The 288,358-nt window shown below is 47.5% G+C and overlaps 3 protein-coding genes across 6 annotated transcripts in view; 1 reads left to right on the top strand and 2 right to left on the bottom strand.

The window, feature by feature from the left end:
- Window positions 1-36,667, bottom strand: part of hgd (homogentisate 1,2-dioxygenase) — an 81,420-nt gene extending 44,753 nt beyond the window's left edge. The window contains exons 1-8 of one of the 2 annotated variants that reach the window (XM_072513718.1): window positions 36,424-36,667; window positions 25,048-25,119; window positions 10,922-11,010; window positions 8,547-8,652; window positions 7,175-7,234; window positions 4,013-4,104; window positions 2,947-2,981; window positions 528-607 (exon numbers count right to left, since the gene is read on the bottom strand). In XM_072513718.1, the coding sequence (XP_072369819.1) occupies window positions 528-607; window positions 2,947-2,981; window positions 4,013-4,104; window positions 7,175-7,234; window positions 8,547-8,652; window positions 10,922-11,010; window positions 25,048-25,119; window positions 36,424-36,438 (549 nt within the window). In that variant the 5' untranslated portion in view covers window positions 36,439-36,667. The remainder of the gene's footprint in view (window positions 1-527; window positions 608-2,946; window positions 2,982-4,012; window positions 4,105-7,174; window positions 7,235-8,546; window positions 8,653-10,921; window positions 11,011-25,047; window positions 25,120-36,423) is intronic. The other variant, XM_072513717.1, reaches the window with a different exon arrangement.
- Window positions 36,668-58,307: 21,640 nt separating this feature from the next.
- Window positions 58,308-95,336, bottom strand: rabl3 (RAB, member of RAS oncogene family-like 3). Its single transcript, XM_072513716.1, has 8 exons — window positions 95,148-95,336; window positions 84,109-84,200; window positions 69,846-69,975; window positions 66,691-66,805; window positions 65,424-65,574; window positions 63,971-64,042; window positions 62,292-62,330; window positions 58,308-60,205 (listed from the first exon to the last, which is right to left on the bottom strand). The coding sequence occupies exons 1-8, from the start codon at window positions 95,191-95,193 to the stop codon at window positions 60,137-60,139; spliced, it is 714 nt and encodes a 237-aa protein (XP_072369817.1). The 5' UTR covers window positions 95,194-95,336; the 3' UTR covers window positions 58,308-60,136.
- Window positions 95,337-95,423: 87 nt separating this feature from the next.
- gtf2e1 (general transcription factor IIE, polypeptide 1, alpha) lies at window positions 95,424-207,761 on the top strand. Of its 3 annotated transcripts, none has more exons than XM_072513715.1 (5): window positions 95,424-95,534; window positions 123,229-123,485; window positions 182,141-182,342; window positions 200,217-200,446; window positions 203,227-207,761. In XM_072513715.1, the coding sequence occupies exons 2-5, from the start codon at window positions 123,236-123,238 to the stop codon at window positions 203,640-203,642; spliced, it is 1,098 nt and encodes a 365-aa protein (XP_072369816.1). In that variant the 5' UTR covers window positions 95,424-95,534; window positions 123,229-123,235; the 3' UTR covers window positions 203,643-207,761. The 3 variants fall into 3 exon arrangements, with proteins under 3 accessions (XP_072369816.1, XP_072369814.1, XP_072369815.1); XM_072513713.1 differs by having other exon boundaries at window positions 123,229-123,683; XM_072513714.1 differs by lacking the exon at window positions 95,424-95,534 and adding an exon at window positions 112,300-112,337 and having other exon boundaries at window positions 123,229-123,683.
- Window positions 207,762-288,358: the final 80,597 nt, after the last annotated feature.

The raw sequence follows: 288,358 nt of genomic DNA, 5'->3' as shown, positions 1-288,358 counted from the left end.
ACAAATTACTTTTCTTGGGATCCACTACAAACCTGATTTTCACAGTCCACCTGCATATTGAAGTCCCCCATGTTTATTGTAATATTGCCTTTTTTACATGCCTTTTCTATCTCCTGATTTATTTTCTGCTCCACCTCCTGCTAGGGGGCCTGTATATAACTCCCATCAGGGTCTTTTTACCTTTGCAATTCCTCAACTCTACCCACAGAGATTCTATGCCTTCTGATCCTATATCACTCCTTGCTGTCGATTTAACTTCATCCCTTACTAACAATGCAACCCCCCCCCCCCCCCCCCCCGCCCCCTCTGCCCATCTGCCTGTCCTTTCGATAGGACACATATCCTTGTATATTTAGATCCCAGCCCTGATCCCCTTGCAACCACGTCAAAGTTATTTTCATGATGTCGTGTTGCTAAACTGGCAAAGTGAATAAGGAAAATTTGCCTATTAATATCAAATTGGATGATTAATGCAACAGGATTAGTATGTAATGATATTTCAAAAACAGGCTTATCTTCCAGTTTACCTGAATGACGCAAATCTCATTGGGTTCAACCAGCATCTTGCCAAATTCAGTGTTAATCAACAGGTTCCCTTTTTGGGGCACTGCAATCAAACAGGTATACAATAAAATGTGATAATCTTAAAAAAATATTTATACAGTGCTTCTTATTGTCAGTTTGGATAATATTATTTTACTTGCAACCCATCTTTCCCCCATTGTATTTTTCTTGTAGGTTATTCCCCTGCATGTTTTTCTGAAATCAGCAAAGTAGAAAGGTCAAGCCTGTATATTCCCCTGTAATTGTCATTGGTTTCATACCATTATCTAACCCAAAGTATGTTTGTATGTTCATATGTAAAGTCATGCAGTGACAGTAACTACATATGTTTAAATTCAGTCAAGGGATGTGGGCTTTCCTGGTTAGGCCAGCATTTGTTGCCCATCCCTAATTGCCTTTCAGAAGGTGGCTGCTTTCTTGAATTGTTGAAATCCGTGTGGTGTAGGTACACCCACAGTGCTGTTAGTGAGTGAGCTCTAGGACTTGGACCTCGTGACAGTGAAGGAACGGAGATATAGTTCCAAGTCAGGAAGGTGAGTGTCTTGGATGGGAAGTTTCAGATGTTGTTGTTTCCATGTGTCTGCTGCCCTTGTCCTTCTAGATAGTAATGACCGTGGGTTTGGAAGGTGCTGCCTAAGGATCCTTGGTGAGTTCCTGCAGTGCATCTTGTAGGTGGCATACACTGCTGCTACTGTCTGTTGGTGGTGGAGGGAGTAAACATTTGTGGGTGGGGTATCAATCAAGTGGGCTGTTTTGTCCTGGATGGTGTCAAGCTTCTTGAGTGTTGTTGGAGCTGCACTCACCCAGGCAAGAGGAGAGCTTTCCACTTCTCACTTGGCCTTGGAAATATCAAGCAAGCTTTGGGGAGTCTTGAGGTGAGTTACAGCCACAAGATTTCTAGCCTCTGACCTGCCCTTGTAGCCACAGTATTTAAATTGCCAGTCAGTACAATTTCAACAGTGGCAGCAGGGAGGGAACATTTAAGGTGGAGATGAGGTGCCAACCAACCAGGATACTTTGTCCTAGATGATGTTGAGCTTCTTGAATATTGTTGGAGCTGCACTCATCTCGGCAAGGGGAGAGTATTCCATCACACTCCTGACTTGTGCCTTGTAGATGGCGGCCAGGCTTTGGAGAATCAGGAGGTGCATTACTCTCAATTGATCCAACAGATTAGAATTAAGGGGCGAAATTCTCCCCCAACGGCGGGATGTCCGCCGACTGGCGCCAAAGACGGCGCCAATCAGACGGGCATCGCGCCGGCCCAAAGGTGCGGAATGCTCCGCATCTTTGGCGACCTAGCCCCAACATTGAGGGGCTAGGCCGACGCCGGAGGGATTTCCGCCCCGCCAGCTGGCGGAAATGGCGTTTGTTTCCCCGCCAGCTGGCGCGGAAATGCGGCGCATGTGCGGGAGCGTCAGCGGCCGCTGTCAGTTTTGCGGCGCATGCGCGGGAGCGTCAGCGGCCGCTGTCAGTTTCCCGCGCATGCGCAGTGGGGAGAGTCTCTTCCGCCTCTGCCATGGTGGAGGCCGTTGGGGAGGCGGAAGGGAAAGAGTGCCCCCACGGCACAGGCCCGCCCGCGGATCGGTGGGCCCCGATCGCGGGCCAGGCCACCGTGGGGGCACCGCCCGGGGTCAGATCGCCCCGCGCCCCCCCCCAGGACCCCGGAGCCCGCCCACGCCGCCTGGTCCCGCCGGTAAATACCAGGCTTGATTTACGTCGGCGGGACAGGCAATTCCTGGGCGGGACTTCGGCCCATCCGGGCCGGAGAATCCAGCGGGGGGTCCCGCCAACCGGCGCGGCCCGATTCCCGCCCCCGCCCAATCTCCGGTACCGGAGACTTCGGCGGGGGCGGGGGCGGGATTCACGGCGGCCAACGGCAATTCTCCGACCCGGCGGGGGGTCGGAGAATCTCGCCCCAGATTTCAAATCTGAAGGATCAATGTTCTGAAACATTGCACCAACTTTTTATCATTACTTAAAAATTGCCTTGCCCTTGTTAGCTAAACATGAATCCAAATTCGAATGGTGAAAGGGCAGTGTTAAGGATTATCACAGTGAGTCAAGGATTGGTGTTGGATCTTGACACACTTCTCAACAAACTGGGACTTGCATCTGGCTATGATTCATGTTCTACTACACAAAAAACTGGAAAGCAGTCATTTAACTCCATTTCCTGCAGTCATGAACAACACTAACTTAATGTTGTCCCACCATGGAATGTAGGACTGGCTGTGCAGTTGCTTTGATATGAAGTTTTGAGATTAAGTTGTGAGGTAGATGTTATGTCAATTTACCACTGGGTTAATTCAAGTTAATTTCATTCAAGTTATGATAATCTGGCTGAGTGTGTGAACTGACTTTATAAAGGGTTTCACTTACCCAGAAGCAAATCCCCATCTGAGTTATAAAAACTCCTGAAATACAAAATATAAGTGTGAAAGTACACTCTGATTTTATTAAGTAGGAAGTTATATTCAATTACTGGTCCCTGATCATCTAAAATGAGGTTAGGACAAAAGAATTGTATTAGCTGTTGGACCAATGAACCAATGTTCTTTCGACTGGTATTCTGCCGGCCAATCCCTGTTCAACACAGACTAATGCCAGGTAGTCTGAGACTAACTGAGCCAAATACATGTCCTAATGGCAATCTGTGCGGTGTTTGGGGCATTTTGTGTTGTGGATTCAAATGTTGCCGATACTAATTTAATTTAAAACCTTTTGCAGCTGTAAGCAATGTTCCTTCTAAACGTTTTTTGGGATGTGCGGGTAATAAAGGCCCTTTAAACTTTTAGATGGCCACACACGTACAATAATTTAAAGGGACCAAGTTGCGCACAGCCTGCGTGGTGTTCACCCAGTTTAGAGTGAACATTGCCTGTAAGACACAAGCTCCTTCATGTGGTTTGAAGTGCAAAAGATCCAGGCTGGTGTTTGAAGCTACTCTGCTACCTAATTCCTGATGCCGTCATCCTTTCTGACCTAGATTAGAACACGTATCCCAGAGATATTAAGCTAAGCAAGCAAATATCCAGGGGCTGAAATTCCTCTTTGAGCCTTTGCCTGTAAACCTGGCATGAGACTAGCATTGCCAAATATGTAACAGTGACGGGGTTACCTCAGTTCACTCATTTTACTTTGAGTTAAGAACCTGCACCCTGACTGACCATCAACGCTGTCATCTTCAGGCGGGGGAATGTGCCCGATGCATATATTTTCTGGTTCTGAACCAGAAAATTACTGGAAGCTCAGCTGTGGCACCTGGGTGCAGGCAAATCCCTTTACTTCTGACAGGGCTGGGCCCTCGGTCTTCCATGTAACAATAATTGCATGAGTAGGAAAAAGCAATTCAAGAGAAAAATAACAAAAACAAGGATTTTCTATCTTAACAAGAGGCATAAATGGAAAACAGTCTATGACAGTAAATGTTTCTACAGTTACATACTTATTCTCCATTGATGTGTTGCAGGCATAGATATGGATAGCCAAGCCACATCGGGACCTGATGTCTCCAGCTCCACATAATGTATGTAAACCCTGTCGAAAAAGAGTATCATTAAATAGCTGTGCTGCCAAATTGAAACAGAAAATACTTTGGTATAGACAGTTTATTCCCGAGAATAAGGAAAGACCCAAAACTGACTCAGCGATAAGTACGTTATGAATGACATATTCACACTGAAATAAGTTCACTGACTGATTACCATTTCACTTTATCCTACTTCAAAAAATATAAACAAGAATTATTGTCATATCTCTCCTGTAATTAAAGTGCAGTGTCTGTAATAAAATGAGAGAGATGGAGTGCGTGAATTTCATAGAAATTTCGTAGAATTTACAGTGCAGAAGGAGGCCATTCGGCCCATCAAGTCTGCACCGGCTCTTGGAAAGAGCACCCTACCCAAGGTCAACACCTCCACCCTATCCCCGCAACCCAGTAACCCCACCCAACACTAAGGGCAATTTTGGACACTAAGGGCAATTTATCATGGCCAATCCACCTAACCTGCACATCTTTGGACTGTGGGAGGAAACCGGAGCACCCGGAGGAAACCCACGCACACACGGCGAGGATGTACAGACTCCGCACAGACAGAGACCCAAGCCGGAATCGAACCTGGGACCCTGGAGCTGTGAAACAATTGTGCTAACCACAATGCTCCGATCTGCCCATTGTACAATAGTTTACAGCCATCTATTAAATAATATATTTAAAACCCTATGGGTGGGGTTCTCTGATAATTCAGAAGGGGGTGGGGTTCTCTGCTATCTGGAGTTCTCTGCTATGCGGGGTCTGTGATATTGTGGTTCCCTGCTAAGGCAGGGTTCTCTGCTATGCAGGGTTCTCTGCTATGAGGATTCTCTCTTATGGGAGTTCACTGATATGGGGCATCTCTTGTGGGGATTTGCTTAGCGGGGGGGGGGGCCAGCCACTGGACTTCATTATCAGACTGCCTGCTCAAAATAGCAACCTGATAGTGGGATTTGCGACGGAATTCCTTGCGATCCTCGCCAGGCATAAATTGCATGGCTGGGGCAAGTGAACTGCTCCTGGGTGCTGATCCCAGCATCAGTGTGAACCAGATGGAATTCAGCTCCGGCAGGAGAACATAGGGTGTGATTCTCCGAGGCTGCGCCGGTTGGGAGAATCGCCGATCACGCCTTTATATTGTGCAACCCCGCTCCTAGCCCCCCGGGGGCGGGAGAATAGGGGGCTGGGAGCGGGCTCCGACGCCGGAGTGAAACACTCCGGTTTTCACTCCGGCGTCGGGACTTTGTCTCACTTTGGGGGAATCGCGCCCATAGTCTCCCAAACAGAGGGCGGGATTCTCCACTCCCGCGCCGAAGTGGCCACGACGTCGTGAACGCCGTCGAGGTTCACGACGGCGCGGAATGGCCCCGATCCCGACCGATTCAGGCCCTGACAATGGGCTAGGATCGGGGCCACATCATCTACACGCCTTGTCGCCCGCGTAAAGGCGGCACCGCATAGATGACGCGGCCGGCGCCGCATAATGGGTGTCATCCACGCATGCGCGGGTTGGCCGGCGCCAACCCACGCATGCGTGGTTGCCGTCCTCTCTAAGTCCGCCCGCAAGAAGATGTCTGACGGATCTTGCGGGGCCGCGGAAGGAAGGAGATCCTCCTTCAGAGAGGACGGCCCGACGATCGGTGGGCACCGATCGCGGGCCACCCCACATTTGAGGTACCCCCCGGTGCAGGATCCCCCCTCGCCCCCCTAGCAGGCCGCCCCACCAGCGTTCACGCACCGTTCACGACGGCAGCGACCAGGGGCGACATTCTCCGACCCCCCACCGGGTCGGAGAATCGCCGGGGGCTGGCGCGAATCTCGCCCCCGCCGGTTGCCGAAGTCTCCGGCACCGGATATTCGGCGGGGGCGGGAATCGCGCCGCGCCGGTTGGCGGGCTCCCCCGCTCGATTCTCCGGCCCGGATGGGCCGAAGTCCCGCCGATAAATTGCCTGTCCCACCGGCGTAAATTAAATCACCTACCTTACCGGCGGGACAAGGCGGCGTGGGCGGGCTCCGGGGTCCTGGGGGGGGGCGCGGGGCGATCTGGCCCCGGGGGGGTGCCCCCACGATGGCCTGGCCCGCGATCGGGGCCCACCGATCCACGGGCGGGCCTGTGCCGTGGGGGCACTCTTTCACTTCCGCCTCCGCCACGGTCTCCACCATGGCGGAGGCGGAAGAGACTCCCTCCACTGCGCATGCGTGGGAAACTGTCAGCGGCCGCTGATGCTCCCGCGCATGCGCCGCCCCGAGATGTCATTTCCGCGCCAGCGGGCGGGGCAACAAAGGCCGTTTCCGCCAGCTGGCGGGGCGGAAATTCCTCCGGCATTGGCCTAGCCTCTCAATGTTGGGGCTCGCCCCCCCAAAGATGCGGAGCATTCCGCACCTTTGGGGCGGCGCGATGCCCGTCTGATTGGCGCCGTTTTGGGCGCCAGTCGGCGGACATCGCGCCATTTCGGGAGAATTTCGCCCCAGGTGTGGACGGCGCCGGGGGGGAACCCGCCGTCTTGGCCTGGCCGCTCGGCCCATCCGGGCCTGAGAATAGCGGGGGTGACGGAGAATCGCCATTTTGGGTGTCTCCGGCGATTCACCGGCCCGCCGCCCGCGGAACTCGACGGGGCCGTTCCCGCCACTTGGGAGAATCGCGGGAGGGCGTTGGACCGGCGTCCCGGGAAATTTTGGCGGCCCAGGCGATTCTCCCAACCGGCGCGGGAGTGGAGAATCTCGCCCAGAGAATCCAGCCCTATAACTGCCTGGCCCACTCTGGAGAGCCTATATGAAAGCCACAGGTATAGTAGTGTTGGAGCAGCAACCCTAAAATTATGTTTACTTTGCTGGCAATCTGCCTGAGGTCTAGTTCAAATGAAGCCCAAAGCCCAATTCTAACCAACACTGGCCCACATCTGTTCCAATGCAGAGATTGTCCCAGCACTGGGATTCTCCCTGCACCAAGTTCACATTGACAAACCAGCACTATCCGGATTCTAGCCATATGAATTGTATTTCCCTCAACCCAAAACATTCCATAAATGTGCAGATGGCTCGAGACAATTAAAAATAAAATAAATCCAGTCTTACTGTTACAAAGTCAACCTTCTTTTCTGATGTTTTGGAAATTTTAAATGGCAGCCATCTGAGCTAGAAGCAAAATAAAATAATTTATGAGACATTTTATTTCAAACTTTGGAATATGCACTACAAATGTCCTGCCCACAACTCCACTGTCGTTCGGGCAATGAGTTATTATTCTATTTGACAATTGTAAAAGATCTATGTGAACGTGCAACTTGTGTACAATATTTTGCAGTAATGTACTTACATAATATATTAAAAATCTTATATCTTCCATCACTTTTTGTCAATAAAATGTGACATTTAAAAGAGATCTGAATTATGTCTTGTCCAATTTCTCCTACTTTCTAACCATACTTCACCTGCAAACTACATAGTCTTGACTCCAAGAGTAATCTGGTGGAATGGTTCACTTCTCTATTGTAGAACCTGCTAGATTTACATACCATCAACAAAATGAAATTAAAATTGGATACTTCCTACAAATGAAAGGGTGAACAACAAAGACCACCCGTGTAAACCAGTCCTTCCTCCCTGTGAAACAAAATGCTCCTTAAAATGCCCGATAGCCAAAAATGAGTTAATAAGAAATTTTAATTTAGTTTGCTCAATATACCATAGATCCCTTTTGACATCCTAGATTTTGCATACATCTGATTGAACTGTACCTTAGACTATTGAACAAGTTCATTAAAAAGTAACAGAGAAGTGATTGCAACATACAATGCAGTAGGTTATAATAATTCACAGGACATACTTAGTCCACCTTGAATGCACATTTGTTTCCAAAGATTGTTTATTCATAAAATTTATAAAAGTATATCACATGACCATTCAAAGTGGATATTACATCAAATACAACCAAATCAGTTTCTTCCAAGTCTAATTAAGGCCAAAAGAAACTGTAAAAATTCTTTGATTCTATGATCGAGGGTTCAGTAAGTGTCAGAAGCTTCCATCTAACAAACCTATATTTCACCTCCCATTGTCGTATTGAACCAAAGAACAAAGCACGCAGCAACAGGAACTGGCTGTGGTGTCATCAACCCAGATGGCACTGCAATTACCCATTATTAACTCATGAAAATCAATTGGTTTGCCCCAGCCAGTTTCTCCTGTTCTGTTAAAGCACTGGCACAATGAAATGCTTAGCTCTGAGACCTGGGGCATCAATTCAAACAAATCTGGTTTTCATCCCATGTGTCAAAAAGATTGAACGTGCATCTTTGACAACATCTTGGTACAATGCACAATATGCAAGACATTTTGTTTTATAAGATAGATTGTACCTTATTAAAACAGCTACAAATCTTTTAAAAATGTTGTCCAAACATTTTTATGTGTACATAAATGCAACTCCATGAAGATATTTTGTTACCTGGTTGGGATCGGGGCCAATTTCATCCCAACTGTAGGATAAGTTTCCCTGGGGTATGGGAGCGAAAGGCTTGTGAATGACTGAAGGTAAAATACGATAAAGCCAACTGGAAAGAAAAGGATAGAAAGAAACTAAGTAAAAGATGAATTAGCCTGGCTTACGGACAGGTCTCCCTGCACGAGCAGCTAAGGGAATGGATGATGCCAAATTTTGCAATGGGACTCCCTGCCTTTAATTTTAATAAACCGCTGGGATACAAAAACAGCTCAAGAAAACATGACCTGTCACATGCTGCATGGGAGATTCTAAACTTAATGAGAGCAGTCTTTAAAGGGCTGTTCACTCTTTTGATGACAAGTTGTGCTGGTAGAAGAAAAGTGGATTAATTGTTCATTAAATTTGGGCACTAGTAGTCTATTTCACTGCAAATATTTGAGGTACTCCCACTGGAGGTGTGCCGTGGGTGGTATGGTGGCACAGTGGTTGGCACTGCTGCCTCACAGTGCCAGGGACCCAGGTTCAATTCTGGCCTTGGGTGACTGTCTGTGTGGAGTTTCCACTTCCTTCCCCTGTCTGCGTGGGTTTCCTCTGGGTGCTCCGGTTTCCTCCCACAGTCCAAAGATGTGCAAGTTAGGCCATGCTAATTGCGACTTAGTATCCAAAAGTTTAGGTGGGTTTACTGGGTTATGGGGAAAGGGTTGGGGCATGGACCTGGATAGGGTGCTCTTTTTAAGGGTCGGTGCAGACTCAATGGGCCGAATGGCCTTCTTCTGCACTGTAGTGATTCTATGAAAGGAATGCAGCCTAAGTTGGGCTGAAAGTTTGCCTCGAGTAAAAACATAATTGCAAGCTGAAGGGAGGCAGGTGATTGCCTAAACCAATGCAGTCACCATGGATCCTTGCACCTGACTTCAAATGAGGAAAAGGCTTGTAAGTATTAAGAAGCAGGAAGAGGTGAATGTGTTCCTCCCCTTTACATACATTTCTTGTTAAACTCATCAAGGTTTACACAAACTGAAGTTGAAAGCTCCCACACCTTTTGTGAGGTACCGCTGCAAGTACTATATTCAGATCAAAATGGATCTTTCACTATGCTTAACTGAATAGTATCATACAATTGCTACAGTGGCTATTTGGCCCATTGAGTCTGCACCAACCCTCTGAAAGAGCACCCTACCTAGGTTCAATCCCCCATCCTATCTTTGTAACCCCATCTAGGGGCAATTGAGCATGGTTAGCTCAGTGGGCTAGCCAGCTGGCTTGTAATGCAGAACAAGGCCAGCAGTGCGGGTTCAATTCCTGTACTGGCTGAGAATTCTGAATTCTCCCTCTGTGTACCCGAACAGGCGCCGGAATGTGGCGTCTAGGGGCTTTTCACAGTAACTTCATTGCAGTGTTAATGTAAGCCTACTTGTGACAATAAAGATTATTTATTTATTTATGACCAATCCACCTAACCTGCACATCTTTGGACTGTGGGAGGAAACTGGAGCACCCAAAGGAAACCCATGCAGTCATGGGAAGAATGTGCAAACTCCACACAGTCACCCGAGGTCGGAATCTAACCTGGGTCTTTGGCGCTGTGAGGCAGCAGTGCTAGCCACTGTGCCCCCCCCCCCACAAAATTCTTTTCACCCATTGGTGGTGGTGGACATGGAATAAACATGAGGCTCTTCTCTGCTATTAAGAAGATTTTTCAGAAGGATCTCCGTCATTAAGGCAGAGATTCATCCTGATCTCCTAAGAGCCATCGCCCCAGTGTTCCTTCTCATTTCCAAACATTTTAAAAATCTGCTTTTTAATAATAGAATTAGCCTCCCCCCCATAACTAAGAAGGTGTTGTCAAAACTCTATTTTATTCCTTTCCAGACTGAATTTCCTTTGGATGAATTTCATCAACATGTTTGATAAATTAAATATTGAATTAGCAAAATTGGTTTTGAAACACGTTTCCACATTATTTTGACTCTGTCTTCTGAACCTACTACTGACAATAAATATTATTATTACTTAACTCTCATCCTTCAGTTCAACAATGAGGATCTAGCTGAAATATTGCCAACCTAACAAAACACAATTACAGTTTTATAATTACAATGGCTCAGAATGATTCATTCATAATAGTTTCATTCACTACTTAAATACCTCTTCGGGCTCTCGAACTTGCTTTGGAAGCGTCACTAATTAATGTACTGGCACTGTTGCACGATTTATGGTTGCTTCACCATTTGATCATTTGGAGTTTTGGAATCTACCGTTTTGATTTTTGTAGTTTTATGATGACCACATAGGAAAGTTAATGGATCTTATTTTTTCAGATGGCATAACGCATGGAGTAAGTAATATTCTCAATTTTACCATAAGATTAACATTACCTCCTCTTATTGCTGTATCTTGGACAAGTGAAGGCTGAACCAGAGAGCTGTTCAGCATACAACCCATATGGAGCAACCTGTGGATTATTCTGAAATGTAAAACAAAATGCAGAAATGTTATTATTTAGTTGTTTGCTTGGGAAGATCATTCTCTTTATTGCTACTATTAACAATTGGAAATTGTTACATCATTCCTGACCAATCAAAAGTGACCCTTTCATGTTCAACTCATGGCCAAACAATTGATATGAATCGGTAACCCCTCTCCTGCACACTCCAGAATGTTCTGAACTTTCAAACGTACAAACGCACGAGTTAGGAGCAGGAATAGGCCACTCAGGCTCTCGAGACTGCTCCGCCATTCAATGAGATTACAACTGATCTGATTGTAACCTCGCACTTGTCCCTCGATAGCCGTTCACCCCCTTACTTATCAAGAATCTCTCCAGCTCTGCCTTTAAAATATTCCAAGACGCCGCTTTCAATACCTTTCGAGGAAGAGAGTTCCAAGAACTCATTACCCTCGGAGAGAACAGAATTCTCCTAATTTCTGTCTTAAATGGGGATCCCTAAAACTAGGCATCATTAATGTCGTATGCCTCTGTTAGGTCTCCACTCATTTCACACCTCACACGCATTTCCAGCAGAACAATTATTGGGTGCAGGAAAGTCCTTTGTGAAACAGGCTGGAGCTTCAATTTGAATATTCAAATAGTGTTCCAATGGTGTCACCTTGATGCTTATGGAATTTCCTTCAAATTGCAGCAGGACATTCAATTTTCTTTTTGATTTTTTGCATGTCAAAGTGTGCGCTTGAAATCACAAGCAGTTAGAATACCCGGGTATTATACACAATATTAAAATGAGATTGATCACAGATATGGACATGGGGTCAGTGTCCCTGATGTTCTGACAGGGTACAATTCCAATACTCCCCCACTTCAGAAACAAAAGCAGAAAATGCTGAAGATACTCAACAGGTCAGTCAACATCCGTGCGGAAAGAGAGCTTTCAGTTGAACTTTCCTGGATAGATCACGATTTTGATGCCTTAGAGTCATAGAATCCCTACAGTGCAGAAGGAGGCCATTCAGCCCATAAAGTCTGCACCGATGCTTCGAAAGAACCCTCCCAGCCAGGCCCACTCCTTCACCCTATCCCCGCAACCCCACTTAATCTTTGGACTAAAGGGCAATCGAGTGTGGCCAATTCACCCAGCCTGCACATCTTTGGACTGTGGGAGGAAACTGGAGCACCCGGGGGAAACCCACGCAGACACAGGGAGAAAGTGCAAACTCCACACAGACAGCCACCCGAGGCTGGAATCGAACCCATGTCCCTGTGCTGTGATGCAGGAGTGCTAACCATTGTGCCACCATGCTGCCCATTAGGCAGCATGAATCCTGGGTCGGAAAACTGGAAGAGGCCATGGTGGAATGTCATATTTGATCTTCCTGGAAGCAATCAATAAAGAAGTCACATCCAGGTGTTCAGCCCAATTAGAGACAGCGGCCAGATTTTGCCATCAAGAGGTTCAATCAGTGGGCGATGTCTGGCCATGAGCAGGTGCAGCATGGAGGCACCTTCAGTGGAAGGGAAGCAGCTGGCATTGTGGCAGGGCAAGTATTAGTGGAGACATTAATCTGCATGTAGTGGCAGCAAGGGTATGCCTGCTGTCTGGGGATAGACCCCATTTGTGAATAACTGCCAGAAAATATACGTATTTTGTATTCGTTCATGGGACGTGGGTGTTGCAGACTGTGCCACCATTTATCCCTAATTGCCCTTGAGGGGGCAGTTAAGAGTCAACCACATTGCTGTGGGTCTGGAGTCACATGTAGGCCAGACCAGGTAAGGACGGCAGATTCCCTTCCCTAAAGGACATTAGTGAATGAAATGGGTTTTTATGACAATCGGCAATGGCTGCATGGTCATCATTAGACTTTTAATTCCAGATTTTAATTGAATTCAAATGTCACCATCTGCAGTGGTGGGATTCGAACCCGGATCCCCAGAGCATAACCCTGGGTTTCTGGTTCACCAGTCCAGTGACAATGCCACTATGCCACCACCTCCCCAAGAGAGTTGTAGCCTGGATCTTTCGTTCTGAAGCTGTCTATGATCCATTTTCGACTTGTGTCACAGCAGAGGGTGAATGCACATCTGGAAAAAAACTGAAGATGAATGGCTCATCAAGATGCTTCAGTGTTTTCCTGCTGCCGCCAGATTGTTGAACCCGATAGTTTGCTTCCGGGAAAATAATTCGGAGGCGGGAACATACTGGGGAGTCGTCCTGACACACATGTTTTCAAATTTCCTCATAGCGCCTCCATTGCCACCTTAATGGCTTAATGGACCTGCACATTCAGTCCTTCAATTCTATTTCTCTTTCCATAGATGCTGCCTGACCTGCTGAATATTTCCAGAACATTTGTGTTTTTATTTCAGATTTCAGGAACTTGCAGTATTTTACTTTTGCATTACAGCCCCATTTCTAGTTGAGTAAACACACAACTAGAAAGGCTGTGTTGGGCAATGAACAGAGATGTATAATTTATTCCACATTAGCCACTTGGTTTGCAACGTTTTCTGACTTTCCTAAAGAGTCAGAATAAAGATAACAAAAAAGCCCAAACTTCCTCGTGGCCCAACATGTTATCTATTGTAAAGGGAATTTCAGGTTCCAGGAACTATCTATTAAAACACTTCTGGAACCTAGCATTAATTCATTCTTATCATCCCACATGCACGGTAAAGAAAAATTTCACTGGCAGTGCATATTAAAGATTCAGGCGTGTGTTGTCTAGTATTTTCTGTGCATTGATTTTATTGGAGAAGCCTGAGCAGCATCTGCCCAGTTGACAAAGCACACTGCTGTAGTTAATATAGAAATTGATATATATTGTATTTTATATCTGGTGGAGTAAGGTTTTTAATACCTTGGGTTAAGGTATCAAGACTATGTCTGCTAAAGCTGTAATTAAGAAGTCATAAAAAGTGAAGTCACCATGGTTTCTAACCATTTACTTGTTTACATATAGAGGGCTAATGGAACATTGTTATGATTGTTGGAGATTCCCTGGAGAGTAGATAATTTATGAGGGGTTGTATTTAGTCCTAGCTAAGCAAGTCATGTGACATCTTAGTGCAATACAGATTATGTAATTAATGGAAGGAGTCAGGGCTGTCTGGAACTTTGCAGTTTGCCATAGGATTTGAGTCTGGCAAGACCGATAATTTAAAATTGTACAGCAGTTTTGCCAAAATGCTGCTAGGTTGAGCAGAAATGTAATGGTTCTGCTCCTGAAATTGTCTCTCTCTCTCAGAAAGTCTCTGCACAACTAATCAAATAATCTGTTTGTTAATGTTATTTATAAGTGGCATTGGAACTGTATTCAGTTGCTTAATTATAGTTAGCAGCATGTATATTTTCCTTGTGTTTAAGAACAATTTAACTGATCATTCTAATGCTATTTTATTTTACGTTAATGTGGATAATTGGGCAGGGTTATTACTCCTGGGGTGAAGTATCCTTTCTTCACAGATTTACACATTTAAAAAAAATTGTTTGGGGTTCTTGTCCAGTATCCTAACAAATGTTGGGGTCTGATCTTACATCGGGAGAAAATTGGGGGCTCTTTACCATGATTACAGAGTGTATAAAGTTTAATTCTAACAGGACTAGACAGGGTAGATGCAGGAAAGATGTTCCCAATGGTGGGAACAAGGGGTCACAATCTGCGATAACAGGGTGGACCATTTAGGACAGGTTAGGAGAAATCTCTTTACCCAGAGAAAGGTGAGCGTGTGGAATTTGTTCCCATAGGAAGTAGTTGAGTTCAAAATATTGTATGTTTTCAAGAAGCAGGTAGATATAACATTTTGGGCGAAGGGGATCAAAGGATATGGGGGAAAAGCGGGATTAGGCTGTTGAGTTGGATGATTAGCCATGACCATAATGAATGGCAAGCAGGCTCAAATCCTTCTGTTCCTATTTTCTATTTTTTAATAATTCATAGTTTATTTTAGGATTATTGAACTTAAAGACATCAGGGGCGTCATTCTCCAACACCCCAGAGGGTCGGAGAATGGCCGTTGGCCGCCGTGAATCCCGCCCCCGCCGGTTGCCGAAGTCTCCGAAGGGAGAAAAGTCGGCGGGGCGTTAATGTCGCCGCTGCCGCGGAGAATGTCACGGGTCTGCGCAAGGCAGCCGATTTTCGGCCTGCCGATATTCTCCCTTCCGGATGGGCCGAAGTCCCATCGACGTGATGACCGTTCACGTCGACGTAAATTAAACCTCCTTTTCATCGGCGTGACCCGGTGCTCCGGGCTCACGCCGACCAGCGTGGAGGTGAATGACGGCCAGGGGGGTTGGCTCTGGGCAGGCGATGGCGTGGTCGCAGTCTGAATGCATGAGGAGAGGTGTGTCTCGGCTTGTGTGTGTGTGTGTGTGTGTGCGGCGGGGGGGGGGGGGGGGGTGGTTAGAGTAGGCAGGGCTCCGGGGGTGTGCCAGGAGGGGGTCCGTGCCGGGGAGGTGGATGGGGGTCCGTGCCGGGGTGGAGGTTGGGGGGGGTTCCGTGCCGTGCCGGGGTGGAGGTTGGGGGGGGTCCGTGTTGGGGTGGAGGTTGGGGGGGGGGTCCGTGCCGGGGTGGAGCTTGGGGGGGGTCCGTGCCGGGGTGGAGGTTGGGGGGGGGGTCCATGCCGTGCCGGGGTGGAGGTTGGGGGGGGGGTCCGTGCTGGGGTGGAGGTTGGGGGGGGGGTCCGTGCCGTGCCGGGGTGGAGGTTGGGGGGGGGTCCGTGCCGTGTTGGGGTGGAGGTCGGGGGGGGGTCCGTGCCGGGGTGGAGGTTGGGGGGGGGTCCGTGCTGGGGTGGAGGTTGGGGGCGGGGTCCGTGCCGGGGTGGAGGTTGGGGGGGTGTCCGTGCCGTGCCGGGGTGGAGGTTGGGGGGGGTCCGTGCCGTGCCGGGGTGGAGGTTGGGGGGGCGGGTCCGTGCTGGGGTGGAGGATGGGGGGGGAGGTCCGTGCCGGGGTGGAGGTTCGAGGGGGGGTCCGTGCCGTGCCGGGGTGGAGGTTGGGGGGGGACCGTGCTGGGGTGGAGGTTGGGGGGGGGTCCGTGCCGGGGTGGAGGTTGGGAGGGGGTCCGTGCCGGGGTGGAGGTTGGTGGGGGTCCGTGCCGTGCCGGGGTGGAGGTTGGGGGGGGGTCCGTGCCGTGCCGGGGTGGAGGTTCGAGGGGGGTCCGTGCCGTGCCGGGGTGGAGGTTGGGGGGGGTCCGTGCCGGGGTGGAGGTTGGGGGGGGGACCGTGCTGGGGTGGAGGTTGGGGGGGGGGGTCCGTGCCGGGGTGGAGGTTGGGGGGGGGTCCGTGCCGGGGTGGAGGTTGGTGGGGGTCCGTGCCGTGCCGGGGTGGAGGTTGGGGGGGGGGTCCGTGCCGGGGTGGAGGTTGGTGGGGGGGTCCGAGCCGTGCCGGGGTGGAGGTTGGGGGGGGTCCGTGGCCGGGGTGGAAGTTGGGGGGGGGTCCGTGCTGGGGTGGAGGTTGGGGGGGGGTCCGTGCCGAGGAGGGGGATGGGAGGGCAAGTGAGTTGGTCCACCTGGCCAGGTGCCAGCCTCCAACAGTTGGACCCATGCGGTCCATGCCACCTGGCTGGGGGGGAGGAGGGGATATGGGCAATGATGACATGTCGTCGTTCCCCTCCCCCCCACCAGGCCGTCATGTTTTCAGATCATCCAGCGATGTTGGCCGCCGTGGTGGCAGCCGCTCATGTCTATGTTGCCCTGGATGAGGAGGAGGAGGAGGAGGAGGAGCGTGCCAGAGAGGCGGCGCAGGCTGCCGCAGAGGGGCAGGCGGCAGCCGCCCAGGCTGGAGGGACACCTGACCGACAGGACGAGGAGGGGGAGGAGGACATCGCGGCCCCACAGCAACGGAGGCACCCGAGGGCGCCCCGTGTGTACCGGCCCAGGCAGTCATACCAGGACCTCACGGACCGGGAATGCAGGAGGAGACTCCGGATGAGCCGGGAAACCGTGGCACACATCTGCCACCTGCTGGCACACCTGTCACCGCGTGGCACTGGCGGGGGACACCCTCTCCCCGTGTCCGTCAAGGTTACGGTGGCCCTGAACTTTTATGCAACGGGGTCATTCCAGGCAACGAGTGGGGACCTGTCCAGCATATCGCAGACATCGGTGCACCGGTGCATCCGGGCAGTGACAGATGCCCTATATGCCATGGCGCACCGCTACATCCGCTTCCCCGTGGACCGGGCCAGCCAAGATGCCCGGGCCGTGGGCTTCTCTGCCGTGGCCGGGTTCCCCATGGTCCAGGGCGCGATCGATGGGATGCACGTCGCAGTGCGGCCACCTGCAGATAACAGGGCCGTGTTCACTAATAGGAAGGGGACCTATTCGATGAACGTACAGGTGGTCTGCGACCACCGCATGATGATCCTGCACGTCTGCGCCCGTCACCCAGGCAGTGTACACGACTCATTCGTGTTGTCGCGGTCATCCATCCCCGGCATGTACGAGGGACGCCATCCCCGGCTGAGGGGCTGGTTGCTGGGCGACAGGGGCTACCCATTGCGATCGTGGCTGATGACGCCTATACGGAGGCCACGCAATGAGGCGGAGAACCGCTACAATGATGCCCATGTAGCGACAAGGGGAGTGATCGAGAGGTGCTTTGGCGTGCTGAAGATGCGTTTCAGGTGCCTGGACCTCTCTGGGGGCGCCCTCCAGTATCGGTCAGATAGGGTCGGCCGCATCATTTGTGGTGTGCTGCGTCCTGCACAACATAGCCCAGCAGAGGGGCGATGTGCCGCAGGCAGAGGAGGGCGGAGTGGAGGAGCAGCAGGAAGAGGCCCAGTCCTCCCCAGATGAGGGGGGTGGGGGCAATGGTCAGGGCAGACGGGGTAGACACAGGCGGGTGGCTGTCCACCGTTACCGGCTGGCCCAGCGGGCACGGGACAGACTGATAGACGCCCGCTTCACTGACTAGATGGGCGTGGGAATCGGGTAGTATGGCCACAGACCGCACACCATGTCAACAGCCGACCACCCACACCCCCCACCCATCCACCCACCCAGCACCCTCACCCCCCTCCCCAACCCCACCCACCCCACCCGCATGCACACCACCCCCCCCCCCCATTGCCGATCCACCTGCGGCACAACGGGCCGGGCTCACACAGTTGCGGGTGGACGCGTGTCTATCGCAGGCCATGGAGGATGATGACAACCCGCCCTGCGGTGAGCTCCTGGCTCTACATCGTTGGACTATGTCTAACCCATGGCCACAGTACCACCATCCACCTGGACCATCCCTGCATGCGGCTGTGACACTGCAGCGCACGGTCCCGTCCTCTGCCCGGGGGATGTTGATGGCGGCCCAGGGGGAAGGAGGCAGACTCACCTGGGGCTGAGGTAAGACCACCCCTCACACACACACTTGCGCTCAACGTACATGACACCCCCGCACACTTTGGACAGAGCACAAAGGCAGCTTCGGTAGGTGTAACATTGACTTTAATAACCAAAGGAGTTCATGCACGTGCCCTAGCCCCTAAAACTCATCTGTGCCCTGCACCCATGCCAACTTACTCAGTGTCTAATTGTTTGGCCTTACGGGCCCTTTGACTACGTCTACGTGGTTCCCCAGACGGTACAGCAGAACTGGAGGTGGACTCCTGTGATTCCTGCCCTCTGACACTGGATCCCTTTGGCGGCCGTTTCCTGGGGCGTCCTGGCCTAGATGGGCCAGGCTGCGGCCCGGGCGACTGGGATGGCGAGCTGCCAGCCTGTCCTGCCCGTTGCCCACCCGATGCACCTGGGACGGAAGGGGGGGAGTCCGAGGTGTCGCGGTGTACCGGGACCTCCCCTACAGAGGGAGCCGGGACGGACCACACCACCTCCTCCTCCCTCGGGGTGCCCGATGGCCCCCAGGCCTCTACATGGGTGGGGGATGCGAACGGACTGGCCATCCGACGCCCCCCCGACATCTGGCGCTGCCAATCCTGGAGGCCCGTGCTGGTATCGACAGGGGTCTGCAGGTTTGCAGCCATGGAGCCCAGGGGGTTGGCAAACCCTGTCTGTGACAGTGCGACGCCGGCTCGCACATGGCCACTGGCGCCGATGCCCTCAGCGATGGCCTGCAGAGACTTGGCCATGGCCTGCTGAGACTGGGCCATGGCCTGCAGAGACTAGGCTATTGTGTTGAGCGCCTCTGCCATCTGGCACTGGCACTGGCTCATGGCCTCCTGTGAGAGGGCAGCCATTTCCTGGGCCACAGACGCCGCCTGCACGGAAGGCCCCAGGCCTCGCAAACCGTTCCCCATGTCTGACACCGTCGCACCCATTGCCTCCACCGCGGACGCCACCCGTGCGGTGTCGGCCTGGGTGGCACGCATGACCGGCACCACTCCCAGCTCCTGGACGCGGGTGGACTCCTCCACCTGCGACCGCAGCCGCCGCAAGCCGCCCGTCACCCTCTTCGCTCGTCTCCGGGTCGGTGGTTGCATCGGATCTATGTGTGGGTGTGGTAACTGCAGGAACCCGGGATCCATCTGGGTGGCAGATGTTCGCTTGGGCTGGGCTGCCCTCCGACCGCCCGGTCCCTCTGCTGCTCCTACCTCCACCTGCTGTACCGGGACGGCTGTGTTGTGCGCACCAGTGAGTGTACCAGACGCCTCATCACTAAAGTGCCCAACCGTGGTGAGTGTTTCTGCGATGGTGGAGGGTGTTGGTGACGGCAGTGGCGTTGTGTCGTGCTCTTCGTCCCACTCTGAGTCCATGGCACTTTGGGGTGGGGGTTCGTCTCCACCCATCCACTCTGAGTCACTGTCCGGTATTTCGTCTTCCTGGGTAGTGCTGTCCCGGGTAGGGGTGTCCTGGGTAGTGGTGTCCTGGGTAGTGGTGTCCTGGGTAGTGGTGTCCTGGGTAGTGGTGTCCTGGCTCGGATGTGACGGGGGCCTGTGGCTGCCCCCCTCGTCGCTGGGTGGTCGCTCCCGCACGTGACGGGGGTGTCGTCTCCCTGTTGCTCCAGGTCTCTCCGTCTCCCGTGGTGTGCGAGGGGCATCCTGCGGGCGTCGCATGCTGGAGGGTCCGGGTCTCTCCGTCTCCCGTGGTCTCCGAGGGGCATCCTGCGGGCGTCGCATACTGGAGGGTCCGGGTCTCTCCGTCTCCCGTGGTTTCCGAGGGGCATCCTGCGGGCGTCGCATGCTGGAGGGTCCGGGTCTCTCAGTCTCCCGTGGTCTCCGAGGGGCATCCTGCGGGCGTCGCAAGCTGGAGGGTGCGGGTCTCTCCGTCTCCTGTGGCCTCCGAGGGGCATCCTGCGGGCGTCGCATGGTGGAGGGTGCGGGTCTCTCCGTCTCCTGTGGTCTCCGAGGGGCATCCTGCGGGCGTCGCATGCTGGAGGGTGCGGGTCTCTCCGTCTCATGTGGTCTCCGAGGGGCATCCTGCGGGCGTCGCATGCTGGAGGGTGCGGGTCTCTCCGTCTCCTGTGGTCTCCGAGGGGCATCCTGCGGGCGTCGCATGTTGGAGGGTGCGGGTCTCTCCGTCTCCTGTGCTCTCCGAGGGGCATCCTGCGGGCGGTCTGCATCTGCGGGGATGGGTGCCTGGACGTTTGGTCCTGCGATACACAATGAAGCATGCATGGTTAGACATCAGGCAGTGATCAGGTGATACGGGGAGGGGGATATAGGGGAGGGGGGATATGGGGACGGGCTGTCGGTGGCTCACTCGCTAGTACGCCCCCGACCTCTGCATCAGCAACCTCCCGGTCCTCAGGTCCGCCAGCCAGTTCCAGGGCCCTTTCCTCGTGTACGGTCAGTGGCCTCTCATCAGCGGGCCCTCCTCCAGTCCTCACATGCTCCCTATTGTTGTGTGTGCGCTTCTCCTGTGGGGGGGGGGGGCAGGGGTAAAAGGCAACAGTGTTAGGCAGGTATATGAATGCACGCCATCGGTTGCGCGTGCATTGCAGAGATTAAGGTTAGGGCTGGATTCACTTGGGGATATGGGGGATATGGGGGAGGGGGGGATATGGGGGAGGGGGGATATGGGGGATATGGGAGAGGGGGGATATGGGGGAGGGGGGATATGGGGGATATGGGGGAGGGGGGATATGGGGGATATGGGGAGGGGGGATATGGCGGAGGGGGGATATGGGGGATATGGGGGAGGGGGGATATGGGGGAGGGGGGATATGGGGGAGGGGGATATGGGGGGATATGGGGGATATGGGGGAGGGGGGATATGGGGAATATGGGGGAGGGGGGATATGGGGGAGGGGGGATATGGGGGAGGGGGGATATGGGGATATGGGGGAGGGGGGATATGGGGGAGGGGGGATATGGGGGATATGGGGGAGGGGGGATATGGGGGGTATGGGGAGGGGGGATATGGGGAGGGGGGGAATATGGGGGATATGGGGGAGGGGGGATATGGGGGAGGGGATATGGGGGAGGGGGATATGGGGGATATGGGGGAGGGGGGATATGGGGGATATGGGGGAGGGGGATATGGGGATATGGGGGAGGGGGGATATGGGGGAGGGGGGATATGGGGGATATGGGGGAGGTGGGATATGGGGGAGGGGGATATGGGGGATATGGGGGAGGGGGATATGGGGGAGGGGGGATATGGGGGAGGGGGGATATGGGGGATATGGGGGAGGGGGGATATGGGGAGGGGGGATATGGGGGATATGGGGGAGGGGGGATATGGGGAGGGGGGATATGGGGGATATGGGAGAGGGGGGATATGGGGGAAATGGGGGAGGGTGGATATGGGGGAGGGGGGATATGGGGGAGGCTCACCCTGCCTGCTCTGACGAGGTTGTTCACCTTCTTGTGGCACTGGGTGCCTGTCCGTGGTGTCAGGGCCACAGCGGTGACGGCCTCTGCCACTTCCCTCCACAGACGCCGGCTGTGGCGTGGGGCAACTCTGCGGCCGTGCCCGGGATACAGGGCGTCCCTCCTCTGCTCCACCGCGTCCAGGAGCGCCTCCACATCGCGTGACTCGAACCTCGGGGCTGAGCGACGGCCAGCCATCCAGTCGGGTGTTGCGGTCGGGTGTTCCGGTTGGGTGGGGGGGAGCAGCGCGGCCTTATGAGCCGTCACGCCGTGCAGCACGTATGACGCTGCACGGCGTGAGCCACTGCGCAAGCGCGGATCCCGTTACGTCGCTGCTAGCCCATTTCGGGCCGGAGACTATTGACCCATTTTTCCGACGTGACGCAAGTCGGATTTGCGCCGTTCTTTGCGCCGATCGGCGGACTTTCCGCCGATAACGGAGAATTTCGCCCCATGTGTGAGGAACTGTTGCTTTCTTTCAGGCGTATAGCATTTAAATGGGGAGTGACTGGTAAAATGGCACTACCTGTGGCTAAGAGGTTCCAGGGTGTGAAAGAGATCACTCTGCTTGGTTAAAACAAAGCTTTTGGATTTGGCGGTCAAGCTGCAGTTGACTTTACCTGAAGGGGTGAGGAAGGTAGAATAATTGGAATTCGCTAAAATGCAATTACAAATGGAAAGGTTGCAACATGATAAAAAGGTGAGACAGCTTTATTTGGAATGAAAAGATAGAGAGCGAGTAGAAATGGCAGAAGTAAAGGAAAGAGAGTGGCAATGGAAGAAGAGAAGGAAAGAGAGAGTGTGGCAATTCAGAAGCAGAAGAAAAAGAGAGAGAATTTGAACTTTGGAAAATGGAACTGCAAGGAAATTATAAACTTAAAAGGTTGCCATTAAATGCAGGTGTTGAGGAAAGTCTAGGGGACGGAGAAACCCCTCTTTGTCAAAAGCTTTGTGGCAATATGTTTTAAATATACTCAAGCACTGCCAAGATTTGACGAGAAAAATGTGGACGTTTTTTTCTCTCATTTGAGAAAGTAGCTAAACAATTGCATTGGCCAAAAACACGTGGGAATTGTTGGTTCAAACTAAGTTGGTAGGTAGAGTTAATGAATGTTTGCATCATTACCAGAGGAGGCACCTAGGGATTATGATGAGGTGAGAAAAGCCATCTTAAGTGCATGTGAATTAGTGCCAGAAGCCTACAGACAGGAGTTTAGAAATTTAAGGAAATAACCAGGTCAGACGTATATAGAATTTGAAAGAATCAAACAAAATAATTTTGATAGGTGGATAAGAGCATTAAAAATAGACCAAACCTAGGAAGGTCTTCGGGAAATGATTAGTTTGGAGGAATTTAAAACGTCACTTTTGGCAGTAGTGAGAATTCATGTAGCAGAGCAAAGGGTTAAAACTACTAGCCAGGCAGCGGAAATGGCAGATGATTTTGAATTAGTTCATAAATCAAGGTTTGGTTTTCAACATTAATTTCAATTTGTGAAGGATAGAAACTGGATAAATGAGAAATCCACAGGTGGTCAAGGCAAAGGAGGTCTAGTTGGAGATATTAAAGAAAAATTATGAGGGTGGAATAGATATAAGAAAACTTAAACGCTTCATTTTAGTTAGGTTGGGCACACAAAGTCGCAGTGTTGGTGGCTTAAGAAAAATATTGGCAAAACAGACTCTTTAAAACAGGATAAGCCAGTGAGATTCATTAAAGTGGCAAAGGAAGCCAAGGTTACAGCTGAAGAGGTGCAAAATTGTACAGCTGGTTCAGAGGTTGGTTGATAAGAAGGTGCCATAACTTTTTAAAGATTTTAATTGTGAGGGTAAGGTTTACTCATGTGTATAAGGAGGAGTAGGTAAGGAGGTTAAGATCTTAAAAGATACAAGACCAATTCAATCTTTAATGGTGAGAGATAAGGTGATATGTAGTTCAGAAGGAGCATTGCAAGAAAAGATAGTAAAATGTAGGATTATTGGTGAAGTGGGTAGTACAAAGCGAAGGCGAGCAGTATCTCCAGCAGCAGCGCACCCCTCCCCGATGAACTCAATGCATTCTATGTTAGGTTCGAGCAGGAAACCCACAATCCACTGTCGAGTGCCCCAGCAGCCCATAACACATCCATACCCACCATCACAGCTTCCAAAGTCAGATTGGCCTTCCTGAAAGTGAGCCCTCGGAAGGTGACGGGACCGGATGGGATCCCTGGTCTGTGCACTCAGAGCCTGCGCGGACCAGCTGGCAGATGTGTCCGTGGGCATCTTTAACCTGTCCCTACTCAGCTCCGAGGTCCCCACCTGCTTTAAGAAGACCAGCATCATACTGGTGCCAAAGAAGAACTAGGCAACGTGCCTCAATGACAACGATTCGGTTGCCAGACTATGGCTGCAATGTCATCAAACTTGTAGATTGAGTTAGAACCAAATTTTGCCTTGCAGTCGTAATGAAGTGTTTTCAGAGGTTGGTCATGAAGTGCATCACCTTCATACTCCCAGTACGCCTAGATCCACTGCAATTCGCATGGTTAGCAGCATCAAATTCCTAGGGGTACACATCTCCAAAAATCTGTCCTGGTCCACCCACATCGACGCTACCACCAAGAAATCACAACAGCGCCTATACTTCCTCAGGAAACTAAGGAAATTTGGCATGTCCACATTAACCCTTGCCAACTTTTACAGATGCACCATAGAAAGCATCCTATCGGGCTGCATCACAGCCTGGTATGGCAACTGCTCGACCTAAGACCGCAAGAAAATTCAGAGAGTTGTAAACACCGCCCAGTCCATCACACAAACCTGCCTCCCATCCATTGACTCCATCTACACCTCCCTCTGCCTGGGGAAAGCGGGCAGCATAATCAAAGACCCCTCCCACCCAACTTATTCTCTCTTCCAACTTCTTCCATCGGGCAGGAGATACAGAAGTCTGAGAACACGCACGAACAGACTCAAAAACAGCTTCTTCCCCGCTGTTACCAGACTCCTAAACAACCCTCTTACGGACTGACCTGATTAACATTACACCCCTGTATGCTTCACCCGATGCCGGTGTTATGTAGTTACATTGTGTACCTTGTGTTGCCCTGTTATGTATTTTATTTTATTTTCATGTACTTAATGATGTGCTGAACTGTTCGCAAAAAAATATTTTTCAATGTACCTCGGTACACGTGACAATAAACAAATCCAATCAGCAGGTTGAGTGGTTTACTCCTCCTCCTTTCTTATGTTCTGGTTAAGCTTAGTGCAGGCAAAACACAGGTGTGAGAATTGTACCATACCTGACCCTTTGGTAAGGACCCAGGACAGCCTGGATCTTCTGAAGAAAACTCATTGCCAAATCCTGACATGTACTGGAAAAGAACAGAAAGCAAACAGTCAGTAATATGCCATTTCAGTATTCTGGTAAAGCAACTGATGAAATTGGCTATAAAAGTGCATCAAATATTACTGATTAGGTGATGGCTTTGTTTGGTTCTTGGAATGATTTTTATACAAACATCTAATAAAAATATTTTTTTAAATTTCAAAACAAGACTTTGAATATTCCAGGCATAAATGTACATAGTGAAAGATGTTGGGGCTGGATTCTCCGATTCTGTGGCTATCACCAAGAGGCCGGCGCTACCCCCGCACCGATGCTCTGCCCGTTGGGGGCTAACAGCCGTGCCACATAGAGCCCCCGGCTTTACCTGCCGATACGGGCGCAAATGGCCGGGTCCGTGGCCGCGCACTGCGGCGTCTGCGGCGGCCACGCCATACAACATGGCGCCGGCCGCGGCCTGCCAAATACTGCCTACATGTAACCCCTCTCATCACCGCTGGACCACCCCCCACAAGTCCCCCCGCCAAAGCCCCCCCTGCCAGCGGAAAGGCTCCCCCCCCCCCCCGACTGTGGCAGCGCTGGACACAGTCCGCAGCCACCTCGCCAGGTTCACGAAAGTTGGGAGGACACGTGTCCCACGCCATCAGGAAGACGCCCCATCAGGGGCGGAGAATCGGGGAGGGCCTCAGGAGGCTCAAATGGAATACCAGATTTGACCAGTTGGGCTGAATGACTTGTTTCTGTGCTGTGGACTCTTTGCTAAGAAATTCTATATATCGGAGTTGGGCTCTTTGAAGGTCTTTTTACATTTTCATGAATGAATGGGAAAGGCAAAAGTGTAGGATAAAGGTTACTACCAGAGCGAGTAAAAGAATGAGAACTAAACAAAGATACAAGGATGTAAATGAAAACTGAACATTGAATGTTAGTTCAAAAACCAAAATGAGAACTGAAAACTGAGTGTTAGTTCAAAAACTATGGGCGTCATTCTCCGACCCCCCAGCGGGGCGGAGAATGGCCGTTGGCCGCCGTGAATCCCGCCCCCGCCGGTTGCCGAAGTCTCCGGTACCGGATATTCGGCGGGGGCGGGAATTGGGCCGCGCCGGTTGGCGGGCCCCCCCGCTGGATTCTCCGGCCTCGAAGTCCCGCCGATAAATTGCCTGTCCTGCCGGCGTAAATTAGAGTACCTATTTACCGGCGGGACAAGGCGCGTGGGAGGGCTCCGGGGTCCTGGGGGGGGGGCGCGGGGCGATCTGACCCCGGGGTGGGCCCCCACGGTGGCCTGGCCCGCAATCGGGGCCCACCGATCCGCGGGCAGGCCTGTGCCGTGGGGGGCACTCTTTCCCTTCCGCCACCGCAACGGTCTCCTCCATGGCGGAGGAAGAAGAGACTCTCCCCACTGCGCATGCGCGGGAAACTGTCAGCGGCCGCTGACGCTCCCGCGCATGCGCCGCCCCGACATGTCATTTCCGCGCCAGCTGGCGGGGCAACAAAGGCCGTTTCCGCCAGCTGGCGGGGTGGAAATCCCTCCGCCGCCGGCCTAGCCCCTCAATGTTGGGGCTCGGCCCCCAAAGATGCGGAGCATTCTGCACCTTTGGGGCGGCGCGGTGCCCGTCTGATTGGCGCCGTTTTGGGCGCCAGTCGGCGGACATCGCGCCGTTTGGGGAGAAGTTCGCCCATATGTCTTCAAATTTCTAAGAAACTGCTTCAATTCTATTTACCAGTTCCAGCAACATGTGTTAGAAGAGTTCACCTCACTGGTAGAGGGGGTGAAGGTGCATTTAAAAAGATGGGATGCCCTTCTGTTATCATTGGCAGGAAAGGTTCAGGTGGTTAAAATGAACATCCTTCCAGGGTTCTTTGTTGTATTTCGGAGCCTGCCTATTTTTCTGCCTAAGGCGAATTTTAGTAGATTTAGCAAACTGATCTCGACCTTTGTGTGGGCGGGTAAGACCGCCCCCCTGGGTTTGATGGGCATTTCTACAGAAAGAGGGAGACGGTCGTGAGGGGGTTGGCATGACCTAATGTAATGAATTATTACTGGGTGGCAAAAATTGAGAAGGGCAGGGCTGGGTCATGGATTCAGGGTCGGCTTGGGGACGGATGGAGGATGCTTCTTGTGTTTGAGGGCACTGGTGACTGCTCGCCAGTTCTCGTCAGCCAAGTAATCTTTGAGCCCAGTAGTAACAGCCTCTCTGAGAATATGGAACCTATTTAGACAGCATTTTAAGCTGGAATCTATGTCGTTAATGGCGCCAATCTGTAGGAACCGAGATTTATTCTGGCGGGAATGGGCTTGTCGCATAGATCCTAGGAGAAGGAGGGGTTAGAGAGGTTTAGGGATTTGTTTGTGGAGGGTAGGTTTGTTGGGCTGGAAGAGTGGGTGGAGAAATTCCAGTTTCCAGGGGGTATTGGGTTTAAATATCTATAGGTATGGAACTTTGTTTGGAAAGAACTCCCTTCATTTCCTCGGTTGCCCCACCTTTCTCTGATGGATAAGGTCGAGTCTTTGGATGAGATAGTGGAATGGGGGATTTCTGATATTTGTGGGCAGTTGGTGGAAAGAAGAGGGCTTAACTGGAGGAAACAAAGGTAAAATGGGAGGAAGAATTCTGTTTTTGAGGGGGTGATGTGGAGCGAGATTTTACATAGGGTTAATTCTACCTCTTATGTACAGAACTGAGTTTGATTCAGTTTAAAGTGGTGCATAGGGCACATATGACCAGGGCTCAGATGAGTGGATGCTTTCCGGGGGTGGAGGATAGATGAGAGTGTTGTCCAAGGGAGCTGGCGAACCACTCGCATAAGCTTTGGTCCTGCCCTAAGTTGGGTGATTTCTGGGATTGGTTGGTGGGGCTATTGTTACAAAAGTTGTATAAAATTGATTGCCTTGTCTGTATGTTGTAAAATTGAAAATTTCCTGAATAAAAATATTTTATTAAAAAAATGTTTGAGGTGGACAATGTGGTATATATGAAGAATTTTGGTGCTGGCCCAAATTGGATCCATAAGACCATAAGACATAGGAGCAGAATTAGGCCAATCGGCCCATCGAGCCTGCTCCGCCATTCAATCATGGCTGATATGTTCTCATCCCCATTCTCCTGCCTTCTCCCCGTAACCCATGATCCCCTTATTAATCATGAACCTATCTATCTCTGTCTTAAAGACACTCAGTGATTTGGCCTCCACAGCCTTCTGCGGCAAAGAGTTCCACAGATTCACCAGCCTCTGGCTGAAGAAATTCCTCCTCATCTCTATTTTAAAGGATCGTCCCTTTAGTCTGAGATGGTATCTTTTGGTTCTAGTTTCTCCTACAATTGGAAACATCCTCTCCATGTCCACTCTATCCAGGCCTCGCAGAATCCTGTAAGTTTCAATAAGACCCCCCCCTCATCCTTCTAAACTCCAACGAGTACAGACCCAGAGTCTTCATCCGTTTCTCATACGAGAAGTTCTTCATTCCAGGGATCACTGTTGTGAACCTCCTCTGGACCCTTTCCAAGGCCAGCACATCCTTCCTTAGATACGGGGCCCAAGACTGCGCACAATACTCCAAATGGGGCCTGACCAGAGCCTTATACAGCCTCAGAAATTCATCCCTGGTCTTGTATTCTAGCCCTCTTGACATGAATGCTAAATTGCATTTGCCTTCTTAACTGCCGACTGAACCTGCACGTTAACCTTTAGAGAATTGTGAACAACGACTCCCAAGTCCCTTTGTACTTGTGATTTCCTTAGCATTTTCCCATTTAGAAAATAGTCTCCGCCTAAATTCCTCCTTCCAAAGGGCATAACCTCACACGTTTCCACATTGTATTTCATTTGCCACTTCATTGCCCACTCTCCTAGTTTGTCCAAGTCCTTCTGCAGCCCCCTTGCTTCCTCAATACTACCTGTCCCTCTACAGATCTTTGTATCATCTGCAAACTTAACAACAGTGCCTTCAGTACCTTCTTCCAGATCATTAATGTATAATGTGAAAGGTTGTGGTCCCAGCACTGACCCCTGAGGCACACCACTAGGCACCTGCTGCCATCCTGAAAAAGACCCCTTTAGCCCCACTCTCTGCCTTCTGCCAGTCAGCCAATCCTCTATCCATGCCAGGATCTTACCCTTAACACCATGGGCGTTTTAACTTATTTAACAGTCTCCTATGCGGCACCTTGTCAAAGGCCTTCTGGAAATCTAAATAAATCACGTCCACTGGTTCTCCTTTGTCTAACTTCCTTGTTACCGCCTCAAAGAACTCGAACAGGATCCCGGGAACGTTTGTTGCAAAAACATATCCGGTATCATACAAGGTGGATGTTTAAGGGAGCATCTGAGAGGCGAGAACCGCACACAGAACCAATTGGATAATCTGGTCCAGATAGGCTTGTTGGTGAGACGGCTATGAATGGAAGTGAGGTTGTAGCAAGCTACTCCAGGGACAAACTCAGTAATATCCCAATATCCCAGGGGGAACTATGGAAACTATTTGCACGGAAGAACCTTCGCAAATTGAGAGTCTTCCAGTTGAGGTTCAAACCAAAGTTACCTCTAGTGCTGAAGTGTCCGTTAGTGAATTGTGTCACTCTTAAAGGATCAAGAAATCCCCTGACTGACTTACCTTATACTTGTGTATTTTTGTAAATAGTTCCTTTGTTAATTGAAGAATGTAATGGGGAACTTAAAGGGGGAGGGATGTGGTAGGGTACCCCTTTAAGGGGGCCAGTTTCCGGAGTGTCACGTGACCCGATCGGCCAATGGGACCGGAGTGTGTGAATCTTGGGGGCTGAGCGTGATTTTCCCAGTCAGTTAGGAATTTCGAGTCTTGACTTCCGGTTGCGGCGATGCGGAGCTAAGCCGCACAATTCGGCAGCTCCCGCTAGAATGGACTTTTGGGCTCTCCGGAGGAGCCCCAACGGATTTTCTTTGACCAATTCTCGTGTGGGAAGGTGAGAGCAAGGTCCCCCTTCTGTCGTGTATGGAGGGGACCAGAAGTGGAGCGGCGGAAAAAGAGGCTTTGGAGCAGCGGCCGAAACGAGGGGGAAAAAACAAGATGGCGGAGGGCGGAGATCATGCAGCATGGGGGCCGGACCAGCAGGAGTTTCTCAGGCGCTGCATGGAGGAGCTTAAAAAGGAGGTGCTGGCGCCAATGCTGATGGCGATCGAGGGGCGGAAGAAGACCCAGAAGGCCCAGGAGGTAGAGCTCCGAGAGGTGAGGGACAAAACCAATGAGAACGAGGACAAGATCCTGGGCCTGGCGGTGAAGATGGAGGCGCATGAGGCGCTGCACAAGAGGTGGGCCAAGAGATTCGAGGTCCTGGAGAACAGATCGAGGAGGAAGAATCTCCGGATTCTGGATCTCCCTGAAGGGGTGGAGGGGGCCCGATGCCGGGGCGTATGTGAGCACGATGCTCCATTCGCTGATGGGTGCGGAGGCCTCTCCGAGCCCCCTGGAGCTAGAAGGGGCTCACCGGGTCCTGGCGAGGAGACCCAAGGCTGATGAGCCGCCAAGGGCGATAGTGGCGAGGTTCCATCGTTTTGCGGACAGAGAGAGGGTCCTGAGATGGGCCAAGAAGGAGTGGAGCAGTAGATGGGAGAATGCGGTGATCCGAGTCTACCAGGACTGGAGCGCGGAGGTGGCAAAGAGGAGAGCTGGCTTCAACCAGGCCAAGGCGGTGCTGCATAAAAAGGGGGTGAGATTCGGAATGCTGCAGCCAGTGTGACTGTGGCTCACGTATCAGAATCGACACCACTATTTTGAAACGCCAGAAGAGGCTTGGACCTTTATCCAAACGGAAAAATTGGACTCGAACTGAGGGTCTGTGGTTGTTGGGGAGATGTTGACTGTATACAGGGTTGTAAATATGGGTAAAGAATGTTTCACGGGTGGGACAATGGATGGGGATGGGGGAAGAGTTTTGATGGGGAGACTGTGAGGAATGTGGGCGCCGTTGCTGGAGGGAGGTGAGACCCGGGGATGGGGGAATTGGGATAAGGCCGCAACAGGAGCTGCGCCACATGGGGCAGGGCTGGCTCAGGAAAGCGCGGGCTTTTTCCCGCGTTAGGGAGGGGCGGGAGGTGGGGGGATGGAGGAGCGCAAGGAGGAGGAGGGATTTCCACACGGGGGGGTCAACGGGAAGGCGGGGGAAGCTGGGGTCAGCAGGAGTCACCTGACATACAGAAGTATTATGGGGGGAGCAAATGAGCTAGATTTGGATCTAGCGGGTGGGGTGGGGGAGGGGAGGGGGGAGAGGGGGGGAAAATAGGGTTGCTGTTGCATTGGCCGAGGGGGAACTGAAAATGGAAGAGGTGGTCGGGGCGGGGATTCCCCATCTGGGGGAATGGAGGGTGCAGGAGGCGCGGACACGGAGCTGGCCTAAAATAGGAGATGGCTAGTCGGCGGGGGGGGGGGGGGGGGGGTACGCCCCCCCCCAATCCGGCTGATAACGTGGAATGTGAGGGGCCTGAATGGGCCGGTTAAGAGGGCCCGAGTGTTCGCGCACTTATAGGGACTGAAGGCAGACGTGGTCATGCTTCAGGAGACACATCTGAAGGTGGCAGATCAGGTCAGGTTAAGAAAGGGATGGGTAGGGCAGGTGTTCCATTCGGGGCTGGATGCGAAGAATAGAGGGGCGGCAATACTGGTGGGGAAGCGGGTGTCGTTTGAGGCCAGGAACATAGTAGCGGACAATGGAGGTCGATACGTGATGGTGAGCGGTAGGTTGCAGGGGACGTGGGTGGTATTGGTAAATGTATACGCCCCGAACTGGGACGATGCTGGATTCATGAAGCGTATGTTGAGGCGTATTCCGGACCTGGAGGTAGGAAGCTTGATAATGGGTGGAGATTTCAACACGGTGTTGGACCCAGCAGTGGATCGCTCCAGATCCAGGACTGGAAAGAGGCCGGCTGCGGCCAAGGTGCTTAGAGGGTTTATGGACCAGATGGGGGGAGTAGATCCGTGGAGATCTGCCAGGCCTTTGGCCAGAGAATTTTCTTTTTTCTCCCATGTACACAAGGCCTACTCACGGATAGATTTTTTTGTTCTGGGCAGGGCACTGATCCCGAAAGTGGAAGGAACGGAGTATTCGGCCATAGCCATTTCAGACAACGCCCCGCACTGGGTGGAACTAGAGTTGGGGGAGGAGAGGGACCAACGCTCGCTTTGGCGTCTGGATGTGGGATTACTGGCGGATGAGGAGGTGTGTGGGAGGGCGCGGGGGTGTATTGAACGGTATTTGGAGGCCAATGACAACGGGGAGGGCAGGTGGGAGTAATATGGGAGGCACTGAAGGCGGTGGTCAGGGGAGAGTTAATCTCCGTCCGGGCTCATAGGGAGAAGAGAGAGGGCAGGGAAAGGGAGAGGCTAGTGGGGGAGATTTTAAGAGTGGACAGGAGATATGCAGAGGCCCCTGATGAGGGACTACTCAGGGAGAGGCGAAGTCTCCAGGCAGAGTTCGACCTGTTGACCACAGGGAAGGCGGAGGCACAGTGGAGGAAGGCACAGGGGGCGACATATGAATATGGGGAGAAGGTGAGCCGGATGCTGGCACATCAGCCCCGTAAGAGGATGGCAGCGAGGGAGATAGGTGGAGTCAACGATGGAAGGGGAACTACGGTGCAGAGTGTGGTGAAAGTAAATGAGGCATTCAAGGCCTTCTGTGAGGAGCTGTACAGATCCCAGCCCCCAGTGGAAAAAGAGGGGATGCGACGATTCTTGGACCAACTGAGGTTCCCCAGGGTGGAGGAGCAGGAGGTGGCTGGTTTGGGGGCGCCAATTGGGTTGGAGGAGCTAATTAGAGGACTGGGGAGCATGCAGGCAGGGAAGGCCCCGGGACCGGATGGGTTCCCGGTGGAGTTCTATAGGAAGTATGTAGACCTGTTAGCCCCGTTGCTGGTGAGGACTTTCAATGAGGCAAGGGATGGGGGGACCCTGCGCCCTACAATATCGGAGGCGATGATCTCTTTGATCCTGAAGCGAGATAAGGACCCACTGCAATGTGGGTCGTACAGGCCGATCTCGCTCCTCAACGTAGATGCTAAGTTGCTCGCAAAAGTGCTGGCTACGAGGATCGAGGACTGTGTCCCGGGGTTGATTCATGAGGATCAGATGGGATTCGTAAAGGGTAGGCAGCTGAACACCAATGTGTGGAGGCTCCAAAATGTGATTATGATGCCATCGGTGGAGGGAGAGGCGGAGATAGTGGCAGCTATGGACGGGGAGAAGGCCTTTGACCGAGTAGAGTGGGAGTATCTCTGGGAAGTGTTGCGGAGGTTTGGGTTCGGGGGAGGGTTTATTAGTTGGGTTAAGCTCCTATATAGAACCCCGGTGGCGAGTGTGGTTACGAATTGACGGAGGTCGGAATACTTCCGGCTGTATAGAGGGACGAGGCAGGGGTGCCCCCTGTCCCCCCTGTTGTTTGCATTAGCAATTGAACCTTTGGCCATGGCATTAAGGGAGTCCAGGAAATGGAGGGGGTGGTCCGAGGGGGAGAGGAGCATCGAGTGTCGCTATATGCAGACGACCTGTTGCTGTATGTGGCGGATCCAGTGGAGGGGATGGCGGAGGTCATGCAGATTCTAAGGGAGTTTGGGGACTTTTCGGGCTATAAGCTTAATGTAGGGAAGAGTGAGCTCTTCGTGGTGCATCCTGGGGACCAGGGAAGAGGGATAGACGACCCACCGTTGAGGAGGGCGGAAAGGAGCTTTCGATACCTGGGGATCCAGGTAGCTAAGAGCTGGGGGGCCCTGCACAAACTTAATTTGACGCGGCTGGTGGAGCAGATGGAGGAGGACTTCAAGCGATGGGAAATGTTGCCACTCTCGCTAGCGGGCAGAGTACAGTCGATTAAAATGATGGTCCTCCCGAGATTTATTTTTGTATTTCAGTGCCTTCCAATTGTGATCACCAAGGCCTTTTTTAAGAGGGTAGGCAGGGGCATTATGGGTTTCGTGTGGGCAAGCAAGACCCCGAGGGTAAGGAGGGCGTTCCTGGAGCGTAGTAGAGATAGAGGAGGGCTGGCGTTGCCGAATCTGGGTGGCTACTACTGGGCAGCCAACGTGGCACTGATCCGTAAGTGGGTGATGGAGGGAGAGGGGGCGGCATGGAAGGGGCTGGAGATGGTGTCCTGTAAAGGAATGGGCCTGGGGGCGCTCGTGACGGTACCGCTGCCGCTCTCGCCGATAAGGTACACCACGAGTCCGGTGGTGGCGGCAACGCTAAAGATCTGGGGGCAGTGGAGACGACATAGGGGTGCGTTAGGAACCTCGGTGTGGTCCCCGATCAGAGATAACCATCGGTTTGTCCCAGGAAGGATGGACGGGGGGTTTCAGAGCTGGCATCGGGCAGGGATTGGAAGAATGGGGGACCTGTTTATTGATGGGACATTTGCGAGCCTAGGGGCGCTGGAGGAGAAGTTTGGGTTACCCCCGGGAAACGCGTTCAAGTACATGCAAGTGAGGGCGTTTGTGAGGTGGCAGGTGAGGGAATTTCCGCTGCTCCCGGCACAAGGGATTCAAGACAGGGTGATTTCGGGCGTATGGGTCGGAGAGGGCAAGGTGTCGGCGATATACCAGGAGATGAAAGAAGAGGGGGAGGCTTTGGTAGAGGAGCTGAAGGGTAAATGGGAGGAGGAGCTGGGGGAGGAGATTGAAGAGGGTCTGTGAGCTGATGCCCTGAGTAGGGCTAATTCTTCTTCCTCATGTTCCAGGCTTAGCCTGATACAGTTTAAGGTTATTCACAGAGTGCATATGATGGGGGCGAGGCTGAGTAGGTTCTTTGGGGTGGAGGATAGATGTGGGAGGTGCTCAGATAGCCCGGCGAATCATGCCCATATGTTCTGGTCCTGCCCGGCACTGGAGGGGTTCTGGAGGGGTGTTGCGAGAACTATATCTAAGGTGGTGAAAGTCCAGGTCAAACCAAGTTGGGGGCTAGCACTATTTGGAGTGGCGAACGAGCCGGGAGTGCAGGAGGCGAAAGAGGCCGGCATTCTGGCCTTTGCGTCCTAGTAGCCCGGCGAAGGATCTTGTTAATGTGGAAAGATGCGAAGCCCCCCAGTGTGGAAGCCTGGATAAATGACATGGCAGGGTTTATCAAGTTGGAGAGGATAAAGTTTGCCTTGAGAGGGTCTGTGCAGGGGTTCTCCAGGCGGTGGCAACCGTTCCTAGACTATCTCGCGGAGCGTTAGATGCAGTTCGGTCAGCAGCAGCAGCAACCCGGGGGGGGGGGGGGGGACATCTCTTTTCGGGGGGGGGGGGGAAGAAGGGTGGATGGGGAAGGGGGATTTTCTTGGGGGCACTTGAGCAAGAAAATGCATAAATGTTCAGGAAAGTTGATATGTGCGGGAGGAATCCAATGTACAAAGTTCTGTATTATGTTGATTTGATATGTTTATGTCTTGCTATGCAACTTTTCTTTTCTTTTTGTTACAAGGGGGGGGGGTTTGTATGGTTGAAAATGTTGTTGAAAAATTCTTAATAAACATATTTTAAAAAAAAGGAATTTCGAGTCCTGGAACATGGTAGCCTTTTATCTCACTCTCTGTGTATAGTTATTACTTCAATAAACTGTTATTTGTTAATCAACTTGGTGATCACCCATCTGTCAGGATATTACATCGCCCCTCACAAATATTTATGCGAGAATGAAAACTGGATTTTAACAGGAGAATTGTATCATTACAATATGCTCCATAATAACGAGGAGACAAGGGATGATTCTCCAACTATAAGAGTGACCTTCTGTCAGTAGGCAGCTACACTCAGCCTCCTGCTGATTGGCTAATAGTCATGCAATGCCAAGTTTCAAAATATGTTTGTGATCAAAGTCTGAAAGTTGTGAGTGGACAGTCATAGATTGCTGATCTTTACCAAAAACACACTGCTATTTATTTTTCCCCAAAAGTGACCAACTTTCAGCTATTGAAAGCAATGAGTTCTGTCACAGATACATTGGAGAAAATTGCACATTGAAACAAAAACAATTAAAATGCAGTAGAATTTAAACAATAAAACTAACAAGTGATAATAACGTACAGATGTATATGTACACTAAATTGATCGTTAGTATGCTGACATTGGTTAGAAAGATAAAGCTTTTATAGCAAAGCAAACAGGTCAAGGAAAGTTACAAAAGCATATAAAATTAATTGGGAATGGAATGTATTTTGAATTAAGTTTTTACCCCTGAGTAAATGAAGCAAAGAATTATATCAATAAATATTAATGGAGGATATCAGCATTGGTGAACAAAAAAAAGATAAAAGGATAATTTTGTGACATTTGATTCCTGTGATAAATAAAACATATTTCAGTTTGAAATTTATGAATTCATAGTTCCTACCTTGAGTGATGCCATTTTAATGTTGCTGTTTTGTTCAAAAAGCCCAAGGGGGATCTAAGTTACAAGTGGACAGTAGTGATTGAGCTCTGTTCCGAGAGGAAAGAAAACCTTGTAGCCCCAGGACAAGGAACTTTATATTGCAGGGATTGCACGAGGCATGCTCCAGAACTGATGCAATACACTTAATTTTTTTAAAAGTGAGGCGAATGAGTGACATCACAGAATGAGAAGTGGAGAGAGGCAAAGGAAATAAGCATAAAAATTAAAAAACACACACCAACAAAAAAGAAGTAAGTGAAAATAATTTACAATGGATAGGAAAAGTAGTTGAGAAGGAGAAAACTATTAGACTTGAGAGAGAGTTTAATTATTGAAAAGTCATCGTTCCATTAATCATTTGCAGCTTTAGCGTCAGCTGCAGTAAGAGACAGTGTAAACCACATTCTCTGCCAAGCCCACTACAACTCTCTGAAATTGCTATCTCCTGACCTCATTTCACCAATATCTGACCCCATTCTAACCAAACAATCAGCCACTCAACCTGCCCTTGTGGCCTCCATCCTAGTTGTCATAATAAATGGCTTTCCTCAGTTCCTAGAGAGTTTTCTGCAATACGTTGCTGTGACATTTTGTAGAATGTCTAGAATATAAAAAGGGTTAATGTAATATCATAATTGACCACTACATGGAGCTAGATGCAGAAATATATAGGGCGGGATTCTCCCATACCCGGCGGGGCGGGGGGTCCCAGCGGGACGGAGTGGCGTGAACCACTCCGGCGTCGGGCGGCCCGATTCCGCACCTTTAGGGGCTAGGCCCATCCCGGAGTGGTTGGCGCCCTGCCGGCTGGTGTGGAAGGCCTTTGGCGCCACGCCAGCCGGGGCCGAAAGGACTCCGCCGGCCGGCACGGGTCCGTGCATGCGCGGGAACGTCAGCGACTGCTGACGTCATCCTCGCGCATGCGCAGGGGGAGTCCACCTACGCGTCGGCCATGGCGGAGGCTGACATGGCCGGCGCGTAGGAAAAGAGTGCCCCACGGCATAGGCCCGCCCGCGGATTGGTGGGCCCCGATCGCGGGCCAGGCCACCCTGAGGGCACCTCCCTGGGCCAGTTCGCTCCGCACCCCCTCCCCAGGACCCCGGAGCCCGCCCACCAGCGCGGCGCGATCTCCGCCCCCGCCGGTGCTGGAGAATTCGGCGGCCGGCTGGGGCAGGATTCACGCCGCCCCCCCAGCCATTCTCCGACCCAGTGGGGGGGTCAGAGAATCCCGCCCCCAATCTCTGACAAAAGAGAAAATGCTGGAAAATCTCAGCAGGTCTGGCAGCATCTGTAGGGAGAGAAAAGAGCTAACGTTTCGAGCCCAATGACAAACATTAGCTCTTTTCTCTCCCTACAGATGCTGCCAGACCTGCTGTGATTTTCCAGCATTTTGTCTTTCGTTTCAGATTCCAGCATCCGTGGTAATTTGCTTTTATATAATCTCTGACTCTCAGGCATCTGGGAGAGGGCTGGAGAGAGTGCAGAGGAGAGGTCTAGAGAGTGCAGAGTACAATTATAGATAGAGTGGAGAGAATATTGCTAGTAGAGTGTAGATTTTAGATTACTAGATTATTGCTTGCTAGAGGAGTAAGTGGTCAAGCTTTAATAAGTAGTGTAATAAATGTTAGCTTTGTTATTGAATTTAGCTTCTGTGGTCTTTGTGAACAGTACAACATCCATCCTGATAATAAGAATCACAAAGAACACCACAGTTGCTAGTCCTGTGTGAAAGGAGGCACTGCTAGACCTGGTTGTTGGGAATGAGGTAGGTAGGTCAAGTATCAGGAGAGCAACACTCAGGGGACAGTGATCATTGTGTCGTAAGGTTTAGTTTGCCTCTGAAAATAAGACAAGGTACAATCCAGAGTGGGCATAATTAGCTGGGAGAAAGCCAAGTTCAGTAGGCAAAGAATGAACCTGACCCAGAAATTTGGATTTGGTGGGGGTGGAGCCGGCTTTTCAGTATGGCAATTTGATCCTCGAGTGGCCTCTCGACCCGGCGCTCACTGAGCCGCTGAAAACGATGACTGCAAACATTATCCGAGTCTATAAGTTTGCGGATGATACGACTGTGGTGGGCCGTATCTCAAACAACGACGAATCAGACTACAGGAGGGAGATCACTTGGTTGCATGGTGTACCGAAAACAACCTGTCTCTAAATGTTGGAAAGACCAAGGAACTGATCATCGACTTCAGGAAGCGTAGCACAACACACACTCCCGTCTGCATCAATGGCTCCGAAGTGGAGATGGTCGATAGCTTTAAGTCACCATCACCAACAGTCTGTCCTGGTCCACTCACGTTGATGCAACAGTCAAGAAAGCCCAACAACATCTCTACTTCCTACCGAAGGTAAAGAAATTTGGCATGTCTGCATCGACTCGCACAAACCTCTACAGATGTGCGATAGAGAGCATCCTATCCGGCTGCATCACAGCCTGGTATGGCAACTGCTCGGTCCACGATCGCAAGGAACTGCAGAGTGTGGTGAACTCAGCCCAACGCATCACACAAGCTTGCCACCCCTACATTGATTCTGTATACACCTCCCACTGCCTCAGGAAGGCAGACAGCATTACCTGAGACCCCTCCCATCCAAGCATTGCCTTCTTCCAGACCCTTCCATCAGGCAGAAGGTACAGAAGTCTGAAGATTCGTACATCCAGACATAGGAACAGCTTCTTCCCCACAACTACCAGACTCCTCAACGACTCCCCCCTCTGACTGATCTGTTCCCTATAAGAACTACTATTCACGACGCCATACGCTGCTCTTGCTCATGTATTTGCTTTGTTTGGCCCCTTGTTCCGCACTGTAACCAATCACTGTTTGTCGATGTACCATTTGTCAATGTTCTCTGTTGATTATTTTTTGTCTACTATGTACGTACTGTGTACATTCCCTCGGCCACAGAAAAATACTTTTCACTGTACTTTGGTACATGTGACAATAAATCAAATCCAATCAAATCAAATCAAGATTAATAGATCGGGGACTCTGCTTGCTGACACTTGAGTGCTCATGAGGATGAGCTGCCGAATACTAACAAAAGGCTTGAGGAAATGGAGGAAAGAATCCTGAACGTCAAACATTTTGTTTCCTCAGCTGAAGGCTGTATTTTATCCTTGGAAAACCAGCTATGTGGAGTGTCATAAATTGTGGAGGATTTGGAGAACCAAGGCTGGAGAATGAATATCTGGGTTACCAGTCTGCCAGAGAAGTGGAGGGGAAGGCTCCTGTTAATTTCTTTGAGAACTGACTGCCACGTTTTCTTAAGCTGGATGTGAAGGCGGGCATTTCAAATTAGAAAGGGTGCTCTGCATCCTGTCTTTCAGGCCAAAGGACAATCAATGTCCCAGACCTATAATAATTTGCTTCCACCATTTTAAAGGTTGTCAGAGAGTCCTGGAGATGGCAAGGCATGGTGGGACCAGGCTCCATTAAAGGGCTAAAAGCAAATTACTGCGGATGCTGGAATCTGAAACGAAAGAGAAAATGCTGGAAAATCTCAGCAAGTCTGGCAGCATCTGTAGGGAGAGAAAGGTGCTAACGTTTTGAGTCCGATGACTCTTTGTCAAAGCTTGTCCATTAAAGGGCTTCCTTCTTCCAGGACTTTTTGGCAGCTGAAGCGACGAGGCTTTCATGAAATTCGAAGGCAACTCAAGGCAGCTGGAATGAAATATTACATGCATTACCCTGTGACCCTGATAGTGAGATCTGATAACTCCTTTAGTGCTTCGATGATCCGACTAGTGCCTTGACATTTGTTAAGTCCATAGAGAGCAAAGAATTGGACTGATATTGTGCAGCTTGGAAAATAGGTATTCCTGACTTTCTCCCGATTGTAATAACCCTCACGAGACCCCCAGGGATGACCCAATTGATCTCCCTGTGGGGCTTGTGGAATACCAGCATCCCCGCTCAGGGACGGAGGCCTTGTGGTGTTCTTTATGTTGCTTACTTAGGATGGTTGGTGCAGTGTTCCACAAAGACCAGGGGCGTCATTCTCCGACCCCCCGCCGGGTCGGAGAATGGCCGTTGGCCGCCGTGAATCCCGCCCCCGCCCCCGCCGAAGTCTCCGAAGGGAGAAAAGTCGGCGGGGCGTTAATGGCGCCGCTGCCGCGGAGAATGTCACGGGCCTGCGCAAGGCAGCCGATTTTCGGCCTGCCGATATTCTCCCTTCCGGATGGGCCGAAGTCCCGTCGACGTGATGACCGTTCACGTCGACGTCAATCAAACCTCCTTTTCATCGGCGTGACCCGGTGCTCCAGGCTCACGCCGACCAGCGAGGAGGTGAGTGACGGCCTGGGGGGTTGGCTCTGGGCAGGAAATGGCGTGGCCGCAGACTGATTGCCTGAGAAGAGGTGTGTCTCGGCTTGTGTGTGTGTGCGGCGGGGGGGGGGGGGGGTGGTTAGAGTAGGCTGGGCTCCGGGGGAGTGCCGGGAGGGGGTCCGTGCCGGGGTGGAGGTTGTGGAGGGGGTCCGTGCCGGGGTGGAGGTTGGGGGGGGGGGGTCCGTGCTGGGGTGGAGGTTGGGGGTTGGGGAGGGGGTCCGTGCCGGGGTGGAGGTTGGGGGTTGTGGAGGGGGTCCGTGCCGGGGTGGAGGTTGGGGGTTGTGGAGGGGGTCCGTGCCGGGGTGGAGGTTGGGGGTTGTGGAGGGGGTCCGTGCCGGGGTGGAGGTTGGGGGGGGGGGGTCCGTGCTGGGGTGGAGGTTGGGGGTTGTGGAGGGGGTCCGTGCCGGGGTGGAGGTTGTGGAGGGGGTCCGTGCCGGGGTGGAGGTTGTGGAGGGGGTCCGTGCCGGGGTGGAGGTTGGGGGGGGGGGGTCCGTGCTGGGGTGGAGGTTGGGGGTTGGGGAGGGGGTCCGTGCCGGGGTGGAGGTTGGGGGTTGTGGAGGGGGTCCGTGCCGGGGTGGAGGTTGGGGGTTGTGGAGGGGGTCCGTGCCGGGGTGGAGGTTGGGGGTTGTGGAGGGGGTCCGTGCCGGGGTGGAGGTTGGGGGGGGGGGGTCCGTGCTGGGGTGGAGGTTGGGGGTTGTGGAGGGGGTCCGTGCCGGGGTGGAGGTTGTGGAGGGGGTCCGTGCCGGGGTGGAGGTTGGGGGTTGTGGAGGGGGTCCGTGCCGGGGTGGAGGTTGGGGGTTGTGGAGGGGGTCCGTGCCGGGGTGGAGGTTGGGGGGGGGGGGTCCGTGCTGGGGTGGAGGTTGGGGGTTGTGGAGGGGGTCCGTGCCGGGGTGGAGGTTGTGGAGGGGGTCCGTGCCGGGGTGGAGGTTGGGGGTTGTGGAGGGGGTCCGTGCCGGGGTGGAGGTTGGGGGGGGGGGTCCGTGCCGGGGTGGAGGTTGGGGGTTGTGGAGGGGGTCCGTGCCGGGGTGGAGGTTGGGGGGGGGGGGTCCGTGCCGGGGTGGAGGTTGGGGGTTGTGGAGGGGGTCCGTGCCGGGGTGGAGGTTGGGGGGGGGGGGTCCGTGCTGGGGTGGAGGTTGGGGGTTGTGGAGGGGGTCCGTGCCGGGGTGGAGGTTGGGGGGGGGGGGTCCGTGCTGGGGTGGAGGTTGGGGCGGGGGGGGGTCCGTGCCGGGGTGGGTGATGGGAGGGCAAATGAGTTGGTCCACCTGGCCAGGTGCCAGCCTCCAACAGTTGGACCCATGCGGTCCATGCCACCTGGCTGGGGGGAGGAGGGGATATGGGCAATGATGACATGTCGTCGTTCCCCTCCCCCCCACCAGGTCGTCATGTTTTCAGATCATCCAGCGATGTTGGCCGCCGTGGTGGCAGCCGCTCATGTCTATGTTGCCCTGGATGAGGAGGAGGAGGAGGAGGAGGAGGAGGAGGAGCGTGCCAGAGAGGCGGCGCAGGCTGCCGCAGAGGGGCAGGCGGCAGCCGCCCAGGCTGGAGGGACACCTGACCGACAGGACGAGGAGGGGGAGGAGGACGTCGCGGCCCCACGGCAACGGAGGCACCCGAGGGCGCCCCGTGTGTACCGGCCCCGGCAGTCATACCAGGACCTCACGGACCGGGAATGCAGGAGGAGACTCCGGATGAGCCGGGAAACCGTGGCACACATCTGCCACCTGCTGGCACACCTGTCACCGCGTGGCACTGGCGGGGGACACCCTCTCCCCGTGTCCGTCAAGGTTACGGTGGCCCTGAACTTTTATGCAACGGGGTCATTCCAGGCACCGAGTGGGGACCTGTCCGGCATATCGCAGACATCGGTGCATCGGTGCATCCGGGCAGTGACAGATGCCCTTTATGCCATGGCGCACCGCTACATCCGCTTCCCCGTGGACCGGGCCAGCCAAGATGCCCGGGCCGTGGGCTTCTCTGCCATTGCCGGGTTCCCCATGGTCCAGGGCGCGATCGATGGGATGCACGTCGCCGTGCGGCCACCTGCAGATAACAGGGCCGTGTTCACTAATAGGAAGGGGACCTATTCGATGAACGTACAGGTGGTCTGCGACCACCGCATGATGATCCTGCACGTCTGCGCCCGTTACCCAGGCAGTGTACACGACTCATTCGTGTTGTCGCGGTCATCCATCCCCGGCATGTACGAGGGACGCCATCCCCGGCTGAGGGGCTGGTTGCTGGGCGACAGGGGCTACCCATTGCGATCGTGGCTGATGACGCCTATACGGAGGCCACGCAATGAGGCGGAGAACCGCTACAATGATGCCCATGTAGCGACAAGGGGAGTGATCGAGAGGTGCTTTGGCGTGCTGAAGATGCGTTTCAGGTGCCTGGACCTCTCTGGGGGCGCCCTCCAGTATCGGTCAGATAGGGTCGGCCGCATCATTGTGGTGTGCTGCGTCCTGCACAACATAGCCCAGCAGAGGGGCGATGTGCCGCAGGCAGAGGAGGGCGGAGTGGAGGAGCAGCAGGAAGAGGCCCAGTCCTCCCCAGATGAGGGGGATGGGGGCAATGGTCAGGGCAGACGGGGTAGACACAGACGGGTGGCTGTCCACCGTTACCGGCTGGCCCAGCGGGCACGGGACAGACTGATAGACGCCCGCTTCACTGACTAGATGGGCGTGGGAATCGGGTAGTATGGCCACAGACCGCACACCATGACAACAGCCGACCACCCACACCCCCCACCCATCCATCCACCCAGCACCATCACCCCCCTCCCCAACCCCACACACCCCACCCGCATGCACACCACCCCCCCACTCCCAATTGCCGATCCACCGGCGGCACAACGGGCCGGGCTCACCCAGTTGCGGGTGGACGCGTGTCTATCGCAGGCCATGGAGAATGATGACAGCCCGCCTCCGATGAGCTCCTGGCTCTACATCGTTGGACTATGTCTGACCCATGGCCACAGTACCACCATCCACCCGGACCATCCCTGCATGCGGCTGTGATACTGCAGCGCACGGTCCCGTCCTCTGCCCGGGGGATGTTGATGGCGGCCCAGGGGGAAGGGGGCAGACTCACCTGGGGCTGAGGTAAGACCACCCCTCACACACACACTTGCGCTCAACGTACATGACACCCCCGCACACTTTGGACAGAGCATAAAGGCAGCTTCGGTAGGTGTAACATTGACTTTAATAACCAAAGGAGTTCATGCACGTGCCCTAGCGCCTAAAACTCATCTGTGCCCTGCACCCGTGCCAACTTACTCAGTGTCTAATTGTTTGGCCTTACGGGCCCTTTGACTACGTCTACGTGGTTCCCCAGACGGTACAGCAGAACTGGAGGTGGACTCCTGTGATTCCTGCCCTCTGACACTGGATCCCTTTGGCGGCCGTTTCCTGGGGCGTCCTGGCCTAGATGGGCCAGGCTGCGGCCCGGGCGACTGGGATGGCGAGCTGCCAGCCTGTCCTGCCCGTTGCCCACCCGATGCACCTGGGACGGAAGGGGGGGAGTCCGAGGTGTCGCGGTGTACCGGGACCTCCCCTACAGAGGGAGCCGGGATGGACCACACCACCTCCTCCTCCCTCGGGGTGCCCGATGGCCCCCAGGCCTCTACATGGGTGGGGGATGCGAACGGACTGGCCATCCGACGCGCCCCCGACATCTGGCGCTGCCAGTCCTGGAGGCCCGTGCTGGTATCGACAGGGGTCTGCAGGTTTGCAGCCATGGAGCCCAGGGGGTTGTCGAACCCTGTCTGCGACAGTGCGACGCCAGCTCGCACATGGCCACTGGCGCCGATGCCCTCAGCGATGGCCTGCTGAGACTGGGCCATGGCCTGCAGAGACTGGGCCATGGCCTGCAGAGACTGGGCTATGGCCTGCTGAGACTGGGCCATGGCCTGCTGAGACTGGGCTATGGCGTTGAGCGCCTCTGCCATCTGGCGCTGGCACTGGCTCATGGCCTCCTGTGAGAGGGCAGCCATTTCCTGGGCCACAGACGCCGCCTGCACGGAAGGCCCCAGGCCTCGCAAACCGTTCCCCATGTCTGACACCGTCGCACCCATTGCCTCCACCGCGGACGCCACCCGTGCGGTGTCAGCCTGGGTGGCACGCATGACCGGGACCACTCCCAGCTCCTGGACGCGGGTGGACTCCTCCACCTGCGACCGCAGCCGCCGCAAGCCACCCGTCACCCTATTCGCTCGTCTCCGTGTCGGTGGTTGCATCGGATCTATGTGTGGGTGTGGTAACTGCAGGAACCCGGGATCCATCTGGGCGGCAGATGTTCGCTTGGCCTGGGCTGCCCTCCGACCGCCCGGTCCCTCTGCTGCTCCTACCTCCACCTGCTGTACCGGGACGGCTGTGTTGTGCGCACCAGTGAGTGTACCAGACGCCTCATCACTAAAGTGCCCAACCGTGGTGAGTGTTTCTGCGATGGTGGAGGGTGTTGGTGACAGCAGTGGCGTTGTGTCGTGCTCTTCGTCCCACTCTGAGTCCATGGCACTTTGGGGTGGGGGTTCGTCTCCACCCATCCACTCTGAGTCACTGTCCGGTATTTCGTCTTCCCGGGTAGGGGTGTCCTGGGTAGTGCTGTCCCGGGTAGTGCTGTCCCGGGTAGGGGTGTCCTGGGTAGTGGTGTCCCGGGTAGGGGTGTCCTGGATAGTGGTGTCCTGGGTAGTGGTGTCCTGGCTCGGATGTGACGGGGGCCTGTGGCTGCCCCCCTCATCGCTGGGTGGTCGCTCCCGCACGTGACGGGGGTGTCGTCTCCCTGTTGCTCCAGGTCTCTCCGTCTCCCGTGGTCTCCGAGGGGCATCCTGCGGGCGTCGCATGCTGGAGGGTTCGGGTCTCTCCGTCTCCCGTGGTCTCCGAGGGGCATCCTGCGGGCGTCGCATGCTGGAGGGTTCGGGTCTCTCCGTCTCCCGTGGTCTCCGAGGGGCATCCTGCGGGCGTCGCATGCTGGAGGGTTCGGGTCTCTCCGTCTCCCGTGGTCTCCGAGGGGCATCCTGCGGGCGTCGCATGCTGGAGGGTTCGGGTCTCTCCGTCTCCCGTGGTCTCCGAGGGGCATCCTGCGGGCGGTCTGCATCTGCGGGGATGGGTGCCTGGACGTTTGGTCCTGCGATACACAATGAAGCATGCATGGTTAGACATCAGGCAGTGATCAGGTGATACGGGAGAGGGGGATATAGGGGAGGGGGGATATGGGGACGGGCTGTTGGTGGCTCACTTGCTCGTGGGGCCCCGACCTCTGCATCAGCAACCTCCCGGTCGTCAGGTCCGCCAGCCAGTTCCAGGGCCCTTTCCTCGTGTACGGTCAGTGGCCTCTCATCAGCGGGCCCTCCTCCAGTCCTCACATGCTCCCTATTGTTGTGTGCGCGCTTCTCCTGGGGGGGGGGGGGGGGGGGTGGTGGCAGGGGTAAAAGGCAACAGTGTTAGGCAGGTATATGAATGCACGCCATCGGTTGCGCGTGCATTGCAGAGGTTAAGGTTAGGGCTGGATTCACTTGGGGATATGGGGGATATGGGGGAGGGGGGATATGGGGGAGGGGGGATATGGGGGATATGGGGGAGGGGGGATATGGGGGAGGGGGGAATATGGGGGATATGTGGGAGGGGGGATATGGGGGAGGGGGGATATGGGGGAGGGGGGATATGGGGGATATGGGGGAGGGGGGATATGGGGGATATGTGGGAGGGGGGATATGGGGGAGGGGGGATATGGGGGATATGGGGGAGGGGGGATATGGGGGAGGGGGGAATATGGGGGATATGTGGGAGGGGGGATATGTGGGAGGGGGGATATGGGGGAGGGGGGATATGGGGGATATGGGGGAGGGGGGATATGGGGGAGGGGGGATATGGGGGAGGGGGGAATATGGGGGATATGGGGGAGGGGGGATATGGGGGAGGGGGGGATATGGGGGAGGGGGGATATGGGGGATATGGGGGAGGGGGGATATGGGGGAGGGTGGATATGTGGGAGGGGGGGATATGGGGGAGGGGGGATATGGGGGAGGGGGGATATGGGGATATGGGGGAGGGGGGAATATGGGGGATATGGGGGAGGGGGGGATATGGGGGAGGGGGGAATATGGGGGATATGGGGGAGGGGGGATATGGGGGATATGGGGGAGGGGGGGATTTGGGGGAGAGGGGATATGGGGGATATGGGGGACGCTCACCCTGCCTGCTCTGACGAGGTCGTTCACCTTCTTGTGGCACTGGGTGCCTGTCCGTGGTGTCAGGGCCACAGCGGTGACGGCCTCTGCCACCTCCCTCCACAGACGCCGGCTGTGGCGTGGGGCAACTCTGCGGCCGTGCCCGGGATACAGGGCGTCCCTCCTCTGCTCCACCGCATCCAGGAGCGCCTCCACATCGCGTGACTCGAACCTCGGGGCTGAGCGACGGCCAGCCATCAAGTCGGGTGTTGCGGTCGGCTGTTCCGGTCGGGTGGGGGGGGAGCTGCGCGGCCTTATGAGCCGTCACGCCGTGCAGCGCGTATGACGCTGCACGGCGTGAACCACTGCGCAAGCGCGGATCCCGTTACGTCGCTGCTAGCCCATTTCGGGCCGCAGACTATCGGCCCATTTTTATGACGTGACGCAAGTGGGATTTGCGCCGTTTTTTGCGCCGATCGGCGGAGTTTCCGCCGATAACGGAGAATTTCGCCCCAGAAGTATAGCTTTTACTTAAACAAAGATAGGATTTTATTTACACTACTAAACTGGGATTCAACACTTAGTCCTTTATAATACAGAATTGATCAATAACATCTAACTATACTCATCTACTGCTAATCTCACTACTGGTATAAACTATAATCTTTCACTAGCTGTCTCCTGCATATCCTCCTCCCCTAACCGTCTAGCATCACTGCTTTCTTTAGTTGTATCTGCAGCTCCCTCTAGTGTCTACTCTTTACACTTCATGAACCCTTGTAATGCTGATAGTTATGATAATCTCACATCCCCCTTCTTTGTAAAAGAAAATATTATGACAGTGGTTGTGATATTTTCTTTAACCCTGACCTTATAGGCGTATTGTTGTCGAAACAACTAGTAACTATCACTATCTTATTATCATACAATACAGTATTTTGTAATGACAATTACATCACATAGATGAGAATAGGTTCATTTTACAATCACAAGTTCAGTCTCTCTGGAGGTCATTGTCTTCTGGTAGAATGTCTCAGTGGAATGTTCAAGGTGTTGGATTGCTCTGCCATATCTTCCAGCTGTGTCTGTGCTAAACATGGATCTGAAAAGGCAATGTCCTTGAATACATCATCACGTGGTATAACTTTTTCCACGTTGAGATTGAACCTTGTGCTTGACACGTGGCAATGCTCGTCTGTTTCTCCTGAACAGCGATCCCTGTTTTGTGTATACTCTGTAGGATCTAGGTGCTACCTATTTCAGAACCTTCGCAAGATTTTGCCAGCCACCTTCTGGATTCTGAATTGTCACAAAGTCACCTTCTTGAAGCTCAGTTAGAGGCTTGGTATGTCTATTGTAGACCTCTTGTTGCTTCTTTTTTGTGGCCATGATTCTTTCACGTATCTGCTTGTTATCAATTTCTGGACTGATCTGTGCTAAAGTGGTTCGTAGTCTTCTCCCCATCAACATTTGAGCAGGTGAGAGACCCGTCAATAACGGCGTTGCTCATATGCTAAAATCGCTAATGACACGTCTTGACCACCTTCACTCGCTTTGCGGAATAACTTCTTAATTATTCCTACTCCTTTCTCTGCTTTCCCATTAGACTGAGGATAATATGGGCTAGACATCACATGGTTGAAATTATATTGCTCTGCAAACTGTGTCCACTCCCAACTCGAGAAACACGGACCATTGTCAGAGATAACATTAAGAGGTATACCACGGCAAAAATCTATTTTCTTGCCTTCATCACTGATCTGACAGTCAAATCTTTCAACAACATCACCTCTGGAAAGTTGGAGTAATAGTCTATGACTATCAGGTAGCCAGGACCCTGGAAATTAAATAGATCCATATCCACTTTGTCCCATGGATTGGTCACAATCTCCATCTATTACATGGTTTCTTTGCTCTGTGCAGGCTGATGCATATGACAAATTGGACACGCTTGAACATTCTGATCGATATCTCTGTTTATTCCTGGCCAATATACCGATTGTCTGGATCGCCTAAGACACTTCTCAATGCCTTGATGACCCTTGTGAATCTGCTGCAGAATCCCGAAATGTAAACTGGCAGGTATCACTATCCTGTCTCCCTTGAGCAAGACGCCATCAATTTTAGTCAGACCATCCCTTAAATTTTGAAAGGGTGATTTGCATCTGAGGTATTGTCTCACCTTCTGGAGCGTTAAGTCCTTTTCATGTGCGGCTTTTATGGTCTGTAGTTTGTGATCGGATACTGGTAGTATCCAGAAATTAAACAAGCTTGCGATTCCACTATTCGGAATAACTCAGGTTCTGATGTTTCAGCATTAGTGGTTGCCCTGTTTTCTGATGTTTCAGCATCAGTAGTAGCTTTGTTTTCTGACGTTTAAGCATCAGTAGTAGCTTTGGAGAGGTTGTTCACATCACCTAAGTCTTCCCTGGACTCTTCATCTGTGTCATCTGAAGTACCGGTTGAGTGAATCCTTTCAACTAGCTGCAATCTTCCACAAGCATCAACACCAATCAATGAAGATTTCCCACCCTCTATCACCTCAAAGTCGATGGGTATCTCAATTTTCCGATTCTTCACGATGAGACAGCATGACCCCTCTGTAGCTATCGTGTTACCATTGTACTCTGTGAGTCTACAGGTGGACTACTTTATCAGAGGTTTTCTGATTGCTTGCTTTAAAGATCGGGATGTGATAATATTTGCGTGTGCTCCTGTATCAATCTCGAATGGGATCAATTCTCCATTTATTTCAAGTGAGACAGTCCACTCCTTTATTATCTTTGAGAGTGCTTTTACGGTCTTTCTTCTCGATCCAGTAAATCAATCCTAGTGATAGATTCTATCATGAAGATATCCGAAAGCGAATATGGTGAGAAATCCTCTCTATCCACTACGACTTGGATTTTGTCTCAGCACTTTGCACAATTTGGATCCATCTGCCATCACTATAGGACTGTTTCATTGGTTGTTGGAACAGTTGCTGATAAACGACACTGTGCTGTGAAGTGGTTCAGTCTGTCACAATTGGAACAATGTTTCCCTCTCGCTGGACAATTTTTTTTTATTATGGGCGGGTCCACAGCGTGTGCATGTCATCACGCTCATCATGTCACATTCAAAATGGCCTCCTGCCTTTGTACAAAGTTTTTTTTGCTGCGTCAAAGCATTAATGCTGTCAGGCACGTTTACTGATTTTGCGCTATTTTCTTTAGCCACGAATTCGGCATATTCGCTCGATGCCAGTTCACTGGCCTTACACATATTTATAGCGTCTTCAATCGACAACACCGGGTTTCTCAACATTTTCTCGCGCATCCTTCCATTGTTTGTTCTGAACACAACTTGGCCCCGCAGCATAGGCTTGGAGGCTGAAGCAAAATTACAGGACTGCGCTTGGAACTTGAGAGCTGTGTCATGCGAGAGTACCCTTTAAGAAATGGGTGTTTAAGAAATGTACCTTTAAGAAATGGAGCTGCTCATGTTACTGGAGTGATGTCAGAGTGTGGGTGGAGCTGAGCTCCACTTCTGTATTTTTTAGTTTCAGTTTGAGAAAACTTGGGTGTGTCTGTGAGCTGCACTGCTGTTGATCTCTGCCATGAAGGGCTATCTCTTAATCATTTGGTGAATTCAGAAGAATTATAAATGTTTTCAGTCTTAAATGTAAACCCTAATGTGTTTCAGTTTGAAGGTTTGTTAAGTCTTTTGGATGTTAAAAGGACGGCATACAGATTACTTAGTGTTGTATTCTTTGGGGGTGTATTTGATTTACTGGTTGCTAAGATATTCACTGTTCGTTTTAAAAAGAATAACTTGAATTCATAGAATAAACATTGTTCTGCTTTAAAAGCCAGCTCTTTAGCCCTGTGCTATACAGTTGTTGTGGTCCACTTAGGTACCAATGACATAGGTAGAAAAAGGACAGAGGTTCTACTGAGGGAATATGAGCAGCTAGGGGCTAAATTAAAAAGCAGAGCCAAAAAGGTAACGATCTCTGAATTACCAGGTGGGCAGCACGGTAGCACAAGTGATTAGCACTGTGGCTTCACAGCGCCAGGGTCCCAGGTTCGATTCCCCGCTGGGTCACTGTCTGTGCGGAGTCTGCACGTTCTCCTCCTGTCTACGTGGGTTTCCTCCGGGTGCTCTGGTTTCCTCCCACAGTCCAAAGACGTGCACGTTAGGTGGATTGGCCATGATAAATTGCCCTTAGTGACCAAAAAAGGTTGAGGTGTTATTAGGTTACGGCGATAGGGTGGAAGTGAGGGCTTAAGTGGGTCGGTGCAGACTCGATGGGCCAAATGGCCTCCTTCTGCACTGTATGTTCTATGTACTACCTGAGCCACAAGCTAATTGTCACAGGGTCAAAAAGATTAGGGAGGTAAATGCGTGCCTTAAAGATTGGTGTGGGAGAAATGGTTTTGAATTCATGGGACATTGGCACTAGTACTGGGGAAGGATAGACCTGTTGCAAATGGATGGTCCCCATCTGAATCATGCTGGGAACAGAGTCCTGGCGTCTCGCATAACGAGGGCTGTAGATAGGGCTTTAAACTGAACAGGAGGGAGGGGGGTTCAGTTTCAGGGAAGATTAGAAAACCAAAATTAGAGGAGGAGATGGGAGTGCAGGTTAGCAATGTGACGGATGGTTACCAGGAAATAAAGGTGAGGAGCAGAGCAGGTGAATGTCTTTTTGCAACAAGGAATTATAAAAGAGGAGAGAAATTTGACAATAGAACAAATTTAAAGTGTACCCAAACAGGCACCGGAGTGTTGCGACTAGGGCGTTTTCACAGTAACTTCATTGCAGTGTTAATGTAAGCCTACTTCTGACACTAATAAAAATTATCTAATGGCACAAAGCATTCAGAATAAAATTAATGAGTTAACGGCACAAATAGAAACAAAAGGGTATGATTTGGTGGTGATTACTGAGACATGGTTACAAGGAGACCAGTGGCGACATTCTCCGACCCCCCGCCGGGTCGGAGAATCGCCGGGGGTTAGCGAGAATCCCGCCCCCGCTGGTTGCCGAAGTCTCCGGCACCGGATCTTCGGCGGGGGCGGGAATCGCGCCGCGCCGATTGGCGGGCCCCCCCGCTCGATTCTCCGGCCCGGATGGGCTGAAGTCCTGCCGATAAATTGCCTGTCCCGCCGGCGTAAATTAAATCTCCTATTTACCAGTGGGACAAGGCGGCGCGGGCGGGCTCCGGGGTCCTGGGGGGGCGCGGGGCGATCTTGCCCCGGGGGGTGCCCCCACGGTGGCCTGGCCCGCGATCGGGGCCCACCGATCCGCGGGCGGGCCTGTGCCGTGGGGGCACTCTTTTCCTTCCGCCTCCGCCACGGTCTCCACCATGGCGTAGGCAGAAGAGACTCCCTCCACTGCGCATGCGCGGGAAACTGGCAGCGGCCGCTGACGCTCCCGCGCATGCGCCGCCCCCAGATGTCATTTCCGTGCCAGCTGACGGGGCAACAAAGGCCGTTTCCGCCAGCTGGCGGGGCGGAAATTCCTCCGGTGTCGGCCTAGCCCCTCAATGTTGGGGCTCGCCCCCCAAAGATGCGGAGCATTCCGCACCTTTGGGGCGGTGTGATGCTTGTCTGATTGGCGCCGTTTTGGGCGCCAGTCGGCGGACATCGCGCCGTTTCCGGAGAATTTCGCCCCAGGTCTGGGAATTGAATATCCAAGGGCACTCAGTATTTCGGAAAGATAGACTGAAAGGAAAAGAAGGTGGCGTAGCTTTGTTGGTGAAGAAAGGGGTCAGTGTTATAATGAGAAATAATGTAAGCACTGGAGATCACGACCTAGAATCAGTCTGGGTAGAAATAAGAAATAGCAAAAGGAAGATGTCCCTGGAAGGAGTAATCTATAAGTCTCCAAACAGTCGTTCAGCAGTGGGGCACAGAATAAAGCAGGAAATACTGGAGGCTTGTAGGAAAAGTATGACAATAATCATGGATGATTTTAATATGCACAGAGACTGGATTAATGAAATTGGCAAGGGGAGCCTTGAGAGAGAGTTCATTGAATGTATTAGAGATTGTTTCTTGGAACAATATGTGTGGAACCAACCAGGGAGCAGGCTACTCTGGATCTGGTATTTTTTTTTAATGTTTACAGCATGGAAACAGGCCCTTCAGCCCAGCTTGTCCATGCCACCCAGTTTCTATCACTAAGCTAGTCCCACTTGCCCACATTTGGCCCATATCCCTTTAAACCCACCCTGCCCACATTTGGCCCATATCCCTTTAAACCCACCCTGCCCATGTAACTGTCGAACTGATTTTTAAAGGAAAAAATTGTACCCGCCTCTACCACTGCCTCTGGCAGCTCATTCAAGATGCTCACCACCCTTTGTGTGAAAAAATGTCCCCTCTGGTCTCTTATGTGTCTCTCCCCTCTCGCCTAAACCTATGCTCTCTTGTTCTAGGCTCCTCTACCTTTGGGAAAAGATGTTAAATATCTACCTCATCTATGCTCATTATTTTACAGACCTCTATAAGATCACCCCAAAGCCTCCTACACTCCAGGTATTGTGTAATGAGGTGGGATTAATTGATCACCTCATAGTTAAGGACCCTCTAAGGAATAGTGAACATAGTATGATAGAATTCAAAATTCAGGGCTGGGGTTTGTAATTGGGTGGGGGTGTTGTTTATCTTGTTTCGTTCCCTTTGGTACCTGGTGGTTAAAATTGTTAAAATTATAAATGCCTTAATAAAATATTTTCTAAAAAATAAGAATTCAAAATTCAGTTTTGGGGATGAGCAAGTGGAATTCTACACTAGCGTTTTGGAATTAAACAAAGGTAATTACATAGACATGAGGACAGATTTGGCCCAAGCAGAGTGGGCAGGACAATTAGAAGGTAGGGCAGCTGATGAGCAGTGGCACTTATTTAAGGAAATACTCAATTCCCCACAACTAAAATATATTCCAGAGAGGAAGAAAGGCGGTAAGAGGGGAAAAAAAAAACATCCACCGCTAAGCAAGGAGGTTAAGGACCATACAAAAACAAAGGTATACCATTTTCAAAGGCCAGTGGCAGGCTGGAAGATTGGGAAACCTTCAAACATAAACAAAGGGTTTCTAAAAAAAAGTAATAAAAAGTGCTAAGGTGAATTCTGAAAGAAAGCTAGCGCAACAGTTTCTATAAGTATATAAAAAGAAAGCGAGTCGCTAAAGTGAAGAATGTTGGTCCCTTCGAAGATGAACTCGGAGAGTGGGTAATCAGAAATGGCGGAGATACTAAATCAATATTTTGCCTCAGTCTTCACGGTGGAGGACGTTAGTACCATCCCTATAGGAACAGGTAATTCAGAGGTAATAGAAAGGGTGGAACTTAGACCAATCAACATCAATAGGGAAACGGTACTCAACCAACTATAATAATAATAATCTTTATTGTCACAAGTAGGCTTCCATTAACACTACAATGAAGTTACTGTGAAAAGCTCCTAGTCAGCACGTTCCGGAGACTGTTCGGGAACACGGAGGGAGAAATCAGAACGTCCAAATTGCCTAACAGCATGTCTTTCGGGATCTGTGGGAGGAAACCGGAGCACCCGGAGGAAGCACACGCAGACACAGGAAGAACATGCAGACTCTGCACAGACAATCCAAGCCGGGAATCGAACCTGGGACCCTGGCGCTGTGAAACAACAGTGCTAACCACTGTGCTACCATGCCTCCCATATAGTCCATTTCTGCCACTTCCCTTCCTTGAATTCTCTCCATTTCTGGTGATAGGCTGACCACTAATATTCATTCCAAACTCACCGACTCTCACAGCTACCTTGACTACAGCTCTTCGCACCTCTCTCCCTGTAAGGACTCCATCCCATTCTCCCAGTTTATCCACCTCCATCACATCTGTTCCGATGATGCCACCTTCAAAAACAGTGCTTCAGACCTGTCTGCCTTAGTCCTCAACCGAGGATTCCCCTCACTGTAGTTGACAGGACACTCAACCGTGTCGGGCCCGTTGTCGTGCACCTCTGGCTTTACCCCTTCATCTCCTTCCAGAATCATTTTTTCTCATAAATGTAGAGTACCCAATTCACTTTTTCCAATTAAGGGGCAATTTAGCATGGCCAATCCACCTACTCTGCACATCTTTGGGTTGTGGGGGTGAAACCCATGCAAACATGGGGAGAATGTGCAAACTCCACACGGACAGTGACCCAGAGTCGGGATCGAACCTAAGACCTCAGCGCCATGAGGCAGCAGTGCTAATCACTGCACCATGTTGCCCTCCTTCCAGAAACATGACAGGGTTCCTCTTGTCCTCACTTTTCACTCCACCAGCTTCCACATTCAAAGGATTATCCTCTGCCATTTCCGTCAACTCCAGCATGATGCCACCACTAAACACATCCTCCCCTCATCTCGTCAGCATTCTGCAGGGATCACTCCTTTTGTAATATCTTTGTCCACTTCCCATCACTCCCAACCCTTCATCCCCTTCCTACTGCACCTTCTCATGCAATCGCAGAAGGTGCAACACCTGTCCCTTTACCTTCTCCCTCCTCATTGTTCAAGGGCCCAAACACTCCTTTCAGGTGATGCAACATTTCACTTGCACCTCCTTCAATTTGGTCTACTGTATTCGCTGCTTCCAGTATGGTCCCCTCAAACACAGACTGGGTGACAGCTTTGTGGAACATCTTCGCTCCTTCTGCAAGCGTGACTCCAATCTTTCTGTTGTTTGCCACTTCAACTCAGCATCTTGCTCTCATGCCCACATGTCCATCCTTGGCCTACTACAATGCTCCAGTGTTGCGCAATACAAACTGGAAGAATAATACCTCATCTGAATAGGCACATTACAGTCTTCTGGACACAACAGTGAGTTCAACAACTTTAGGCTGTGAATTTTCCCCTCCATCTTGACCCGTTTTTTTTTGTTTCCATGGTTTACCCCAGTACAACGCCACTCCTCCCTCACATGGCCATCTGTCTCTCGATTTTCAAATTTGCTTCCACTGAGCACTGACCATTGTTCTGCTATTAACACATTCTGCGGTCTTACCTTTATGCCACTATTTGCACTCGTCAGTCCCTAATGGTACCAGGAACACCTGTCTTATGTCCATGACATCTATCAATATCTCCTTAGCTCCAACTGATCTCTGACCTTCCACTCCACCCCACCCCCTTCTCCAGCTATATCATTAATTACATTTCTATCCCTCTTCAGTTCTGTGGGTCAAACGGACTTGAAGGATTAACTCAGTGTCTCTCTCCACAGATGCTGCCACGAGCTGCTGAGTTTATCCAGCATTTTGCTTTTATTTGGAGAGGTATTGGTGAAGATGGCAGATTTAAACGGAGCGGGACAGAGAGGAGGGGAGTCTTGGCTTAGTGAGCAAGGAGATAAGTTGAATGGATGGTCTCCTGGCACATTGTTGGTGTGGTTTGACGGGGCAAGGGAGAGATATTGAAGGACACTGTTCATTTTGTTAAACTTATTTAAAACCATTCCAAGATATTGGCGCAATCCTCCTGAACCATGACAAAGTGCTCCCGTCAGCAGGAAAACTGGAGTGCTTCCAGCTGGCAGTAGGAACACTAGAGGGGAGAGATTCACACATACAAACGAGCTATCACTCTGCCCACATGAATCTTGCCAGATTCACAATTGCCTAGACGAAAGATTCACTGGGTCGGGAATCATCTTGTTAGCCTGACAAGCTGGAGCAGCTTTTAAACACTCAGCTCACCACAGACTGGCATTCTAGCCAAGATGGCTGCAAGAAAGCACCAATGTTCTTGGATGATGAAATGGAAAGAATGTTGGATGCAGTTGAGGGGGGATATCCCATTCCCCAGGGTGGGTCTCAGATATTAGTCATCTGTCATGAACCAAGCTGGGGATGAGGTGGCAGAGGCACCAAGTGTTGGCAACATGATCAGGAGGACCAGCATGCAATGCAGAAAGATGCATGACCTTCTTTGAACTGCTAGGGCAAGTAACCGCCTGTGTGCCCCGGAACCACTCTCACCCCTAACCCCTTGTAACCCTCTAAAGCACCATTTTTAAAATGACTCCCGGCTACAGTAGACAGAGCATCATGGGCGGCTGGTAAATCAGGCTTCTAGCCCGTTAATCACATTTAAAAGAGTGCTTATAGTGCTTTGCATGTTCTCACTGGCGTGGGGTAGGAATCCAGTTATAGTTGGCAGGGCAGGCGCAGAGACCTGCGATGGGCCAGATGCCCGGCCCGAATCGCAATTTAGGGCTGACGCGCTATTCTGTGGCCAATTGAGAATCCTGCTTCTAGCAGGCAGAGCCGGAGAATCCTGGCCATTAATTGCATACTGACTTTAGTTTTATTTATTTGCTGATTTCCCACAGGAGGTAGCATACTTATTTAGACCAGGGAATAAGCTCTTAAGAAACAGGAGTAGGCTATTCAGCCTATCGAGTCTGCTCCACCATTCAATATTTTTCATGGCTGATCTGGTTGTGGTCTTAAATCCACTTTCCTGCCGGCTTCACATAAACTTGACTCCCTTGCAATTTAAATTAGATCTCAACAATCATCATCCTTTAGGCGATTCCCAGGTCACCGTATCTATTCTTGGTCTCTCTTTCTAGCTGTAATTGTGATCTGCTTGTATGACTTGGGAATCATAGAGCTACCTCTTTCTGGTACACTCTAATCTCCTAAGAATTGTTCAGTGATTTAGTACAGCTCAAATCAGTCAAGTAGGCTTCATTCATTGTTTTCCATCAGTTTCTGTCAAAACAGATTTCAGAAAAGCAGTTAACCAATTTTTCCATATGGAGTTGCATCTAGTGCATTATAGATAGTAAAATACAAATTACTTTGCTGTAATTTATCTAGTTACTGTTCCTGGTTTAATAAATTTAACTTTAGGAACCATTGTTTTGCAGCTGTTTTTTTCTCATTCCTCTGAGAATACCAAGTTCAACAAAAATATGCTGCTGTAAGAACAAAGCTGTCATTTCATGCATCGGTTAACAAATTGCTCTTTCAACCGTTAAATGTGGACATGATTAAAATCATGATCCCTGGCGGTCACAAATAAGGATGTGGGGGGTGGAGGAGAAACATTGGAAGTATCAGATTAACTTTGTTGCATTCCTTCAGAAGAGCATTTAAAACTATATGGGGTTGTTGCTTTGTCTTGCTATCCGACCTAATGCTGGGAGCTAAAATGGAATAAGTTTCATTCCTCAGCATGTACACACAAAAACATTCTGTAGTGTTTAGCTATTCAGACCTCCAATTACCTTACATTGCTTCAATTGAAGATCTTTTGCTAACCATATAATCCCAAGTGAGCATTGATTGTCAACAAACTCATTTACAGAACTATAGAATGTGTATTACCAAATAATATTTAATAAATAATTTTCTTACAATGGAGCTTTACAAAAACAAGCATCCAGTTTTAATTTCCTTTTTTGTAAATTACAAATCCAAAATCATACTCAAGCTCAATTCTTCACCCTGTGCATTCAAATCAATTTCTAGAGGCATTATAAACATATTTACAATAAACATTTATACCTGGTTTTACAAGAGAAATTTTAGAAAGTGTATGTAGTCAACAACAAAACTGTACATCACAGTTTATATAACTACAGCATATAGACGTTATAAGGACTCAACGTTAACTCAGGTTTCTCTCTCCACAGGTGCTGCCAGACAGAGATATCCAGTGTTTTCGGTTTTCATTACCTGAATATTACTTCTGTACTCAAGCAATCATTGCAAGCTGTAACGGAGTTCTAGAAGCATCACTTATCCAATATAAAACACTAAAAACAGAGCTTTCACGGACACAAGAGGCCAAATGGCCTCCTTGTGCGATGTAACCAATCTAACAATTCTATGGTAAAACTTTTCTGTCCACCATACTAGTCAGAGGGATAGGTGGTGTTTTATAGCAACTGGATGTGGTCTGGGGAAATAAAATATTTTAAAAGAATGTTGTAAGAACCAGTGTTGCCCTTCAATAGTACCTTACCGGTAACACAACTCGAGTGGTGAATGTGATGGTATCCATGGTCCACTATCAGGCATGAATGGAAGTACTGTAATTGGGTAAAAAAGTAAAGCCACCATAGTCCCAGATGACCATAGGCTGTTTTCCCGTTCCCCCGTGCTGTCGGCCTCACTTTGCATCACTAAACCAGCTGTCCAGCCAACTGAGCTAATTGGGCAAAACAGCCGAGGATATACAAATCCAAGGGTAAATCGAAGTTCATTAGGTCTGTTTTTGCCTTTTGTTTCGGAAACTTTCAGAATACAAAATAAAGGCAACAGATGCTGACCTACAGGCCATCCAAAATACTGGTAATTCGCAAACATAATTTAGAGGCACTGCTCCTCAAGAAGAACAATTAATACAGATGATGCTGTGCTCTATTTCTAAGAAGCTGGTTAGCTGATTGAATGATTGTCTATTGCCCAAGGCGAGATCCAAAAACTATATCTGTGCTCATGTTTACATACATACTGTTGAATCCACTACTTTAAAAAGCTTTGGGTGCTTATTAGAGATCTCTAATAAATGTTTACCCCCTTTCTCAGCCTACAGACACCTGAGTAACATGTATTTTGAGTGTCACAAGTCCCTGGGAATTATGACTGACGAGGTCTCGAGATAATTCTAGATAGATACAGTTAACAAGCTCAGGCAGAGCTTGCAAATGCACATTAATTTTTGCAAATGAAATTTAAGGCAGTTACACATGAAAGGAATTGGAACATTTACTGGGCAAAGGTTTGTGTTCATCTTCAGATTTACATAACAGCTAAAACATTCGCAGCTCAATCTTATTAGACTAATTTGAATTCAACTTTTATACTGTAAATCATTTCATATTGCTGTTAATTTTGTCGTCAAAATGTTCACACCAATTAAATATACATTATTTCATGAACAAAGTGTAATTTACAGATTGAAGAGGACATTCTTGAACCATATCTTTTTGAAAAATATAACCAAGAATTCTGATAATGCAAAGATAGAAAATGTTTCAAATATGCTCATGCTGTTCAATTTTTACTTTCTTTTAAAAAAAGCAAAAGTAGCAAACAGTTCCCAAAAGAAATTCTCTAAAATATTTAATTCTGCAGTCCACATGTGATGTTGAGAGTTGTGCCTTTTGCCACCATACTGCACAAAACATTGACATTTTGCTTAATCATAATGAAGAATCTTCAATGTGCCTGATGCTCCAAATCGCTTTCGGTCAGCAAAACCAGGAAGCTGAAAACATACATTTAAAAAAAAAAAGCAAATTACAATTGCAGGATTTTCCCATATCATGTACTCTGAACTCAGTTCCCAGACCTAATCAAAACTTGACGGACTCTGACGATCATGAAGATGTGCTGGGATTGCAAATGGAAACATTCCATGACGCAGGGGCTTTTGCTTCCTGCAATCATATACTTTGGAACAGAAAAAGTTCCTTCTTTGTGACTTTGGGGCTAATAATTTAGTGCTGCAATGAGCTGAGCTTGCCCGATAAGTCAAGATACATTGGTCAAGCCAGAAGCAGCAGCAGGTTGGGAATTAGAGTGCTGGGAAAGGCTGACTGAGTATTAGCAGTTTCGCCTCCTGGGGGAGGAGCAGGAAGGTGGAGAGTACCAAAGCAATACAGGGAAGACCAAAAGTTAGACTTGCATTTATAGAGCACCTTAAGTGATTAAGACATCCGTCACATAACAGTGAAGTCAATGTTAGAATGTAAGAAACAAAGCTGTTAATCTGTGCACAGCAAGCTTCCATAATATCCAGAATTTTGTTTTAATGATTATGTTCAAGATAAATATGTTGGCTAGGACACCAGACTGAAGTACCCCGTTCTTGGGATTTGTAGCCATATCCAGCCAGACAGACAATCTCCGAGAGTTACAAGGTCCCCACGTGAAATAAGTTGAGTAATATCAATCCAATTTCCAGTGATGATGTGGAGATGGCGGCGTTGGACTGGGGTGGGCACAGTAAGAAGCTTTACAACACCAGGTTAAAGTCCAACAGGTTTGTTTGGAGTCACTAGCTTTCGAAGCACAGCTCCTTCCTCAGGTTTCCAGTGGGCAGAAACAAAACCATTTCGTCAATTTCAAACAATTAAATTACAAAATAGCTGAGAAAGCAAACGGAGAAATTTAACTGAGAAGAATAGTCAGAACGTGAATTTGCATTACACCTCATCTTTGTCAGGAAGCTTGAGAGTTCTTCACATCTAAATAATTAGTAGAGAAGTATTGTTATGTTGCAAAGACAGCTGTCAAGATTCCATCAACAACAAATCAGAAGCATGGTTAATGTATTTTGGTTGGATTAAAAGTTGATGGCCAGCATATCTCTAGAATTGATTTTCTTTAAAGAGTACCAAATCAAGTTGAAATTACCATATTGGGTATGTTGGACTTGCCAAAGCTGCATACAGGGTTGGAGGCTGATGTTCTCGTCTTCGTCTCAATAACAGCTTGTAGGCTGATACTAATAAGATGGAAGTCAGCTTCTCCATCCAGTGCAGCTTGGAGATCATATGGAATTTTTCTGTCTCGAATATGTTAATAACACCATGAAGGGCTCACCTGATGGGTTCTACCGGAGATGACGGCAATTCACTTTATACTTTAAAGAGTTGATTACCATTAGCTGTTAAAGGAATGGGGTGGGAGGGGTGTTGCTATTGTTACTGTTAGTGTAATAATAATAATCACTTATTGTCACAAGTAGGCTTCAATGAAGTTACTGTGAAAAGCCCCTAGTCACCACATTCCGGCACCTGTTCTGGGAGGCCGGTACCAGAATTGAACCTACGCTGCAGGCATTGTTCTGCATTAGAGGCCAATAATTTTTTTTTTTTTTTTTTTTTTAAACTGAATAAAAATATATTTTTAAAAAAGGGTGCCACATTGTATTTTAATTAACCTGAACAGGCAGACCTGAACTTGTGCCTTATCCAAAAGGTACCTCCAACAATGCAACTTTTATTGAGTTCTGCAATGAACTGAGTTTGTGTGTTCAGATCCTGGTATGTGCCTTCAACCAACAATCCTCTGGCACGCAGGCAAATATGCTACTTGGGTGAGCCAAATCAAGGAATGTGATCAAGGAGAGATTGTTCTTCTGAAGCTGAGGTACATTGCTGAAGCTCTGCTGTGAAAAATCATGCTGAACAAAGATTGATTTGATCCTGAGGGGTAGGTGTTCATTGTTTTTCAAATTCATGTATTTCAATTGCTAGAATTACTCACTCACCTGAAACATTAGATGGGGGAGAAACAAAGCAAATAGAGTCTAGTTTGGGAGAAAACAAATTTCAAGATTTACAAACCTGATTACCATCACGTGAAAAATATCTTCTTTCTATTACCTGGAAATACAAAGCAGAACAATTATTATTATACATCCATGATAGTGATAGAACAATACATACGATGTGTGTGATGTACTGCAACCACATGAGAACAAAGGAGGTGCAGCATCATTTGACAACGTTTCAGAAATTGTTTGTAGCATGTAATTAAGTTATTCACGAGCTGTATAAACACTCACCCTCTCCCTGGAAGAAATATATTTTACATTGTAGCAAGATGATAAGATTGAACACAGTAAGCGATTTGGTGCAACAAAAGCCTCCAAATTTCTACTTTTTCATTTTAACAAAAGCAATTGGAACAGAGAGCGTTTCGAAGAAGACATGAACTATAACAATTCACTTGCTGTAATGATCAATATCCAGAATTCAAACATGTATAGGCTTCCAATTTTTCCATAATGAAAAAAATCTGTATGTCTTTTAAAAATCAATGTTTCTCTGACAGTAACATAGGTATTAGCTCCTTGCTGCAGATCCATTCAAAATCTGACAATCTAAATACCAGGACCCACTGTACAGTTTTACATTTCAATATTAACAAACCTAGCCATCAGGAGTAACTTTCCATCATCCACCCCAAAACAAATTAAAGTTCAAACAAAAGCACTTGCGATGGATTCAGCTGGCAATTTTGCCAACTCCACTCATCACAGGTTTTGGAATTCTTAATTTCTGCAGACAAAAAAAAACTCTTTCTGAAATGCTGTTAAAAGGTGGAAGAAGCAAGAGTTGCCACTAGGTGGCACTCGTTGATGGCAGCTAGATCTTTGTCATCCACTATTTTAGTGTGCAGAGCTCTTAAAATATTCTATTTTAAAAAAAACATTACCAACAGAGTAGGTCCAGAGAAGAGTCTGGTTCAGCCTCAGATAGTTGCCTGGGGAAGGGCTAGATTTGGTGCTAAGGAGTGGAGTCTGTAGCAGGGCTAGATTTGGTGCTAAGGAGTGGAGTCTGTAGCAGGGACCAAAGACAATGGTCCTGAATGCAGTTATACAATATTCCACACATCATTATTAAAAAAAACTAAAAAGTTAAGTTCCCATCATGTTACTTCGGTAATTGAGATTCTCAAGACAGACTTCCCAAGAGCAATGTATGGTTTCATTAGAATGCCTGGCAAACTAAGGGGATCGGCTCAAGGGTTCACCAGGCGGTGGCAACCGTTCGTCGAATACCTCACAGAAAGATAGAGGGAATGGAAAAGAAGAAGGCAGCAGCAGCAGCCCGGGGGGGGGGGGGGGGGGGGGGGGGGGAGGAACCAGAAGGAGTCTCAGGGTTATTAATATATATGTATAATATGTATAGGTCGTTGCTATAAATAATTGTATATTGGACTGTTAAATCATATTTTTGGAGAGTGTTTATCTGAGACAAGGCAGTTGCCATTTAGTTTTAGTTATATATTATTTATTCTTTGTTTATAAAACAGGTCATTGTTATCTATACTGTTATATTATTGTGTAAAGGATACACAATGTACTGCGATGGTTGACCAAAAATTTTCAATAAAATATTTTTAAAAAAAAGAATGCCTGGCAAATGGTAACTGCTCATTGAGAATTTCTAATCATTGATCATTCCTGTGATAGAAGGAAAATATAAGATTAATTACAGCAATAACTTAAAAAACATACTTTATCAAAGAAACGGCTCAATTTCACAGCATTGGAAGATCCTGCAGCTAAATATCGTGGATTGGTACAATCCTAAGGGAAACAGTAGAAAAAGGGATCAATAAAGAACAAACCAATAGTAATTATTTAAACAAAATACTGCAGAAAATCTGAAATGTAACAAATGCTAGAAATACTCAATGTGTCTGGAAGGATCTGTGGAGAAAGATAGGGTTACTGTTTCAGGTCAGTGACTGGCCATCAGATTTACACGGACCTAAAAAAAAAAAAACTTTCTCCATAGAGACTGGCAATAATTATTCAACTTTATGTAAACTGGGTCATCATATTCCCAATTTGAAAATGCTGTATTTCTTTAGGATCACTTAGAGGATTATAGTTATTTGCTATTTATGAAACAAAATACTACTGCATTTATAATATATTAATTCAACAGACATACATATCCATCTTTATGTAAAATGGCTGATGTCCAAGGCTGTCCTGATGCACACCATGATGTGATACACAGTAATGCTGATCACGAATGACACAAGCAGTTTGTTGGAGGCTCTGAAGTTGGCCTCAGGGGCTGGGAGTTGAGAAGGAGTAGAAATGAAACAGGGGCCAGGATTTTCCAGCCCTTCCCACTGGCAGGATCTTCTGGTCCCACCAAAAACGGCTCCCTGCAGCAGGTTCCCTGGCAGCGCGGCTGGTGTACATCGCAAATGGCCACCAACTATAGTAGGGCTGGAAAATCTAGCCAGTGGCCAATGGCGGTTCGCCGCCGGCGCTGGAAACCCGCCGCGGGGAGGCCAAACGCCTCGAGTACAAAACATTATTCAGTGACCACCCTGCTGGGAAATAGGCAGATGTGGATATGGATAGTCTTGACTGAAAAATATGGATTAAAACAGGATATTACATTGAAATGCTTTTTAAATCTATTTATGACAGTTACATTTTAAACTCGAGATATCTTCCAAGTAAAGAAATTAAAATCAACCCACGATCTTCACAATAAATCATTAGACCACTACTGAAAGCCAAACCATTGTAACCTTCCTGGACCCAAGGTCACAGATTTAATTTGGCCCAGTCCATCTATTATAATTACACTGATTTAATTATACATAGTTTACGCAGAGGATGGTGAGTGCTTGGAACACGTTGCCAGGAGGTTGTGGAAGCAGATACATTAACGGCATTCAAAAGGAATTTTGACAAACACATGGGCAGGATGGGAGGGACAAGGAAGTGCTGAGGGTTTTGCAAAGGTTGGTATCATGACCGGTACAGGATTGGGGGGCCGAAAGGTCTGTTCCTGTGCTGTATTGTTCTTTATAGAATCACTGAATGCAAACTGATACAGTAAAATAATTTTCTATATCTATCCTCACTCCTATAAGTTATGCTCAAGTAGAAGTAAATTTTGTTTTTATAAATCTGAATTATTGGTATAAAAAGCCCGTACCAGGTTAATCTCCTCAGCATTGAAATCCTCTGCCAAGAATGCAGTCCTTGTCAAAACCTCATTCCTTTTAGTTTCATGAATTTGGTCCAGCTTAGTACCAATGACCAATAATGGAATTGGGTTATCTGCAAACTGTTCACGATCGTAGTCCCTTTGGGGAAAAAAAGATTGACTTCTACGTAGGTCATGTAAACTTGCAACTGCATCAATTCAGCTTTTATTTCTTGTAGAATAGGAATTAAGAAACAAGTCAGGGATTGCATTCAGCTCTTCCTGCATCCACGCTAGCTCAAATCTGCTTTTGTTCACGTTGCATTTTCTCGATCACATCACTGCATTTCCCATTTTAACTCATTCATTAGTTACACACCCCTTCTTCCAACACTTCCCACCACTGGCTGCAGGGGTGCTTATTGCTACCCTGCTTAAATTTCCCCCTTCAACAGTAATCATCCTAAAAACATGTTTACCCCCCCCCTCCACTCATTAGTATTCTCCTTCCCAATGGATGGCTTACATTTCAATCCTCATACCCCCGCTAATCAGAATTCACTTCTGCTACCATTTGTCCTGATCACCCCTTGCAATGACCGGTGGGTGGCATGGTCGCACAGGGGTTAGCATTGTTGCTTCACAGCACCAAGGTCCCAGGTTCGATTGCCGCTTGAGTCACTGTCTGTGCGGAGTCTGTACGTTCGCCCTGTGTCTGCATGAGATTTCTCCAGGTACTCCAGTTTCCTCCCACAAGTCCCGAAAGATGTGCTGTTAGGTCATTTGGACATTCTGAATTCTCCCTCAGTGTACCTGAACAGGTGCTGGAATGTGGCGACTAGGGGATTTTTTTGCAGTAACTTCATTGCGGTGTTAATGTAAGCCTACTTGTGACAATAATAAAGATTATTTACCAGGTGAGGGATGCATCCACTGAATGTTACCCTCTACAATGTCCCTCTCTCCACTCCTTCCTTCTATTCCCATCTCTCTCCTTTCCCCACCTCCACTCCATTCTGTTTCCCTCTTCCCATCCCTTAGACTGTTCGTTTTCCCTTGAAACTGAAAAATTCTATTTGATCATCACTACTCACATGCAGCACTACAGGAGATCAGCCCAGTCATTTATAGGTATTTCCAATGAATTTTTAAAATCAAATTTTAGTTGAATGTAATACAGTAGATACTTAATTTAAGATATCAAAATGAATATTCCAGTAGGTGTATTGCTATTGCTTGAAAAATGCAACAAAATTATAATGAAAGTACAACTTACCCATTCGTCACGATGACTCCAGTAGGAGAGGAATCCTTATTTAAAGCTTCTAACGACCACCGATACAGATTCTGGGATGACTTTTTGTTCGTACAGTCATGTACTAATATTACACCTTTTAAGAACAAATAATAGGTAAACAGAAAAGATCATATTTATAAAAATAAAACCTTTTGACTGCTCCTGTCATGCAGCTATAATGTTGTTGGGCTAAGCACCCAAAGGGATGAGACTTTGCAATAGAAAGTCCAATGTAGATCGCACTGATATTGCAGCAGAAAGAAAAAAAAAAAAAAAAACTTACTCCCTAAAGCCTGTCGGTCCACCACCTACAAGGTACAAGTCAGGAGTGGGATGGAATACTCTTCATTGCAAGGGGTGAGGAGAGCCAGTGATCAGGACAAATGGAATTCTGATAAGCGGGGTATGAGGATTGAGATGTGGAAGCCATCCATTTGGGGAAGGAGAATACTAATACCATTCCTGGATGAGTGCAATTCCAACAATATTCAAGAAGCTCAACACCATCCAGGACAAAGCAGTCAGCTTGATCGGCATCCCAGTGACCATCTTAAATATTCACTCACTCCACTACTGGTGAGCAATGGCAGCAGTGTGTGCCATATACAAGCTACATTGCAGCAACCTGGCAATTGGTATCTTTCAAAACCGTGACCTCTACCAAGGTGCATGGGAATACCACCCCCCGCCAGACACCATCCCAATTTGGAACCATGTCACTGTTCCAAAACCCGAGAGAGGGCTAATACCTGGAACCCCTTTCCTAACAACATTGTAGCTACACCTACACCACATGGACTACAGAGGTTCAAGGTAGAGGTTCACCACCACCGTCTCAATGAACAATTAGGAATGGGCAACAAATGCTGTTCCTGCCAACAAAGAATATTTTTTAAAAAATACAAATTAGGTGTTAATTTTCAGCTAGCACCAGCTTGGCCTCGGATTATACATCTTTGTATTAATATTTTTGTTTCAATAATTTATATATTTAAAATACTGTTACTGTTTCTCCAAGAATGAAACACTCCCTCAGTGTCAACCTACATTGCGTTATCAGATGTGGGATGTGAATGCTCAACCTGCTGATTTAGAAATGGGAATACTTCTAATCACACTAAATTGCCAGTGCTTTTAAAGGCAAACGTCAGAAACACCCACTCTCAGCTGTATATTTGCAGTTCAAAGTTTTTTAAGACAGCTCTAAATACATGTTGTAATTACAAACTTCATACATACTTTTGTATCTATATCGTGCTCTTATATACTCATGCTGGGTAAATTACAACAATGTGGTTTATTAGGGAGTATTTACACAATCCAATCACTTAAAAAAAAAAAATAACAGCTGACAGAGATGGAGTGAAAATCTGCATTCAAATAATCTAAATACAGGACTGGGGGGTGGAAAACGTGATGGGAGCAGCTGCGCACGAGCTCTGGCTCTGCTAATCTTTAATCCGAGTGCTCATTTCATGTTAGCCCTTCCTCGGGTTACATGGCTTTTGCGATGTCCCAGGACATGTTTGGTAGGTATTGACTACAGGGGTGTGTGATGGTTATCCTGATTTAACAAATGGGATTTGTGTAGTTTCACAATTGTAATTATGACTTATAGTGTCTTGTGACTGAGGGAAGGGGGTGTTCTTCGTTATCATCCCTCTCTCATTTAAAAGGAAAACAAGTGGAGGCACAGCTGGGTGAAACTTTGGTGTTGGTAGGTTAGTTCGTCCTCAATGTGATTAAGGTTAGTCCCCCCAGTTAGAGTTAATCCATTGTTTTTTTAAAGATTTGAATTTAAGATGGTCTGTTTAGAGTAGACTGAAGTGGGATTTGTATTCGTGGCTGAGTATTGGGGATCAGACTGGCCCTGGATATCCTTTATTTCCTGGGTTCTCTCTTCGGACGGTGCTAGGCTAGGCCAGGCATGGAAGCATGTTCCTTTTTAGGACACCTGCTGGGGGGGGGGGGGGGGGGGGGGGGGGGGGGGAAGAGGCCCTAGCGAGTCTGGGTTTGGTCCCTGGGTGAATGGGGATGGGTTGAACACTGTTCTTAATGGATATCCTGTTCTTTTCCTGGTGTAGGTGTAATTCCGCCCCTTATTAGCTGGTGGCTGGGTCTCCTCCTCATTGGTGTGTCAACGGGAGACTGGCCGAGACATTGGGGGTGTGGGTTAGATACGGATTCCCTGTTCAGTTACTTTTCTGTATAGCATTATTTATGTAACTTTGTTGCGTCAATTTCAAAAATGTAAAATTCTAATAAAGATTTTTTAAAATAAAAATGCAAATGTGAACATATTTGTAGAAAATATTAATATTTAAACTGGTAGAACTCCTGTGAAATTGACTACATTAAGTTGGAAGATATATTGTTTCATGAAGGCATCGTACTAGGTAATGCACAATACATTGTTCTGTTGTAAAGTGCCAGCATGATTACCCTGGTGTGTTCCTTTAGCACCACATAGTTTAATTGCTATGCTGTGCTGTCCCAAAGTAAACTGGAGGTTAATTACAGTGACAGTATATCAAAAGTAACTCATGAATGTGAAGCACATTGGAAATCTCAAGGCCTTGATAATGTGCTAAGTAAATATTAAGCACATTTCTTCACTCAATCAAATCCTTAAATCAGTTAAGGTTTAAAAAGAAACCAGCCGGAAATTGCATTCATCCTTCCTCTTTACATTCTTTTTAAGAAAAGTGTCACACAAAGTGTTTATGTCCAACAAAGCATGAGATGATAAAGACATCACACCATCGTTAATGATCCAAAATGCATTTTAGGACAAAAAAAAAACAATCCTGACTTGAGCGAGCATCTAAAAACAGATTAAAATCCAAAATACACAATAAAAGACCATACATGATCAATTTTAATATACATTAGTTGCATTACTAAAAAAGGACTGAAATACAATAAATGATAACTTTAGGGCTAGGTACAAGTTGCATGTTGGTGAAATAGAGTCCATCAAAGGATACAGGTGATTTGACGGACTGTAGTACCTGTATTTATTTACTGTAACAGTCAATAAATAATTTAAGGCCAACAGTTTAGGAAACAGATTAAAGGACTAAGTTTACACATAATTAGACAAAAATATTGAATAGCAAAAGTAGCTTCCATACCATTCACAGAGTTATAAAATACAGCTCTAGTGCTTTTAATACTGCTGGCATTGCCCACAGATCCACCAACATCCCACAGTTCAATGTAGTAGGTTTTCTCAGCTGGTGTGCCTTCTTTATAGTCATGAACCTGAGTTAAAGAAAGGGAGAAACAAAATGTATACAAACTCCACAAAAGCCACCAATTCCTAGAGCTACTGAAACAATTGGGACAGATTTTAAACAGATCTAGTACCTCAAAACTGGGCATCCACAAGGCACCGTGGCCCATCAACAGCAGCAGAATTGTATACAACCACAATCTGTAACTTCATCGCCTAGCACATCCCCTACTCTACCATTACCATCAAACCAGGAGATAAACCCTGGTTCAATGAAGAGTGCAGGAGGGCATTCCAGGAGCAGCACCAGATATGCCTAAAATGAGGGTCAACATAGTGAAGCTACAACACAGGACTACTTGCATGCCAAACAATGGAAGCAGCATGCGATAGAGCCAAGTAATCCCACAGCTATCGGATCAGATTTAAGTTCTGCAGTCCTGTCACATCATGCTGTGAATGGTGGTGGGTAATAAAACAACTCATTGGAGGAGGCTCCACAAATAACCTCATCTTCAATGATGGGGGAGCCCTGCATACAAATGCAAAAGACAAGATTGAAGCATTTGCAACCATCTTCGGCCAAAATACCGAGTGGATGATCCATGTCAATCTCCTCCTGAGGTTTCAAGCATCACAGATTAGTCTTCAACTAATTTGATTCTGTCCACATGATATCAAGAAATGGCTGAAGGTACTGGATGCTGCAAAAAAGGTATGGCCCTGACAACATTCCGGCCTGAAGCTCCAGAACTAGCTGCCCCCCAGCCAAGCTGTTCCAGTACAGCTACAAGAATGCTATCCACCTGGCGATGTGGAAAATTGCCCAGGTAGGTCTTGTCCACAAAAACCAGGGCAAATCCATCCTGGCCAATTACCATCCTATCAGTCTATCCTTGATCATCAGCAAAGTGATGAAAGTGTCATCGACAGTGCTATCAAGGGACACTAACTCAGCAATATGCTGCTCATTAACACATAATTTGGGTTCCACCAGGGCCACTCAGCTCCTCACCTCGTTAAAGCCGTGGTTCATATATGTACACAAGAGTTGAACTCTAGAAGTGAGGCTAGAGCGATTGCCTTGATACAACACAAAATTTGACTGAGTTCAGCATCAAGGAGCACTAACAAAACTGAAGTCAATGGGAATCAGGGGAGAAATTCTCCAATGATTGGAGTCATACATAGCACAAAGTAAAACGATTCTTGGCAGTCAATCATCTCAGTCTCAGGACATCACTCCAGGAGTTCGAGTTCCTTAGGTAGTCCTAAGCCCAATCATCTTCTGCAGCTTCATCAATGACCTTCCCTCCATCATAAGGTCAGGAGTGGGGAAGTTCACAGGTGATTGTACAATGTTCAATGCTTTTGCAAGTCCTCAGATACTGAAGCAATTTATGTCCAGATGCTGAAAGACCTGCACAAAATTCAGGCTTGGGCTGATAAGTGACAAATAACATTCACACTCAAGTGCTAGGCAATGACCATCTCCAACAAGAGAATCTAATCATTAGCCCTCGACATTCAATGGCATTACCATCACTATCAACATCCTTGGGGTTGCCATTGACCAGAAACTAAACTGGACTAACCATGTAAAGACAAGATCAGGTCAGAAGCTGTGGACTTGGTGGAGAGTATGTCCACTAACTACAAGGCACAAGTCAAGTCTGGGACGTAATACTCTCCACTTGCCAGGATGAGTGCATTTCCAACAATACTCAAGAAACTCAACATCATCTAGAACAAAGCAGCCCAGTTGATTGGTACCCCATCTACCACCTTAAAATATTAATTCCATGTTGCTACAGTGGTGCGATGTACACCATCTACAGGATGCACTGCAGTGGTGCGATATATACCATCTACAAGACTTCCTTCAAACCCAAGACCTCTTACCATCTAGAAGGACAAGGGCAGCAGATGCATAGGAACATCATCAACTGCAAGTTAACCTCCAAGTCACACACCATCCTAACTTGGAATTATATTGCTGTCCATAACAGCACTGTGAGTGTTCCTACAACCAATGGACCACAGTGGTTCAAGGATGCAGCTCATCTTGAGGACATTAAATGCTGGCACAGCTAACAATGTCCACTTTCCATGAATGAATAAAAAAAATTCACTAAATGTGAACAACAGCATCATCAGAATTCCATGGGAAACCGGTACAGCCATAGCATGAAACCAGTCTTTTGAAAATGGTTAATCATCATTTATTCTTAGATAAAAGGTTAGTGCCAAAGGGATGGAGGATTGCAAATGTTAGGCCCCTGTTCAAAATAGAGAAGGAGGATAAATCTGGCAATTAGAGGCCAGTGTGGGAAAGCTTTTAAAAACAATATCTGGCAGAAAAATAACTCCACTTGGACAAGCTTGGACTAATGAAGCAGATCCAACCCAAATTTATTTAGGGCAAGTCATATTTGACTAACTTGATTAAGATTTTTGATAAGGTAACAGAAATGCTGGATAAGGTAAGTGCAGTTGATGCTGAGTATATGGGCTTTCAAAAGGTTTGGGTGGTATACAGTGAGTAGCTCAGGTTCATTACTGTTTTTAATGCATATTACTGACTTGACTTGCACTACTGGACACAATTTCAAAACTTGCTGATGACATAAAACCTGGAAGCACAGGAAAATATGAGAAATATAGTAATAGACTTCAAGGTTGCATAGAACATTACAGCGCAGTACAGGACCTTCGGCCCTCGATGTTGCGCCGACCTGTGAAACCACTCTAAAGCCCATCTACACTATTCTCTTATCGTCCATATGTCTATCCAATGACCATTTGAATGCCCTTAGTGTTGGCGAGTCCACTACTGTTGCAGGCAGGGCATTCCACGCCCTTACTACTCTCTGAGTAAAGAACCTACCTCTGACATCTGTCTTATATCTATCTCCCCTCAATTTAAAGCTATGTCCCCTCGTGCTAGACATCACCATCCAAGGAAAAAGGCTCTCACTGTCCACCCTATCCAATCCTCTGATCATCTTGTATGCCTCAATTAAGTCACCTCTTAACCTTCTTCTCTCTAACGAAAACAGCCTCAAGCCCCTCAACCTTTCCTCATAAGATCTTCCCTCCATACCAGGCAACATTCTGGTAATTCTCCTCTGCACCCTTTCCAATGCTTCCACATCCTTCCTATAATGCGGCGACCAGAATTGCACGCAATACTCCAAATGCGGCCGCACCAGAGTTTTGTACAGCTGCAACATGACCTCATGGCTCCGAAACTCAATCCCTCTACCAATAAAAGCTAACACACCGTACGCCTTCTTAACAACCCTCTCAACCTGGGTGGCAACTTTCAGGGATCTATGTACATGGACACCGAGATCTCTCTGCTCATCCACACTGCCAAGAATCTTACCATTAGCCCAGTACTCTGTTTTCCTGTTATTCCTTCCAAAATGAATCACCTCACACTTTTCTGCATTAAACTCCATTTGCCACCTCTCAGCCCAGCGCTGCAGCTTATCTATGTCCCTCTGTAACTTGTAACATTCTTCCGCACTTTCCACAACTCCACCGACTTCAGTGTCATCTGCAAATTTACTCACCCATCGTTCTATGCACTCCTCCAGGTCATTTATAAAAATGACAAACAGCAGTGGCCCCAAAACAGATCCTTGTGGTACACCTGGTCATTTGATGTTCTATTAATTTACGGGATGTGGGCGTTGCTGGCTAGCTCAGCATTTAGTGCCCATAAGATGGTGGTGAGCTCTCTTCTTGCACCACTACATCCCTATGGTGGAGGGAGTTCCAGGATTTTGACCCAACAATAGAAAAGGAATGACAATATATTTCCAAATCAGGAAGGTGAGTGGCTTGGAAGGGAGGGTCCAGGTTGTGGTGTCCCCATGGGTCTACTACCATTGCCCTTCTAGATGGTAATAGTCGTGGGTTTGGAAGGTGCTGCCTAAGCAGCCTTGGTGCGTTCCTGCAGTGCACCTTGTAGATGGTACACTGCAGCAACTGCATTGGTGGTGGAAGGAGTGCATAGATAGGCTGTTGGAATGGGGAGAATGTATGGCAGATGAAATTCAACATGGAAGCAAAACATTTAATAGGAAGAATGAGGAGGCACTACATTCAAGGTTTGGGGGTGGGGTGCGCGCACGTAGAGAGAGAGAGAGAGAGAGAGAGAGAGAGAGAGCTGGGGCGGTACAGTGGAATAGTGGTTAGCACTGCTGCCTCTCAAAATCCAACAGTAAATCCAACAATAAATGGGGATATAGAATAAAAAGGCCAGGAAGTAATGCCAACCCTATATAAAACATTAGTTCAGCCCTAGCTGGAGTACTGTGTCCAATTCTGGGCCCAAGACATGCTGAAGAATGTGTGGATGACGGAATAGAAGACATTTACTAGAATGGTTTCAGGAATGATGGACGGTTTTGTGGATAGGCTGGAAAGTTGGGATTGTTTACTTCAGGGTAAAGGCTAAGTAAGATTTAACAGAGGTGCTTAGCATCATGAAGGATTTCGAAAGAGTAAATAAAGACAAACTATTTCCAATGGCTTTCAGTGATACTAATTTCCCAACTGATATAAACAATATTTTGCTATAAACTACTCAACGCTTTCAGCCTACCCAAGTAATGAGTTTTCTACTTTTAGCATGGTCCATGTATTATTATCTTCTATACTGTCTCTTTACATTTGCTTCAAGTATTACTGAAGTTCCACATTCATCTTCCTCTGTAAAAATAGAAGTAAAGTACATGCCAAGCAATTCTGCTATTGCATCCCAGGAGGTTTTCCCCATCATCTCCAAGGAGGTATCACCCCTTCTTAATTATTCTCTTATGTACATATAAAAGCCTCTGTCATTTTCCTTTATGCTCATCACATTTCATATTCACTTTCCTTCCTGTATTTTTTAGAATGATCCTCATTATATCTCCATCATCGTTTATACAACTTCTCCCTTTATCCATGCATTCCTGTTTGTCGCACCTACTTCTTCCACCTCAAATTTCTTCTGATCCACAGTTTCATCTGCTATTAGTCTGTGCTGTCCTCTTTCCCACCATTGATACCCAATTTCTAGTCCAATACCCTTATAACTTTGATTCTATTTTTTTCTTTATCATGAATTTAGTTCCCCAAGTGTTCTACTTTCAGCCCCTGTCTTGCCGGAGTCAGACCAAGCAGTGTACCATTCCTCATTTAACATGCAACGTACTGACTAAGGTACAACAATCAGGATAATTCAAAGAAGCCCCCCTTGTTGACAACAAATTATAGTTCTATTAGTCTTAAGGTAGTTATTGTTTGAGGGCTTTTGTGAGGCAACAGGTGAGGGAATTCCCGCAGCTCCCGACGCAGGAAGTGCAGGATAGAGTGATCTCAGAGACATGGGTGGGGGGCGGTAAGGTAGCGGACATATACAGGGAGATGAGGGACGAGAGGGAGATCATGGTAGATGAGCTGAAAGGGAAATGGGAAGAAGAACTGGGGGGAGGAGATTGAGGAGGGGCTGTGGGGTGATGCCCTATGTAGGGTAAACTCATAGTCCTCGTGTGCCAGGCTAAGCCTGATACAATTTAAGGTGTTACACAGGGCGCATATGACTGGAGCACGGCTTAGTAAATTTTTTGGGGTAGAGGATAGGTGTGCGAGATGCTCGAGGGGCCCAGCGAATCACACCCACATGTTCTGGTCATGCCCGGTACTACAGGGGTTCTGGGTGGGGGTGGCAAAGGTGCTTTCGAAGGTGGTGGGGGTCCGGGTAGAATCAAGCTGGGGGTTGGCTATATTTGGGGTTGCAGAAGAGCCGGGAGTGCAGGAGGCGAGAGAGGCTGACGTGTTGGCCTTTGCGTCCCTTGTAGCCCGGCGCAGGATATTGTTAATGTGGAAGGAAGCTAAGCCCCCGGGGGTGGAGACCTGGATAAACGATATGGCAGGGTTCATAAAGTTAGAACGGATTAAGTTTGTGTTAAGGGGTTCGGCTCAGGGGTTCACCAGGCGGTGGCAACCGTTCGTCGACTACCTCACAGAAAGATAGAGGGAATGGAAAAGAAGTAGATAACAGCAGCAACCCAGGGGGAAGGGGGGAAAGGAATCGGACGGACTCTCAGGGATGTTATTGTACATGATAGGTATTTGGTATATGTAATTGTATATTGGACTGTTGGACTGTAATTTTGGAGAGTATTTATCTTGGACAAGGCAGTTGCCATTTAGTTTTGTTTTTAATTTGTTTTTGTTTATATATATTATTTATTTATTTGTTTAAAACTGGCCACGGCTATTTATATTGCTTTATTGTTGTGTAAAAGAAACACTACGTATTGTTATGTTTGGCCAAAAAAACTTGAATAAAATATATTATTAAAAAAAAGGTAGTTATTGTTACAATTATTCAATGGTTATTACTACAAACCTGGCTAAAATTACCGACCTCTTTCTTTCAGTATATTTTTCCACTATTCAACAGTCTCTAGTATACTTCCAAGATGGCGGCTCTCCCCCCAAAACAAAAAAAAAAGAACAATTTTGTGTGCAAAGATACATACATCAAAAGGATATCCCGGAAAGAGAAAGGAAAAGGGCTTCAGGCCACAGTCCATCTTCAAGCTCAGAAAATTTGCAGGAATCTGTGCTCAGTAAGATGGTGGGGGTGGGCTCTTTTAAAAAAAAAAAAAATAATTTACAGGATGTGGGCATCACTGGTTAGGAGTTGCCTTCTTGAACCGCTGCAGTCCTTGAGGTGTAAGTAAACCCACTGTGGGGTTAGGTAAGGAGTTCCAGGACTTTGCCTCCATGACAGTGAAGGCAACATTTTTCCAAGTCAGGATGGTGAGTGACATGGAGGGACCCCTCCAGGTGGTGGGGTTCCCAGGTATCTGCTGCTCTTGTCCTTCTAGATGGTAGTGATCGTGGGTTTGGCAGGTATTGTCTAAGGAACCTTGGTGAGTTACTGCAGTGCATCTTGTAGATGGTTTACACATGGCTGCCACTGTTTGTCGGTGGTGGAGTGTTTGTGGAAGGGGGAGCAATCAAGTGGGCAGCTTTGTCCGAGATGGTGTCGAGCTTCTTGACTGTTGTTGGAGCTGCACTCATCCAGGCAAATGGAGGGTATTCCATTATACTCCTGACTTGTGCCTTGTAGATGGTGGACAGGCTTTGGGGAGTCAGGAGGAGAGTTACCCGCCTTAGGATTCCTAGCCTTTGACCAGCCCTGGTAGCCACAGTATTATCTTCTTCTCTCATATTTCCTATGTTACTGATGGCCGATGGACTCAGCCGCATAATGGCGGGAGAGCTGGAATAACATCGCCAGAGTCTGGCGATAGACTTAAAAAGGTCAACTGATGAGGCTCTGGCCCACATCAATTCGAAGCTGGAAAAAGTGAGTAAAACCATTGAGGCAGGTGGTGCCGCACGGCAAGGTATTGAAACAGCTCCAACGGATCAGAGAGACCGGGTCATGTCTTTGGAAGCGGGCCTATCCTCAGCGGTGCGTGCAATAAAATGACCAAGGCCAAGATAAGTGACCTTGAAAACCGTTTAAGGCAAACCATCCGCATAGTGGGATTGCCGGACGGGATAGAGGGCCAAACCTCTTCTGATTACTTTGCAGACATGCTGCATAAGATGGTTGGTGAGGGCTAGTTAGACCGGGCTTATCACGCCCTGCGGCTGAAGCCTCGAGCTCGAGAACCACCACCATCAAAAATAAAGAACAGGTCCTTTTTGCAGGGCTAGGGCGCATTGGGATGCAAGGTAGGAGGGCCACCCTATCCGACTTTACCAGGATTTGAGTGCGGACCTGGCAAAGAGAAGAGCTGCTTTCAACAGGGTGAAATCCATCCTTTACCAAAAAGGAGTTTGATTTGGCATGATCTACCTGGCTCGCTTCAGTGACTGTTGGGGAGGGGGATCGCCTCATTGATCGCCAGAAGTAGCAAACTCCTTAGTTCAGGATCTTAACTTGAACTCTGCTTAATACATGTTGATGATTGGTCTACTATGTATACTGGTGTCCAGGTGTCTCATATTTCTTGTTTCTTTGGGGTCTGTAGTTACTGTTGGGTTTGCTATTTGATTGTTATTGTTGCGCTGCAAATTAGACGTGTTTAAAAAAAAATCTTCTTGGGGGGAGTCTCGAGGCTAATGATGAAGTTAGTTAATGGAACTAGTAAAGGAGAGTTTACTGCAGTTCTTCGCAAACAGTTTGTGAATAAGAGCTTAGTGCAGTTAGTGGGGATGTGTTATTTGGGGGTTCAGGGATAAGGTATTATTTATTAGTGTCACAAATGGACGTTTCGAGCTGGGGAGGGAAGGGGTTTTAATGTAAGTTAGCTGGCGGTGTTTGCAAGTCCGTTTTATCAGGTTGTATGACTTTGCTCAGGGACCATATCGGGTGGGTCTCGTCAACTTCCGAGATCCCTTGTCTGGTATTCCTCCTTGAAAATGGCCGACTCTGGTCTGGGAAGCTCGGGAGACCTCCAATTCGTTTGGTAACCTGGAATGCCCAAAGTCTGAATGGGCCAGTAAAGCGGTCAAGGGCTTTTACCAGTCTTGGGAATCTGAACTCTCTGATGTTGTGCTTTGACAGGAAACCTACTTGCATGTAAAGGGCCAGACAAGGCAGCGTAGGAAATGGGTGGTGCAGGTATTCCACTACAGGTTTAATGATAGGGCCAGGGGCACAGCAATCTTGATTCATAAAAGAATACAATTCTCCTCCTTGCTGACCCTAGCTGGCAGGATGGGGGTGGGGGGGGAAAGAGAGAGCGAGAGACAGAGCGTTTCTGAACTCAAACGATGAAGAGTTTTCTTTTTCCACCACATTTATCGTGCATATTCTCAAACTGAGTTTTTTATTTTCGATAAAGCCCTCTTCTCTTTGGTAGTGGCAGCTGACTACTCGCCGATTGTCATCTCAGATCATGGCCCACATTCTGTTGATTTACTGTTAGATTCTGGCCCTTTCCAATGCCCACCCTGGAGACTAGACACCACACTGTTGTCGGAGGACCAATTTTGTGAGCACTTGTCCACCCCTATTGCGGAATTCATTAAGTTCAACAAATCGGATTCAATTTCTCCTTCTATACTTTCGGAGGCTGTCAAGGCCGTCATTAGGGGGGAATTTTTTTTAATTGATTTTTTATTCATTTACGGGCTGTGGGCATCGCAGGTTAGGCCAACATTTATTGCCCATCCCTAGTTGCCCTTCAGAAGGTGTTGTTGAGTAGCCTTCTTGAACCGCTGCAGTCTTCGAGGCGTAGGTACACACACAGTGCTGTTAGGGAGGCAGTTCCAGGATGTTGCCCCAGCGACAGTGAAGGAGCGGTGATATATTTCCAACTCAGATTGGTGAATGACTTGGAGGGGAACCTCCAGGTGCTGGGGTTCCCAGGTATCTGCTGCTCTTGTCCTTCTAAATAGTAGTGGTCGTGGGTTTGGAAGGTGTTGTCTAAGGAACCTTGCTGAGTTACTGCAGTGCATCTTGTAGATAGTGCACACGGCTGCCACTGTTCATCGATGGAGGGTTTGAATGTTTGTGGAAAGGGGAGTGGCAAGATAGCACAGTGGTTAGCACGGATTCTTCACAGCTCCAGTCTCCCAGGTTTGATTCCCGGCTTGGGTCACTGTCTGTGTGGAGTCTACACGTTCTCCCTGCGCCTTCGTGGGTTTCCTCCGGGTGCTCCGGTTTCCTCCCACGAGTCCTGAAAGACGTGCTGTTAGGTAATATGGACATTCTGAATTCCCCCCGTGTACCCGAACAGGTGCCAGAATGTGGCGACTAGGGGCTTTTCACAGTAATTTCATTGCAGTGTTAATGTAAGCCTACTTATGACAATAAAGATTATTTTTTAAAAAATTGTAGAAGCAGATAGGGAGAGGATACAAGGCTTACATCACGAAAGTGGAGCGGTTGGAGCAACAGAGGTTGGGGGACTGCCAAAACTCACTCACCCCAACTCCGAAGCTACTGACGCACAGGAAAAAGTCACAATTCCAATTCGAACTGGTGTCTATTAAGGTTGCACCTTAGTTACCGCATTCCAGGGGTACCTTCTACGAGCCTGGGGAGAAAGCCAGTCGTCTTCTGGCTCATCAACTCAAGTGGAAGACTGCCTCTAGAAATCCCCATGATTCTTAACAAAGATGGCAAATCTAGTACGCCAAGCTTTCTGGACAGTTTGCATATCACCCGACCATCAATGAGTGTAACAGACAGGAAATAGATCCCCCACAGTGCCCAGGAGAGATTCTAAGTGCACTGGGCTACAGCAATCTGGCAAAGCCCCGGGTCTTGATGACTTCCCAGCCAAGTTCTGTAAAAGGTTCTCTGCACAGCTCATACCCTTAATAATAATAATTGCTTGTTGTCACGAGTAGGCTACAATGAAGTTACTGTGAAAAGCCACATTCCGGCGCATGTTCGGGGAGGCTGGTACAGGAATTGAACCCGCGCTGCTGGCATTGTTCTGTATTACAAGCCAGTGATTTAGCCCACTGTGCTAAACCAGCCCCTTGGATAATAATGGATTTGCATAACAACTCCCTGTCTCGGGGTTCACTGCCCCTGACCCTCACTCAAGCCTCAATTTCTTTCTCCTCAAGGGGAGTAAGGATCGAGTAGAATGTGGTTCATACTGATCCATCTCACGTTTGAAATTAGATGTGAAGCTGCTGACTAAGGTCCTGGCGCTCCAGCTGGAGCCTCGTCTCCCAGGCATAATATCAGAGGATCAAAGGGCTTTGTGAAGGGTCGACAATTGTCGGCCAATATTCGATGCCTTATGAATGTCACCCTCTCCCCGTCCACAGCCCCAGAACTTGAGGTTCCAATGTGTTTGGATGAAGAAAAAGCATTTGATAGGGTGGAATGGGACTATCTACTCCAGATTCTCAAGAGATTTGGATTCAACCCTAAATTTGCCTCCTGGATTTGCCTGTTGTATAATGTCCCCATGGCCAGTATTTGTGCAAACACGGTATTCTCAGGTTACTTTCCCTTGGGAAGGGACACGAGACCGGGCTGTCCTCTCTCCCTGCTGCTCTTCACCTTTGCTATTGAGCCTCTCTCAATAGCGTTGAGGGCCCCTGATCAGTGGAGGGGTATTTATCGGAATTGAGTGCAACACCGGGTATCGCTTTATGCGGATGACTTACATTACCGACCCGTCTCCCTCCACAGGTAACATAACGAAGACACTCACTACATCTGGTAACTTCTTCAGCTACAACCTAAACGTCGATAAGAGTGAGTTGTTTTCCACTGAATTCCACCTGCTAGAGGAACTCAATTTAGTTTGTTGCCGTTTCGCCTCTTGGATACCAGCTTCCGCTTCTTGGGGGTCAGTGTAACTCATAATTGGGCCTCACTTCACAAGTTAAATTATTTAGGCCTCATCAGTCTTGTTGGGGCGGATCTAGAGAGGTGGAGTAGCCTCCCTCTGTCCCTGGCAGGTAGGATCCAAATGATAAAAATGAATGCACTACCCACATTTTTCTTTCAATGTATCCCTTTTTTTTTTTTGCCCAACTTATTTTTTACGGTCAAATTGATTTCACTCACGCCGCTGAGAACCCGGTTTGATCCCGGCCACGGGCCACTGTCAGTGTGGAGTTTTCACATTCTCCCCGTGTCTGCATGGGTCTCACCCCTACAACCCAAAGATGTGCAGGGTAGATGGTTTGGCCATGCAAAATTGCCCATTAATTGGAAAAAGGAATTGGGCACTCGACATTAAAAAACAAACAAATTGATTTCAGCCTTCACTGGGTGGGTAGAAGTCCCAGAGTCCGCAGTGCTCTGCTTCAGAGAGAGAGTATCGGGAGGCTTGACTTGATGTACTGTTGGGCTGCCAACATTCATAAAATCCTGCAATGGCTTAGCGACCTGACTCAATCTGGGGCAGGATGGAGGCTCGCACATGCACACCTCCTCTTTCACACAATAATTATTGCACTGCTGCTGTACTCCCCTGCAGGTTTTTCCTCAAATCCTGTGGTGATTTCCTCCCTCAGGATTTGGAAAAGTTTCAGCAGACTTCGGGCTTGAAAGGCAAAGGGACGTGTGCATTTTTGGGATCTATTCATAGAGGGGAGTTTTGCCAGTGTTAAGGAGCTGGCTGACAAATTTCAGTTCACCAATTCTAAGCTCCTTCGCTATTTTCAAATCTATAACTTTTCTCGTAAGATCTTTCCCTCTTTTCCTTTAGCCCCACCGCCTCCTTGCTGAAGAGGGTTTTGTCTTTTGCGGAGCCCGACAAGTGGTCTATTTCGGATCTGTATGGTCTTATCCTTTCATCTCATCCCGCCCCTCTGGAGGAGGTGAGGGAAAAATAGGCGAGGGAACTGGGTCCTATACTCACTAATGGGGCTTGGAGGAAGCCCTCTATATCGTGAACTTCACCTCTTCCTGCGCCCGACTGAGTCTGATCCAATTTTAAAGTATTGCACCAAACGCATTGGACCAAGGCGAGGATGCGTGGTTTTTTCTAGGATGTGGAGACAAGTATGGTCGTTGCTTGATCCGGTCGTAAACTAGCTAGCTTCTGGGTTCCTTTTTTAATAGTATTTTGGAGATTCATTGGGTAGCTCTAGAACCATGCCCATTGATAGCCATATTTGGGGTCTCAGAGTCACTGACATTTCACTACGGGGTTAGGAGTGGATGTCCTTGCCTTTGCCTTGGTGGCTAGGAGGTGAATATTGCTTGGCTGGAGGTCTCCCACACTGCCTAGTGCTTCTGTCAGGTTGGGCTATATATCTTTCCTGCACTTGGAGAAAATTATACTTTGAGGGGGGTCAGTGAGGAGATTCTATCTGAGTTGGCAATCATTTACCTCCTTTAAAAAAAAATGATTTAGACCCAGTCAGCTGTTAGGGGGTTTAATTTATGGGTGGGTTAAGTTTTATGTTACAATTTTTGATGAAAGATGTGTGTATAACCTTTTGACTTTGTACTTTTATATCTTTGCTGTTTGATTGTTTATAATATGGTTAGTGTTTGTTCATGAAAATACAATAAATATTTCCTCTTTTGGTCATAGTCAAGTAATTAAAGATCAACCAGACTCTCGGAGTTTTAGTCTTAGATGTGCTCCCCTACCAATGGACTGTGTAATGGATTAAGGTGCTTCTCAATATCAACAATCTGTTGCTAGAGTGTTAACGACATTAATAGTACAAACTAATTCATAATCCATAGCATTCAGGTACGCATACATAGTGCACACTACACATTTTATTGCACCCACCATTTTTAAATAACCTGCTTCTTTAACTTTATGAAAAATGATTTTGTATCTGAAATTTAGCTTTTCATCAATTGTCATCTAGAAAATAATAATTCCGGAACAGATCATTGGGTGAAGGAAAAAAAATGGTCCCATCACTTTTATTCAGTGACCTCTAAACCTAGACAAATTTCTGAAAGCAAAATAAGGGCAGCACGATAGCACAGTGGTTAGCACTGTTGCTTCATAGCGCCAGGGCCCCAGGTTCGATTCCCGCCTTGGGTCACTGTCTGTGCAGAGTCTGCACGTTCTCCCCGTGTCTGCGTGGGTTTCCTCCAGGTGCTCCGGTTTCTTCCCACAAGTCCCGAAAGACGTGTTTGTTAGGTGAATTGGACATACCAGAAGCCGGTTTAGCTCAGTGGGCTGGACAGCTGGTTTGTAATGCAGAACAAGGCCAGCAGCGTGGGTTCAATTCCGGCACCGGCTTACCCGAACAGGCGCTGGAATGTTACGACGAGGGTTTTTTCACAGTTACTTCATACTTGTGACAATAAAAGATTATTATTATGAATTCTCCCCAGTGTACCCGAATAGGCGGAGTGTGGCGGCCAGGGGAATTTCACAGTAACTTCGTTGCAGTGTAATGTAAGCCTACTTGTGATAATAATAAAGATTTTAAAACATTTTTAAAAAAGTATTAAGGGGAGGGAAAATTTCTAATACTCATCCATTTCTTAACTCCATGATAGCAAATTAGTCCACCTCAGGAACACTCCCATTACATTGGAATCAGCCAGTACTAATGCAGTGACATCTAGGACATGTGAATCAAGATTGTTTTCCCTCTGGTACTATACCCAGTGAACCAATCAATTGCTTGAAAAAAAAAAAAATCCTTCCACATTTATGAACAAACTGTCCTCTAACACATACCCTCACATCAACTGAGCATCCAACTGTCCAAGATGGATTCCCCAACACTTGGTTGTGGCACAGCAAGTGGACAAGGGATGATTTTCCAACTCCTGAAAAATAGACAGAGTCAAGATCGAAATCAAAAGAAGTGGAATAAAATAATTCAATCTTTTGCTGTCAGCATTATCTTAAATGGCCGAGTGGTCTATAATATATACATCAAAATCATATTACATACAAGCAAAAATATACTAGCATATGCATATTCTAGTGATATTAAAGGATTTTCTTTTATTCGTTCATGGGATGTGGGTGTCACTGGCTGGGCCCGTATTTATTGCCCATCCCGGAGGGCATTTAAGAGTCAACAACATTGCTGTGGACCTGGAATCACATTTAGGACCAGGGAAGGATGACAGATTTCCTTCCGTAAAGGACATTAATGAACCAGGTGCGTTTTTACAACAATTAACAATGGTTTCATGGTCAACTTTATCCAGATTTTTGGACTTCCGGTGGCGGCCATGGTGTGAGTGGTCGCACAATTTTTAAGTCCTTTTCCCCGGTTGCCGGGTGGATGTTTTGGCTCAAGGAGAACGTGGAGGATTTGGAAAACTGCTCCCGGAGGCAGAATCTGAGAATAGTGGGGATGCCAGATGTGGTACTGAAAACAGGCTGAGAAGATACACATAGGCCAGGATCGGAAAAGGTCTCATGAGGCCCTGGCTGGAATCGATACTGGCCATCTACAAGAGCACACAAGTCAAGGCATAAACTTGTTATTGCTATATGGACTTTGTGATTACCCACTCCATAGAACATGACCATGCTATGAATATGTAACAAATTTCCAGACACAGGTGATCAACTTTGCAGCAGGATTAAACACAGACAAACAAGCCATCAGATTCCATAATAAGCTGATGGCTGGTCAGACAAGGGTGTTTCAGGGACAATGGGTCTTGATTAAAATCACACTGGATAAACAGCAGTATACTGGGCGAGATTCTCCACTCCCGCGCCGGTTGGGAGAATCGCCTGGGCCGCCAGAATTTCCCGGGATGCCGGTCCGGCGCCCTCCCGCGATTCTCCCAAGCGGCGGGAACGGCCCCGTCGAGTTCTCCGGCCTGCGGAATCGCCGGAGACAACCAAAATGGCGATTCTCTGGCACCCCCGCTATTCTCAGGCCCGGATGGGCCGAGCGGCCAGGCCAAAACAGCGGGTTCCCCCCGGCGCCGTCCACACCTGGTCGCTGCCGTCGGGAGCAGCGCGGGAACGCTGGGGGGGGGGGGCGACCTGTTGGGGGGGGGGGTGGAGAAATCCTGCACCGGGGGGTAACTCAAATGTGGGATGGCCCGCGATCGGTGCCCACCAAACGTCGGGCCGTCCTCTCTGAAGGAGGACCTCCTTCCTTCCGCGGCCCCGCAAGATCCGTCCGCCATCTTCTTGCGGGGTGGACTCGGAGAGGAAGGCAACCGCGCATGCGCGGGTGACGCGTTATGCGGCGCCGGCCGCGTCACCTATGCGGAGCCGGCCGTGTCATCTATGCGGCGCCGCCTTTACGCGGTGACAAGGCCTGGCGCGTGTAGATGACGCGGCCCCGATCCTAGCCCATTGTTGGGGCCTGAATTGGTCGGGATAGGGGCCGTTTCGCGCCGTCGTGAACCTCGACGGCGTTCACGACGGCGCGGACACTTCGGCGCGGGAGTGGAGAATCTTTCCCATTAACAAGTTGGGGTCTGGTTGGGGCCAGTGGTGGGTGTATACCAAAAACTCAATCCTAGCATACCTATATAAAGAAAGGAATATCGAACAGATCTTCAGCGATAACCTGGGAGCCAGGCACAACCATCGCAAGAAGAAAGAACCCTGGGTTTCGAATCCAGAGAAGACATCCACATTGAGTGATTGTAGCCTGCCCAGCTTCCTTCACGAAGTGCGGTAAAATCTGATGTTCAGCTGTGAGTCCGAGTCATATTTTGTTGAGTAAGAGAATTATAAATAAACTTGTGTTAAACTGTGAACCGGTTTAGCCCTTTGTTCATCTCGCAAATGAAATGAAATGAAATGAAAATAGCTTATTGTCACAAGTAGGCTTCAAATGAAGTTACTGTGAAAAGCCCCTAGTCGCCACATTCCGGCGCCTGTTCGGGGAGGCTGGTACGGGAATTGAACCGTGCTGCTGGCCTGCCTTGGTCTGCTTTAAAAGCCAGCGATTTAGCCCAGTGTGCTGAATCAGCCCCCAAATAAGGGCACCTGGGTAAATCTTTTAAGTAAACTGGTCGAAAGTATCAGAGGTTTGACAAGTACAACACAAGAGGGCATCGAGCGAGCGGACATAGGCTCTTATGTGGCCAAGATGTTGGAACAGCTAATGGGCAGCTCAACCGGCCCCGGGAGATCGATGGGCACATTGGGCGCTGATGAGGAAGCCGCAGAGAGCGACGGTAGCGAGGCTATATCGGTTTTGGGATAAAGTGCAGATCTTGCGGTGGGCCAGGGAAATCCGGTAACTGTGAAGGTAACAAGCTCCGGGTATACCAGGATCTGGGTGAGGAACTGGCAAAGAGGAGAGCTGGATTCAACTGGGTCAAGGCTGCCCTCTTTAAGGGGGTGAAGTTTGGGATGCTGTACCCGGACCGCCTTTTGGTGACTCACAATGGCCGCGAGTATTATTTTGGAACACCGGATAAAGCAACGGAGCTTTTGAGAGACAATGAACTCGCAGGGGAGGAAGGACATCGGAGGAAATGTGAGGTGGTGTTGGTTCTCCATGCCCCTCTTTTTGTCGTATTGCTCGGTGGTCTTTTTGGGGCGATGGTCAGGGGAGAACCTCTCTTCTCTTAGGGGCTGTTTAGCTTTTTCAAAGGGTTCTTTGGTGGGAGGCCAGAGGGTGGTGGATTGTGTACACCCTTTTTTTCTTCTTTTCATTGTGATTGTTGTTTGCACTATGGCATTGTGCGGGGGGTGGGGGTATGGGATTGTTGTTTTGTTTAGGGGGGGGGGGGGGAACTGCTGACAGTGGTGGGGCTGTTGTGGTGCAATAAGGAGGGAGTTGGTGACGGTGGACGGGCTGCGGGGCGTGGGCTGGCCCAAGAAGGGCTGATCGGCAGGAGAGGGGAGCAAGGTGCCCCCAACCAGGCTTGTCACATGGAATGTGAGAGGGTCGAATGGGCTGGTAAAACGGTCGCGCTTGTTCGCACACCTGCAGAGCTGAAAGACAGATATGGCATTTCTTCAGGAAACATATTTGAAGATTGGGGATCAGACTAGACTGTGGAAGGTTGGGCAGGTTTTTCACTCGGGGTTAGATATGAAGACGCGGGGACTCCACAAGCCCGATGGTGGTGGCAGCCTGAGGGTGCGGGGACCGTGGTGGCTGTACCTCAGGTTGGAGGGTACCTCAGTCTGTCGCCGATTTGTGGGAGCCATAGATTTGAACGGGGTGCCGGGGGGGGGGGGCTTGTTTCCGGGGGTGGCGGCGGGCACGGATCGAACAGTTTGGGGATCTATTTGTGGGGGACAGCTTCTTGAGCCAAGAGAAATTGGAAGAGTATGAGCTCCCCAGTGGGAATGGGCTCCGGTACTTGCAGATACGGGATTATGTCAGGAAGCAGGTGTCGTCCTTTGCCGACCTGCCGGCCCCGGGTCTGCAGGACAACGTGGTGTCGAAAACAGGAGTTGCCGAGAGTAGGGCGTGGGTGATTTATAAGGAATTCATGCATTGGGAGGGAGCCATGATAGGAGAAGTAGAATGGAAGTGGGAGAGAGGTTGTGGCTGGGTTATGGGAGGAGACTTGGAAGAGAGTGAACACATCCTGTGTGTGCTAGGCTTAACTTTATTCAATGTGGTTCACAGGGCACATAATGAGCAGGTCCTTTGAGGGGGTGGAGGACAGGTGTGGATGGTGCATGGGGGAGCCTGTGAACCCAGTCCACATGTTTTGGGCTTGCCTGAAGCTGGAGGGATTCTGGCGGGGGATTCACTGACGTTATGTCCGAGCTATTGAAGGAGAAGGTTGTCCCGAGTCCCGAAGGGGTGATTTTCGGAGTTTTGGAAGACCCGGGAGTCCAGGAGGCAGGAGAGGCCGCCGTCTTGGCCTTTGCCTCCCTAGTAGCCCGGAGATGGATTTTGCTGGGGCGGGGAGACTCGTGGGTGCCGAAGCCGGGGGTGTGGTTAAGTGACCTCACGGGATCCCTCAAACTGGAAAAAAATCAAGTTCGTCTTGAGAGGGTCTGTGGGGGAGTTTGCCTGGAGATGGAAGTCGTTTATTGACTTCTTCAATGGTAGCTAAGACATCAGCAATGGGGCAGGGGGCGTTATAGAGGGTAAAAACGGGAGAGGCAGGGCAATATATATATACACGCGCAAAAATATTTTTAAAAAAAACTTTATCCAGATTTCTTTTCATTGAATTCAAATTTCACCATCTGCCATGGCAGAATTCGACCCAAAACACCAGAGCATGACTCTGGGTGTTTGGATTACTAGTTCAACGGCAATACCACTATCTCCTCTTTTAACTTGCAACTTGGTGTATAACAGGTACTGTTTGCAAGAATAGCAGTTATGAATATTGGTCTTTTCTTTAAAAATCAGGAAATTTAAAGATCAACATTCAGAACATAAATGTTGTGAAAGAAAAGGATTTGCATTTATACAGCACCTCAGGTAAAGTGCTTCACAGACAATTTGAGCCCATTTGAAGTGTAGTCATTCTTGTAATTGAGGAGAATTGGATTTGTTTATGGTCATGTGTACAGAGTACAGTGAAAAGTATTTTTCTGCGAGGAGCTCAAACAGATCATTTGGTACATGAAAAGAAAATACATAATAGGGCAACACAAGGTGCACAATGTTAATACATAGACACCGGCATCGGGTGAAGCATACAGGAGTGTAGTATTAATCAGGTCAGTCCATGAGAGGATTGTTTAGGAGTCTGGTAACAGCGGGGAAGAAGTTGTTTTTGAATTTATTTGTGCGTGTTCTCAGACGCTTGAATCTCCTGCTCGATGGAAGAAGTTGGAAGAGGGAGTAAGCCAGGTAGGAAAGGTCTTTGATTATGCTGCCCACTTTCCCAAGACAGTGGGGGGTGTAGACAGAGTCAATGGATGGGAGGCGGGTTTGTGTGCTGGACTGGGTGGTGTTCACCACTCTCTGATGTTTCTTGCGGTCTTGGGCTGAGCAGTTGCCATACCAGGCTGTGATACAGCCAGATAGGATGCTTTCTATGGTGCATCTGTAAAAGTTGGTAAGAGTCAGTGTGGACATGATGAATTTCCTTAGTTTCCTGAGGAAGTCTAGGCGCTGTTGAGCTTTCTTGGACGTGGGTGGACCAGGATAGATTTTTGGTGATGTGCACACCTAGGAATTTGAAGCTGTCAACCATCTCCACCTCGGCTCCGTTGATGCAGACATGGGTGTGTACAGTACTTTGATTCCTGAGGTCAATGGCCAGCTCTTTAGTTTTGCTGGCATTGAGAGAGAGATTGTTGTTACACCACTCCACTAGGTTCTCTATCTCCCTCCTGTATTCTGACTCGTTATGCGAGTTCCGACCCACTATGGTTGTGGCATCAGCAAACTTGTAGATGGAGTTGGAACCAAATTTTGCCACGCAGTCGAGGCAAGGAGTATAGTAGTGGGCTAAGTACGCAGCTTTGCGGGTCTCCAGTATGGAGGATTATCATGGAGGAGGTGTTGTTACTGATTGTGGTATATGGGTCAGAAAGTCGAATGGGGATAAAGGGGTCTTTTTCAGCCTGGCAGTCAGTGACTAGTGGTGTACCTCAGGGGTCTGTGCTGGACCACAACTTTTCACAATATACATTAATGATCTGGAAGGAACTGAAGGCACTGTTGCTAAGTTTGCAGATGATACAAAGATCTGTAGAGGGACAGGTAGTATTGAGGAAGTAAGGGGTTGCAGAAGGATTTGGACAGGCTAGGAGAGTGGGCAATGAAGTGGCAGATGAAATATAATGTGGAAAAGTGTGAGGTTACGCACTTTGGAAGGAGGAATTTAGGCATAGACTATTTACTAAATGGGAAAATGCTTAGGATATCAGAAGCACAAAGGGACTTGGGAGTCCTTGTTCACAATTCTCTTAAGGTTAAAGTGCAGGTTCAGTTGGCAGTTAGGAAGACAAATGCAATGTTACCATTCATGTCATAGAATACATAGAACATAGACCAGTACAGCACAGTACAGGCCCTTCAGCCCACGATGTTGTGCTGACAATTTATCCGAATCTAAGATCAACCTAACCTACACCCCTTCAATTTACTGCTGTCAATGTGCCTGTCTAAGAGTCACTTGAATGTCGCTAATGACTATGACTCCCCCACCTCTGCTGGCAGTGCATTCCACACACCCACCACTCTGTGTAAAGAACCTACCTCTGACATCTCCCCTATACCTTCCTCCAATCACCTTAAAATTATGTCCCCTCGTGGCAGCCATTTCCACCCTGGGGAAAAGTCTCTGGCTATCCACTCTATCCGTGCCTCTCATCACCTTGTAGAACATTACAGCGCAGTACAGGCCCTTCAGGCCTCGATGTTGCGCCGACCTGTGAAACCACTCTAAAGCCCATCTACACTATTCCCTCATCCTCCATATGTCTATCCAATGCCCATTTGAATGCCCTTCGTGTTGGCGAGTCCACTACTGTTGCAGGCAGGGCATTCCATGCCCTTACTACTCTCGGAGTAAAGAACCTACCTCTGTCATCTGTCCTATATCTATCTCCCCCAATTTAAAGCTATGTCACCTCGTGCTAGACTTCACCATCCGAGGAAAAAGGCTCTCACTGTCCACCCTATCCAATCCTCTGATCATCTTGTATGCCACAATTAAGTCACCTCTTAACCTTCTTCTCTCTAACGAAAACAGCCTCAAGTCCCTCAGCTTTCCCTCATAAGATCTTCCCTCCATACCAGGCACCATTCTGGTAATTCTCCTCTGCACCCTTTCCAATGCTTCCACATCCTTCCTATAATGCGGCGACTAGAATTGCACGCAATACTCCAAATGTGGCCGCACCAGAGTTTTGTACAGCTGCAACATGACCTCATGGCTCCGAAACTCAATCCCTCTACCAATAAAAGCTAACACACCGTACGCCTTCTTAACAACTCTCTCAACCTGGGTGGCAACTTTCAGGGATCTATGTACATGGACACCGAGATCTCTCTGCTCATCCACACTGCCAAGCATCTTACCATCAGCTCAGTACTCTGTCTTCCTGTTATTTCTTCCAAAATGAATTACCTCACACTTTTCTGCATTAAACTCCATTTGCCACCTCTCAGTCCAGCGCTGCAGCTTATCTATGTCCCTCTGTAACTTGTAACATCCTTCCGCACTGTCCACAACTCCACCGACTTTAGTGTCATCTGCAAATTTACTCACCCATCCTTCTGCGCCCTCCTCCAGGTCATTTATAAAAATGACAAACAGCAGTGGCCCCAAAACAGATCCTTGTGGTACACCACTAGTAACTGGACTCCAGTCTGAACATTTCCCATCAACCACCACCCTTTGTCTTCTTCCAGCTAGCCAATTTCTGATCCAAACTACTAAATCACCCTGAATCCCATGCCTCCGTATTTTCTGCAGTAGCCTACCGTGGGGAACCTTATCAAACGTTTTACTGAAATCCATATACACCACATCAACTGCTTTACCCTCATCCACCTGTTTGGTCACCTTCTCAAAGAACTCAATAAGGTTTGTGAGGCACGACCTACCCTTCACAAAACCGTGTTGACTATCTCTAATCAAATTATTCCTTTCCAGATGATTATACATCCTATCTCTCATAAGCCTTTCCAAGATTTTGCCCACAACAGAAGTAAGGCTCACTGGTCTATAGTTACCAGGATTGTCTCTACTCCCCTTCTTGAACAAGGGGACAACATTTGCTATCCTCCAGTCTTCTGGCACTATTCCTGTAGACAAAGATGACTTAAAGATCAAAGCCAAAGGCTCAGCAATCTCCTCCCTAGCTTCCCAGAGAATCCTAGGATAAATCCCATCCGGCCCAGGGGACTTATCTATTTTCACACTTTCCAGAATTGCTAACACCTCCTCCTTATGAACCTCAAGCCCTTCCAGTCTAGTAGCCTGAATCTCAGCATTCTCCTCGACAACACTATCTTTTTCCTGTGTGAATACTGACGAAAAATATTCATTTAGCACCTCTCCTATCTCCTCGGACTCCACACATAACTTCCCGCTACTGTCCTTGACTGGCCCTACTCTTACCCTAGTCATTCTTTTATTCCTGACATATCTATAGAAAGCTTTAGGGTTATCCTTGATCCTACCTGCCAAAGACTTCTCATGTCTGTACACCTCTATCAAGTCACCTCTCTGCCTTCTTCGCTCCAATGAGAAAAGTCCTAGCTCCCTCAACCTTTCTTCACAAGACATGCCCTCCAGTCCATGCAGCATCTGGTAAATCTCCTCTGTACCCTCTCCAAAGCATCACATCCTTCCTATAATGAAGCGACCAGAACTGGACACAATATTCCAAGTGTGGTCTAACTAGAGTTTTATAAAGCTCCAGCAAAACCCCGCGGCTCTTAAACTCAATCCCCCCTGTTAATGAAAGCCAACACACCATACGCCTTCTTAACAACCCTATCAACCTGGGAGGCAACTTTGAGGGATCTATGTACATGGAGCCCAAGATCCCTCTGTTCCTCCACACTTCCAAGAATCCTGCCTTTACCCCTGTATTCAGCATTTAAATTCGACCTTCCAAAATGAATCACTTCACATTTATCAAGGTTGAACTCCACCTGCCACTTCTCAGCCCAGCTCTGCATCCTGTCAATGTCCTGTTGTAACCTGCAACAACCCTCAACACTATCTACAACTCCACCAACCTTTGTGTCCTCGGCAAACTTACTAACCCACCCTTCCATTTCCTCATCCAAGTCATTTATAAAAACCACAAAGACCAAGGATATACTTCTGAAGCTGTAGAAGGCTCTGGTCAGACCCCATTTGGAGTATTGCGAGTTGTTTTGGAACCAGTGTCTAAGGAAAGATGTGCTGGCCTTGGAAAGGGTCCAGAGGAGGTTCACAAGAATGAACCCTGGAATGAACAGCTTGTCGTATGAGGAACAGTTGAGGACCCTGGGTCTGTACTCGTTGGAGCTTAGAAGGATGAGGAGGGATCTTATTGAAACTTACAGGATATTGCGAGGCCTGGATAGAGTGGAAGTGGAGAGGATGTTTCCACTTGTAGGAAAAACCTGAAACAGAGGACACAATCTCAGACTAAAGGGATGATCCATTAAAACAGAGATGAGGAGGAATTTCTTCAGCCAGAGGGTGGTGAATCTGTGGAACCCTTTACCTCAGAAGGCTGTAGAGGCCAAATCACTGAGTGCCTTTAAGACCGAGATAGATAGGTTCTTGATTAATAAGGGGATCAGGGGTTATGGGGCGAAGGCAGGAGAATGGGGATGAGAAAAATATCAGCCATGATTGAATGGCGGAGCAGACCTGATGGGCTGAGTGGCCTAATTCTGCTTCTATGTCTTATCCAGTTGCAGAATGAGGAGCCAAGTCCTAGGTTTTGAGTGGTGACCACACATTAAAAATTCAGTGGTGACCAGTGGTAACTTTGGGATGTCTCAAGTTGACAAAAGGCACTATATAAATGCGAGTCTTTCTTCCGTTCTGATCAAATCAACACAATAAAAATTAGTTTCCATTACATATCACAGGTTTAACCAATTTGGATCATTCATAGAATTCACAGTGCAGAAGGGGGCCATTCGGCCCAGCGAGTCTGCACCGGCTCTTGGAAAGAGCACCCGACCCAAGGTCAACACTTCCACCCTATCCCCACAACCCAGTAACCCCACCCAACACTAAGGGCAATTTTGGACACTAAGGGCAATTTATCATGGCCAATCCACTTAACCTGCACATCTTTGGACTGTGGGAGGAAACCGGAGCACCCGGAGGAAACCCACGCACACACGGGGAGGATGTGCAGACTCCGCACAGACAGTGACCTAAGCTTGAATCGAACCTGGGACCTTGGAGCTGTGAAGCAATTGTGCTATCCACAATGCTACCGTGCTGCCCTTATTCTATCAATAATTTGCAACTCTGTACAGCACAAGTACCCAACACCATATCACACACAATAGAAAGGGTGTGACTGCACAAGAAAGAATGCAGAGGAGTTTCACCAGGATGTTGCCTGGGCTGGAGTGTTTCAGCTATGAAGAAAGGCTGATTAGGCTTGGGTTGTTTTCCTGAGAGCAGAGAAGGTTGAGGGGGGCAAAGTTATGTGGGATATACAGGGTATATAGTATGTTCCCCTTAGTAGAGGGGCCAATAAACAGGGACATAGATTTAAGGTAAGGGGCAGGTGACTTAGAGGGGATTTGAGGAAAATACTTTTCACCCAGAGAGTGGTGGGAATCCTGAACTCCCTGCATAAAAGGGTGATAGAGGCGAGAAAACGCTCAACATTTTGATGAGCACTTGAAAACACCATAGAATACAAGGCTACAGACCAAGTGCTGGAAATTCGGATTAGAATAGATGGTGGGCGGAGACACAACGGCCAAAGGGGCTCTTTCCGTACTGTAAAACTTTTATGACTATTTTCCTACCCTAGTCTGGCCCGCTCATTAATGGATTGGTCAGTTTATAGAGCCAGCGTCAAAAAGGAGCCTAAATTAGAAGTGAATCCAATGGAGAATGTTGCCAACGTAGAAAACAATATTGGCCATCAATTTGAGGGTCAGGAGGATTAAAAATCAATTTAAAAGACCAAATTGCATTTATTATCGAACAGATTCCACATACAAAACATGTGTAAGCATGACTCCGGGTATTTAATATTTGTGGCTAAAATTCCATTTCCAATATATTGATTACATGAACCAAATAATCAATCTTTAGTCATCTGGAACTTCATCCATCGAGCGCTCTATCCAAGAGATTGCTTTGGCCAACGAGCAAGCATCTGGAGGAGGCCTGCTCCATCGCTCGAGGAAAGTGAATGAGAACCTTTACCTGAATCCCCTAACACCAACACCTTCACTCGCTCCAAAGACGCCATCAGGTCCGCCTCGGGTCCGCCGTGTGAGGTTTTTAAAACAATGTTTCCTCCGCCGAGGGGCGACAATCTATCAGCCTTCACTGTCTGAGTGGCTGACAGTGGGCCCGTCGCCGAGCGGTCTCAATCGGCGGGAGGAGTTAGCACGGTGACGTCGTTCGCCATCCGCCGCGCTGCGCGGTGACGCGAACCTCCACCCGCCGCGGTGACGTGACCCGCCAGTCGCCGCGGTGATGCGAACTGGCCGTCGCCGCACTGCGCGGTGACGTACCCATCTTCCCACCGCGCGGCGCCAGCCGGGTAACGTGGTGGTGTTTCTTCAGATGATATAGTTGTAACGTGTGGTGAGTATTTATTTAAAGATTGAAATTATTTTACTGCCATTAATACATTTAATGTCTAACGCAGCTGTTAAAATTTCCTCGCTTCACTGGCTCCGTTTGCCGGCTCTTGTGTTAATTAGTATTGTGTTTAGTGTCGAACTGATCAGTGACCATTTGTTGAAAAACTTGCATTCATTGTATTTTTTAAATACTTCACCTGAGGGTATCTTAGTTTATTTGATTTGTTCATGTTCTGTAATGTGATGTAGCATTTAAGTTTCGGTATTTACATTGAGCGAGGTGGAATTTAGAAGAACTGCATGAGATGGTTGTGGTTTAATTATACTGGGAGTAAACTATTTAAAGGTTAAAATACTCGGGGGGGTTTGGATGATCTCCTAAACAACCAGGGCAAATCCCCAGTGTATTGCACAGCTTTTGAATGAATCTTGAGCGCTGTTCCCTTGTAACCAGACGTGAAGTCTTAATGTCCCCATTTATTTGAAAGTAGATGAGTATGGAATCAATGTTTGTGGGCCTCCATGCAAAGATCTGTGCTCCGAAAGCTAGAGATTCAAAACAAACCTGTTGGACTTTCACCTGCTGTTGTAAGACTTCTTACTATTAACAATAAGACAACACTGGTAGCACAAGTGGCTAGCACTGTGACTTCTTGCGCCAGGTCCCAGGTTTGATAAGTGGGTCGGTGCAGACTCAATGGGCCAAATGGCCTTCCTCCGCACTGTATGATTTATGTATCTATGTAACAATTTTAAAGGGTGGTCTTATCCTGGGGTGGAGTGTTACTGAATCTGGTGTCAGATAATATTGGATAACATAGACATAGGACATAGAAATATACAGCACAGAACAGGCCCTTCGGCCCACGATGTTGTGCCGAACTTTTGTCCTAGATTAAGAATAAATTAATCTACACCCCATCATTCTACCGTGATCCATGTACCTATCCAATAGCCACTTGAAGGTCCCTAATGTTTCCAACTCAACTACTTCGAGGCAGTGCATTCCATGCCCCCACTACTCTCTGGGTAAAGAACCTACCTCTGACATCCCCCCTATATCTTCCACCATTCACCTTAAATCTATAACATGCTTCAGTATACTTGGGTGTTGTCTGATTGACAAATAAGTTCATTTCTATCAGTGTTTAGTCTAACTACATTTGATTGTCTTTGCGCACTAGCTCCGTGAAATTAAACTGTGATTTGACATTTATAATTCTTCAGAAATTGTAAACTTTTCTACCTTGTACAGATAGACAAAGACTGCAATCCTTGTCTGTGTACCAGAAATAGAATGGAGGAGTCAAACACTAGCATCCAGTGGTGCTTTGCCACCACAAGTTTGAACATGTTCTCAATCTCTTTTTTTAACTTTTTGTTACCGTATTGCGTCTTGTCTATCTTTCCAACTAGATTACTTCGCTTGCATTTTATGAGGTTTCTGCACTCTCAGCCTATATCAGTGTTTATCAGAAAATTGCAGGTAATTTAAGCATCTATCAACTGAGCAAAGGCCTATGGAATCTGCTTATGTTTAGGTTAAGCTGGGTGACACAGCGGCACAGTGGTTAGCACCGCTGCCTCACAGCGCTGAGGACCTGGGTTCGATCCCGACCCCGGGTCACTATCTTTGTGGAGTTTGTACGTTCTCCCCCTGTCTGTGTGGGTTGCACCCCACAACCCAAAGATATGCAGGGTAGGTGGATTAGCCACTCTTTTGCGGTCCACCAACAACATAGAAGAAAGGAGACAAACTTAGGGACAAAGTAAAAAGGGCCGCTCCTGTTAATAAAGATAAACAGAAACTTAAAAGCATCAAATAAGAGTGCAATTAAAGGGGTCAATAAAGCACCCCAACCCCTGCAGAGCCCACCGGGCATGGAAGGTCTCGTAATGCATGTGGACACCGCATGCTCTCTTTCTAGAGACACCCCACTGCGAATGTAGCCACGGAAGAAGGGCAAACAGTCTGGTAGGTAACCCCCTCGGTCGCCTGCTGCCTGGACCTATAAATGGTGCGCTTTGCCAGGCCCAGGAGCAGGTTCACAAGGATGTTCTCCGTCTTTCCTGCCCCTCTCCACATCGGGTGCCCATAGATCAGGAGCGTGGGGCTGAAGTGCAAACAAAACTTCAACAAAAGATTTGATAGAAAACAAATAAGGGAGTGTAGCCTAAAACATGTAACATAGACAGGCTCTTTGGGAGTCCATGAACCAGTGCAATACAGCACTGATGCATGCAACACCCTCCATCCCAGGTCCCCAAGATTGACTGGGAGGACTCCTCCGTAGAGGGACCTCCACCGCCAGTCGGCAACAAGGCATGCTATGGCGGGTCCGTGCAACGGGCGAGCGAAAGGAGGTGAAGGGTGTGCAGCAGCAGCAGCCTGTACAGGAACCCCTCTGTGCAGTGCGAAAAAGCACGGAGGGCATTTCCGCGAGGCGGCTAGGACTGTGGGGCACCAGCCCCTAAGAGAGGTTTCGGGGCCTGGGGCCGGTGTGGAATTCCGTCTGGGCAGGGGTTTGCCCAGAGAGAATGCCACCACACAGCTGTGCATCCTCCAGACTGCGAGTGCCATCGGGTCTGAGCACGACCGTTGTGAGGACTCGGTTGGCATTGGCCACGAGATAGATGTCCACCGCCGCGCATTGTGCTAACTCGTGGTGTCATCCAGCCCACTCCTCCACCACCCAGCATGTCCCCGATCCTGGTCACCCCAGCAGCCACAGGTCGCTCCTCCGCCAGCCACTTGAAATGGTGGAGGTGCGGATTCCTGAGTAGCGGCCCCCTGACGACAGCCACCACTCCAGACGGGTGAGAGCTGCAGTGCAAGGCGACCATGTTTTAGACTTTGAGCAGGTCATGGTAAAAGACAGGCCACGCCTGCAGAGGGTAACGAAAAACCCTCCAGATCTATGAACGGGAGCTGCGCGTCATAATTCAGGCTGTGCACCTGGCGGAAGAAATGTGTCGCCAACACGCACCATCATGGAGGGGGCTCAACATAAAGATATCGCTGCAGGGTCTGAAGGCAGAAGGTCGCCCCCTGAGTCCGAAGGCCCACCAGCGCCTGGCCGCTCTCCCTTCGCAGGAGACTCAGAACCTCAGTAGCGATCCACTGCAGTCTCTTGTCCCAGAAGAACTCTACAAGCATTCTCTGGATCCTTGGGACAAAGTCAGGGGGAGGGGCCAAAGTGACCAGCCGGTAACACAACATGGAGGCTATCAGCTGGTTTATGACGAGGACTCGACCCCTGTAAGATAGCATTCTGAGCAGTCCTGTCCAGCGTCTCAAGCGAGCGGTGACGTTGGCCTCCCAACTCCTGCCAGTTAGCTGGCCAGGATTCCTCAGCCGGGCAAAGATGGACTCCCAAGTAGAGGAGGCTGATCCTGCTCCAGGTGAAAGGCCTGAGCTCCTCTGGGAGGGGGTCCACCTGCTACGGACCGACCAGGTATCCGGAACACTTGATCCAGTTGATCCTGGCAGAGGATGTGGCGGAGAGCACAGCCTTGCACTCTCAAATCCTCCACAGCTCAGCAGGGTCTGTGAACATGAGAGGACCACCCCAATGCTTGTCCCGCGCATAAGCAGTCCCGACAACCTCCTCTGCAGGAAGCACAGGAAAGGCTCCATGCAAATAGAATAGAGTTGGCCAGACAAGGGGCAGCTCTGACGCACCCCTCTCCCAAAGTGAAGGGGTGCTGTCACGAGAGGAGTGGGCACTGTAGAAGCTTCGAATTTGGGCTCCGACTTCCTCCAGATCCAAGACGAGGGACCCTTCATCAGCCAGCAGCGTAAGGGGCTGCTGACGAAACCCGTGCCTTTTTTCCAGTGAGTAGGTGAAGGGGGAGCTGCGGTCCATGGCCTTAAGGATCTGGATCGGCTTCTTCTGTTGCTAACTTTTGGTTGGTTCAATTGGCTCTGTTTTATAACCTTATGCCAGGTATCTTTATGATACCGCCACGAGGTTCAAGTTCAAGTAATGATCAATAACTCAATACACCAATTAGTAAGTTTCAAATCAAAGCACATTTATTATACACAGTAAATCGCTACCCATGCATAAATTCTACTTCTAAGCTACTTCTACAACTAACAGGCCTATACTTAGCTTCGGACTGGCCCACCAGGTCAGGGGAACAAGTGGCCTTTCGTTCGGGTTCTGAGTCTGCGGGATTCAAAAGCTGGTATGGACTGGTAGCTAGGAGCGCCTATCTCGTAGCGAGCGTTGACTTAAGACTTACGGTCTTTTGGCGTCAGCTGAACAGGTCACGTTCAAGGGTTGGTTCGCGTTGCTGAGTGACCCTGTCAAGAAGGACGATTTGAACTTGGGGGCTTAACTTTATAGTCCCCAGGGGCTTCCCGCCTTTCGCTTGGTTCGATTTCTCCAATACTGGAGCGGTTCCCTGATCGATGGGCGGTCTTGAGGTGTCCGTTAACCTCTTGTGTTGGCTCCTGCTGGCGCCGAGGAGTCTGGCGTGGTCTTGTTTAACCCAAATGTTTCGATTGTTCCCGGGGATCGCTCATTAGTATGTAGATGGCTACTTCATTATTATGCAGATGGCTGCTTGTATCGATGCTGTCTGGGCTTTTGCAGAGTTTAATACACAGTAAATGTGCACCTGCTAGTTTCTGCCTCTGTTGGCTGAATTTCCCTTCAGCCTTTGCTGTTCTCCATTTTACTTCATGAGTTGGCCAACCCAGGTGGCTACACTCCCTCCTTGTGATCCTAACGCAAAGCATGAAGGATCACATAACTGCGACGTTCTTCATTCCCTGACCCGGTGAGCACTCTTCTATGGCCTCTACACTGACCATAACTATGCAAGACAATTCTGAGGGGCGCTATGTCAAACAGGGACATGCATTACAAAATAAGAAAATCGGAACCTCTAACTATCCTTAATAAACTACACTCACTCAAACATTCCATCACACTAACTTCCTAAACAATACACACAAAATCATAGCAGCATTATATACATTTTTCTGGCTTGGCAGTCAAGCTCAGGATTGTACAATCGTTCATGAAACATTTCTTTGTTCACAACAAAAAAACGCAAACGAATGTTCTTTATTATAGATCGCGGGGGTCTGGTCATATCCGAAAATAGGGGATCTTATCCTATATACCGGGGTGCGAGCGCGGTAGGCTCTCCTTCTCCATTTGCTCAGACGAATAGTCTGCACGATGCATCAGAGTATCGCCAATACTAGTAGGGATTCTATCAAGTAGGACAGGGAGTACCAGGTTATAAACCTGTCACACCAAGATGATGTGGTGTCGCTTGTGACTGGGCTCTGGGTACTATGGGGAAGTGAATCATTAACGGCTGGGGGGGGTTGAGGTCAGGCGGTTCGCGTTCGCTCGCAACCAAATGTCTATTATGGTGATGAGCCACGCGGAGGATGTCCTCATGGTTCTTCTTCTTTCACTTCTCTTCTCTTCTCTGGTCCTGGAGCTTCTGGAGTTCTGTGGGATCAAGCATAGTGTCTGTTATTATCTTGGTTTAATATCTCATATGATAGCCTGTCTGTCCTTTAGTGCCAATTACTCCCTTTATAATTGGTCACTATGTGTGACTCCCTCATTTTCTTTTCTCCAAAAACCGAATTTCAGGACAAGACACACTTACAAATACTGAACCAGTGCGAGCCGTCTTGCAGACTTTGCGGTTTACCATCCAAATATTTGAGGATGTAAATAGCAGAGGGTTGGCAACCTAAGGGTTACCTCAAAACAAAACAAAACTTTTTGAACAAAACTTGCCGAAATGAGGTGCGTATGGGCCGCGACGGGTAAGATTTGGATGGAGTCCCCGGGTAGGACGGCGACCAATGCTGTGTGTGCCCTACCCGAGCGTAGCTGACCAGAGGGGGGTTCCCAGGCAGGGCAGGTCCCAATGCCGTTTCTCTATTGCCTGAACAACCAGCAAGAAATGCAGTCATCATGGGGGGGTTGCCTCATTGGTTCTTCATTCGAACCAGAAGGGCAGTTACGAACGGGGGTCTGTGTTTCAGTCGACAGCCGAGTTCCTCTGAACTGGCGCCTGGGACATTAACAAGTCTCTGCAGACAAACTAGTTCCTCTGAACTAGCGTCTGGCCAAACTAGTTTCTCTGACTGCCAGTGGGTGTCAGAAGGGTGGGGGCGTGGAAAAAGATTTCCGGTCTAACATACAACATTTAACAGAACAAGTACAAACAACATCAAACATGCTGCAGGTTCCATCAGAAAGGACACCGTTTTCTCCCAAGCGGTTCCTTTTAAAACATCATCTGGACACCTCAGTTATCGGTTGCGAACAGGGTCGCAAAGGGGGTTCTCGTTTTGGGAGTCAGACTCAAAGTCGTCATCTTCTCCCGGATGCCAAACTCTCAAGTGTATCAGGGCTGATAGGGCTGCTTGATGTGATTTGGGATCACTCTCGTCATTCCGGACGAGTCTCTATGAATTATCTCGGTGCCAAAAAGGTGCTGTCTAGTTCTGTGGGGACGGAATCGGGGTCGTCATTGTAGGTCGGTGGTGGGGTTTGTTTAGGAAAGTGATCATGAAGGGATCACTCGAATCGTGGTCAGATTCGCTGGGTGTGGGTCCGGTTGCATGGGGATAGTAGGGAGGCGTGCTGTGGCTATTGTCTGAGTCACAGTCGCTGTCGCTGCTGCTGCAGTCTGTGGGCGTTCCGAGGCGGAGTCTATCGTTCGGGGTGGAGTCGGGGTTGAGTCCGTGGCTGGGCTGGACGTGTTGGGGGAGGGTAGGGTTACGTTGGCTGTGGGTGGGGCGTGGTCTGCTGCATCGAGCATGACGTAGTGTGCGTGGTTAGACTGTGTACCATATGCCTTAAGCTGATTGATATGGAACCACGCAGTCTTTCCATTGGGGTACTTTATTTTGTAGACGGAAGGGCTTACTTTGTCTGCAATGGAGTACGGACCCGAATACTTTGGTGACAGGAATGTGCTGGGGTTGTATACGGAGAGCATGACTTGCTGTCCTACACTGAACTCAGTCGCATGCACTGTCTTATTGAAACAGGCCATGCTCTGTTTCTTTCTTGTGCCCAATTTCACAGCGGCTGCTAGCTGAGCCGTTTTAACATTCGCCACTAATTGTTCTACTGCTTTCTCGTGTGTGAGGGCCGTCACTTCGGGGCTGGTCAAATCTAATCGTAATAAAAATTCTGTGCCTTTCATGGGGCGTCCGGTCATGAGAGTGTGTGGGGTGTAACCTGTGGATGTGGAAACCGTATTTCGCAGAAACATCAGCGCAAAAGGGAGGACTGAATCCCAAGTGGTGTTGTTTTGCTGGACCATTTTTCTGAGGGTTGATTTTAGGGTCCGATTCATGCGCTCCACGATACCACTCGACTGCGGGTGGTATGCAATGTGGCATTTTTGGGTAATGCCAAATATCGTGAGGACGTTCTTCATGACACGACCCGTAAAATGGGAACCTTGGTCGGATTCAATGCTGCGGGGGAGTCCCCATCTCGTAAAGATGTGGTGGGTTAAAATCTTGGCTGTGGTCTTTGCCGTGTTCGTTCTGGATGGGAATGCTTCCACCTATTTTGTAAACATGTCTATCACCACGAGTACATATTTATTATAACCATTCCTGCAAGGGGGCAATGGTCCAATATAATCAATCTGGAGGTTAGTCCAGGGGCCATTAACGGGTCGGGTGTGACTGAGCTGAGCCTTTTTGGAGTATCTGTCTGGGTTGCTCTGGGCACAGATAAGGCAATTCTCAATGTAGTGAGTTACATCGTCTTTTAAACTCGGCCACCAACAGAGCTGCCTGAGGTGGGCTGTAGTGGGATCGATTCCCTGATGTCCATGACTGTCATGGAACAAACAAATGAACTGATTCCTGTCCTGTTCAGGAACCACAAAGAGTGTCTTTTAAAACCACACCGTCATGTGTGGTCAGAGCCTTTTTAAACCTATCATAGGGGGCTGGATAGTTTCCTTTCAAAATCTCCCTGAGATTGCTATCCTGCTTCTGGGCCTGCACTAAATCCTCGATATTAGTCTGCAAGACCTGAACTGCATTCACTGGTGCGCTTTCGGGGGGTGTCCAAAAATATCCGTGCCTGGAACCTGCTTTAGCCAGTGCGTCGGCTTTTACATTTCCAGGGGGGGTGGGGGGGAGGAACGATGGTGACTTCGAACTTTGACTATACCAAAAGTCCTGTTCTGTGCTCGCTCTAAAATGTGACGGAGCAATGGGGCTGAGGGGAGGGGTTTTCCGTCTGCCGAAACAAATCCTCTTGCTTTCCACAGGGGTAGGAATTCCGTAAGGCTGTTGCAGACATAGAGGCTGTCCGAATATATGTCTGCTGGGCTGGGGAAGGAATCTGGGTGTTCCACTATGTATGCGATGGCCGCAAGTTCTGCCGCCTGCGCGCCTAAGTGTCCTGGAAGTTTTATTGCTCTTTCTTCTAGGGCGCGTCCCTGTGCGTCCTCGACGTAAATGCCACATCCTGTTATGCGATTCCCTTCTAATACTGTGGAAGATCCATCCACATATATCCTAATGGGTTCTCACGTGTCTGTGTGCTTGGGGCTCTGGGTTGAATTACCTATCTTTCTGGGGGGTGTTTTAGCAATAAAGGGGCCTGTGTTGTGGTGTGGAGAGATAATTTCACATTCATGGGGGGTTCCGGGGTACTGTAGGTTATCAGCTAAAAAAGTGTGTGTTTTGGTCCTTTTAATAGTGATGTCCCGTCCCTGCAAAAGAAGGGTCCATCTGGCTGCTCTAATCTGACTGACTGTACCGTCCTTAAGTCGTCCGTCCAGTAAAAGTTGGGTGGGGGTGTGTTCCGTGAGGATTGTGATGGGGTTGAGTCCGGTTATGTACGAAAAATACTGTACTGCCCAAAAAACTGCGAGCAGGTGCCTTTCACAGGTTGAAAATCCCTGCTCCACAGCATCTAAAACTCTGGAGGTGTAAGCCACGGGCCTTAACTGTTCGTGCTGTTCCTGAAGGAGCACGGCCGAAAGGGTGCGGTCTGTGCTTGCTACCTCTATCGCATAGGGGGAAAGCGGGTCTGGAACTTGTAGTGCAGGGGCTGCAATGAGTGCTCTTTTCAACGAGTCCATAGCATCCGTATGCTGCGGAAGCCACTCCCAGGGGGCTCCTTTCTATAGGAGGTCTGAGAGGGGTGCTGCCTTGCTGGCGAAACCGTCAATGTGGTTTCGGCAGTAGGCAACCAGTCCTAAAAACGACCGGAGGGCTGAAACGTTCTGGGGAAGGGGCAATTTGGCAATCGAGTCAATCCTTTTATGCTCGATCTCGCGTTTACCATGCGTGATAATTGTACCCAAATATATCACTTTGTGTTCCAAAATCTGGGCCTTTTGGGGGTTAACTTTACATCCAATTGTTTGTAGGAGTTCCAGGAGTTCGGACAGAAGCTCAATGTGCTCTGCCTTGGTGTCTGTCTGCAGTAGTAGGTCGTCTACGTACTGGACCAGACATTCGGGGCGAGAACATTTTGACAAACCATTTGCCAGCTGTCGGTGGAAAATGGAGGGGGAGTTGTGGAATCCTTGTGGAAGGCATGTCCACGTGTACTGTTGATTTTTAAACGTGAAGGTAAATTTGTACTGGCACGCCTTTGCCAATGGAATGGACCAGAATCCATTACTGATATCCAAAACCGTAAAGTATCGGGAATTGAGTCCCTGCTTGAGCATGGTCTCGGGACTTGTTGCTACTGTGGGGGTTGCTGCGGGGGTGATTTTGTTGAGTTCCCGGTAATCGATGGTCAGCCGCCATGATCCATTGGGCTTTCTCACTGGCCAAATCGGGGCATTATTAGTGGAGGCTACTGATCTAAGTACGCCCTGCTCTAATAAGCTGTCGATAACTTTTGCGATTTCTCCCTCTGCCTCTTGGGGAAATCCATATTTTGGGGTCTAGGGTCAGGTCCTGTGATTTATACTGAACCAGTCATCCTAGACAAAAAGCTTGTGCGAATTATGATCCCTCAGAGGAAGGTCATAATGAGAAATGGGTCGTAAAAAGATTGTCCCGCGCCTGGGAGCAGTCGGTACAAAACAAACCCGCAGTTAAAAATCCCGAAAAACAGCAGGCAGAAGCAGTCATACAAGCAGTTAAAACACACCAGAACCCTGCATGGGTAAATGAAGGCAGGAACAGCCCCCCACAAAAGTCGCAGGAGTGTTACAACTGTGGACAGTTGGGACACTTTGCAAGAGAATGCAATGCCCCACGAAAGCCACAGAGAGCCACAGTCGTGTTTGTGGGTCGCGAATGCTGCCCTGTTCTTTTGTAACACTGCCCTAACCTACTTGTCCGTGCTAATTGTAGTCGGGTTAAACCAAAATTCGCTAATTTGTATGCGTATTCACCTATTGTGAGTGTTGCGGGGGCTCTTGTGGATTTTGCCATTTTCCAGACACATTGGTTGACTGGATCAAAGGATAGGTTGTGGGAATTCATAAAATCTATGCCCAAAATGTGTTCTGCTCTGTGGGGTAGATAGAATAAAACTATGGGGTGCTTGGTGGTGATGTTGGCGATTTGAATGGGTACAGGGGCTGTGATGTGTCCCTGCTGTGAGTAGCCTGTAAAGCCGCTGAGGGTGATTTCATAGAATTTACAGCGCAGAAGGAGGCCATTCGGCCCATCGAGTCTGCACCGGCTCTTGGAAAGAGCACCCTACCAAGGTCCACACCTTCACCCTATCCCCATAACCCAGTAACCCCACCCAACACTAAGGGCAATTTTGGACACTAAGGGCAATTTATCATGGCCAATCCACCTAACCTGCACATCTTTGGACTGTGGGAGGAAACCGGAGCACCCGGAGGAAACCCACGCACACACGGGGAGGATGTGCAGACTCCGCACAGACAGTGACCCAAGCCGGAATCGAACCTGGGACCCTGGAGCTGTGAAGCAATTGTGCTATCCACAATGCTACCGTGCTGCCCCTAATAGTGGCTGTAGTGGGCCACGTGTCCTTTTGAAACATGGTGGAGGAATTTATTGTGGTGCGGGACCTTCCTGTGTTCCAGAGAAACTCGATGGGCTGTCCCCGTATCTTTGCTGCAACTACCGGTCGGCCGGACCTATCCCAAAGGGTGTCGCAGACCCAACTGGGGGAGCCCGAACACCGTCAGTCCGTTCCGTTCAGGTCCGTATGATCTGAACGGGTGCTCACACTATGTATGGGCTCCGTCTTATTCTTATTCAGGGTGCCTGCCTGCTGGGCTCTCTGTGGCTTTCGTGGGGCATTGCATTCTCTTGCAAAGTGTCCCAACTGTCCACAGTTCCAGAAAAAGTTCCAGGATGGAGATGGGGCGCCCGGGGCCGGAGGCTGGGTCGGAGAGGGGGGTCTTCCTCTTGCCACCACCGCTCAATGACCCCGAGGTCAGGGAGCTGTCACAGCCCTCCGGCGTTGTGAAAGCGATAGCCTCCCGGGTGCAAAATTGCTCCGGGTGGCACAAGCCTTTAGGAGGTGCGGGGTCCTGGCCTCAAGGCCTCCTGCTCGGGGTCTGCAACAGCTCAGGGATCAAAACATGTTTCATCATCTATGTTTTCTTCCGGTGTGCGGTGTAATGTCGAGGGGCAGGGGTCTGGGGCGCCACCCTCTCTGCACCTTGGGGGGGGGGGGGGTGGGGGGGGTGGATGGAGTCATGAGTGGCACTGCTTGAAGGGGGTGACCTACGCCGAAGAAACCTCCATCCTTGCATCTCCACCCTTTCCCTCAACACTCTGCCCCCCCCGGGTTCATGATTTTGGCATCTTTCGCGCTGGCCTGGGGTTGTGCGGATCATCCCCACTCCCCCACCCCTTGCTGACCCGCGTTGAAATGACGCCGGGTCTAGTACCCAACGCTGAGGCATCAATGGGCCCAGGATGAGACAGAGTGTCCGTGGTACCTGGTGTATCATTGGCCCCCAAGCCGGAGTTTCGGGGCGCCTGGTTCTCCAGGCTGATGGGGTTGGGACTATCTGGAGCCGATCCCCTCCTTGCCTTCTTTCAGGCCTTGCGGCCTGGTGGATGTCCTCCCTCCTCCACGCCGATAGCCGATTGGTCAGTAGGTGCCAGCACGGTGTCCCTTGCGACTATGGCATATCCCCTCTCTCCAGGCAGCTCAGCAGCAAACAGCACGTCTGGTGGATCCCCCTGTCATAGCTTTGTCTTTGTTGGAGGCAGATGTTGATGGGCTGGAGGACTGAGCCAGGCAGGGCCCTCAGCCCGGGAGGGGCCCAGCTTCCCACCTTTGTGTTGAAAGTTGCCTCCTTCCAGTCCTTCTCTCCTCTCCTCTCTTCCTTCCCTACCCTCCGCTCTCCAGGCAGCTCAGCAGAAAACAGCACTGGAACAGGCAGCAGACTGAGCAGCAGCAACAGAGAGAGAGAGCAGCAGCAGCAACTCTCCACCACAGCAACAACCTCACAACTCCAAAGTTTGCACTGGGAGTGCCGGCTTTGGATTGGCCAAGCTAAATTGCCCCTTAATTGGAAAAATTAAAAAAAATGTTTAGGTTAAGCGAAGCTTATGGAATGTACACAACACAGGTCAAAATGCAGTAACTCCTTATCCAACAGTATTTTGGGAGCAGCACATTCAATGCAGCAGTTCAAGAAGATGGACCTCCCCCTTTGCATTCACATCATGAAAATGAATTTAAAAAAAGAAAAATCACCAATAAAAAAATTAAAAAATTTAGATTACCCAATTATTTTTTCCAATTAAGGGGCAATTTAGTGTGGCCAATCCACCTACTCTGCACATTTTTGGGTTGTGAGGGCGAAACCCACGCAGAAACGGGGAGAATGTGCAAACTCCACACGGACAGTGACCCAGAGCCGGGATCGAACCAGGGACCTCAGCGCCGTGAGGCACAATATATAGATAAATATGCTGCCCCAATATATAGATAAATTAACCATGTGTAAAAATGTGATAAAGTTCAGAATTAAACGTAATTATTTTACGTCAATCAAGTTGTTTGTGACCCTGTGAAGACTGTCACTGTCAGCAATGTGCTGTGGGCTTTTCAAATTGGGGCTTAATAAATGTGGATTATCCATTTGCTTTTAATCCTTACGCTCTTATTAACTTGTTTGCCTCTTTTTTGCACATCAGATTGTAGAAGCCTACCAGCTTTCGTCAGCCTTGGTATTTGTAGCTGGACCAATAAACAAAATTCAGAACCAATAATATTTGCTCAAGTTGAGATTGTACGTTCGGATGGGTTTGGATATCATCAATTGCAGAGTCATTTTGAATCAGTGTTACAGCATGAAAGCAAGCTTTGGACCAACAAGTTGACTACTTGTCCGAACATTGTCTTCTGTTTGCTCCCTGTAGCCTTCAAAGTTCTTCTTTTTCAAAGCCACATCTCATTCTCTCTTCGTGGAAAAGCAAAATTACTGCAGATGCTGGAAATCTGAAATAAAAACAGAAAACGCTGAAAATACTCAGCAGATCTCAGCCTCTGTCGAGAAAAAGACAGAGTTAATGTTTTGGGTCTGTGTCCTTTCATCAGAACTGGTGAAAGCTGATGAAAGGTCACAGACCTGAAACATTAACACGTCTCTCTTCCACAGATGCTACTCTGACATGCTGAATATTTCTAGCATTTTTCTGTTTTATCCCTTTTCATGGAATTTTAGAAAATTCTAATCATGGATTTTTAAAAATGATTTATCTTAAATTTATGCTCCCTGGTTAATGGCTTGTTGATTTGGATTTGAATTTTGTTTATTGTCACGTGTACCGAGGTACAGAGAAAAGTATTTTTCTGCGAGCAGCTCAACAGATTAAGTACATGAAAAGAAAAGGAAATAAAAGAAAATACATAATAGGGCACCACAAGGTACACAATGTCACTACATAACACCGGCATCGGGTGAAGCATGCAGTGGTGTAGTGTTAATGAGATCAGTCCATAAGAGGGTCGTTTAGGAGCCTGGTAACAAGGGGGAAGAAGCTGTTTTTGAATCTGTTCGGGCATGTTCTCAGACTTTTGTGTTTCCTGTCCGATGGAAGAAGTTGACCAGTACAAATTAGTATTCACTATATCATAATTCATAATCTCTCCCTGGTTTCCCCTTAATTTTCTCCATCTCCACCAAAGTGTCGCATATAACCTTTTATTCGTAATATTGCTGCATTTTCTGTACTGCTTTTTATACTTATCCTACGATGAGATGTCTAAAATTGGGAAGTTGCAGTACTTCTGAAAGATTAATTTTTTTACGATTTATATTTTCAATAATGATGTTATCTAATCATTTCAGTGATTTTGATTGACAAGGAGATGAACAGTTGCTTATCCAAGTTTAAAACAAGTTAAAACGGCATGTAAAAAAAGCATGAGAGCTGAATAATTAAAAAGAGCTGGAAAGTCCCTTTTTTAAAAAAAAAGGCAAGAAAGGGCATTTATGTAAGTAGGATGGTACAACTAGAAAGGATGCCTCTGTGAAGGAAGAGGATTTATTTTTATTGTTAATGTGATTGACGATGGGGAAGACAATTACACAATGTTCTGACTTCACAAAAGTGGGCCACAAACCTTTTTGAAAAGTTACTTGTCCTGTGCATATTAATGTGACCACTCAAGCTTCTCAAAATCAATCAAATATAATTATGCATTTTAGCACAAAAACATAAGTTTGCAAGACTAGGTGGATCACTGAGCACTTAAATTCCACAGATTGCAGAGGACTGCTGCAATGGTATTATTGATCTCCTTTCTGTTCATAACTGTGCATAGATGGTGGTCTACATTGCAACATAAAATCCCAATAGCCACTCTAAAGTAAATATAGGTAGTTCTAGTACATTGCTGACAATTGTTTTCTTTTACTTGACAAAAAGAGATGGTACTTCTTGGAATTTTATCAGTTTATTCAAAAAGAAAGGGAATTTTAAAAAACCCACAGGTAACTATCGGCCTGTTAGCTTGACATCTATCATTGGGAAAATGTTAGAGGCCATTATAAAGGATGTAATAACAGAGCATTTAAAAATACATGATATAATCAAGCCGGGTCAGCATGGCTTCATGAAGGGGAAATCATGCCTGACAAATTTATTAGAATTATTTGTGGTGATAGATAAAGGGGAATCAGTAGATATAATATACTTGGATTTCCAAAAAACGTTCGATACAGTACAGCACAAAAGGCTGTTTAATAAGTTAAGAGTCCATGGTGTCGGGGGTAGTATATTAGCATGGATAGAGGATTAGCTAACTGATAAAGGCAGAGAATTGGGACAAAAAAGGTACTTTCAAGACACAAAAATAAGTAGCAAGGCAAGTGTGAAGATGACACAAAGTCGACAGAGGGATATAAACAGGTTAAGTGAATGGGCAAAAACTTGGCAGATGGAATATAATGTAGGAAAGTGTGAAGTTATGCACTTTGGTATGAAGAATAAAAGCTGAATATTTAATTTGAGAAAGTCTGCAGAAAGGTGCAGCTCAAGAGTTTTGGGGGTCCTTGTGCATAAATCACCAAGTTCAAGTGCAGGTTCAGCAGGTAATAGGAAAGGTAAATGGAATTTCAAAGGGAATGGAGTATAAAAATATGGAAGTCTTCCTAAAACCATAGAAGGCACTGGTTAGACCACACCTGGAATACTATGAACAGTTTTAGTCCCCTTATCTCAGGAAAGATATACTGGCATTGGAGGGAGCCCAGAGAAGGTACACTTGGTTCATTAAAGCTTATTAGTCTGGTCCAGGCAAATTCCAGCTGATATGCGTGCTACTCTGAATTTTAAATTGCAAATTCCTATTACTTGTTTTTTCCCAGAGGTATGGAACACTTTACTGTGCTGATTACATTGTTTAATTTGAATTATTGGATAATTATCTGAAGGACTCTGGTCTCATATGACATCACAAAACAACCAACTTTCTTGGATTACAACCCCCCCCCCCCACCCCACCCACCCCACCCTCCACTTTTACAGTTGATGTTTTCCTGATGAACCCAGTGTAAGTGTTGAACAGTGTTTCAGAAAAAGGATTGAGGCTGGGATGAAACTACACCGTATGGACATAACCATCTTTGCCATTATGTTTTGAATTTTTTTATTCATTCATGGGATGTGGGCATCTCGGGCCACATCACTGGGCATCTTGAGATACAAGTACACTTAGGGCATATGGAGGGTGTTCAAGGGTTTTGACCCAGCGGCAGTGAAGGAGTGATGATATACTTCCAGGTTAGGATAGTGTGATTTAGAGGGGTACTTGCAGGTGATAGTGTTCCCATATGTCTGTTTCTCCTGTTCTAGGTGGCAGAGGTTGCGGGTTTGGAAGGTGCGGTTCCTAGCCTCTGATGTACTCTTGTAAACACGCAATTAGGATGGTCCAGTTGAGTTTCTGGTCAGTATTAAGTCCCCAGGATGTTGATGGTTGGGAATTCAGCGATGGTAATGCCATTGATTGTTAAGGGGGGGGGGGGGGGGGGTTGGTTACATTCTCTTTTATTGGAGATGGCCATTGCTTGGTACTTGTGTGACGTGAATGTTACATTGGTCAGCCCAACCATGAATGTTGTCCAGGTATTGCAGCATGCAGGCAGATATTGCTTTCCATTCTCTTAAGGATTTTCAAATATGGCTGACTGATGCTGCAATGATCAGTGAATATCTCTCCACTTCTGACCTTTATGATGGGGGTAAGGTCATCGATGAAGTAGCTGAAGGTGATGGGCCTGGGACATTACACTGAGGAAATCCCGCAGTAATGTCCGGGGGCTGAGATGATTGGCCCCCAACAACCACAATCACTGTCCTTTGTGCCAGGTATGACTCCAATCAGTGGAACGTTTACTTCAATTTTATTAGGGTTCCTTGTTGTAACTGTACTGGATCAGTTTGGCTAGTGGTGCGGCAAGTTCTGGAGCACAAGTATTCATTACAGCTGAGATGTTGGCAGCACGGATAATTGTTGCTATATCTGTTGTACTCAGCTGTTTCTTGATATCATATGGAATGATTTAATTTGGCTGAAGACTGGCACCGGTGATGGTGGAAGCCTCAACAAGAGGCCCAGATGAATGTATTCAAGTAATTGGGAGAGCAGTGACAGGAGGAAACTGCCATGGATTGTCTACACAGCCCTTCTGGCTGAAGATGATGGGAACTGCTTTAACCTTGTCTTTTGCACTGACTTGCTGGCCTCTGCCATCATTCAGGTTGGGGATATAGTAGAATCTTCTCGTTCAATAGTTTAATTGACCTCAACCATTCATGACTGGATGTGGCTGGTCTGCAAAACTTTGATCTGACCATTGGTTTTGGAAACATTTAGATCTATAGCATGCTCCATTCATTGTTTAGCATGTTTGTCATCCTGTGTTGTCACTTCACCAGGTTGGTAGCTTAGTTTTGGATTTGCCAGGTGCTGCTCCTGTAACGCCCTGCTGCACTCCTTGTTGAACTGGGGTTGATTCTTTTGCATGATAATAATAGTAAAATAACTCTGGAATGAAGCTAGTCTCATTAACGGTGACCATAAACTACATGATTGTGCTGAAACATGAGGTACAGAATGTGGTGGAGTAGAGTTTTGTGGCTGCTGATGGCTCACAGGGTCTCATGGATGGCCCGTTCAGAGCTGCTAAATCTGATCTAAATCTATCTCATTTAAAACATGTGGTAGTGCCAAACAAAATGGACGGTGTCTTCAGTGTGAAGGTGCGACTCTGTCTCCACAAGGACTATGCAGTGGTAATTCCTACCAATAGTGCCAAGGACAAATGCGTCTGCGTCAGGTAAGATTGATAATGACATGATCAAGTAGGTTTTCCCCCTTGGTCCTCTCACCAGGACCGCGCTCTCTACCATTTACCACTGTGTCGCCTTCTCTGCTGGTGGGGCAGGCATGGTGATGGAGGAGTCTGGGGAGATTCTGAGTGTATGACTATGTCAGGCTGTTGCTTGTCAAGATCAGTGGACAACTCTCCCAATTTTGGCACATCCTTGTGGAGGACTTCGTAGAGTTGACTGGGCAGGGTGTGCCTTTGTTATAGAATCATAGAATCATAGAATTTACAGTGCAGAAGGAGGCCATTCGGCCCATCGAGTCTGCACCGGCTCTTGGAAAGAGCACCCTACCCAAGGTCAACACCGCCACCCTATCCCCATAACCCAGTAACCCCACCCAACACTAAGGGCAATTTTGGACACTAAGGGCAATTTATCATGGCCAATCCACCTAACCTGCACATCTTTGGACTGTGGGAGGAAACCGGAGCACCCGGAGGAAACCCACGCACACACGGGGAGGATGTGCAGACTCCGCACAGACAGTGACCCAAGCCGGAATCGAACCTGGGACCCTGGAGCTGTGAAGCAATTGTGCTATCCACAAGGCTACCGTGCTGCCCTAAAGTATGTCTGATACTTGTTTAGCACAGGGCTAAATCGTTGACTTTGAAAGCAGACCAAGGCAGGCCAGCAGCACGGTTCAATTCCCGTAACAGCCTCCCCAAACAGGCGCCGGAATGTTGCGACTAGGGGCTTTTCACAGTAACTTCGTTGAAGCCTACTTGTGACAATAAGCGATTTTCATTTTCATTTCATTTCAAAATGGATACTTGATGGACTGTCCTGTACTCTTCAACATTTTAGTGAACCAGATGGGTTTTTATGACAATCATGTAGTTTATGGTCACCGTTAATGAGACTAGCTTCATTCCAGAGTTATTCATTAATTGAATTTAAATTCCACCAGCTGCTATTGTGGGATTTGAACCCATGTTCCAGAGAATTAGTCCGGTCCTCTGAATTACTAGTTCAGTAAGATTGCCATTATGCCACAATTCCTTAATAGTTGTGGCTCTGTTAGTAGCACTCTCGCTGAGCCACAAGGTTCCATGTCATTCATTACATTCATGTTCCATTCCAAGGCTTGAGTGCAAAAATCAAGGCGGTGCCGTTTTTTTGGATGACCCAATAAATTGAGGCCCTGTATTCCTGCTCGAGTGGATTCCATGGCACAATTTCAAAGATTTAGATTGAGTGTCATGTGTACCGAGGTACAGTGAAAAGTATTGTTCTGCGTACAGTCCAGGAAGATCATTCCATACATGAAAAGCATAGGACATACGATAAATACAAAATATAAATACATAGACATCGGGAAAGCATACGGAATGTAGTGCTACACAGTAGAGAAGATGCGTGATAAAAGGGAGATTCAGGAGTCTGGTAACAGCATGGAAGCAACTGTTTTGAATCTTTGGTGCGTGTTCTCAGACTTTTGTATCTTCTGCCCGATGGAAGAGGTTGGAAGAGAGACTAACCCGAGTGGGAGATGTCTTTGATTATGCTGCCCACTTTCCCAAGGCAGCGGGAGGTGTAGACCGAGTCAATGGATGGGAGGTGGGTTTGTGTGATGCATTGGGCTGTGTTCACAACACTCTGGAGTTTTTTGCGGTCTTGGACTGAGCAGTTGCCATACCGGGCTGTGATGCAGCCAGATAGGATGCTTTCTTTTTTTTTAATAAACATTTTATTGAGGTATTTTTTGGTATTATAACAACAACACAATAAACAAAGTACATGAAACTATAAACATAGTGCAAAAGCCATCTCCCTCCCTTACAGGTCCCACCTTTACTAACCCCCCAATCTAAGCTAAACTAACCCCCCCCCCCCCCCGCCCCTTCTGCTGACGATTAATTTTCCGTGAAGAAGTTGACGAACGGTTGCCACCTCCAGGCGAACCCTAACAGTGACCCTCTCAAGGCGAACTTGATTTTCTCCAAACAGAGAAAGCTAGCCATGTCCGACAGCCAGGTCTCCGACTTTGGGTTCTTTGAGTTCCTCCAAACTAATAGTATCCGTCTCCGGGCTACCAGGGAAGCAAAGGCCAGAACATCTGCCTCTTTTTCCTCCTGGATACCCGGATCTTCCGACACCCTGAAAATCACCACCTCTGGACTCGGCGCCACCCTTGTTTTTAACACCGTGGACATGACATCTGAAAACCCCTGCCAAAATCCCCAAAGCTTCGGACATGCCCAGAATATGTGGACATGGTTCGCTGGTCTTCCCGCACATTTTGCACACCTGTCTTCCACCCCAAAGAATCTGCTCATCCGGGCCACTGTCATGTGAGCCCGGTGAACGACCTTAAATTGTATCAGGCTAAGCCTCTACTCAACGCGTCCGCCCATAGACCATCCTCTATCTCTCCTCCCAGCTCCTCCTCCCACTTGCGCTTCAGCTCCTCTGTCTGCGTCTCCTCTGACCCCATAAGTTCCTTGTAAATGTCCGAGATGCTCCCTTCTCCTACCCACCCTCTGGAAACTACGATGTTCTGAATCCGCCTTAGTGGTAGGAGCGAAAAGGTTGACACCTGTTTACGTTGGAAGTCCTGCACCTGCAGATACCTGAATTTGTTTCCCCTCGCCAACCCAAACTTCTCCAGCGCCCTCATACTCGGAAAGCTCCCCTCTATAGACATATCCCTCATCCTCTCAATCCCTGCTCTCCGCCATATCCGGAAGCCCCCATCCATACTTCCCAGGGCAAACCGGTGATTATTACAGATTGGGGACCAGACCGATGTTCCCTCTGCTCCCACATGTCTCCTCCATTGCCCCCAGACTCTCAGGGCCGCCACCACCACGGGGCTGGTGGAGTACCGTGCCGACGGGAACGGCAGAGGCTCAGTTACCAACGCCCCCAAACTGGTGCCCTTGCATGAAGCCGCCTCCATACGCTCCCATGCCGACCCCTCCCCCACCACCCACTTCCCGATCATGGCTATATTCACCGCCCAGCAATAGTTACTAAAATTTGGCAGCGCCAGCCCGCCCTCTCCCCGACTCCGCTCAAGCATTACCTTCCTTATCCGCGAGGTCTTGCCTGCCCAAACAAAGCCAGAGATCACTTTGTTGACCCGTTTAGAAAAGGACCGCGGAATAAAGATGGGGAGACATTGAAACACGAACAAGAATCTCGGGTGGACCGTCATCTTCACCGTCTGCACCCTCCCAGCTCATGACAACGTGAGCGCGTCCCATCTCCGAAAATCGTCCTTCATTTGGTCTACTGGCCGGGCCAGATTTAATTTATGCAGCCGGTCCCATTCCCGCGCCACTTGAATGCCTAGGTACCTAAAGCTTCCCCTTACTAATCTAAACAGCAGCTCCCCCAATCGCCTCTCCTGTCCCCTCGCCTGGATCGCAAACATCTCACTTTTCCCCATATTTAGCTTATACCTCGAAAACCGTCCAAATATCCCCTAGAATCCTCATGATTTCTTCCATCTCCTCTAATGGGTCTGATACATACAGAAGCAAGTCGTCTGCATAGAGCGAGACTCTGTGCTCCACCCCCCACCCGGACCAGCCCCTTGAGCTTCTCAGAGCAGCCAATGACTCTGTAGCTAGTGCGAACAACAGTGGGGAGAGGGGACATCCCTGTCTCGTCCCCTGGTGCAGTCTAAAATAGTCCAATGTTGTCGTATTCGTCCGTACACTTGCCACAGGAGCCTGATACAGCAACCTGACCCAGACAATAAAGCCCCACCCAAATCCGAACCGTCCCAGTACCTCCCACAGATAATCCCATTCTACCCGATCACAAGCCTTTTCTGCATCCATTGCGATCACTACCTCCACCTCCCTACCTTCCGGGGGCATCATGATCACATTTACCAGCCTTCTTACATTCGCCACCAACTGCCTACCCTTAACAAACCCGTCTGGTCCTCCCAATAATGTCCGGAACACAATCCTCAATCCTGGAGGACAAAACCTTGGCCAGCAGTTTGGGTCCACATTCAACAAGGATATCAGCCTGTGGGACCCACACAGCTCCGGGTTCTTGTCCCGCTTCAGAATCAGCGGAATTCTGGCCTGTTACATTGTCGGGGGCAGCACCCCTCTTTCCCTTGCCTCATTGAACATCCTCATCAACACCCCCAATATTCCAGAGAACTTTTTATAAAACTCCACTGGGTACCCGTCCGGCCCCGGGGCTTTACCCATCTGCATTCAGACCCTCCACTATCTCTTCCAACCCGATCGGGGCCCCCAGCCCTTCTACCAGCTCCCCGTCCACCTTTGGGAAATTCAGCCCCCCCAAGAAGTGCCTCATCCCCTCCGGCCCCGTAGGGGGTTCCGACCTATACAGCCTACTGTAGAAATCCCTAAACGCCTTAGTCACCCCTGATGAATCTCCAACCAGGTTCCCATCTCCGCCATTTACTTTCTCTATCTCCCTGGCTGCCTCCCTCTTTCTACGCTGCTGTGCAAGCATTCTGCTGGCCTTCTCTCCATACTCCTAGATCAACCCCCTCGCCTTTCTCAGCAGCTTCACCACCCTACCTGTGGTTAACAAGCCGAACTCCGCCTGTAGCCTTCGCCATTCCCTTAAAAGCCCTGCCTCTGATGTCTCCGCATACCTCCTATCGATCTGTAGTATCTCCTTAACCAGTCGGTCCGTCTCTGTCCAGTCCACCTTCTCCCTATGGGCCCGTATCGAGATCAGCTCCCCTCTGACCACCACCTTCAGTGCTTCCCGGACCATCGCTGCTGAAATTTCCCTCGTGTCGTTGACCTGCTGGTAGTTCTGAATACATTTCCTCAGCCGCTCGCCCACCCCTTCATCAGCCAAAAGTCCCACATCTAACCTCCAGTGCGGCGCTGGTTACTGTCTTTACTAACCTGCAGGTCAACCCAGTGCAGAGCATGGTCTGAGATTGTGATTGCCGAGTACCCCGTGTCCACCACCCCTGCCAGTAAGGCCATGCTCAAAATGAAGAAATCGATCCGGGAGTATACTTTATGCACATGTGAGTAGAAGGAGAACTCCCTCACCCTCGGCTGCCCAAATCTCCATGGATCCACCCCCCCATCTGCTCCATGAACCCTTTTAGTTCCTTTGCCATTGCTGGCACCCTGCCCATTTTCAAGCTTGACCGGTCCAAGCCAGGGTCAATAATTGTGTTGAAGTCCCCTCCCATGACCAACCTGTGCGAGTCCAGGTCCAGTATCTTCCCCAGCACCCTCTTTATAAACTCCACATCAACCCAATTTGGTGCAAACACATTTACTAATACCACCTGCACCCCCTCCAGTTTCCCACTGACCATAATGTACCGACCTCCCACATCCAAAACTATTCTACCCGCCTCAAACCCCACCCGCTTATTGATCAGGATCGCGACCCCTCTAGTCTCTGAATCCAGTCCCGAGTGAAAGACCTAACTGACCCAGCCTTCCCTCAATGTAATCTGGTCAGTTACTCTAAGGTGTATCTCCTGCAACATTACCACGTCCGCCTTCAGTCCCCTAAGATGCGCGAACACACGTGCCTTCTTGACCGCCCCATTTAACCCTTGAACATTCCAGATGATCAGCCTAGTTGGGGGGCACATTGCCCCCCCCTTCGCTGATCCGGCATCCCCTTTTTTGGGCCCGCCTCCAGCCCATGCTCCGCGCCTCCACCGGCCCGCCCCCAGGCAGCCTCTGCCCCCAACCTCCTCTCTGTCCCTCCCTCGTCAGCAGAACATTTTTCCCCCCCCATCCCCCCCCCTAGTAACAACACTCTGTAACCCAACCCCTTTGATAAACCAAACATTTGCACACCCCCCACTGCGCTTCCGTAAGCTAGCCCGCCCAGCTAGCTTGATGGCCCCATCCCTGGCGCCGGGTAGTCTCCCACCTATTGTTCCCTCCCCCCTGCTCATATAATATACTCCAACATCAAACAATCCCCACACAATTGCCCGACAGAAAAACACCAAAATCTAAACAAGCACACCATCCCCCAACAGTGCAAATGAAAACCTTAACTCGCTCAGCTCTGCCACTGGTCCCAAATCAATACAGAAGGCATTACAAACAGCTTCCACAAAACGAAAAACGAGTAACATTTTTTTAAAGAACCGAGAAACAAAAAGAAAAAAAAACATGAACGCTGCAGCAAAGTTCAAAAGTTCTCAGTCCACCACCAGTCCTTTTCTTTTCAAGAAGTCCAGCGCGTCCTCAGGCGACTCGAAATAAAGTGCTGTTTCTCGTACGTGACCCAGAGAGGGGCCGGATACAACAGTCCGACGAACTTCACCTTTTTCTTAAAAAGGATCAACCTAATCAGGTTGAAGCCTGCTCTTCTCCTAGCCACCTCCACACAAGGGTCTTGGTAGACCCGCAGGATACTATTGTCCCACTTACAGCTCCGTGTCGGCTTGGCCCACTAGAATGCGCTCCTCATCCAAGTACCTGTGGAATCTCACCACCATTACCCTCGGGGGGGGGGGGGGGTGTCTCTCGTTCGCGGCTTCCTCGCGAGTGCTCTGTGAGCCCTGACCACCTCCAAGGGTCGGGAGAACGCCCCATCCCCCAGCAGCTTCTCAAATATATCTGCGATGTATGAGATAGGATGCTTTCTATGGTTCACCTGTAAAAATTGGTGAGAGTCAATGTGGACATGCCAAATTTCCTTAGTTTCCTGAAGAAGTATAGGTGATGTTGTGCTTTCTTGGTTGTAGTGTTGACGTAGGTGGACCACGACAGATTGTTGTGATCTGCACACCTAGGAATTTGAAGCTGTCAATCATCTCCACCTCGGCACTATTGATCAGACAGGGTGTGTATGATACTTTGCTACCTGAAGTCAATGACCATCTCCTTAGTTTTGCTGACATTGAGGGAGAGATTGTTGTCGTTACATCACTCCATTAGGTTCTCTACCTCCCTCCTGTATTCTGACTCATCGTTGATTGAGAACTGACCCACTACGGTCATGTCATCAGCAAACTTGTAGATGGAGTTGGAGCCACATTTTGCCATATAGACGTGTGTGCACAGGGAATATAGTAGGAGGCTAAGTATTCAGCCTTGCGGGGCCATGGGGATTATCGTGGAGGAGGTGTTGTTGTTTATCCTTACTGATTGTAGTCTATAGGTCAGGAAGTCGAGGATCCAGTTGCAGAGGGAGGAACAGGGGAATTATCCCCAGCGTCCTAGCCAATATTTACCCCTCAATCAACATCACAGAAAACGATTGTCTGATCATTATGGAGGTTTGCTCTGCACACATTAGCTGCAGCATTTTCTACATTGCAACAGTGATACATTTGAAAAAAATTGGTTGAGAGCACTTTGAGACAGCTGGTGGTTATGAAAAGTCTATATACATGCAAATTTTCTGATAATGATTTTTGGGCATCCATGGAGGATTGAGTGCACACTCACAGTGCAGCCAAGCAACATACCACCCCCATTCAGTCTATACTACCATGATTAAACTGTGCTCAGAATACCTCAGCTAGATTCACACGTTTCACTACACAAGGCTTTTCCCTTTTGCCAAAGTTAACACGTGCTGCCTTAGTTCAACTACATCACTCCTGAATCAATCACTCTGTTTCATCCCAAACACTGGGGGTAATGCCCTACCCTCCTCCTACACCTACTGGCTGATATCAACTCTACTACCCTGACTGCCACCAACACTAAAAAATAAATCATTGCATTTATGTAGTGCCTTTCATGATCTCAGTACACCCCTTACTGTTTTAGGGCCAATTAAGTGCTTTTGTGGTCCAGTCACTACAAGTAATTTATTTAATCCAGTTGAGACCAGAAGAAGTCTAAAACAGACATAGACAAAGAATTTACAAGCAAACTACTGCGGATGCTGGAAACTGAAACAAAAACAGGAAATACTGGGCAATCTCAGTAGGTCTGACAGTATCAGCTTTGACAAAGAGACTCAATGTTAGCCCCCTTCACTCTCCCCAAATGCTGTCAGACCTACTGAGATAGACAAAGAATTATCCATGGAGTGATTTAAATACAGATATGTCAATGAGGTGCAATTTTTTTTATTGAATTCCCTGTAATAGTTTCTACACTTATATAGGCAGTGCTTTTGTGATTAGTCTTCAGTGGAAATAGCAGATGGTTAGCAGCTTTGCAGGTGATTGCCGGTTTAACGCACTTGGCTTGCCAGATGGTTTGTGATGTCAGAACAAGGTCAGCAGCGTGGATTCAATCCCCGTACCAGCTGAAATTCTTCATGAAGGCCTCCGCCTTCTCAACCTTGCCCCTCGCCTGAGGTGTGGTGATCCAACTCTCCCCCTCAAAGGGGAAAGCAGCCTATGATCATCTGGGACTATGGTGACTTTACCGTTCCTGCCTTTGCCCTTCCAGGTGGTAGATATCTTGGGTTTGGAAGGTGCTATCAGGAGGCTGGACAAGTTGCTGCAGAGCATCTTGTATATGGAACACATACGCTGTCACTATGCACGGGTGGTGGAGAGAGTGAATGTTTAAGTTAGTGGATGGGGTGCCAATCAATTTGGGCTAATTTGTCCTGGATGGTGTTGAGCTTCTTGAGGGTTTTTGGAGTTGCACTCAAATAGGCAAGTGGAGATTATTCCATCATACTCCTGATTTGTGCCTTTGTAGATGATGGACACGATTTGGGGAGTCAGGGAGCTTATTCATGAAGACCCCGTCTTCTCAACCTTGCCCGACACCTGAGGTGTGGTGATGTTCAGCTTAAATCACAACAATCAGTTCTCCCCTTCAAAGGGGAAAGCAGCCTATGGTCATGTGGGACTATGGCGACTTTACCTTGTTTTACCTATTCTCTACAGAATTTTCAGCCTCTGACCTGCTCTTGTAGCCAAAACCTTTAGATGGCTGGTCCAGTCAAGTTTCTGGTCAATGGTAACCCCCAGAATTATGATGATTTTAAGGGAACGAGCATTACACAGTATGTTTAAAACCACAGTGCTGGTTCAAATTAAAAATGTTCATACCATATCTGTGAAGTCCTTGACAATTAAAATTAATCCTAATTGTAAAGGTAGGTTACAGAAAGACTGGAATATGAGAATCTGAAGCAAGATCAACCAACTATGTGTGCCCTGTGGATCGGAACAAGAAATAATCCATATCTGCTATTCTTTGATATCTGAGATGATCATTTCACATTGGCTTCAGTAACAAATAAATAAATACAGCTGAGACACTGTTCAATATTTATGAAAGTGGTCACTTGTGGGAGGCAATTAATGGGCTGCTGTGACACACTTTGAAGAGTGCCCAGCATGGGTTACTACCATTTAGGAGAGGACAAGAGAAGCTAGTTGGGAGGTAAACAAGTTGTCGACCTCAATTATTGGTTAGCACATTGCATTTCTGGAATTTGGATTGAATCTAGTCCTGACTGATGGCATGGAAAATTTACTGCCTGTCAGTTGCGATGGTCTCAACTGAAACATGTTTAAGCCATCACAAGACAGATCTTTATAAATTTGTATCATCAGTTGGAAACCAAAAGAGCATTCAAAACTAGTTGTGGCATCGAATGGTTTTATAGGATAACGCATTTCCTTTGTTATTTTTTTCTATTATCAAAGGTGCATTCCCTTCACCAATGGGCCACATTTGGTCCTGTCGACAGCAAACGTACTGACAGCTACAAAATAAAGTGCAATTGTTAAAAATTAGATTATCATTGTAGATGACTACTTCTGACAGCAGAAATGCAAACCAAGAGATTATCTTGCCTTAACAGTGTACTTAACAACCTGACAGTATAGCTTGGTTAAATTTATTGTCCATATACAATTTGCCTCAGAGTAATGGTGTCTGTGTTTGTATGTGTATTCCTGTTGTGTGAGTTTCTAATTTTGAATGAATTTTCTTTTATAAATCCAAAGGTCAAAGATGACTGATCCAGATGTTGTGACTGAGGTGCCTGCAGCTTTGAAACGTCTTGCCAAATATGTTGTAAGAGGATTTTATGGGTTGGAACATGCATTGGCCCTGGACATTCTCATTAGAAACCCCTGTGTCAAAGAGGAAGACATGTTGGAGCTACTGAAATTCGACCGCAAACAACTGCGAGCGGTTTTGAATACACTGAAAAATGACAAATTTATTAAAAGTAGAATGCGAGTTGAAACTGCTCCTGATGGTAAGACTACTAGACATAATTATTACTTCATAAACTACCGCCTTCTGGTGAACGTGGTGAAGTACAAACTTGACCACATGAGGCGAAGGATTGAAACCGATGAACGGGATTCCACCAACAGAGCCTCTTTTAAATGTCCCACCTGTTTCAACACATTCACAGACCTGGAAGCAAACCAACTATTTGACCCAATGACAGGTACCGAACGAGTTTTGTACTTAATTGTTCAGCATGCCATCATTTCTTTTACCCAAATGGTTAAATGATCCAGATTTATCTGATAGCAGTGCTAACGAATATCTGACCCACACAGACAAGGAATGTTCCAACTTTTAATCCCATTATATGTTGAGTTAGCTGAACTCAGCCAAGGTGGTGGTCAGGGTACTACAATTGGCATTAATCTCTTGGGTTGCAGAGGAGACAATCAGCTGAGATTCTTGGAACAACTGGTTGAAATATATATCTATGGAGAGGATTAGGTTGGGCTCTAAAACTCTTTAAAAGGACATTGTCACAATTTATGCATTAAAGATGGCCACTCAATAAATATCCCAAACCTTTGGAGAGGTGAAAAAGTGAAATGAAAATTGCTTATTGTCACAAGTAGGCTTCAAATGAAGTTACAGCGAAAAGCCCCTAGTTGCCACATTCCACCGCCTGTTCGGGGAGGCTGGTACGGGGAGGTGGAAGGGGGAGGGAGCAATGGTGGGAAATGAAGGAAGAAAAGATTTTGTGAATGACTTAAATTTTGAAAACTAAGTTACTGGAATTGAAACTGCATTTGGATTTCAAATATTTCTATTCTTTTGGTGAGTTGTCAACCTTGATTCTATTTTATTTTAATACCATTTATGAACAGGAGCAGGTTTTTGAGCCACTCACGCCTACCCCCACCACAAATGATAGCTGGTTGGCACCTCAAACGCCATTTACCTTTTCTCCATATTCCTTAATACCCATACATAACGAATATCTAACAGTCCGAAAAAGAAAGAGCTTCAATTTCATTCCTAAATGTCCGAACTCTATTTTACTCTATTTTGAATTATATGTTCCTTTGTCTGGACTCTCCATCAGAGAAAGCAGTTTCTTTGTATATATGTTACTAAATTCCTTAATCATTTTAAATACCTAGATTGTATTACTCTTCAACCTTCTAAACTCAAAGTAATAAATACCACATTTATGCAATCTGCCCTCATAATTTAACCTGTTATGGGTCCGGGTTTACAGAACCCCAAAGTGTTTCATGGGGTTCAACCGACCCACACCTTTTAATAGATTGTGGTGTGGGAAGCACACGACGTACTCTCCAGGTGTGATACAGCAATTATGGACAAATGGTTTTTAAAACAAAACAATGTTTATTCTATGAACTCAACTTAACCTTTAAAAAACAAACATTGAATATCTTAACACCCATTACTTCAAAGATATCCCCAAAAGACTACAACACTAAATAATCCTTCAAACTGTTCCTTTAAACATCCAAAAGACTTCAACCTTCAAAAACAGACATGAGGTTACATTCTATTTATAGTCTTTGGATTTGCAGACATCAACAGACCAGCTCTATGTTTTCTTCCTGCAGCTCTCAGCAAGCTGTGTTTTCTTCCTGCAGCTCTCAGCAAGGTCTGTGTTTTCTTCCTGCAGCTCTCAGCAAAACACACAGACACTCCCAGCTTTCTCGTCAAACTGAAACCAAAAGCAGAAGTGAGCTCAGCTCTCCCCACCCTCTGACATCACTTCAGTAATATGATCAGCTCCATTTCTTAAAGGTACATTGCTTAAACATCCATTTCTTAAAGGTACTCTCACATGACACCTCCCCCCAAGAAAAAAAAAACCATCCACTTCAAGGTGGTTTCATTTTTCACCTTTGCATCATCAATTAAGAAATGCACACAGTAAAAACACTTTACCGGTTCAAAATAAACAACACACGCAAACAGGTATATTAATATAGTCCATTCTTTTTTTTTCTTCGTTCTTCTTCCTCCAGCCGAAATCCTTCTCAATTAACAGTCTCTTTGAACAAGAAGGTCTTTGCACGATCCATCCATTCCTCTACTCCTCGGCATTTCTCTTTAGAATCATATACTGTAGTTCAATCTGACCACAGAGCCCCTTACAATTCTCCAATACAGGAACATTGGTGATCACAGCTTTCAGGCAGTCAAATGCCTGTTGAAAGTCCCCTGTCCATTGAAATTTTTTATGTTTCTTCAGCAATTCCATCAGTGGAGCAACCACGCTACACATCTTTTGCACAAAGATTCGATCAAATTCATTCATGCGAAGAGATTGCATTATTTCCTTTCGTCTTGAGGGTATCGGAAACTCCTCAAGGAAAGTGATTCGGGCTTCTCCAAATTCACTTTCGGCAAGGATCATCACCAAACCTGCCGCCTGAAGTCGATCGAAGAACTCCATACGATGTTTTGAATGTTCATTCCATGTCTGGAAGTCGGAAATAAAAGCAGATTGTCCCACTTTCTCAATGCAATCCTTCAAACGTGGGATAGGGTAAGAGTCCGTTCTTGTAACTGCATTCGCCTTTCGACAGTCCACACACAACCGTTGGGTACCGTCTGGTTTAGGTACCATCACTATGGGTGAGCTCCATTGGCTGCAACCCACTTTGATTATGCCATTTTTAAGCATACTTTCAATCTCTTTGTTAACCTGTGCCAATTTTAAAGGGTTAAGTCTATATGGATGTTGTTTGATTGGAACAGCATTTCCCACATCTACATCATGTATAGCCATTTTAGTACTTCCCAATTTATCTCTACAAACTTGCCCATGTGATATCAATAACTCTTTCAGGTCAGTTCGTTTTTCCTCTGGAAGATAACTCAACAATTTATCCCAGTTTTTAAGAACATCCTCATTTTCCAATTTAATTTGAGGTATGTCAAATTCACAGTCATCTGGATTTGGTTTGTCACTTTGAGTTAGAATCATTAAAACCTCCTTTTTCTCTCCTTCCCTTTCAAAGTACCTTTTAAGCATATTCACATGACACACTCGGTGAGTCTTCCTTCTATCTGGTGTTTTTACCACATAATTCACCTCACTTAATTTCCTTTCAATCTGATAAGGTCCACAAAACCTAGCTTTTAAAGGTTCACCTACCACTGGTAACAACACTAAAACTTTATCTCCACTGGCAAAACTACGAATTTTGGATTTCTTGTCCGCTATCCATTTCATCACATTTTGTGCAACTTTCAAATGTTGTCTAGCCAATTCATCTGCTCTATTTAATCATTCCCTAAAATTTGACACGTAATCCAATAGTGTAATTTCCGATTTCTCACCCACCAATTTTTCTTTAATTAATTTAAGGGTCCTCTTACCTCATGACCAAAAATTGCTCAAAAGGACTACATTTGGTTGACTCTTTAGGTGCATCCCTAATTGCAAACAGTACGAATGGAATTCTTTATCCCAATCCTCTGGATAATCTTGACAATAAGCCCTCAACATTGTCTTTAATGTCTGATGCCACCTTTCTAACACTCCCTGTGATTCTGGATGGTACGCAGTTAATTTAAATTGTTTTATTCCTAAACTATCCAGAACTTCTTTGAATAACTTTGAGGTAAAATTTGATCCTTGATCCGATTGAATTTCTGTGGGTAGTCCATATCTAGTAAAGAATTTAAGTAACTCCTCCACAATCTTTTTAGCTGTAATATTACATACTGGAATGGCCTCTGGAAACCTAGTAGACACATCCATTATAGTCAAAAGATATTGATTCCCACTTTTTGTTTTAGGAAGCGGTCCTACACAATCAATTAGGACCCTTGTAAAAGGTTCCTCAAATGCTGGAATGGGTATTAAGGGCGCTGGTTTTATCGCTGCTTGAGGTTTCCCTATCACTTGACATGTGTGACATGATTGACAGAATTTAACTACATTTTTATGTAGTCCAGGCCAATAAAAATGTTTCTGGATTTTAGCTTGAGTTTTCCTTATCCCCAAATGACCTCCCACTGGTACCTCATGTGCCACTCGCAACACCTCCTTTCTCTTCCCTACCGGCAATACTACTTGATGAACTTCTGCGCACTTTTCATCCGCCTGCATATGTACAGGTCTCCATTTTCTCATCAAGACATCACTTTTATGGTAATAACACTCTGGTATACTCTCAGATTCCTCTTCCGTATAGGCTTTCTTATATATCCGTTTTATTTCTACATCTTTCTGTTGTAACTCCGCCAATTTTCCTGAACTAAAAATATCCGCCTCATCCTCCACCTGTTCTTGTCCTTTTTCAACCATCTGATCAAAAATCGTTTTTGATAATTGCACTTCAACTTCATCTTCACTCATTGATTTCTCCTCTTGTCTTTACCTGTGATTTTGCGACCTTGTTACTACACAATCCGGAAAAATCCCAGGATTTTCGTCCTTCAACACTTCAGTTGATTGATTTTCCACTGGCTTATCAACCACAGTAGGCATCACTCCCACCTGCGATCCAGCTATATCATTACCCAAAATAAACTGTATTCCTGGACAAGATAGTTTCTCTATTACTCCTACTACCACTTCACCACTCTTCACTGGACTTTCCAACCTTACCTTAAATAATGGAATGCTACTCCTCTCACCCTGAATTCCACATATTACCACCTTTTCTGGTAACATTCTTCCCAAACTACATAATTCCTCATCTCTTACCATTAAAGATTGACTGGCTCCCATATCGCTTAAAATTGTGACTTCTTTACCTGCTCCTCCTGATACACATGAGTAAACTATACCCACACAAGTAAATTATTTAAAGACATCTGGCACCTTCTTATCAATCACCTCTTGATCAGGCTGTACAATCTTTTGCACCTCCTTCGCTTCATTTGGGCTTTCCTTTACTGCTTTAACAAACCCCACTGTCTTATCCTGTTTTACCACATCAGCCTTCCCAGTGCTTTTCTTCAACCACCAACACTGTGACTTTACATGGCCTAGTTTATTACAGTGAAAACATCTGAAACTTTTCATGTCTCTTCCGCCCTCCTGGATTTCTTTTTTAATCTGAGGTACACTCTCGTTATTATCTCCCATCAGATCACCTTTACCTTTACCGCTTGAGTATTTCTCATGTCCCCAGTTTCTATCCCTCACCGGCTGAAACTGATGTCGGAAACCAAGCTTTGATTTATGAACTAATTCATAATCATCTGCCATTTCTGCTGCTAATCGCACAGTTTTAACCCTCTGCTCTCTTCCACATGAGTTCTCACTACATCAGGAATTAAATTTTTAAACTCCTCCAAAAGTATAATTTCTCTGAGAGCTTCATACGTTTGATCTATTTTCAAAGCCCTTATCCACCTATCAAAATTACTGTTTGAGCCTTTCAAACTCCATGTATGTTTGACAAAATTCTTTCCTTAAATTTCTAAACCTATGTCTGTAGGCTTCAGGCACTAGTTCATATGCACCTAAGATGGATTTTTTTCACCTCCTCATACGTTCTAGATACCTCCTCCGGTAGTGATGCAAACACTTCACTAGCTCTACCTACCAGCTTTGTTTGAATCAGTAATACCCACATGTCCTGTGGCCATTTCATTTGTTTAGCTACCTTCTCAAACAAAATGAAAAAGTCTTCCACCTCCTTCTGGGCAAACCTTGACAATGCTTGGACATATTTAAATAGATTCCCACCAAGCCTTCGACTATGACGCTCTTTCTCACTATCCTCATCACGATCATCCAACTGTATGTTTCCCTTTACATCTGCCAATTTTAACTGACTGTCATGTTTCATGGCCATTTTCTGAAGTTCTAACTCTCTCTCTTTATCTTTTTCCCTGATCTGTATCTCCCTTTCTTTTTCTTTTTGTTCCGCTAGGGCTATTTCTTTTCGCCTTTCTTCTCTCTCCTTTTCTTTTTCCTCTCTCTCTTTCCTTTTCCTCTCTGTCTCTTTCTTTTTCCGCTCTCTTCCTTTTTCCTCTCTCTCTCTTTTTCCTCTCTCTCTCTTTTGTATTCAAACTGCTTTAATTCTTTCTCATGTTCCATTTGTTTAATTTGCAACTGAATTTTTGCCATTTGCAATGATTCAAACGGTATTTCAGGTAACTCTAAATACTTAACCACCGCCATAATTACCTCACCTTTTCGCATTTTGTCAGGTACTGTTAACTGCAATGTTTTTGCCAAATCTAACAGTCTGCTTTTAGTCTCTGTCCATAAGGTACTCCGTGTGACCGTCTTCAGAACCTCTGAAAGAGCCGTTGTCCACAACACACTCCCCACTTAAACTAAAATATCACACCGGAAAAGCAACAATCCCACTGTCTATAAGTTCACAAAAGCCAATCCAATAGCTAGACTTTTATCCCCCTCGAGCCCCCAATTGTTATGGGTCTGGGTTTACATAACCCCAAAGTGTTTCATGGAGTTCAACCGACCCACAACTTTTAATAGATTGCGGTGTGGGAAGCACAAGGCGTACTCTCCAGGTGTGGTACAGCAATTATGGACAAATAGTTTTTAAAACAAAACAATGTTTATTCTATGAACTCAACTTAATCTTTAAAAAACAAACATTGAATATCTTAACACCCATTACTTCAAAGATAACCCCAAAAGACTACAACACTAAATAATCATTCAAACTGTTCCTTTAAACATCCAAAAGACTTCAACCGTCAAAAACAGACATGAGGTTACATTCAATATATTTATAGTCTTTGGATTTGCAGACATCAACAGACCAGCTCTGTGTTTTCTTCCTGCAGCTCTCAGCAAGCTCTGTGTTTTCTTCCTGCAGCTCTCAGCAAGCTCTGTGTTTTCTTCCTGCAGCTCTCAGCAAAACACACAGACACTCCCAGCTTTCTCGTCAAACTGAAACCAAAAGCAGAAGTGAGCTCAGCTCCCCCCACCCTCTGACATCACTTCAGTAATATGATCAGCTCAATTTCTTAAAGGTACATTGCTTAAACATCCATTTCTTAAAGATACTCTCACACGACAAACCCCTGAAGCCTTGGTATCATTCTGTGGAACGTACATTGCACCCTTTCCACGGACTAAGGTACAGCATCCAAAACATAATGCAGTACCCCATGAAGGGGTCTGAGCAAGGATTGATACAATTAAAGTATAAATTCCTCCCCATTGTATTCTTGTCTGCTTGGGATGTAGCCCAATTCCATTACTGTTTTTGATTGTTTTTTGTACATGCCTGCTAGCTTTTAATAAAAATATAGGAATCTAATATTTTGTGTAGTTGGACTCTGTTTTGCTCCTCTGCATTTTATTGAAGAGGTAACAAAGAGGGTTGTTGAGGATAATACAGTTGATACGGTGTAAATGTAGGTCCTATGTCCCCTAACAGATAGTTCTTGACTTTAGGATTTTATAAAGGACAAAATTACACAGACATGCGAATTGGCGCAACCACAAACTTGTAGTTTACTTTTAAAAAAAATTTGTAACATCCTAATAGAGAGCTCTAAACTAGTGTAAAACTGGTCTTAATTGGTCAGTCTGCTTTGAATCCCTCCACAATTTACCCTCTGCTTCCACTTAAGCACAATGTCAACACAACTTATTAGAAAGCCTCTACTTAAAAAGCAACAGGTAAAACCCCAAGTTTCAGCCCCAGACCTTTCCGGAATTGGCTGTTGCCCTTAAGTTACTTCAAAACCTCAGCCCCAATACCCTTCGGATTTGGCTGCTAGCTTGCAGCCCCTCCATGTGGTTGGCTATTCAGGTGTGAACTTCAGGCCAGGGTGACTGTTCCAGATCCTTCGATCTTATCCTTTTTATGATTATTCTTATCAGAATATCATAAACACATTTCCTGAAACCATCAGCTGTCAGTGCTTAGCACCTTCAATCTTTTTAGTATATTACAAGTCCTGATCCAGACAAACTCACTCAGTGCTGATGCTATTTCCATAACCAAAAACAATGGATTCCTTTGAGGTGATATGCATGGCGGAGCCTCTGCCTTCGTTAACTGCCACAAAACAGTTGTGTGATGGCTGTTGTCCGTTTGCTGGTAACAATGGCCTCTTCAGCTTCTTGACTGGGTTATCTGATGGCAGTTATCTTGTGCCACTGTTGTGATAATATCCCCATTTCCGATCCTTTAATAGTAGCAGTTCTGTTGCAAATTGGAGTGTTTGAAGTTAATCTCTCTGTGTACTTTGTGTTGAGGTTTGGCTTTTTATTTACAGTACTTGTGTGGGGCATTTTCTTATTTCACAATGTCCAGACAGGGGATTCCAATCCTACATAAATGAACTTTCAACAGGACAGCAATGCCAGGAGAACCTACCCCCCACACGCACACACAAACAGTGCCTACTTATGTGTTAAAAATAATATTGCCAATTGTACAGAGTTGCTTCTGTTGAGCTGGTGCATAATACCCTACCAGTAATTTTTTTGTTGTTGGTATGTTTGTGTGTGCTCTTCATTTGTCTTATTCTGTGTACATAACGGTAAATATACTTTGTTCAAAATCCCATTAAAAAAACATTTATTAAAAAAAATGATTTGCCCACCTGGCGAAGCTACGCTATAGGATTCCAAAATTGCTGAACAGTGGGAGCAGCATGTAATAAAGCAAAGCACTCCCACAACCAATGGTTCACATCCAAGCTCTGCAGTCCTGCCACTTCCAGTCACCAGTGGCGGCGATGTGCTGAGTGGACACACGTCAGGTGGCTCTCCTCCCAGTTGGACCCAACACAGTGAATTTATTTGAGTTTTTGGCCCATAAAGCCACCTACAATTCCCCCAAATACATAAGGCATCAACAGCGCGAGAAGGAAAGAAGATGCCTGCAAAAAGCAGTTTGAGGGACAACGAGAAGGCAGAGGCAGAAGCGGAGGAAAAGGGCAAGAGGTCCAGGCGAACCAGGAAGGGGAAAGATATGCGACCCGAACGGCGGAGCAGGAGTGGACAACGACATCCCCTACTACACGGGGACGGGTGGAAGAACGTTTTAAAAAAGTAACTGACCGCTATGAAAGAAGCACTCAAGCTGGAGTTCCAGGTGGTGGTGATGGACGCGATAGCCACCCTTCAGCACAGCATAGAAGGCCTGGGACGGAAGGTGGAGGCCCTGGACAAGACGATCCTGGACCTGGAGAAGGCGTCAATGGATGAGAGCGACAGGATATTGGCTCTGGAGGCTGAGGTGAGGAGGTCGGTGGCGGCTCAGGGGAACATAAAAGGGAAGGTCGAGGACCAGGAGAACAGGTACAGGCGGCAAACGACCGCATCGTAGGTCTGCCAGAGGGATTGAGGGAAGGGACCCAACGGGCTACATCACCCATCTGCTGGGCAATCTAGTTGGGAGGGAAGGCTTTCCAAATCCCCCCCCAAGATGGACAAGGCACACAGGTCGCTCCGGTCTAAACCCAAAACCGGGGAGCAGCCGAGAGCGATAATTGCAAAACTACACTGATTCCAGGACCAGGAGAAAATCCTGAGGTGGGCCCGACAGACAGCCATGCTCATGGGAAGGGCACAGAATCAGGGTCTACCAAGACATTGGGGCGGACCTGGCAAAAAAAAAAGAGGGCCAAATTCAACAGAGTGAAATCGGCGCTCTACAAAAAAGGGGTGAGATTTGGCCTGCTCCTCCTGGCCAGACTCTGGGTAACATACCGGGGGAAGGAACATTACTTCGACAACCCGGCGGAGGCCGACGAGTTCTTTAAAATGAACAGCCTGGAGGGAGAACAGACGTGGCAGCGGTGAAGGCGGCAGGGACAGAGGAAGAAAGGGAATGAGAGTGGAGGACGGACTGAAAACAAGGACTGTAATGTGGACTATATTTTTGCGCGGTACTATGCTGCCTCCTTTTTCACTTTGAAGATGGGAAACAGGGAGCAAGATTAGGGGAATCGGGCAAGGGGGTGAAATAGGGGTTGGAGATAGGTAGGTAAAATGGGGCCAGGGCTAGATTCGCACTGGGAGAGGAGCCACCGTACTAGTGAGGAGGACTGTCAGGGAGGCTGCTGTGCACCTCTCAGGGGAGAGGGAGCGTCTGGCCAAAAGGGGGTGGGCTGGGGACAGGGCAGAAGGGGGGGAGAACACAAGGGGGGACAGAGAGAAGGGGGATGGGGGTGGGGGTGGGAATGGAGATGGGGGGGGTGTACACGCAGAACAGAAAGGGAATAAAAAGTCAAGAAAGGCAAGGCTGCGCGACAGACACAGGCCTCGGCAGGTTTGGACAGGGCGAGGAACCAAGATCGCGCCACAAGCAGCCACTCGGGTCGGCCCCTGGGCAAAGGGAAACCCTGGAGTGCAGGGGTGCACCCACGTGGCGTACACATAGTTGGCGGCCATGTTGGGTCCCCCCTGGGCAAAGGGAATCCCCGGAGTGCAGGGACCTGACCTCATGGTGAGAGCGCGACCGCGGCCATTTTGGACGGCCCCCTAACAAAGGGAAACCCCGGGTGCAGGGGCGCATCCACCAGATAAGTATGGTTGATCCCATAGGACTGGGGGGGGTGTCAGACCCCCCCCCCCCCCCCCCCCCCCCCAACCAGGGTAGTTACCTGGAATGTAAGGGAACTTAATGGCCCGGTGAAAAGATCCAGAGTCTTCGCCCACGTGAGAAACCTGAAGGCTGACATAGTCTACCTACAGGAGACACACCTGAGGGAGAAGGACCGACTGCTGGTAAGAGAGGGCTGGATGGGACAGACGTAACATTCATGCTACGGGACAAGGGCTAGGGGAGTAGCCATACTGATCAGAGGACGAGATTTACAGAGACCAGGACGGTTACGGACCAGGGGGACGGTACGTCATGATCAGCAGTGTCCTGGAAGGGGCACCGGTGGTGCTGGTGAACGTGCAGTTTGTCGGCGTGTTCCAGAACCTGTTCGAGGTCAGCAACAATGAACAGATATGGAAACAGGAAAGTTAGAAAGAAAAGAGAGAGAAGAAAGGAAAGAAAGACAAGGGGGAACCATAGGAACATGCAACCAGGGAGAGGAGGGGTGAGGGGGTGGGGCGGGAAGATGAGAAAGGGCTGGAGAGCACGCCGAGCCAGATGGCAGCAGACCGTATATAGGAAAACCCAAGGGAAGGAAAAGACAAACATTTCTGTATTGTACAGTGAATGAACATGACCAGCAGTGTACATAATTGTTTATAATTCTTGAAAATACCAGTGAAAATATTTTTTTAAAGAAATGAATGGTGGTGGATGCTTCATAAGCATCCCTATCCTCAATGATGAAAGTGGCCAGCACATCAATGCGAAAGTCAAGGTTGTAGCATTTGCAACCGTCTTTGTTCAGAAGTGGTGAGTGGATGATCCAGCTCTGCCTCCTCTTGAGGTTCCCAACATTACAGATGCCATTCTTCAGCCAATTCAATTTTGTTCAAGTGATACCATGAAATGACTGACTACATACAGCAAAGACTATAAACAACACCCAGACTCTAGTACTAAAGACTTGTGCTCCAGAACTAGCTATGTCCCTAGCCAAGCTATTCCTGGACAGCTGTAAGACCGGCATCTACCTGACACTGTGGAAAATTGTCCACAAATCAGAATAAATCCAATTCGGCCAATTATTGCCCCCATCAATCTACACTCAAAGTGATAGAAGGTGTCATTAATGATGCTGAGAAGTAGGATTTACACAGCAATAACTTTCTCACCAATGCTTAGTTCGGGTTCCGTGAGGGCCATTCATCTCCAGACTACATTAGAGCCTTGGTCGAAATATGGCTAAAAGAGTTGAATTTCAGAGGTGAGATGAGAGTTGATTGCCTTTGACATCGAAATTGAAGTCAATGGGGATAAGTAGCAAACTCTCCACTGGTTGGAGTCACACCTAGCACAAAAGAAGATAGTTGTGGTTTTTGGAGGACAATCATCTCAGCACCAGGACATCATTGCAGGATTCTGTAGCCTAGTGATGTTCTTAGTCTAACCATCTGCATCAGCTTCATCAAATACCCTTTCCTCCATCGTAAAGTCAGAAATAGCAATGAAAAGTGGAATGTTCGCTGATGATTGCACAGTGTCCAGTATTATTCACAGCTCCTCAAATACTGAATTAGTCTGTGCCTGCATGCTGTAATGCCCCTTCCTCCCTCTGCACCCATACCGTATCTGGTTCCTTACCCTAACATCGAACCTTCTCTGCATTCGCCACCCCGGTAATAGTGCCTAAGGTTCGGCAAAGCTAGTCCGCCCAATTATCGCCCCCTCTGAAGTGACGATTTACGAATCCGAGGGATCCCACCAGCCAATATAAATGAAGAGTTCAATCTTTCTGCCCCCATAAAAAATCTTTAGGTAAAATGACTGGGAGACATTGAAATAAAAACAACCGTGGCAGAACATTTATTTTTACCACTTGTGCCCAGCCCGCAAGCAATAGGGGCAGTCTATTGCATCTTTGTAAGTCTTCCTTAACCCTTGCTGTCAGGCTTGTAAAATTTAATTTATGCATCTGAGCCCAGACTCCAGCTACTTGTACCCCCAAGTATTTAAAGTGGTTAGTTACTGATTGAAATTACCTGTCTTCCATGCTTTGTCCTTCCCTCGGTGTTGAAATTGAAACGCATTCACTTTTTTCAAAATTTAAGTTACAGCCAGAGAACCTTTTTAGTAGTTTCATAATGTTTCCAATCGTAGGTATCGGGTCAGATATAAGGAACGTAAATAGTCGGCGTATAATGATACCCTTTGTTCCACCCCCTCATTATCCCTTTCCATTTATTCGGGCTCCTCAGTGCCTTGGCCAAGGGTTCTATCACTAAAGTAAATAGCAGAGGGGACATGGGGCACCCCTGTCTCGTTCCCCTCTGTAGTTGAAAGTATCCCAAGCTCATTTTGTTCGTTCGTACACTCGTCCTTGGATCTGCATATAATAATTTGACCCAAGCAGCGAATTTAGGCCCAATTCCAAACTGCTCCAACACCACAAACAAATATTTCCATTTGATTCTATCGAATGCCTTCTCTGCATCTAATGCCAGTGTCACCTCCTGCTCCTTCCCCTCTACTAGAGTCAAGACCACGATTAACAGGTGTCGTACATTTGAAGCTAACCAGCTCCCCTTTACGAATCACGTCTCGTCTTCTCCTATTATCCGCGGCAGGTAATTTGTGGGATTCCTCCGGGTGCTCCAATTTCCTCCCATAAGTCCCAAAAGATGTGCTTGTCAGGTGAATTCCCTCCCTGTACCCGAAAAGGCGCCGGAGTGTGGGAACCAGGGAATTTTCACAGTAACTTCATTTCAGTGTTAATGTAAGCCTACTTGTGATGCTAATAAAGATTATTATTGGCTAATCTAAGAGCCAATACCTTCGTATTGGCTATTCTAAGAGCCAATACCAGGGCAGCATGGTAGCATAGTGGTTAGCATGGTTGTTTCACAGTAACTTCATTTCAGTGTTAATGTAAGCCTACTTGTGATGCTAATAAAGATTATTATTGGCTAATCTAAGAGCCAATACCTTCGTATTGGCTATTCTAAGAGCCAATACCAGGGCAGCATGGTAGCATAGTGGTTAGCATGGTTGTTTCACAGCTCCAGGGTCCCAGGTTCGATTCCTGGCTTGGGTCGCTGTCTGTGCGGAGTCTGCATGTCTCTCCGTGTGTGCGTGGGTTTCCTCCGGGTGCTCCGGTTTCCTCCCACAGTTCAAAGATGCGCAGGTTAGGTGGATTGGCCCTGCTAAATTACCCTTAGTGTCCAAAAATTTTTAAAAAAGGTTGGTGGGGTTATGGGGATATGGGGATAGGGTAGATGTGTGCCCTTTCCAAAGGGCCGGTGCAGACCCGATGGGCCGAATGGCCTCCTGCACTGTAAATTCTATGGGCAGCATGGTAGCATAGTGGTTAGCACAATTGCTTCATAGCTCCAGGGTCCCAGGTTCGATTTCCGGCTTGGGTCACTGTCTGTGCGGAGTCTGCACGTTCTCCCTGTGGTGTGCGTGGGTTTCCTCCGGGTGCTCCGGTTTCCTCCCACAGTCCAAAGATGTGCAGGTTTGGTGAATTGCCCATGCTAAATTGCCCTTCGTGTCCAAAATTGCCCTTAGTGTTGGGTGGGGTTACTGGGATATGGGGATAGGGTGGAGGTGTTGGCTTGGGTAGGGTGCTCTTTCCAAGAACCGGTGCAGACTCGATGGGTCGAATGGCTTCCTCCTGCACTGTAAATTCTATATCTATGTCAATATCTTAACGTCCACATTTAGGAATGGTATCGGTCGATAGGACCCACGCTCCATCGCATCTTTATCTTTTTCCAACAATAGTGAAATTGAAGCTTGCTTCATCAAGTCTGGAAGGATCCCCCCCTTTACTGCATCTTTAAACATCATTACCAGTAGTGGAGCCAGCTTATCCATAAATTTCTTGTAAAATTTGACAGGGAATCCACCAGGTCCTGCTACCTTACCCATTTGCATCTTCCCCGTTGCAATATGGATTTCCTCTACCCCTATGGGCCCCTCCAGTCCGGCCCTATCTTTTTCACCTAGAATAGGAAATTTAAATTCCTCAGAGAATTTTTGTATTTCCCACTCATTCCCTGGGGGCTTTGGTCTATGCAAATTTCTATAAAATTTCTCGTACTCCTTATTCATCTGTTCTAATGCTGACCGCAATCTCCCTGTTTCATCCCAGACCTGTATAATCTCCTTCAAGGCCGCTTGACGCCTAAGTTGGCTTGCCAACATCCGACTAGCTTTGACCCCACATTCATTCACCGCCCCTGTAACTTGTCTTAACTGTCGTACCGCTTTCCTAGTCTAATAACAAATTAAACTTAATTTGAAGCTCCTTTCTACTGATCAATAACTCCAGTGTGGGCTTCTCTGCATACTTCCTATCCACCTTCAAAATTTTGTCTACTGGTCATCGTTGTTCCTCCCTTACCTCCTTACCTATCAATACCTTGTATGAGATCATTTCCTCTGCACTACTGCCTTTAGAGCTTCCCAAACTATTGAGGGTGAGACCTCCCCATTATTATTCATAATATATTCAGCAATAATTCCATTCATCTTTTCACAAAAGCCCGAATCTGCTAACAAACTCACATCCATCCGCCATGGTGGCCTTTGAATCAGCCCCTTCTCCAAGACTATTTCTACCAAATGTGGGGCATGGTCAGAAATAACTTGCAGAATAATTTGCTTTTCTCAATCCTGGTAATAGCCCCCTCCCTGTGATTAAAAAAAAAATCAATCCTTGAATATACATTGTGAACTGAAGAGAAGGAGTATTCCCTTCCCTCCAGGGTCTACACCCCCACCTCCTTCATAAACACTGTCAAAATGTTCGCCCCATCTGAAGGAGTAACTGTGCGTGGATTTGAACGATCTAACTTCGGGTTAAGTACAGTGTTTAAATCTCCACCTAAAACCAACTGATGTGTGTCAAGACTTGGAATGGCTGCCACCAGCTTTTTCATAAATCCTATATCGTCCCAGTTCGGGGCAAATACACTGACCAGTACAACTAATATTCCCTCCAATATACCTTTGACAATGACATAACTGCCCTTCCCCTTTTTTTATGGTACCGTATATAGATAAAACGTTATTAAAATATGTATTTATAAAACATTACACCTGTATAAATACTTGAATATATATACAAAATATATAAACCATTTATACCCCTGTATAAATATGAACTCATATTGAAACTGCCATACTACCAAGCATTTTTCTTCCTTTTAAAAAACATTTTAGAGTACCCAATTCATTTTTTCCAATTAAGGGCCAATTTAATGTGGCCAATCCACCTAGCCTGCACATTTTTGGGTTGTGGGGGCGAAACCCACGCAAACACAGAGAATGTGCAAACTCCACACAGACAGTGACCCAGAGCCAGGATCAAACCTGGGACCTCGGCGCAGTGAGGCAGCAGTGCTATCCGCTGTGCCATTGTGCTGCCCTTTGTTTTTCTTCCTTTTTAAAATGTTTTTATTCAAGATTTTTCATATTGTACAGAACAAAGGTAAGCATGAACATACATTGAAAGCAAAAAATATATATATATATACGTCGGTCGTCTTCCATTATTTACAATGGTAACAGCTTCTCGTTTTAAGTTCTCCAGTAGGTGTTTAGTTCCAACTGGTTCCCTTGTTTTTCTCTCCCCCTTCCCCTTCTGGCGTGTCTTCTTCCCTCATCAGTTCTTATATCCTGTTCCTATTGTGTTGGTGTGATGCTATGTACTTTGTTATTTGCTGGGCATGGTTGGGCTCCATGCCTCTTTATTACGTCTGCGTTTATGGGCAGCGAAATGGGTCTGTAAGACCCGCATTCTGTTGGGTTCTTATCGTTCTTTGGTATCAGCAAGATTGAGGCTTTTGCTAGCGTAGGCGGCAGGGTGCCCCTCGCCAGTGAATCTGTGAACTTCTCCCGCAGGTGCGGGTGCAGTGCTGTCACATTTTTTTGTAGAAGTCTGCCGGGAATCAGTCTGGTCCCAATTAGCACTGTTGCTTCCCAGGTTCGATTCCTGGCTTGGGTCACTGTCTGTGCGGAGTCTGCAAGTTCTCCCCCGTGTCTGCGTGGGGTTCCTCCGGGTGCTCTAGTTTTATAGACTCATAGAACATACAGTGCAAAAGAGGCCATTCGGCCCATCGAGTCTGCACCGACCCACTTAAGCCCTCACTTCCACCCTATCCCCATAACCCCTCCTAACCTTTTTGGACACTAATGGCAATTTATCATGGCCAATGCTCCTAACCTGCACGTCTTTGGACTGTGGGAGGAAACCGGAGCACCCGGAGGAAACCCACGCAGACACGAGGAGAACGTGCAGACTCCGCACAGTGACCCAGCGGGGAATCGAACCTGGGACCCTGGCACTGTGAAACCACAGTGCTATCCACTTGTGCTACCATGCTGCCTGAGTTTCCTCCCACAAGTTCCGAAAGATGTGCTTGTTAGGTGGATTGGACATTCTGAATTCTCCCTCTACGCACCCGAACAGGCATCGGAGTGTGGTGACTAGGGGCTTTTCACAGTAACTTCATTACAGTGCGAAAGAAAGCCTACTTGTGACACTAATAAAGATGATTATTATAAATGAGTCTCTTGTAGCAGCACCATGTTGGCTTTCAAACTCTTCAGATGCGAGAGAACTCTTGTCCTCTTCACTGGACCTCCCAGTCCCTTTACATTCCAAGCCACAAATCGAATTGGGGGTTTCTCACCTCCCCTCTCTACCCGCTCAACCATCGCCCTTCCGAGGGGTATATGCGTCCCCTCGCCAGTATTTCCAACTCCTCACCTCATTTTTCTAACCTTTGGTCTCACCCACTGGGTGAGCTTGACCCTTATTACATAATTCCATCAGCCAGCTTTCCCTACCACCGCAGCCCCCCCCCCACCCAATTCCATAAATCCCCCAGATATTTACTCTTGAAACAACATTCCTTATCTTTACTCTTATTCCTGATTCATTCACACTTCCTAGGCTTGCCAAATCCTTTTTAGCAGGTTTGACCTGCCACAGCTACTCTTTTCCCTCCCCCCCCCCTTAGCAGGTTTGACCTGCCGCAGCTACTCCCCCCCCCCCCCCCCCGTTCATAGCCAGTCCCAGTTTACTAGCGAGGGGGCTCCTGTCAAAGCCCTCTGTGTTAATGCCTCAAATATAAGGGAATTTATGTTGCACCTCTCCCCTACTTCCTTCCTCTTCAAAATATTTTTTATTTATCTTTTTCCCCCAGATATTACATATGTTTTTTCTTTTTCTTTTTTCTCCCCTCTTAAACATATAAATTCTTTACCTCCAGTTCTTTCCTAAACATGTATAAACAATCTTAATATAATATAAATAGCTAAATATATTAATAATAAACATCAAAACCGTATAAAATGGAGGTAACTATAACAGAACATGACATCAAACAATGCAACTTAACAATAATATCAAAGCCTCAATGCAAGGTTTAATCCAGACCCAGGCCGTCTGCCCTTACGAGCGCCTCTGCAGAATCAAAGAAAGGTTCTTGGAGATTTATGTTACTCCTCTATAACCTCGCTGGATAGACCATTCCGAATCACAAAGAACAAAGAAATGTACAGCACAGGAACAGGCCCTTCGCCCTCCAAGCCCGTGCCGACCATGCTGCCCGACTAAACAATCTTCTACATTTCCTGGGTCTGTATCCCTTATCCCCATCCTATTCATGTATTTGTCAAGATGCCCCTTAAATGTCACTATCGTACCTGCTTCCACCACCTCCTCCGGCAGCGAGTTCCAGGCACCCACGACCCTCTGTGTAAAAGAACTTGCCTCGTACATCTACTCTAAACCTTGCCCCTCTCACCTTAAACCTATGCCCCCTAGTAATTGACCCCTCTACCCTGGGGCAAAGCCTCTGACTATCCACTCTGTCTATGCCCCTCATAATTTTGTGGACCTCTATCAGGTCGCCCCTTAACCTCCGTCGTTCCAGTGAGAACAAACCGAGTTTATTCAACCGCTCCTCATGGCTAATGCCTTCCATACCAGGCAACATCCTGGTAAATCTCTTCTGCACCCTCTCTAAAGCCTCCACATCCTTCTGGTAGTGTGGTGACCAGAATTGAACATTATACTCCCAAGTGTAGTCCAACTAAGGTTCTATGCAGCTGCAACATGACTTGCCAATTCTTATACTCAATGCCCCGGCCAATGAAGGCAAGCATGCCGTATGCCTTCTTGACTACCTTCTCCACCTGTGTTGCCCCTTTCAGTGACCTGTGGACCTGTACACCTAGATCTCTTTGACTTTCAATACTCTTGAGGGTTCTACCATTCACTGTATACTCCCTACCTGCATTAGACCTTCCAAAATGCATTACCTCACATTTATCCAGATTAAACTCCATCTGCCATCTCTCCGCCCAAGTCTCCAAAAGATCTAAATCCTGCTGTATCCTCCGACAGTCCTCATCGCTATCCGCAATTCCACCAACCTTTGTGTCATCTGCAAACTTACTAATCAGACCAGTTACATTTTCCTCCAAATCATTTATATATACTGCAAACAGCAAAGGTCCCAGCACTGATCCCTGCGGAACACCACTAGTCACAGCCCTCCAATTAGAAAACACCCTTCCATTGCTACTCTCTGCCTTCTATGACCTAGCCAGTTCTGTATTCACCTTGCCAGCTCACCACTGATCCCGTGTGACTTCACCTTTTGTACCAGTCTACCATGAGGGACCTTGTCAAAGGCCTTACTGAAGTCCATATAGACACCATCCACTGCCCTACCTGCATCAATCATCTTTGTGACCTCTTCGAAAAACTCTATCAAGTTAGTGAGACACGACCTCCCCTTCACAAATCCATGCTGCCTCTCACTAATACGTCATTTGCTTCCAAATGGGAGTAGATCCTGTCTCGAAGAATTCTCTCCAGTAATTTCCCTACCACTGACGTAAGGCTCACCGGCCTGTAGTTCCCTGGATTATCCTAGCTACCCTTCGTAAACAAAGGATCAACATTGGCTATTCTCCAGTCCTCTGGGACATCACCTGAAGATAGTGAGGATCCAAAGATTTCTGTCAAGGCCTCAGCAATTTCCTCTCTAGCCTCCTTCAGTATTCTGGGGTAGATCCCATCTGGCCCTGGGGACTTATCTACCGTAATATGTTTCAAGACGCCCAACACCTCGTCTTTTTGGATCTCAATGTGACCCAGGCTATCTACACACCCTTCTCCAGACTCAACATCCACCAATTCCTTCTCTTTGGTGAATACTGATGCAAAGTATTCATTTAGTACCTCGCCCATTTCCTCTGGCTCCATACATAGATTCCATTGCCTATCCTTCAGTCGGCCAACCCTATCCCTGGCTACCCTCTTGCTTTTTATGTATGTGTAAAAAACCTTGGGATTTTCCTTAACCCTATTTGCCAATGACTTTTCGTGACCTCTTCTAGCCCTCCTGACTCCTTGCTTAAGTTCCTTCCTAATTTCCTTATATTCCACACAGGCTTTGTCTGTTCCAAGCCTTCTAGCCCTGACAAATGTCCTACCCCAACAGTTGCACAAAACCCTCAAGTACACCATTCGTAATAGGCAATGACATGAAACATACCTTTTGTGGGTCTAAAATGTTTAAGTTGTTATGTATAAATCACATGTACTTCAAAACGTGATTGGAATTTAGAAGTTCAATTCATTGTACAAAGCACTTGAGTTAATCAACACTTGCATGTATATGCAAATGCAATAAAGTTCCACGAGTCGTGAGTTCGAATCATTGCAAAATGCACATGTTTCTTTAACAGAATTAACAATATTATTCAGTAACCAGTATTGAACAGTTACTAGCTGGTAACCAAGGATTAATATATGGTGTACAACACCATCTAATTGATGGTAATTTCAATTTACATTGTCAAAACAGATTATAAAGAAAGAACAAGCTTATATTTAAATCACACTTTTAATATGCTCAGGAAGTCTCAAAACTGAATCAGTTTGAAGAGTAGGCACTATTTTGTAGGCAAATCCAGCAGCCAATCTGTGTGTAACAAGATCCCACAAACAACAATGAGATAATTAATTAGTTTATCTGCTTTGCTGATAATTGAGGGATAAATATTGTTGGAGCTCTATGAATTTAATGCTATGGGGCCTTTTGCGTATCTGAATGTGCAAATGTAGTTGATTTACTACATTATCATTACCATCATTTCTGTAAACCTGTGTAACACAATCCTTTTGAAGATGATAGAATTTTGGTTGTTCACCTAATTTAAAATGGAAAATAGTATATCCTAGCCCTGTCTCATGTGTTACTCTCTTTTGTGGCTATAAATATGGCAGTTAATAAGGTCGCCTTTTAAAATCTTAATTATGAATATGCTTTCAGAGTCCCCAGGTATCTCTTGATACCGCCACAAGGTTTAACCGAATACCGATCAAAGAGCCAATACACCAGTTAGTTAGTTCAAAGTCAATGATACTTTATTTACACACAGTATGATTTACTCATGAACAATAACACTACAGGCAAAACTATGTCAATCACTAACACCTATACTTAACTTCAGGTGCCCACTTAGGTCAGAGGAACAGTGGCCGTTGTTCGGATCTGAGGCTGTTGGGTTTGAAGAAGTAGCAGGAGTATAGCTATGGTGGTCCGTCTGGTAGCGAGCGTTGAAGTTGAACTTACTTGCTTCTGGTGATGCAGGTGGAAGGGTCTCTCCAGTTGAGAGCCGATTCCAAGAGAGAGAACACATGGCGGGGTTCCTTCTTATACTTGGGGGGCTTCGCGCGCTTTTAGGCGGGCCTTAAACTTGGTCCCAATTAATTGGGCAGCTTCTCGATCACTGCCATCGATCTGAGCCAATAAAGGGGCGGGTGCCTTGATGGCTGGGCGTGTCCTAAGTGGCCGTTGGCCTTGCTTTGTTTGTTTCTTCTTGCTGAGGTATTGGCGCCGGAATGTCTGGGACGGTATCGGCTACCTGAGCACTAATCCTTTGTTCATCGGAGATGGGCCATCAATGTGCAAATCGGCCAAGAGTTTCGGTTCTGTCTGCAGTCTGTCTTCTAAATACACATTCAGGCTCTGTGCCTGCCTGTTACTTTGCATTGTCCATTGTTCCCTGTATGCTCTGTGAGTGTCCATTTTATATGCTGAAAGTCGCCATCCCAGATGGCTACACATGTATAGTCTAGCCCTGTCTCGTGTACAGCCCAGCCCTGTCTCGTGTACAGCCCAGCCCTGTCTCGTGTACAGCCCAGCCCTGTCTCGTGTATAGCCCAGCCCTCTTGTGTATAGCCCAGCCCTGTCTCGTGTATAGCCTAGCCCTGTCTCGTGTATAGCCTAGCCCTGTCTCGTGTATAGCCCAGCCCTGTCTCGTGTACAGCCCAGCCCTGTCTCATGTACAGCCCAGCCCTGTCTCGTGTATAGCCCAGCCCTGTCTCGTGTACAGCCCAGCCCTGTCTCGTGTACAGCCCAGCCCTGTCTCGTGTACAGTCCCAGCCCTGTCTCGTGTATAGCCCAGCCCTGTCTCGTGTACAGCCCAGCCCTGTCTCGTGTACAGCCCAGCCCTGTCTCGTGTACAGCCCAGCCCTGTCTCGTGTATAGCCCAGCCCTGTCTCGTGTGTAGCCCAGCCCTGTCTCGTGTACAGCCCAGCCCTGTCTCGTGTATAGCCTAGCCCTGTCTCGTGTATAGCCTAGCCCTGTCTCGTGTATAGCCCAGCCCCGTCTCGTGTACAGCCCAGCCCCGTCTCGTGTACAGCCCAGCCCTGTCTCGTGTACAGCCCAGCCCTGTCTCGTGTACATCCCAGCCCTGTCTCATGTGTATCCCAGCCCTGTCTCATGTGTATCCCAGCCCTGCCTCATGTGTAGCCCAGCCCTGTCTCGTGTGTAGCCCAGCCCTGTCTCGTGTGTAGCCCAGCCCTGTCTCGTGTATAGCCCAGCCCTGTCTCGTGTATAGCCCAGCCCTGTCTCGTGTATAGCCCAGCCCTGTCTCGTGTATAGCCCAGCCCTGTCTCGTGTATAGCCCAGCCCTGTCTCGTGTACAGCCCAGCCCTGTCTCGTGTACAGCCCAGCCCTGTCTCATGTACAGCCCAGCCCTGTCTCATGTACAGCCCAGCCCTGTCTCATGTACAGCCCAGCCCTGTCTCATGTACAGCCCAGCCCTGCCTCATGTATAGCCTAGCCCTGTCTAATGCACACAGAAGGATATGCTTGAAAATGTTTCAAATTAATTCCCATTTTTTTGTTAAATCACATCAAACGTTTGCAGGCAAGAAATGCTTGATACCTTTTTAAGGTCTATCTTTATTAATTTGTTTGTGCTTCATTCTCAGTACATTAATACTGTGGCTACCAGGGCAGGTCAAAGGCTAGGAATCCAACAGAATCCTACGGCGAGTAATGCACCTCCTGACCCCCCCCCCCCCAAAAAAAAAGCCATCTACAAGGCACAAGTCAGGAGTGTAATGGAATACTCTCCACTTGCCTGGGTGAGTGTAGCTCCAACAACACTCAAGAAACTTGACACCATCCAGGACGAAGAAGCCCGCTTGATTGCTACCCCTTTCACAAACATTCAAACACTCCACCACCGACGAACGGTGGCAGCCGTGTACACCATCAACAAGATTCCCTGCAGTAACTCGCCAAGGTTCTTTAGGCAGCATCTTCCAAACCCACGACCACTACCATCTAGAAGGTCAAGAACAGCAGTAACATGGGAACTCCACCACCTGGAGGTTCCCTGCCAAGTCACCCACCACCCTGACTTGGAAATGTATCGCCATTCCTTCACTGTCACTGGGGCAAAATCCTGGAATTCCATCTCTGACTGCACTGTGGGTTACCTATACCTCAGGGACTGCAGCTGTTCAAGAGGCAACTTACCACCACCTTCTGCAGGGCAACTAGGGGTGGGCAATAAATGCTGGCCTAACCAACGGCCATATTCCGGAAAAAATTGCAATTTCAGAAATTAATGCATAATTTAGAGTTGAATGATATCTATGCGCTAGGTTTGTGATATATCAGATAGTAATTGTCATCTCCAACACGCATTAAATACAAACCATAAGCAAGAAACTTTCATAACCACAGGGCATACGAACATAGGAATTAGGAGCAGAAGTAGGCAAATCAGCCCTTCGAGCCTGCCCCGCCACTTAATCAGATCATGGCTGATCTCTTCCTGGTCTCAGATCGACCTCTCTACCTGTCACCTGCATCCCTTTAACCCGTTTTTAAAAATCAGAAATATGTCTATCGCCTTCTTGAAACCATTTCATGATTCAAACTCCATCACACTAGCCTTTGACCTGCTCTGGTAGCCACAGTATTAATATGGCTAGTCCAGTTCAGTGTCTGATCAATGGTAACCCCCAGGATGTTGATTGTGGGGGATTCAGCGATGCTAATAAGTGACCATTTGTTAAATGCTGAGAGTGGGTCCTTTTGGCTTTTTGTTGTTCTTATGGGTGACACAGTAGCACAGTGGTTGGCACTGTTGCTTCACAGCGCCAGGGTCCCAGGATCGATTCCTGGCTTGGGTCACTGTCTGTGCAGAGTCTGCTTGGGTTCACTCCCACAGGTCCTGAAAATTACCTCTAATGTAATTTGCACATTCTGAATTCTTCCTCTGTTTCCCGAACAGGTGCCGGAATGTGGCGACTAGGGGCTTTTCACAGTAACTTCATTGCAGTGTAAGCCTACTTGTGACAAGAAAGATTTTTATTTCAAAGGATCCTTCTTACAGTGATGCAGCCCAGAGGTGGAATGCAGTTTGGGTGTTACAAGTGTAAAATAACTTGCACTATTTCCTGTTCCCTGACCCACAGATTTCAACACCATCATGCTGTACTTTTTTTATCTAGTGTGAGATTTTGCTTTTCACTGAGTAATTTTTATTTTCCACCCATTTCCCCCAATAACTTTCTTGTTTCTGCAGAAGGCCTATTGTCCAGAAATATTGTTGTTACATTGAATAGTCAATAGAGGGCAAGACAGCACCAGTGGTTAGAAAGAAAACCAGAATCCATTGACAGAATCAACATTAATATAATGTTGTATTATATAACTACTCAGCTAAATGTATTAAATTTAACTCCGTTAACCAGCCATCTATGTTCTTGGCATTTAACTCGTACTTGAAAAGGAAAAATTTGCAGGTCTATGAGCAAAGAGCAGGGGAATGGGACTAATTGGGAAGCTCTTTCATAGACACGATTGGACGAATGATTTTCTTTTGTGCTGTATAATTTTATGCATAAACAGACCTTCTGTGGGGGTGTTCACAGTGAATCAGAGGTTTATAAGAACAGGGATGTTATGCTTAGAAGTATTATCATGGACACTCATTTATCAACATGGAGGCGGCACTTAAGGGGGCGTGGGTCTGGCAGTACTGACATAAAGAACCCAATACCATGCAATACATTTTGGACAAAATGCTTTGTTTTTGTCAACGTATTATATCATTACAAATTGTTGTACAAAACATCTATATTTCAGTATTTGTGCTTAAGCTAATTAGTAAGGTAATTCATGCATTTATCATGATTATCTGTAATATGTAATCAAAGCAATGAGGTAATCACCAGTGCTTAATCTCTGTTTATTATGATAAATAAAACAAACCTATATGTATGACAGAACACTTGAGCTACTTGGGCTACTAAAAAAAAGGAAGATTGTGGCAAAGGCTGCAGGAATGTTAAAAAAAATAATTTGTGGAGGGCCTGTGGACTATTGTGGTTGTGGATTGGCACTCTCTGTTAAACCTGAACGATGAAGTGTTTTTTAATCCCCCTTCCTTTTGCACGCCGTGGAGCTACACTTCTTGCTCCCTGCTCATGCTGGTAATCTTCTCTTCCGCAGTTCACTCTGGCACCTATTTCCTCACTTCCAGTTCATGTTGTCATCTTCTCCAGTTTACAGTGACAATCTTTAACCTGGAATCAGTTTTCCTGTATAATGGACTATTACTTCTTGTACAAAGAACAGACGTAGCAGCATATTTCATAATTTCTTGAGTTCGGAGTTGCAGGTCTGATACTTTTAAATCATTTTTGCACTTTTCGCCAGTGTCTCTTAATATTTACCACCCTGCCCACTGTAGTTGTGAGAGAGCAAGATTGAGCAGGTAAGCAACCAAAAATTACATTCCTTACTTGATATTATAAGGAAGCTCACTGTCTCATTTAATCTACTTGGCTGTGCAATTTTCCAGCAGGAAAAGTGAGGCCAAACTGCTTTGCGAAAAAGGCAACTGCTTGTGGGCCAGGAGTACCTCCCCTCAGCCAATAATACTTGCCTTCCCTGCCCACAGTGGGACTCTAAACCCCCAAATCTCAAGCAATTGGATCCCCTGGAATTGGTAATCGGAACACTCACCCTGGGATCAGTGACCTGAATACCATACTCATCTCTGAGAGTTTTCTGTTAATCAGGTGATCTTCCGGGCAGGTCACCTGCAAGATCAAGAATACTCTTGTTGTGGACTTCAGGGCTTACCGAACAAAACTCTTCCTTGCTCTCAGAACACACCCCAGTCAATATCGGGTCCATTGTATTTTACAAAGCTGGAACCAAGGACAATTGGCAGTTACCTCACTAGATAGTTTTGCTTCATAATAAAATTGGAGGGAAACCATCACTTAATAATGTTTTCATGAAGGAACTGTAAAATATTTTTAATAGGCCAGGAACCAATAGAAAGGTTAGATCTCATTCTCGTTGTGACATAACTATATTGAGGGCAAAGCGTCATGCGTTTCTCTTAATGGTATTTGCAATTACATATTTTGCTGAGTAATCCTATATTTATCTGACAACCAAAATAGCAGAAATCTGGCCACTGGTATATGATAGACTGACATTATTATAGAATTTGCTTTTTTATATATAAAGCATTTAAAGTAATTTCTGTGAGACATAAATGCAAGTTTTTCTTCCTTTGCTATGTTTCACTTAGCCCCCTGCTGTGATTTTCTTGAAAATTAAGCTTTGTCCCAGAGCTGGACTTGTGCACAGGATTGCAGACATGAGAGGATCCCATATGCTGCCAAGCTCTGAGAATAAGTCCCCTAATAGTTTCCCTTCTTCTTATTTGGATGATAACCATCTGTATCTTTCTTTGAATTAAATTTAAAAAGAATAAGGAAGATGAAAACACAGTAGGTAATCTTAACATTTTGATATAATTAGCTGCTACTTAGCACATTTTAACTAAACAGGAATTAGCTTAAAACACTGCAAGCTTACACTCCTGCATGGTAAATTTAAAAGTCATATCCATCTGGCACCAACTGCTGCATGGGTTGGGCGAATCCAAATAAGGTGGCACAGGGCAGGATCACTAGGATGAGCACTGACTGGTTCTCGTGAAGCACATGTACCTTACTGAGAACGTGATTTTATATTTGAGCAGATTTCAAGAGATGAACGATAATTGCATTTTAATTATCAAAGAACAAAGAAATGTACAGCACAGAACAGGCCCTTCGGCCCTCCAAGCCCGTGCCGACCATGCTGCCCGACTAAACTGCAATCTTCTACACTTCCTGGGTCCGTATCCCTCTATTCCCATCCTATTCATGTATTTGCCAAGATGCTCCTTAAATGTCACTATCGTCCCTGCTTCCACCACCTCCTCCGGTAGCGAGTTCCAGGAACCCACTACCCTCTGCCTAAAAAACTTGCCTCGTACATCTACTCTAAACCTTGCCCCTCTCACCTTAAACCTTTGCCCTCTAGTAATTGACCCCTCTACCCCGGGGAAAAGCCTCTGACTATCCACTCTGTCTATGCCCCTCATAATTTTGTAGACCTCTATCAGGTCGCCCCTCAACCTCCTTCGTTCCAGTGAGAACAAACCGAGTTTATTCAACCGCTCCTTATAGCTAATGCCCTCCATACCAGGCAACATTCTGGTAAATCTCTTCTGCACCCTCTCTAAAGCCTCCACATCCTTCTAGGTAGTGTGGCGACCAGAATTGAACACTATACTCCAAGTGTGGCCTAACTAAGGTTCTATACAGCTGCAACATGACTTGCCTATTCTTATACTCAATGCCCCGGCCAATGAAGGCAAGCATGCCGTATGCCTTCTTGACTACCTTCTCCACCTGTGTTGCCCCTTTCAGTGACCTGTGGACCTGTACTCCTAGATCTCTTTGACTTTCAATACTCTTGAGGGTTCTACCATTCACTGTATATTCCCTACCTGCATTAGACCTTCCAAAATGCATTACCTCACATTTGTCCGGATTAAACTCCATCTGCCATCTCACCGCCCAAGTCTCCAAACAATCTAAATCCTGCTGTATCCTCTGACAGTCCTCATCGCTATCCGCAATTCCACCAACCTTTGTGTCGTCTGCAAACTTACTAATCAGACCAGTTACATTTTCCTCCAAATCATTTATATATACTACAAACAGCAAAGGTCCCAGCACTGATCCCTGTGGAACACCACTTGTCACAGCCCTCCAATTAGAAAAGCATTCTTCCATTGCTACTCTCTGCCTTCTATGACCTAGCCAGTTCTGTATCCACCTTGCCAGCTCACACCTGATCCCATGTGACTTCACCTTTTGTACTAGTCTACCATGAGGGACCTTGTCAAAGGCCTTACTGAAGTCCATATAGACAACATCCACTGCCCTACTTGCATCAATCATCTTAGTTACCTCCTCGAAAAACTCTATCAAGTTAGCGAGACACGACCTCCCCTTCACAAAACCATGCTGCCACTCACTAATACGTCCATTTGCTTCCAAATGGGAGTAGATCCTGTCTCGAAGAATTCTCTCCAGTAATTTCCCTACCACTGAAGTAGGGCTCAGCGGCCTGTAGTTCCCTGGATTATCCTTGCTACCCTTCTTAAACAGAGGAACAATATTGGCTATTCTCCAGTCCTCCAGGACATCACCTGAAGACAGTGAGGATCCAAAGATTTCTGTCAAGGCCTCAGCAATTTCCTCTCCAGCCTCCTTCAGTATTCTGGGGTAGATCCCATCAGGCCCTGGGGACTTATCTACCTTAATATTTTTTAAGACACCCAACACCTCGTCTTTTTGGATCTCAATGTGACCCAGGCTACCTACACACCCTTCTCCAGACTCAACATCTACCAATTTCTTCTCTTTGGTGAATACTGATGCAAAGTATTCATTTAGTACCTCGCCCATTTCCTCTGGCTCCACACATAGATTCCCTTGCCTATCCTTCAGTGGGCCAACCCTTTCCCTGGCTACCCTCTTGCTTTTTATGTACGTGTAAAAAGCCTTGGGATTTTCCTTAACCCTATTTGCCAATGACTTTTCGTGACCCCTTCTAGCCCTCCTGACTCCTTGCTTAATTTCCTTCCTACTTTCCTTATATTCCACACAGGCTTTGTCTGTTCCCAGCCTTTTAGCCCTGACAAATGCCTCCTTTTTCTTTTTGACGAGGCCTACAATAACTCTTGTTATCCAAGGTTCCCGAAAATTGCCGTATTTATCCTTCTTCCTCACAGGAACATGCCGGTCCTGAATTCCTTTCAACGGACACTTGAAAGCCTCTCACATGTCAGGTGTTGATTTGTCCTCAAACATCCGCCCCCAATCTATGTTCTTCAGTTCTCGCCTAATGTTATAATTAGCCTTCCCCCAATTTAGCACATTCATCCTAGGTCCACTCTTATCCTTGTCCACCAGCACTTTAAAACTTACTGAATTGTGGTCACTGTTCCCGAAATGCTCCCCTACTGAAACTTCTACCACCTGGCCGGGCTCATTCCCCAATACCAGGTCCGGTACCGCCCCTTCCCTAGTTGGACTGTCTACATATTGTTTTAAGAAGCCCTCCTGGATGCTCCTTACAAACTCCGCCCCGTCTAAGCCCCTGGCACTAAGTCTGTCCCAGTCAATATTGGGGAAGTTGAAGTCTCCCATCACCACAACCCTGTTGTTTTTACTCTTTTCCAAAATTTGTCTACCTATCTGCTCCTCTATCTCCCGCTGGCTGTTGGGAGGCCTGTAGTAAACCCCCAACATTGTGACCGCACCCTTCTTATTCCTGATCTCTACCCATATAGCCTCACTGCCCTCTGAGGTGTCCACCCGCAATACAGCTGTGATATTCTCCCTAACCAGTAGCGCAACTCCGCCACCCCTTTTACATCCCCCTCTATCCCACCTGAAACATCTAAATCCTAGAACGTTTAGCTGCCAATCCTGCCCTTCCCTCAACCAGGTCTCTGTAATGGCAACAACATCATCGTTCCAAGTACTAATCCAGGCTCTACGTTCATCTGTCTTACCAGTTTTAATACTTCTTGCATTAAAACATATGCACTTCAGGCCACCAGACCCGCTGTGTTCAGCAACTTCTCCCTGTCTGCTCTGCCTCAGAGCCACACTGTCCCTATTCCCTAGTTCTCCCTCAATGCTCTCACCTTCTGACCTATTGCTCCCGTGTCCACCCCCCTGCCATACTAGTTTAAACCCTCCCGTGTGACACTCGCAAACCTCGCGGCCAGGATATTTATGCCTCTCCAGTTTAGATGCAGCCCGCCCTTCTTATATAGGTCACACCTGCCCTGAAAGAGCTCCCAGTGGTCCAGATAACGGAAACCCTCCCTCCTACACCAGCTGTTTAGCCACGTGTTTAGCTGCTCTATCTTCCTATTTCTAGCCTCGCTGGCACGTGGCACAGGGAGTAATCCCGAGATTACAACCCTAGAGGTCCTGTCATTTAACTTTCTGCCTAGCTCCCTGAACTCCTGCTGCAGGACCTCATGCCCCTTCCTGCCTATGTTGTTAGTACCAATATGTACAACGACCTCTGCCTGTTTGCCCTCCCCCTTCAGGATGCCCTCTACCCGTTCGGAGACATCCTGGACCCTGGCACCAGGGAGGCAACATACCATACTGGAGTCTCTTTCATGTCCACAGAAGCACCTATCTGTGCCCCTGACTATAGAGTCCCCTATTACTACTGCTCATCTGCGCTTTGACCCTTCCTTCTGAACATCAGAGCCAGCCGTGGTGCCACTGCTCTGGCTGCTGCTGTTTTTCCCTGATAGGCTATCCCCCCCGACAGTATCCAAAGGGGTATACCTGTTCGAGAGGGGGACAACCACAGGGGATTCCTGCACTGACTGCCTGCCCTTTCTGGTGGTCACCCATTTCTCTGCCTGCACCTTGGGTGTGACCACATTTACATAACTGCGATCTATGACGCTTTCCGCCACCTGCATGCTCCTAAGTGCATCCAATTGCTGCTCCAACCCAACCATGCGGTCTGTGAGGAGCTCAGCTCCAGTTGGGTGCACTTTCTGCAGATGAAGCCATCTGGGACGCTGGAAGCCTCCTGGACCTGCCACATCTCACAGTCAGAGCACTGCACCCCTCTAACTGACATTGCGTCAATTAATTAAAATTAAAAGTTTAAAATTTTAAAAAATATTTTAAATTTTTTTTTAACGTTACTGTTAACTATCTGTTTCCTAGCACTAGATTTCTAATATAAATGAGAAAGCTAAATATAGTACTCTCCGATCTCTGGCTTAGATACCCCTCTAAATTATAATTAAGTAATTATGTTTAATTAGTTACCAATGCGTAATTTTTTTAATTTAGTGCAGATTCCCAACCAGCCACTCAGGTCACAGCTTTTCTGTGATGTCACTTCAGTTTCCCCCCGACACACACAATTTGAAAAAGGTATAAAAGTAAAAATGAGTAAAAATCACTTACTTACCTTCTGAGTATCTTAGATGTTCTCAGGTTCTCTCCCTGACAGAGACTGCTCCTCCTCCTCCGAACGGCTCCCGAAACTAGGCCGCGATCTTTTAAAATTATCCTTTCTTTAAAAATGTTCTCTACCATTTCTTTGTTCTCCCTTCCTACTGTTACAATCTCTGTAGAGAACTTAAACTTTTAAAAACACATTAATTTCCCAGTGATCGACCCAAGGATCTCACAACAAGATTTCATGTTTCATAACTTTTACTGAAACAAACAGACTAAACTGACGTCTCTAAATGTTACTGAGTAGGCAACTAAATACACTAAACTACAGAAAAGGTGCTCTCGTTAACAACTTGGCACAACCAAAAGCCCCACGCCACACTTCTACATTACACTCAGCAGAAATGTAGCCTTATAAAAGTCCCAAGCTCCTCCTGGTTTTGACAGATCTGTTCTCCCTACCCCAGTAGGATGATCTTTTTTTTTTAAAAGTCTCTTCAGTCAATCTTCTGAACATAATAACATGGTCTTCAAGTAACAAGGCACCCTCTCTGGCAATAAAAGTAAATTACTGCGGATACTGGAATCTGAAATAAAAAAATACTGGACAATCTCAGCAGGTCTGACAGCATCTGTGGAGGGAGAAGGGAGCTAATGTTTCAAGTCTGGATGATTCTTTGTCAAAAGAGTTCTTGATCTCCACTTGACGTAGAAGCATCTATTTTCAGCTGCTTTCCCCAAATTCCTCTGTCTGGCTGACTCTGAGAATCTGTGCGCAGCAAGTTCTGCTTTCTCCTCCTTGTACCATACTTTCAACATGGTTCATGACAACCATGTTGCACGGGCTTGTCTCCAGGCTAATTTCGTAGGAAATCACACCTTCTCTTGAAAATACTCCATTTCATCTTGAATTGAAGGAGACAGTTTAAAACATAACCATCTTTTGAAATCCAATGGTCATAATAATAGCTTTATTGATTGCTAAGTTACTTTTCCTTGATGGCATTGATAGTGAATGTTGCCAAGTAATGTTGCAAGCCCATCAAAGGTGACTTTGCTGCCTTCCTACCTGATGCCCATTTGCTTCCACTTGCAACATAGATTAGAAACAGGAGCCTTGGTAGATTTCTGGGGCGTGATTCTCCGACCCCCGCCGGGTCAGAGAATCGCCGGGGGCTGGCGTGAATCCCGCCCCCGCCGGTTGCCGAATTCTCCGGCACCGGATATTCGGCGGGGGCGGGAATCGCGTTGCGCCGGTTGGCGGGCCCCCCCCCCCCGCGATTCTCCGGCCCGAATGGGCCGAAGTCCCGCCGCTAAAATGCCTGTCCCGCCGGCGTAGATTAAACCACCTACCTTACCGGCGGGACAAGGCGGCGCGGGCAGGCTCTGGGGTCCTTGGGGGGGGGGGGGGGGGGGCGCGGGGCGATCTGGCCCCGGGGGGTGCCCCCACGGTGGCCTGGCCCGCGATCGGGGCCCACCGATCCGCGGGCGGGCCTGTGCCGTGGGGGCACTCTTTCCCTTCCGCCTTCGCCACGGTCTCCACTATGGCGGAGGCGGAAGAGATTCCCTCCACTGCGCATGCGCGGGAATGCTGTCAGCGGCCACTAACGCTCCCGCACATGCGCCGCCCGGTGATGTCATTTCCGCGCCAGCTGGCTGGGCACCAAAGGCCTTTTCCGCCAGCTGGCGGGGCGGAAATCCGTCCGGCGCGGGCCTAGCACCTTAAGGTTGGGGCTCGGCCCCCCAAGATGCGGAGCATCCGCACCTTTGGGGCGGCGCGATGCCCGAGTGATTTGCGCCGTTTTGGGCGCCAGTCGGCGGACATCGCGCCAATGCTGGAGAATTTCACCCCTGTTCTTTTCACTATGTTAATCTAGCATGCTAAGGCAATGGGCTGGATTCTCCGTTTCTGAGTCTAAGTGCTGACGCCAACAGAGAATCCGTGGAGTTTCACGTTGGAAAGATCGGCGCCACACCTGCATCCCCCCCCCCCCAGCCCTGGCAGAAGCCCCCCGGCCAGCGGCATGATTATCAGCGAAGTATGGCGGTGTTGGACACTGTCCATAACGCCCGCTCTCCTTTTTTTTTCTCTCTCTGTCTCTGTCTGTCTGTCTCTCTATCTCTCTCTCTCTCTCTCTCTCTCTCTGTGTCTCTGTCTCTCAGCAGCCACCATGCCAGGTTCACGATTTGTGAGAGCACACGTGGACCGCACTGTCGGGAACTCGGCCCATCGGAGGCGGAGTATCGCAGTTGGGTCCACTAATGATTTGCGAACATTGTTTCAACTACGTGCGCCGTGCTTCGCATTGATGCCGTTTTCGGGGAGGCGGAGCATCGCGATTCGGTGTCAAACGAACGCTTGCCGCAATTTCGGCGTCGGGATCTATTCATCGCCCGATCGCATGCCCCGAATTCAGTGTCGGCCAACGGAGAATTCTGCCCCATATATTTTCACCTCCATATAACTTTGTCTGACTGTACCCATACCTCAGCTCATCTATCTTTCAAATCCATATCCATGCCTTTATTATCTCTAGTTTTGACTATTCTGACACACTTGTCTTCCCTCCCACATTCTACTCTCCATAAACTTGAGATCATCCAAAACTATGTTGGCCTATCGCTTAATTTGCACCATGTCATCAATTCTGTTGTTGCTGATTTATAGTGGTTCCCCATTAGGCAATACCTTGATTTTGAAATACTCATCTTTAATTTCAAGTACCTCCGCGGTCTAGTCTGCCTACCTCTATGACTTCTTGGGTATCCTGCAACCCTCAGAGATATCGTCACTCCTCCAATTCCAGCTACTTGAGTGTGCCTGATTTAAATTTCTGCACCACTGATGGCCATGACTTCAGCTGGGCCTTTAGGTCTAGGATTCCGTCCCTGAACTTTGCCAATTTTTGACCTCTTGTTCTTTATGATTGTGTTTAAATTGCATATTTTGGTCACTGGTGCCCATTTCTCTTTCTGTGACTTTGTGTCAAATTTAACTTGATATCGCCCTCTCAAATGCCTTGAGGGTGAATTACTATGTTACAAAGGTATATTATTGTTATACTGTAGCAAATTCTAACTTCCACATTTATATCCCAAGTGAAACTTGCTGATATTCCTCTTTCCTCTTCCTCATTTCCTCCCATTTTTTTCATTCAGTTGGTAGCCCTCCTGGCTCTGAGATAGAAGATTGGGATTCATGTTCCACTCCAGGAGAGAGCAAAAATCAAAGGTGGCACTTCAGTACAGTAGTGAGGAAGTGCTGCACTGTTGGATTCTGTCTTTTAGATGGAACCTTTAACAGAGACCCAGTATGTCCCCTTGGGTGGATGTAAAAGAAATCCCGAGGCACTATATATCAAAGAAGAGCATGGGAGTCATCCCTCGTGCTCCAGCCAATATTTATCCCTACTGCCCCGGCCAATATTTACCCCTCAATCAATATCACTAAACAGATTATCTGGTCATTATCATATTGTTGTTTGTGGGAACATGCTGTGTGCAAATTGGCTACCCCCCCCCCCCCCCCCAACCACCCCCCACTTCTCAGCTGAGAGGCTAGGAGGGAATTCCAGATGTTAGGGCCCAGGGCAGGGCCATGGCGAGAAATTATGGGATCTGGTGCTTCTCCAGTTTTCAGGTCACTTATCTCACACATCCTCCCCCTCACATCCTTTGGGTACCTAGAATTGGGAAACATAGCCCTATGCAATATCCAGACAACACTCAAAACACTTAAACCTCACAAGCACTGCAAGCAACAATCTTATGTGGAAAAATAAAAATCTTGAACTAACAGTGACATATTCTTTTGGGTTACGATATCCCAGCCTCACTTGACCCAGAGTCGCAACACGGTTGAAATTAACTTTTAATTTAGAATATCCAAGGTCTTCAGCTGCCCAATAACTGCATTCACCAGGTTTGTAAATTTAAACATTTTTTTTTTACTATGAACAGTAACTATAATAGGTAACAAATACAACTGGTTAACTACTATCTAATCCCCAACCCCCCCTCCCCCATAACTCTCCCCATCCTCTATATATACACGCAAACACACACACAAACAAATACAGTGGGGAAAAGAGAGGTGTAAAATAATGATGAAAGTAAAAGGATAAGAGTCTCTGTTTCAGATGGATCTCTTCCAGTTAGTTTCTTTTTCAATCTAGGATTTCAGATGGACATTACCTTTTCTTTCAGCTTGTAATGGATTTCACTGTAGACTCACAAAGAGAGAGCAGACATTTGAGAGAGTGAGAGACCGCTTCTCTCAGGGTCTAGAACCTTCTGCCTTCAGACAGTAGGCAGCAGAGCAGAGAGCGCGAGCTGCTTCCAACTTGAGGGTCCAGTGGCTTCTCCTGGGTTCGCTCTGAAAAACGCCACCTGACAGAAACTAATCGCTGTTGGTTGCCAAGCAGAATACTGTCCCTGGTCAATGCATTCGTCACCAGCCAACCAGTCGAAACAAACTCCTCCAATCTCTTGGTGACATAAAGTCTGGGTTCTCCTGCCCAAAATACAGTGTACTATTTTGAAACTGAGTTCCTTACTTCCTCTGCTTGACTTATGTTATCTCCATTAACGATCCATGGACCAAAAACAATAAAGGAAGCCTCCTTACAATTGGCACATAACACCTGGTTTCACTTGCAAGTTTAAAAATGATCAAATCCTGCAGTACATTAGCACTAACTAATTCACCTGCAAAAATGTGGTATTTCAATCCACAAGTGGATCTCGTTAACAGAAAGATTACACTTTGCATCGAGTGATAAATATTTTCTCATTTTAAATTGAAACTAACCACACTTACAAATGCTTAGCATGGAGCATATAATAGGAGATAAAAGTACTTCAGATGCTGGAAAACTGAGATATAAACAGAAAGTGGTGGAAATACTCAGCAGGCAGCATCTGTGACGAGAGAAGCAGAGTGAATCTTTCAGGTCCACAACCAACACTAGTTCTCACGAATAACCACTTACTACCTCTCTTTCTCTTTGCACAGATGCCACCAGATGTGATGAGCATTTCCAACACTGTTTCTATTGGAACAAAAATAACTCCTTTTGCCAGCCGTCCAAAAATTAATCAGGCTTCTTGTGAGTCTCTTACTCCCCTTCAGCAAGAAACCCAGCAGCAGGTGCCTGAAATCTGGTTTGGCACAACATTTAAACATCAATTCCAAATAAAAGATACGGTATGAAGAAAACATAAACAACTTTCTGAGCACAAAAAATGTAAAAGCAATACAGGAGCGGCACATTGACATAGTACTTAGCACTGCGGCCTCACAGCGCCAGGGACCCGAGTTCAAATCTGGCCTTGGGTGACTGTGTGGAGTTTGCACATTTTCCTTGCGTAAGTGGTGGGTTTTCTCCGGGTGATCCGGTTTCCTCCCACAGTCCAAAGATGTGCAAGTTAGGTGGATTGGGCGTGCTAAATTGCCTCTTGTCGGTGGGATTACGGGGTTATGGGGATAGGGCGGGGTAGTGGGCCTAGGTAGGTGCTCTTTCGGAGGGTCGGTGCAGACCTGATAGGCTGAATTGCCTTCTTCTGCATTGTAGGGATTCTATGATTCAGTTACAATTTAAAAATGAGTAACTAATAAAAATTACCATTTTAAAAAGTATCAAGCAGCAAAGCTAACTAATAAAACCTTTTTTATCTTTTCACTTAAGGAGCAGAGCCAGAGAGTCACTTCTGATCACTAGGAATGGGGGAGGGAACAGGGGTTGAGCTAAAGAGTTGGCTTTAACTAACACAATCCTTGTGTTTGCCTCTGGTGGTGCACACTCTGAACTGACCTCGGCAGAATTTATATAAAAGTGGGGGTCAGAAGCAGGTTGCCTTTCACCCAGGGTTTTCCTCCTTTGGACAGGTTTTGGGGGAGGGCTTGTGTGCCTGTTTTCGTTTTGGAGAGGGACAGAGGGAACAGGAGTAAGCCATTTGGCCCATTAAACCTGTTCTGGCATTTGCTAAGATTGTAGCAGATCTGATTGTGGCCTTAAACAAGCCTTGTAAATCTGAAAAATATGAGGGAAGTCACGTTCACCGTTTCATTATTGCATTGATCTGTTGCTCACGGTGCTATTAATCTTTGAGTAGCGCTATCAATCTTTTACAGCATTTTTGAGTAGAAATTATGACACAATTAGATTGAAGTATATTTATGTAGATTTCATTTTGTGGAACAAACTAACTCCTTTGTGAAGAGCTAAACTAGCAGTCATATGGAACAGTAGCTCTTTCTGGAATGTTTAGTTCAATTCACCGCTCTCTCCCTGGAGATCCTAATTATCTATGTGCCCAGCAACAAGTGCCTTTTGCAAAGATGTAGTTATGTGCTAGCCCACTAATATTGCACAAAAAATATGCTATCACAATGCAAAATATGTAGCACTCCTTGCATATATATTTATTTCTCCTCCATGTTGATACAAGAGGTCTTCCTCATAGGATGAGCTACTTGTGGGTTCATAATTCTAAAAGTCAATTATTACCTTACTGAAGAGTGTTAGCATAAGCTCTTGGGTGACTGTGGCTAAAATATCCAGGTAGATGTCAACCATATAGTCTTGCAGCACAGAAAGAGACAACTCTGTTTATTGTACCTCTGCTGTCAAATTAGCTCCATTCTTCTGTTCTTTCCTCATTGCCCTGCAATTTTCTTCTTAAGCATTTATACAATTCCCTTTTGAAGTTACTGTTGAATCTGCTAATATTGTCTTTTCAGGCAGTGCATTCCAGATCACCATAACTCGCTGCATAACAAAAAAAAAATTCTCACCTGAAGATCTTGATAATTGTCTTAAATTTGTGTCCTCCGGTTGCTCATCAGCGAGTGGAAACAAGAGTGAATGAGAAATCATCAACCCTTTATTAAATCTCCCCTTAACCTTCTCTGCTCTAAAATGAATTGGATTTAGTTCCCAATTCTCTGCTCTAAAATGAATTGGATTCAGTTCCCAATTTTGTCTTAATAAAATATGACGCCTCAAGCTGCCGTATTGTACAACCAGCAGCAGCAGACTAATAATGCAGAATACACAATTACAGTGATAACTGCTTTTTGTTTTCTCCACGGAAGATTAAAAAAAAAAAAAAATTTAGAGTACCCAATTCATTTTTTCCAATTAAGGGGCAATTTAACATGGCCAATCAACCTGGCCTGCACATCTTTGGGTTGTGGGGGCGAAACCCACGCAAACACGGGGAGAATGTGCAAACTCCACACGGATTGTGACCCAGAGCTGGGATCGAACCTGGGACCTCGGTGCCATGAGGCAGCAGGGCTAACCCTCTGTGCCACCGTGCTGCCCCACGGAAGATTAATAAAAGACAATCATTGTGGGTTTCCTCCGGGTGCTCCGGTTTCCTACCACAGCCCAAAGATATGCAGGTGAGGTGGAGTGGCCATTCTAAATTGTCCCTTAGTGTCCAACAGTTAGGTGAGGTTACAGGGATAGGGCGGGGGAGTGGAGTGGGCCCTTGATAGGGTGCTCTTTCAGAGGGTCGGTGTAGACCCGATGGGCCGAATGGCCTCCTTCTACACTGTAGGGATTCTGTAACTCTGCCTAGCAAGATACACACTCCTGCCTTCCAGTTATATGCAAATATAGCATTTAGAGATTAGTATAGATATTTGATGACCTGTATACACTTGATTGCAAATATAGAAACATTTGTAATTTGTAATTGGAGCAGCACTACACATTTACATTAAATGATATGATTTTTGAATACAGTGATATTCTGTTAGATTTCCATTATTGTGTTACATAAAACATAGAACATAGAAAAATACAGCACAGAACAGGCCCTTCGGCCCACGATGTTGTGCCGAACCTTTGTCCTAGATTAATCATAGAATTTACAGTGCAGAAGGAGGCCATTCGGCCCATTGAGTCTGCACCGGCTCCTGGAAAGAGCACCCCACCCAAGGTCAACACCTCCACCCAACACTAAGGGCAATTTAGGACACCAAGGGCAATTTATCATGGCCAATCCACCAAACCCGCACATCCCCGGACTGTGGGAGGAAACCGGAGCACCCGGAGGAAACCCACGCACACAAGTGGAGGATGTGCAGACTCCTCACAGACAGTGACCCAAGCCGGAATCGAACCCGGGACCCTGGAGCTGTGAAGCAATTGTGCTATCCACAATGCTACCATGCCTCCCTTAAGAACAAATTAATCTACACTACATCATTCTACCGTAATCCATGTACCTATCCAATACCTGCTTGAAGGTCCCTAATGTTTCCGACTCAACTACTTCCACAGGCAGTGCATTCCATGCCTCCACTACTCTCTGGGTAAAGAACCTACCTCTGACATCCCCCCTATATCTTCCACCATTCACCTTAAATTTATGTCCCCTTGTAATGGTTTGTTCCACCCGGGGAAAAAGTCTCTGACTATCTACTCTATCTATTCCCCTGATCATCTTATAAACCTCTATCAAGTTGCCCCTCATCCTTCTCCGTTCGAATGAGAAAAGGCCTAGCACCCTCAACCTTTCCTCGTAAGACCTACTCTCCATTCCAGGCAACATCCTGGTAAATCTCTTTTGCACCTTTTCCAAAGCTTCCACATCCTTCCTAAAATGAGGCGACCAGAACTGTACTCAGTACTCCAAATGTGGCCTTACTAAAGTTTTGTACAGCTGCATCATCACCTCACGGCTCTTAAATTCAATCCCTCTGTTAATGAACGCGAGCACACCATAGGCCTTCTTCACAGCTCTATCCACTTGAGTGGCAACTTTCAAAGCTGTATGAACATAGACCCCAAGATCTCACTGCTCCTCCACATTGCCAAGAACTCTACCGTTAACCCTGTATTCCGCATTCATATTTGTCCTTCCAAAATGGACAACCTCACACTTTTCAGGGTTAAACGCCATCTGCCACTTCTCAGCCCAGCTCTGCATCCTATCTATGTCTCTTTTGAAACACAAAATTAAAAGCAGTAGGTTTCATGTAAATGAAATCAAAATCGCTTATTGTCACAAGTAGGCTTCTAATGAAGTTACTGTGAAACGCCCCCAGTTGCCACATTCCGGCGCCTGTTCGGGAGGCTGGTACGGGAATTGAACCCCCGCTGCTTGGTCTGCTTTAAAAGCCAGCTATTTAGCCCTGTGCTAAACCAGCCCCTATCTGCTGCTAATACTGGAGAAACTAGACACTATATTGCAATTCTAGAACTTAAAATTGAGAATCAGTTTGGAGAACATAGTATGCAAAGCTTTGTTCCAGTCCTTAAAAGTCTTAAATTCAGATTTCTGAATTAATGACAACAGCAGTAAAAATGTGACGTAAATATGAAAAGCCATTTTGTGCTCCTACCGTTAAATATGCCTAAAATCATGGTGGATTTATCTTTACTTCCAAAAACCTCTTTGTAGTAAATGGTCATCACTCGTTCTGCAAAGTGGCTTATTTCGCTGCCCATCTATGCTGTCATCAGGATGCTTTTAACAACATGGCTAAGCTTTCAAATTTCCTCTTGACCTTTTATTTGCAGAAAAAAAGGTAAAAGACGTGCTAAGTGCAGGAAAGAGTTAATGGTTTGTTTCTTTCTCCCACTCCTGCCATTGTGAAATGACCCATGGAATTTATTCCATTCATCTTGCTGAAAGTAGACAAGAATCTTTTCCCTTGTAGTGGCAGATGGAAACAAATGACAACCTCAGAATTGAGCCCTTGCATCTAATTGGTAGGCAGGTGCTTTGACTGTGGGTGCCAACAAGCTGCCAAATAATCACATTTTTTAAAGCTGCACAGAAAATGTAAGATTTCTCATTCAATCCAGAGACATATGATAGGCCAATATTAGATAGTTTGTTACTTGCTGTGTGTGTGCTCCATAGAGTAAATACATTTGGAAGGTGATAAAACATTATTCCCCTGTCGCTGATGTGACAGACATTCTGCATTTAGAAATTGCTTATTTGTCTGCTCTTGCTCCGCACAAACAATAGACCAGTAAAATCTAATTCTCTACATGAGCTGATGTCACTGATTGCAGTAGAATTTCCTTACCATTCACAAGTCTTTGAAAATGCAGCAGAGCTCAATTGAAATGCTTAAGCATGATGAACACCCATGTGATTAAGCTTGAGATGTAGAAAGTATTGAACAAATTGTTATCTTGTTTTGCTTATGGTACACTTGAATTTTTTTGAAATTATATTAACTGATTTTTTCCACATTTGGAATAAAATGTTCTGGAGAGGTCCTTGTATTTGCTTGTGCCAGAAATCCCTATTTGTAATTAAACATGGCATCCTTTCTAAAACAGCCTACAGGCACTGAATATGTTTTTGTTTCTTCTCCCCTCCTTTGCCAAACAGCAAGTACATTGTTGTACACAGAAAAATGACGTTTATTTGTACATCTTATTTGTAGTCCTAGTTAAACTCCATTCAGGTTGCAGAGAACTTGTATAAATTCAATCTCTAATGTTTACATTGTATTTTATCACCGAATTGGTACAGGTGCTATATTGAACTACATTTTCCTATGCTGCAGTGCACCTCCAGTAAGAAAGCCGGAATTTTAATCTGTAGAGCTCTGAGATTTGAAATAGATTTTTTTCGAGTCTTGTGCTTTATTCAGATTGCTCACAAGGAAGTAAATTATTAATTGAGGTACACTGACTGCCTCATTGGAAAGCAATCCGAGCAATATCAAGTTTCCCCTACCCACAACCACCTTCCTTTCATTTGAGTGATAAATCTGTTGTTTTTCAGTTAAAAGTGCAGTGTAGATTAGTGTCTGATTGGCTGAAGCTGCCCCCACCCTAATTGCTGAGAGGCAGTTATCTGGCAGTCACCTGAGGCTTGTTAAGGGGCATAAAGGTACACATTGTATTCTTCTCTTTGAAGTTTGTGTGAGTCATCCTAAAGTTTGTATAAAAGACAGACAGAAAGCGCACTTAGTAAGCATAGCGCAGATCAAAGAGACACAGCCTGAGTGAGTGAGACACAAACAGAGCGAGAATTTGAAAGTTGGTAATTTGGTACAGTGAGGTAACCAGGAAAGGTAAGTGATAAATCTAATTCTGTTGTTTTTCAGTTAAAAGTGCAGTGTAGATTAGTGTCTGATTGGCTGAAGCTGCCCCCACCCTAATTGCTGAGAGGCAGTTATCTGGCAGTCACCTGAGGCCTGTTGCTATTTCTAGCTTTAGTCTATTTGCTCTGTTTCCGTCACCTTTGCTCATGAGTCGCCAGGTATCTTTATGATACCGCCACGTGGTTCAAGTTCAGGTTATGATTAATAACACAGCACACCGCTTAGTAAGGATTAAAACAACGGTCATTTATTATATACAACAAGCAATATTAATACCCTAATACTACTTTCTATATAATAAACCTATCACTACTATCCAATACTTAACTTAGGAAGAGCCCACCAGGTCAGGGAAACGAATGGCTTGTCCAATCAAATCTGGCCCGCGGGATTCAAAAGGCTGCTACAGGTCTGTGGCTAGGTGTCTCTACCGGATAGCGATCGTTGGATTCAAACTTACTGCTACTGGTGGCTGGTCTTGCGAAGGTCTCGAGCAGGCAAAGATGAGAGAGGGAGATCTGAACTTGGACCTTTACTTTTATAGGGCCCAGGGGCTTCCCGCCTCCCGGGGCGGCCCTTGACCCTGAGTCCCAAGTGATTGGATTCTGTCCTCAGTCTCTGGGGTCGATGTGTCCAATGGTGAGGCGATTCCTTGATCGGGGGGTGGTTGCTCACCTGTCTTTGTTTCGGCCACTGCAGGCGCCGACAGGTCTGGCCCGGTATTCAATTGCTAATATGTTGCAATTGTTCCCGGGGATAGCCGATTTAACTGTGGATGTCTGAGTAGATTAGGTGTAAACAGTCCTGAATGCAACTGCGGATACCTGGGTTGATGGGCTGTTGATAGCCCTGAGTATCGATCTGGGCTACGTTCCCAGAGCTGAAGCTGCAAACCTGTCTGCAGCTGTCTGCTTGTGTCTTCTTGGCTGCTTTTCCCAGCAGTCTTTCGGGTTAGCCGTTTTAAACTGGGTTTTGGCCAGATTAATCGGAACGCAGCCATTTTACATGGCTACAGGCCTGTTTAGGGGCACAAAGGTACACATTGTATTCTTCTCTTTGAAGTTTAAGTAGTGTGAGTCATCCTAAAGTTTGTATAAAAGACAGACAGAAAGCGCACTTAGTAAGCATAGCACAGGTCAAAGAGACACAGCCTGAGTGAGTGAGACACAGACAGAATGAGGATTTGAAACTTGGTAATTTGGTGCAGTGAGGTAATTCGGTGAAGAGTGGGAGAAGGTGCTTTTTCCCTACTGTTTTGTAGGGGGGGGACTGAAGTGACATCACAGAAAAGCTGTGACCTGAGTGGCTGGTTAGGAATCTACACTAAATCAAAAAAATTAAGCATTGGTAACTAATTAAACATAATTACTTAATTATAATTTAGAGGGGTATCGAAGCCAGAGATCGGAGAGTACTATATTTATCTTTCACATTTATAGTATAAATCTAGTGCTAGGAAACAGATAGTTAACAGGAACTTAAAAAAAAACATTTTTAAACTTAAATTTACTAATTAATTGACGCAATGTCAGTTAGAGGGGTGCTGTGCTCTGACTGTGAGATGTGGCAGGTCCGGGAGGCTTCCAGCGTCCCGGATGGCTTCATCTGCAGAAAGTGCACCCAACTGGAGCTCCTCACAGACCGCATGGTTCGGTTGGAGCAGCAATTGGATGCACTTAGGAGCATGCAGGTGGCGGAAAGCGTCATAGATAGCAGTTATATAAATGTGGTCACACCCAAGGTGCAGGCAGAGAAATGGGTGACCACCAGAAAGGGCAGGCAGTCAGTGCAGGAATCCCCTGTGGTTGTCGTCCTCTCGAACAGGTATACCCCTTTGGATACTGTCGGGGGGAATAGCCTATCAGGGGAAAACAGCAGCAGCCAGAGCAGTGGCACCACTGCTGGCTCTGATGTTCAGAAGGGAGGGTCAAAGCGTAGAAGAGCAATAGTAATAGGGGACTCTATAGTCAGGGGCACAGATAGGCGCTTCTGTGGACGTGAAAGAGACTCCAGTATGGTATGTTGCCTCCCTGGTGCCAGGGTCCAGGATGTCTCCGAACGGGTAGAGGGCATCCTGAAGGGGGAGGGCAAACAGGCAGAGGTCGTTGTACATATTGGTACTATCGACATAGGCAGGAAGGGGCATGAGGTCCTGCAGCAGGAGTCCAGGGAGCTAGGCAGAAAGTTAAAAGACAGGACCTCTATGGTTGTAATCTCGGGATTACTCCCTGTGCCACGTGCCAGTGATGCTAGAAATAGGAAGATAGAGCAGCTAAACACGTGGCTAAACAGCTGGTGTAGGAGGGAGGGTTTCCGTTATCTGGACCACTGGGAGCTCTTCTGTGGCAGGTGTGACCTATATAAGAAGGACGGGTTGCATCTAAACTGGAGAGGCATAAATATCCTGGCCGCGAGGTTTGCTAGTGTCACACGGGAGGGTTTAAACTAATATGGCAGGGGGGTGGGCATGGGAGCAATAGGTCAGAAGGTGAGAGCATTGAGGGAGAACTAGGGAATAGGGACAGTGTGGCTCTGAGGCAGAGCAGACAGGGAGAAGTTGCTGAACACAGCGGGTCTGGTGGCCTGAAGTGCATATGTTTTAATGCAAGAAGTATTACGGGTAAGGCAGATGAAGGGTGCAGTCACAATGTTGGGGGTTTACTACAGGCCTCCCAACAGCCAGCAGGAGATAGAGGAGCAGATAGGTAGACAGATTTTGGAAAAGAGTAAAAACAACAGGGCTGTGGTGATGGGAGACTTCAACTTCCCCAATATTGACTGGGACTCACTTAGTGCCAGGGGCTTAGATGGGGCAGAGTTTGTAAGGAGCATCCAGGGCTCCAAGGCATCCAGGGCATCCAAGGTTCCCGAAAATTGCCGTATTTATCCTTCTTCCTCACAGGAACATGCCGGTCCTGAATTCCTTTCAACTGACACTTGAAAGCCTCCCACCTGTCAGATGTTGATTAAAACAATATGTAGACAGTCCAATTAGGGAAGGGACGGTACTGGACCTGGTATTGGGGAATGAGCCCGGCCAGGTGGTAGAAGTTTCAGTAGGGGAGCATTTCGGGAACAGTGACCACAATTCAGTAAGTTTTAAAGTGCTGGTGGACAAGGATAAGAGTGGTCCTAGGGTGAATGTGCTAAATTGGGGGAAGGCTAATTATAACAATATTAGGCGGGAACTGAAGAACCTAGATTGGGGGCGGATGTTTGAGGGCAAATCAACATCTGACAGGTGGGAGGCTTTCAAGTGTCAGTTGAAAGGAATTCAGGACCGGCATGTTCCTGTGAGGAAGAAGGATATATACGGCAATTTTCGGGAACCTTGGATAACGAGAGATATTGTAGGCCTCGTCAAAAAGAAAAAGGAGGCATTTGTCAGGGCTAAAAGGCTGGGAACAGACGAAGCCTGTGTGGAATATAAGGAAAGTAGGAAGGAAATTAAGCAAGGAGTCAGGAGGGCTAGAAGGGGTCACGAAAAGTCATTGGCAAATAGGGATAAGGAAAATCCCAAGGCTTTTTACACGTACATAAAAAGCAAGAGGGTAGCCAGGGAAAGGGTTGGCCCACTGAAGGATAGTCAAGAGAATCTATGTGTGGAGCCAGAGGAAATGGGCGAGGTACTAAATGAATACTTTGCATCAGTATTCACCAAAGAGAAAAAATTGGTACATGTTGAGTCTGGAGAAGGGTGTGTAGATAGCCTGGGTCACATTGAGATCCAAAAAGACGAGGTGTTGGGCGTCTTGAAAAATATTAAGGTAGATACGTCCCCAGGGCCTGATGGGATCTACCCCAGAATACTGAAGGAGGCTAGAGAGCAAATTGCTGAGGTCTTGACAGAAATTTTTGGATCCTCACTGTCTTCAGGTGATGTCCCGGAGGACTGGAGAATAGCCAATGTTGTTCCTCTGTTTAAGAAAGGTAGCAAGGATAATCCAAAGAACTACAGGCCAGTGAGTCTTACGTCAGTGGTAAGGAAATTACTGGAGAGAATTCTTCGAGACAGGATCTACTCCCATTTGGAAGCAAATGGACGTATAGTGAGAGGCAGCATGGTTTTGTGAAGGGGAGGTCGTGTCTCACTAACTTGATAGAGTTTTTCGAGGAGGTCACAAAGATGATTGATGCAGGTAGAGCAGTGGATGTTGTCTATATGGACTTCAGTAAGGCCTTTGACAAGGTCCCTCATGGTAGACTAGTACAAAAGGTGAAGTCACATGGGATCAGGGGTGAGCTGGCAAGGTGGATACAGAACTGGCTAGGTCATAGAAGGCAGAGAGTAGCAATGGAAGGATGCTTTTCTAATTGGAGGGCTGTGACCAGTGGTGTTCCGCAGGGATCAGACTTTGCTCTTTGTAGCATATATAAATGATTTGGAGGAAAATGTAACTGGTCTGATTAGTAAGTTTGCAGATGACACAAAGGTTGGTGGAATTGTGGATAGCGATGAGGACTGTCAGAGGATATAGCAGGATTTAGATTGTTTGGAGACTTTGGCGGAGAGATGGCAGATGGAGTTTAATCCGGACAAATGTGAGGTAATGCATTTTGGAAGGTCTAATGCAGGTAGGGAATATACAGTGAATGATAGAACCCTCAAGAGTATTGAAAGTCAGAGTGATCTAGGTGTACAGTTCCACAGGTCACTGAAAGGGGCAACACAGGTGGAGAAGGTAGTCAAGAAGGCATGCGGCATGCTTGCCTTCATTGGCCGGGGCATTGAGTATAAGAATTGGCAAGTCATGTTGCAGCTGTATAGAACCTTAATTCGGCCACACTTGGAGTATAGTGTTCAATTCTGGTCGCCACACTACCAGAAGGATGTGGAGGCTTTAGAGAGGGTGCAGAAGAGATTTACCAGAATGTTGCCTGGTATGGAGGGCATTAGCTATGAGGAGCGGTTGAATAAACTCGGTTTGTTCTCACTGGAACGACGGAGGTTGAGGGGCGACCTGATAGAGGTCTACAAAATGATGAGGGGCATAGACAGAGTGGATAGTCAGAGGCTTTTCCCCAGGGTATAGGGGTCAATTACTAGGGGGCATAGGTTTAAGGTGAGAGGGGCAAGGTTTAGAGTAGATGTACGAGGCAAGTTTTTTACACCGAGGGTAGTGGGTGCCTGGAACTCGCTACCGGAGGAGGTGGTGGAAGCAGGGACGATAGTGACATTTAAGGGGCATCTTGACAAATACATGAGTAGGATGGGAATAGAGGGATACGGACCCAGAGTGTAGAAGATTATAGTTTTGTCGGGCAGCATGGTCGGCACGGGCTTGGAGGGCCGAAGGGCCTGTTCCTGTGCTGGACCTTTCTTTGTTCTTTGTTGAGTGGAGCTGAAGTTATGATTAGGAACTGTGTTAAGCAAGCCAAAAACTAGAGTCAGTAAATAAGATGTTTAGTAAAGTATTTGTTATACGGTTTGCATCTCCAAGCATTTGCAAGCACAGTGGACTGGTTTTCTTATTTCTTACAAGATGGTGCTCAAACAAACTCTACTGTCACAGTAATGAAACCGCTTATCTGATATGTATAACTTCATTCTACTGTTGAAAACTTAAAAAGACAAAGTAGGTTTAAAAAGACAGAGTAGCTTGAAACTGGATCTTTAGAACCTATCCATATGGACAGGATTATATCTCCAGTTAAACCATAATACATTCCTGAATGTATGGACATAGATTGTAGATCACTCATGGAAGCTGACCACAAAAAAAGAAGCAATTGTCTTTGGCCCCTAGCCACCAGTTTCTCCATGGCCTTGCTCCGTCCTATCACTGTAATCTTATCCAGCCCTACACTCTCCGAGATATCTACCTCTTGAGCATACCCGATTTTAATCGTTCCAACATTGGCAGCCATGCCTTCAGCTGCCAAAGCTCCACAATCTGAAATTGCCTCGCTAAACCTTTCCACCTATCTTCCTCGCTTTTTTCCTTCAATTTCTTTGGCCCATAACTCCTTATGCGGAGGGATATCAACTTGGTTTGATAATGCCTTGAAATGGTTTATTACGTTAAAAGGGCTATATAAATAATTACTGCTGTTGTCAGATGTAGTCTGCCAGGGAATTCAAAATGCATTGAGCATCATCTAATGATAATAGCATGTTTAGAGACCTGATAGAGATGTATTGGGTTTATCTATGTGGAGTTTTACTGTTCCCTCTTGAAAGTTATTAAGCTTTTAAAGAATGACTTTGCATAATGGAGGAAATTGTAAATTCAATAATATGTCAGCTTTATAATAGAAATTAAAGGGCGTATATCAATGGAAGCATTTCTGATTGAACCAGCCTGCTCACAATTTTGGTGTCATATTTGATCCTGAGCATTTATCCCCTCCATCACCAAGATTCTACCTCTATCTAAATAATATCACCTGCCTCAGTCCATCTACTGCTGAAACCTCATCCCTGCCTTTGTTACTTCCAGTCTTGACTATTCCAATACTCTCCTGGCTGGCATACCATCTTTCACCCTTTGTAAACTTGAACTCATTCAAACCTCAACTGCCTCAATCCTAACTCATACCAAGTTCTGTTCTTTTATATTTTTGTTCTTCCTGACCAACATTGGCTTTTGGTTCAGCTTCAATGGCCATGTTCCTAACTCTGTTATCTCCTCCAGGTCTACAACCCACTGAGAAATCTACATGCTTCCAATTCTGGCCTCTTGTGCATTCCTATTGAAGTGACGTGGGGCATGATCTGCAAACTTGCGGATGATATTAAGATTTGCAAGAGTGTTTGGATTGTAGACCATGCTAGATGGCTTCAGGTTAAATGTGTTGTTTGGCCTCATGACTGGAAATTATGTTTGATTTGGAAGAGTGTGCGTTATGCATGTAGGCAAAACAAATGTTGAACACCCATCAGGGAAAGACGTTAAAGAAAGTGGAGAAAAAAAAGAGCCAGGCATTCTAATGCATTCTGTTATGATTCCAGTTGATATAAATGGACGGGAAGATCCCAGAATGGAACCCTGACTCAAAAGACCGTAACTTTGTAAAATAAAACATGGAGAAACCGAGTCAAGGGACTGTTAATTAGCTTTTCACAACAAGAAAAGCATTTATTAAACGTGAAAAATTTGGATTATCATTCTGCTTTTCGGATGAACACGGTTTACAAAGTACATCTTAATCTACAGTGGTCTCCATTCTTTTGTAAAAAAATATTTTTATTCTCCTTTTTCACATTTTCTCCCACATTTACACCCATCAACAATAAACAATAATCAGCAAGATATGTCAATCCCCATAATAACAACGATCCCATCCGCCCACCAACCCCCAAACCTCAGCCCGCATGTTTACATAAACAAATGACAAAAAGGAATCCGGGATTACCCGTAGTCACCCTTAATCTACACAGCCCCCCCCCCCACTAATGTTCGATGTTATCCAGTTCTTGAAAGTGCATAATAAATAGTGCCCATGACTTGTAGAACCCCTCCGAGCTTCCCCTCAGTTCGAACTTAACCTTCTCAAGGGTCAAGTATTCCAACAGGTCCCCCCGACACGCCAGGGCACTGGGTGGAGAGGCTACTCTCCATCCCAGCAGGATCCGCCTTCGGGCGATCAACGAGGCGAAGGCTATAATATCTGCCTCCGCTCCCGTTTCCAACCCTGGCTGGTCCGACACCCTGAATATGGCCTCCTGGGGACCCAGGTCCAGTTTCACACGCACCACCTTGGAAACTACCCCAAACACCTCCTTCCAGTACTCCCCTAGCTTTGGACAGGACCAAAACATATGAACGTGATTCGCGGGGCCCCTCCTGCAACGCTCACATACATCCTCTACTCCTTCATCCTCGCCCTCGTGAGGTGCGCTCTATATACCACCTTCAACTGTATCAGCCCCAACCTTGCACATGAGGTGGAGGCATTCACTCTCCGGAGCACCTCACGCCAGACCCCCTCCTCTTTCACCTCTCCCAGCTCTTCCTCCCACTTTGCTTTGATCCCTTCCAGTGGTGCCTTATCCTCTTCCAAAATAGCTCCGTGCACCGCTGACACTGCCCCCTTCTCCAATCCCCTTGTCGTCAACACCTCCTCCAGCAATGTGGAGGCAGGTTCCTCTGGGAAGCTCTGTACCTCCTTCCTGGCAAAATCCCGAACCTGCATGTACCTAAACACTTCTCCCTGCTCTAGCCCATACTTCCAGCTCCCTCAATCCTGCAAACCGACTCCGAAGAAACAAATCTTTTAGCGTCTTAATCCCCTTCTCTTCCCATTTCCGAAAACTTCCATCCCACCTCCCTGGCTCAAATCTGTGGTTCCCCCGAATCGGCATTTCCCTTGACCCTAAACCCAACACGAAATGTTGGCGAAACTGCCTCCAGATTTTCAATGAAGCTATTATTACCGGACTCCCTGAATATTTCCCCGGAGCTACCGGGAGCGGCGCTGTTGCAAGTGCCTTCAGCCCAGACCCCCTGCACAAACTCTCCTCCATTCTGACCCACTGAGAATCCACCCCTCTGACCCAGCTCCGCACTTTCTCCACATTCGCCGCCCAGTAGTAGTACAACAGGTTCGGGAGACCCAAACCCCCCTGCCTGCCTTCCCCTCTGTAGCAGCACCTTTCTCACTCTGGCCACCTTACCTCCCCATATGAATGAGGTAATCCTTCCCTCAATCTCCCTGAAAAAAGACTTTGGCAGGAAAATCGGTAGGCATTGAAAAATAAACAGGAATCGCGGCAACACATTCATTTTAACCGCCTGTACCCGACCCGCCAGTGACAGAGGAAGGCCATCCCACCTTGCCAGATCGGCTTTCACTCTCCCCATCAAACTAGTGATGTTGTACCCTGCTCTACGGAATGGCAGCCCCCCCCGCCCCTATCCCCGGCCGAGACACCACAAAGTACTCACTCTTGCCCAGGTTCAACTTGTACCCCGAGAAAGCCCCAAATACCCGCAGTAGCTCCAATATTCCTCTATTGACGCACTCGGCTCCGACACATACAGCAGCAAGTCGTCGGCATATAAGGACATCCTATGCTCTATCCCCCCCCCGCACTATTCCTTTCCATGCTCCCGAACTTCTCAATGCGATGGTCAATGGCTCAATCGCAAGTGCAAACAGCAGGGGGGACATAGGACATCCCTGTCTCGTCCCACGGTAGAGAGAACAGTATCTCGAACTGATATTATTTGTGCGGGCACTCGCCTTCGGTTCCTTATACAATAGCTTTACCCAGTTCACAAACCTTGGTCCAATCCCAAACCGCTCCAGCTCCGCCATTAGGTACCCCCATTCTACCTGATCAAACGCCTTCTCGGCGTCCAATGCCACAACTACCTCTGGTTCCTTTCTTTCCGCCGGTACCATAACAACGTTCAAAACCCTCCTAATGTTCGAAAACAGCTGCCTCCCTTTCACGAACCCCGTTTGATCCTCCCCTATCACCTTCGGAAGGCACTCCTCCAGCCTACCCGCCAGTACCTTCGCCAACACTTTTACGTCCACATTCAGAAGTGATATGGGCCGATACGACCCACACTCCGTTGGATCCTTATCTTTTTTTAATAACAGGGAAATTGATGCCTGCCCCAAGGTTTGCGGCAACACCCCCTTCCCTATCGCCTCCTCAAACATCCCCACCATCAGGGGTGCCAACCTATCCTTACATTTTTATAATATTCCACAGTGGTCTCCATTCTAAACTCCAAGTGAATGTTTGTGGATTTCTCCTCAGAATTCTCCATCCCAGATGGTTGTCACGTGAGAGTTTCCAAACTCCTCTCCCAAATATACACTTTAAGATTTTTTCTCATAATTATGCTTTCCAAAATCCAAATGACAGTTTTAAACAAAACTTCTGCTCCACTTTTAACATTGAATCCACTCAAGGATTGTACGCCGACCCGTTTAGGATTTCTTTGTCTTGACTGCTATGCAAACTGCTCATAATTGCTCGAGCTTGCGATTTCCAGACTGTATTAAAATTATATCAAAATGTTTCATTTACCTCTGAAGTCTGCTGTCTACTTTAAATCTAGTTACTGCATTTATATCTTTAATGCAGAACACTTTGATTACTCTTCCTTGAATTCTTCTGAACTATACCTTGGCCTCTGTTCCCTTAACTCCAGGCATCTTGGGCGCTTTTCTTCATTTCTCTAGTTTTCTTAACTAGCTGCTCTTCAGATCTCTGCACTTGCTTTCTTCCCATTGTACGGCTTTTCTTCTAACAAAGCTGTGAGAAATGTTCCCTCTCTAGTCTTCAAAAACCAACTGCTTCTTGCAGAGCTATGAGAGCGTTCTCTCTCATTACCTAGCTTCAACTGCAATCAAATTAACTAAACTAAAACTTAAAAGCTTATCTACCTTACAAGGTTGCAACACCCACATGCTTGCTTTTTATTTATTCTTCACGCCATAGTCCTCTCTAAGCACAATAGAAACATAATTGGAACTTAACCAGCCCTCCCCCACCGCATGAATTTAACTATGGGTTTTACCCTTCTAGGCACAGAAACATTAAGTTAAATCTACTTAAAACAGTACCTTATTTATAATGTTTACTATACAGATATAAATCCCTTAAAAGGCAGCACGGTAGCACCGTGGTTAGCACTGTTGCTTCATAGCACCAGGGTCCCAGGATTGATTGCAAGCTTGGGTCACTGTCTGTGCGGAATCTGCACGTTCTCCCCGTGTCTGCATGGGTTTCCTCCGGGTGCTCCGGTTTCCTCCCACAAGTCCCAAAAGACGTGCTGTTAGGTGAATTGGACATGCTGAATTCTCAGTCCATGTACCCGAACAGGCGGCGGAGTGTGGCGACTAGGGAATTTTCACAGTAACTTCACTGCAGTGTTAATGTAAGCCTACTTGTGACGCTAATAAAGATTATTATTATAAAATATCTTTATTTTTTAAACAATCCTTTGATAAAGGTACATAATCAGTGTGCTGTGAAGCGTTGTCTACAGCAAATAGGGTTTTGGGTTGCATTCATAGGGCAGTTGACTATTAGATAAAGGTGTACTATTCTGATCTCATGTAGCCTGGCCTCACTTGGAATACTGCATCCAATTTATGTTCTCCTCAGATGGCGGGTGATGTTGTGACTCTGGGAAGGGTGCAGGACAGGGATTCCCAAACTGTGGGTTATAGCCTCCAATGGTGTTGCGGGTTGAGCAATTGAGGTTGTGAGCTGAGGGACCGCAATGGCGACTGTGGGGCTGAAAACATTTAACAATCCTGAAATTGGCTGTGAGGCCTCCTTTATTCCAATGGGTTACGGCTCGATCACTTACAAAATGTAGGTGTCTTGGATGTTTCTTTATTGTATCTCTAATATTTGAAACCCCCCGACCCACTCAATACATCTCCTTCCCACCCCTCGCAATTTTCACTCTGGGGTTGCACCAAGTGTGGAGCATTAAAATGGGGTCCCAGCAGGAAAACATTTGTGAAATACTGGTGTAGAAGAGGACCAGGAGGCTAATTGTTGTTGTTGCGATAGGACGGCATACAGGGGAACCCTAATGAGGAAGTACACAGACACTGAGTGCATTGTCAGGCCTGCCTATACCCTTCTGTCACTATCATTGAGCAGTTTGCCTCCAACTTGGCGGAGGGCATCACACAGAGTGCTCTCTCTCTCTCTTTCTCTCTCTCTGCAGCTTCTATTCGAATCTCATCCAGTGGCACTGCAACTTCTGCCTCCATACTTGATGAAACTTCAGCCCCATATTTGATATTCATGGTGGGTAGGCCTTCAAATGTCTGAATATGGTAACAATGATGCCAAATCCAGGAACTTAGCGCAATGCCTACAAAAACACTCCAGAGTACTTCTACAAACTTTGCAATACCAAAAGTAAATCATCTTAGCTGCTAGTTGGGTGCCCGGCGTTTTGAATAACGCTAGTGAGGGTTCCCTCTTGCAACTGAACAAGCCTACTTGCGACAATAATAAAGATTATTATTATGTTTTTTTGGTGAATTTGTCCTGATCGACTACTGAAGGGCTGTACTGTAGTCCTCAAAGTGTGGTCTGCAGGATAGTTCGCAATTGAAGTCACTTATTTGCAGTGCAATGGCCACTTGTCTAATGTCACACAATCAGACTTACTCTAACTCTGCAGCATGAGTCGTCATAAGTGTAAGCATCATCAATATAGTTTTATAAGCAAGATTCATGCAGCTGCAAGATAGGAGTTTCAACACTTCTGGCGCTGAAAACAATTAAGAGGAACTGACTGAACAGAGTCCGACATGAAACTAAAGCTCTCCAGCTTGGAATTAGACATCATTCCATCAAAAGTAGTGGCGTTTCCCCCATTAATTCTGATTTTTTTTGTGGTGGCAAGCACAAGCAGTCCATAGAATTCATAGAATTTATAGTGCAGAAGGAGGCCATTCGGCCCATCGAGTCTGCACCGACCTTTGCAAAGAGCACCCTACTCAAGCCCACGCCTCCACCCTAACCCAGTAACCCCACTTAACATTTTTTGACACTAAGGGCAATTTATCATGGCCAATCCACCTAACCTGCACATCTTTGGGCTGTGGGAGGAAACCGGAGCACCCGGAGGAAACCCACGCAGACACGGGGAGAACGTGCAGACCCTGCACAGACAGTGACCCAAGCCAGGAATCAAATCTGGTATCCTGGAGCTGTGAAGCAATTATCATAGAATTTACAGTGCAGAAGGAGGCCATTCGACCCATCGAGTCTGCACCAGCTCTTGGAAAGAGCACCCTACCCAAGGTCAACACCTCCACCCTATCCCCATAACCCAGTAACCCCACCCAACACTAAGGGCAATTTTGGACACTAAGGGCAATTTATCATGGCCAATCCACCTAACCTGCACATCTTTGGACTGTGGGAGGAAACCGGAGCACCCAGAGGAAACCCACGCACACACGGGAAGGATGTGCAGACTCCGCACAGACAGTGACCCAAGCCGGAATCGAACCTGGGACCCTAGAGCTGTGAAGCAATTGTGCTATCCACAATGCTACCGTGCTACCCAGTCGGGCTGGTAAGTGGTCATGGGATTGCCTTGCCTTAGTGGTCTGTTGCAAAACATTTGAGAAGCACTGATGTGGTAGTAACCCTTTGAGTGTTGCTAAAAAAAATACACTGAAAGTGCTGTCATTAGGTCTTGCCAAATCCAAGCCTGTTTGTAAGACAGAATTACTGATTGTGATTTAGTGAAGTATTGATTTCACTACATTACTGGATATATTTTGTATGTATAAGTATATTTCATTGTGCAAGACGATAGATACCTCACAGTGCTATTGTAGACAGAAATGCTTTTAAAGTTGCAGTGGCTTTAATCTTTCTGCCGAGACTCTCCAGATGGGAAAGATGCAGGATCCTCGGCAGTCTGGGTTGCATGTCTTGGGGTTGGTGCCATCTGTTTTCCGTCCCCCTCACTTTGTTATGCACATGAGAAGGACTGATGCTTTCATTCCTGCGGAGAGCAGCATCAAGGGGAGCTCTAGTACGTGCAGTGCCTTCGTTTGACAAATCCTGGCTCTGTCCTAAAATAAACGAAAAACAGATGGCAAAGTGTATAATTCACATCCTGACACAGTTACGTGACCTGTTATCTGCTGGTCTGAAGTAGGTTTTGTGTTATGCAGCCTAAGAGCTTTAAAAGGTTGATGGAGAAAAATATTCTACATTTCCCACTTAATGGAAAGCCATTTCAGTTTTCGCCATGTATGTATTGTTTCTGTCCTGCATTGTAATTTCACTCTACTTGTGTCGTATAAGAAACTGCTGTTTTGTTCTATTGTGTTCTCTATATCAAGGTTCAAAATGCACAGCAGCAGCAAGTGAATTTGCCTCTGAAAGCCCCCAAAAAGTCCTGGAAAAGTGAATCATAGGGACAATCAATAAAATAAATCTGTGTGGAGCTGCTCCTCCAATCACAGGCTGTTTCTCTTCTGTGTTTGCGCTTGTGAGCCTATCAGCAGAAAACGTGGGAGAGAAACAGCTTGTAATTGGAGGAGCAGTGGGAAGATGTATGGCAGTACACCAGCCTGAGCCCTGGAATGGCGGCCAGGAGAGGCTGTGAATGGGGGGAGAACGGTTTTAAACTTGTTGACAAAGGAATACAGGGAACCAGGAAAGCTTGAAGTTACTGAGATAATGAATTCCTCGCCAATTAATGTGAGTTCTCTAGTTTAAGGGTACGTATGTTCATCAGTGTGGGGAAAAATTTAGTGAATTCTTTGTAGTGAACGCCGTGTTAATTGGATATTTTAATACTGAACCATTTTCTTTTATAAGAAAGAGTTGTACTTGTGTGTTATCACATCTCCAAAGGTTTCACACTGAGTCACTTTGAGATGCAGTGACAGTGTTGGAGACAAACATGCAACCATTTTACCTGTCCTACAGTTTCAGACCGTAATCAACAACTTGCATTTTTATCATGCTTTTTGTAATCTTAGTACCTCCCAAAAGGCTTTACAGTCAATAAAATACTTTCTAAGTGTGGTCGGTGTTATAATGAAGGACATGTAATGAGGAAAATTATCAGTTGGGGAGTCTACGACTATGGAGCATAATCTGCAAATTAGAAGCAGATCTTTCAGGAATGAAATTAGGAAACACTTCTACGCACAAAACATTTGGAACTCTCTTCCACAAACATCAACTGATGCTAGATCAGGATCAATGTTTGATTAGTTATTAAATTTAAATCTGTGATGAAGTTCTGGGATGCAGTAAAAAGGGTAGCGACTGCCTGGTTAAAATCTTCCAGCTTTGTGCAAATTCAATGAAAATGAATTAGCTGGCCTCACCGGTCTGTGGAAGTTGTGCCAATTTAAACATTGTGGTGTCTAGGAAATTACTGCTTTCCTTTGATTTTGTGGCTTTATATTTAATGGAGGGGTGTTGATTATTGATGGTACTGATGCATTCTTCTGATTCTGCTTCTCTAAGGGCCCAAATATGTCAACACAAATACAGAAGTTATCACCTATGAGTTAGTCAGAGTTAAAAAGAAGCCCCGACAAACCAAAAATCAAAAAATAGCCCTCGAGAAAATACCAGATCAATGTGAGTCAAAGAATGTCTATTCATTGCCAAGGACCATGCATTATAATAATGACGCAACCTCAGTAGATACAATATTTTTCAGTAACTGTATCCACTCCACTCTGCATATCAAGAAAATGGTTAAAAAATGGGCCATAGTATTGATTATGGTAAGTGGAAAAGCGCAAACTTGCCCATTCTTCTGTGGACTGCAACAGTCCCTTCTTTTGCGTTTCATCATATTCTTTATCGCTCTCATCATCCACAGAACTCTGGCTTTGGTTCCCTTTTTGCTCTTGTTCGAAAGTACCTAGCCTGTATCGGAAGCATCTCCTCCTTAAAGATCTCCCATTGTTCCATTACAGTTTCCGCTGTCAGTCTTTGGTTCCATTTACCCTGGCTAGACCCCTTCTTATTCAATTAAAATTGGCTCTCTTCTAATTTAGATGTTCTATTTTAGATTGTTCCTTGCCCTTCTGCATTGCCGGTGATACAATGATCATTCTTACCCAAGTATCCATCCACTTGGTCCATCTCATTCCCCAGCAACAACTCCAACAAAGCTTCCTTTCTAGATGCTCTGAGAACATTGTGATCTAGGAAGAGTTTGAGGCCACCTTTCATAAATTCCATTCCCTACTTGCCCTTTACTCTAACACTACCCTAATTAATATTTGGGTGATTAAAGTCATCCAAGATCACCACTCTATAGTCCTTGCACAATCTATAATTTCTCTCCAGATTGTTCCTCTACCTCTCTCTCGCTATTGTGAAAGTACCCGTTTTGCCTCTCAGCCCTACTAAACTTCCACACCACCTCCCTTTTCCCTATCTAACACTCTGAACACTTTTTATATCCTTGAATATTAAGCTCCGAGTCCACACCATTTTTAAGCCATGACAACAGATTCCCACACAATTCTTTGTGCTTGTAGCTCATCAAACCTATTCACCACGCTCTGTGTGTTTTCTCAGGGTCAGTACTTGATCTGCTGCGATCTAATATGATTCTACATAGCTACAGAGCCATCTGTACTATGTTGGTTTCCAAAAGCGGAACCACTCCTGTATCAATCCCACCCATGACTGTTTTCTTGGTGTCATTGTGTGGGTCCTGCCTCGCCCCATTTACTTAGATCCTCATGTTCTCACAATCATTTTGAGCTGTTCGTAGTGCCATTGACATCCACTGTTTTTCATTGATGAACTTAAGCCTAATTATCACAAGGAAACAACAGCTGGTACAGAAATCTTGGAGTAAGATTTGTGATAATTCATTGACGACATGGCATTCATACTGTGGTGAATGTTAATAGAAAATTCCTTTCTGTCCTTGCAGGAACATTCCGATGCACCTTCTGTCACACTGAAGTGGAAGAGGATGAATCTGCGTTACCAAAGAAAGATGCCAGAACTCTGTTGGCAAGATTTAATGAACAGATTGAACCAATCTATGCTCTATTGCGAGAAACTGAAGATGTTAATTTGGCCTATGAAATCTTAGAGCCAGAACCAACAGAAATTCCATCGCTTAGGGCAAGGTTAGCTTGTGTTCTTTTTGGTTTTATATTTCTATCCTACAAAGTAGGAAGGCCTAAATAGAAAGGCCTAAAAAAAAACGTAGCTGTGTCATTAGTAGTCTACGCTTGTAAAAGGTGAACTTTAGGCAGCTTTTGCTTTATTTATGAAGAATGTACTTTGGGCTTACCTCCCCAATTGAAGCTTACTTAGAATCTCAGGATAAACTTGAATCCTACTCCTAGCACAACTTATGAAAACCATAAGGTAAAAACGGCAAAGAAAAGAATTTCAGCCCAAACAGTTTTATATATGAGACTTACTTTGGCTGTTATCATTCTGTTTTTTTTAAAATTGGTAATGTGTTCATTTCTAATTTGAATCTTTCAGTGTGTTCATAGCAGTAGGTCGAAATTATTTAATAAATCTTTATATTTTTTAATGGGAGCTTGTGTCTAATCACTTCAAATTGGGTTCAAGTCCCATTCCAGGTTTAACATAAATATCAATGCTAACAATACAGTGCAGTACTGAGGGAATGCTGCCCTACTGAAGGTGCTGCTTTTCAGTTAGGACATTAAACCGAGACCCCCATCTGCTGCTTCACGGTGCCGAGGACCCGGGTTCGATTCTGGCTCCAGGTCACTGTCCATGTGGAGTTTGCACAATCTCCCCGTGTCTACGTGGGTCGCACCCCCGTAACGCAAAAAGATGTGCAGGGTAGGTGAATTGGTCACACTAAAATTGGGGGGGGGGAAATTGGATACTCTAAATTAATTAATTAATTAAAAAATTAAGAAATATGGTCATTGTGTGAAATCAAAGTTTTATCAGCATGTGAGCAGATAAGCAGTTTGACTAAATACTACAAACAATTAACTTGCATAACTCGGCTATTAATCTATTATATTGATTACAAAAGTAAGGAGGTTTTGCTTCAGTTGTACGGAGCATTGGTGAGAGCAAATCTAGAGTATTGTGTACAGTAAGTCCCCTTATTTAAGGAAAGATGTAAACGAGTTAGAAGCAGTTCATAGAAGGTTTATTCAACTGCCAGGAATTGGCGAGTTGTCTTTTGAGGAAAGGTTGGAGAGGTTAGTTTTTTCCACTAGAACAGTGATCGACAACCTAGGCTAGTGAATGGGTTATACGAGTGATCACCTTCACCTCCATGGGCTGCAAGGTTGAAATCGGGCTTGTCGACTAACCGTGACCCGATGAATAAGATTGAGTACACAAAGTACGCTTGGTACTACAGTAATTACTTCCACTCTATGCTTTGTTGAATATTTCATAACGAGTTTTAGCAAATGTGTAATCATTCATATATTAGTAGAACTGACTTCAACTGGTAAAAACAAAATAAATATTTACGCTTTGGAAGCAGAGGGAACGTATGGCTCTCACAGTCACTGTTGTGTGCAATCAGCATGCACCTCACTTCATTTGCCCTTGCTTTATGTGCGTATCACTTCAGTCATACCAGTAGGAGAAAAACTGCATGGCTAGAAATCAGCAGTATGTGGCAACACTGCGCATGGACAACAGTCAACAAAACGTCCCAACTTAGAACCCAAATGGACCATATTTGGCCCCAGGGCTGCCGATTGCACTAGAGTTTCGAGGTTTGAGAGGCGACTTGATTGAAACCTTTAAGATCCTGAGGGGTATTGATAGAGTGGACTTGGAGAGAATGTTTCCTCTTGTCGGAGAATCTAGAACTAGGGGGTCACTGTTTAAAAATACGTGATCGCTTATTTAGGACAGAAACTAGGAGAAAGGTTTTCTCTGAGGGTTGTAAGTGTCTGGAACTCTCTTCCTCAAAAGACAGTGAAAGCAGAATATTTGAATATTTTTAAGGGAGAGCTAAATAGATTATTAACAAAGAGGTGAAATGTTAATAGGGTAGGCGGGAATGATCTTATTGAATGGTGGAGCAAAAAAAGGGGCTGAGTGGTCTACCCCTGCTCCTAGTTTATATGTAGTTGGATGAACTCTGAAATCAACAGCATTTGTGAAACACATCATGACCACTGGCACTATTTTGTATATGTATGAAGGAGGTTGAGGTCCTTTATTTGAATAAATTAGTTCTGTCACACAGACAGACTTCCCAAAGGCAAGACTCTATTTATAAGGATTTGAGTACCAGTTAATTACAAGTTTACCCAGCTGCAACAGACGTGGACACCAGATGTGACTCCATAGGTCAAATTGACGGTTTATATGCTTTAACCCTTTGAAACTGGTTCAAACTATTGTTGTATTTAGTTTGCCTTCAACATTTTGTTGCTTGCCACTGTAAATGAGGTTGCAAATAAATCATGCCCAGCACGACTGATATCAGTTACCTTCTGAAGTGAGTTGGTTGTATAGTAGGAACCCTACATTTAACCCAGAAGGCGTGATCACCCAGAGTGCACTGTCCCTTTGTTTCCTTCTGTGCTGCAATTATTCTATGTAATTACTCTAATTAGAAACAGTGCGTTCTGGGTGAATGGTGGCTGACAAGACATTGACAGAGCGAGGTCACAAATCAGTGAGAGAAAGTGAGAATTGGAAGGGCCTCCAGAACCATAAATCAGCAAGAGAAAATGAGAATTGGGGATGACAGAGTGGAGCCATACCAACAAGGGAAAGCTAGTATTAGGAGGGACAGAGCAGAGCCGTATATCAGCATGGGAAAGCTAGTATTGGGAGGGATAGAGCAGCGCCGTATATCAGCAAGGGAAAGCTAGTATTGGGAAGGATAGAGCAGAGCCGTATATCAGCAAGGGAAAGCTAGTATTAGGAGGGACAGTGCAGAGCCGTATATCAGCAAGGGAAAGCTAGTATTGGGAGGGATAGAGCAGAGCCGTATATCAGCATGGGAAAGCTAGTATTGGGAGGGATAGAGCAGAGCCGTATATCAGCATGGGAACGCTAGTATTAGGAGGGACAGAGCAGAGCCGTATATCAGCAAGGGAAAGCTAGTATTGGGAGGGACAGAGCAGAGCCGTATATCAGCAAGGGAAAGCTAGTATTGGGAGGGATAGAGCAGAGCCGTATATCAGCATGGGAAAGCTAGTATTGGGAGGGATAGAGCAGAGCCGTATATCAGCAAGGGAAAGCTAGTATTGGGAGGGACAGAGCAGAGCCGTATATCAGCATGGGAAAGCTAGTATTAGGAGGGACAGAGCAGAGCCGTATATCAGCAAGGGAAAGCTAGTATTAGGAGGGCCAGAGCAGAGCCGTATATCAGCATGGGAAAGCTAGTATTAGGAGGGACAGAGCAGAGCCGTACATCAGCAAGGGAAAGCTAGTATTGGGAGGGATAGAGCAGAGCCGTATATCAGCATGGGAAAGCTAGTATTGGGAGGGATAGAGCAGAGCCGTATATCAGCATGGGAAAGCGAGTATTAGGAGGGACAGAGCAGAGCCGTATATCAGCAAGGGAAAGCTAGTATTCGGAGGGCCAGAGCAGAGCCGTATATCAGCAAGGGAAAGCTAGTATTGGGAGGGATAGAGCAGAGCCGTATATCAGCAAAGGAAAGCTAGTATTGGGAGGGATAAAACAGAGCCGTATATCAGCAAGGGAAAGCTAGTATTAGGAGGGACAGTGCAGAGCCGTATATCAGCAAGGGAAAGCTAGTATTGGGAGGGATAGAGCAGCGCCGTATATCAGCATGGGAAAGCTAGTATTAGGAGGGACAGAGCAGAGCCGTATATCAGCAAGGGAAAGCTAGTACTGGGAGGGATAGAGCAGCGCCGTATATCAGTAAGGGAAAGCTAGTATTGGGAGGGATAGAACGGAGCCGTATATCAGCAAGGGAAAGCTAGTATTGGGAGGGATAGAGCAGCGCCGTATATCAGCATGGGAAAGCTAGTATTGGGAGGGATAGAGCAGAGCCGTATATCAGCAAGGGAAAGCTAGTATTGGGAGGGATAGAGCGGAGCCGTATATCAGCAAGGGAAAACTAGTATTAGGAGGGTCTACAGAGTGAAGCCATAGATTTGTAAAAGAAGTGCTTCCCATAGTTTTGGTGCCCATGCTTGAGGAAGGATATAAATACATTAGAGGTGGTTCAGAGAAGTTTCACTAGGTAGATTCCAGGGAAGAAGGATTTGCCTTATGATGAAAAATTAAGCAGTTTAGGTCTTTACTCGCTGGAGTTTAGAAGAATGAGAGGAGATCTAATTGAGGTATATAATATACTCAAGGTCATGGGCAGGCTAAAATTAGAGCAGATGTTTCCCCTTGTTGAACATTCTTAAATGAGAGGCCTTGGGTTTAGGCTAACGGGAGGCAGATTTAAAACAGAAATGAGGAGGAATTACTTCACTCAAATGGCCATGAATCTGTGGAATTCTCTACCCCAGAGTGCAGTGGATGTCAGAACAATATTTAAATTTAAGGAATAGGTAGATGGCTTTTTACTTGGTAGTGGGATGAAGGGTTATGGGTAGCGGGCAGGAAGGTGGAGATGAGGCCCAGATCAAATCAGCCATAGTCATATTGAATGGTGGAGCAGGCTCGAAGGACTGAATTGTCTACCTACTTCCTAGTTCTTGTGTTATAAAAGTGACGATTGGGAGGGACAGAGTGAACCCATAAATCCAAAGAGAAAGAGAGTACCGGGAAAGACAGAATGGAGCCATAGATACATATGAAAAGAGAGTACTGGGAAAGATAGATCGGAGCCATCGGTCTGTAAGAGAAAGAGAGTACGGGGAGAGACAGATCGGAGCCATCGACCTACAAGAGAGAGAGAGTACTGGGAAAGACAGATCGGAGCCATCAGTCTGTAAGAGGGAAAGAGAGTACAGAGAGAGACAGATCGGAGTCATCGGTCTGTAAGAGGGAAAGAGAGTACAGAGAGAGACAGATCGGAGTCATCAGTCTGTAAGAGAGAGAAAGAGAGTACTGGGAGAGACAGATCGGAGCCATCGACCCGCAAGAGAGACAGAGAGTACTGGGAAAGACAGATCGGAGCCATCGATCCGTAAGAGAGAGATAGAGAGTACTGGGAGAGACAGAACGGAGCCAGCAATCCGTAAGCGAGAGAGATAGAGAGTACTGGGAGAGACAGATCGGAGCTATCAATCCGTAAGAGAGAGATAGAGAGTACTGGGAGAGACAGATCGGAGCCAGCAATCCGTAAGCGAGAGAGATAGAGAGTACTGGGAGAGACAGATCGGAGCCATCAATCCGTAAGAGAGAGATAGAGAGTACTGGGAGAGACAGAATGGAGCCATCAGTCTGTAAGAGAAAGAGAGTACTGGGAGAGACAGAACAGACCCATCGATCCATAAGAAAGTTAGAGAGTACTTGGGAGAGACCGAACGGAGCCATCGGTCTGTAAGAGAGAGAGAGTACTGGGAGAGACCGAACGGAGCCATCGGTCTGTAAGAGAGAGTACTGGGAGAGACCGAACGGAGCCATCGGTCTGTAAGAAAGAGAGAGTACTGGGAGAGACAGATCGGAGCCATCGGTCTGTAAGAGAGAGAAAGAGAGTACTGGGAGAGACAGATCGGGGCCATCGGTCTGTAAGAGAGCGAGAACGAGAGTACTGGGAGAGACAGATCTGAGCCATTGGTCTGTAAGAGACAGAGAGAGAGTATTGGGAGAGACAAATCAGAGCTATCGCTCTGTAAGAGAGAGAGGGAGTACTGAGAGAGACAGCTCGTAGTCAGCCTGTAATCAGTAGCTGGTCAGAGCCCTCATTTAGAAACAAATTCTGAAATATGATATTAACGGTAATTGGCTAGTGAGTATTTGCTAATCATCTATCTAAACTAGGGAATTTCAATCTGGGAATGCAGAACTTTTATTGCAACCATACGAATATAAGCACAAATGAGACTAGAATCGTTCATTAAAATTTATTTCAGAAAATAATCAATTGCTGAGTTAATTAGAATACAATATATATGGCACGGAAGGTGATGTGATGCAGCTGCAGTTTGTGGAAGCTGATGGATGCCAGTGTGTTCCACGGAAAAATAATCTGCAGTAAGCATCTGCAGCCCGAGGAATCTTGGCTCAGCTCGCAGCTGAGCTATAGACACTACGATGCCTCAGGGAGGGAGCCAGTTCTGCACATTCTGTTTCAGAAGGCAGTCATACCTCATGGGCACGTCAGACAGGTATGGGCATCAAAAAGCGGAGAAGCCTCAGCCATTGCAATTGTCCAGCGGGTTCAAGGCCCATGCTGTTTATATGGATTAATAATAATCTTTAATGTCAGAGCAGGAACTAGGAGGTGGATTAGCAAACAGACCATGGGGTGTGGTATACAAAACCATTCAAGCAGGGGGAGTAAATAGGAATGTGGTAGATGGGGGAAGTATGGTCAGAGATAGACGCAGTTCTCTGCAGCTGGCAACAAGAGTGCAAAAAGCTACGTTGCCTGCCCAGTGCCAAGGTTTGGGATATCTACTTGACTGGAGAACTTGCAGTGGGAGGGGGAGGATCCAGTTGTCGTGGTCCATCCACTTTGTTACCAGTGAAGTAGTTAGGACTACGAAACAGGTTCCGCTTAGGAAATATTTCAGCTAGGGGCTAAAATAGAAAGCAGAACTTAAAAGGTAATGGGCGGGATTGTCCAACCCCCCACCGGGTCGAAGAATCTCCGGGGGGCGGTGTGAATCCCGCTCCGACGCCGGCTGCCGAATTCTCCGGCGCCGTTTTTTGGGCGGGGGCAGGGATCGCGTCTCGGCGGTCGGGGGCTGTTGGCAGCGGCCCCCTCTGGCGATTCTCCGGGCCCCGATGGGCCGAGTGGGCGTCTGTTTTCGGCCGGTCCCGCTGGCTTGAAATACACAAGGTCCATACCGGCGGGACCTGGCTCTGAGGGCGACCTGCGGAGCCCTCGGGGGGGGGGGCGGGGGGGATCCGGTCCCCGGGGGGGGGCACGGTAGCCTGGCCCGCAATCGGGGCTCATAGATCTGCGGGCGGGCCTGCGCCATGGGGGCACTCTTTCCCTCTGCGCCAGCCTCTGTAAAGCTCTGCCATGGCAGCGCGGAGAAGAAACCCCCTGCGCATGCGCAGGGATCACGCCAGCGGTTCTGTGCATGCGCCAGAACACGCTGGCGCTCCTGCGCATGCGCCAACTGGCGTGCCGCCAACCACTCCAGCGCCGGCCGAGCCCCTGAAAGTGCGGAGGATTCCGCAACTTCCAGCTGGCCCAACGCCGGAGTGGTTCACGTCACTCTTTGGCGCCGGTATGGCCCACCCGCCGGTTGGGGGAGAATCCCGGCCCATATCTCTGGCTTATTATTTGAGCCATGAACAAATTGCAATAGGGTAAATAAGGTTAGAGAGTTAAATGCATGGCTCAAAGATTGGGGTGTGGGACAAATGGATTTCAATTCAAGGGGCACTGTCACCGATACTGGAGAAATAGGACCTGTACCGTTGGGGCTGTCTTCACCTGAATCTCATTGGGATCAGGTGTTTTGGCGAGTAGTATAATTCGGGTGATGGAGCTATAAAATAAATAGTGGAGGTGAAGGATCATGTGAGGGAAGATGTGGTAAATTAAAGGGAAAGGATAAGGCAAGATAGCAATTGGAGTAATGACAATCCGAGCATGGCAGGAATGAACAGAACGTGAAGAGTGCAACAGCAGGTAAGGCCAGAGTTTGCTAAAATAGTAAAAAGTCAGAACTAAAGTCTCGAATCCGAATGCTTATAGCATTCATAACAAAACAAAGAAATTTTCAACTCAAATAGAAATCAGCACCTATGATCTGATAGCCATGAGAGAGATGTGGCTCCAGGTTGAGACCTGAATATTCAAGGATACTTGACATTTCAGAAGGGCAGGAAGCTAGGAAAATACGGTGGGGTTTCTCTGTTAATTAAGGATGACATTGGTACAATTGTGAGGTGAACTTCATTCTAAAGATCAATGTGCAGAATAACTTTGGTAGAGATCGGAAATAGCAAAGGGAGGAAGTCAATTATGGGAGTAGTTTATAAGCCTCCTAACTATCAATGCTTTAGGGTAAGGTATACAGAAATAATTAATGGGAGTTTGTGGGAAATTGTGGGCAGTAGTCAGAGGTGATTTTAATCTACATAAAAATTGGACGAACCAAATCGGCAAAGGTAGCCTGCAAAATGAGTACATAGAATATTTTTGGAACAACTTCTTAAAACGGCATGTTCTAGAACTAACCAGAGAGCAGGATATTCTAGAGCTGGTAGTGTGCAACGGGGCAGGATTAATTAATAACCTTAATAATAAAGGAGTCTCTCGGTAGCAGTGATTATAACATGATTGAATTTTGCACTCCGATTGAAGGAGAGGAGAACGGTCTAAGACTAGTGTTTTAAACGTAAAGATAATTACAGGGCTTTAAAGACTGAGCCGGTTAAAGTGAACTGGGAAATTTGATTAAGGGTGGGTCAGTAGGGATGCAGTCGCAGACATTTAAGGAGACATTTCATAACACTCAGCAAAGATACATTCCAGTAAGAAGGAAAGATTATAAAGAGACAAATACACCATCCATGGGCAACTAAGGAAATTAAAGATAGGAGCAAATTGAAAGAAATAGCGCACAATTCTTCAAAGAGAAGATTTCACAGAATTTTTAAATCAGCAAAAGATAGCTGAAAAAGAAATGAGGAGGAAAAAATTAGAATATGAGAGAAAGCTAACTAGAAAGAATTTCTACAAGTATTTAAAAAGGAATGAGTGTTTGTCCTCTAAAACTAAAGAGAAAATGCTGCAAAATCTCAGCCGGCCTGGCAGCATCTGTAGGGAGAGAAAAGAGCTAACGTTTTGAGTCCTTTGCCTAAAGAGTGAGTCTGAGGAATTGATAACGGAAATAAGGAAATGGCAGAAGCATTGAACAGATGTTTTGCGTATTTTCACTGTAGAAGACACAAATAAAATATTTGTAAATCGAAAGGTGAAAGGGAGGAAGGAGCTTACAACTAATAAAAGTACCGGGGAAGGGATACTGAGAAAATTATTATAACAAAAGGCTAACAAGTTATCAGGACCTGGTGGGCTTCATTCGCGGGTCCTAAAAGAAACGACTGCGGAGATAGTAAATGCATTGGTTGCAATTTTCCAAAAGTCCCAAGATTCTGGAAAGTACCCATCAGATTGGAAAATAATAAATGCAGCTCCTCTGTTCAAGAAAGGTACGCGGTACATACTCGTGCGACTCGGCCAACGTTGTCTACCTCATACGCTGCAGGAAAGGATGTCCCGAAGCGTGGTACATTGGCGAGACCATGCAGATGCTGCGACAACGAATGAACGGACATCGCGCGACAATCACCAGGCAGGAATGTTCCCTTCCAGTCGGGGAACACTTCAGCAATCAAGGGGATTCAGCCTCTGATCTCCGGGTAAGCGTTCTCCAAGGCGGCCTTCAGGACGCGCAACAACGCAGAATCGCCGAGCAGAAACTTATAGCCAAGTTCCGCACACGAGTGCGGCCTCAACCGGGACCTGGGATTCATGTCACATTACATTCATCCCCCACCATCTGGCCTGCGAAATCCTACCAACTGTCCTGGCTTGACACAATTCTTTAACCTGAGGTTACCCCATCTCTGGATCTGTAAAGATTTAATCACTTGCTAATGCTCGCATTCCAAGCATTGTCTGGCAGCTTTGAATTTGTCTATATATTTGTTTCTGGAACATACCTCTTCATTCACCTGAGGAGGGAGCAGCGCTCCGAAAGCTAGTGACATCGAAACAAACCTGTTGGACTTTAACCTGGTGTTGTAAGACTTTGTAATCTGTCCTGGGTACAATACAATAATCTATTATTCAGGAAGGAAGAAATAGCACTTAGTACTGAGTCAACATGATTTTGTGAAAGAGAAATCATGTTTGACTAATAGTTCTTTTAAAGATTTAAGCACACCATGGGCGGGATTCTCCACCCCCACGCCGAAGTGGCCGCGCCGTCGTGAACGCCGTTGAGGTTCAAGCGACGCGGAACGGCCCCGGTTCCGACCGATTCAGGCCCTGACAATGGGCCAGTATCGGGGCCGCGTCATCTACCCGCGCCAGGCCTTGTCACCCGCGTAAAAGCGGCGCCGAATAGATGACGCGGCCGGCGCCGCATAATGGATGTCATCCGCGCATGCACGGGTTGGCCGGCGCCAACCCGCGCATGCGTGGTTGCCGTCCTGTCCAAATCCGCCCCGCAAGAAGATGGGGGACGGATCTTGCAGGGCCGCGGAAGGAAGGAGGTCCTCCTTCAGAGAGGACAGCCCGACGATCGGTGGGCACCGATCGCTGGCCACCCCACATCTGAGGTACGCCCCGGTGCAGGATCCCCCCTCGCCCCCCCACAGGCCGTCCCCCCAGGGTTCACGCACCGCCCACGACTGCAGCGACCAGTGTGGACGGCGCCGGGGGGAACCTGCCGTTTTGGCCTGGCCGCTCGGCCCATCCGGGCCTCAGAATAGCGGGGGTGCCGGAGAATTGCCATTTTGGGTGTCTCTGGCGATTCTCCGGCCCGCGAAACTCGACCGGCCCGTTATCGCCGCTTGGGAGAATCGCGGGAGGGCGTCGGACCGACGTCCCCGGAAATTTCGGCGGCCCAGGCGATTCTCCCAACCGGCGTGGGAGTGGAGAATCGCGCCCCATATCTACAGGTTCTCCCACATCCACAGCACTTGTTACTTTGAGGAAGTATTTAGGAGATTTTGTGGGAGCGTGAGAGACTCACGTTTGGTATGTTGCCTCCCAGGTGCAAGGGTACGTGATGTCTCGGATCGTGTTTTCCGGGTCCTTAGGGGGGAGGGGGAGCAGCCCCAAGTCGTGGTCCACATTGGCACCAACGACATAGGTAGGAAAGGGGACAAGGATGTCAGGCAGGCTTTCAGGGAGCTAGGTTGGAAGCTCAGAACTAGAACAAACAGAGTTGATATCTCTGGGTTGTTGCCCGTGCCACGTGATAGTGAGATGAGGAATAGGGAGAGAGAGCATTTAAACACGTGGCTACAGGGATGGTGCAGGCGGGAGGGATTCAGATTTTTGGATAACTGGGGCTCTTTCTGGGGAAGGTGGGACCTCTACAGACAGGATGGTCTACATCTGAACCTGAGGGGCACAAATATCCTGGGGGGGAGATTTGTTAGTGCTCTTTGGGGGGGTTTAAACTAATGCAGCAGGGGCATGGGAACCTGGATTGTAGTTTTAGGGTAAGGGAGAATGAGAGTATAGAGGTCAGGAGCACAGATTTGACGTCGCAGGAGGGGGCCAGTGTTCAGGTAGGTGGTTTGAAGTGTGTCTACTTCAATGCCAGGAGTATACGAAACAAGGTAGGGGAACTGGCAGCGTGGGTTGGTAACTGGGACTTCGATGTTGTGGCCATTTCGGAGACATGGATAGAGCAGGGACAGGAATGGATGTTGCAGGTTCCGGGGTTTAGGTGTTTTAGTAAGTTCAGAGAAGGAGGCAAAAGAGGGGGAGGTGTGGCGCTGCTAGTCAAGAGCAGTATTACGGTGGCGGAGAGGATGCTAGATGGGGACTCTTCTTCCGAGGTAGTATGGGCTGAAGTTAGAAACAGGAAAGGAGAGGTCACCCTGTTGGGAGTTTTTTATAGGCCTCCTAATAGTTCTAGGGATGTAGAGGAAAGGATGGCGAAGATGATTCTGGATATGAGCGAAAGTAACAGGGTAGTTATTATGGGAGACTTTAACTTTCCAAATATTGACTGGAAAAGATATAGTTTGAGTACAATAGATGGGTCGTTTTTTGTACAGTGTGTGCAGGAGGGTTTCCTGAAACAATATGTTGACAGGCCAACAAGAGGCGAGGCCACGTTGGATTTGGTTTTGGGTAATGAACCAGGCCAGGTGTTGGATTTGGAGGTAGGAGAGCACTTTGGGGACAGTGACCACAATTCGGTGACGTTTACGTTAATGATGGGAAGGGATAAGTATACACCGCAGGGCAAGAGTTATAGCTGGGGGGAGGGCAATTATGATGCCATTAGACGTGACTTGGGGGGGATAAGGTGGAGAAGTAGGCTGCAAGTGTTGGGCACACTGGATAAGTGGGGCTTGTTCAAGGATCAGCTACTGCGTGTTCTTGATAAGTATGTACCGGTCAGACAGGGAGGAAGGCGTCGAGCGAGGGAACCGTGGTTTACCAAGGAAGTGGAATCTCTTGTTAAGAGGAAGAAGGAGGCCTATGTGAAGATGAAGTGTGAAGTTTCGGTTGGGGCGCTTGATAGTTACAAGGTAGCGAGGAAGGATCTAAAGAGAGAGCTAAGACGAGCAAGGAGGGGACATGAGAAGTATTTGTCAGGAAGGATCAAGGAAAACCCAAAAGCTTTCTATAGGTATGTCAGGAATAAGCGAATGACTAGGGAAAGAGTAGGACCAGTCAAGGACAGGGATGGGAAATTGTGTGTGGCGTCTGAAGAGATAGGCGAGATACTAAATGAATATTTTTCGTCAGTATTCACTCAGGAAAAAGATAATGTTGTGGAGGAGAATGCTGAGCCCCAGGCTAATAGAATAGATGGCATTGAGGTACGTAGGGAAGAGGTGTTGGCAATTCTGGACAGGCTGAAAATAGATAAGTCCCCGGGACCTGATGGGATTTATCCTAGGATTCTATGGGAGGCCAGGGAAGAGATTGCTGGACCTATGGCTTTGATTTTTATGTCATCATTGGCTACAGGAATAGTGCCAGAGGACTGGAGGACAGCAAATGTGGTCCCTTTGTTCAAAAAGGGGAGCAGAGACAACCCCGGCAACTATAGACCGGTGAGCCTCACGTCTGTAGTGGGTAAAGTCTTGGAGGGGATTATAAGAGACAAGATTTATAATCATCTAGATCGGAATAATATGATCAGGGATAGTCAGCATGGCTTTGTGAAGGGTAGGTCATGCCTCACAAACCTTATTGAGTTCTTTGAGAAGGTGACTGAACAGGTAGACAAGGGTAGAGCAGTTGATGTGGTGTATATGGATTTCAGCAAAGCGTTTGATAAGGTTCCCCACGGTAGGCTATTGCAAAAAATACGGAGGCTGGGGATTGAGGGTGATTTAGAGATGTGGATCAGAAATTGGCTAGCTGAAAGAAGACAGAGGGTGGTGGTTGATGGGAAATGTTCAGAATGGAGTACAGTCACAAGTGGAGTACCACAAGGATCTGTTCTGGGGCCGTTGCTGTTTGTCATTTTTATCAATGACCTAGAGGAAGGCGCAGAAGGGTGGGTGAGTAAATTTGCAGACGATACTAAAGTCGGTGGTGTTGTCGATAGTGTGGAAGGATGTAGCAGGTTACAGAGGGATATAGATAAGCTGCAGAGCTGGGCTGAGAGGTGGCAAATGGAGTTTAATGTAGAGAAGTGTGAGGTGATTCACTTTGGAAGGAATAACAGGAATGCGGAATATTTGGCTAATGGTAAAGTTCTTGAAAGTGTGGATGAGCAGAGGGATCTAGGTGTCCATGTACATAGATCCCTGAAAGTTGCCACCCAGGTTGATAGGGTGGTGAAGAAGGCCTATGGAGTGTTGGCCTTTATTGGTAGAGGGATTGAGTTCCGGAGTCGGGAGGTCATGTTGCAGCTGTACAGAACTCTGGTACGACCGCATTTGGAGTATTGCGTACAGTTCTGGTCACCGCATTATAGGAAGGACGTGGAGGCTTTGGAGCGGGTGCAGAGGAGATTTACCAGGATGTTGCCTGGTATGGAGGGAAAATCTTATGAGGAAAGGCTGATGGACTTGAGGTTGTTTTCGTTAGAGAGAAGAAGGTTAAGAGGAGACTTAATAGAGGCATACAAAATGATCAGGGGGTTGGATAGGGTGGACAGTGAGAGCCTTCTCACTGTCGCGGATGGATATGGCTGGCACGAGGGGACATAACTTTAAACTGAGGGGTAATAGATATAGGACAGAGGTCAGAGGTAGGTTCTTTACGCAAAGAGTAGTGAGGCCGTGGAATGCCCTACCTGCTACAGTAGTGAACTCGCCAACATTGAGGGCATTTAAAAGTTTATTGGATAAACATATGGATGATAATGGCATAATGTAGGTTAGATGGCTTTTGTTTCGGTGCAACATCGTGGGCCGAAGGGCCTGTACTGCGCTGTATTGTTCTATGTTCTATGTTCTATAACCTGTAGATATGGTGTGCTTAAATTTTTAAAAGGTGTTGGTAAGGTGTCATGTCAAGGGTAAGAGTTCAGTGTAGGGGTAACCTATTGGGTGAGATTCTCCTGAAAGGTGTCATTTTGGGCAAGAGTCACGGGGTGATTTCCACCAGGTGTATGGGTGCGATCCAGATCGCAATTCACCCACACAGTCATTTTTTTGGGAACTTGGGGACATTCTCACAGAAATATCCCACACTGCAAATTTTTTCTGAATTGGGCGCCTAAAGATGCCGGCAAGGCTGGCAGCTCAGAGGTCGGGGCCCCCTTTTTAAAGGGTGCCAGAGCTCGAAGAACATTGGAGGTCCCCCACACCCACGGACATCACTACACCTGTAGACATGGGCAGCACCCCCAACACTTGACCCTGGAGGGGCAACTATTTTTCTCTTCCTCCCCCCTCCCCCTCCCACCCCTCATTACTCCGTCACTAAATGTTTGCACCAACACCACTCCGGCATGAGGGAGACCTGGCCCCACCCTATCCATCCTCGCCGGCATCGTGGCAGGGCCCAAATGAGCATATAACCCTTTGGCGTTGCTGAGGGCCCCCCATCATTAAGGCCACACCTGCATTTAGCACACCGCCGCTTCAGCATATCCCTGTCCTTCACACACCCCTTTAGGCCCACCCTTTTTGAAAACCGCCCACTCCCGCCTTTCATGTGCATGAGGCACCTTGGCGCCCGGGCAGGGCCAAGCTGGCCGCTGGGGGTTTGGGGCCAAGCTCGGCCAGGACTATCGCGATTGGTTTAGTGCCCAGCACGAGACCCATTTAGGGGCTCTCCCACTATTCGCCAGGTATAACAGGAGGTGCGCCAGACGCAACGCGGGGGGAAAAAATCACACCCTTTATCTTTGATAGTGAATTAGCTTACAGATGGGTTATTTTTGGGTGGCAAGCTAGTAGAGTGCCAGAGGATCAGCCTGAGGCCTCAACTATTTACAATCTATATTGATAACTTGGGTGAAGGTATGGTTGCAAAATTTGCTGACAACACAAAGATAGGTAGGAAAGTCAATTGTGAGATGGACAGAGTCTGCAAAGGGATTTACTAAGGTTATGTGAGTGGGCAAAAAATAGCAGATGGAATATAAGGTGGGAAAATGTGAATTTGTCCACTTGGTAGGAAGAATAGAAAAGCAGAATATTATTTAAATGGAGAGAGATTGCAGAACTCTACAATACTAGGAATCTGGGTGTGCTGGTACATAATCACAAAAAGTTAGTGTGTAGGTACAGCAAGTGATTCAGAAGGCAAATTGAATGTTGTCATTTATTGAAGGAGAATGGAATATAAAAGGTAAGCTTTGGTGCAGTTGTACAGGTCATTGGTGAAACCATATCTGCAGGATTGTACATGTTTTTTGTCTTAAGCATTTCACTACTTAATTGGTTGTATTAAATGCTTTGTTTTCCATTCATTTACGGGATGTGGGCATCACTGGCTAGGTAAGCATTTATTACCCACCCCTAGTTACCCTTCAGGAGGTGGTGGTGAGCTGACTTCTTGAATCACTGCAGTTCTGGAGCTGTAGGTACACCCACAGCATTGTTAGGGAGGGAGTTCCTGGATTTTGACCCAGCAACAGTGAAGGAACGGCGATATATTTCCAAGTCTGGATGGTGAGTGACTTGGAGGGGAACCTCCAGGTGGTGGGTTTCCCAGGTATCTGCTGCATTTGGCCTTCTAGATGGTAGTGGTCATGGGTTTGGAAGGTGCTGCCTAAGAAACCTTGGTGAGTTCCTACAGTGCACCTTAGATGGTACACACGACTGCCACTGTTCGTCGGTGGTGGAGGGGTTGAATGTTTGTGGAAATTGTAGCAATCAAGCGAGCTGCTTTGTCCTGGATGGGGTCGAGCTTCTTGAGTGTTATTGGAGCTCCTGACTTGATGGTGGACAGACTTTGGAGAGTCAGGAGGTGAGTTACTTGCCACAGGATTCCTAGCCTTTGACCTGCCGTTATGGCCATAGTATTTATATGGCTAATCAGTTCAGTTTCTGGTCAATGGTAACCCAGGATGTTGATAGTGGGGGTTCAGCGATGGTTATGTCATTGTATGTCAAAGGGTGATAGTTACATCCTTTTGGTCAATGCCTGGCATTTTTGTGGCATGAATGTTACTTGCCACTTGTCAGCCTAAGCCTGGATATTGTACAGGTCTTGCTGCATTTGGACCTGGACTGCTATTACTCTTCTTCTCTGTATGCTTCTAACACACTTTCTCTTTATCGACTTTATATTTCACAAGTATTTCCTTGTTTCCAAATGTTTCCCCCATTACTCTTCCATTTGCTCTCTCGTGCCAGCTTGCCTAAGTTGGCAGCATGCAAACATACAAAATAGGAGCAGAAGTAGGCCATTCGGCCCCTCGAGCCTGCTCTGCCATTCAACAAGATCATGACTGACCTGTGTTTCGATTTCCATGATCCCATCGACCCCCGATAACCTTTGATTCTTATTCGGCAAGGGAAACTACCTACTTCCGCTTAAAAAAAATTCATTTCCCCCGCCTCCACTGCCTTCTGAGTTACAAAGTTGCACAACCCTTCGGGCAAAACAAATTCTCCTAATCTCTGTCCTATGTGGGCGATCCCTAATTCTGGACTCACCCACAAGAGGGTCCTATGTGGGCAGCACGGTAGCATAGTGGATAGCACAATTGCTTCACAGCTCCAGGGTCCCAGGTTCGATTCCGGCTTGGGTCACTGTCTGTGCGGAGTCTGCATGTCCTCCCCGTGTGTGCGTGGGGTTCCTCCGGGTGCTCCGGTTTCCTCCCACAGTCCAAAGATGTGCAGGCTAGGTGGATTGGCCATGATAAATTGCCCTTAATGTCCAAAATTGCCCTTAGTGTTGGGTGGGGTTGCTGGGTTATGGGGATAGGGTGTGGAGGTGTTGACCTTGGGTAGGGTGCTCTTCTCCAAGAGCCGGTGTAGACACGATGGGCCGCATGGCCTCCTTCTGCACTGTAAATTCTATGAATCATCCTTTCCATGTCCACCTTGTCGAGACCACTCGGTATCTTAGATGCTTCAATCAAGTTACCCCCTCAATCTTCTAAACTCCAGTGAAACAAAACCAGTCTGTCTCACTTTTCCTCATACCAGTCTTAACTCTTGAGTCATAAAGCTGAAAGTTCACATTTCACTCCAAGAACATGTAATCTAGTATGATGCTTTTTACTCTTCCAGAAAGGACAGTGGAACTTTTCTCCCAAATTGTTCAAATAAGTGTAAGAATCCATAGCATCCCCTTAACCAAATTGGAAAAGCCGGCTAATTTTATTTTCTCCAGCTTTCATCAGATTTTTTATATCTTGGTTGAAATAGTTATGTGCACGTTATCAATATTAATTAATTTGTGTGTGAAGTGTAATTGTGCATGCAGGTCCCTTAACTTAATCATAATGCAAGGATTTCAAAAGCAGCATTAGAATTCAAATTCAGGCAACATAAAAGAAGTTTTAATTAGTTCTGAGTGAACACCAAAATGGTGAAGATAGGTAAACATTCCAGAGCAACCTGATTATTGAAGGCCTGAATTTTTCAGCAGAAATAATCAAAAACTTAATGTGGAACCTTTTTTCTAAGCTCAATTTGTTCAATTTGACACAACGAATGTGGACAGAAACTACAGCACATCAATAACATTTTTTTCAAAGGTTTTCATACTCAGTTTATGATAATGAAGCAAAATCCATGATCCTGGACCATTTTGTTATATTCCTGACTGATGCTGATATTTACTAATTTAATTTTTCAGTCAACGGGCACTTGGCGCTGGCAGTGGAAACATGCTGCAAAAAGAATCGTGGGCAAGCAGAGGGCCTACATATGAGGATCTCTACACACAAAAAGTCATCATCAACATGGAAGAACATGATGTTCAGCATAATATTATATCTGACGGAAAGCCAACTAAGGAGAGACCAATCTGGATGAGGGAGAGCACTGTCCGCGGAGGCTTTAAAGATTTGGAAGAAGTTCAGGAAGGTGAGATATCAGCTTGCATTTCCCTATTTATTTGCAAATTCATCAAAGTAAGTACTATCCCTACTGAAGTATAGAATTTAGCTTGTTCATTTTAGCTGTCTGTAAAGAGTATAGTTTCTGTTATCCAATTCTTTTCAATTTCTGAACTGATTCTTAGAGTTGATTTACAAAAAGGACAAATTATTTGTTTTGTGCTGCAAATGAGTGGATGTAAAAAAGGGATCCAGCTGCTTTGTTTATAATTATAGTTATTAAAAAGATAAAACGTCCATTAATTATACCGTTTTATGCCCCAATGTCAGCCGTGGCTCAGTAGTGGCATGAATGCCTCTGACTCAGAGGTTGAGTACTAAGAGAGAGCTTGTCTCGTAGAGGTACTGTCTTTTAAACAAGACATCAAATTGAGATCCTGTCTGCCCTCACTGTGGGAGCAAAGGATCCTGTGGCACTATGTTGAACAATGCAGACTTCTGCCAGAGTTCTGGTCCATATTTATCCCTCAACCAACATCACAAAAAAACAATTTGATCTTTATCACATTGCTGTTTGTGGGATCATACTTTGTGCTGAATGGCTGCCACATTTCATACTTTACAACAGTGACTATGGGCGGGATTCTCCGAAATGGAGGCAGAGTGTCCGCATCGTCTTGAACGCCGTCGCATCTCACGATGGCGCAAAAAGGGCGCGGGCACTACCGATTCTGGCCCCCACAGGGGGCCAGCACGGCGCTGGAGCGGTTCACGCCTCCCTTCCCGGTGCGAACTGGGCGCCATGCCAACCTGCGCATGCACAGTGGCACCGTGCCAACCCGTGCATGCACGGGGAACTTCTTCAATGTGCCGGCTCCAACGTAACATGGCGTGGGGGTTCAGGGGCCAGCCACGTAACAAAATAGGGCCGGGGTTGGAAAGGCCGGCCCGCCGATCAGTGGGCCCCGATCGCGGGCCAGACCCCATCGGAGGTGTCCCTCCCCCCCCCCCCCCCGGTGAAGGAGCCCCACACCCCCCACAGGCTGCCCCCCAACCCGGCGCACAAAGTTCCCGCCGGCTGCGAGCAGGTGTGGACAGCGCTGGCGGGACTCTGCCGTTTCCGCGCGGCCGCTTGGCCCGGAGAATCGGCGGCCCGGCCGCGGACAGCAGCCCGCGACTGACGCGCCGGCGCAAATGGTGCTGATTCTCCGCTCTTCGGAGAATCGTGTGCCGGCATGGGGGGGGCGTAGCGCGGTTGCGCCGATTCTCCGGCCCGGCGCGGGGCTCGGAGAATCCCACCCTATGATTCTAAAGCGTCGTGCAAAATAAGACTTGCAATGCAATAGTGTCTTTCATGACTTTGGATGTCCCAAAACACTACGATAAATGAAATGCAGTCACTGTAGTTGGTCCAGCACGGTAGCATTGTGGATAGCACAATTGCTTCACAGCTCCAGGGTCCCAGGTTCAATTCCGGCTTGGGTCACTGTCTGTGCGGAGTCTGCACATCCTCCGCGTATGTGCGTGTGTTTCCTCCGGGTGCTCCGGTTTCCTCCCACAGTCCAAAGATGTGCAGGTTAGGTGGATTGGCCATGATAAATTGCCCATAGTGTCCAAAATTGCACTTTGTGTTGGGTGGGGTTACTGCGTTATGGGGGATTGGGTGAAGGTGTTGACCTTGGGTAGGTTGTTCTTTCCAAGAGCCGGTGCAGACTCGATGGGCCAAATGGCCTCCTGCTGCACTGTAAATTCTATGATAGGAAGCACGGTAGACAATTTGCACACAAACAGCAATGTGATAATGACCAGGTAGATAAACTGTTTTAGTTGTATCAATTGAGAGATGGATATCGGCCAGAACACTTAAGATAACTCCCCTTTGAAATAGTGTGGCAGAATCTTTTACATCCATCTGAGAGGGACTTTAGAGTGGGGTTTGAACCCACAATCTTTTGACTCAGAGGCGAAGAATGCTAACCACTGAGCCACGAGCAACACTGAGGTTATGAAAGGTGCTGTACAAATGCAAATCTTTCTTTCAGGTTTCCCATTGCAAGCTTACTCCCAAAAATAAATCTATATACAGCATGCCAACTATAATAGCGAATTACGGACCTCAGAGCTGGTGCAGTCAATGGCTTATCCCATCTCCATCAATTAATTAATTAAGTAGATCAATATTAGTTTGAGTCATAGAATTTTAAATCTTTTCACTATGCTGAAATTCATAATTTGCACAAAATTGTTTTAAATTATGGACACACTCAGTTGCTGTATTTCAAGAACATTCTAAGCCGTACTTTTTAAATAATTTATTTAGAAGGTAACAGCAAGTTAAACTGCATAAAAGTTTCATTTAAAATAAACAGGGGGAAGGTGAAATTCTCCTTTAAAATGAAATGCTTTTTCAGTACTATTTATTTTGTTATATTGATTTTTGTCAACTGTATTTTTAGCATTGAGATTGGCATGGTTGGTCTCCTGCATTATATTGCTGCTCTGATAAAGCAGTGTGTTGGTTAGCATGTGTGCATCTTCGAGTGGATTATTGACTTTAATAGAACAGCACTTTAGACCACCGTGGGAGAGACTAATCCAAAACTCTGTAAATGGCAGGGGCAGGGACACATCCAACCAGTTGATTACTGCTGCATATTTACCATGTGTTGATCTTTAAAGCATATGAAAAGCCGTAATCATTCTATTCATATTCAATCAGTTGCTATGTGATGAAATGAACTGTGTGGGAAGTTCTTTGCTTTGGAAATCCAATTCTTTAACATTTCTCCACTGCTATGTATATTACAGGTGATAATGATGTTGACTCATATCAAGATCGTGAGCGAAAAGGAAACCCAATGAAAGCAAATGAAGAGGTCATGCAAACATTGCTCATCCATGAAAAGAAAAGTACATCTGCAACTGTGGCTGCAGCTGCTGCAATCCCAACTTCAAATGCTAGTGATTCAGAGAGTGATACCAGTGAGTCAGAAGATGAATCACCTCGACCACAGGCAGCTGCAGCATCATTCCCAGTGGCAGCAGCAGAAGAGGATGAAGAGTTTGAAGAAGTGGAGGATGAACCAACTGTGTTGGTAGCAGGACAGCCATATTCGTATGGCCAGGTTAGCCAATGTCTGGAGCTCGTGGCACAGATGACAACTGAAGAGAAGGAAGCATATATTGCTATGGGGCAAAGAATGTTCGAGGAGATGTACGATTGACCATTGCCACAGCACATGAACGAAAGTCCTAATTATATATTTCCTATGCTTTTATTAGTCAGTGTTTCCACAATTTTAATTGCCAAAATGTTAAGAAACAGCATTCCTTTCTCAACAAAATTACAGGCTGGATTTTAGAAGTATTTCAAGATAAAAGTGTTATTTTTAAGAGGCTAAAAAGCTGCAGTGCCCTGTAACTTTAAAGTTATGTATTTCATAGGTATCCTTGTTTTTATTGCATATTTCCTTCCTCTGGGTGACACTTAAATTCATGAAACCCCTTTGAGCCAGGATCGTTGAATGAGGTTTGTTCAACCAATGAGAAATGTTTTTCTGGATAGTGGACTGGCCTCTGCCAGGTGGAAATACGTCTGCCTTGTGCTCGACCAAACTGTATGGTTAATCACTGATAAAACTGTGACAACACTTGAGACAACCGGAACATTTAGATGAGGAGCAGCAATGAGATTGAAGCTCAAACCTGCTGGTTTGGAATCAGTTGTTTATTCACTTCAACTACCAGGTCCAGCAGTGCAGTATATTTTTCTGTTGGTACAAAATTTGTGTCTGGTTCTTTTTAAAGAAAAATGGTTTGTTTTGACGTTTGGAACAAACGTGACTGAGAGTAAGGGGACTTGTAAAAGATGAGCCGTGTCACTGTCGGGGAACTGACACTTAGTTGTTCCTCGAATATATACATTTATCCTGATGTTTGTGGGGTAAAGAAAATGGTGATTGTGCTGGTTCAAATATTTCTTACAGATTGATCAATCCAATTGCACCTATGGTTCAGTATCTCTCTGCCATACAGAACAGAAATATTTCAGGTTGAATTTCCAATTTGTGTTGAGTTAGTTGACCTCAGGTGGAACATTAGGTAGGATTCTTACTTAGGCTGAGAGTCCCAGCTTTATTAACTGAAAATCAGCTAAATTCCTGCATCCAATCACGATTCACTTGTCCCCACTGAAGTCTAAACCTCTAGACAAGTGAGGATTAGGATCAGTTGTAATGTCGTCTGTGGTCAAACAGCTGCTGGTGTTCTGTGTTGAGGTGTGGCTGCTTATATGAGGTACCAGTAGATATCTGTCACCCTGGAATTCTACCTCAGCAGAAGTCATTGCTTTCAGGAAGGAAGTAGAGAAAATTTGATAGAGGAGAATTGATCATACAATTTTGTTTTAAACAAAATCAGTAGCTTTTATCTGAAATAAAATTATTTTACATGTAATCATTTTAGAGCAATGCAGTTTTTAAAACGAGCTGGACAAGTGCCAAACCATTGTGAGCATGTTTTAAGCATCAGAGACAAAGCTTAAATATGCTGACTGTATGTGCGAATGGTCTTTATATGTGATTTGCCCCCTTAAGCCAGCTGAGGTTTTGAAATGGTTCAGTAAAGTTTTATTTTCTTAGCATGTATGCAGAAGAAGATTAATGTGACGTTTTTAAATAGCCGGAATATAATCAGATTTCAACACTACGTTAAACAGGAAATGCTGGAAGTACTCAGCAGGTCAGGCAGCATTTTTGAAAAGAGAAACAGATTGAAAACATTAACTCTACTTCCCTCCCCCAATGCTGTCTGAACGACCAAATGTTTCCAGCATTTTCTACATTTGTTTCAGATTTCCAACATCTGCAGTATTTTACTTTTGTTTTAGCTATCTATTACATAATTTATCTGTTACAAAAAGTGAAATTTGCAGCTTTGTCTTCATTTGTGTATGTTCCCTCATGCTTTCACTTAAATAAGGCTCAATGTAACATCAAGTCCTTTCATAGATTATTATAGGCCACAACCACTTCCACCATCTCACTGTGTAATCTTTTTGAGTATCAGACAGATACTGTAATTGGTGACCTACTGTTTGGTTCTGCAGTCAGATTAATATGTTACAGCCTATAAAAAGTGAAGAGAATGTCTCATCGACTCTTAACCTTTCCACCTGTACAATTCTACACAGAGGTTTGAGTGAAACACTTAGAAAATGATGGAAATATACACAATGGAAAACTAGAGGATGCATTTGCCAAGTCAGAACTATTACATTAGCATTGAAAATGGTTAAAGCTTTTCTACCAGCAGAGATGTTGGTGTATCATAAAGAGTATTGTCTCCTCATGAAATGTATTTTTATTACAATGTTTATCTGCCCAGTGAATACTTGAGATTGATTGCAATACTCTAATCTAATTCAGAAGGCTCAGGTTGCAACTAAACTGTGTGAGATCCTGGAGTAGCAATGTAACCTGAATCTTGGAAATATGCCTTCAAATTCACTCCCTGCTGTGTGTTTTTGTATCATCTATTCTAAACAGTTTAATTTCTATGTGATATATTAGGTCATGTTCTGTAGCTGGTAATGCACTTTCTGTCTTCTGTATGGTGGTCATAAAAGAACATTGATGCCACAACTATAGGTTTTAGTGGTTGATTGCAAGGAAATACTCTGTTCTGATCTTACAAAAGATCACACCTGTATAATGAACTGTATGTTGCTCTTTCCATGCATCAAGGAGCTACTGAATAGTGTTGTGAGTAATGCAATATTTATTCTACAGGTGTCTTACAGTCACTGAATTACAGACAGCTGTTTTTATTTCCATTTTCCATGCAGTTAAATGTCAGATCTGGAGGGTGATATTCAATCTACTCCCATAGTTCAATAGTTTAAGTTAAATTATCGAACATTCAATTTATTTTGCACAAAATAATCACGTTGTTGTGTTTTATATATATATATATATATATATATATATTTAATACTGAAAATTAGATTTCCTCCATTGACATGCTGGAATAAATCACTTCCAAGATTTTTCCAAGGTTCTTTCACCAGTGTGAAAAGATATCTGAAAAAGTGCTCGAGTTTATTAGCACTATTCTAATGTCATACTGTGAACTGGATCATCCTTAATGCCCAAAGGGAATAAAAACTGCATTGAAATTTATTTAAAATTTGCAGATTATGAAGATTATTCACTGATCAATGTCTCCTATTTACAATTTTGAGGGGAAGAAATCCAGATCAGGCAAAAATCTGTGAAGCCTGATGGACACTGGAAAATGTATGGCACTTGATTTTTCCAGCCTACTGGCGTTATTTGGATACCTTACTAGCAGCATCCAGTGGCAAACATCAAGTACTGCGGTGATATGTTCACTCCTGTTCTATACTGCAATAGTGGGTTTTGCACAATTTGCTACACATCACAGAAAATCAATTGAAAGACACTTTCATGTTTCTTGTGCAACCATTGCAATAAAATTGGCCCGAGTCCCTTGCATGCAGCATACAATGACCAATTTTAGATTGTACAATATTCTCAAACGAATAAAATAGAACCAACTGGTTTTGCGATGGTGCAGGAAGATTTCTTACTTCTTCCTTGCTGATAGGAAGGTTGGAAAAGTACGATGTCTATAATATTCAGCCTGCACTAATGAACATACATTCTCATGCTCAAATGAAAACAAAATGTTGGAAATGCTTATCAGGTCAGGCTGCATCTATGGAGGGCAAAATGGAATTAACATTTCAGATCAATGACCTTTCATCACTCAAAGATGCCTTCTCTATTCTTCTCAAATACAGCATGATAGAGACGATGAATCAATTTCAATTGTACTTAATCTCGCGCATAAAGATACACATATGTACAACAGCGCAGTAAAATTACTTGAACTTTCAGATATCTCTATTTCCTGTTAGAGAACAGCCCAAAAGACTTATTCCGATGAGTATATATCTATACACACACAAGAATATTGTTTGCAAGTGCACTAGGTTAAAGGGGAGAGAAAAGTGCTGTCCAATAGCTTATAAGTTCTCAAGCAAGAAAAAGTAAGGGACTCATTTGAAAAAGTTTGGGAGAAAGAGATGACATCCTAACATCACCTAATGCCCAAAACCCTTTGTAAGTTCTAATTTTGTTTGGTTTAACAATAAGCTTTCATAAAGTGGTAAATTATCCATAATTAGAATTAAAATTGTGCTGTTTAAAAATGATATTCCTTTTAGAAACAAAACCATAACCAGTGTCTTTTCCATTTAGTGCTTTTTATTCAGTTTTATTTGCTAATATTTGGAAATAAAAGTTTTTCAATGACATAAATTGTGTCAGTAATTATTTTGGGTGCAAACTCATTTCACGTGTATTGCTTTTCTGAATTTTAAAAATTACCAAGTAACACAAAAGAGAGTTTTATAAATTCCATAATAAATAGAAATAGAGAGAGCTAAGAGGGCATATGAGGAGAGAAAAATCTTATAGCCAAAGTAATGGGAAATAGTAAAGGTTTCTTATAAACACCTAGCGAAGTGAATTGGCCTGTCAAAAATGACTACAGTGAAATTATGATAGATAATGAAATGGTGGAGTTGCCTTAATAATCTTAGTCTCGGTATTGACAGGAGAGAAAAAAAAATCTTGATGGGCTTGTGACTAATAAAGTAGGTCAGCTGATAGAAGAGGCAGAAAATTGATATGAACAGGAGCAAATGAAATGCAGCTCAAGAACTGAAGGTGGTTAGTGAGGAGATGGCAGAGAGACCAACCGTGATTTTACCTCTAGAGGCACTGGGGGTCATTGAAAGAGAAGTGCCAGTTCACTATTTATGTACCCTGAGAAGATGTCCCTGAATTGGTGGCACAGTGGTTAGCACTGCTGCCTCGCAGCTCCAGGGTCCCAGGGTCAATTCCGGCCTCGGGGTACAATCTGTGGAGTTTGCACTTTCTCCCCGTGTCTGCGTGGGTTTCCTCCGGGTGCTCCGGTTTCCTCCCACTGTCCAAAGAAGTGCAGGTTAGGTGGATTGGCCTTGCTATATAGCCCTTTTGTGTCCAAAAGGTTAGCTGGGGTTACGGGGATAGGGTGGAGGTGTAGGCTTGACTGGGGTGCTCTTTCTAAGGGCCGGTGCAGTCTTGATGGGCTAAATGGCCCCCTTCTGCACTGTAAATTCTATGATTCCTCCTTTTGGTATGCAATGGCAGAACTCATGGCCTGAATAACTCCGCAACCATACAGCCTGTGGCATCACCGCCAGATGTTCCTTTGCATGTTTCTGTATTTCTCACCGGTTTCTTGCAACGGTTTCCAGAGGCCCATTGTCAGCATGGGGCCCAGCAAGGGCCAGGTTTCCAACAGCCCTCTGACTATCAGGGACTTCAGTTGTCACATCCTCCATTAGCTGCTGCAATGTGTCTGTGGTGGGTTCACCAGATTGAGACCTCAAGCCTATTCGGAAATGTGTTCACACCAAGGTGGCTATCCCTGCAGTGTTGGAACATATGGGGAGCATGATGGTGGATCCTCTGAGTGTTCCATGTCACGTCTCCGAGGTGGAGTGCCACGTTGCTGCTGACTGCAGTTGATTTCCCTCCTGAACGCAAGGATTTGCAATGGAGAACACAAAATTAGTTCAGGGAAAATAACATTCCCCCTTCCCAGCACTGTATCACACATGTCTCTTGTATGCGCAGTTCTCAACAGAGGTTGGAGACATCCTCGCTCTATTGTCTTAGCATTCTGGTTTTGCTGACTTGGGTGTCCGCCCTGCTCCCTGACAAGGCAGTCAAGATTGAATATTGTCTCACTGTTTTAAGAGCACACAGGCCTATGAAACATACTGTCACTTCCCTTGTAAGTGTTCCACACACAGACTCCTGCAACTGGTACAACTTACACAGCATGAACGGGTCCCACAAATTCAGTCCACATGTTCCATCTGGTGCTGAGGCCTAGAACCCACACTCCCATCTGCCATACCTCCCGACTCGCACATTTACATTCCTAGAATCTAGAATGCCTACAGGGCAGAAGGAGGCCAATTGGCCCATCAAGTCTGCGCCGACCCTCTGAAACCACCAAAACTCAACCGACTCCACCCCCTGCCCCGCCTTATTCCTGTAACCTCATAACCTCACCTAACATGCACATCTTTGGACATGAAGTGGCAATTTAGCATAGCCAATCCACCTAACTCAGATTGTTTTCGTTGGAAAGAAGGAGGCTGAGGAGAGACCTGATTGAGGTCTACAAACGTACGAGAAGTATGGACAGGGTGAATAGTCAGAAGCTTTTTCCCAGGGTGGAAGACTCAATTACAAGGGGGCACAGGTTCAAGGTGAGAGGGGGGAAGTGCAGGAAACATTTTTCACGCGGAGGGTGATGGGCACCTAGAACACGTTGCCATGGGGGTGGTGGAAGCAGGCACAATAACATTTAAGCTGTATCTTGATAGGCACATGAACGGGCGGGGAATGGAGGGATGCAGATCGTTGGGCAATAAGTAGTAGGTCTAACTAAGGAATCTGGATCGGCACAAGCTTGGTAGGCTGAAGGGCCTGTTCCTGTGTTGTAATATTCTTTATTCTAACCAGCACCTCTTTGGACTGTAGGAGGAAACAGGAGCATCAGAGGAAACCCACGCAGACGAGGGGAGGATGTGCCAATTTCACACAGCCTTTGATTGATGTCATCATAAGTACCACTTTACAGTGACTATACTTTGTCACTTAGCCTTGCTAAGGAGGTTGTTGATCTTTCTCGGGCTTTGGATCTAGTTTCACTTGTGGACTTCATGGCTGTTCACTTACTCTACAATCTGTGTCCAGACCACCTTGGGCAGGCAAGCAGAAGGGTCGGTTGCTGCCATTTCTGGAAAACATGACCTCCCTCTGTTCCCAAATAGCCTGGAGGAAGAACGGGGGGGGGGGGGGGGGGGGGAAGAGTGAGTAATTGGCAGCAGCAGCTGTATTTTCAACAAGTCCACTTGCAGCCAGACTGATGCTGCTGGATTGCAGGGAGTGTTTGCCACTTCCGGTGCCTTTTAACCCAATGAGGAAACAGCTGGATTGTCATCCTCCTACCTGACCCTACCACATGACTGGCCTGGTCCTTGATTATGAATATCAAATTGGCTGGCTGCTACGTGACTGCGTGGCCAGTCGTTCAGTCTCCAGTAGAAGTACCGCAGACTTCTCATTCCACTGTTGAGTCACTCAACAAAACTACAAGATTCTGCCCATTTCTTGTGTTTGCTGTTTATAATATATTAAAATATGCTCTATGGACCATTGGATAATAGTTGTTTAATAATAGAAGTGAATTCTAAGCTATTGGATATCCTTGATTTATTGATGCACTTTCAGTTTGCAAGTTAATATTCATAGCATTTGTTTATCTCCACTGTATTAGTTTAGCATATAACCAGGGAAATAGTTACAAAGAACATAAGAACTAGGAGCAGGAGTAGGCCATCTGGCCCCTCGAGCCTGCTCCACCATTCAATGAGATCATGGCTGATCTTTTGTGGACTCAGCTCCACTTTCCGGCCTGAACACCATAACCCTTAATCCCTTTATTCTTCAAAAAACTATCTATCTTTATCTTAAAAACATTTAATGAAGGAGCCTCTACTGCTTCACTGGGCAAGGAATTCCATAGATTCACAACCCTTTGGGTGAAGAAGTTCCTCCTAAACTCAGTCCTAAATCTACTTCCCCTTATTTTGAGGCTATGCCCCCTAGTTCTGCTTTCACCCGCCACTGGAAATAACCTGCCCGCATCTATCCTATCTATTCCCTTCATAATCTTTTATGTTTCTATAAGAACCCCCCTCATCCTTCTAAATTCCAACGAGTACAGTCCCAGTCTAAATCTCTCCTCGTAATCCAACCCCTTCAGCTCTGGGATTATCCTAGTGAATCTCCTCTGCACACCCTCCAGTGCCAGTACGTCCTTTCTCAAGTAAGGAGGCCAAAACTGAACACAATACTCCAGTTGTGGCCTCACTAACACCTTATACAATTGCAGCATAACCTCCCTAGTCTTAAACTCCATCCCTCCAGCAATGAAGGACAAATTTCCATTTGCCTTCTTAATCACCTGTTGCACCTGTAAACCAACTTTTTGCGACTCATGCACTAGCACACCCAGGTCTCTCTGCACAACAGCATGTTTTAATATTTTATCATTTAAATAATAATCCCTTTTGCTGTTATTCCTACCAAAATGGATAACCTCACATTTGTCAACATTGTATTCCATCTGCCAGACCCTAGCCCATTCAGTTAGCCTATCCAAATCCCTCTGCAGACTTCCAGTATCCTCTGCACTTTTTGCTTTACCACTTATCTTAGTGTCGTCTGCAAACTTGGACACATTGCCCTTGGTCCCCCAACTCCAAATCAACTATGTAAATTGTGAACAGTTGTGGGCCCAACACTGATCCCTGAGGGACACCACTAGCTACTGATTGCCAACCAGAGAAATACCCATTAATCCCCACTCTTTGCTTTCTATTAATTAACCAATCCTCTATCCATGCTACTATTTTCCCCTTAATGCCATGCATCTTTATCTTATGCAGCAACCTTTAGTGTGGCACCTTGTCAAAGGCTTTCTGGAAATCCAGTTATACCACATCCATTGGCTCCCCGTTATCTACCGCACTGTTAATGTCCTCAAAAAATTCCACGAAATTAGTTAGGCATAACCTGCCCTTTATGAACCCATGCTGCGTCTGCCCAATGGGACAATTTCCATCCAGATGCCTCGCTATTTCTTCCTTGATGATAGATTCCAGCATCTTCCCGACTACCGAAGTTAAGCTCACTGGCCTATAATTACCCGCTTTCTGCCTATCTCCTTTTTTAAACAGTGGTGTCACGTTTGCTAATTTCCAATCCGCCGGGACCACCCCAGAGTCTCGTGAATTTTGTTAAATTATCACTAGTGCATTTGCAATTTCCCTAGCCATCTCTTTTCACACTCTGGGATGCATTCCATCAGGGCCAGGAGACTTGTCTACCTGTAGCCCCATTAGCTTGCTCATCACTACCTCCTTGGTGATAACAATCCTCTCAAGGTCCTCACCTGTCATAGCCTCATTTCCATCAGTCACTGGCATGTTATTTGTGTCTTCCACTGTGAAGACCGACCCAAAAAACCTGTTCAGTTCCTCAGCCACTTCCTCATCTCCCATTATTAAATCTCCCTTCTCATCCTCTAAAGGACCAATATTTACCTTAGCCACTCTTTTTTGTTTTATATATTTGTAGAAACTTTTACTATCTGTTTTTATATTCTGAGCAAGTTTACTCTCATAATCTATCTTACTCTTCTTTATAGCTTTTTTAGTAGCTTTCTGTTGCCCCCTAAAGATTTCCCAGTCCTCTAGTCTCCCACAGATCTTTGCTACTTTGTATGTTTTTTCCTTCAATTTGATACTCTCCCTTATTTCCTTAGATATCCACGGTCGATTTTCCCTCTTTTTACCGTCCTTCCTTTTTGTTGGTATAAACCTTTGCTGAGCACTGTGAAAAATCACTTGGAAGGTTCTCCACTGTTCCTCAACTGATTCACCATAAAGTCTTTGCTCCCAGTCTACCTTAGCTAGTTCTTCTCTCATCCCATTGTAATCTCCTTTGTTTAAGCACAAAACACTAGTGCTTGATTTTACCTTCTCACGCTCCATCTGCATTTTAAATTCCACCATATTGTGATCGCTCCTTCCAAGAGGATCCCTAACTATGAGATCCTGAATCAATCCTGTCTCATTACACAGGACCAGATCTAGGACCGCTTGTTCCCTCGTAGGTTCCATTGCATACTATTCTAGGAAACTATCGCGGATACATTCTATAAACTCCTCCTCAAGTCTGCCTTGACCAACCTGGTTAAACCAATCGACATGTAGATTAAAAAACCCCATGATAACTGCTGTACCATTTGTACATGCATCAGTTATTTCTTTGTTTATTGCCTGCCCCACCATAATGTTAATATTTGGTGGCCTATAGACTACTTCTATCAGTGACTTTTTCGCTTTACTATTCCTGATTTCCACCCAAATGGATTCAACCTTATCCTCCATAGCACCGATGTCATCCCTTACTGTTGCCCGGATGTCATCCTTAAATAACAGAGCTACACCACCTCCCTTACCATCCACTCTGTCATTCCGAATAGTTTGATACCCTCAGATATTTAACTCCCAGTCGTGACCATCCTTTAACCATGTTTCAATAATGGCCACTAAATCATAGTCATTCACGATGATTTGCGCCATCAACTCATTTACCTTATTCCGAATACTACGAGCATTCAGGTAAAGTACACTTATGTTGGCTTTTTTACCTCTGTTCTGAATCTTAACACCTCGATCAGTACCTCTCATAAGTTATATTTCCTCTTAACCTTTCTCCTAATTTTCCCTGTCGTTGAACCCATATCTTCATGTAACAACCTGCCGCGTTGCTTACCATTAATGTTTTTACTTCCCGTTTTATTCCTTTTAGTATTCCTGGTCCTATTCACTGAGCTCCCCTCAGTCACTGTACCTTGTACTGTCGCCCTTTTTGATTTTTGACTATGGTTTCTCTGCCTTACACTTTCCCCCTTACTGCCTTTTGTTTCTGTCCCTGTTTTACTACCTTCCAACTTCCTGCATCGGTTCCCATCCCCCTGCCACATTAGTTTAAACTCTCCCCAACAGCTCTAGCAAACACCCCCCCTAGGACATCGGTTCCGGTCCTGCCCAGGTGCAGACCGTCCGGTTTGTACTGGTCCCACCTCCCCCAGAACCGGTTCCAATGCCCCAGGTATTTGAATCCCTCCCTCTTGCACCATATCTCGAGCCACGCATTCATCCTCTCTATCCTGACATTCCTACTCTGACTAGCTCGTGGCACTGGTAGCAATCCTGAGATTACTACCTTTGAGGTCCTACTTTTTAGTTTAACTCCTAACTCCCTAAATTCAGCTTGTAGGACCTCGTCCCATTTTCTACCTATATCGTTGGTGCCTATGTGCACCACGACAGCCGGCTGTTCACCACCCCCCCCCCCCAGAATGTCCTGCAGCCGCTCCGAGACATCCTTGACCCTTGCACCAGGGAGGCAACATACCATCCTGGAGTCTTGATTGCATCCGCAGAACCGCCTGTCTATTCCCCTTACAATTGAGTCCCCTATCACTATAGCCCTGCCATTCTTCTTCCTGCCCAACTGCGCAGTAGAGCCAGCCACGGTGCCATGAACCTGGCTGCTGCTGCCTTCCCCTGGTGAGCCATCTCCCTCAACAGTATCCAAAGCGGTATATCTGTTTTGCAGGGAGATGACCGCAGAGGACACCTGCACTGTGTTCCTACTCTTGCTCTGTCTTTTGGTCACCCATTTTCTATCTCCCTCAGTACCTTTCACCTGCGGTGTGACCAACTCGCAAAACGTGCTATCCACGACGTCCTCAGCATCGCGGATGCTCCAAAGTGAGTCCATCCGCAGCTCCAGAGCTGTCAAGCGGTCTAACAGGAGCGGCAACTGGACACACTTCTTGCACGTGAAGGAGCCAGGGACAGTGGGCGTGTCCCTGAGCTCCCACATCGCACACGAGGAGCATGACACGGGTCTGAGATCTCCTGCCATGTCTTAAACCTTCGGTTAACTTCAACAATTACAATTTCCCCCCAAAAAATTTAAATAAATAAATAAACAACGAAGAAAAAAATAAATAAATATACCAATGAAAAGAAACAGAAAAACGGAAACACTACTTACCAGTCACTTACCAGGGATAAAAAGCACCTCCTCCCAACCCAGCTTCGAATTCCCACCTAGATTCAAATTCCCAAATTCATTCTTGGTTCTGTCTCACTCTGGCTGTGTCTTCTCTGGCTCACTGGGAGAACTCACTCCAGTTGTTGGGCATTTGGATTAGGCCGAGCCGTGTGTCAATCTTAGCTAATGACCCATTTTGCAAAAGAGTTTATTTTCGATTTCATGATTGTTAGGACACTGCTTAAGATTAAAATCTGGCAACACTAAATTGCTGGATGCCCAATGTATGGGGTACTAGAAAATGAAGATTCTGCATAAGCAGTTCATCAAACAAATTAAACTTATAGTTCAAAAGAATTGATACGCATTGGCACTCTACAAAAGATGAAACAGCTCGCACTATCAGTCAGATTAGGTCACCAACTCAAACTAACCCGCCATTTTTCTTTATGAGGAAAATCTAAAAGATTATAATTTCAATTAAACATTTTAAAATTAAACTATTAAATTAGTCTGAATTCAGAAGATTTTAGTCTATAAAACCTTGTCTTAATTTTGGACGGAAGGTTTAGGGTTTAGAAGCAGAAGGTAATTTGCTGCCAATATAATGGTGAGGCTGAAGGGGCTGATAAGTAGTTAAACTCAAATATCTAAAAGTTTGGGGCAGAGTTGTGCCTTTCTACCATTAACTTCACAAAAATGGCATCTCGCTGTCAGTCTCACCATCAACACGCATTGAATGCATGATGTTGCTGCATTTGTGCAGTCAATGTGAATTGAACACACAATAGAAAGTTATATCTCCTATTTCAGTAAAAGTGTCATTTTAACATAGTGATTGTGTTAATTACTGCCAAAAAAACTCTCTGGTACTGAAAACTGGTTGGAAATTGAGAGAGGGGAATGTGAACAAGACATGGGTGGCCTTGTGCACCAGTCGTTGAAGGTACGCATGTAGGTACAGCAGGCGGTAAAGAAGGCAAATGGTATAATGGCCTTCATAGAAAGAGGATTCAAGCACAGGAGCAGAGATGTCTTGCTGCAATATATGTAGGGCATTGGTGAGACCACACATGGAATTGTGTGGGCAGTTTTGGTCTTATCTGAGGAAGGATTTTCTTGCTATAGAGGCAGCGCAGTAAAGGTTTCAGACTGTTTTATGGGATCGCGGGACTGACATGAGGAGAGATTGAGGCGGTTAGGATTATATTTGCTGGAGTTCAGAAGAATGAGGGGGGGGGATCTCATAGAAACCTATAAAATTCTAACAGGACGAGACAGGGTAGATGCAGGAAGGATATTCCTGGTGAGGGAGGGGGGGGGGGGGTCCAGAAGCAGGGATCACAGTCTGAGGATATGGGGTAGATTATTTAGAACTGAGATGAGGAAAAATGTCTTCACCCAAAGAGTGGTGAGCCTGTGGAGGTCCCTACCACAGAAAATAGTTGAGGCCTAACCATTGTATGTTTTCAAGGAGTTACATGTAGCTCTTAGGACGAAAGGGATCAAAGGATATGGGGTAAAGGCAGGAACAGGTAGCACAGGGCTAAATCGCTGACTTTGAAAGCAGACCGAGGCAGGCCAGCAGCACGGTTCAATTCCCGTAATAGCCTCCCCAAACAGGTGCCGGAATGTGACGACTAGGGGCTTTTCACAGTAACTTCATTTGAAGCCTACTTGTGACAATAAGCGATTTTCATTTCATTTCATTTCATTGCGCTGGATGATCAAAAGCAACCACCTAAGTATTTTAATCCCATTTTCCAGCACTTGCCCCATAGTCTTGTATACTTTGGCATCACAAGTGTGCACCTAAATGCTTCTTAAATGTTATGAGGGTCTCTGCTTCCACCACCCTTACAGGCAGAGTTCCAGACTCCCACCACCCTCTGGGTAAAAAAGGTTTTCCTCACAACTCTTAAACCTTCTGTCCCTTACTTTAAATGTATGCGCCCTAGTCATTGATCTCTCCACCAAGGGGAAAAGTTTATTTATGTTTTCTTTTTTTCCCTTCTCATTCTTGTGCTGTTAATTTCCCAATCTTTCAATCCAGTTAGTTAACGAGATACCCTGCTATTTGCCCTGTTCACATAGTTGTTAGAAATGTGCTTTCCTTCGTAATGATGTTGTAATTCAAACACAAGTTTGACAGCAGATGCTGCTGGATGGTCCTCTACAGCAGCAAATTATGATGTGCTATTTCTATAACGTTGTTACCCTGACATATGAATGCTCATCACTTAGCACTCCAACAATAGCCCTTTTAGTTGCTTCCAAGCTTCTATTCGTAACTTTCATTGTTTCGCAAACTTACATTATCGAACAAAATTACACCTTTCAGGATGGTGAACCTTCCATTGAGGGAGCATCAAGTAATCATGGAGTTCAGTAATTTCTTGGCAGCAGATCTCTCATGCCTCCAGGGTAGAACGATGCAAAGAACGGCAAGTTATTCATTTGATAATAATGTCCGAGTGTAAAAGTTCCTTCACTTGCTTGTTTTGTAGTTTGATACCCTGTTATTCTGTTTTGGATTAAATGCCTTGCACCTCACAGAAACACAGGATTGTTATAGCGCAGAAGGAGGCCATTTGACTCTCCAAACAAGCATCATGACTTAGTACCATTCTCCTGTCTTTTCATCAAACCCCTGCACATTGTTTATATTCAAATAACCATCTATTCCCTTTATCATTTTAAATATTTAAATCAATTCTCATCTCTAACCTATTTTTAAGGAGAATATTTTATTTTGAATGTCTTGATTTATCTATCAGTCTATTTCACGTTTTTCCAAAGATAACTTTCCAGCGATATTGGAGAAAGGTTTGCTCGGCTTTAGGTTTTAATTTATTTTTTATCTTTTACTAAAATTGATATGGTGGCAGAGACAAAGAAATTAGTTGATGGTCTGCGGTGTGAGACATTGAAGAGAAGATAGATAAAAAACACAAGAAATAGGAGCAGGCATTGGCAACTGGGCCCCTTGAGTCTCATCTCAGGAACCAGGCTAGTGAACCATCTGAACTGCTTCCAATGTAACAGTATCCCTCGTTAAGTAAGGAAACCAAAATGGTAACACGGTGCTCTAGGTGGTTTCACCAATGCTCTATATAGTTGTGGTAAGACTTATTTTATACTCCACCCACTTGCAATAAAGGCCAACATTCAATTTGTCTTCCTAACTATTTCTTGTACCTGATTCATGTACAAGGACACCCAAATCTCTCTAAATGTACTCAGTCCATTTAAATAATATTCTCCTTCTCTATTCTTCTTGCCATAGTGGACATCATATTTTCGCACATATATGCCACCTGGCAATTTCTTGTTCATCTGACAATTTTTTTGTCCACTCACTTAACCTATCTGTGTCCCTTTGAAGATTCTATCTTCCTCGAACCTTGCTTCCCTATCACTCTTTGTATCATCACAAATTTGGCTACAATACAGTATGTCCAAGCTATTAATATGGATAGTAAATAGTTGGGCCCCAGCATTGATCCAAGTGGCACCTATTTATTACAACTCACTGTTTCCTGTTCATTAGCCAGTCCTCTATCCATGCTAATATAGCTCAACACTAATGTTTTGCTCTTGTTAAGACTGAACAATTCTGTGTTGGAAAATCTAATGAAATCTGCAAAGTCTGTGGACCTACAAATCTGGGGCTGGATTCTCCATTTCAGCGGCTAAGCACTGACACCAGCAGAGTATGTGTGGTCTTTTATGACCAAAAAAATCTGCACAAAATCGTCACTGATTCCGGGACCGGTGAGAGGCGAGCAGCGGTGCCGGATTAAACTCCCGCTCCCGCACCGGAAATGGCTGGGTCACTGGCCGCACATGGCTGACGACCTGCAGTGGTCACGCCATGCAACATGCTCCGGCCTTGAGCAGACCCGACCCGCCCTCCGCGACCCCCCAGCCCACTCCCTGGCCACCCCCCACCAGTCCCCCCAACCCTCGCAGCAGCCCCACAGGCCAGTGGCACGGATTCTGGCCGAGTGTGGCAGCGCTGGACACAGTCAGCAGCCACCACGCCGGGTTCCCGTATAACTGAGACCACATGTGTCCCGCTCCTTTGGGAACTCGGCACATCGGGGGCGGAGCATCACGGGAGGCCGGCCGATGATGCGACAATGCCGTTGCAACGGTCCGAGGTGAGCGACGCGATAGTGCCATTTCGGAGGTAGCAGAGCATGGCTGACCGGTGTCAAACTGCCACAAACCCAAATTTCGGTGTCGGAATCGATTCTCCGCCCAATCGCCAATTACAATATCGCCATCGGGCAGTGGAGAATCCCGCCCCTGATCCAACTCAATGGGAGAATGAGGCCAGGCTTGGTAAACAGGGCTGGAATTTCACTTTTTCATGGGGTGACTTGGCTTTGATTTTCTGTTCCACTGATCTAACTTTGGCAGAAACCCTGCTTATTGCATAAGTGATGTTTCCACCAAAGTTATGGCAGCACTGTGGGAGAAGATCTGAAAAGATTTCACTCCCTTCCCTCTCCCATGTGTCAGTAAAGACAAAGGCAGTTATTTATTTTACATAAAGCTATGTATGTTTTGGAAGAGTTTACATTTTTCAATTGTAGTTGCGTCTTTAAGGTTAACTGGAAGGTTAAGGGTGAGGTGAATGACAATGCAACAAAGCGGTGAGAAAGAAAGAGTGTTTGAGTGACTAATTCAAAGAGTTTGAGGTGGGGGTAATTATGGGACTTAGCAAAGTGGGAAAGAAAGTAAAGGGTTGATAAGAATGGGAGAAGATAGTGGGAATGCAACGGAGTAAGCAAAGTGATGGGACTAATGGACGGAGTGATGGCTATTGAGTTGGATGATCAGCCATGATCATAATGAATGGCGGAGCAGGCTCAAAGGGCCGAATGGCCTCCTGCTCCTATTTTTATGTTTCTAAGACCAATGAGTCATGATTTTCCCGAGAATCCACTCCAGCCTCAAGTGACTCCTTTCCCTGCCCATCATCATGGCACTCATCATCTTTCAGCTGAGCGAAAGGAGAAAAAGACAGAAAGAGAAGCAGAAAACAGACATGAACAGTCGAAGAAGTCGTTCCTCAAAACATCAATAAAAACCCTGCCGTTCCATGTAATAAGAACACAATTTGACTTTTTCAGTCACCATTAATCAATAAATCATTCCACATTTCGTGACATACCACTTCAATTGGCCAATTTTTATAAAACAGCATGTCCGCTGACTCACTTTCAGCAATTATACAGGATTATAGATATTAAAATCCTTGAGTTAGTAATGCTGTAACACCCCCAGTAGATTGAAATCAATGGGTAATGCTCAAACAAGAACAACCTATTATTTTGATTTGGCACTGTTAACTCCCTCAGCCTTTTAAGAACAATACAGTTAAAAGACACACTATTTCTTCTTAACAACTGTCAACGCAGGTCACAGGCCATTCATAGATGAAAACCCAGCATTAACTGTCCGACCATATAACATCTCGAGAAGAATGTTTCAGGCCTAAAGAGGTGCCTTTCTTTCATTGCAGACTGGTTATATTTGACAAAGGTTCCAATCCTATGGAGGGCCCTCACTGCCCCTCAACTAATCCTGCACATGATGCCCATGGATGCCTGAAAGGATCCTGATCATTATATTGAGGGCCATGGTGATCTTCATTTCTACAGTGGGTGTAATTTGAAGAATCCCACTGAGCAAGCGCAATTGCAGGAAACTTGCGGATAAAGCTCTGTAAACTGGGGATGGGATTATAATCATGAGCAGAGATGTGTGCGAGGGAATGGGAACCATAAATGATCATTCAAAAAAAAGAATGATTTGCATTCTTGTCGTGCCTTTCGCAGTCTCAGGATGTCCCAAAGTGTTTTACAGCCAATGAATTAATTTTGAAGTATAGGCATAATATAGGGAAAATGGTACCCAATTTGTGTACAACAAGCTTGCACAAACCACAACATGATAATGACCAGTTAATCTGCTTTTTTTTTTGTGATTTTGACAGGGGGATAAATCTTGGTCATGGCACCAACGCTAAGTCCCCTTGTCATATTCAACATATCAGAGTAGGATCTTTTATATCCACCTGAGAGTGCAGACAGGGCCTCGGTTTAACATCTCATCCATCAATGTGGCACTCGCTCAGTACTGTACTAGACAATCAACATGGATTTTATGCTAAAGTGCCTTGAATGAAACTTAACCCCACAATCTTCTATCTAATAGGTAAACGTGCCACAAACTGAACCACTGAACAGATCAAGGAAATTGGAGCATATTATGGTTATGCACATAATTATATAAGCCAAATTTTCAGTGGTCTTTTGGGCCAAGTATTTGCTTTGCGATGCAATTTTGCATGTCTCCAAGAGAAAATATGCAGGAAATTCCAGGCCATTGTACATACAGCGATGTGTGCGTGTGTGTGGTTATATGGGGTTCAAATACAAGAGCTCATAGGAATCAAATTCTAGGGCAGCATTTTATTTTTCTGATAAATATTGTGGAAATAATTGATGAATAAAATGCAAGTATCCTGCTTTGCACGCACGCCTCGTTTAAAATTAATAGACCTTCCCCAAGTTTAAATAAAGCCAAGAAATTTAAAGCCTTGATAATAATTCAAACTTTCAAACTTATGAACCAGATTTTTTATTTACTTTTTTTTCTCCAGGCCTAGCTGGTAAATACTTTAAACTCAGAACAATCCTTTGAACAAAATGGAACATGATTTATAACTTGATAATGCAGCAATACATCTCAGATAAAACATTAGGAATATTATGGAACATAATTTAGAACTTATGAGCAAGAATCTAAAGATCTGTAACTCACGATTAATAACATCATATTTTATGCTTTCTTTTCGGAAAACTGTATTGCATTGTTATTTTGTCCTCAATTTTTTTTCCGTGGATTTAATTTTAGAATTTAACAAATCTTGTCTCAGACTGACAAGAATGATTTATTTCGCTGCAGCACCACAGAGGCTAAAGCAATTTTGATTACAGATAAATTGCTACAATGGAAAACGCACAAAAACTCTCCACAAAATAACTACAATGGGTTTTGGAAACCATTCAAAATGTTTTTAGATGTGAAAAGAACAGCAGATATTCAACTGTCACTAGAGTTTAGTTAACATTACCCTCTATGACATTAATAAAGATATCTGTTCATATCAAATCCATTCAAATTGGAATCTGTCAAATCTAGACTATGTTTATATACTCTCAATTACTACTTAACATCTGATGCGTGAAAGATATTTAAGAACTAGATTATCCAAAGTAAAAAATCTTACATTAACTCTGTTGAAGCTCTGAATCTAGCAAAAGTGCCAAATATCGCTATTTAAACAGTTCCTTCCAAATGCTGGAGAGATGGTTGTGTCACCCTTAAAATCAGCCTCGTTTTGTTGGCATATTTGAAAAAGATCAATAAAACAAGGGAACTTTGAACAATGTAATAATCTGTCAAATATGAAAGATTGCATAATTCTGAGCCAGGTTGGTGTGTCAGTATGGGAATGGCAACTAGCAACTTTTATGAGGCCTGAGACACAGATATAGGGCAGCTCTGAGCCAGGGGTCTGGGGTAGCAGTAGAAAGGAGGTCTACTGCAGCTGTGAATGACCAGTAGGAAGCAAGAATAGATGAGGGAAGGAGGATAGTAATGGGAGGAGGCAGAGGGAGGCCAATAGTGGTGGGAGTGGGCCACCAAGGTAACAGCAGCAACGCCAAGAGTAGGAATGGAAATGGATTTTTTTTTTAAAGTTAAAGCTGAATTAAATTTAATTTAGAAGGATTACCTCTCAGACTTGAAAGACCCAAGCAGTACCACTTCGACAGAAGACTGGTAACTAGATAAAAGATAAGTAGATAAAAACTGGACCTGTTTTGGAGACCAAGTATTATGGGACTTGCGAGACAAATAAAATCTATAAAAAAAAACAATAAATGTGGCAGAAATATGTCTATAAATTTGATCACACTATTCTGAAAGTGCAGGGCCCACCATATTGAATCGAGCTCCTCTGTAAGCATCTAGAGTGCATACTAAAATCATTTCAAAGCTTTATTCTAATATTTAAGTAAGGTACCTCTGCTCGTTGAGGAACCTTTGGTGAAATTGGCCTACCCACGACCTGACTAACCACGTGATCAAATTTCTCAGCATCCTGTAGAGCGAAGTGGCCAAAAGGACACACTTCAGCAGTGTTACCATTTAAAGGGCCCATTCAATCCATCTAGATTAGTTGCTGGTTTGTCCTTTTAGGCTGCTGATCAACGTCTGGGTGTCTTTAGCTTATTTCCCAATTTTGAGGGGATGGGAACTCAAAGATAGCAAGACATTTGAGATTAACTTAACTCGACTCCTCTGCCTTCTGAGCTGTGACTCAGGTGGCTGCACTCTCACCTCTAATTTATAAGGTTCTGGGCTCAGTTTCCACTCCAGGGCTTGAATACAAACAGTAAGGCTGGTATTTCAGTGCAATAGTGAAGTACAGTCTTTCGGGTGAGGTGTTAAACTGATGCCCTAACTGCCCTGTCAGGTGGGCACAAAATATATCTTGGTTCTATATTAACGTAGAGTAGGAGAGCTATCCCCTGTGTCCATTCCTATCTTAGTAAAAATGTTGGGAAATTCTCTGTTAGCCGATGCCAAAATCAGGAAATGCGATTGGACGGAGAATAGCTTCCGACAACAAAATTGTGGGAGGCGGCAATTTGATGCCAAAGCGCGATTCTCTGTCACTTCGGCAGCGGCGTCAATGCGTACAGTGGGCACAGTTTGCATACATTAGCGGGCCCAACCCAGTACTTTCTGGGGCCTCTGCGATTCTCCACCTCCGATGGGCCGAGTTCCCGACAGTGTGGCTCACTTATGCTTTTAAAAATCGTGAAACCGGCATAGCGGCTGCTGAGGGCGAGAGAGGGGGTACGGAAGGTGTCCAACGTTGCCATAGTTCGCTGACAGTTATGCTGCTGCCCGAGGGGCTTCTGCCAGGGCTGGGGGAGTAGTGGGGGTGGCCAGGAGGTAGGCTTTGGGGTCGGGGTGGATGGGCATGGAACACCATTGCTGCAGGCAGCAAGGCAGCCATGCAGCTGCGCACACCGCTAACAGCCCTCTTTGAACCTGGTGCCACGGGTCGTATAGGTCCCCCCCGGGAATCCCCCTGGGTGCCCTCTGGCCCCAGACGACCCATCAGCTGTATGGGTGCGCTCCAGCACACCCAGTGCCATCTTTTTAGCTGGGATAAGTGTGTGTAGGGAGTGTAAAGTGTATGTGCGGCTGCAGCTTGTCAGCCTCCCGAGTGTCGATCACAGAACCTCAACAGTAGCGGAATTGGTCCAGCTGCAGTGCCTGTTTTTCTGTCGTAAAAGTCCACGGATTCTACGTTGGCGTCAACACTTAGTCACAGAAACGGAGAATCCTGGTCACTGTCCGCGTGGTGTTTGCACATTCTCGCCATGTCTGTGTGGGTTTCATCCCCACAACCCAAAGACCTGCAGGTTAGGTGGATTGGCCACGCTAAATTGCCCCTTAATTGGAAAAAAAATAATTGTGTACTCTAGATTTATTTTTTAAAAACGAAGAATCCCACCCCCTATGTCTGCACACATTTCTTGTTGGCAAAAATTTACTCCCAACGGTTACATTTTGATGATAGTTTTTTCCCATTAAAAATGTGTGAGAGTATATTTAAGAAGGAAAACCCCAATGTGAAGTTGTCACACCAAAATTACACAATCTGTCCACTGGGTGGTTCTGTGTTCACTTTCAGAGATGCTGCCATGTTGTTTCATCTTCAAGTCAATTTTACATTTAGAATTTTATTTCCTTTTACAGTTAAAAATAATTTGTTTTCTTGACACCTTTCAAACTCCTGTCACCCACTGAATGTTCAGCCAATCATTGGCTCCACCAGCAACCCCATCTCCTCCCACCTCCCACCACCCACCACCCATCCTTACTCCAGCCATCTGGGACTTTCCTGGGACTTTCCTACGACTTCCCAAAGACTGCATCACCTCTTCTCAGTCCTCTCTGCCCCAGCTAGGGCACACAGCTGGCTTCTTTTGCCCCCTCTTCATTGTCTGACGCACATGTGTATTTCCTGGACACACTGATACTTAACACTCCACTCAAACTCTTCTTGAAAGGTTCCCATTGCATCCAGCCACTGACATTGCCTGCCAGCCCTTTGTTTTCCATATGAACACTTTATGGCATTATATTGCTCAATGGCTCTTGATCTGTTTCACGTAGGCAGCTAAATGTGCTTTCTTCCCAAAACTGCATTTACTCTCTAGTAGTTTCAGGAGCATAATAAAAATCATATTGCAGATTGACTGTTTTCTTTTATTTAAAGACTGAAGAAATATGTCACATTATCTATAGCTTCAGAATAATCAATTTTGCTAATTTTAAGAACACTTACCTAATTTTAAAATGTGCAAACAAACTGCTCCAACCTTACAGAATTGAGAAAGTTCAGACTTGTTCTAACTGGGAAATGTGACAAAAATATTCCGTAAAATAGCAAATGATTTCCCAAAACGGTAAATGCACCATCTTAGTCTGTTGAAACATCTGCACCCCAAAGGAAAAGCATTGCTTCATTGACAGGTCATGCTCTATGATCTATACTGACAATTGCGCAATGCCTATTTACACAATAGTGTTTGTAATTTTAGATATTTATACTCCAAAGTGTCTGGCAGATTGACATTTTTATCTGCCTGTATTAAAAAGGGTATTCTTTAGGAAAGTAGCCAGTTATCAATGAATGACTGTTTTTTAAAAAAAAGTATTTTTATACATCCTAATTTCACTATGGGGTTTGTTTGTTTCATACAGTGTATAGTGAGTGAATGGGAATGGAAATGTCATAGCTTGGCATGGGGGGGGGGGGGGTGTTGAGGCATAGGAGGGTGCATGGGTTCATATCCTGACATGGGACCATGGGACGCATCAGGGCCATAGCAAGTGGGTGGGAAACATATCACAGCATGTGGGGTGGGGGGGGGGAGGGTGCATGAGAAGGGTACTTTGAACTTTCTTTTCAAAAGGTTCCTCACGCGGACCAAGGTTCACGTCACCTCTGAGATGCCATGGACCATGACTCTTTGAAAACTGTGGAAAACCATGACATGCCTTTATCTTCGCAATGGAGTTAGCCAGGTTGCGAGTGCAGGGTGGGGGCTCCTTAAAAGGCATTCCTGGAAAATCAGAAACGTCGAAAATGGGGTCAGATATCCCAAAATTGGGCCCCAGTATGCATGTGTGTGCCTGTAGTAAGGAAATATATTTACATTACGAAGAAAATAACACAATACTCAAGAAAATCTTGAATGATACCTCACAATCAAGCACTAAAAAACAAAACCTGATTAATTTTGTATTCATCAATTTACATTTTAGTTAAATGAGGAAATACAAAAATAGCTCTTCTGTATATTTTCAGTTTGTTTAGCCTTCTAGTTTTATGTACCAAACTAACACTCAATGCTATTTATTTCTATGTAGGGGTACATTACTGTTAATATCAATTTACTAACAAATTAAACATCAAATAAAAAGCAGAGTTAGAGCATACGTACTTGATTTAATTTTGACCCAAATAAGCTGCAGAGAATTAAGGACAATGCTAAGGTTATTAAAAAGAAAATCAATGATCTGATGAAGTGATTTACACAAATTGCCAGAAAGTCTGGTTTGCTGACTTTTCGCAGTTAAAGGAATGCCAAAAAAAAGAACCACATGAATCTCAACACCGTTTAAACATGTTTTTCCTACAAAACGAAATAATCTCAGATAATTGATTCACTAATTTTAACATGCAATGTAGAGTATCCTGGAGTATTAGCGCAGTTTTAATTATTCCATCCAATCCTTTTTGGCTTGAGTCTAAATGTAGACTCAAGGATGTATTAATATGCTAATTCCATACTCCCTGCGACTACATGACTACATAGCTCGAACGCTCAGATGGTGGTGAAGGATGACTGGCAGGAGGGGGGGGGGGGGGGTGAGTTGAATTAACGTCATCAGCAGTATAGTTATTAGTAAAATGACTTTCAAGTAAATGAAGTGATTTATGTTTCCTTGTACAGTCATTTTGCATTGACGACCTGCTCCTTCCACAGTGCTGTATTTTTATTCACTACTGTAAACCGTGTTCGCAAAAATATAATAACGCAGAGATTTAAAATACATCAACTAATTTCCCAGGCAAATATTGTAAAATTATTTGGTATCTTTCGTTTCAATTGAAGCCAGTGAATACTAAGGATATTAACTGAATTCAATAGACACTGCAAATTATTTTTGAATTGTGTGTAATATTGTTGAACACAATATTTATTTGGAAAAATATGTCAAGTATTTCAAATGCCCGGCTGTGTAATATCACAATAGATTCAACAATATCCAATTCGTCAAGTTCGAGCTGTAAACATGGCTCACAAATATAGAAAAATAATTTTAGAAAAGGGTAATTGTGCCATATATTATTATTCAACATGAACAATGGGCATACTGAATGCTGTCCTGTCAAATTGAAGTTGGTTGAACGACTGACAGAGTCAACCTTCAGTTTTGTCCTTCAGTCCTTCTGTTCATCTCAGTTTGGCAAATCACACATGTGCATATCATTGTTTTAACTCCACATTAATAATACTAATTGTCATCATCGTCATCATTATAATAATACATTGTTTCAGGTTGTTCATCCGAAGCAGAGAGCTGCAGATACTACCCAGGGCATCCACAAATTAATACTTTATGACGCAAAACAATTCTCTAATTGATCCCTGCTAATTAAGTGGTTGTTAATATATTCTTCCAAGATTAACCAATTGTTTTTTTTAAATATTCTGGAGAAACCAGATGTTGATGGAGTGAATGCCTTTTTGGTCCCATATTATATCTGGAAAAGCATAGTGGGACCCCTTGAACAAAGAACCTTTGTCACTTCACTGCAGAGTACATTCATTTCAGCCTCCTCCTGAGGTGCCCAGCATCACTGCCTCCATTGTTCAGCCAATTCAATTCACACCGTGATATCAAGACATGGCAGAACATGTTAGGTACAGCAAAGGCTATGGCTGCTGACAACAGCCCAGCTGGAGTATTTGTGCTCCAGAACTAGTTGTGCTCCTAACCAAGCTGTTCCAGTACAGCTACAACACTAGCATTATGGGGAGGAGATGGGGTAGCAATATTGTCACCGGACTAATTGACCAGAGACACATAGTAATAATTGACCAGAGACCCAGAGTAATGCTCTGGCGACCCAACTTCAAATCCCACCACTGAGGCAGCACGGTGGCGCAGTGAATAGCACTGCTGCCTCACGGCGCCGAGGTCCCAGGTACGATCCTGGCTCTGGGTCACTGTCAGTGTAGAATTTGCACATTCTCCCCGTGTTTGCGGGGGTTTCGTCCCCACAACCCAAAGATGTGCAGGCTAGGTGGATTGGCCACGCTAAATTCCCCTTAATTGGAAAAAATGAATTGGGCTCTCTAAATTTATATTTTAAAAAAATATCCACCACTGCAGATGGTGAAATTTGAATTCAATAAAAATGTGGAATTAACCACCACCCTCATCCCTGCGACCTCGGTGCCGTGAGGCAGCAGTGCTATCCACTGCACCACCGTGCTGCCCCAGTGGTGGGATTTGAACTTGGATCCCCAGAGAATTGTTCAGGGTCACTGGTCAATTATGCCGGTCAAAACTACAATCGTAAAACCCCAAGATTTTTACCAAACCCAAGGTTGAAAAACCCATCTGTCCTTCAGGGAAGGAAATCTGCCATCCTTCCCTGGTCTGGCCTACATGTGACTCCAAAACCACAGTGGTTGACTCTTAACTCTTAACTAAAGGAAATTAGGGCAGATAATTAATGCTGGCACAGCCAGGGACGCCCATGAATGAATGAAAGAAAATTAACCAACTGATGAAAAGCAATCGCCTGTTCGCTGATGCCCAGTTTTGGTACTGCCAGGACCACTTGGCTTTCATTACAGCCTTGGTCCAAACATGGAGGTGATGGGACTGGGTAGGATTCTCCGTTTCAGAACCTAAGTGTGGAAGGCAGGACTGATGGGCCTCTACGTCCACTAAATTGGCACCGGTCCTGGCGCCACGTGGAACTCGATCGATTCCAATGAAAAACAGTATCTGATTCGCCAGGATTGCCACTCGAGAGGCTGACAAGCTGCAACTACATATTAGCTCTTCACTCCCCACATACACTCATCCCAGCCAAAAGATGGCAGCATGGAGAGCGGCACCCCAGTTCATATATGCAGAGCTCGAACCCTGCCGGACGTCATGGAGAGGTGGGCCACCTTGTTTTCCAGGGTGAGAAGGAGGCTGCCACCTGCCGCCGTACACTGGGCATCAGCGTAGGTGGCAGAGGCCGTGAGCGCCATGGGCCCCATCGCCAGGACCGGGCAGCAGTGCAGGAAGAAGCTGCACAACCTCCTCAGGGTGGCCAGGGTGAGTCGGCACCAACCCCTGTCCCACACACCCATAATCCTCCCCCCATCTGGAGGATGAGTGAACCCTAACCGCTGGGAGTGTGCGCGCTCCCACCCTGCATCACATGCCAGCACCCATATCACCCACCATGGCCAGGTGGCCCTGTTCATAAAGGCCACCAGCTGCCCACACCCTGTTCTGCACGCGTCCGACTGCCTAACACTGTGCACTTTCTGTCTCACCCCTCCTGCAGGAGAAGGTGGTACATAACCACATAACTGGTGTCTACCTTTCTGGCTTTATGGACCCTAACACTACGTCTAGGTGGTTCCCCAGGTGGTACATCAGGAGTGGAAGTGGCCGACTGTGATTCCTGCCCTATGACCTGTGTCACCTTTGGGGCAGTAGGAGCATGCCGACCATGCGTGCTACTCAGGACAACACTGCACGGGTGGCGTCCGGGGTGGAGACCTTGGGGATGAAGTTATCGGCCATGGGTCAGGATGGCCAAGGCCTGATGCACTCTGTGCGGGCGGTGGCTGAGGCACAGGACAGAGCTGTCCTATTACAGGCAGCTACATACCAGGGCCACCTTGACATTGCAGCGGCGCTCTGCAGCTTGGCCCAGTCACAACAGGTTGTGGCTGAGGGCATCGATGGCATTGCCTGGCCGCTGGCTGACCTGAGCATGGCCACGAGCATGGATACCCTGGTCGAGGCGAGAGCGGGCCTCCAGGATTGACAGGGCCTTGTTTCGGGGGATCCCCAGGGGTTCGCTCCGGTCTCACCCCCATCCCAAGGAATAGCTCAGGGGCCATCGGGCATTTTGTGGGAAGAGGAGGTGATGGGGCCCATGCCTTTGGCTCCCGCAGGGGAGGTGCTGGAACACCACAGTGCCTCGGACTCCACCCGCCCCCCCCCTCCATCCCTGGTGCATCTGGTGGCCAGCAGGCAGAACAGGGTGGCACCATGCCACCTGGAACACCCGAGCGATTGTCAGGACCATCCAGGCCCAGTCGCTCCAGAGGACGGCTGTCAAAGGTGACACAGGTCATAGGGCAGGAATCACAGTCGGCCACTTCCACTCCTGATGTACCAGCTGGGGAACCACCTAGACGTAGTGTTAGGGTCCATAAAGCCAGAAAGGTAGAAACCAGTTAAGTTGGCACAGGTGCAGCACACAGGATAGCATTAGGGACTAGGGCTCAAACCATTAAAGAGATGTTCCCGTTATGTCCAAAATAAACACCTGTGCACAAACTGCCTCAGTGCTCTGTCAGAAGGGTGTGCGGGATTGAATGAGCTGGTCGGGACGGGTGAAATGGGTGGATGTTGGAGGTGGGCACTGGCTGGGGCCCCGAAGCCGGTCACCACACATCGCCCCAGCACCCCGCCCTCCACCTCCCACATGCCCGCCCATCCTGCCCTCCTCCATATCTTCCTCGTCAGACAAGGCCTGGAGTTCATCCCCCCTTCTAGCTGCACGATGTTGTGGAGGACGCAGCAGGCTGCCATGATATGGGAGACTACTAGAGCTATACTGGAGGACGGTCCAGGCACCTTTTTTTTAATTCGTTCGTGGGACATGGGCATCGCAGGCTGTGCCAGCATTTATTGCCCATCCCTCACTGTCCTTGAGGGGCAGTTAGAGTAAGCCACATTGCTGTGGGTCTGGAGTCACAAACAGGCCAGACCAGGTAAGACGGCAGATTTCCTTCCCTAAAGGACATTAGTGAACCAGATGGGTTTTTACGACAATCGGCAATGGTTTCATGGTTATCATTAGACTTTTAATTCCAGATTTTTTTATTATTGAATTCAAATTTCACCATCTGCAGTGGCGGGATTTGAACCTGCGAGCCCAGAGTACTCTGGTACTCTGAATTATTAGTCTAGTGAAAATGCCACTACGCCACCGCTTCCACTGAACCGAATTTTCAGGATGCCGATGCACCGCTCGATCATGCCCCTGGTCATGGCATGGGCATCATTGTAGTGGATCCGGATAGCTGTCATCAGCCACGACTGCTGCGGATAACCCCTGTCGCCCAGGAGCCAACCCCCCACCTGGCAATTCGCCTAAAGGTTGTCAGGAATCGTCGAGTGTGCCAGGCTGAGGCATTGTGCATACGGCTTGGGTATTGGGTGCAGACGTGCATGATGTGCAACTCGTGGTCACACACTAGCTCCACGTTCATCGCGTGGAAACCTTTTTGGTTTGTGAAGACCGGTCCATCATGCAGAGGGAGCATCATGGGAGCCCTGGAGAATACCGGGTCGGGCCCTTAATGATATGCCAACACCATCTACTGTACATGCGCAGTAGAATGCATTAATGCTACTGTCAAGGCATCGGAGCATGGCATTCCGTTGGGCGCCCGGTGCTGGCCACAATTTTTGGCTCACGTACAATTCTCCGCCCAGTCGGGTTTCGTGATTCTGGCGTCGCTGGATGGACAATCCCACGCACTGCCTTTGACATCAAGGCTGCATTTGACGGAATGTGGCATCAAGGAACTCAAGCAAAATTGAAGTCAATGGAAATCAGGGGGGGGAAAAAACTTTTCTATCGGTTGGAATCATTGTTAGCACAAAGGAAGAAGGATGTGGCGATTGGAGACGAAACATCTCAGCCCAAGGATATTGCTACAGGATTTTCTCAGGGTCATAGACCCAACCATCCTCATCTGCTTCATCAATGACCTTACTTCCATCATAAGGCCAGAAGTGGGGTGTTTGTTGGTGATTGCATAATGTTTCATTCATTTCCCTTAGGTCATGCCACCTCAGCCCATGCCCACATGGAGCAAGCCCCAGACAGCATTCTTGGGGTTGACAACTGACAAGTAATATTCACAATGACCACCTCCAATAAGAAAGAATCGAACCATCTGCCCTTGACATTAACTGACATTACCATCCATTAATGCCAGACCACCAACATCATAGGGAATACCATTGACCATAAGCTTAATTGGACCAACATTATAAACACTGTGGCTACAAGAGCAGGTAATTCTCCACCATGAAATTCATCTCCTGACTCCCTTAACCGTACCACCATCTACAAGCCACAAGTCAGGAGTGTGACTTGCTCTCCACTTTCCTGGACGAATGCAGCTTTAACAGCAATCAAGAAGCTCAACTCCGTCCAAGACAATGCAGCCCGCTTTATTGGCACTCCATCCACCACCTTAAACATTCTCCCTTCACCTTTGGTGCACAGTGGCAGCAGTGTGGACCATCTACAAAATACACTACAGCAACTCACCCAGGCTCCTTCAACAGTACCTTTGAAACCTGTAACCTTCACCACCTGGCGGGACAAGGGGACCCGTTGCATGGGAACACCACTACCTGCAAGTTCCCGTCCAAGTCACACACAATCCCAACTTGGAACTATGTGGCCGTTCCTTCACTGTCTCTGGATCAAAATCCTGGAACTGCCTCCCTCACGGCACAGTGGATGTACCTACAGCACATGGGCTTTCAAGAAGGCGCCACTGTAGCACAGTGGTTAGCACTGTTGCTTCACAGTGCCACAGACCCGGGTTCAATTCCTGGCTTGGGTCACTGCCTGTGCGGAGTCTGCATGTTCTGCCCGTGTCTGCGATGGTTTCCTCCTGGTGCTCTGGTTTCCTCCCACAATCCAAAGATGTGCGGGTTAGGTGGATTGGCCATGCTAAATTGCCCTGTAGTGTCCAAACGTTAGGTGGGGTTGCTGGGTTACGGGGATAGGGTGGAGGTATGGGCTTAGGTAGGGTGCTCTTTCAGAGGCCGGTGTAGACTCGGGCTGAATGGCCTCCTTTTGCATTGTAAATTTAATGAATTTATGAAAGACAGCTCCCCACCACTTTCTCGAGGGTAATTGGTAATGAGCAATAAATGCTGGTCATGACAGTGACGCCCACATCCCATGAAAGAATAAATAATTGCATCACCACACTTTTCTTCCCACACCACATCATTATCTCCTGAGTCCTCCAACAATCTATCATTGGCTCTCTCTTCTTCCTTATTGACACGGCAAAAAAAATCCGAAAATATAGGGTAGGTTTAACATCTATGCTATTTATACCCAGCTCCAACCTGTCCATGATTTATATTAACTTTTTCTGAGCTGTCAACTGCTTGTCTCCATTCTTGGGTGAGCTTCAATTTTCACCAGCTGATCAATTAAAGTCCTACCACTGATTCCCGAAGACCTGCTCATCCCTCTGACACAGCTCCATTTCTAATTATCCTGTGTTCCTATTAATTAAGCCAACTGATGATCAAATTGAGAATCTCCGGCATCATCCTGTGTCTTTTAATCTTGCAGATAAATTTCTTATGTGGCACAGTGTCAAAAGCTTGTCTTAAAATCTAAATATAGAACATTTACCAAGTTCGCCTCACCAATTAATTCAAGGTCTTCATTCCCATTAAGACATTCTTACTCCCTATTATTATTCCATATTTCCCCAAGTACTTCATTGTGTTCTTGTTGGAGTCTAAGAGGAGGTTTGAGTGAGGTGTTTAAGGTCGTGAGGAATTTAGGTTGAGTAAATAAAGATAAATTGTTTCCAATGTTTCCAATTACTGAAGGGTCGATAGCCAGGAGAAAAGATTTCAGGTCATTGGAAAAAGAACTAGAGGCTCAATTTTACAGCCCTCTGCTTTTTTTTTTGGGGGGGGGGGTCATGAAACATATGTCAGGTGCCCTACACCTCTTTGCTGCCCCACACCTCTTTGCTGCCCACTCTCAACCAGTTCCCCATTATATGGGATGGGGAGGGGGTAAAGTGCCCACCCGGCTGCCTGCCCTTAAGTCTATTGAGGCCCTTCACTGGCAGGGCTGCCGGCCAATCCCCCGATACCCCCATCCCTACCCCTGTGAAATGCAGCCCTGTAGGTGAAATAAAGAAAAGAAAATGTAACAAATAGGATTTGGAAGGATTACCTCATAGGATGGTGAATAAATAGTAACCTTCAGAAGGAAATTAGATAAATACTTGAAGGTGATAAAAACTTCCAGTGGCTGAACAGGGGGAGTGGGGCTAACTGGATCGCCCGTCAAAGGAGCTGCCAGAGATTCAATGGGCTCAATGGGCTCCAGCTGTGCTCCACAGAATCTATCGTAGAATTTCATAGAATTTACAGTGCAGAAATGTGATTCTGTGATTCTATTAATTCTGCCTTTTGATGTTTTACTTTGCCCAAAGTAGACCTGATGTCATTACCAAGTGCAAAATATATTTAAAATTATCATCAATGAGTAAACCCTTTGCTCAAAGAAGAATCTTCTGCACTTTGTAAGATTTGCATTGTACATCATCAGAAAAATAATTCTTTGTTAACTTCACATGCTATAAAGACGAAAATAAGTGGATGGAAAATCAGAATATTTCTCTGCCTAATATTCACTGTAAAAATGACTCATGCATGTTTTGGTCACCAGGTTTCACTATATTCTTTGAAGGATTAAATTTACTCAGTGCTCCCAGCTGTTTGACTGCAATACAAAGGATTTTGTCTGATTTGTCAGGGAACTGCAATTTGTGAATGTCATGTGTACAGGACACGTGTGAGAGTAGCCTTGAGAAATTGTGTGCTAAAAAAAATCTCCAGAGCTGCAATTTGCAGTGTTGAAGTATCATTCTTTAAATAGTGTCATGCACCATTGTTTTGGTTAGGATGTATATCTATGCACGCAGAGGAATGTTTGCAGCAGTAGAATGGAAGAGTGTATGTACACCTAGATATTCTGGTATAACCAGTTTTGGGTGCGCAGGGTATGGTACCTGAGCCTAAATGGTAAAGTTCAAGCCCCTTCATTGCCACTGGGCTTGTGAGCTACAGACAAGTGGGATTGAACATCAGACTATTGCAGTGCAGGTAACAGCTCTCAGGTAGGTGACAAAGACACAACTGGGAAAGAGGGCAGTTTGGTCAAAGAAGGGGGGGACAGGGGATATAGTGGTGTTAATCTTATGGGAGTGTTTATTGGGGCAAGTGCATTGGTAGCAGCAAGAGCCCACGTTATTCTCTCAATAGTTACATTCCTGTGACTCCATTCGGCCACATGCAGATCTACTTTGCCAGTGAAAACTTGCAATGGGGCGCTCCCACAATCATTAGTCACATAAGCCAAGGGCAATGGTGGTTTTAGTCATTAGCACTGCATGCCATTTATTTGCCCTTTATCAACGAGGTGGGTGTTTCACATCCAGCTTGTAATGAGCCTTCACTTCTTGCCTACCATATTTAAGGCTTAGGAGGTCTGTTAGCTCCCAAGAAACAAGTGTTGCAAAGGGACTGGGCCACAGCCACAATTCTGCCCTGAAAAAAACACAACAATGCAGACAACGACCTTCAATTTTTTTAAAAATCCAGTGCACTGATTTTCTCAAGGTTTGACATATTTTATGAGTTGAGTTGTAAATAATTTTCCTGGAAGTTGAAAATTCAGGGAAAGTAATAACTGATGTAATCTAATTCCCCACAGGATTGCTTGATAGCTACAATATTCCTTGAGTTTGTATTGATTAGGGGATGTGAGGTGTTGTTACAACCCTCACGGAGGTCTCGGAGTATGGACTATCAGGTTCCCCATCACCTCAACAGAGTATGAACATCCCGTTAAAGGGTGGAAGGGAAACTTGTTAGGTATAAAAACCCGGCCTGAATGTAGGTCGGGGCAGGAGAACCCTTCGGGGAGTGGAGAAGAGAAGTTGCATTAAACCTTGTTTTGCCTCCAAACGTCCTTGTGGTCAGTCTGCTCAGATCCAACAGGGGGTTAGGGGGAAGAGAGGATTATTTTATGTGAAAGACGGAAAATCTAGGTGTTTGTGCCAAATACTTTTTGTCCTCTTTCCACTCTGCCTCACTCTCTCCCCTTTTCCTACCCACACCTCTTCCCTTAAATGGTGTTGTCTATTTGCTGAAGGTGTGGTTCTGTGTTTTACTGGTTGCTCTGTTGCCTTACCAAAGTGGCCATTGTGAATTGCAACTCCAGCAGGTCATTCATCACGGGGCATTATATAAAATGACTAATCCTGCCATCACCCATATTGACACATGCACACTTCCAGCAGTGGGTTACTAAATAATAATTAGAAATTCGGACCTGATTCCCCAAGACCAAGGACATTTGTAATTGAGGAAGACAAACAGGGAATTAATAGATGTCTTACGCAGAAGTGGCATTAGGGGTGTTTGGTGTGGTCAATGTTGCCAGATATTCAAAAACTTTCATTGAGGTTCTGTTGGTTGAAAAAAAGACAAAGAGGAACTACCTTCCTGGCATCAACGATTGGAGAGGGTGGGACAGGCAGCGCGGAGTGAGAACCATCAGCAACAACAACTCATATGTCTAGAATATCTTTAATATGGAAAGAACATCCCAATACACTTCAGAGAAAGGTTAACCAAAGCTGACTACTCAGACTGAAGGGCATTGGGATCCCAACCTCGTGCTCACTTGTGGGTTCTGAGCCCACCCGTGCTGACTGCATGCCCACCACACAAGCTTCTGTGAGGCAGTTTCCAGATTGACCACCATGTGTTGGCCATTCTATTAAGGATGGGTGAACTTCTGGCCCAAGCAGAGGTCCTGCAGTAATGTAAGGCCAGTAAACCCACCGAGAGAGGCTGGCACTGCTGAGGCAAGCAAGCACGAGGTCACCTCAACATGGATGCAATCTTGGCTGTCTGCATTGAAGTAAATTCCAAAGATCAAAGCCATCAGGTTGCAAGGGAATCCCTTCCACAGGCCTATTCACCAATGGAGCTGTGATCTTTCATGCCCAAAGCCCTATCATTGGAGTTTGGAGGCTCCTGCCCAAGTTGGTTCCCTAGTCTGCTTCAGGGAGAATGGTGGCTCCGCAAGTGGTGGGGGTGGGGGGCATTCCAGTGTTGCCCAGTTAACAATGGCCCCAAAGTGGAACAATTGGCTGCCGACCTCCATGGATCAGGCAGCTTATCCAGTTCCCAGATCGCCACCGGGTAAGTCCCTTGGAGATGGGAATTAATTGGTGAGCTATCCTGACGAAGCTCGCCCTATTTTCCTGGCACCCCAGCCTCCAACCCAATCTCCACCGGCCAGGAAAATGCTGCCCTTAGTGTCACATCAAACATTCCACAAACAGCAACACAATGATAGAAACAAATTTAATTGCCTCATGGGGCTGGGCATGGTGGTAAAAGTCCAATGCACATCCTGAGAAAATGGTACTGCTCTTGCAGTGTGAACAAAGGTAAATGTAGGTAAATGCCAGGCAAGAGAGGAAAACCTGCCAGTGAATCACTTTGAATGCACAATGAAGATGTCAGTGTAAAGTTTTACTGAATTGATATAAAATGTTTGTTGACGGAGGTTGTCTCATGGTAGAGGTCACATGACTACAGCAGGCCATATAGGACATGTAGTACTGTTGCATTTTAAAATCCAAACAGGAGCTGTTAAGGACAGCTGGGTAATGAAAGGGTCATGCACAGTACAGTGCAGGGCTACAGCCTTCAGACATTCACCTTTTTAAAGTGTCACTCATATCTCTGATTCACCATCAACACCATACTTACTTCAGCTCCTGCCCCCGGAACACATATCCTGAAGATGTATTTCAGGAGTCCAGGGGATATCATTTGTACCAATATGCATGAAGAGCTGGGAGGGACCACGGAAGCAGCACTGCTGCCTCACAGCGCCAAGGACCAGGGTTCAATTCCGGCCTTGGTTGATTGTCTGTGTGGAGTTTGCATGATCTCCCTGTGTCTGCATGGGCTTCCTCTGGGTGCTCCATTTTCCTCCCTCAGTGTCCCAAGATGTGCAGGATAGGCCATGATCAATGCGCAGGGTTACAGAGATAGGGTGGAGAGTGGGCTCTTTCGGAGGGTCAGTATAGACTCAATGGGCTAAATGGCCTCCTGATACACTGTATGAATTCTATAGATCCTATGGAAGAGAAACCATTGTCCTTGGTTAGGGAGGTTACAGACTCTGAATATGCAAGCCATTTCTTCAATAGAAAACTGATTCAGGCAGTGGGGAGTGTCTCAATAAGGACATAAGTTTCATGATATCCAGATCAGCATATCATGGTGCAATCACACACACACTGATGGACAGGCATTTGGACCAACCAGCACACACCCAACATCGCAGCCAATCACTAGTGAGAGCACGCGCACTATAAAAGGGGGAACACGAGAGTTCTCGCTCATTCTGGTAGGAGACAGCTCGGGACACAGAGCTTGCAGCGTGACACTCAGACATAGACCATGCGCTGAGTGCCTCACCAACATTAGTGATAGGGCTGGGTCCATAGGTTAGCTGGTAGCGAACGTACCCAAGTCTATAGTTAGTTGCATCTGTTAGTTAACACAATAAAATCAAGTTGTACCATCTACAGCCGTGTTGGCTCATTTGTGTATCAGGACACCCACACGACATGATACCACGAGTGGACGCAGACCAGCGACTGTGAGACCTACCTGCACCATTTCAGCAATCCGCCATCCTGATCCATGGAAAGCATCAGCCCGCCGCAGCCGCTCCGAATCGCTGGAAATCTAGGTGTAAACTGGAAGTTATTCAAACAGCGCTTCCAGCTATTCCTCGAGGCCACAGACAGGGAGAATGAATTGGACACCAGGAAGATAGCCCTTCTCCTCTCCACGGCAGGGCAACACGCCATCCACATCTTTAACTCCCTGGCATTCGCGGAAGGCGAGGACAGAACAAAATACAAAACGGTGCTATTCAAGTTCGATGAACACTTCAGCGTGGTGTCAATGAGAGCTTCGAATGGTACCTCCGACTCCATGATAAATTATCAGATAGTTTTTGGGGTTGTGTCAGGCACCCTACACCAGCAGCTCCTTAAAGTGAAACAACTCACCCTGGCGACTGTAATCGAGACCTGTGTCCTCCATGAAAACGCGACCAGCCGCTACTCCTGTGGTGGTATGTATTAGGGGTAGTACAGTACCCAGTGATGCCTAGAGGCTATTGGCGGACAGACACTGGGTCCTGATTGGATCTGCCGCCTGCTGGCTCCACCCAGTAAGGCGGAGTATAAGAAGCCGGTTTCTCCCAGCAGCCGCATTCTGTAACCGAGCTGCTGGGGAACAGGTCTGCGTAATAAGCCATTGATTGACTTCATCTCTTCTCGCCTCGTGAGTGATTGATTCTGCTACAATTTATTACGCACACTTTAAAGGACTATGGAGCTCCGGATCGCCCTGGAGTGTCTGCGAATCAGCCCCCATGCAGCAAACTCAGCGGCCACGTTTAAACACTGTGTAGCGCACAAAGACTCCGTGAGACGAACAGAGTGAAGTCGATGAGGCTTTATTAAGCGTGTCTGTTCCCCCGCAGCTCGATAGTAGAATGGCCTGCGGGGGAGGACTCCGGCTTCTTATACTCTGCCTTCAGGGCGGAGCTAGAGGTCAACGGCCAACCAGGACCCGGGATCTGTCAGCCAATGACATTAGGGCTTCCAGTCCCACATGACCCCTAATACATACTACCACATTCACCCTTGTCAAAAATGAACCCGGCGGGGTGATGCTTCGCATGGTGGTAAGGGTTTACAGGGCTGGTCCTGGGAGGAAAAATTCACATGGTAATACAGTATGTACAATTTTGTCCTGTTTCAACTATTTACAGAAGGTATCGGGAGAAAAGCAAAATGTTCTTGTGAAAAGTCCATATATTGATTTTGATCGACGCCACGAGTCGGTCGGGCGGTCTGGTCGTCCGTGTCGATCGCCTCGGCCCCGGTGGTGGTGGTGGTGCTTGTACCGGTGTTGTCGTCTCCGGGAGCCTTACGGTTTCCGCTTGGGCTTTATTCTTGGTCGGGCCTGAGGGGAGGGGAACCGATCCTTCTGGGAAGGGGGCGGTCGCGGGGTGCGGCGGTGGCAGGAAGGGGGGGGGGGGTTGGGTGAATGGTGTCGGGGGGGTGTATGTGTTGCCGGCGGGCGTCAGATCCCGCAGGGAGACCGTGTCCTGTCGGCCGTCGGGGTACTCCACGTAAGCGTACTGCGGGTTCGCGTGGAGGAGGTAAACCCTTTCGACCAACAGGTCCGCCTTGTGTGCCCGCACATGCTTTCGGAGCAAGATGGGTCCTGGGACCGCCAGCCAGGTCGGCAGCGACATTCCAGAGGAGGACCTCCTAGGGAAGACAAGGAGACGCTCATGAGGCGTTTGATTAGTGCTCGTACATAATAGCGACCGGATGGAGTGGAGAGCGTCCGGGAGGACCTCCTGCCACCGTGAAACTGGGAGGTCCCTGGACCGTAGGGCCAGTAGGACGGTCTTCCAGACCGTGCCGTTCTCCCTCTCTACTTGCCCGTTCCCCCGGGGGTTGTAGCTGGTCGTCCTGCTTGAGGCTATGCCCTTGCTGAGCAGGAACTGGCGCAGCTCGTCACTCATGAAAGAGGACCCCCTGTCGCTGTGGACGTATGCGGGGCAACTGAACAGTGTGAAGATGGTATTCAGGGCTTTAATGACTGTGGCCGCGGTCATGTCAGAGCAGGGAATGGCGAATGGGAAGCGGGAGTATTCGTCCACCACATTAAGAAAGTATGTGTTGCGGTCGGTGGAGGGGAGGGGCCCTTTGAAATCGAGACTAAGGCGTTCAAAGGGGCGGGAAGCCTTAATCAGGTGCGCACCATCCGGCCTGAAAAAATGCGGTTTGCATTCCGCGCAGATGTGGCAGTCCCTTGTGACTGTACGGACCTCCTCTAAAAAGTATGGGAGATTGCGGGACTTGATAAAGTGGAAAAACCGAATGACCCCCGGGTGGCAGAGGTCCTCGTAGAGGGTTTGGAGGCGGTTAATTTGTGCGTTGGCACATGTGCCGCGGGATAGGGCATCGGACGGCTCGTTCAGCTTTCCGGGACGATACAAAATCTCGTAGTTGAAGGTGGAGAGCTCGATCCTCCACCTTAAGATCTTGTCGTTTTTGATTTTGCCCCGCAGTGCATTATCGAACAGGAAGGCTACCGACCGTTGGTCGGTGAGGAGAATGAATCTCCTGCCGGCCAGGTAATGCCTCCAATGTCGCACAGCTTCCACTATGGCTTGGGCTTCCTTTTCCACTGAGGAGTGGCGGATTTCTGAAGCGTGGAGGGTTCGAGAGAAAAAGGCCACGGGTCTGCCCGCTTGGTTAAGGGTGGCCGCTAGAGCTACGTCGGAGGCATCGCTCTCGACCTGGAAGGGGAGGGACTCGTCGATGGCACGCATCGTGGCCTTTGCGATATCCGCTTTGATGCGGCTGAAGGCCTGGCAAGCCTTTGTCGACAGAGGGAAGGCCGTGGTCTGTATTAGGGGCGGGCCTTGTCTGCGTACTGGGGGACCCACTGGGCATAGTATGAAAAAAAACCCAGGCAGCGTTTCAGGGCTTTTGAGCAGTGCGGGAGGGGAAATTCCATGAGGGCGCGCATACGTTCGGGGTCGGGGCCTATTATCCCATTGCGCACTACGTAGCCCAGAATGGCTAGCCGGTTGGTGCTAAAAACGCACTTGTCTTCGTTGTACGTGAGGTTCAAGGCTTTGGCGGTCTGGAGGAATTTTTGGAGGTTGGCGTCGTGGTCCTGCTGGTCGTGGCCGCAGATGGTTACATTGCCGAGATACGGGAACGTGGCCCGCAACCCATGTTGATCAACCATTCGGTCCATCTCCCGTTGGAAGACCGAGACCCCGTTTGTGACGCCAAATGGGACCCTTAGGAAATGGTATAATCGCCCGTCTGCCTCGAAGGCTGTGTACTTGCGGTCACTTGGGCAGATGGGGAGCTGATGGTAGGCGGACTTGAGGTTCACGGTGGAGAAGACTTTATATTGGGCAATCCGATTGACCATGTCGGATATGCGGGGGAGAGGGTACGCGTCTAGTTGTGTGTACCTGTTGATGGTCTGGCTCTTGTCTATGACCATCCTTTGTTTCTCCCCTGTCTTCACTACTACCACCTGTGCTCTCCAGGGACTATTGCTGGCCTGGATTATACCTTCCTTTAGTAGCCGCTGGACTTCAGACCGAATGAAGGTCTGGTCCTGGGCGCTGTACCGTCTGCTCCTAGTGGCGACGGGTTTGCAATCCGGGGTGAGGTTCGCAAACAAGGACGGGGGTTGCACCTTGAGGGTTGCGAGGCCGCAGATAGTGAGTGGGGGTATTGGGCCGCCGAATTTAAACGTAAGGCTCTGTAGATTGCACTGGAAATCTAATCCCAGTAATGTGGGGGCGCAGAGTTGGGGAAGGACGTGTAGTTTGTAGTTTTTGAACTCCCTCCCCTGCACCGTTAGGGTAACTATGCAGAAACCTTGGATCTGTACGGAGTGGGATCCTGCAGCTAGGGAAATCTTTTGTGCGCTGGGATAGGTGGTCAAGGAACAGCGTCTTACCGTGTCGGGGTGGATAAAGCTCTCCGTGCTCCTGGAGTCGACTAGGCATGGTGTCTCATGGCCGTTTATTAGCACCGTTGTCGTCGTCGTCTGGAGTGTCCGGGGCCGAGCTTGATCGAGCGTAATTGAAGCGAGACGTGGTTGTAGTAGTGGAGTGGGGTCCGTTGTTGCCGTCCAAGATGGCGTCGGGGATGAACAAAATGGCTGCCCCCATACATCGCACATGGCTGGGGGGTCACAAGATGGCGGCGGGGGTGAACAAAATGGCCGCCCCCACGCGTCGTACAGGTCTGGGGTGGTCCAAGATGGCGGCGCCCTTCCTCCCCTCGTGGTGGCCGGGACCCAAAATGGCGGCGTCTGCGGGTCGCACATGGGGCGCTGGGGGGGTTGGGGAGCGTTAGGACCCGCGGGGCTCCCTCATCTCTGGGGACAGCGGTGGTCGGGACCCAAGTTGGTAGCGCCGGTCAGACGTGGGGCGCGGGGGGGGGGGGGTTTGGGAGGCGTTAGAGACGCGCAGAACTCCGTCTTCTCCGGGGAGAGCGGTGGTCGGGACCCAAAGTGGTAGCGCCGGCGGGTCATACATGGGGCGCGGGGGGTGGGTTGGGGAGCGTAAGCGGCGTGCAGGGCTCCCTGTTCTCCCGGGACCGCGGTGGTCAGGACCCAGAGCGGCTGCGCCTGCGGGTCGTACATGGGGCGCTGGGGGGGTTGGGGAGCGTAAACGGCTTGCAGGGCTCCCTGTTCTCCCGGGACAGCGGCGACCTCGCGGGACCGGCACACAACCGCGAAATGGCCCTTTTTCCCGCAGCTCTTGCAGATTGCTGCGCGGGCCGGGCAGCGCTGCCGGGGGTGTTTCGCCTGGCCGCAGAAATAGCAGCGGGCGCCCCCGGTGCGACTTGGCGTTTGGACCGCGCAAGCCTGTGGGGTGTCCGGGGGGGGGGGGGTGGGTTTGTCGCGACGGGTACGTACGGAGCCCAATGGGCTGCCGCGCGGTCGGGGCCGTAGGCTCGGGTATTACGCGCGGCCACGTCTAGGGAGGCTGCTAGGGCCCGGGCCTCTGAGAGTCCTAGCGACTCTCTTTCTAGAAGTCTTTGGCGGATTTGGGAGGAATTCATACTTGCCACAAAAGCATTGCGCATTAACATGTCCGTGTGTTCATTTGCGTTCACCGAAGGGCAGCTGCAGGCTCGTCCCAAAATCAGCAGCGCGGCGTAGAATTCGTCCATCGATTCTCCGGGAGCTTGCTGTCTCGTCGCGAGCTGGTAGCGAGCGTAGATTTGGTTAACTGGGTGGACATAGAGACTTTTCAGTGCTGCGAACGCCGTCTGGAAATCCTCCGCGTCTTTGATGAGGGAGAAAATCTCCGTGCTCACCCTCGAGTGCAGGACCTGTAGTTTTTGGTCTTCTGTGACCCGGCCGGTGGCCGTTCTGAGGTAGGCCTCAAAACAAGTCTGCCAGTGCTTGAAGGCTGCTGCCGCGTTCACTGCGTGGGGGCTGATCCTCAGGCATTCCGGGATGATCCTGAGCTCCATAGTCCTTTTTAGGCACGCTTAATAAATTGTAGCGCACAAAGACTCCGTGAGACGAATCGAGTGAAGTCGATGAGGCTTTATTAAGCGTGTCTGTTCCCCCGCAGCTCGATAGTAGAATGGCCTGCGGGGGAGGACTCCGGCTTCTTATACTCCGCCTTCAGGGCGGAGCTAGAGGTCAATGGCCAACCAGGACCCGGGATCTGTCAGCCAATGACATTAGGGCTTCCAGTCCCACATGACCCCTAATACATACTACCACACACTGGCTAGCGTGCTTTGAGGGATACCTCCGAACGGCCCCTGGCATACCTACGGAAGACCAGAAATACAGGTCCTGCATTCCAGGGTGAGTCCGGAGATCTACACGCTCATCGAAGACGCGGAGGATTTCCCGACGGCGCTCACCATGCTGAAAGCTGTCTACATTCGGCCCGTCAATCAGGTCTACGCACGCCACCAACTCGCGATGAGACGGCAAATCCCCGGAGAATCGCTGGACGGGTTCTACAGCGCGCTGCTAATATTGGGAGGGAGCGGCAACTGCCCACCGGTGATGGCTAACGAACATACGGAACTCCTAATCAGGGATGCTTTCGTAACAGGTATGACCTCATCCCAAATTCACCAGCGACTGTTAGAGGGAGACTCGTTAGGACTCGCAGAGGCACGGGCCCTTGTGGCCTCCCTCGATGTGGCCTCGCAGAATGCCCGCGCTTACGCCCCCGACCGCGCGGCATCCCCTTGGGCTCTGTGGACCCCCACCGCGACCGACTCCCCGGCACCCCACATCCCCCAGCAAGCCTGCACAGCCAGAGCACCAGACCACCTGGGGGGGCCCCACTGCTATTTTTGCGGCCAGTCGAAACACCCCCGACAGCGCTGCCCGGCCCGCTCGGCCATCTGTAAAAGTTGTGGCAAGAAGGGGCACTATTCAGCGGTGTGCCAGTCCCAGGGGGTCGCCGCAATCTCCGGGGGAGAACTGGGACCACAGACTCAATCCCCCCAACGATCCATGTGCGGTCAACGGGCGCCGCCATTTTAGGTCCCGGACTCCATGCGGGGGGGGGGAATGGGCGCCGCCATCTTGTGACCCTCTGGCCACATGCGATTCATGGGTCAGGCAGCTTATCCAGTTCCCAGATCGCCACCGGGTAAGTCCCCTGGAGATGGGAATTAATTGGTGAGCTATCCTGACGAACCTCGCCCTATTTTCCTGGCACCCCAGCCTCCAACCCAATCTCCACCGGCCAGGAAAAATCTGCCCTTAGTGTCACATCAAACATTCCACAAACAGCAACACAATGATAGAAACAAATTTAATTGCCTCATGGGGCTGGGCATGGTGGTAAAAGTCCAATGCACATCCTGAGAAAATGGTACTGCTCTTGCAGTGTGAACAAAGGTAAATGTAGGTAAATGCCAGGCAAGAGAGGAAAACCTGCCAGTGAATCACTTTGAATGCACAATGAAGATGTCAGTGTAAAGTTTTACTGAATTGATATAAAATGTTTGTTGACGGAGGTTGTCTCATGGTAGAGGTCACATGACTACAGCAGGCCATATAGGACATGTAGTACTGTTGCATTTTAAAATCCAAACAGGAGCTGTTAAGGACAGCTGGGTAATGAAAGGGTCATGCACAGTACAGTGCAGGGCTACAGCCTTCAGACATTCACCTTTTTAAAGTGTCACTCATATCTCTGATTCACCATCAACACCATACTTACTTCAGCTCCTGCCCCCGGAACACATATCCTGAAGATGTATTTCAGGAGTCCAGGGGATATCATTTGTACCAATATGCATGAAGAGCTGGGAGGGACCACGGAAGCAGCACTGCTGCCTCACAGCGCCAAGGACCAGGGTTCAATTCCGGCCTTGGTTGATTGTCTGTGTGGAGTTTGCATGATCTCCCTGTGTCTGCATGGGCTTCCTCTGGGTGCTCCATTTTCCTCCCTCAGTGTCCCAAGATGTGCAGGATAGGCCATGATCAATGCGCAGGGTTACAGAGATAGGGTGGAGAGTGGGCTCTTTCGGAGGGTCAGTATAGACTCAATGGGCTAAATGGCCTCCTGATACACTGTATGAATTCTATAGATCCTATGGAAGAGAAACCATTGTCCTTGGTTAGGGAGGTTACAGACTCTGAATATGCAAGCCATTTCTTCAATAGAAAACTGATTCAGGCAGTGGGGAGTGTCTCAATAAGGACATAAGTTTCATGATATCCAGATCAGCATATCATGGTGCAATCACACACACACTGATGGACAGGCATTTGGACCAACCAGCACACACCCAACATCGCAGCCAATCACTAGTGAGAGCACGCGCACTATAAAAGGGGGAACACGAGAGTTCTCGCTCATTCTGGTAGGAGACAGCTCGGGACACAGAGCTCACAGCGTGACACTCAGACATAGACCATGTGCTGAGTGCCTCACCAACATTAGTGATAGGGCTGGGTCCATAGGTTAGCTGGTAGCGAAGGTACCCTAGTCTATAGTTAGTTGCATCTGTTAGTTAACACAATAAAATCAAGTTGTACCATCTACAGCCGTGTTGGCTCATTTGTGTATCAGGACACCCACACGACATGATACCACGAGTGGACGCAGACCAGTGACTGTGAGACCTACCTGCACCATTTCAGCCATCCGCCATCCTGATCCATGGAAAGCATCAGCCCACTGCAGCCGCTCCGAATTGCTGGCAATCTAGGTGTAAACTGGAAGTTATTCAAACAGCGCTTCCAGCTATTCCTCGAGGCCACAGACAGGGAGAATGAATCGGACACCAGGAAGATCGCCCTCCTCCTCTCCACGGCAGGGCAACACGCCATCCACATCTTTAACTCCCTGGCATTCGCGGAAGGCGAGGACAGAACAAAATACAAAACGGTGCTATTCAAGTTCGATGAACACTTCAGCGTGGTGTCAATGAGAGCTTCGAACGGTACCTCCGACTCCATGATAAATTATCAGATAGTTTTTGGGGTTGTGTCAGACACCCTACACCAGCAGCTCCTTAAAGTGAAACAACTCACCCTGGCGACTGTAATCGAGACCTGTGTCCTCCATGAAAACGCGACCAGCCGCTACTCCTGTGGTGGTATGTATTAGGGGTAGTACAGTACCCAGTGATGCCTAGAGGCTATTGGTGGACAGACACTGGGTCCTGATTGGATCTGCCGCCTGCTGGCTCCACCCAGTAAGGCGGAGTATAAGAAGCCGGTTTCTCCCAGCAGCCGCATTCTGTAACCGAGCTGCTGGGGAACAGGTCTGCGTAATAAGCCATTGATTGACTTCATTTCTTCTCGCCTCGTGAGTGATTGATTGTGCTACAATTTATTACACACACTTTAAAGGACTATGGAGCTCCGGATCGCCCTGGAGTGTCTGCGAATCAGCCCCCATGCAGCAAACTCAGCGGCCACGTTTAAACACTGTGTAGCGCACAAAGACTCCGTGTGACGAATAGAGTGAAGTCGATGAGGCTTTATTAAGCGTGTCTGTTCCCCCGCAGCTCGATAGTAGAATGGCCTGCGGGGGAGGACTCCGGCTTCTTATACTCCGCCTTCAGGGCGGAGCTAGAGGTCAACGGCCAACCAGGACCCGGGATCTGTCAGCCAATGACATTAGGGCTTCCAGTCCCACATGACCCCTAATACATACTACCACATTCACCCCTTGTCAAAAATGAACCCGGCGGGGTGATACTTCGCATGGTGGTAAGGGTTTACAGGGCTGGTCCTGGGAGGAAAAATTCACATGGCAATAAAGTATGTACAATTTTGTCCTGTTTCAACTATTTACAGAAGGTATCGGGAGAAAAGCAAAATGTTCTTGTGAAAAGTCCATATATTGATTTAGATCGACGCCACGAGTCGGTCGGGCGGTCTGGTCGTCCGTGTCGATCGCCTCGGCCCCGGTGGTGGTGGTGGTGCTTGTACCGGTGTTGTCGTCTCCGGGAGCCTTACGGTTTCAGCTTGGGCTTTATTCTTGGTCGGGCCTGAGGGGAGGGGAACCGATCCTCCTGGGAAGGGGGCGGTCGCGGGGTGCGGCGGTGGCAGGAAGGGGGGGGGGGTTGGGTGAATGGTGTCGGGGGGGTGTGTGTGTTGCCGGCGGGCGCCAGATCCCGCAGGGAGACCGTGTCCTGTCGGCCGTCGGGGTACTCCACGTAAGCGTACTGCGGGTTCGCGTGGAGGAGGTGAACCCTTTCGACCAACGGGTCCGCCTTGTGTGCCCGCACATGCTTTCGGAGCAAGATGGGTCCTGGGACAGCCAGCCAGGTCGGCAGCGACGTTCCAGAGGAGGACCTACTAGGGAAGACAAGGAGACGCTCATGAGGCGTTTGATTAGTGCTCGTACATAATAGCGACCGGATGGAGTGGAGAGCGCCCGGGAGGACCTCCTGCCACCGTGAAACTGGGAGGTCCCTGGACCGTAGGGCCAGTAGGACGGTCTTCCAGACCGTGCCGTTCTCCCTCTCTACTTGCCCGTTCCCCCGGGGGTTGTAGCTGGTCGTCCTGCTTGAGGCTATGCCCTTGCTGAGCAGGAACTGGCGCAGCTCGTCACTCATGAAAGAGGACCCCCTGTCGCTGTGGACGTATGCGGGGCAACTGAACAGTGTGAAGATGGTGTTCAGGGCTTTAATGACTGTGGCCGCGGTCATGTCAGAGCAGGGAATGGCGAATGGGAAGCGGGAGTATTCGTCCACCACATTAAGAAAGTATGTGTTGCGGTCGGTGGAGGGGAGGGGCCCTTTGAAATCGAGACTAAGGCGTTCAAAGGGGCGGGAAGCCTTAATCAGGTGCGCACCATCCGGCCTGAAAAAATGCGGTTTGCATTCCGCGCAGATGTGGCAGTCCCTTGTGACTGTACGGACCTCCTCTAAAAAGTATGGGAGATTGCGGGACTTGATAAAGTGGAAAAACCGAATGACCCCCGGGTGGCAGAGGTCCTCGTGGAGGGTTTGGAGGTGGTTAATTTGTGCGTTGGCACATGTGCCGCGGGATAGGGCATCGGACGGCTCGTTCAGCTTTCCGGGACGATACAAAATCTCGTAGTTGAAGGTGGAGAGCTCGATCCTCCACCTTAAGATCTTGTCGTTTTTGATTTTGCCCCGCAGTGCATTATCGAACAGGAAGGCGACCGACCGTTGGTCGGTGAGGAGAGTGAATCTCCTGCCGGCCAGGTAATGCCTCCAATGTCGCACAGCTTCCACTATGGCTTGGGCTTCCTTTTCCACTGAGGAGTGGCGGATTTCTGAAGCGTGGAGGGTTCGAGAGAAAAAGGCCACTTGGTTAAGGGTGGCCGCTAGAGCTACGTCGGAGGCATCGCTCTCGACCTGGAAGGGGAGGGATTCGTCGATGGCGCGCATCGTGGCCTTTGCGATATCCGCTTTGATGCGGCTGAAGGCCTGGCAAGCCTCTGTCGACAGAGGGAAGGTCGTGGTCTGTATTAGGGGCGATCCTTGTCTGTGTACTGGGGGACCCACTGGGCGTAGTATGAAAAAAACCCCAGGCAGCGTTTCAGCGCTTTTGAGCAGTGCGGGAGGGGAAATTCCATGAGGGCGCGCATACGTTCGGGGTCGGGGCCTATTATCCCATTGCGCACTACGTAGCCCAGAATGGCTAGCCGGTTGGTGCTAAAAACGCACTTGTCCTCGTTGTACGTGAGGTTCAAGGCTTTGGCGGTCTGGAGGAATTTTTGGAGGTTGGCGTTGTGGTCCTGCTGGTTGTGGCTGCAGATGGTTACATTGTCGAGATACAGGAATGTGGCCCGCAACCCATGGTGATCAACCATTCAGTCCATCTCCCGTTGGAAGACCGAGACCCCGTTTGTGACGCCAAATGGGACCCTTAGGAAATGGTATAATCGCCCGTCTGCCTCGAAGGCTGTGTACTTGCGGTCACTTGGGCGGATGGGGAGCTGATGGTAGGCGGACTTGAGGTCCACGATGGAGAAGACTTTATATTGGGCAATCCGATTGACCATATCGGATATGCGGGGGAGAGGGTACGCGTCTAGTTGTGTGTACCTGTTGATGGTCTGGCTATAGTCTATGACCATCCTTTGTTTCTCCCCTGTCTTCACTACTACCACCTGTGCTCTCCAGGGACTATTGCTGGCCTGGATTATGCCTTCCTTTAGTAGCCGCTGGTATTCAGACCGAATGAAGGTCCGGTCCTGGGCGCTGTACCGTCTGCTCCTAGTGGCGACGGGTTTGCAATCCGGGGTGAGGTTCGCAAACAAGGACGGGGTTGCACCTTGAGGGTTGCGAGGCCGCAGATAGTGAGTGGGGGTATTGGGCCGCCGAATTTGAACGTAAGGCTCTGTAGATTGCACTGGAAATCTAATCCCAGTAAAGTGGGGGCGCAGAGTTGGGGAAGGACGTGTAGTTTGTAGTTTTTGAACTCCCTCCCCTGCACCGTTAGGGTAACTATGCAGAAACCTTGCATCTGTACGGAGTGGGATCCTGTAGCTAGGGAAATCTTTTGTGCGCTGGGATAGTTGGTCAAGGAACAGCGTCTTACCGTGTCGGGGTGGATAAAGCTCTCCGTGCTCCCGGAGTCGACTAGGCATGGTGTCTCGTGGCCGTTTATTAGCACCGTTGTCGTCGTCGTCTGGAGTGTCCGGGGCCGAGCTTGATCGAGCGTAATTGAAGCGAGACGTGGTTGTAGTAGTGGAGTGGGGTCCGTTGTTGCCGTCCAAGATGGCGTCGGGGATGAACAAAATGGCTGCCCCCATACATCGCACATGGCTGGGGGGTCACAAGATGGCGGCGGGGGTGGACAAAATGGCCGCCCCCACGCGTCGTACAGGTCTGGGGTGGTCCAAGATGGCGGCGCCCTTCCTCCCCTCGTGGTGGCCGGGACCCAAAATGGCGGCGTCTGCGGGTCGCACATGGGGTGCTGGGGGGGTTGGGGAGCGTTAGGACCCGCGGGGCTCCCTCATCTCTGGGGACAGCGGTGGTCGGGACCCAAGTTGGTAGCGCCGGCGGGTCAGACGTGGGGCGCGGGGGGGGGGGTTTGGGGGGCGTTAGAGACGCGCAGAACTCCCTCTTCTCCGGGGAGAGCGGTGGTCGGGACCCAAAGTGGTAGCGCTGGCGGGTCATACATGGGGCACGGGGGGGGGAGGTTGGGGAGCGTAAGCGGCGCGCAGGACTCCCTGTTCTCCCGGGACCGCGGTGGTCAGGACCCAGAGCGACTGCGCCTGCGGGTCGTACATGGGGCGCTGGGGGGGTTGGGGAGCCTAAACGGCTTGCAGGGCTCCCTGTTCTCCCGGGACAGCGGCGACCTCGCGGGACCGGCACACAACCGCGAAATGGCCCTTTTTCCCGCAGCTCTTGCAGATTGCTGCGCGGGCCGGGCAGCGCTGCCGGGGGTGTTTCGCCTGGCCGCAGAAATAGCAGCGGGCGCCCCCGGTGCGACTTGGCGTTTGGACCGCGCAAGCCTGTGGGGTGTCCGGGGGGGGGGTGGGTTTGTCGCGACGGGTACGTACGGAGCCCAATGGGCTGCCGCGCGGTCGGGGCCGTAGGCGCGGGTATTACGCGCGGCCACGTCTAGGGAGGCTGCTAGGGCCCGGGCCTCTGAGAGTCCTAGCGACTCTCTTTCTAGAAGTCTTTGGCGGTCTTGGGAGGAATTCATACCTGCCACAAAAGCATCGCGCATTAACATGTCCGTGTGTTCATTTGCGTTCACCGAAGGGCAGCTGCAGGCTCGTCCCAAAATCAGCAGCGCGGCGTAGAATTCGTCCATCGATTCTCCGGGACCTTGCCGTCTCGTCGCGAGCTGGTAGCGAGCGTAGATTTGGTTAACTGGGCGGACATAGAGACTTTTCAGTGCTGCGAACGCCGTCTGGAAATCCTCCGCGTCTTCGATGAGGGAGAAAATCTCCGTGCTCACCCTCGAGTGCAGGACCTGTAGTTTTTGGTCTTCTGTGACCCGGCCGGTGGCCGTTCTGAGGTAGGCCTCGAAACAAGTCTGCCAAAGCTTGAAGGCTGCTGCCGCGTTCACTGCGTGGGGGCTGATCCTCAGGCATTCCGGGATGATCCTGAGCTCCATAGTCCTTTTTAGGCACGCTTAATAAATTGTAGCGCACAAAGACTCCGTGAGACGAATAGAGTGAAGTCGATGAGGCTTTATTAAGCGTGTCTGTTCCCCCGCAGCTCGATAGTAGAATGGCCTGCGGGGGAGGACTCCGGCTTCTTATACTCTGCCTTCAGGGCGGAGCTAGAGGTCAACGGCCAACCAGGACCCGGGATCTGTCAGCCAATGACATTAGGGCTTCCAGTCCCACATGACCCCTAATACATACTACCACACACTGGCTAGTGTGCTTTGAGGGATACCTCCGAACGGCCCCTGGCAGACCTACAGAAGACCAGAAAATACAGGTCCTGCATTCCAGGGTGAGTCCGGAGATCTACACGCTCATCGAAGACGCGGAGGATTTCCCGACGGCGCTCACCATGCTGAGAGGGATCTACATTCGGCCCGTAAACCAGGTCTACGCACGCCACCAACTCGCGATGAGACGGCAAATCCCCGGAGAATCGCTGGACGAGTTCTACAGCGCGCTAATATTGGGAGGGAGCTGCAACTGCCCACCGGTGATGGCTAACGAACATACGGAACTCCTAATCAGGGATGCTTTCGTAACAGGTATGACCTCATCCCAAATTCACCAGCGACTGTTGGAGAGAGACTCACTGGGGCTCACGGAGGCACGGGCCCTTATGGCCTCCCTCGATGTGGCCTCGCAGAATGCCCGCGCTTACGCCCCCGACCGCGCGGCAGCCCCTTGGGCTCCGTGGACCCCCGCCGCGACCGACTCCCCGGCACCCCACATCCCCCAGCAAGCCTGCACGGCCAGAGCACCAGACCACCTGGGGGGGCCCCACTGCTATTTTTGCGGCCAGTCGAAACACCCCCGACAGCGCTGCCCGGCCCGCTCGGCCATCTGTAAAAGTTGTGGCAAGAAGGGGCACTTTTCAGCGGTGTGCCAGTCCCGGGGGGTTGCCGCAATCTCCGGGGGAGAACTGGGACCACAGACTCAATCCCCCCAACGATCCATGTGCGGCCAACGGGCGCCGCCATTTTAGGTCCCGGACTCCATGCGGGGGGGGATGGGCGCCGCCACCTTGTGACCCTCCGGCCACGTGCGATTCATGGGTGCGGCCATTTTGTCCGCCCCCGACCGCGTGCGATCCGTGGACGCCGCCATCTTGGCTGACAGCCAAGGACCCCAGCATGGACGGCTCCACGGGGCCTGAAGAAAACGCCCCGATGCAGCAACCGCGACTGGCTTCGGTGACCCTGGACCAGTCGCAGTCCCGGACGCTCCAAACGACGACGGTGCTGGTTAATGGGCACGAAACGCCATGTCTGATCGACTCTGGGAGCACGGAAAGTTTTATCCATCCGGTAAACGGTAAGACGCTGTTTTCTTTCAATCCACCCGAGTACCCAAAAGATTTTTCTGGCAGCGGGATCCCATTCCGTAGAAATCAAAGGGTTCTGCATCGCAAATCTAACGGTGCAGGGGAGAGAGTTTAAGAATTACCGACTTTATGTCCTCCCCCACCTCTGCGCTCCCACTCTCCTAGGGTTAGATTTTCAATGTAAGCTTCAGAGTTTAACGTTCCAATTCGGCGGCCCTATACCCCCACTTATTATCTGCAGCCTCGCGACCCTCAATGTTGAACCGCCTTCCTTGTTTGCGAACCTCACGCCAGATTGCAAACCCGTCGCCACTAGGAGCAGACGGTACAGCGCCCAGGACCGAACATTTATCCGGTCTGAAGTCCAGCGGCTGCTGAAGGAAGGCATAATCCGGGCCAGCAATAGTCCCTGGAGTGCTCAGGTGGTAGTTGTGAAGACCGGGGAGAAGCAGAGGATGGTCGTAGACTATAGTCAAACCATCAATAGGTACACGCAACTAGATGCGTACCCTCTCCCCCGCATATCCGACATGGTCAATCGGATTGCACAGTACAAGGTCTTTTCCACCATGGATCTTAAGTCCGCATATCATCAGCTCCCCATCTGCCCGAGCAACCGCAAGTACACCGCCTTCGAAGCAGACGGGCGGCTCTACCACTTTTTAAGGGTTCCATTCGGCGTCACTAATGGTGTCTCGGTCTTCCAACGGGAGATGGACCGAATGGTTGACCGGTACGGTTTGCGGGCCACGTTCCCGTACCTCGACAACGTCACCATCTGCGGCCATGACCAGCAGGACCACGACGCCAACCTCCACAAATTCCTCCAGACCGCTAACGCCCTGAACCTCACCTACAACAGGGAAAAATGCGTGTTTAGCACCGACCGTCTAGCCATCTTCGGCTACGTAGTGTGTAATGGAGTGATAGGCCTCGACCCTGAACGCATGCGCCCCCTTATGGAGTTCCCCCTCCCTCACTGTTCCAAAGCCCTGAAACGCTGCCTGGGCTTCTTCTCTTATTACGCCCAGTGGGTCCCCAACCACGCGGAGAAGGCCCGCCCGCTAATTCAGTCCACTACCTTCCCCCTGTCGACAGAGGCCCGCCAGGCCTTCAGCCGCATCAAAGCAGATATCGCAAATGCCACGATGCGCGCCATCGACGAGTCCCTCCCCTTCCAAGTCGAGATCGACGCATCCGACGTAGCTCTGGCGGCCACTCTAAACCAAGCGGGCAGACCCGTGGCCTTTTTCTCCCGTACCCTCCACGCTTCAGCAATCCGCCACTCCTCAGTGAAAAAGGAAGCCCAAGCCATAGTAGAAGCTGTGTGGCATTGGAGGCATTACCTGGCCGGTAGATTCACTCTCCTCACTGACCAACGGTCGGTAGCCTTCATGTTCGATAATGCGCAGTGGGGCAAGATCAAGAACGACAAGATCTTGCGGTGGAGGATCAAACTCTCCACATATAATTATGAGATCTTGTATCGTCCCGGAAAGCTGAATGAGCCGTCCGATGCCCTATCCCGCGGCACATGTGCCAACGCACAAGTGGACCGTCTCCAAGCCCTCCACGAGGACCTCTGCCACCCGGGGGTCACTCGGTTCTACCACTTCGTGAAGACCCGCAACCTCCCCTACTCCGTCAAGGAGATCCGAACAGCCACCAGGAACTGCCAAATCTGTGCAGAATGCAAGCCACACTTTTTCAGGCCAGATAGAGCGCACCTGATAAAGGCTTCTCGTCCCTTTGAGCGCCTCAGTCTGGACTTCAAAGGCCCCCTCCCCTCCACCGATCGCAACACGTACTTCCTAAACGTGGTTGACGAATACTCCCGTTTCCCTTTCGCCATCCCCTGCCCTGACCGCGGCCACGGTCATTAAAGCCCTCTGCACCATCTTTACACTGTTCGGTTTCCCCACCTACATCCATAGCGATAGGGGTCCTCCTTCATGAGCGACGATCTGCGTCAATTCCTGCTCAGCAAGGGCATCGCCTCGAGCAGGACGACCAGTTACAACCCCGGGGGAACGGTCAGGTAGAGAGGGAGAATGGAACAGTCTGGAAGACCGTCCTACTGGCCCTACGGTCCAGAAGTCTCCCAGTTTCCCATTGGCAGGAAGTCCTCCCGGATGCCCTCCACTCCATCCGGTCGCTGCTGTGTACCACAACTAATCAAACGCCTCACGATCGCCTCCTTGTCGTCCCTAGGAAGTCCTCCTCCGGAACATCACTTCCAACCTAGCTGGCAGCCCCAGGACCCATCTTGCTCCAAAAGCATGTGCGGGTGCACAAATTGGACCCGTTGGTTGAGAGGGTTCATCTCCTCCATGTGAACGCTCAATACGCCTACGTGGCATATCCCGACGGCCGACAGGACACGGTCTCTCTGCGGGACCTGGCGGCCGCCGGAGCTCCCCACACACCCCCAACACCAGTCACCCCCTCCCTCCCGCCAGCGCACCCCACAGCCGCTCCCTTCCCGGGTGGATCGGTCCTCCTCCCGTGCCCGCCCAGGAGTAGTGAAACAGGAACAAACATCGCGACGCTCCCAGAGACGCCAGTGCCTGAGCCAGCGCCTGCACCACCACCGGAGCTGAGACGATCGGCAAGGACAACTAGGGCACCCACTTGACTCATTGAATCTGCGTGACAAAGCAAGATCTGTAAATAATTCAGTAGCCCAGTAAAAGCGGCATTGTAAATAGTTAACCGTTGATATCGATGCATAGCCACTGTGTTAATGGAATCCCAATACCGACCTTGTAAACCCCTACCACCATGCGACCCACCATCCCGCCGGGTTCTTTTTTAACAAGGGGTGAATGTGGTGGTATGTATTAGGGGTAGTACGGTACCCAGTGATGCCGAGAGGCTATTGGTGGACAGACACTGGGTCCTGATTGGATCTGCCGCCTGCTGGCTCCACCCAGTAAGGCGGAGTATAAGAACCCGGGTTCTCCCAGCAGCCGCATTCTGTAACCGAGCTGCTGGGGAACAAGTCTGCGTAATAAAGCCATCGATTCACTTCATCTCTTCTCGCCTCATGAGTGATTGATTGTGCTACAACTCCCATATCCAGGCGGTCGAAACGGCGCGGCACGGGGCCCCCGAGGCGGAGCGGGTCCAGTCGATCGAGTACCTCCCGGCCCGCAGCCAGGACGAGGGCGGCCATTTCGCCTGCTTTCCAAGGCCTCCCGCGCTTGTACGCGCCAAAAGAGGGGACGCTGAGGCAGAGGAACGCGAAGCGCAGGCGTGCACTACGCAGGATCGCACCGCGCATGCGCGGTGGCGCAACGAACGTTACGAACGTAATGACGTCACGACGTGCAGCAACTGTGGATCTGCACACTTAAAGCGGCAATGTCCTGCTAGAACCCGACAGTGCCTACGCTGTGGCAGGTTGGGCCACTATGCTGCCTGTTGTCGAGCACCTCAACCTGCCAACTCACAACAATTCCGCCAGTCTCGCAGGACCGTGCGGGCCATTCAGCCTACACTCACTGGCTCACCTCCCAACACCTTGCAGACCAGCGACACCGACGACAGCGAGCCCTTCCGCATTGTGGTCATTCATAAGAACAGGCTGTCCCCAAGTAGGCACCACCAGCAGCTGCCAGTCCACACCATTGATCCGGACGATGGGTGGTGCGCCACCCTGACGGTCAACCGATCCCAAGTCACATTTCGCCTGGACACTGGTGCCTCTGCCAATCTGCTCGCATGGTCAGCTTTCCAGGCATTAAAGGTCAAACCACCCATTCTACCTTCCCACTGTCAATTGGTGGATTACAATGGGAACGTCATCCCGTCCACGGGGTCCTGCCAGCTGGAAGTCACCCACAACTTGCGCACGGCCAAGCTGTCATTTGAGTCCTCGAAGGACTCTCTGTTAGGCGCACAGGCGTGCAAGATTCTCCACCTCGTTCGGCGAGTCCACACTTTGTCTCCTGAAGGCACATCTGACTTTCCAGATGTAGACTTTAGGGCGCAGCTCCACTCACTCCTCGCGCACAACCAGGAGGTTTTCGAGGGCATGGGCACACTGCCCTACACATCCAAAATACATCTCAAACCGGATGCCACCCCAGTCATTCACGCCCCTCGTAGGGTCCCAGCACCCCTCAAGGACCACCTCAAGCAACAGCTGCAGGACTTGCAGGACCAAGGAGTGCTTTCCTGGGTCACGGAACCAACGCCATGGGTCAGCTCCATGATGTGTGTGAAGAAGCCATCCGGCGAGCTCCGGATCTGAATTGACCCGAAAGACTTGAATTCCAACATCACGAGGGAGCACTACCCTATACCTAAGCGGGAAGAGATCACAAGCGAAATGGCTCGGGCAAAAATATTTACCAAGCTTGATGCCTCAAAGGGCTTTTGGCAGATTCAACTGGATCCATCCAGCCGGAAGCTCGCACTTTCAACACTCCATTTGGCAGGTTCTGCTATAACAGAATGCCATTCGGCATCATTTCTGCTTCCGAAGTGTTCCATCGCATCATGGAACAGATGATGGAGGGCATCGAAGGGGTACGCGTCTACGTAGACGAAATTATCATCTGGTCAACAACACCATAGGAGGACATCAGTCGTCTCCAGCGTGTCTTTGCACGAATCCGAGATCAGGGCCTGCGCCTTAACCGAGCTAAATGCTCTTTTGGCCAGACTGAACTGAAGTTTTTGGGGGACCACATCTCCCGGTCGGGTGTGCGGCCGGATGCCGACAAGGTGGCAGCCATCGCAGCCATGCAGCAGCCATCAGACAAGAAGGCAGTGCTGCGCTTTCTCGGGATGGCCAACTTCCTGGGGAAGTTCATTCCTAACCTTGCTTCACACACGACTGCTCTTCGCCACCTGGTCAAGAAGACCATGGAGTTCCAGTGGCTGCCCGCACACCAGAGTGAATGGGAGGAGCTCAAGGTCAAGCTCACCACCCCCCCGGTATTGGCGTTTTTCGATACCACACGGGAGACAAAGATCTCCACGGATGCCAGCCAATCTGGTATTGGTGCGGTCCTCCTGCAACGGGATGACACCTCATCATGGGCTCTGGTCGCCTGTGCCTCGCGGGCCATGACCCCCACAGAACAGCGCTATGCGCAGATCGAGAAGGAGTGCCTAGGATTGTTGACGGGCATTGACAAGTTTCACGACTATATCTATGGTCTTCCGCAGTTCACTGTAGAGACCATCGCCCCCTGGTCGGCATTATTCAGAAAGATCTAACCGACATGACCCCTCGCCTCCAGCGCATTCTGCTCAAGCTCCGGATGTACGACTTTCAGCTTGTCTACACCCCGGGGAAGGAGCTTATCATCGCAGATGCTCTGTCTAGGGCGGTCAACACACCGTCCGACCCCGAGGGGTTCGTGTGTCAGGTCGAGGCACAGGTAGCCTTCACATCGGCCAATCTGTCGGCCACTGATGCACGTCTGGCCCACATTCGCCGTGAGACTGCGGCTGACCCCCTGCTACAACGTGTGATGCGCCACATGACAGAAGGGTGGCTAAAGGGGCAGTGCCCACAATTTTACAACATCCGGGACGACCTGGCCGTCGTTGATGTTATCCTCTTAAAATTGGATCGGATTGTGATCCCACACAGTATGCACCGGCTTGTCCTCGAGCAACTGCACGAAGGCCATCTCGGAGTCGAGAAGTGCAGACCGAGGGCCCGAGAGGCTGTGTACTGGCCGGGCATCAGCGACGACATCGCCAGCATGGTGCTCAACTGCCCCACCTGCCAAAGGTTTCAGCTGGCGCAACCCCGTGAGACCCTTCAGCCCCACGAGTTGGTCACTTCCCCCTGGTCGAAGGTCGGTGTCGACCTCTTTCACGCGCTCGGCAGGGACTACGTTATTATCATTGACTATTTCTCGAGTTACCCGGAGGTCATACGCCTGCACAACACTTCATCATCTGCTGTCATCCGGGCATGCAAGGAGACCTTCGCTCGCGATGGCATTCCGCTCACCGTCATGTCTGACAACGGACCTTGCTTTGCGAGTCAGGAATGGTCTTCCTTTGCCACTGCCTACAACTTCACGCATGTGACGTCCAGTCCATTGTATCCTCAATCGAATGGCAAGGCGGAGAAGGGCGTCCATATTGTTAAGAGTCTTCTCTGCAAGGCTGCTGATGCCGGGTCTGACTTCTATCTAGCCTTGCTGGCTTATCGCTCGGCCCCACTGTCCACGGGCCTGTCGCCGGCTCAGCTGTTGATGGGTTGCACCATCAGGACAACTGTTCTGTCCATTCATGTTCCTGACCTCGATCATGCCCCGGTCTTGCGGAAGATGCAACAACAGCGTTCTCAGCAGAAGGTGGCACACGGTGCTCGGGCGACTGATCTTCCTGCCCTGGAGCCTGGTGACAATGTCCGCATACACCTTCCGGACGGTGGCTGGTCAGCAACTGCTGAGGTTCTCTGCCAGGTGGCTCCCCGATCATTCGTTGTTCGCATGCCTGATGGCTCTGTTCACCGTCGTAATCGGCGGGCCCTTCGTTTGATTCGCTACAACACTCTGCACCGGTGCCATGCCCTCCTGTTTCCCCTGATGTCGACTTTGTTGAGCTTCCTGCCACGGTGCATTTTACTCTCTTGCCCGTCGATAGGCCCATTCCTCAGCCAGTGGCTCCTGACCCACCCTTGAGGCGGTCAACCCAAATTCGTCGCCCACCTGAGAGACTGAACTTATGAGTCTGTTTTGGTTTATTTTGTTCCATTGGACTTACTGAACTGGTTTACAGTACTGTTGACATGTTTCTATTATCGTTCTGTGTTTGAGAGTTTGCATTTGTTCCGTTCTTGGTACACTTTTGTTCTTATGTTGCAGCTGACATCTTCCTATGTATATAGTTAGCCTCCTGTACATTTTGTAGTTAATCTCACACACACATATTTAGTTGCACCCAGTACTTAATCTTATTTATTATCATGCAGGCACATATTTCTTGTAAAAAGGGGGGATGTCATGATATCCAGATCAGCATATCATGGTGCAATCACACACACACTGATGGACAGGCATTTGGACCAACCAGCACACACACAACATCGCAGCCAATCACCAGTGAGAGCACACGCACTATAAAAGGGGGAACACGAGAGTTCCCGCTCATTCTGGTCGGAGACAGCTCGGGACACAGAGCTTGCAGCGTGACACTCAGACATAGACCATGTGCTGAGTGCCTCACCAACATTAGTGATAGGGCTAGGTCCATAGGTTAGCTGGTAGCGAACGTACCCTAGTCTATAGTTAGTTGCATCTGTTAGTTAACACAATAAAATCAAGTTGTACCATCTACAGCCGTGTTGACTCATTTGTGTATCAGGACACCCAACACGACAATAAGAACAAAAGAACTAGGAGCAGGAGTAGGCCATCTGGCCCTTCGAGCCTGCTCCACCATTCAATGAGATCATGGCTGATCTTTTGTGGACTCCGCTCCACTTTCCGGCCTGAACACCATAACCCTTAATCCCTTTATTCTTCAAAAAACTATCTATCTTTATCTTGAAAACATTTAATGAAGGAGCCTCAACTGCTTCACTGGGCAAGGAATTCCATAGATTCACAACCCTTTGGGTGAAGAAGTTCCTCCTAAACTCAGACCTAAATCTACTTCCCCTTATTTTGAGGCTATGCCCCCTAGTTCTGCTTTCACCCACCAGTGTAAACAACCTGCCTGCATCTATCCTATCTATTCCCTTCATAATTTTATATGTTTCTATAAGGTCCCCCGCATCCTTCTAAATTCCAACGAATACAGTCCCAGTATACTCAACCTCTCCTCGTAATCCAACCCCCTCAGCTCTGGGATTAACCTAGTGAATCTCCTCTGCACACCCTCAGTACGCCCTTTCTCAGGTAAGGAGACCAAAACTGAACACAATACTCCAGGTCCCTCACTAACACCTTATACAGTTACAGCATAACCTCCCTAGTCTTAAACTCCTCGAGCAATGAAGGACAAAACTCCATTCGCCTTCTTAATCACATGTTGCACCTGTAAACCAACTTTTTGTGACTCATGCACTGGCACACCCAGGTCCCTCTGCACAGCAGCATGTTTTAATATTTTATCATTTCAATAATAATCCCTTTTGCTGTTATTCCTACCAAAATGGATCCATGATGGATAAGTTGGTGGAGTTCATTCACCATCTCTACAACACCATGCAGGAAGTATGTCAGGCCATGCAGAACATCCAACCCAGTGTAGAAGTCCAGGAAATAACTGAATCTCTGGAGGACAGTGGTTAAGGCAACAGCAGCTTCTGAATGAGGGAATGTGAGCTCCACTGATGAGGTCCCGGTCAGGAAAACAGCCTAATCTCAACTTAAAAATAAATAATTCTCTTACACAAAGGGCATAACTGCTGGAAGCATAGAATCACAGAATCTCTACAGTGTAGAAGGAGGCCATTGGCCCATCGAGTCTGCACTGACCCTCTGAAAGAGCCTAACCAGGCTCCCACTCTATCCTTGCAATCCCGTTCTGCAATCCCATTCTGCAATCATGTTCTGAGGAATTCATACGATCCTTAAATTAACAGTAAACACAAAATCTACTTAGGTAATATTATGCAGACCAAACATCAGCATTTCAAACAAACTGTCAGTTGCCTTAACCCAGCTTGTCAGAATTTTACATGAAAAATCAACACTTCTCCACTGGGGTTGGAAATTGTTAGCATCAATCACACAGATCATTTGGAAGGTAAGCCTGAAGCTGCTCAGAACCAGATCAGATTGGTTGTAGTTTAGAACTCATACACCCATCAGACTTTCCTTCCTCTCATTTTCACCTTCCTTTAAGGTGAAAAATTCAATATATGGGGCAGCAGGTCAAGAGGGGAGCTGAAGAAAGGTATTCCCTAAATGTCACATAAGAGCTTATTTAGTGTTCATTTCTAAATAAACTTCGACATAACCAATAAGCTGCAAAACTGTTTTTACAACTTTGTCTTACTTTCCTCCGAGGAACGTTCTGGGGGCATTCCCAGCAGTTGTTTTATGTGAAAATGTATTTTTTCCCATTTGCAGCTGCTGCTTTGAGATAAGGCAAATGTTCCTTGGTGTGAATGCATTAGCTATTTTTATTTGAAAACTACTGTGAAACTGCCAGGGTTTAGAAATTAAATAGAGAGTGGAGTTGAAATGATGATGCATTTTAGTTAATTAAAAGCAATTGCACTAAAAGTTACTCTTAGAATTACAGTGGGCTCCAAATTGTCGATAAATGTGTTTAATCAGATGTTAAAACCAGTGTTTTGAGAAGAGCATGCCCACATGGACATTAAATCCATGCTTTTATCTGACTTTGTACTTCTAAATTACCATTGCTACTAGCTGCGCTTTTGTGAACTCAGAACATAGGAACAGGAGTTGGCCACTCAACCTATTATTCAGCAACATTTGTACCTGAAGTCCATTTACTCGCCTTTTTCTAAATGCTTTGATACACTTATCCAACAAAAATCTATCAATTTCAATTTGGAGAATTTTAATTGATCTATCATCCATTGCATTTTGGGGGAGCAAGTTCCAAATCTCCACTATCTATTCCACAGAAAATGGGTTTCCTTAATTCATTACTAAATAACTGAAATCTAATTTTAAGATTCTTTCCCCCATATTCTAGATTTCCCACTGGATGGAATAATTTATTTCTATTCCCCTAAAAGTTGTGGGACATTGAGTATAGTTATAGATTAAGTGCAACAAATCCATGTCCCACTGCTGCGCCAGTCTAATTCTTTTGACTTTCTGTTTTATCATGGCCTGATTCTAAGCTATCAGTGCCTTTGAAATTGTGTCAGTCTTTTTTTTAAGATATCAGTCAGCTTTTCTAGGTTGTCAATTATGTGGTCTCTGGAAAGCTTGACAGTGCAAATTCATGCCTTTATTTTTTCATTATTTTTCACGGTGTATTGAGATATTTTCCCTATTCTTTAAAAAAAAGATGCAACCTTTCAAACGTTTAAATCTTTCCACCCCTTTTCTTTTTTAAGGTTTCTCGAAGTCTGCGTATGATTTAAGTAAAACTATTTCTATATTTCCTCACAAATTATCTGTTGTTTTTTGGGGGCGGGAGATAAATGAATTAAAATGGTTTTGTAAAGTTGATAGTTCCAAATCTCCCAGTGTCATCATAGAAAAAGTGTCAATTCCTTGTAAGGGCCTTTGGAACCTGAGCAGTCTCTTGGAAGCAGGTCAAGAGGGAGTTGGGAACACCAAATTTCCCCAACTTCACTCCTATTATCCCCACTATGTAATTGATGATAGAAGCTCCAGGACACATCCCTGTTACCACATTGACAAGGCCATTTTGTGTGATGTTACTGACGCTTGCTATTACCCTGAATGCATACCCACCTCTTTAGTACTTAGAAGGTTCAATGAGGACTACTAGTTTCAAAGCTTTGAGGGTCCTATTTTGCATTGCAAACATATATTTCCCAATGAAAATATTTTTATTCCTATGCTATGAAGAGGAGGAGGTTGAGGAATTGGAAGTAGCTGAATGTGGATGTACTTAGCGTCAGGCTTTGCCAAGGGCATAGTTTCATTACATGGTCACACTGACTGACTAAGCTTTACAGACTAGTGTTCAGACTGTCGCTGCCTGAGTGAGCTGTGCTGCCCCCCACAGTTTATTGGGGTAATATTCTGTCAGCTGTTGAATGATGATCTGTAGCCCGTACATACCAGTAGACAGTATTGTCTCCATAAGACAAGGTCACTGCTAATAGTTGTTTGGGAAGAATCAGGCCCTGAGAGTAGCCTCAGACCTGCCCACATCATCAGTGCACACTCCAGCCCAACCTTCCAGGAGGCAGCCTGCTAATTGGCCCCCTTCACTCCCACTGCCCTATTATGGACAACAGGTTCCCAAGGCTGGAGACCCATTGAGAGGGCCCACAGCAATGTCAGGCCAGCAGCCCCACTGGGAGAGGTGGTCACCTCTGAGGCAGGCAAGCAAGAATGACGGCGAGTCAATTTCAGTTTCCCGCACTAAAGTAATTAGGGTTATCAGGGTGGGAAGGAAAATAGTGACAGACACAATTATGACCTTTCATCCCTGTGGACCTTGCCTTGGGGCATGAAGCATCCAATTGCATTGGTTACCTGACCTATCACCTGGAGGCAGCCTTGATTGGTAAAACACTGGTGCTGGTGCAAAATGGCCACTATTTATTATTCTTAATTGCCCTATGTGGCTGCCTGTGTCCATGGAATGGGCAGCAAACCCTGTTCCCAACTAATTCCTCAAAGAATCCCCCAGAGGTGGGAATGCATCAAGGATTCATCTCAACATGACTCATCCTGTTTTCCCAGCCCCCACCACCTCCAACCCTATCTCCATGGGTCATCCTTTGGGCCTGGGTCTATCCAAGCAGTATCTGGTATTCTTTAACACATTAGTCAACAGTACCTATCAACGGTTCAAGGTCACCAATGCTTTTTTCAACAAGGCTGCATAATTCATATCCTCCCCAATGGAAGTAGGAAAACAAAGAAAAATAGCTATCCAATTCTACAGACTGGCAGGGTTCCCATAGATGCAAACAGCGATTGATGAAATTGATGTTACACTCAAATTCCTATATGACCATTGCCTCAATTTCCTGGATATGTTTTTATGGCTCACATTCCAGCAACATCCAGATAGCCTGTAATGGTAACTAAATTATCCTACACATTAATGCCAGATAGCAGGAAACTGCCATGACAATTTCACCCCGCAACAATCCACAATATCAACCTTTGGGACTTTGAATCATGTATCTCAATGTTTGACTGATGATTAAGGATATTGTCTGCACTCTACAGTCAGATATGGTGAAAAGTGTCTCGGAGTAGCCCGGATAAATCTGGTAGAAGCCTGCAAGGTAGCACAATGAGAACCTCAAGAATCATTGTGCACATGTAATCTGTATTTTATAAAGCAATATATGCTCCAAAAATGCCATTCCCATATCTATAACTACTTCTGAATATCCATTGTGGTAGCAAACCTACGTGCTCATACTTCTAATCCACTACTCCTATTAGATAGAGTCATAGAATCATCAGCACAGAAAAGGCCCTTCGGCCCATCGCTCCTGCGCCAGTTAAAAACAACTCGGTATTCTTATCCCATTTTCCAGCACTTGGCCCATAGCCTTGTATGCACTGGGCTAGCAAGTGCAATCTAAATACATATTAAATGCTATGAGGATATCTGCCTCCACCACCCTTTCAGGCAGTAAATTCCAAACTCCCACCTCCCTCTGGATAAAACTTTTTCCTCACATCCCTAAAATGCCAACTTATTTCAAACCTTGACCTCTCCCAGAGGGTCTCCTGCCTGCAGCACATTCTCTTCACGTGCTCTTAGGGTTTTCAGTCACTGTTGCTCTTTCACCAGTTATAATAATAATCTTTATTATTGTCACAAGTAGGCCTACATTAACACTGCAATGAGGTTATTGTGAAAATCTCCTAGTTGCCTGTTCGGGTACACTGAGGGAGAATTCAGAATGTCCAATTCACCTAACAAGCATGTCTTTCGGGACTTGTGGGAGGAAACCAGAGCACCCGGAGAAAATCCATGCAGACACGGAGAGAACGTGCAGACTCCGCACAGACAGTGACCCAAGTGGGAATCAAACCTGGGACCCTGGCGCTGTGAAGCAACAGTGCAAACCACTGTGCTACCGTGCTGCCCATATTTCTCCAGCGCTGATTGTAGGCCATCCTTTCCTACAGGTGGAAAGAAGTTACTGGTAAGACCAAGTGAGCAGAAAATAAGCATTCACTATTTACGAGCATGCATATGAGATATGGGAAGCTTTGGTTCCTTTAAATAAAGAGTCCTTGAAGACCAGCTGCAGTAGACAACAAAGGTTTCCTGAATGGTTTTGAGTAAAGAAGATGCATACATGTTTGGAGAGGATGCATATTATCTGCCCCACAGATGCTTGGAAAGGGAAAGAGATGGGTGTAGACTCTATGAATGGTAAAGGATATGTGTTGGCACCACTGCCTCGACTTAACTTAAGGTAATTGAACAGTTCCTGGGATGCTGCAGGTTGCACTGATTACCTCTACAGCCCTTCTCATCCAGCCTGCACAACCCTCAAATGGACTTTCTTGCCCTCAGTGACAACTTACATCTCTGGCCCAAAGGATGGATGCATCTACAAATTGGGAAGTCCTTCCACCCCACACCCCACCAAGGCTGCAACTAATTCAGCCGTTCTTTTAGAAAAATGATTCTCTCCCTTGAACTGATTTGCAACAGGACTAGGTTAACCTCACACAGAAGTCAATGGAAAATAAAAGTTTGGCAGGAGTCCATTAACATCTGCTTTCTGCTACTATTGAAAATTAAAATGGCCCACAATGCATTTCATGTTATAAATGTGCCAGTGAAAGTTGTAAGTATGCGAAGAAATTGGTAAGTGTACTGATTATCTCAACAGGCATAACTGAAGGACTTGCAGTGAACCAGAGGGATTCAAAATTGCAAGTGAGCAACCTCTTTGCCAAATCACCAACAAATAATAATGATGAAAATTATGGTGATTAAACTGCACAGCAGGCGCTGCTAAATGTCCGTTGGATGTGTAATTACTGATCCCCAAAAGACCTTTATCTTCAAACATCAATAGAAAAGAATTGCTTGCTTTTTAATATGCATGGATGGAGTCTGCACTATAATCTATGACTTTCATATCAAGCGTAAAACAGGAACCCATCGTTCGCTGACCAATTGCTGTCAACTATGATGAATCAGTCGCAGCTTGAAACTTGATCTGTAATCTGCACACAATAAGTATTAGGAGTAACTTTTGTACCAGGATTTAAGATTGAAAGAATTAATCTGCTATTAGAAGATATAAAAATAAAAAATGCAAATGATCAAAATTTGAAGTCAAAGCAAGGAATGCTAGCAATAAGCAATTCTCATAGAGATGCAATTTAAAATGCAACAACATAGAAACATTGGAAGAGGTGTAGGGCATTCACAGCCTGTTCTACCATTCAGTTATATCATAGATGATCTGTACTTCAACTCCATGTAGTTGTCTTTTTTTAGAATCCCTCAATATCTTAAACCAAAAAATAATGACTGATCTTCATATGGAAAATATCTATTGACCTAGCATGCACAGGCTTTTGAGGGAGATAGTTTATTTTTACATTGCCCAGTGTGAAAAGCATTTGCTGATTTCAGCGAATATCTTAGTTTGATTCCTCTCGTTCTGAGTTCCCCCACCAGCAGGAATAGTGGTCAGGATCCTCCGATCGCCGAAATCGCATTGGGCAATCGGCTGAAGAATCCACTTTTATGCTGGAAACGGGGTGTAGCGCAACAATTACTCACTCAAGTCGAGAAGTGATGAAGTCAATCGAGGCTTTATTAAGCAAGACTTGTTCCCCAGCAGCTCAGTTACAGAATGCGGCTGCTGGGAGAACTCAAGCTCTTATACTCCACCTTCAGGGCGGAGCCAGAAGGCGGCAGATCCAACCAGGACCCGGGACCTGTCAGCCAATAGCCTCTCGGCTTCACAGGTACCGTATTACCCCTAATACATACCACCACATTCACCCCTTGTTAAAAAAGAACCCGGCGGGGTGTTGGTTCCCATGGTGGTAGGGGTTTACAAAGGCTGGTCCTGGAACAAATTTTGAACAGTGGCTATGCATTTAGCCCAACCGTTCACTATGTACAAGTTCTGTCAGGATTATTATGTACAGGTTTTGTCAGAATCATTATGTACAGGTGTTGTCAGAGTTATTTACAAGTTTTTCTGGAGTCACGCGGATTCCACGAGTCTAGCGGGTGCCCTGGTCATCCTTGTCGATCGCCTCAGCCCCGGTGGTGGTGCAGGTGCTGGCTCGGGCACTGTCGTCTCTGGGAGCGTTGCGCTGTTCGTTCCTGTTTCTTTACTCCTGGGCGGGCACGGGAGGAGGACCGATCCACCCGGGAAAGGGGCGGTCGTGGGGTGCGCCGGTGGCAGGGAGGGGGTGATCGGTGTTGGGAGTGTGTGTGTGTTTCCGGCGGCCGCCAGGTCCCGCAGGGAGACCGTGTCCTGTCGGCCGTCGGGATACGCCACGTAGGCGTACTGGTGGTTTGCCTGGAGAAGGTGAACCCTCTCGACCAACGGGTCCGATTTGTGCGCCCACACATGCTTTCGGAGCAAGATGGGTCCTGGGGCTGCCAGCCAGGTCGGCAGCGAAGTTCCGGAGGAGGACTTCCTAGGGAAGACAAGGAGGCGCTCGTGAGGCGTTTGGTTAGTGGTGGTACACAACAGCGACCAGATGGAGTGGAGGGCATCCGGGAGGACTTCCTGCCACCGGGAAACTGGAAGATTTCTGGACCGTAGGGCCAGTAGGACGGTCTTCCAGACCGTACCGTTCTCCCTCTCTACCTGACCGTTCCCCCGGGGGTTGTAGCTGGTCATCCTGCTCGAGGCAATGCCCTTGCTGAGCCACCTGAGGCCCTCTCACGATGCTCCGCCCCCCCCCAATGGGCTGGGTCACTGATGGCGTGGACGCGTGTCCTCACAACCTCACGTAGCGCCTGCGGACTGTGTCCAGCACCGCCACAGTTGGGGGGGGGGGAGACGTTCTGCTGGCAGGGGGGTTCTTTGGCAGGGGCTGGGGGTATTGGTGGGGGGTGGTCTGGGGGTGGCGAGAGGGGTTACAGGGGGGCAGCTTTTGGCAGGCCGGGTCCGAACGGCCCACGCCATGCTGTACGGCGCGGCAGCTGCAGGCCTCGGCCGTGCTCATGTGTGGCCACGGACCTGGCCATTCTGCAGCCGTATCTGCAGGTAGAGGCGGGGGCTTTATGTGGCGTGTCTGCTACCCGCCCCACCAGAGGATCGGTGCAGGGGCGCCGCCGACTTTCTGGTTGTAAGGTCAGACGGATCCTGCGGACATAGCCGCAGAATCGGAGAATCCAGCCCAGTCTCTCGGTAACTAGCATATCTAATCTCTTTATTATTTGAAATTAATTGATTGGATCACCTCTCAACAATTTATGCCAGGGAAATAGTAACCAGGTATACGCGACTTATCTTCAGAATTGAATTATTTGAGGCAGGGTTTCATTTTGGGGAAACGTAGATTTTCACTGTCAATACAACTTTCCTGAAGTATGATGCTCAGATCTGAATGAAGCTTTTTAAAATTTACTCGTTCATGGGATGTGGGTGTACTGGCTATGCCAGAATTCATTGCCCTTGAGAAGGTGGTGGTGAGATACCCCCTTGAATCACTGTGGTCCATGTGGTGTAAGTATACCCACAGTGCTGTTAGGGAGTTCCAGCATTTTGACTTAATGACAGTGAAGGAACAATGATACAATTCCATATCTAGATTGTGTGTGGCTTGCAGGGGAACTTGTGGGTGGGAGGAATATAGGAATATAAAAGCAGGAGTAGACCATTCAGCCTATTGAGCCTACTCCACCATTTAATCAAAGCATCAACCTCAACTCCATTTCCCTACACTATCCCCATATCCCTTGATGTCAGCAGTATCCAGAAATCGATCAATTTCTGTCTTCAACAATGATTGATCCTCCAAAACTCTCTGGGGTAGAGAATTCCAAAAGCTCAGCACCCTCTGTGTGAAGAAATTCCTCCTCATCTCAGACTTAAATGTCCTGCCTCTTATTCTGAGACGGTCTCCCCTGGTGTTGTGGACTCACCAACCAGGGGAAACATCTTACCTGCATTTACTCTGTCGAGCCCTGTAAGAATTTTGCAAGTTTCAATGAGGTCACATTTCAGTCTTCGAAAATCTAGAGAATATTAGTCCAGTTTCCTCAACCTCTGCTCATAAGACAATCCTGGCACCCCAGAGTGATGGTGTTTTCAAGCATCTGCTGCCCTTGCCTTTCTAGTTGGGAGAGAATGCTGGTTTGGAAGATGCTCTTGAAGGAGCCTTGGTGAGTTACTGAAGTGCATCTTGTAGATGGTACAGACTGCTGCCACTGTGTGGCGGTGGCGGTGGCGGTGAATATTTAAAGTATTCCAGGTGAGATCTGCATATCTGAAGCATCACTTTCTCACTTTTGAATTCCAACTCCTTTGAGATAAAGGTCAATAACTGCAGGGAGTTAAAATTCTCCCTACTGTGTAGGATAACACCTGGTAGACAAGCATATTCAGCTTTGCTGCTTTATTCTCCTCATCTCCACAGAATGCAGTTCTCCACCCGCCTCCCGCCCCCCACACACCCACCCAACAACCCTGCCCCCCACCCCCGCCATAATGACATACAAAATATTTTTCTCTTGGGGAATGGCATATCTTCCCCAGACTCATTTTGAATATAACTGAAGTTCACAACAGCTTAAACATTTTATACCACAGATTTCTTCCATACCAACAGGTGACCTTTAGTCAAATCAGCCAGCGTAAAGATCAAATAAGTCGGCGGCATCAGTGGCACCACTTCCAGCAGTGCACAAAATTCCCTTGTTGTTCATGGAGGGAGGTTCAACAGATGACCCAGTCTCAAGCCGATGCCAAGTTTACTTTATAATCAACAGACAGCACAAGTGACTGCCGGTAACGCACACATCCTGTGCAGGGAGGATCCCAGTCAAGATTAGTAACTCACTGCACGCCCTGTCCCAGCATCACATGGTAAGGGACCAAAATAGCCACAGAATTAATAGGATTATATAGAGTATAAGGAAGTAAATCTGAGAAAATCTGTACTCTTTGATAATGATAGCCGTTGCTGATACTCACATGTTTACATTCCAATAAGGATAAAGAAATGCTCCTGCCTTTCAAACTGATGAAATGAAGGAGTTGCAATTTTGTGATCACTTTCTGGAAAGGACTTGACGGTTCTTAAGTCACAAGATCAAACGGCCTATTGATTATTGTACTGTATCTGGCAGGTCACATAAGACAATCAATCATGCATCCTGTTTCTCAGTGAAAAGAGAGCTCCTTTTGCCAGAATATAATCATAACATTGGATGACAGTCATAATACAGGCCACCACTCTATTCAGTTTCACATTCTGAAGCTTATTGATGGAGGGATGATATAACCGGCGAAAAGGAGAATTTGTTCTCCTGCTGGAGGTGAATTGCAACTGATTTACGCGCCCAAGCAATTCACTATTCTTTGCCATACAAAGTTATGCATGGTGAGGATTACAAGGCTAGATTACAAGGCCCTCAATTTAAGCAGACGGCCCGATAGTGAGGTCCCATGGCTGCACCCCGCCCCCAGTAACGCAAATCAGCCTCAGCCTCCAAACCCCGGATTTCTGGGACACCCCTCCCCCCACCCCCAGAGACCCCTAAATAGGGGGATGTTCCAGAGACCACTTATTAGGGCGGGGGGGGGGCACCCTCAGATACCCCCTAAATAGGGAGACTCTCCATTGAGATCCCCTAAATAGGGGGACCCCCACAGGCCCCCTAGAAACGAGACCTCTGTTAGGAAGCTCCCCAGAAATGATACTCCTATAAGGAAGCTCCCAAGAAAAGAGAAACCTGTCAGGAAGCCGTGCAGAAAAGAGACCCCTGTCTGGAGGCTAGAGAGCAGTCCAGACAGAGGCAGTGAAATTAATTACTGTTGTAACACTCACGTGGACAATACACCTGCTGGCTCAGACAGAGGAAGTACCATGTGTCAATTCCTGGAAAGAGAAATCTGTGACCTGTGTTTAAATCCCTCAGATCCTTGAGTTGCAAGCCATCATTCATTTCTGTAGTGGGCTGTGATTGACAGTTTCCACACACACAGCTGTGAGCCTTGCTTCATTCACATCTGCCTCATGATTCAATGAGTCTGAAGTGCTCTGGCCACAATATTTACAAATATCAACCACTTCAAAGAGAGTTAAGTGCATTCCAATCACCCCCTTCACACTTGAATGATGTTGAAGTGCTTAACTGGAAATTGACAGCACATAACTCTCTTTGAAGTGGTCGATGTTTATAAACATTGTGGTTAGAGCACTTCAGAGTCACTGAACCATGAAGGAAGATGAATGAAGCAAGGTTACCCCTTTGCCCTACTGCAAGGTCCACCACGTCAGGGCCTCGCTGGGAAATAGCAGAAGTAAATCCCGTCCATGTGATTCCCAGCCCAGAGGACTGGAGAATCATGTGGGCCTGGAGAATATTAAGTTCCATTTGCTGGGGGGTGTGAGGGCATGATCCCCGGTCCCACCACCAGTGGGGTCGCCGGACTTGCTTTTACCCTGGACGCCCGATTCTCCGCCGCATCGGGAACCCTGCTATCGTTGGCAGTGAATTTCCTGTGTAATCAACAGTGGTTGAGATCCAGCAAAGAGAATAACAAGAATAGCCTATGCTGACCAGAAATGTAAATGGTCTCCATGATTTTGCTGCACGACCCTCCAAATCTCTTGATATGTATTTACATCAGCCTAGTTCAATGATAAAACAAGTTCATTTAATTAACAGTTAAGCATCTTGGGGCATTTTAAGATGTTGACAAATTCATAGGTTTAGAGGTGCACCTGCAGGATTATGGTTTGGTCTCAAATTAGGCAGATCATCATGGAGAATGACAGAAATGTCAAGCTTAGTTTCCTTCCTCTAACCTGCATGCCTGCCTAGATTACTGCTGATCTCTTCTTCCCCACCCTCTGGCAGTGGGTCAATGGGACCCATGTCCCTAGAGGATTTTCCTGTTGTCCATTCCACTCACTGTGGTATCCATGGGGAGGTAATTTTCAGTAGGCCAGTGGAACGGTTGCAATGATTCCAGGTTTCCTCAAAGACCTTGTAGCAGCCTCTTCTTCCTTATTTCTTTCCAGCACTTGCTATCTTGTGAAGCCCTCAATCTCTGCCAAGCTCTACCAGGGAGGGCTGGTTTAGCTCAGTGGGCTAAACAGCTGGTTTGTGATGCAGAACAAGGCCAGCAGCGCGGATTCAATTCCCGTACCAGCTTACCCGAACAGGCGCCGGAATGTGGCGACTAGGGGCTTTTCACAGTAACTTCATACTTGTGACAATAAAAGGTTAGTATTATTATTATGTTGATCTTCAAATTTTACAGGTGCTATTGTCCCCTTGACTGTCTGGCAACTGATTGCTGTTTTGAGAGAGAGAAACACAGCTTTTTTTAAATTTAGAGTCCCCAATTCTTTTTTTCCCCAATTAAGGGGCAATTTAGTGTGACCAATCCACCTAACCTGTGCATCTTTGGGTTGTGGGGTGAGACCCACACAAATATGGGGAGAATAATGGGACAATACACTGTGAACAAAGTGAAACCCTTTTTAATTCAGTAACATTTATCATCTGCTCTCAACTTTCTTTCTTTTGGGGACAAAGAGGTCCCTTGATTCCAGGAATGGCAGGACTGATGTATGAGGAGAGATTGACTAAGTTCGGATTGTTTTCGCCAGAGTTCAGACGAATGAGGGGGGACCTCATGGAGACTCATAAAATTCTAACTGGACTAGATACAGCGATTGCAGGGCAGATGGTCCCGATGGTGGGTTTGTCCAGAACCAGGGGCGGGATTCTCCGCAATCGGCGCGATGTCCGCCGACCGGCGCCAAAAACGGCGCAAATCAGTCCGGCATCGCGCCGCCCCAAATGTGCGGAATTCGCCGCATCTTGAGGGGCCGAGCCATCACCTTGAGGGGCTAGGCCTGCACCGGACTGATTCACGCCCCGCCAGCTGGCGGGAAAGGCCTTTGGTGCCCCGCCAGCTGGCGCAGAAATGACTTTGCCGTGCGGCGCATGCGCGGGAGCGTCAGCGGCCGCTTACGGCAGCCCCGCGCATGCGCAGTGGAGGGGGTCTCTTCCGCCTCCGTCATAGTGGAGACCATGGTGAAGGCGGAAGGAAAAGAGTGCCCCCATGGCACAGGCCCCGATCGCGGGCCAGGCCACCGTGGGGGCACCCTCCGGGACCAGATCGCCCCGCGCCCCCCCCAGGACCCCGGAGCCCGCCAGTGCCGCCGTGTCCCACCGGTAAGCGGGGTGGTCTGAGTCTCGCCGGCGGGACAGGCATTCCAGCAGCGAGACTTGGGCCCATCGCGGGCCGGAGAATCGCCGGGGGGGGGGGGGGGGGCGCCAACCGGCGCGGCACGATTCCCACCCCCGCCGAATATCCGGTGCCAGAGAATTTTGCAACCGGCAGGGGCGGGATTCACGCCAGCCCCCAGCGATTCTCCGACCCAGCGGGGGGTCGGAGAATCCCGCCCCAGGGGTCACAGTCTGAGGATTCGGGATAGACCATTTAGGATGGAGAGATGAGGAGACATTTCTTCCCATAAAGAGTGGTGAGCCTGGGGAATTCATTACCACAGGAAGTAGCTGAGGCTAAGACATTGAATACATTCAAGAGGCGGCTATATATGTGGAGAAAGCAGGATTAGGCTATTGAGTTGTACGATCAGCAATGATCGTGATGAATGGTGGAGAAAGTTCGAAGGGTCGAATGGCCTCCTCCTGCTCCCATCTTCTATGTTTCTATATTTCTAAATTATCATTAAGGTTTCATGTGAATTGATATGAAACCAGATCCCGTTCTCAAATCTATGAACAATCTGCCTTCCCAGAGTCATATCCTGTTTGTTTTAAAAACACCGATTTACTTAAGGGATAAAACTTACTTACAAATAAATCTCTAGCAGCTTTTCAATAAAATAAAACACTGCGGGCTGGATTCTCCTCCGCCCCGCGCTGAAATCGCGTTCAATGCAGGGGCGGAGAATCCCCGTGTACACGAGAATCGTAGCTGCCGCCGCTCCTGGGGGCCATTGACAGAGGCCCCTCCTACGATTCTCCGGCCAAAACTTGCCGAGTTCCCGATGGCGTGGTTCTAATCATGTATTGGCTGCGCCCTGGTGGGGGGGGGGGGGGGGGGGGATCAAGCATGTAATATGTAACTGGTGCGGGGACGATCGTTGGGACCTTCTTTCCTCGTCCAGGTCCGCCGGCTGAGTCCGCTTGAGGCCGCCGCCGTGCACACGCGTGGACTCCGGACCGGAAGTGCGGGGGCCCGTATCCGCAGCTGAAGCTGGGAGAAGCACTCCGGGGCCCTGCCAGCCCCTTCAAGGTAGGAGAATAGCTGCTAATATCTTTAAGGAATCTCCAGAGTAAACCTCCAGCGTTTTTATGCTGGCGTGGGGACTAGCCCTATTTTTGGTGAATCCAGACCTACATAGATGTTACAGACACACTGATGGGTCAAGTGGACCACAGGTGGGTGGGGGAGCACTTGGGTGAGAGTGATCATCGTAAGTTTTATATTGACCGACCGTGTGAAGGTTACACTTTCTCTCAGTGTATGCGTGGGTTATATTCGGGTGCCCCGGTTTCCTCCCATAGTCCAAAGATGTGCAGGTTATGTTGATTGGCCATGTTATATTTCCCCTTCGTGTCCAAATGGTTAAGTGGGGTTACTGGGTTACGGGGAAAGGGTGGAGGAAGGGGCTTAAGTCGGGTGCTCTTTCCAAGGGCCGGTGCGGACTCAATGGGCCGAATGGCCTCCTTCCCCACTTTTAATTCTATGATTAGTGATGGAGAAGAGCAAGGAAAAATCTAAAGTAGGACTTCTAAACTAGCAATGGCCTAACGCCAATGGGATGAGAGGGGGTCAAGTCAAAGTAAAATGGAAGTTTGACAGAAAAATCTATGGCATAGCAATGATCATTATTATTATTAATAATAATAATAATAATCTTTTTATTGTCACAAGTAGGCTTACATTAACACTGCAATGAAGTTACTGTGAAAAGCCCCTAGTCGCCATATTCCGGCGCCTGTTTGGGTACATGGAGGGAGAATTCAAAATTCTCATTTGGTACGGGAATTGAACCTACGCTGCTGGCCTTGTTCTGCATCACAAACCAGCTGTCTAGCCCACTGAGCTAAACCAGCCCCCATCTCCGGTCCCCGGAGTATCACTCGCGCGTGGATTACGCCATTGACAGAGGCCTCCCCCGCGATTCTCCGGGCAAAACTGGCCGAGTTCCCGACAGCGTGGTTCTAATCACGGAATGGCCGTCGGGAGCCTCGGGTGGCGGCTGCGGACTCAGTCCCCGGCCGCCCTGGTGGGGGGCGGGGGGAATTAAGTACCGGGCGGGGCCCCCAGAACCAGGAAGATGTTTTAGGTACAGGCTTGGTACATTCCATGCCAAGAATGGATAAGTCACCTGCTCCAGGTGGTTGACATCCTAGCCTGCTCAGGAAGTGGTGGTGGATAGAGAGAAAGGGATTGCCTTAATCTTCCAACCTTCCTAGATGCAGGAAGAAGCCAGATGATTGGAAGGTGACAAATGAGGCAAGCTTATTCAAGAAGGGCATTCCTAATAACTACTAGCCAGTCGGTTTAACACCAGGGGTGGATAATGTTTCAAAACAATAGTCAGGGGGAGAGGTAAACATGCACTTGCAGAGATTTGTGTTAATTCAGGAGAGCCTGAGCAAATTTCTAAAAGGCTGGTTGTATTTGACTAATCTAATTGAATTGGAGGATTGCTGGAGAAGAGGCCCCTGCTGTCTGAGTCAGATGATGAGCCTGTGGAAGTGGTCATGAATGCTGGAGTATCAGTGAGACACAGGGGGACATCAGGCAGAAGTTGTCAGAGGCCTCAACAGTGTGTCACGCGACCAGAGGAGTGCATGAGGAGAAATTTCTTCACCCAGAGAGTGGCCGGCCTGTGGAATTCGCTACCACAGAAAGCAGTTGAAGCCAAAACATTGTATATTTTCAAGAAGCAGTTAGAAAAAGCCCTTGGGGCGAAGGGGTTCAAAGGACATGATCAGGCTATTGAGTTGGATGAGCAGCCATCATCATAATTACTGGTGGAGCAGGCTTGAAGGGCCGAATGGCCTCCTCCTGCTCCTATTTTCAATATATCCATGTTTCAATCTCCATGCTCTCTGATGTAGTGGCACTGACATGTGATTGTATGGAGGTTTACATGGGGAGGGGGGTGCACGCCATGGAGACTGTGGTCCAGCAGAATGCCCAGTTTCTGCCGGAAATATGCTCTGACCTGAACTCCATCAGTGTAGCCATGGTGAGCTTCCACAGTGGCTACGCGAGAAGAGCATGGGGTGCCTCGACCACCCTCCACGTGCCCTTTCTGCTCAAGGATTCAGGGAGGGGGGCCCTCAGGCACCAAAGGAAGGAGGGGTGTCAGGCAGACATGCCTGGGGCTTCCACCCAGGGCTCTCCAAGGATGTCCATGCTTTCCAAATCCCCTCTGCTGTGACCTCATCAACTCCAGCCTCTAGGCGGCATGAGGCGCAGTGGATAGCACTGGGACTGCGGCGCTGAGGACCCGGGTTCGAATCCCGGCCCTGGATCACTGTCTGTGTGGAGTTTGCACGTTCTCCCCATGCCTGCGTGGGTTTCACCCCCACAACCCAAAGATGTGCAGGTTAGGTGGTTTGGCCACGCTAAATTGCCCCTTAGTTGAAAAAAAAAATAATTGGGTACTCTAAATTTAAAAAAAAACCTCCAGCCTCTGAGACCACTGAGGGTGCATGTGCCCCAGAACAAGAGAAACAAAGGCCCTCAAGGTCTTGGGCCTCCAGAGGACGGCAGTGTGGTAGTATGCATTAGGGGTCATGTGGGACTGTGAAGCCGTGATGTCATTGGCTGACAGATCCCGGGTCCTGGTTGGCCGTTGACCTCTAGCTCCGCCCTGAAGGCGGAGTATAAGAACCAGGAGTCCTCCCCCACAGGCCAGTCTACTACTGAACTGCGGGGGAACAGTCATGCTTAATAAAGCCTCATCGACTTCACTCTATTCGTCTCTCGGAGTCTTTGTGCGCTACAATTTATTAAGCGTGACTAAAGGACTATTGGGGCGGCCACTTGTCCACCCCGCCGCCATCTTGTGACCCCCCAGCCATGTGTGATGCATGGGAGCAGCCATCTTGTTCACCCCCGACGCCATCTTGGACGGCAACAACGGACCCCAGTGTCGACGGCTCCACGGGGTTCGAAGAAGACGCTCAACCATTACGACCACGTCTGGCTTCAATGACGCTGGACCAAGCACGGCCCCGGACGCTCCAGACGACGACGACAACGGTGCTGATAAACGGGCACGAGACACCATGCCTGGTCGACTCCGGGAGCACGGAGAGCTTTATCCACCCCGACACGGTAAGACGCTGTTCTTTGACCATCCGTCCCAGCGCACAAAAGATTTCCCTAGCTGCAGGATCCCACTCCGTACAGATCAAAGGCTTCTGCATAGTTACCCTAACGGTGCAAGGGAGGGAGTTCAAAAACTACAGGCTCTACGTCCTTCCCCAACTCTGCACCCCCACATTACTGGGATTAGACTTCCAGTGCAATCTACAGAGCCTAACCTTCAAATTCGGCGGCCCAATACCCCCACTCACTATCTGCGGCCTCGCAACCCTCAAGGTTCAACCCCCATCCTTGTTTGCAAACCTCACCCCGGATTGCAAACCCGTCGCCACTAGGAGCAGACGGTACAGCGCACAGGACCGGACCTTCATTCGGTCCGAAGTCCAGCGGCTACTGAAGGAAGGCATAATCCAGGCCAGCAATAATCCCTGGAGAGCACAGGTGGTAGTAATAAAGACAGGGAGAAGCAAAGGATGGTCATAGACTATAGCCAGACCATCAACAGGTACACACAACTAGACGCGTACCCTCTCCCCCGCATATCCGACATGGTCAATCGGATTGCCCAATATAAGGTCTAGTCCACCGTGGACCTCAAGTCCGCCTACCATCAGCTCCCCATCCGCCCAAGTGACCGCAAGTACACAGCCTTCGAGGCAGACGGGCGATTATACCACTTCCTAAGGGTCCCATTTGGCGTCACAAACGGGGTCTCGGTCTTCCAACGAGAGATGGACCGAATGGTTGATCAACACGGGTTGCGGGCCACGTTCCCGTATCTCGACAATGTAACCATCTGCGGCCACGATCAGCAGGACCACGACGCCAACCTCCACAAATTCCTCCAGACCGCTAAAGCCTTGAACCTCACGTACAACGAGGACAAGTGCGTTTTTAGCACAAACCGGCTAGCCATCCTGGGCTACGTAGTGCGCAATGGGATAATAGGCCCCGACCCCGAACGTATGCGCCCCCTCATGGAATTTCCCCTCCCGCACTGCTCAAAAGCCCTAAAACGCTGCCTGGGGTTCTTTTCATACTACGCCCAGTGGGTCCCCCAGTATGCAGACAAGGCTCGCCCCCTAATACAGACCACGACCTTCCCTCTGTCGACAGAGGCTTGCCAGGCCTTCAGCCGCATCAAAGCGGATAGCGCAAAGGCCACGATGCGCGCCATCGACGAGTCCCTCCCCTTCCAGGTCGAGAGCGACGCCTCCGACGTAGCTCTAGCGGCCACCCTTAACCAAGCGGGCAGACCCGTGGCCTTTTTCTCCCGAACCCTCCACGCTTCAGAAATCCGCCACTCCTCAGTGGAAAAGGAAGCCCAAGTCATAGTGGAAGCGGTGCGACATTGGAGGCATTACCTGGCCGGCAGGAGATTCACTCTCCTCACGGACCAACGGTCGGTAGCCTTCATGTTCGATAATGCACAGCGGGGCAAAATCAAAAACGACAAGATCTTAAGGTGGAGGATCGAGATCTCCACCTTCAACTACGAGATCTTGTATCGTCCCGGAAAGCTGAACAAGCCGTCCGATGCCCTATCCCGCGGCACATGTGCCAACGCACAAATTAACCGCCTCCAAACCCTCCACGAGGACCTCTGCCACCCGGGGGTCACTCGGTTCTACCACTTTATAAAGTCCCGCAACCTCCCATACTCTTTGGAGGAGGTCCGTACAGTCACAAGGAACTGCCACATCTGCGCTGAGTGCAAACCGCATTTTTTCAGGCCGGATGGTGCGCACCTGTTTAAGGCTTCCCGCCCCTTTGAACGCCTTAGTCTGGATTTCAAAGGACCCCTTCCCTCCACCGACCGCAACACATACTTCCTTAATGTGGTGGACGAGTACTCCCGCTTCCCATTCGCCATCCCCTGCCCTGACATGACCGCGGCCACAGTCATTAAAGCCCTGAACACCATATTCACACTGTTCGGTTGCCCCGCATACGTCCACAGCGACAGGGGGTCCTCCTTCATGAGTGACGAGCTGCGCCAGTTCCTGCTCAGCAACGGTATAGCCTCAAGCAGGACGACCAGCTACAACCCCCGGGGGAACGGCAAGTAGAGAGGGAGAACGGCACGGTCTGGAAGACCGTCCTACTGGCCCTACGGTCCAGGGACCTCCCAGTTTCATGGTGGCAGGAGGTCCTCCCGGACGCCCTCCACTCCATCCGGTCACTACTGTGTACTAGCACTAACCAAACGCCTCATGAGCGCCTCCTTGTCTTCCCCAGGAAGTCCTCCTCTGGAACGTTGCTGCCGACCTGGCTGGCGGCCCCAGGACCCATCTTGCTCCGAAAACATGTACGGGCGCACAAGTCGGACCCGTTGGTCGAAAGGGTTCACCTCCTTCACGCGAACCCGCAGTACGCTTACGTGGAGTACCCCGACGGCTGACAGGACCCGGTCTCCCTGCGAGATCTGGCGCCCGCCGGCAACACACACTCCCCCCCCCCCCCCGACACCAATCACCCCCTCCCTGCCACCGCCGCACCCCGCGACCGCCCCCTTCCCAGGAGGATCGGTCCTCCTCCCAGTCCCAACCAGGAGTGAAGCCCAAGCTGAAACCGTAAGGCTCCCGGAGACGACAACACCGGAACAAGCACCACCACCACCACCGGGGCTGAGGCGATCGACACGGACGACCAGACCGCCCGACCGACTCGTGGCGTCGATCTAACACTACAATATGTGGACTTTTAACGAGAACATTTTGTCTTTTTCTCCTGACGATTACTGTAAATAGTTCGAAACAAAAAAAACCTTGTACATACTGTAATAACATGCGAAGGTTTTCCTCCCAGGACCAGCCTTGTAAACCCTTACCACCATGCGAAGCATCACCCCGCCGGGTTCATTTTTAACAAGGGGTGAATGTGGTAGTATGCATTAGGGGTCATGTGGGACTGTGAAGCCGTGATGTCATTGGCTGACAGATCCCGGGTCCTGGTTGGCCGTTGACCTCTAGCTCCGCCCTGAAGGCGGAGTATAAGAACCAGGAGTCCTCCCCCGCAGGCCAGTCTACTACTGAACTGCGGGGGAACAGTCACGCTTAATAAAGCCTCATCGACTTCACTCTATTCGTCTCTCGGAGTCTTTGTGCGCTACAGGCAGCAAAAGTCATCAGTGACAAGACAGCATGGTGGTCAGCAGGCTGCCTACACTTTTGCTACGGATGTCAGGGAAGACCTAAACCAAGTGGTAGGGTAAGCAAAACTAATAAGTATTAAGTTCACTCAGGTTGCACTGGTGTACAAGCATTGTAAATAGTTGTTGCACTTCGTAAATATATTAATCTTCACACCTGGCGGAGTTCTGCTGGTTTTTTTTTGCTGCTTGTGTCATTGCTTATGCGCAACGCTTACCCCTTCCAAAGGGTTACCCAGGGTGTATCACTCTCCCCCTGAACCATGACTGTGCATGGAGGCATCACTCTTCACCAAGCCCCTTGCGGGTCATGTGCGAGAAGCCACCCATGCACACTGTCCACATTCTCTTCATTACCCTTTTGAGTCTAGAGAGAGACCTTGCCCCTGTCTGCACAGATTATCAGGGTTTCCTTTCAGTTTTCCAGCTGAACTGACCTTCAGCTCCACTGACCTGAAGCAGCATTTCTTCAGTTGGTCATTGAAGGTGTGTAATCAGTGCTGTGCTTTCACATGAAAGTTTTCCAAAACTTTCTACCCTCCTTCTGTAGCCCACACTCTCCTCTCTTCATCATTGATTATCCCCGGTGTTACCTTCACCCTCCCATCTGTGACCCTTGAACCACCCCCCACCCCCACCCCGCCAATCACCTTTCAGCTCATCACCGTAACCCTTCACATGCCTTCCCTCCCCAATGACCATGCACCTGTTATGGCCCCCATGCCCATCCTGGTCCTGCTCATCCCGAGGTATATGTACACCTCCGCACCTCCTCCAACCAACCAAAATGTCACCCACCACAGATGGACCCTCAGCTTTCCCCCCTTTTGCTTCCCATTGCCCCCTCTAACAATTACAGTGTCCTCCCACCACCAGTCCCCCTGGATTGCCCCCCAAGATTCCACCGTCGATAACACTGACCTCTTCCTCTGAACACTCCTCCCTCCTCACTGTCCCCTGCCCTCTCACGGTCCCTCCACAGTCCCTTCCATCCCACACTCCCTGCAAAGCTTCATGATTTTATCTAACCACACCCCGCACCTCTGTTACCCCCACGATCACCCCCCGCCCCCCCAGCTTCATTGCTATGGACCAGTTAGCCCTCACCATCTCTATGCCATCTTGGTCTGGTTGTGTAAACTCGCACTGGCCGGACAGATGATATGCCAGATTGGGGTGGGGGAGAACTCCGGCGATTGCTAATTTTAATTCTATTTGGCGTGAATGGCGTCCTGCCATTATCGTGCCATGGTGTTTAGGACATAGGTTCCTGCCGTCATTCCCACTAACAGGAACCCGATTCCTTTCCTCCTCTTGTAATGTCCACAACCCACCACCAGACCCACTGCTGCTGGGGTTAGAAAATTCTGGCCTTACTTTCCACAATGGAAAATTCTGCCTTCTGACCTTAATCCCTGTACGTGCGACTGTTTAAGCTGCTGGCTACATTTTCTCCCACTGCTCTGCACCTATTGACCGAATTGGTTTCACTGAACTTTCCAACTAGTTACATTATGCTTTCAGAAATCTGCCATGTTGTTGTCCTTTATTGATTTCCATTCAAGAGTTCAAAGCCCTCTTTCTGTTTCCATAGTAATATACCACACTGGATGCTGCAGAGCGTAAATCTAAATGGTAATGTAACATCTGAGATCTACAGGGTGAAACTAAGAATGATGTTAAGCAGGAACTATGGAGAGCTGATGTAGAATTGTCAGTAATGTGGTTATTTTACAACTTGCTGCTTCTGATCTGGCTTATTTATACCACCTGCGTGTTCTATGTAAACTGACCTATAATCAGGGCCACTGATTGACTGTAACTGAACAGGGCAAATGTAATCTTATATAGCAATTTGAACCAATGGTTTTGGAGGCTGCAGTCCATACGTCCATCGTTTTATAATTGTACAGATTGTTTTATGGTACCTGGCGAGTCTCATTCAATTTTTATTCCAGAAGAGGCGCAAATTTTACCAATGTTTTGGGGGGTTATTTTGCATGTTTCTGTCATTTCACTATGAAAACTAAGTCACCGGCTTTTCCGATAATCATGAATTGGTTTTTAAAGTGGTAAATATCACAGTAACATAGCTCCCAACTTTTTATTACTGGTAGAAATGTAACTCGCAACGTATTTCATCATCACCAGAGCAATTTCATTCCAATCCGATGTGAGACATTTAAAAAGTTCCTATGGAAGATCTGGAAGGCCCAGGAGTTAAGCAATTTTACAGAATGGTCGTAATTTCCTCAGTAATAGCTCATTCTGTGAATTGCCTCTGTGTGGATCCAGCTACATTTGAGACTGGTTCATTCATAATGAAAATTTAGAGGCGCCTTTGAATGAAGCCCAAATAATTTAGTGTGCAAGTGAGGCCTGTTAATAAATTAATTATATCTTCTGTGTTGCAAAGCCTTTGCTTTGTAATTCTTAAACAGCCTTAATAGCAGAGCTCTTGCTGAAATGCAAACTCAGCTTTTACATAGAAAAATTTCACTCATGTAGACAGGAGAATTAATAACTTATCCCAACTGTAAACACAGAATCAGATGAAAAAGACAGTCTACACTTTCTATTTTCTATGAAGGAAGGGACTGTATTCTGAAATTGGAAGGAAATAAAGGAAATGTTGTAGTGAGAATTTGAATTCTAAGGGTGCATGTTTCTCTGCTTTATGTCTGAAGTCCAAATTGAAACCAACGCTGCAAAATTTTATAATCACAGAAAATGGGCACAAGGATAGCAACATGTAATTAACCTGTGTGTGTTGCTTCCAATGCAGACAGCATGCAAATTTTGTGCTGCCTTTTAATTTAAGTGATTGTACTGAGCTGCCAGTGCTAAGCATGCCCTTGAGGAGCAAAAACATCTGAGCAGATGGCTTAAAATTAGAGACTAACACATGATAATGCTACTTTACCACTAAAAGCCAGCCTGCCCTTCTTAAAGGAGCAGTGCATTTTAGCTTCAGCAAGTGTTGAAAGTCACTCCACAACTGAATTCAACCTGCCAAAAGACACAAGAACAGCACGTGTCGGAAAGCATCCTCCACAAATTTTCTGATGCTGCACTCGAGCCTTGGTGTAGGAGATGAAGAGGTTGAGTGAAGGCCAAGGGCTTCTCCATGCTGTGTGATGGCAGTGGAACAGATGGTAGTCAATGCCAAGAGACTAGCCTCACAGACCTAGATGCAGTGCAGCAGGAATGTCAACGACCTCACATAAGTGGTCAAAGTCAGTGTATGTATCTTCAAGTACCATATCTGACAAACTGCACCACTAGCCTCCGACACCGCTCAATGAACTATAACCCACCAATTAAAAACATTTTTCTTTTGAAAATGTTTTCATTATAATAAAATAAAATAAAACAGATGCATCAAGTGACAATGTAAAAACAACTCAATCAACAATCAAAAACTCATCCAGCCTTAACCCCCCAATATTAAACTAAATCACCCTTAACAACTGACGGTAACTAACTCTTCAAAAAAGGAAATGAATGGCTGCCATCTTAGGTAGAACCCTTTCACCGGCCCTCTAACGGTGTTCTTGACCTGCTCCAAATGTAGGAACTCCATGAGGTCAGCCAGCTGGCCGAGGCACTAGGCGGAGTAGGAGACCCAAGCAGCGTTTGCCTCCGGGCCATCAATGAGGCGAAGGTGGGAACATCTGCTTTCACCAGCGAGTCCAATGCCCTGAAAATAACCCCCCAAAACGGCCACCAGCGGACAAGGCTCCAGTTCAACATTAAGAATCTCTGACATGGTGACATCGCCTTGGTCAGATGGGCTCTGTGCACCACCTTGAACTGGACCAAACTAAGACAAGCACAGGAGGACGTGGAGTTGACCCTGTGAAGAGCCTTTCTCCACACCTCCTCATCCAGAATAGGACCCAATTGACCCTCCATTTCACCTTTATCTCATTCAATGGAGCCGACTCCGCTGATAGGATCTGGTCATAAATACCCAAACTCCTCCCCCATCAGCCCCAGCCAAAGATAAAATCCCCTCCAAGGGAAAAGAAGGAAAAGCCTTCTGCAAAAAATCACGAATCTGGAAATATATAAATAAACTAGTCCCAGAGTTCCCAATAAAGGGTTCTACCTAAGACAGCTTCTTAAAGCTGGCAAACCTTCCCTCCACGCACAGGACCCCAAACCTCTCCAAACCCTTCCCCTCCCACGACCTAAACATCAGCTCTAAGCTCACCGGCACAAAGAGATGATTACTGCAAATAGGGGCTAATAGTGACATGGAGCTCAATTTAAAATTCTGTCTGAACAGCTTCCAGATTCTCAGGGTGGACACGACTATCGGATTCAAAGAAAATCTCACAGGAGAGAATGGAAGGGAGGCAGACACTAAAGCACCTAAACTAGAGCCCCTACAAGAACCCACCTGCATTATCCCCCATACGGAACCCGGATTATTCAGCCATCCCAGTACTTTCTCAATATTAGCAGCCCAATAATAAAATAACAAATTGGTAAAGCTAAACCTCCTGACTGTCCATCCATCTGCAGGAACGTCCTCTGGATCCTTGGGGTCTTGCCCACCCAGATAAAAGAGAACACTAATTTGTTAACTCTGATAAAGAAGGATTTGGGTGGGAAGAATGGGAAGACATTGAAAAGAAAATAAAAACCTCGGAGGATGTTCATTTAATAGTCTGAACCCTGCCCGCCATGGGCAGGGGGAGGTTATCCGGCTTCTGCAAGACAGATTTGTCTCTATTCAAGACTAGCATAATTCAATTTATGGAGTTAGGCCCATGGACCAGATAACGGATGCTCATCCACAGTGGAAACTGGGTCCGTAATATAAAGAAGCAGATCATCTGCATACAAGGAAACCCTGGCGGGATTCTCCGAGCCTCCATGCCAAAATCGCACTCGGCACGGGGGCAGAGAATGTGGGTCAGACCCGCAATTGGGTCCGACGCCATTTCCACGATTCTCGGGTCCCCAGACACAGGCCGCCGCCGAGCGCATGCGCAGACCCCCGACCAGATGTGCAGGGCCCCGTAGCGGCAGCTGGAGCTGTGAGGAGCACTCCGGGGCCCTGCTAGCCCCCTGCAAATCGCAGAATCACCCTGAACTTACTCCAGGTAAGTCCAGAGTGATTTGTGCACGTTTATTCGCGGGCGTGGGGGCATAGCCCCATTATTGGAGAATCCCGCCCATATGCTTCCTCTTCCCCCGACTTATCCACTTTCACTTACTGGAAGATGTTAACACAACGGCCAGTGGTTCAATTGCTAAAGCAAATAGAAGTGGAATCAATGGACATACCTGCCTCGTACCCCTATGCAGCGGAAAATAACCCGAGCTCATGGCATTTGTGCGAACACCAGCAGTGGGGCCCTATACAGTAAACAAATCCAAGATATGAACTTTTACCCAAAACCAAACCACCCAAGCAACTCAAAAAGATATCCCCACTCCACTCTATCGAACCCTTTTCAGCATCCATGGGAACAATCACCTCCGGTTCAGCCACTGGAGAGGGGAAATACAATATTTAAAAGCCGATGTATATTAGTCGACAATTGCCGACACTTAACAAAGCCTGTCTGGTCTTCCAAGATCACCCCTGGGAGGCAGGGCTCCAATCGCCATGTCAGCATCTTTGTGAGCAATTTAGCGTCTGCATTCAAAAGCGAGATGGGTCAAAATAACCCACATTCCGTAGGATCCTTGTCCTTCTTCAGGATCAGGGAGATAAAGGCCTGTGCAATGAACCCCAGGTCAAGGAGTCATTGAACATATCTGACATTAAAGGGATCAGCTGTCCTGCAAACTTCTTATAAAACTTAATGGGGAAACCATCAGGGCCGGGAGCTTTACCCGTCTGCATTAACCCAATACATTTCATAATTTCTTCAGGGCCCAATGGGGATTCCATCTTCTCCCGCCTTTCACTCTCCACCAATAGGAAGGACAACCCACCCAAAATCTCCAACATGGCTGAACTCTCCTCCAGGAGCTCCGACCTAAAGAGATCTGG

The sequence above is a fragment of the Scyliorhinus torazame genome, chromosome 8, assembly GCF_047496885.1.
Source record: "Scyliorhinus torazame isolate Kashiwa2021f chromosome 8, sScyTor2.1, whole genome shotgun sequence".
NCBI classification, from domain to species: domain Eukaryota; kingdom Metazoa; phylum Chordata; class Chondrichthyes; order Carcharhiniformes; family Scyliorhinidae; genus Scyliorhinus; species Scyliorhinus torazame.
Note: the sequence above shows the minus strand (reverse complement) of the source record. Positions and strands in the feature narration are given on the sequence as shown.

Coding starts and splice junctions, on each gene's coding strand:
- rabl3 (XM_072513716.1), bottom strand. CDS start 95,193: ATGGCGTCTTTGGAGCGAGTGAAGGTGTTGGTGTTAGGGGATTCAG. Junction 64,043..65,423: donor ATGCTGAGGAGATTAACCTG/GTACGGGCTTTT, acceptor TGTTTCCCTTAG/GATTGTACCAATCCACGATA. Junction 62,331..63,970: donor TGAGCCGTTTCTTTGATAAA/GTATGTTTTTTA, acceptor TTGTATTTCCAG/GTAATAGAAAGAAGATATTT.
- gtf2e1 (XM_072513713.1), top strand. CDS start 123,236: ATGACTGATCCAGATGTTGTGACTGAGGTGCCTGCAGCTTTGAAACGT. Junction 123,684..182,140: donor ACTATTTGACCCAATGACAG/GTACCGAACGAG, acceptor CTGTCCTTGCAG/GAACATTCCGATGCACCTTC. Junction 200,447..203,226: donor TTTGGAAGAAGTTCAGGAAG/GTGAGATATCAG, acceptor TGTATATTACAG/GTGATAATGATGTTGACTCA.